This window comes from Clarias gariepinus, chromosome 11, assembly GCF_024256425.1.
Source record: "Clarias gariepinus isolate MV-2021 ecotype Netherlands chromosome 11, CGAR_prim_01v2, whole genome shotgun sequence".
NCBI classification, from domain to species: domain Eukaryota; kingdom Metazoa; phylum Chordata; class Actinopteri; order Siluriformes; family Clariidae; genus Clarias; species Clarias gariepinus.
Window position 1 is genome coordinate 18226343 of NC_071110.1, and position 216302 is coordinate 18442644.

General features: G+C 38.4%; 1 protein-coding gene across 1 annotated transcript; it reads right to left on the reverse strand.

The window, feature by feature from the left end:
* Positions 1 to 9431: 9431 nt before the first annotated feature.
* rtn4rl1b (reticulon 4 receptor-like 1b) lies at positions 9432 to 200146 on the reverse strand. The gene is made up of 3 exons (XM_053506798.1): positions 199485 to 200146; positions 13964 to 14415; positions 9432 to 13875 (listed from the first exon to the last, which is right to left on the reverse strand). Exons 1-3 carry the CDS (start codon positions 199495 to 199497, stop codon positions 12889 to 12891), a joined length of 1452 nt encoding a protein of 483 aa, XP_053362773.1. The 5' UTR covers positions 199498 to 200146; the 3' UTR covers positions 9432 to 12888.
* Positions 200147 to 216302: the final 16156 nt, after the last annotated feature.

The following is a 216302-nucleotide window of genomic DNA, read 5'->3' on the forward strand; positions in this document are numbered from 1 at the left end:
ATTGAGATAGTGTGTCTTCCTGACAAGCCTGGTACGAAAAGGAACAAAAAAGAAAAAATGTTATTTTTAAAAAAGAAAATTAATTATTAAAAATGATTAATTAGTAAAAAGAAACTAATTCACATGAGTGTATCTTTGTAACCATTCATCCAAATAATTTGGTTACATTTCTAAAGCTGACTTTTTTGTTGTTGTTAATTCCACTGTTCCATAAAGTCAACAGTGATGCATCCCTTATAAAATCATGAGGATTCTGCATTTATTTTCCACAGAGATCATTTACAGTAGATGACTTTTAGTCATTTCATTTAGACACTGATAAGTTGCCCCTAGCATGTTTTCCCATAAGCACAATCTGATACCTGCAACTGATCCTAAATAAAGCTGTATGACTTGTTTTCAATCTTCTGTGTTCCGACATTTAGTCTTTCCCGTGTTGCTCTGCTAGCTCCCTGTAGCAGCAAAAAAAAAACAAAAAAAAACATTAATACCCACCTCCTCCCTTTCCCTAAAAGGGGGTGATGAAACAGCTCTTTCTCCCCATCAACCAAGTAATGGAGCTTAAGTGACTCGCCTGAGCGTGGCTGCACCATGTGCTTGATACGCCTGTCCACTGACATGAAGATGGATTGATAAATGGGGACATTAACTTGGGCCAATGTTCAAAAATCTGGTCTGTATTTCAGCATGTCCTTGTGAATTACATTATAAAAGCTGTATAATGCATTTTAGCTTTAATGCCCTGGAATAAATTCCACAATAATGTTTTTACAAAATTTTTATTTCTGTTAATAAAACTGGCTTTTTTTTATTTCATGATGTTGTGTTTTTGTATTTTGAACATTTTGATTGGATCCACTGTTGGCATTGTGATTGCTGGTGTTAACATTATGATTGTTTGTATTTGAAAACTGATCCAAGTAGACGAAAAAGTGGTTTAAATGACACGCTGTGACATTTGTATTTTGTTGGTTTTTCAGATGGATTTTTATCCTGAGGACATAATAGACAGCAGGAACACAAAAGCCAAAAAAATAGAAAAGAGAGAGAGAAAGAAAGAAAAGAGGAGAAAAAAAGCCTCCATCATGATGTTTTGTAAACTCCTGCTTGTTCTGCTGCTGGTTCGACATGCTGTAATTTTGTACGCTGAGGACATTTATTTCATGTGAATGCTTGATCTGCTGTGAAAATAAAAGACAATGCCATCAACAGTGTAGGCTTCAGCTTTATTTCCCCCAGATGAATTCAGCTATTAGGAGTGATTTATTCACCACCTATTATTTGAAGAGCCCTAATTTTTCTGATTGGCATTTGCTTTTGTGTCAGAGCAAAAGTGTCAGCTAGTGTGTAAGTGGCTGTATGGACAAGGGCCAGACGTGCTCTGTTTAAATTATTCACCCCAGTTTGCTTTTAGTAAACAATGTCAGATAGCTTTCAGGCATAAATACATACATACTGTACATTTATACATACATAAATATACAGTATATATATATATAAGAGAGTGTGACTTTTTTGACCATATGGTGAGGGAGACAGACTGCTGCGTAAAGTTTTCTCCAGCCCATCCCAAAGATTCTCAATAGGGTTAAGGTCTGGACACTGTGGTGGCCAATCGAGATGTGAAAATGATGTCTCATTCTCCTTAAACCACTCTTTCACAATTTAAGACTGGCACATGGCATGATGATGCATCACTTCATCTGCCTCTCTTCTTATCTTGATGCACCCATCACTCTGGAACAGGATAAATCTTGACTCATCAGTCTACTTGGCCAATTTCCACAGCACCACAGTCTGTACTTTATGCTCTCCAGCAAATGTAATCTTTTTTTTTCTGATCAGCCTCACTGATAAGTGGTTTTCTCACACAGCTGTTTAGTCCAAGTCTCTTGATTTCTTATCTTATTTCGCATGCTCTTCCTTTTTTTTTGCACCAAATGTTTAAGTGATCTCCCATCACGCATCATGCTAATTCAGGATGTTTATCCAGCCACATTTCTTTCTCAAAGGTAATGGTTCACCACTATACTTCCATATTTTAATAATGAGTTTTATACTTAGACCTAAACCTACACTTAACCTAGGATGTGTGTAAAAGAACTTAACTTGGATCAGTTATCAGCAAGGATCTTGTAAATTGTATAACAGGATGTGCTCTTAAAATAATCAACAATATTTCTTTTCCTATATATAAAATATATAAAAAGCACTGAAAGCGAATTTACCCATAGGAAATAATGGAAACTCAGATAATTTATTCCACAACCCAAAAACATTCATATAAAAATAATTAATACAAAATGTAAAGTAAAAATAAAAGTAATTAAACTGCACTTTACATTTGAAAAATTTCCAGACAAAGCAGGGTTTCTGTTAGTGTGTGTGCGTGTGTGTGTGTGTGAGTTTGTGTTTATGGACGCACGGGTGTGTACAGTATGTGTGAAGATAAGAAGTGAGGAAGAGGGAGGGGGCTACTGTGTAGGAATACAGAGGAGTAGAAATGTTTGTGTACGGTATATTTAAGAATCTGAATCAGGGATCACAAACTAATGCTGCCAGTTTGACAAATCTACTAATGAATCAGTGATCTGTTCTATAAATGTTACATAAATAAGAATCGCATTGAAGTAACAAATCACAAGTTGTGTCTCAACCACTAAATGTACTGAATTTATAACAGACAGCAGAAGGTGAAAAACTGTGCATTTAGCATTAGACAGCTTCAAAACAAACACTGAGCTTGAAATGAAAAGATAACTAAAATCAATATAGAGCCATAATTTTTTAAATGACAATCAACGTTAAAGTTTATATTCTTAAATCCACAATAAAACATTATCAAAGGAAGTTTTCTTTTTGAGGCAGAAACATATTCTGCATCATAATTTATTATATGGCCTTCTTTTGTAACTAATTAAAAAATGCCTTGCGGACAGATTTTGTGAAGCACAGAGAGAGAAGTCTCTGCAGCGTGTTCTGTCTGTGGGTTTAGAAACTGTACATGTAAAGGCTGCTGCTGCAGGCAGGTAAGCAGGGAACGAGGGAGGAGGAACAGAGACCAAAAATGGAGAGACAGAGTGAAGAAGAGTGAGTGAAATGGAAGGGTGAAATTGAACTTGGCCTCAGAAACGCTTTGGATTCCTAAAGTGTGTGAGAGAGAGAGGGGAGGTGGAGAGAGAAGCACTTCATGTGTGTCTGCCTCTTTTGTTGTAGAAGACGAAACTTTATGGAGCGCTGCAATCGAGGAAGAGCTGTTGGGGTGGGGGGGGGGGGGGGGTTGGAGGGGGGGTTGTGGGCTGTGTAGCGTTTTGCTCTACAGGGAGAGGAACGGAGCAAAGATGTGGCGAGATGATAACATCAGTAAGAGAGTTTGTGTGGCTGGATCAGGTCAAATGCTAATAAAAACACTGCCGCATTCCCGCTGAGCTTTCGATTGTGTTTACAAAATAGGGGCAACTGATAAAATAAGCACAGGCTTCAGACATTTGCTGTTTCTGAACTCTTCCAGTCCTAAGTGTGCATTCAAGATTAACCTATGTACAAATTTGTGTGGAGACCAGATGTACATTTGTTAAAACACCAAAGATGATAATCTTGTTGCACTGTACTCATGGATGGATTACTGTAGTAAATCACAGGCCCATGGGAAGGAATCTATGCATGTCATTTTCCCCACTTCCCACGCACAAACCAGTGCAAGGAAAATAAATTGCATGTGTTAATTCACCACAAGTCCCTCATGAGTATTTTAGTAATCTGAGTGATAAGCAGATGGTATTCTCGCTGTTTAAAACCTCTGACTCATTGGCCAGCAATGACCTCATGTTGAGTCTTCTTTGGCACATATTAGTTTGGAGCATTATAAATCAAACCCATTATATATATATATATATATACAAATTATTAGCAGGTGTATTGTTGTTGCCAAAGTCTGAAAACCCTCGGCTACTGGCTCCAACTGTCATCCTCAGCTAAGAGGAAACTGGTTTGCATGGTCAGGAACAACCCAGAAACCACCAAAGCACAGGCCGACCATGAACTGTAAGCAGCTGGAACACCAGTGTCACTGTCTAAACCCCCAGAACACTGTACAACTGGTAAGCATGGTTGTGGTAGCATCTTGCTTTGGGCTGTTTTGCTGCCACTGGCATTGCACAAAGTGAATGGTTCTGTCATTCCAGTTCTGGTAAACTGACAGGTGTTTTTGTTTTAGCAATTCCAAAAAGGTGCTGATGAGGAAAAGACTTTATATACATTATAACTGTAATAACATAAATGAATGTAGGAAGTTATTTGTTAATTATATGGAAGTTTCAACAGATACAATTTACATTGTGTCAATGATTAATAAAAAGTTGGCAAATTGCTTTAACGTAAGTGGAAAATACTATATGATGTTAGTGAAAAATTGGGCCCATCATACCACTTTTCATGTATCTGCAGATTCTGCCATGTTTTCTTACTTTGATAAATATGAGACACCCGTTTGGTTTGCTGCACATCATTTAATCATTGACCATTTGTCCATTTTTATGTTTATGCCTTTGGATCTTGGTATTAGCCTAGAGAAAGTGGCATCATAGTTTGAAGTGTGTGGTGTCAGTGGCATGGTGTGTGTGTGATTAGTCAGAGGAGAGATGTGTCATTAGGCGTGTTGTCTCAGCTTGGGATTTGTGCAGGACTGATGGGACTGTAGGCCATGTTGCTAGAGGCTTGCAATCTCTGGGCTCCCTTCACACAAATCGATCTGCTCTGTTAATTGCAGTCATTGATCAGCTGCAAGCCTGACAGAGGCACCTTTAGGGGGGACTGGCCTTTGTGACGCAGAGCAGTGGGAGGTGCCAGTGTGCCTACTAAAACTCTAATAAACTTCACTGGAACAGCCAATACAAACATCTTACGGCATGTTCTAACAGCAGGGGGTTAAATTAGGGTGTTTTCACATTAAGGCCCCGGATCATTTCCGAGAACACTTGACCCCAAAGTCTTGCTTAATTTGATCAGTGAGAACACCAGGCTCAGGAACCATGCCAGGGTTCTCTGAAGAAGGTGGTCTTGGAGCACAGTACAGTGTACTTGGGCACAAATTAAGTCAGATATTAAAGCAATTGTAACTAGGAGCAGAAGTTCTTTTGAGCAATCTTTTGATTGTGTAAAGCTGCTATTTGACAATGACAATTGTTTAAAACTCTTTGCGAAAATGTAATTGAATTGAAGTAGATTGCTGTTGTAAACATGACATCACCAGTGCCGTTACGTCTCCTCCAAAATCTCCGTGTGTATTGCATGTGCTAAGTTTCATCCCCAGACCTACACAGCCATAGCAGACAGAGTAGAAAGACATGCAAGGGTGTTGCTCTTACAATTTTCCCAAAATATTAACAACATTAGGCATGGCGTGAAAGTTGGGGGGCTCACAAAACAAGTGTATGTTTCGAAGAGAGTAAATATGCAAGTGTACCCGAGTACGGAGAACACAAACAATGTGAACGCCGTCCAGCAGGGGAGTGGGGGGTGTGAGAGCAATGATTCCCAAGCATGTTACAAATCAATCGTTCCTAATGTGAAAATGGCCCTACACAGCCATTCTCAGTCAAATCTCTGGGGGAAAAAATGCAAGCATTTCACTAATAAACTACAAATCACTGTCAAGGGATTTTTCATAATTTCATTATGCAGTAATTCAGTCTTTTACCTCAGGAATGAAAGATTTTAGGCTTCTATGGTCAGCTGTGGCAGAGGGCAGAGAAGAGCACTCTAACCTCCTCCTACTGTTTTATATGCAGACACCTCAACTGGAGGGAGTGAGGTGTTGTGAGAGGACTGATAGGATTTTCAGGCTAAATAAATAAACTGAATAAAAAGCACTGCAGAGAGACTGAGGGGGCTTCTATAGAGGGATGTGATATTAGTTTGTGATTGATTGGGGAGTGAGGGACTTGGGGAAGAAGCAAGAGAATGAGGAAGGGGGTAAAGCTTGCCTAAGAGCCAGGTGCTTTGGTGTTTGTGATTTATTCTTTTTGCTGTTAATTATCATGTTCTCCTCATTTGGTCTCTCTCTCTCTCTCTCTCTCTCTCTCGCACTCACTCAGACACACACAAAAACATAAGCACACTTTTTTCACTCCACATCTCTCTTTCATTTTTCCTTGCTTGCCTTTTTAATTTTCTAAGCGCATGCTTTTTAATTAAGCTTCAAACTCACGCAGCAGTGAAAAGCAGTACCACCTACACTATATTACCAAAAGTATTCGCTCGCCTGCTTTAACATGCATACAAACTTGAGTAACATCCAATTCTTAATCCATTGGGTTTAAGATGATGTTGGCCCACTCTTTGCAGCTATAACTGCTTCAACTCTTTTGGGAAGGCTTTCCACAAGGTTTAGGAGTGTGTTTATGGGAATATTTAACCATTTTTCCACAAGCGCATTTGTGAGGTCGGACACTAATGTAGGACGAAAGGCCCCGCTTGCAGTCTCCATTCGAAATTCTTCCAAAAGGTCTTCAGGACACTGTGCAGGCCAGTCAAACTCTTCACACAGTAGAAGTGATCGGTATCCTCCAGTTTTTCATCATGATTGGTTTCATTTTCCAGTGGTTCATAGACCCCTGTTTGCCCCATGATACTTCCTCCACCTATTCCCACCTCCCACCATCTGTTCTCTGTCTGCTCTTTTTCTCTCCTTTTCTCTTTTCTTCACCCTAAAGCCCACCTTTATCCCTTTCACTTTGCCACCCTCTCCATTCTTGTCAGTGTCATAGAGTTCCTTTTTTTGTTTTATTTGAGGCTATATTTAGCAGCTGTGCAAGGACAACAGCTTCCTCGCAAATAAATTCCACTAACACACGGACATGGGGGCAGAATTCTTGCTAGGGCTGCTTTTTTTCCCCAGAATCTGACAGCATTGACAGGATTGCAGTTTAGCCTAGAGCTCTTAGCAGCATTAACTGTGTGTGGCTCTCACATCTCACCACAAACAGCTTCGAATGTTTTCAAACAAGTTGACAAATTACATTGTTCTTTTTTTCTCCCTGTCTAATTGGCATGGAAGTAAACCGTGTGTATTGGTGGAGGGTGCACATGGTATTATTCAAAAAGTGCACAGGTTACAACCAAAAACTTCACACATAAAGGACACCCTAGAACAGTGTTAATATCACTTTAATCCTTAGCTTTGTCATGGCAATGGGTTTCAGGTCAGGCAAGTTGGCTGGCCAATCAAGCATAATAATATCATGCTCAGCAAACCAGTTGGTGTTAGTTTTGGCACTGTGGGCAGGTGTGTAGTCCTGCTGGAAAAGGAAACTCTATAAAGCTTGTTAAATCTTTCTAAAATCTCCTGGTAGATGGCTGTGTTGACATTGATTAAACACAGCGGACAAGCCACAGTATATTACTGTACATCGTACCCCAAATCATCACTAACTGTGGAAACATCAACCTGGATTTCGAGCAATTGTAAAATGATGCTGAAGGCATCCAAAATATGCAATAATTTCCTTTAAACAGTTGATATTAAGATTTGTCTGCTACTTATTTTCTGTAAAGCCTTCAAAACAGCTCTAATCTGAGGTACTGGTAATTGTTGAACTCTGTGCCTGGTAACTCTAAATAAACTTCTCCTCTGAGTTTCTCCTCTACGTTTTGTTCTTTTTTTTTAACTGGGATGGTCTTCATGAGGGCCAGTTTCATCATGGTGCTTGATGGGTTTTGCAAATGCACTTGACAATCCTGTTTTTGCAAAAACTGTTCCAGAACTGTTGTGTGTTATTTCAGTGTAAACATACAAAGTTGGATTTTTGACCAAGATGGAAATCCTGAGTGAAAAGAAGAAAAGAAGTTTTTATGATCATGACAGACACCTCACAAGCCACCTTATTTGACCTTCGTGTCTTAAAATAACAACTGACTGTTGTTACATAATTACATAAGTGTAATATTTACAGGTTTGAAATCCTCAGTACTAGAATGTAAATGTGAAAAGGTGTGTGAACTTTTTACTGGTACTGCACACACACATACACACACACACACACACACACACACACACACACACACACACACACACGGCACAGCCAAAAAAAAAAAAAAAGATCACCGTCTGGATTTCACTAAGCAAATAGGTAAGATTACTTAATAATTACGGCAGTGATTACATGGTACAGCTGCCAGCAAGTTATTTAACCCTAACTGATGAAGTGAGTAACTTCTCCTTTCTTAAAGAACGGTCGTGGCAAAGATGTAACTTTTAGAGGGGTCAAGAAAAGAAAACAACTAAGAGATTTGGTGAAACTACTAAAATTGTGTGAAGAACTGTACAACACATTATTAAACCTGCAAGAATAATACAGTACAGTAGTAAACCATCACCTTCGAGTAAGAAATGTGGACAAAAAACATCCTGAATGAGTGCGATTTGAGATCACTTCATTTGTGATATTTGTGTTAACAAGCAGTCAAACAGGTATACCTAATAAACTGGCCGGTAAGTGTATAACTGGATTTTACAAAACAGGACAGGACCTGTGTATAGCACATCACATATGTGAGCAAAAAGAAACGCCGCATGCTTCACCCAAACTGTTGACATTAGGTTGCACAAACATAAACAGCCTCACATAGTCAAATATGTAACTGCAACATCCAACATTGATTCATGAGTAATGCTGTATCCGGTCCCTGCCATGCGGAAAACTAGCTTTCTGCATTATTGTAGGAAAAAATTTACAGTATTGCTCAGGATCAATTCCCATCATAGTGGCAAGGAGATGAGAAATGAGACCAGAAAAAAATTTAAAGCCTTATTAATAATTGTAATGATTGACTTAAATGTGGTGCTTTTAAGATGATTTATACTGTAGGCACCCTTTATATATGAGTTTTCCTGTTTTAGAGATTGCAAGCACACATACTCATAGAATTTTGTGGGTGGCAGCGATATTGAGCTCTGTGTGTGTGTGTGTGTGTGTGTGTGTGTGTGTGTGTGTGTGTGTGTGTGTGTGTGTGTGTGTTAAAGCGAGAAGGACTCACTTGGCTACACAGATACCTGGATTATTCCTCTGATATAATAAACCATGACTGTTCGGGAAACACTGCAAAGGAGACTGGATGAAAAAAATCTTGCTGACAGGATATAGGTGGAAACATTTCTTTACTTTATCAGTGCCCTGCTTTCTGAATACAAAAGAAAAAAAAAGAAATGTCGACACATTTCTTAAAATAAGAAGATATAGATTTTAATATCTTTTATAAACATTTTTTTCGTAGTATCTTCTGAGAACAACTGGTTAAACCATCAAATAACTAGGATGGTGTAATGCAGGAGACAAAAAGACGAGAGAGAAAGAGAGAGAGAGAGAGAGAGAGAGAGAGAGAAAAGAGAGAGAGAGAGAGAGAGAGAAAAGAGAGAGAGAGAGGGAGAGAGAGAGAGAGAGGCATGGTGGATTGTGCAGTCTTTAAAAATGGAATCTAAAGGATGTAAGAACCAAATAAAAAATGACAAAGCAAAAACTGTGGAGAAATGTACTTCTCTGCTTGAGAAGTAAAAAAACCCTGTTGTCATCATAAATGTCATTCATTCATGGATAATTTTTTCATGATACCAACATTATCTTTGTCACAAGTCCATCTACCAGCTGATGAAACTGTTTAAACAGTTAAAGTTTGTTATATTTTACAAAGAATTTCTTAGTAGAGGAGGCACAATACTCCAGCCTTCCCCTGGGCCTGTAACTGGAGATTGAACATCCATCCAGACTTTCCCCTTCTGTCCAAAACAGACAAACTGTCTTTCCCCTGGACATCTATTTATTTGTCCTGTGGCTCCAAAAGTGCTTTTTTTTTGGCCATGGTATGTTGAAAATCACTATTATACATCACACCAAGTTATTTAAAGGAATATGTTCCTGTATCTTCTTAGTATTGTTGAATTGTAGGTTTCACAGCCTTTTAAGGGTGAAAAGTGTCCATTTTAATAGGCAGTTCAGACAGAGGGATGTTAGCAAAAAAAAAAAAAAAAGTCATCCCTATTTGACCTTTGTCCTCTCAGGGCACTTCCTGTTTTCATGCCCCATTAGAAGGTCATCTCTAGTTCCCAGCTCAGCCAAATCAAACAAACACAGAAGACAATAAACAAATACAACTCTTTAGATTTCCAGAGCTTTATATCCTAGACACACACACACACACACACACACACACACACACACACACTTGAAGCAAATGTACCCTGTTTGCTTCGTTAAACATTAATAGCAGCTTTGTTATAATAGGATCCATAATGTGTTGTTGCAAAACAATCCGAACTGTGCTAATGCAATAAATATAAACATTGGAAATATCCAATCAGATCCATAAATGTGTGGACAGTGGCACAATTTTCAGCTTTAATTCAAGGGGCTTAACAAAAATATAGCATTAGCCATTTAGGTATTACAGCCTCAGAAATAATTGGATTAACCAACAATCATAAATTTTAGGACTATTCTCAGTCCGTGGATGCAAGAAACTTTGTAGTCAAAGACTGTGTGAGGTCTGGAACCCACCCAAATCCTTAATGCTATGTTTTCTTACAGGTGCTTTGCTAGGCATTTCCTGCATTTTGTTGATTTGACCACTCCTAAAGTTTCTTTCTTTTGTATGTGTATTTTGTTTTGAGCTTAATGATGGCCTACTTGACTAGCATCAGCAAGATAAGTCATTAAACTGCTCATCAGTTAACTGTCTAATTACTTTTGAGCCTGTGAAAATATAGGACCTTTAAAAAGATTAAGTCTGATCATTCTTGAAGTATTAATGCAATATTTTTTGTTAAAACCCTCAAATGAAAGCTGAATATCTACACGTCAAATACATCTTGATTGCTCTATTATAAGTCTCTTGTGGTGATGTACTGAGGCAAATATTGTCTCACTATCCAAGTACTTTTGGACCTGACTGTATATAGGAACGCTTGTACATCTGCTCATTTATGCAGTTAATCAGTCCGCCAGATAGATGGCAGCAACAAGAGGCAAAAATACAAACAAACGAAAAATGAACTAACAAAAAACAAGCAGAAACAAACCAAGAGCTTCAGTTAATGTTTACATCAAGCATCAGAATTAAGTGTGATCTCTCTAAACTGACACGGCATGGTTAATGGTACAGTAAATACCCAAGGCAAATGGGTTGATTTTTTGATGATTTTTTGAATCTTTTTTTTTTTTTTTAAGAAAGTGTTGATCTCCTGGGAATTACACATGCAGCATTCTCTGGAGTTCTTTGTGTGGAGCATCTGCAGGCTAAAACATCACATTGCTGAGAGTGACTAGAGAAGAATAACTGATCTGAGTTGATGGGATATCTATAGGGATTTAAGTAAACCTTGATATTCTCTTTTGCATATTTAGCCAATCCACCACAGCGTTCAATCTTCTGTGCATACTGAGATGCTTTTCTGCTCACCATGGTTGTAGAGTAATTATATGAGTTATTAGATCCCTCCTCGCAGCTTAAACCATTCTGTGTAAACTGTAGAGACTGTTGTGTGTGTGTGTGTGCGAAAATTTTAAATCAGCAGTTTCCGAAAAGCTCAAATCAGCCCATATGCTGCCAACATCCATGCCACAGCTAAATCCTAGGTTTCCTCATTCTGATGTTAGATATGAACTGTGTTTGACGTTAACTAAAGCTCTTGACCTGTGTCTGGATGACATTAGTGTACCACCTGCTGCCAGATGACTGGCCGATTAGGCAACTGCATGAATAAGCAGGTGTACAGGTGTTCCTATTTAAGTGGATGGTGAGTGAATATATAAAATGCATAATGTTTTGGCAACTATTTGGCTTTTTATGAGGCTTTTGATTTGGTCTACTTAGTTTATAAGCACTGAATAACTGAAATTGACAAATTGTTTTGTAAAGTATGGAAGTAGTTTATAGCCTGACTGTTCAGTGTAAATGATATTGAGTTCAGTTTTTTCCTACAGTGTCAACAAAGCTTGAATGGAATTGTTGCAGCACATTACGGCAATAAGATAAAATTGAAAAGTAAATGTTTTTTTGTCTGCTAATCCTAATTAATCTGCTGAGTTCACAAATTTCACTAAGAATAGCAAAATTGTGGTATCTTGTTATACATGGTTCTTAACTTATTTATTTCCATAACAAGCACATCATTGTTGGGGATTAGGTAAATAAACAGGACATATATTTCAGAATGATGAGGCAATTATTTATAATATTACATTCAGTTGTTGTTTAAGGGAAAAAAGAAATCTGTTTGCCAATGACTGTGACTCGGGACATGTTGAAGGTAAAACTTGACTGGATTTACAAATATCACTTTTTTTTTTCTTAATGACATTGCGGTTTATTTATATAAGAACTTAAAGGTAATGAGAAAAATGTGCATGTGTACTACAATACCATCTTATGATTGGTATTGTATAAGTTTCGGTTTAGCAACCCTGCTTGTCAGTTGCATGTTATATTCCAATTGCATGTACTGCTGCTTAGCTATCGCTTGTGATTAGGTTTGCAGTGACCCAAGTGGAAATTTAAATATTTTGGCAACAATGGCAGTGAAAGCATAACTGCTTAACAAAGGCTGCTCGTACTACGTCTCTCATCACTCATATGTATCTATTTCACAGATATGTGCATATGATGCATAAGCATGTGTGTCTACTTTAGTGTCTAACTGGCAAAGATCCTTAAAGTGTTTTTTTTTTTTACATATATTATTAAACATACACACAATGATCCCCCACCCCAACCCTTAAACATACACACGCACTTGCACACACAGAGACTTGTGTAAAGAGGCCTTGGAAGGCTGGAGCTAGATTGAATCTGAGAACTGCATTGTTTTCATTTAGCTACAATGCACCAAAATCAATTTCACTGTACGATGAATCTAGCACTTAGCAGCACAAGAAGTCCCACAATACTAGAGAAAGGAAGGTGGAGCCACTGGGAATTGCCCATGTTGGTGGCCTGCTGGACCCCACTGGGGGGACGCACAGTGGTCCGGGGAGTACATTTATTCTTTCTCCGTGTGGTCAAACTATCAGGGGATGTATGGTCATATTTCCCAGTGAAGTCAGATGATGAAAACTCCTTGTCTGCCATTTCCTTCGAAGTATGAACCTCGTTGGGCCCTTTTCCTTTCCCGCTCCTGCTCCGCGGGCGTGTGCAGTTCCGAGAACGACCAGGCCTCTGAGGAGTCACTGCATTTGGGGAATCTCCTGTTCCTGCCTGTACTCCATTAATTGCAGGGGGAGGTTGGGGGAAAGGGGTGGGCAGAGAGGAAAACTGTTCACCAAGGTGGGGGTGGTGAGGGCGTGGTTGTGGAGGCTGGGCAGGTTGAGGCTCTTGCTTCAGTGAGACCTTGTCTGTTCCAGCCCACAATTTGGTCTTGCTCTGGTGCAGGGACTCTGATCCTGAGCAATTAGGGAAGTCCTCTTTCTTTAATTGCTTTAGGTCTTTTCCCACCAGATTGGCTGGGGCTACACAGCCCACTGAGGATGTGGAGCCACGGAACCTCTTAAGCCAGTCCCACAGAGACAAGGCCTTGCAGTCACATTCCCAGGGGTTGTCATTGAGACGAAGGTATTCCAAAGCACCAAGCATGGCCAGACACTCACCAGATAGCTCTGTCAGGGAGTTGTTAAACAGATACAATGTGGTGAGGCGCTTCAGGTCATGGAAAGCCAGACGGTCCACCCACTGCAGCTGGTTGTGATGTAGCAGCAGCCGGTCCAGAGCATGCAGTCCTCTGAAGGTGTTCTGATGCAGGCCCCACAGGCGGTTGCCATGAAGAAACAAATGACTTAGGTTGTGTAGATCCACAAAGATGTCATCCTGGAGGTACTCCAAGTGGTTATCCTTTAGAGACAAAAAAGAAGATAAATAAATATGACAAGACAAAAATGTATAATACAGAACTAAAAGCATGGGCAGTTATGAGACTTACTTGCAGATATAAGTACTGCAGATTGCGAAGGCCTTGAAAGATATTATTAGGCAGTGAACTCAAGCCACAGCGGTACAGGTGGAGGGCATGAAGACGGCCAAGCCCATGAAAGGTTTCTGGAGATAGAGAACGTAGGTAGCGGTTATCTCCCAGGTCTAGTTCCTCCAAGAGGGTGAACCCTTGAAAGGTGGTTGGCTCAATATAGGTGATGTTGTTGGAGTAGATCCAGAGTGTTACTGTAGAAGGACTGAGGTGGCCTTTAAGCAACTGGTGGATTTTGTTATTCTGAAGGAAGATACGCTCACTGTGGGGTGGAATGCCTTCAGGAACAGACAGAAAGTTGTGGGCCTGGCAACTGATCGTGCTGGGGGCAGAGTAACAGATGCAGTGGCGTGGGCAGGACCAGGATAGCTCCAACCCACAGAGCACCAGCAGGAACTCAAGCCCACAGCCTAGAGAAACACAAAGATTGAAGAAATAAGGGGAAAGAATCTGAAAATGGTCCTGAAATCACAGCTTAGCATGTGGCAAACCATTTTGAGTTTTTGAGATTTAGAGCCCTTAGACAGGAGATTTGGTTTATTCACCAGAAGTAACTGGGGAGGATTGATTTAGGCATGAATTGCTGTAGAATTAAATAGCAAAGACGACTACAACTGTCTGTCAGGAAGACACATAAGGTCAAGACAAAGCAATAGTGGGATGGTAAGACAAGGACACAATGCAACATAATACAGAGAACAGGCTGTTCAGGAAAAGTAGATAAAAGCAGATAATGAATGACAAACAAACCACACGTTAGTAGCTGCACATTATCATGTGGTCACTAAGATTTGTGTCTTTGGGTGGTGGTTGACAGCTTGTCTACACAGCAGTTATCCACTGCTGGTTGCCCAGGGTAACAAATGTGGATACCTTATTCACATCAGTCAAAAAGCTTTTGGGTGGAAGGAGGCAAAATAACTAGAATTTCATCCATTACAATTTCACAAACCTATAAATCAAGGTAGATTTATGCTGCATCTGAGTCAATTATTCTGCAACTAGCTACTGTATGTACCTATCAGCTTCAGTCTCCTATTGAAATCAATCTCTGTGCCTGGAACTGTTTACATTGATGTTTGGTTATACCTATGTTAAACCAAATAAAGATAGTATTTCTCTCATTCTTTTTCCACATTTATTAAAAGCTGTGCAGCAGGATTTATCCAGCAGTTAATCTAAAGGGAAGAGAGTCCCTACAAGTCCCATTTGTACACAAGCGACAGCTGTTTTTTCTCAAAAATGTATTATTCAAAACACGATTTCTGTCATTCACTCAAAATCGATTTGCTCCCTCTGCCTCTTAACATCACTATAATCCTTAGTTCCTCCATTTGAAATGTAGGGCTAGGGAATTACTCTCTTGCAAAAGACAGGCAGATATTTATTGGAATATTTTTTGAGGTAAGGCATTTTTCAAAAATCATGTGACCCTCTATAAATAGGTAATGTAATAGCTCCTAGCTGAATATCAATAAAGGGAATGAATGAGCACATCAGAAAGAGGTGGACAGTCTTTTGCATGCCTGGTGAGCAGGCAGATTGAACACAGCTCTTTTGCTGGGGAACTCCACTAATGTATAGTCATCAAGAAAACAATACAATACTGTCTCGGTGTATGAATAACAGGGACTTCAAAAAAAAAAAATCCATAAGTCCAGGCAGTGCATGGACACATAGACACACAATAGAAAAAAAAGTCATACACTTATTGACATTGTGGCTAAGCAGTGCATCATTGAAAATGTAATGCATAATATGTAATTATTAAATTAGTAAGAGATGGAAGTTCTTTTTTCTTTATTTATATAATTTTTGTATTTGTGTTAAATCTACTCCAAGAGAAAAAATTAAGGATGTCTAATTCAATTCACTTTACACTTGTAGCAGAAAGAAATGCTAAAGCTGAGAAATATGGAGATTATTGTGCTCAGAAAATTACATAAGCTGAACATCATGAAAAAACAACAACAAAAGAACCCCCACATTACTTAGACATAGAATCACATTCAGAGAAGGCCAGTTTAAAGTGGAGATATAAGCTGGGATGTAAACTACTTTATCCAGAATCATTAGGAGAATGAGAATTTTTTTTTTTTTTGCAAAGCTGCTCTCCTAGCAATGGAACTGAGTGCACTGACCTTCGCTAGATATTTGCCTTGTAACACTTAAGGCTAACCCCTAATTACTACACACTTTTAGAAAAATGCTGGGAGGATCTAGAGATGCTAGAGATGCTAGAGATGTTCTTAGCCCATACTGATTTTTAAATTTATGTAAAGTCTAACCTGCCCATACAAATTCTTCTCGATACTCCTGTTAACATACAGTATTCTCCAAATTTGCACAAGGCTACAGAACTGTCCCCAGGTTACTGTTTAGTGACCTGATTTAGATAAAATCTAACAGAAAATGAAAATTCAGTGGGATGGGTGAAGGCTATCATGTGCTTCCTCTGAGATATGCGCTTTGTGAACTGCTGCACATGCATCGTTAGACACACATGATGAATAAGTTTGTGTTGTGCCACTTGGCACACTGGCGTAATCACACAGAATCGGATAAATCCAAGGGTGATTTGTCAGTCACCAGTCATGGCCATTTTTTCTGAAAACCATCCAATTACGGTCACAGGCTGTTTAATCAGTGCATTTCCAATTTAAACCATTAAGGGTTTAACCATTATCCTACAAAAGTATGGTTCACTATCGGATAGTTTCATGAGAAAAATGGTTTTAGGAGGCTAAGAACACAGCGCTTTGTCATGTTAATAAAACAGGAAATCTTTATTTGTTTTATTATATAGTAACACATTTTTAAATCCATTTGTTATCAGATTCAGATGATGGTGATTCTCCAGCAAAAATATCAACTCAACAAGTCCTTGTGAATGAGTTGCTACTGTATATAATCATGAACATGTTAGAACAAGCACATTCATGTAAACCTGTGAATTATAGCTACTGCCAGAGCTGTAGATAATTACTAAGCACTTTTTTGACAAATCAGAGCTCATATTTTTGGAACCAATTTTTAAAAATTTTATTTTAAGGGATTATTTTGTCCACTATAATAGAAGTGAGCTAATGCAACAGCTTGTCTTTTCCTGGAAGAAAAGGTGCCCAGTGATGCCTCGGAAGGCATGGCATATGCATCTGAGCGACAGGGTTTCTATCTCTTTGCTCCACCCTGCAGCGGGAAAACCACCTCCTGAGACCTACTGCTTCACACCTGTCACCTCCCTGATTGCAGCATGTGTGTGTGTGTCTCCTGGAACCCTCTCACCACAATTTACACCTCTCTGCATCTCCAGTAGAGTGTAGACACAGGAAGAATGAGAGTGAGAAAGGAGATATTTTTAGCAATGCAGAGAGATGCAAATGGGACTCGAGAGCATGAAGGTGCATTATCATATTGCTTGACCACATAATGAGCCTCAAAGTGAATTGTTGAGGTGGTTTGGACCACGTCATTGATCCTCTATTAACAGGTCTATAGCCCCTCTGTGCCAATGATACCGTTTTTGAATTCTCAACAAAAGAGATAGATTTTTTTTTTTTTGCTAAAGAACAATGAAGGTGTTATTCTAGTCAGTCTCACTCGCCTCCTTCATCTTTCGCTCTGTTTCTTTCTTGTACTCTCTCCCAGCACCTTTCCCCTTATCTGTCTGTGTATAATGGATGCAGCTGAGAGCTCGTTACAGGGAGAATCATTAAACAGGCTGTGACTGGGCTTGACGTTTACCCTGACGACCCTACGGCCATGGACGCTTTTCATGGCTTGCAGTCACCAAGAGGAAAATAACTAAATAAAGGCATGAAACAGAATGGCTTTGGTCCCTAGACAGACAGTGTAAAGTTAGCCTGTTGAATATCAATGAAGCATAGTTCACACTAAATTTGCCCTCATGAATAACACATTGCTGCTAATAGGAGAGAAGCAGTGTGTCTGTGACTCTGCACACCATTACACTGGACAAACTCAATTTCCTGTGTTTCTCTAAGGACCCTGATAAGCGTATGGCTGTTGCAACCTTGCTTGCATGGCCCAATAAATAACATGCTTTCCCTTTAGAGTTGGTCATATTGATGTTCATATACACGCACCAAAATGTCTACTGCCATCATAGATATGAAAAAGTATATAAAAACTGATTTTACTACAATTAGTACAGAACTTTTTTTCTATCATGTCATCATACTTTAAATTCATTAAGGTTTATAATCTCACACAGTGTTGGGGTTAGTAAAGTTAAGTAGAAAGAATATCAAATGAAATCCAGCCACATTGTTCTTGCGTCTTTGAATTCATGTAGATTTCTCTTCTTTAAAAAAAAAAAAACAATAAGTCAAATGTTGGTGGACTAGTTAGCACTGTCGCCCTCCACCTCCAAGGTCCGGGCTCGATTTCTGGCTTCGTTTGCATGTTCTCCCTGTGATTTGTGGGTTTCCTCCAGGTACTCAGTTTTCCTTCCAAAGACATGCATTTCCCAAATTGTCTGTAGTGTGTGTATGTGTGTGCACTGCAATGGATTGGCACCCTGTCCAGGGTGTACCCTGCCTCGTGCCCTGAGTCTCCTGGGATAGGCTCCAGCCCCCCCACAACCCTGAATACAAGATAAACCATTATAGGCCATGAGTAACTTAAATGTCTGAAGATTAATAGGAGGCATTTAGTGACAACAACATAACTTTGTTATGGGTTGGATTATATTGTTTTTTTTAATGAATAAAGCTTATAAAGACAGATAAAAATACAATTAACTCACTTGGTATTTGAAGAAGGCAAAGGGGAAAACCATATTCGAATCATTAATTGTAACAAGGCAATGAAGTCTGATCATCTGTTATCATCTGCACCTTTTTCTCACTGGTTCATGCCTTAATTTAAAATGTATTAATTTAAAAAATCCTCTAAAACTGTCCAGATATAAGAACTGGACTGAAATTGTCATTCAGCCTGGAGAAATATTTGTACAATACAAATAAAAATGGAATAATAAAAATAATAATTATTATTGGTAGCGTAAAAATACAGTACTGTACCTCATCTTTGTGTTTTACAGTTTAATAGTTGTATTAAACAATCAGGGCATTTGCTTAAAAGTGGTCCTTCCTGACTGGGATAGGAAGTGAATGAGGAAACAGGAAATGAAGAATTTAAACAGAGCAATATTTCCTATATTTTGTGTAACATGCTGCCAACATGCCATAATTACCGGTAAAGTTAGTTAGGGCATCATATCATGTCTAGTATCTTCTAGGTGTTTTATAAAATTCATGTGTAGTCTAAACGTCCAACTAATTATGCTATAAGCTGCTTGTCATTTGTGTTGACATAAAGTGATTTGAGACATAAATGACAATCTAGCCTACAAGAGGCTTACTAAACACATGATTAAAACTATTTGTCTGGAAAAACACAGATTACTACTAAAGGATATGGATAAAAAAATAATTCTTATAAAAACATGCTAGGATTAATTATAGTTTTTGCATATATTGGTTTTTATTATGACTGCTTTTTTCATCAAATAGTCATAGTTTGGAGTTTGACAAATGGCAATAACTGCTTTCCCAAAGCATCTTGAGAATTCTGTTAGTCTTTTTTAATAGACCTAGAATTCAATTCAAGTTCAGCAAGTCACTAATTAGACTAAGCATCATTGTTGTGATTGTATTGCTGTTCTTGGTTAAATGCAGCCATCACTGGACATGTTTATACACTTAAATGGCAATATTAGAGCAAATGCTTGGCTTCTAATGAAAGCGAATGAAAGTAACACTGCGTGCATTATGGTTGTTAGGTAATTGGAAGTATAATGGAGGGTAAAGATAATCTAATGAACTAAAGGGCATCATCTCACCTCAGTGTGTCTTTCGGTTGAAAACTTAAGTTTGCTCTTAAAACACTGCTATTACTGAAAACCAATATTATATTCCGTGGTTATATTTAGGATCCAGTAGACAATTCTCTTTCATGGTTGCAAACAAAGTGGACTTTAGCAATAACCTCATTATCTTCATTAAAGTCAAGGTGGATGTGGCGTATTGAGGGCATGAGACACACCAAAAATGTTAAACTGTATCCTTCCTTGTCTTTGCTGCAATACCCTCAAATCTACACATTTTACCTAGCATTGTTCATATAGTGTATCTTTAACCCTTAACCAGTAACAATACATCAAGAGAAAAAGCACATATTTTTATGTTTAACAGCTGTATCTGTTTTTTTTTTTTGTTTAGTTTAATTGTTTTATTTAAAAAAATAAAATGATGGGAAAATTATTATCATAGACCCACGAGGATTCATATATAATGATTTCATTGACCTTAATCTGCATAAAAACTTCAATTAAAAATTTTGGACAAAAAAAAATCACAAAAATAAAAAATCATTCTGAAGCCCCGTGTATTTCAATCTGTGAGTGTTAAAGTGTTAAAGCTTTATTTAAAAGGGTTAATTTTATTGCACCCTGAATCTTAAGCACCTTACATCTTTTCTAGCAAAAACAAATAGCACAGTAAACACCTTGGATGAGCTTTGAATGAACAGATTTGGCTTTACTTCATGATTTATCAAATATATATATACATATATGTGTGTGTGTGTGTGTGTGTGTGTGTGTGTGTGTGTGTGTGTGTGTGTGTACACACAAGTAAACAATTTCCTTAGTCTAGGAAATTTGCACACTTTTTGAAATGTTCTCATTTCTCTACAAAGCAATACAAAATGTCATCCTTATTATTATCCCTAATATGCCATAGTATGATTTACATTTCCAGAGCTCAGCTGCACTTGCTCAGCATACATGAGCTCCTCCAAATTCAAATTTACCTCCTGGGTATGGTACTAACTCTGCAGCACTGACTATAAGGACCTCTCTCATTTCTCTACCTGTCAGTGCTTTATTAACCGCTTGAGTAAAGCAGTCAAAATCTGTGACTGGTTTGGAAGCTGAGGCAGAATTACATTTTTTTTTTCTTAAAAAACACAGAGTGGAAGAGACTTTAAAGAACAAGGATGTCTTTAAGGATGGAATAAAAATACAGATTATGTAGTTAAACTACTGGTTCTAAGAAGATCTGTGGACATGAGCATGACAGGGTTAGGATCAAGCAGTGAATGAGGGTGATATCATGAGAAACACCCTTAAGAGCTCTTGTTCTTAAGAATAGCCTTGTCTCAGCAGAACTGATATTACCAGTGTAATATTAGAAGCAGTGACCAGGGTGATGAGGGAGACATTTGTCCCGTCCAATAGTGCCTCACACAATGTTTGCAATGCTAGTGTTCTGCCTTCCTGATGCATTGCTTTGACAGTGATAATGGGTAGCTTTGGCACCTTATAACCAATGTATGAGACGTGCCAATAGATTAAATCAACACAACTTGTGCGGACCCTAGACGGGTGGTTGGTACATGCAAACCAAGCTGAAACTGTAAGAGATCACTTGTGTCTACACTACACTGTAAAACTTTGTTAATAAGGATTTCACTGCAAATGAATATGTGCCCTTAAATCAACACTCTCACACACCATGAGAAAGCAAGAAGCAAGTATAGGAGAAGTGACAATAATGCTTTTCCAGTTGACAAATCAGAAGAGCTAAAAATAGTTGTGCTAAACAAGCTGCTGCCATATGGAGCATGTAAAAAATACAGAGGGGAATTTGGGGGTGGAGGGGGATTGAATTTGTTACTAGGAAAGCATTTAAAGGTGCAGGAGAGAGAGGCAGCAGCTGACAGCCACAGAAAGCACAGATGTTTAATACTGCCATTTTAATTAAAAGGATTTCAATAAATGTCAGAGAACAGTCACTGTAAGCAGTAATTCAGTGAGCAGATATACAAAGACAAAGATATAAGGACAGAGCAATCAAACCCAGACAACACTCCACATGCTGGGCCTGATTACAGTGTAGTCCAAGCTGCTGATCTCTGGATCAAGAGGACAGTTTTAAATGTATTCTCTATGAATCTTAGGGTAAATCTGCACACTGCTTTTTATTGCCCATATTCCATCAAAGAATTTGTCTGATTTTGCATTCCGTGATGTTTCCTATTTGCTATCCTGGAGTTGGTAACACACTCATCTGCAGGTTGTGAATTCAAATCCCAGAACCGCCAAGCTGTCACCTCTGCGCAACCACTTCCGCGAGCGCGGCCCTTAACCCTCAAATCTTCAGTTGTATAAATGAGATAAATGTACGTTGCTGTGCATAAGTTGTCTACCAAATGCAATACATGTTAATGTGTTGTTTAATGAAATGCCAAGTGTGTGTATAAAAGCAAAACCAGACAGTGTTGTCTAACATGTGCCACTTCCCACCAGGTTTTATTCCTGACCATGCAGTAAACATCAGAAGCTGTTTTAAACTACCAGAGGAATCTTTAACCAATCTGTCTTTTTAAGCAACTGAATCAATATTTTTTCATTTTGTTACAAAACGAAGCCTAAATCAAACAAAGCAAGATGTCCAGGCGACTGCGAACATGAATCTTGGATAAAAAACTAAACAGGAACCAATAAAGTTGCAATAATTCGTCAAATTACCTAATTGCTTACATTATTAAGAACCTTAGTGCACAAAGTTAATGTGCTCGTCTCTGTTTTGGTAATGACGTGACCCAGAATTACAAACTAAACTAATTAAGCATATACACATTTGGCTATACAGTAGCAATTAGCCATCCAGAAACTTGATCAAAGCGTGACATTTGCTTTGCACACTAGGCTAGCAAGGTTTAAGACATTCTTACAGTATGTAGACCGACAGTTTTTTCCCCTCACTGATGTACTTTTTACAGGAAGACAGCCAAGTCAAGGTTAGAAAGTATCCTACATAAAATCATTTCAGAACTTACTTCTAGACACAATGTACACCCTTTTAAGCCACTCTTGGATAAAAGCATACACAATAATCTGCTCTCTCTCTCTCTCTCTCTCTCTCTCGCTCTCTCTTACACACACACTCCCTCTTGTTCTCTGTCTTATCTGCATGGTTGCAAAAGTATCACTAAAGGTCTGCAGGTCAAAAACCAGCCCAGGACTCACACATAAATCACTGTATAATTTTAACTCAATATTATAGATTCATACGATCAAAGATCAGCTGCTGGACATTTACTTACAACATGCTCATTGTGAACATCATGTCAATACATTTAGGAATGAGTAATGATGTATTATATCATAATCAAAATCTATTTGGATTTTTGTAAAAACGATCTACTATTAAAAGTGATATAATTTTATGTTCTATTCATTATGTATCAGTTTGGTTGTTACTGGTTATGTTATACAAGAAAGAGAATGAGAGCCTGGCTGACAAGTATATCACCCAACCCTGTGTTCCCCCTAGGTTCTCATAACGGGTAACAGTTTACAGTTTCTCAGTTATTCCCTAGTCAGCTTGGCCTACAGTACCAGGTAGTGTAGTAAAACAGGTCGTACTCTAATGACGCGTGCAGATTTATGTGCAGAAACTTAATAAAATAGACAGAAGTATTCAAGGAAAATCGGTCAATATCATTTGACTATTCCTTAAAACCTGCTGAACATTTCGTTTCAGTGACATTCTAGGTTCAATTGTGTTGAAATTCATTAACATTCATGTGACACAGAGAAGCCAGTCACTCTCAAAAACTACAGCATGTGAATATGAAATAGGCAACCTTAGGCTTTTCAAGGCTCCTATGCATGATGGATCGTGACAGTACTCACATTACATGACGTCCCATTACATTTTCTGACATGTCAGAAATTTGTCATGACCCCCGACAGCAGCTTGGATTAAACCTGGCTTTATTGTGAACTGCGCCCGCATAAAGACAAAACGCAGCCTTATTTCTTACTCACTCCTGTCTCTAAGTGAATAGCTGTAATCTTGACATGATGGTCATCTATTACTGATTTATTACAGAGAGGATCAGATTGTATTTCTATGCACTGAATTGTAGTGGATATGCTGCACGTTTGCTGCGCGAACAATGAGGAAAAGTATTTTGTGATGAGGGATTTCGAGTCAGTGCACTTTGCCCAGGGCAGGCCTGCATACCCAGGTGGCCTGTAGCAGCAGCATGGCCTGCTTTTGTAGCTACTCTCAAATCATTATTATTGTTATCCTAAAGAAATCTCCGTCCCCTCCAACCCACCCAAAAAAAAAAAAAAAAAAAAAAACTTTAAATGTATCTGTACAAGCTAGCTTGCATTCTAACCATTCTCTTGGCCCAGATTTGCAGAAAATGAATTATTCAATGCAGGTATTTATTTACCTTAAGAAACACACACACACACACACACACACATACACACACATTTAGTGCTACAGGGCACCACATTTGGGTGAAGCCAAGCAGAAAATGGCAGACAAATGCAGCTCACAATAGCAGCTGATTAGGGTTGAGTATGGAGGAGCTGACTAACTGCACAATCATTACTACAGTTACCGAGCTGGTCAGTGCGACCTTTAGGGAGAAAATGTCTTTACTGTCACTTGGACCTACAGTACTCACTGCCCTGTTAACACTCATTTCTCTTGCACACAGACGGCCACCCCCACATAGGTATGTGACCTTAAAACTAAAAGCAATTCAGAGCCACTGACACCGATGTGAATGTATAGGCAGATAATGACTCACGATGGAAGGTTGAACACCTGCTCTGAGAGCAATATTAGGAGGAACAGCATGAAGTGCTTTTCCACTTGAGGTAGAGAGACAGAAGACGAGAGGGACAATCTTAGGGAAGTAATCCATTTTCATTAAGTGTGCCTTCTTAGGCGTTGTGAGTCTTTCCATTGATCCTGCTTTAATGTCAAGTCATTAACTGTACTAGGTTTAGTCACTTCATATAGTAATGAATTTCTTGCACATTCTATAGGCCTTCACTACAGCAGAGGCAAGACACACAGCCATTTCTCTTTTTCTAAACTCAGGGTCACGTGTCAATGTGTCCTTCTGTGCACCACAATCCTTTAGCCCGTTTGCTGTCTTTGCTTCAACTGTTGCCTTTTGTATTCATCATCATTCCAGCCAAGCCTTGTTTCATATCTCTATTACAAAGACATACATATCAATCTTCTTTAGCAGTTTACTTCACTTTACTGCTTTATAGGAGTCCTTGAATTTCTCTCTTCCCTTCTATCTTTTTCTTCATTTATTTTTTTTCTCACTAACACACTCCTCTCTTGCTACTTGCTTTCCTCCTCAACACATGCGTTCTGAAGCAGCCCTATGTTCAGCCAGATTTTCCACTTCAATTACAAGGTGACATGCACTATATTTCCTTTCTTGCACACATTTTCAATTATGCCTGCATTAAAAGTGATTATCCTCCCTCTCCCCTCTCTCTTTTATGATGTGATCTCTCTTAGTCCTTCTATCCGTCTTTCCCATTCTCTCTTCCTCTTTTCTGTGAGATCCTCCCTATCCTCCCCCTACACTGTTTTCTTGTTTGGTCGTAAGCAGCGGCATAGCAGCTTTAGCTGGATAAAACACAGTCAGCACGTGGGCCTGATTAAAGCATAGCCAGCCTGGACGTTGGAGATAGTACAGCAGCTTATAGGATCACCGAGTCATACGCAAACAGCACCATGCTCGAAGGCTACTTCAAAGTCTTTTCTAAACCATCTTTCAGAAAATGTCAATTCAATCATGCTAATTTCCATTATAGTTTCTATAACATGGACCCCACTTTTCAATCCATGAAAAAAGGATCTAAGGATGATGAATGCTACATTTTTACCATTATACTAAACTATAAGTTCATTGAAGGAAAGTAAAAATGTGCGTGGGAGAGGATAAAGCAAGACAGAATGTATTCTAGTTCATTATGAGGCAGCTTCCATAAACAGACACTCCTTCTGTTGCAGTGTTTGTTGTACGGATTGTTTCTGGATGAATTCAAAAGTACAAAAAAGTTTGGACACACTGTCTAATTCCATGTTTTTTATATTTCGTTATACATTGTAAAACAATGCTAAAGACATCCAAGATATGCAATGGTCTCTTTTGAACAGATGATATTGAGATGTGTCTGCTACGTACAGTATGCTCTGTAAAGCCTTCATAACAGCTCTAATCTGATGTGTTGTAAATTGGGGATTTTTTTTAGGCATGTAACTCTAAATGAAGTTCTCTCCATCAGAGGTCTTCATGAGAACCAGTTTATCCTGGTGGGCTTGATGCGTTTTACAAATGCACTTGATATTGTTCCTGCCAGAACAGCTGACCTTGGTGTCTTCTGTTACTTAATTATCTAATTCCATATGTGTTATTTCATAGTTTTGAGTCTCTGGTATTGTTCTAGAATGTAAAAGAATAAATTCAAACTTGTGTCCAAGTATTTGACTGGTACTGTATATAGAGATGACCATGACTTCACGAACAAAGATTTTAAATTGTACTAGTTTGTAACTGTCGAAGGCATGTTGTGGGTCAAGTGTAAATTAGAGGGAGGAAACAACAATTAAATGGCGTTTCATGTGTGTTAAGTGTTTTCAATATCCATGGTATCCCTAATTACACGTTAAGTGCAATTCTAATTAAAGGCAGTGAAATCCTATTCAAAAACAGCAAACAAATGCAAAATAGAAAAAGGTAGACATGAGTGTGTTTTATTCATTTCTTCACAGGCTTTCAAAAGAAATGCTTGTGGCACTGGAGATGCAAAGTGTGATGAATAACTAACATTAAGCAAACATTTCTGTAGTAACAAGTAAGGATACACTGATACCAAGTACATGTTTTTTTTGGTTCTTGCCAATGCCGAGTCTGAAATCAGAGGCATGTCTCTGCTGTTTTCTCTGTGAGCTACTGGCAGGAGAATGATCAACAGAGCACTTTGATAAAAATCTGTTTTGGCATCTTCAGCATTCATTTATCAGTTATGTCAAGATAGATTTTAGTTTCAGAGATATTAACTGATTAATGTTTAATAATTAACTGAATGAGTCTAGTTAAAGAGCTCCATAATCCCCCTGAGAAAACCATGCCCCCCCATCAAGCAGATTTACAGCTCCTGTTTACTGATTTTGGAAGTGTTTTTGCCAAACTGTCCTGAGGAGGGTGCTAACAAAACAGACTGCAGCCAGCAACCGAAAGTAGATCAAGTGGTCACTTTGCTCCCATTTGCTCTAATGCTCTCTTTATTACCAAGCCTGATCTGTCCATAGCATGTCCATGCCAGGTGTAATTACAAAACCCTTCACCAAAAAACATGAGACAGTGGGACAGTGAATACATGGTATATTTGTGCTTGAATAAATAAATAAGCGCAAGAGCACACAGTGACTTTACTTGAACAATTATGACTTGTTTGTGGTTTTGTGATTCGGGCTTTAATATTATTCAGGGACATCACTGCACATTTTATTTAAAATAGAGCACTCGTATATGTGTGTAGGAATTAGAATCAACAGATTTTATAACTCGTGATATATCTCGATATAAAATTAACGATATTAATAATTTTTGTTTTCTGATTTTCTTACAATTCCAAAGAAACTTGGCAAATTATTTGTTCCTGTTGTTATATACTGTTCATATTTTATACATACAGAATATATATATATACAGTATATATGTATACATACATACAGGGGTTGGACAATGAAACTGAAACAATTTAGTATTGGTGGTTTCATGGCTTAACCATCCTGGTGGCCAATATTTATTTTGCTTAAAATATTGCAATGCACACAACATTATGGGTGACTTATCAGAGTTCAAAACAGGACAAATTGTTGGTGCGCGTCCGCTGGCGCATCTGTGACCAAGACAGCAAGTCTTTGTGGTGTATCAAGAGCCACGGTACGTAAGGTAATGTCAGCATACCACTAAAAAGGACGACACACATCCAACAGGAGTAACTGTGGACACAAGAGGAAGCTGACTAAAAGGGATGTCCGAGTGCTAACCTGGATTAAATCCAAAAAACATAAAACCACATCTGCCCAATTCACTGCAGAATTAAATGTGCACCTCAACTCTCCTGTTTCCACCAAAACTGTTCGTCGGGAGCTCCACAGGGTCAATGTACAGGGCTGGGCTGCTATAGCCAAACTATTGGTCATTCGTGCCAATGCCAAATGTCGGTTTCAATGGTGCCAGCAGCGAAAAGCTTGGGCTGTGGACAATGTGAAAAAGGTATTGTTCTCTGATAAGTCCACCTTCTCTGTCTTTTCCATACCCAGGAGAGTTACGGTGTGGAGAAGGCCCAAAGTCCAAACCATCACTGATAGACCCCCATGTTTGTACCACCCAGACTGTTGCATCCCCAGAGTGAAGCATGGGGGTGGATCAGTGATGGTTTAGGCTGCAATATCATGGCATTCTCTAGGCCCAATACTTGTGATAGATGGGCGCGTTACTGTCAAGACCTACCGAATCATTCTGGAAGACCATGTGCACCCAATGGGTCAAACATTGTATCCAAAAGGCGGTGCAGTGTATCAGGATAATAATGCACTAATACACACAGCAAGACTGGTGACAGAGTGGTTTGATGTACATTAAAGTGATCTCCCACAGCCTGCACAGTCATCAGATCTAAATATTATTAAGCTACTTTGGAAGGAGTGAGTCAGGAAATGTTTTCCTCCACCAGCATCACGTGGTGACCTGGCAACTATTCTGCAAGAAGAATGATTTTTTTTCCCATTATCTCTAATACATATGACAACTTGCCCTATTCTTTATAATGAACTGTGTTAACTAACTATATTAGCTAGTAATTTTAAATTAATTAATAGGTTTTATTTCAATATGAAAAACAATACTAATCTCTATTTCGGTTATCCTTGCTCCAGAATGCCTTGTTGTTAGTGTCCGATAGCGGCTGGATAAAAGCTGTTTTATCTCCCACGTTTGTCTGTATATATTTTCTCCCACCTAGCCTGCATGGTTGCTGCTGTGTGCTGTGAGCTCCTCCTGATGTAGTATTTTTAAGAGGTTTTATCAAGTTACTTTTAGTGCTGGAAGATGCTGTAGCACAGCACAGTTTGCAGTCTGCTTTGCTTTGATCAATTGTGAAATAAATCCAGATCGCTGTCATCTTGTGTCACCTGCTTATTCGCACGGGAGCATACACCAGCCTTACATCACAAAATATCACTCGGTATCCGATGCTGACATCTGAGAACCTTTTTTGAAAAAGAGTAAACAAGCTTAGTATAAGAGTACCCAGTCGGTATCAATGCACTCCTAGTATTAAGTCATAGCAAGTCAAGAAAGTATAATTTTTTAAAGAAATAACAAAATGTATTTTAATTTTTTTTTAAATCCTACTTTTTAAGTGGTGAAAAATAGACTAATGTTATGTAGTAACTGCTTTTGAATGGCATGAGCATACATTGAGCTATTTTAACATTTATTTTTAAGTGATGATCAGCTTGCACATATTTTCAGTGGCTGGAGGTTTGCCTGTTTTATCTTCACAGTCTTTTAGGATATTGTAATTTTTAACCCCTTGAATCTACGAAAGATTAACTATAACAGCTTGTACAAATTAAAAGGCTGTCTGTTGCAAGGTTCTGTCTTTTCCCACCACAAATAAAACCTTTATGGCTATTTACTGTTATATTTACAGTAATGTGCAGTAAAGTTTCAAGTTCCGGCCCCACCAAGATTTTATATTAGCCCTTAGAGGTAAAGACAGAACTCAAGATAAAATAATTTTCAAAAGTTAGTGCCCCCTCTTTTAATAAAAAATTATAAAATAATTTCCCTGATTTTCTCCCTTATTTAGTCGTGTCCAATTCCCCTCACTAGGGAGCTCCCACATTAAGCTACTATTACCACTCAGTGTTTCCTCCGAACCACATGACACCAGCCAACTGCATCTTTTCGAACTGCTCACTCACACGCCATTGGAGGCAGTGCAACACTCACGCTTCTTCCATGTGAGTGAGCTCACAGACACCCCTGATTGGCTGTAAAGCCATGATTAATGTGGGAGCACTAAGTACGTCTCATTCCTCCCCTCTGAGAGAGCTCGGTCAATCATCTCCCCCTATACCTCCGGCTGCGAGAGGATACAGCATCACCTGGGAATCAAGTTAGCTACCTCGGGATGATAGGGCAAGCACTTTACCACTGTGCCACTCTGAGGCCTACCCTCTTTTAATTCTATGTGTTTTTTTTTGCAATAACATAATAAAATCATCTGATCCCAGTGGGTCTTAGGGTTAAGCAAATACACCAATATATACCTTCTTCTCACTGTGACATTATTTATTTAACGAACATAAAGCCAAAAGGAAACAAATGTGGGCAATACTAAGTACCCTCATGACTCAAAAGCTTGTAGATCCACTTTTAGCAGCAATAAATTTAAGTAATTGTTTTCTGCAAGACTTTTTCAGTCTCTTACATCGTTGTGAATGAATGTTGACCTACAGTATTCTTCTTTAAAACATTGCTTCAGTTTATTGATGTTTTTGAGAATTTGCATATGCACATCTCTCTTAAGGTCCTGCCACATCATGAGGTCTGAACTATCTCTGGCCATTCCTTTATTATTATTTTTTTTAAGCAATTATGATGTAGATTTACTGGTGTGCCTGAGATCATTTTCCTATTGCATGACCCAATTTCGACCAAGCTGTCAGCCCCACACTTGCCCCTAGAATACTCTGGTATACAGAGGAGTGCATGGTCGACTTATGGACTACAAGGAGACTAGGTCCAGTGGCTGCAAAACAAGCCCAAATTATCACCCCTACACCACCATGCTTGACAGTGGATATAAAACATTTCTTCTGAAACATGTTTGGTTTTCCCAAACATGGCACTGGGAACACTAGGACATTGTTTTAGAAGTCTTCGGGTTTGTTTAGATACAGATTTGCAAACCTCAGTCCTGCTTCCATTTTCTTTTAAGACAGGAGAGGCTTTCTCCTAATTTCTCCTTAACTTCTAATTGTGCCATCATGGACTTTAACATTTAACATGCTTAGTAAAGCCTGTATGGTGTGAGATCTAACTCTTGCATTCTTTTTCTTTTATATTTGTCTGAGCATCGAAGGGCCTGATCACATGGGGTGAATGTGCTAGGACGTCCACTCCTGTGAAGAATGGCAACTGTCTTTCCTCTTGGGAACAACCTTTCTCTCTTTAAAATGTTGAATTCCAAGTTGTTGGAATAACCTTGTATAACCCTTTCCAAATTGATGTGCAGCAACAATTGCTTCTCCAAGATCTTTGCTTACAATGCCTTCCCCTTGGCACAACTGCTGATGATCAGGAAATTAAGGGCCGAAGCTGCAACTTACCCTCTTAAATCATGTCGAAGCAGTAAGGGGGTATTTAGTATTGTTGCATTTTTTTTCTTTTTAGACATTAGGTTTTTAATGTCTGCCTTTTCTGTGTTGCTCAAAAACTTTATCACAGTAGACTGATTTAGAATAAAAGTATATACAGAGTATATATACTATGTACTATATACTATATTCCCATTAGGGGTATTATCTTCACACATCCTTGTTGAGCGTTTTACCTCTGACCTTGCCTTTCAACCCTAAAATGACATTGTGTTAGGTTGCCGGAGAATAAGAGATGAAGAAACACCTATGGGACTGAAGATAGCCCCTAGTTAAACACGGCACATTCCTCGACATCATGATCTGTGATGGGACACCGAGCACTTCTGCTACTGCTTGCTGCAGGCTCAACCAGCTCTCTGAGGCCCAGCAGCAGATGTACACACAGAGAGAAAGGGGGAAGTGTAAGGGAGGTGGTGTAAATATGATAATAAGGTACGGCAAAAGATTCACAGTAAGAGGAAAGGAAGAAGGTGGGAAAATAAAGTCAAGCAGACCAACAACTCTCTCACGTAGAAAGTCTGGAAAGATGACTCAAGGTCTGGGGAGCATGATGAAGTACTCATGCTAATATTCTGAACAAGCAAATGCACTTCCCTGTTAAATTACCATATTACAACCACTTCACCATAATGTTGTGTTTGAACTACTCCTAGCAAGATGTCTGTGTACTGCCTTTAATAGGAGTCACATGGTCCTGCTAAGCATCTGCTGTTTTTATCATATGTTCCTCCAGTGTTGCTCATGAAGTAGCTGATCTATCAGTTCTCCCTAGTCCTGGGAACACTTTAAAGACCTTTGATTTTCAGTCAATATATTCATTGGCTCATTAAGTTTAGCAACAATTAACTTGCCTCCGTATTGATAATTTCAGCACTTAGCTAGAGGACAAAACAAATGAACTATGCCAACAGTGCATGTGGTGCAGTCGATGATTCCCCTCGCCCCCCAGGGTAGGGTCATTAAAGCCTGTTTACTATATGATAAGACATGTAGGCTATGCTTATAAATTTCATATTTTGACATATGATAGACATACAATATTTACAATACTTAAATGTTTGTTTTTTAATTAAATTTTAGCTGCAGCATGTTATCAGAAAAGAACAATTGATGCACTAGACTACGGTCCCTATCAACTGCTACATGTCACATGAATGTAACCAAATCCCGGGTTTGTTTTTTATTATTTACTATGTGCTGTCTTGTATTTGTTGTGTTTATTAAACTGCTTGAGGGTTTCTCCTTGTGTCCGTAATAAGGCACCACACATAAAGGTCAACATAGCAAGCTCCACAACCCAGCTCATTGTGTATGTCAACAAGGTGATTTGCATAGCTATGCAACTGGCAGAGGTTAACATAGTAACCTTCACAACCCAGTTCCCTGTGGAGGTCAACATGGCGACATCCACAACCCAGCTCTCTGTGAATGTCAACGTGGTGATTTCCACAACCCACCTCCCTGTTGAGGTCAGCATGGCGACATGACTATAGAGGAGAATGGGTTTGTTTTTGCTTCTGAATTTTCTGTCTATTTAGTCCGGGTTTTCACTCTTTATTGTCTTTCATCTGTTGCTCTGTTGTCATATGTCATCATAAGTTTCATCATGTTTCACATGCTAGCGATTAACTTCCAATCTAGGTCGCAGTTTGCCGTTTAAAGTTTTTGGTATTGTTTGTTTGTTTATAATAATAATAATAATAATTATTATTATTATTATTATTATTGTTATTATATTTTTCTAATTCTGACAAATTAATTGAACAAAGATAAGGGTGGTGGATATTATACTGTAAACGTTTTTTCATGTCAAATTAAATTTAATTGTTATTTTATTTTGCTTTTAACACGGTCACTAGCTCAAAGCAGCTTTACAGAATAAAAGAAATTGGAAATAAATTAAAACATGCATAGAAAAAGTATAGACTATAACTATTAGTTTGTTCCAGAAAAAACAAAACTAGATGTAGCAGACGTTTTGACAAACTGGGCAATATAATGTAACTGCTACTTGTTATATGCATATATAATAAGTTCAAATCACCACAACTTTTCTTCTGCAACCAATGTTCTTACCATGTTTTTTTATTTTTTTTTACTTCATGTTTAAAATCAATGAAAGATTATAAATAAATTGCCTGTGCTTATGTTTGCATGTGTGGAGAGAAAAAGCACAAGACACTCTGAGCTAGGAGAAAAAATATTTTTTACAGGGACTAGTGACAGAAGAGAAAATGAAGAATGATGAATCTGACATTTAGGGAAGTAGGCCCATAGCTTCACTATTTTCTTCCTTTGACACTGTCTTTCTTAGAGCTCTAATGTGGATTCACTCATTTTATTGTGAAAATTGTAAAAAGATAATTCTGCATGTAACTAATTTTAAAATAATTACTTGTAAGAATGCAATGTCTCTGTATATCTTTTGGTTCTTAGTATTGACATCAATACATTTCCATTACATTTACATTTAGGGATTTTGCAGATGCTCGTATACAAAGTGTTTCCTGGCATTGGCAGGTGGAGGTGTGCCAATTCCTTGCTCCAAATCTGTCGTATATCCATGTTGTCAAACATTTACTGATCAACTGACACAAGAGATGATGTGATTGGTCATAGCAGATGCTGATTAGGCAGCACAGTGTAGAATACACCTTTTTTTATTTCAAGATTTCAAGATTCAAAGAACTTTATTAATCCCAGAGGGAAATTGCTTTGTCTTAGTTATAGTTCCTTTCCGTTGTCAAAAGGGTAATAAAAGAGTAATAAATTAAACAAGGTGAATTAAAATAACTAAATAAGGGAGGGGAGGCTGTGTTAATAGTAGTTGCAGACTAGTAGATTAGTTTTTTAGGTAAACGCTAGGTGGAGGTGGATGATACTATTTTAAATTTAGGTGGTGCATAAATGCTGTTTACATTCATTTAGCCTCCATTAGAGTTAAGTTAAGCCTTTATTTGTCACATATACATTACAGCACAGTGAAACTCCTTCATCGCATATCCCGGCGTAACTGGGTCAACCATGATACAGCGTCCCTGGAGAGGATAGGGTTAGGGGCCTTGCTTAAGGGCCTAAGAGTTGCAATCTGGTGGAGCTGGGGATTGAATCGCCGATCTTCCGATCTGTAACTCAGTGCCTTAGCCCTCTGAGCCACCAAGATCCAAGATCTGATTATAGTTAGTCAACAACATGAGACCTAGCAGCCTACATCATTTTTCACATTCATAAGTTATCCTGTAGGTCGTGCTGCTTTGTCAGACTGACTACTGAAACACAAATACATTGTGTATTTTGGTTTGGTAAATATTGTACAGTTACGAACAGTGTTTACTCTCTGGGCCATGAACTGCATGAGATCGCAGTATTTAGGTCTGTGCCTTCGCCCACATTCTCTCTGGAGTATTCATTATGTGTCTGTGTTTTTGTGTTTTTCTTTTTCGTCTGGGAGCTACAGTATTGTGTAGCTGATACAGCAATACACCATTAAAAGAAACAAATATAAAAGATAAAAGTCTAGGTCTAAAATATGGGAAGTGAGAGAATTCAGTTCAGTGTATGGGCTAATCTCATGAGCTAAAGTAAAAAAAAAAAAAGGTACTGCTAATAAAATTATATTGTTTTACAATGTGGAAGACCTTGATTAGGCTTGAGTTGTTCATCATAAAAACTATAAACAGGTTCAATTACCTTGTTTTCACAAAATGTATACAAAATATTCTACATTGTGCAAATTAATTAAATTTTAATTGTTTGGAAAATTATAAACAGAGACTTAACATTAATTTTATGTGTGAGGGTTGCCCACTAGAGGGTACTGTGTTTGTGTTGTAGTTTTTGTTGGTAGACTCAGTTTCCCTAAAGGCACTTCGGTCAGGTGATGCAGGTGCTCACGCACTGGGACCATAACGTTGGGGCAAGCTGACAGGGAATAATCAGCTTGCCCCATGTCAAAGCGGGACTGAACTGGAGGCGAGAGACCCTCAGTGAAGGCTCCAGTTCACCAGCGGGCCTGAAAGGAAGCTCCAGTTCGCCAGCAGGCCTCGAGGGAGGCTCCAGTTCACCAGCGGGCCTCGAGGAAGGCTCCATGTCCCCAGAACCCAGCCAGGAACACACCAGTGAAAACCCTCACCACGCTCTTCAGCTTTGTTTGTAGCTGCCCGGCTGCGATGACAATGAACCTCCACCGCCTGACCTAGAGGGCTGACGTGCTTCCGTCGCCACCTGGTGTCGAAGGAGGAGCAGTACTGCATCGGCCGCCCGGCGGGAGGACATCACAGTGCTGCTTCGGCCGCCCGACTTGGAGGGCGACTCAGTGCCGAAGATGTCGCCCCACCTGCAAGAGCGACACAGCGCTGCCTCCAACGCCCGGCCTAGACCATCAATCCGGCACTGCCTCCGCCGCTCAGCCTACGGCATCGACCCGGTGCTGCCTCCGCCACCCAGCGATGACGTAGTGAGTCTACCGCTGCTCAGCCCCAAGGACAAGGACAGTCATTATTTAGTATGTCTCTTTGTCTCTGTGTCCCCTAGCAGGATTAGCCTTTAGGAGAATTAGCCTTTTGTGTTAACCCTCATGTGTAAGTAACCCCCTTTGCATGTTTAGTTCTTAGTCTGTATAAATACTAATCAGTGCACTTATAACCTGCTTAGATCTTAGTCTGTCTAGTCTCCTCGTCTGGTTAGATCTTAGTCTGTTTAGGTACTAACCTGTTTAGCCACTAACCTTTTGGAGTTTTTTGTCTGTTTCATACCTAGTCTGCTGTGTACGTAGTCTTTTCATCCCTTGGGTCTTTGGCTACTAGCCTGTTTAGCAGCTAATGTGCATAACAAGTCTGTCTTGTGTGTGTGTTTAGCCCCTTGCATGTATTGTCCCTTGTGTTTAGTCCACTAGGCTGTTTAGTACATTTACATTTAGGCATTTGGCAGACGCTCTTATCCAGAGCGACTTACATTTTTTAGGGTTAAGGGCCTTGCTCAAGGGCCCAACAGTGGCAACTTGGTGGTTGTGGGGTTTGAACCTGGGATCTTCCGAACCGTAGTCCAATGCCTTAACCACTGAGCTACCCCTGGCACTGTTTAGTGTCTTGTCCGGTTTGTATTCCCTGTCTAGTGTCCGGTTTGTATTCCCTGTCTGTACTGTATTAGTTTGTGTAATCCCTTGTCTGTGTACTGGTTGATTATTAGTTCTGTTTATAGTATGCTCCAAATTCAAGCCAACTTCCTTTGTTCATGCTTGTTTGGTTTTGTTATAATTAAGACTTCCTTTGTTACACCTCATCACCCTCTGCGTCTATGCCTTGCCACACCACCATGCCCACAGTCCAACACCTAACAGTACGTGACACTATAGACATTGTCTTCCTGAACTTCATTACATTACATCCATTTGCATGCTACGTAGTTTATGCTTTCTGGCTTTTTTGTGGATAAATTTTGCTTTCTTCTCCTTTTAGACGTTTTTGTTTTGAACCTGACAGCAGAGGGCTTTCAGAAGGGTTGCTTTACGAAGCAAACAAGTGTTATCTATCTGAAGAACCCTTGAGGAACTTTTTTTTCCTCCAATTTCAAATATAGCACCAAGACAGAAACATGACCTCAACACTACAATTCAATGTTCCGTTGTTTTTTTTCTGCAACAAAGCAATTTTTCCCAAAAAAATGGTCTTGCTGAGGTTGCTGCTGGCCGCTCCACTGGTCAGGTGTAATTAAAAAAAATTCCAGATCAAGCATTTTCCTGTTTAATGTTCCATTTTGTTTTATGGATATAAGGTGATATAAGGTGTGTACAACTGTTTATGCTTGAACCTGATCATGGTACTGACATAGGACTGCAAGAACGTTTTTTTTCTTTTGACAATGCTTTCTAATTTTATACACAAAGACATGTACAATTATTTACTTGGAAAGATACATTTAATTTCCTCATGGATCTATAATGTACGAGCCCAAGGTGAAAGTAAAAATCCCTGAGATGACACCGGAAATACTCCTTGAGAGGAACCAGCCTCAAAAGGAAAACTATCCTGTATTACCAAGTAGGTATACATTCCAAATATCACAATGTTTATGGAGCTAAAAGCAATAGGTCTTGCCCCTGGTTATGGTCACAGTGCCTGATTCAAGGAACACTGCTTGTGAGGCGAGAAAATACACTGGATGGGACGACAAGTTATTGCAGGAGACCATGGACACACCCATGTACAAATTAAGGTACAGTGGAATTTTAAGGTAAATTGGCCGGCCAGCGTTTTGCAAAACAAGCAAAATTTTTAGTACGCATGCACTTTGTCTGCCAAGCACCATGTAATCACAACTGAGCCAACGGCTTTTGCGTGCTGCAGGATTGTGGGTAATCGCCTCCCATGCTTAGTGTCAGTACGTGTGCGTCACTCGTATAGTCAACATCCGTGTGTACCGTTTACTATAACATTGGGTTAAACTGTAGTTAATCCACCCACTGTGTTTTTGGAGGTTTAAGGAAACCAAATAACTACACATGGACATGGGGAGTACATGGACAAGTTTGTGATATGGGCTTACCATGGAGCTATGGCAATGCAACATTATCATATGCATTGTACAGTCACTTACATTATGTAAAAAAGTCACATTGTCAAAAAGAACCCAAATGAATAGTTGATCTGATACTGAATATAGACAGACTAACATGCAGGCAAGATAGCTCACAATGTATCATGCATAAAAATTTTGATGCTCTTGGATCTTCATACATTTTATGAAAGCTGAGGGATTATAAGATATAGATTATAAGATATCCACTAGGCTTCATTTCTCACAGACTGCAGTATTGGGATTTGAAGTGAGGCATTGGTAAGTAAAAGTTCCACTAGTTATTGTATAGACAAGCATCAAGGATATGAATAAGATGAGAGCAGTTACAGGGAGACATTGGCACAAGGAATGAAGACATGAAGTGCACCACTTTAGTATAATTTGAAGTGGTTTAAAGGAATAAAATAATAGGAGGGCATGGAAGGCATGTTCTCCCCATGTTCTAAGTTGGTACAACAAATACACTGCAAATTGACATTTTTTGTAATGAGAAAGAACGCTCTATTAAGGCTCTTGCAGGGGTTGCCAATTAGCGATTGGGGTAGATACAGTAGGTTTAGTAAAAGTAGGAATATGATCACGCAGGTAATGATGCAGTCAAATATGTTGCAGGAAAGTGTTGTCCTTCACCAAGCGTGAAGAGACAATCTCAACCATTCTAATGATGTTGTTTAAAGCTACAGATATTTAGTTTAAACTTCCATTTAGGAGGCTGTTTGGTGTTTAGATTGAGCTTTAAAGCAGTGCTGGTGTTGGCAGTGTACTCTGTGTTAGTGCTGGTTACACAGTTAGTGAGCCTTTTGATTGTTTCTCTGGCACTTGGCTTTAGGTGCACCCGGAAATTGAGAGCTATTTTCTCTGTTTTTATAGATCCTGGGAAATTGTTGAACTCTGGCTTTAGCTGAACGCTTGTCTCATCTTGTGTAGCTATAATAACCAGGTGGGCAGAAGTCATTTTCATAAAGCACAACTGCTTTTGAAATACTTTCCTGTGAGTATGCCAGATGCTTCCTCTTTGGCCCAATTGACATAAAGTGTGCATTTTTGAGACTCAAGTTTGGGTTTCCCATATCTTTAAATTATATGATTTATGGGCATCTTTATATTTAATTTAAATATATAAATCTCCCATTTAGATACTTTTGTCATCTCTAATGCAAGACAGATTACGCTCATTACATCAGACAGGAATGTTTGAAATGTTTTTAAATATTATGGGCAATTCTCAGAATTATTTAGTTCTTTGTGAGGTTTTTACTTCAGTGCATTTACTGCCATGCCAAAACTCCTTCACATAGTGATGATGAAGCTGGGGAAACGGTCTGTGCCGCTTGTGGTGAACTGAAATCTATGTTTGTCACATTGGGGTTTATGTTAAGAGAGGTCAATGACTTCTACAGATTGTCCCCATATTCTTAATGAAAAGTAATTGCCTGATAATAAACTTCAGGTATGTATACAAGGTCTGTATGGACCGGACACTATAACACTATAATATTTGCATGTTAAGCATTCTCAGGTGATCTGCTTGTTTCAGGCCTTCCAGGACATGGATGACTTTCAACACACTTTTGATCATACTTGATGCGTTTGTACCAGACTTTTATTTGCGCTGCACTTATTGCATCATCCCTGAAAGCTTTCTGAATCACCTGTAGACGAATGTTCAAGCTTAACGCAAAATGTGATGTAGATTTATTGCTGTACTCGCTCAGTCATTTTGAATGCAATGTCCACACAGTACACATGCTCACTTAACGGCATTTAGCGTCCCACTGACTAGTACAGTGAGATCAACCGTGTTTGTGCATGTGCATTCCTGTCCACTCTCCTTGACTGACATGTTACACTGATGTCATGCAAACCGTTCTTGTTATATTAACAATGGGTAGACTTTTTCTGGACAGAATTGTATATATGTACATGTATGTCTGCTGTGCTTCACTTTAAACTGCTGTTTAAAATCATTTCCTCACCTCTGGAAGTCTGATGACAGCTGCAATAATTATGGTGATTTGCCCTGCTACTTAAATGCGGATAAATATAACACAGGTTTTATACAAGTATGTAGGACAAAATGTATTTTAAAATGACAGCTATATTGAAGGGGTTTTTAATGCCTGTGCTTACAATATAGAAAAGAGAAGGTGTCTTAATTTGAATAACTGCTGACACTTAGTCTATGAACACAGAGATGAGTTGTTCCTGCATTCAGCTGTAAGACTTTATTGGTAACCAATTAATACCCGGGTTTTGCTCTCAGCTACAGTCTACATGTTTGTGTGTGTTCAAGCATTTCATTAAGGCTTTCGACATTCCTGCAATCCACAACCCAGCATCTTTATTTTGCTTACACCCATGGAGAGTTTGTTGAAGCATGAGTTGTAGTTCAATAGACCTCATTTTCACATAACCTGAATTGCAAATGCTGGTTTAAATTCAAGTTGAAGTGAAACGCCTGGGTTTTCGGGGCGACACGCATCATGTTTTAATTGGAGCCTTATGGGATATCATAACTGTGAGCAATAAAAAAAGCAAACTAAAATGCTTCTTAGACATAAAACAATAATTTTCAACCTTTACCTTTAAATCATTTAAAAGAAAAAAAAAATAAGGCCAAAAAAGTTGCTGTATTTTCTATCACTGTTTTGACTTCTTTTAAGCTACTGAAACTTTAATTCCCCCTTAACGCCCACCTCCCCCACCACAACCAAAGAAATAGATAAAAAAAAGTTAAACAAATATATAAATAAGTAAAAAAAAAAAAAACTGTCAAAAATGGAGCCCATCAGCCCAGTGCAGTCCATCTCCTCGGTTTCGCCTGTCAGTGCTGATGGGCCGCGTAAGAGCAGGCAGTGCCACTGACACAATCTAGCCAAAACTCAAAACGCACTGGCTGTCTGATCTGGTCTGGGCATCGAGGCTTTTAACCACCTCCAATTATGGGGGTGTAATGAGATCATGGAGCGCTGTGTTCACCGGCCCAGCATCATTACTGCAGGCTGTGAATGGCAGCAGGAGCAGTTAAATTCCTCTAGATTGGCTGCGCCTCCTCAACTCGGACACTGACAGCCAGCCTTTACATTTCCCCACCCTTCCCTCAATACAAAAAAAAAACACTACTGTCTGCATTAGTGAATGAAGTTTATATGCAGGACTGTAGCTCGACATGGTCGACATCCACACGAATGAAAAAAAAAGTTCCAATTTGAGCTTATTTTGAAGGAAGAACTCATGAAAACACTTAGAATAGCAAAGACAAGATTGTGGATTTTTGCTGAATATAAATTTGCCGTACACCCACCACAGGATATGAGAAGTTTAAATAAGTGTATTGTCAAACATTAAGCATTTCACTGGAAATCCTCAGAGCAAACTTCTGAGTTAACATCATGTTCTGTGCTGATGATTAATGTAACTTGCATGATTTTACAATAGTTTCTCTTTCCTGTGGCTATAATAACACAAATGGATGCCTGAAAATACAGCATTAGATAATAATCCAGAACTGCATGTCGAGGAAGCTTTGACTAACTGAGTGGCATCTGGTGCTGGCTGAAAGAGTATGAGTGGAATTTTTGTATGTCTTGTCCTAATTCCATCTCTCTGAGTCTTTTTCATTCTTTTCCATCTCTGTTTTTTTTTTTGCTGCATCATGTTTTTGCATCTGCAGCTTTTTTCTCTTATTGGGCAGGATTTTACGCTTGAAGGAACATGACAGTAAATGTATAAGTATGCAAGAATGCAATTGAAATGCCTGGCATTACTCTTAGGATCTGTCCTGGAAAATGATTAAAACAAACATACACGAATGCAGAAATACACACACACTTTAGTTAGTGGCAGAATGTGTAGGACCCTCAGGTGGTCTGGCCTAGACTAAGAGCATATGTCTATCACAAAGCAGTGGAGACCACTCACACACACACAGTCTCTCTTCCTCGGTGCCAGGTGTGTGTGTGTGTGTGTGTGTGTATGTGTGTGTGATAATAACAGCGTGATTCACTTTTCAACAGTGCTTTAATTAATCGTTCTGTGTAGGTTGAGTATATTTTTGTAAAACACAGCATAAAACTGACAGTTTCGCTTTGTTTGTGGTGAAAATACCCTCTCTTACATTTCTTATATCACGTGGGAGGAAATAAATCACCTAATAAATAAGAAATTTTATTTGTTAGGTATCACATACGTTCTTTCATAATGAATGGTGAAGTAGTGTATATAAGATATTAACAGAACAAAAAAGTTGCAATCCAGAGGTGATATAAATATTTACTACTAACAAGCATGCCCAACTTTTATAGTATTTCAACAGCTACAGTAGCATTGTGGCCTCGCATCCCCAGGGTTGAGGGTTCGATTCCTGCCTTGGGCCTGTGAGCATGAAGTTTGCATGTTCTCCTTGTGCTTGGTGGGTTTTCTCCTGGTACTGGAGTTTCCTCCACAGTCCAAAGACATGCTGATTAGGTTAATTAGTGTTCCCAAATTGCCTGTAATGTGTGTGTGTGTGTGTGTGTGCGCTCTGCGATGGATTGTGCCCTAAGTCTCCTGGAATGGCTCCAGGTCTCCTGCGACCCTGTACAGGATAACTGGTATAGAAGATAAACTTTGTTTGTTTGTAAAGTAGACATAGCATTTTTTTATTCTGATTACAAAAAGTTAGCTTTTAAGGCCTAGTGAAGGGATAGTGCTATGACTGCAAGACTATCACCTTGGTCAGAGCACAATCACTCCTGAGTAGAGGGCAACAATCAAACACATTCACCTCTGCAGTCAGCTCATCAGCAACCAAAAAAAGGAAACACCTGTCTGAGAACATGGACATGCACAGGGCAAAGCTAATGTTGTCCCAGTACATGGCCATTTTCCCTCTTTGGTTGAGGTGTCTATGGAAGGGGGAAAATTTTTATATTTTAGTAGTTCATAAATGCTGGTTCATGGTTAAACCAAATGGAATTGTGATTTTATACAACTGATCTGATCTACCCCCTAATTAATAAACACTGTAGCATCTAAATTTGACATTGATGTTTTCAGAGGGGGTGAGTCTTTTAAAATTATGCAAATAATAAAGGTAAATACTGTAACCAGTAGGATTCCCTATGAATAAACATCTCAACGTATGCTTCTGAACAAAGCACATCTTGTCACAATTGCGTGACATTGTGCAATAATGCCTTATTAATTCATGAAGATAGGAGCACAATCAAATACTTGATACAGTGAAGCTTATTCAAGTTTCAAGGACACACATTTTCAATATGTACTTTCAGTTTTTACTGTACATTAGGTATACAATATCAACTCATAAACCTAATCTCTTATAACCATCTGAGGTCAAAGAGTTTATGTTTGAGGTTTGGATGTTGTGGTTTTTACTTTTTTCTTTATTTTATGTTTCCTTAATGGTAGCCTCTGCTATCTGTAACAAGTACAGAAGATCAGTCTTTTACAGTCAACGTTGGACAAACACTCTGTGACATCACCCTTAGGTTTTCTGATGGTTAACCCATAAATGGGCAAATGGGTAGAGCAAACTGAGCTTTGCTGCTGGTTGGAACATGCCTACTTACAGTACCTTACTTAAGAAAGCTAGTTAGCGTAGCTTTAGCTTAGCTAAAATGCTAATGGGGCAAACGTTAATTTATATGCTTAAAATAAATAAAGTAATGCAAAGCAGACAGCTAACTGGTTGAAGCCAGCAATACAGCTGTCACTCAAATTGGCCACACGCCTAATTATGAGTAATTTCATGGCTTAATATAATTTTAACTGATGAGTGAAATCTAATTACATACAGATGTCATGAATGGGAAATCTAGCTTTGGAGACTAAAACTGTTTTTTGAGCCAGCCTGCAAACACATAAATTTCGATTATAAATTTTAACATAGTGTCTATGGGGATTGTCTTATTTCTGGATGCTGCTCCTTATGGTCATTCAAGGAACTGCATGTTTTGGCACTTAGCCGTTAAACTTATTTTTCAGGTTGCCCCTTGCTTAAGACACAAAATCATCTTGCTGCTTAAATTAATTAATCAGAACATAATTAGTCAGAACATAAACAAAAAACATATTTTTTATTAATCTTTCAAATTAAAAAGAGTTTACAAAATTTATAATTGATTGGTTAAATTGCCATATTTTATACAGTTTAGGTCGAATGCCGAAGCTTGCCTTTTTTTTCGGGTAAGAGCAACAGCCCCTAAAAATGTTGGTGCATATCCTCGCATGCATGCCCATGAAAAGGAATGCAAAATATCACAGACACCATTAAAATGTGCAAAATCCTCTCACTGATCAGACAGATGAAACTTGCCCTCGATCCAGACACAGCGTCCTGACCCACAGCACTTCTTGTAACTAAAACAACACTGTACTAGAACACCACACACTTCACTATTTTTCTTCTCTTTAACTATAAACCAAACAAGATCAATCTGATGATAAAACTGCAGTTTTTTTTCTCCAGGTGTCTCTGTTCACACAAGGCTCCCACGTCACACTTTCTATATAACCAAATAGGCTGCATTGAATTCTTATTGTTATTATCAAATCAAACACAAAATCCAATTTACACATCATTCTCAAACAGGAGCGAAGGCCAATAAGAAGCAGATTGTTCTCTCTGCTTGCTCTGCTTCTGTTCTTTGTTTGATGTCTCATTTGTTCCACAGCCTTGCTTGTAGAAGAAAGTATTTGAATATATCAATAAAAAAGAAACAATATTAGAAATAGAAACATACTGTAGGTCAATGCTATTATACACACACACATTCTTTAGTTCATTCCAGTGATACCGTCTAAGTACATTATGATGTATATACACAGAAAGAGATGGGAAAAAGTTATTGTTTACAAAATTGTTCACAAATCACTATTGTTGCCATGGAGTCCACTACATTAATGCAAGTGCATCCAGCTACCATCGAAATAAAATCACCAAACTATTTTATTTGACACTACAGTAGGTAGCAGCACAGTGGCGTAGTGGGGAGCACTGTGGCCTCGCACCTCCAGGGTCGAGTATTTGATTCCTGCCTTGGGTCTGTGTGCCTGGTGTGGGCATGTTGTTGGTGGGTTTCCTCCAGGTACTCCGGTTTCCTCCCATAGTTCAAAGACATGCCGATTAGTATAACTGGCATTCCCAAATTAACAGTGGCAATTGTTACCAAATTCTATGATCTTTCAATTAGTAGTACAACACTTTAGTCTGAGCTACCCCTGAACCCCCTAAACAAACTGCATCACACAGATGACTTAACAATTGAAACACTTCTGAATGAATATTCCAAACTTTAACCATCCTGCAGAACAACATTAAATACACGATTTCTTAACAGAACAAATAAGTCAGAAGTGTGACTCTGGCCAGCAGAGGTCAGCCACTAAAAGTCAGTACCTGGATAAAGTTGATGCGTAACGTTCTACAGAAGAGAGGTTCAAATTCAGTTCTCGAGAGCCAGAGTCCAGCACAGATTGTAATTCACCAGCAGTTAAACACACCCACTGAACCTGGCTATTATCAGATTAATTTAGTCAGCTGTGTTTGAGCAGAAGAATCATTAAACTTGGCTGAACCCTGGCCCTCCAGGCCTGAATTTGAACAGCCCTGCTCTACAGGATGCTACTCATAGTACTCATAGTGAATACTTGAGCAATCCCACTTTTTTGTACTTTATTCACTCTTATGATACATGTCCATTTTAGATCCAAATTGTAACAAACATATCTCAGAGATGGTGAATATTTAACGATAATAAGAGTGTGTTGTTTTAAGAGATGTCTAACGCTACGTTATTGTTACAAGCCACATTGCTTAATTCGTTTTTTGTTTTTGTTGGTCAGATCGGATTAGCATGTCACGAAGGTTCACATTCATAACTATAAGTGACTTTCTTCTAGCTCGAAGTCTCTCAGATGCGATCTGGAAAACGTCAGATTTTAAGTCAAGTCAAGTCAAGTGGGCCTTTATTGTTATTTCAACCATATAGAGTTCAGTACACGTGGAATGAAAAAACTTTCCTCCAAGACCAGGGTGCTACATACAACATACGTTTACAACATAAATTAACAAAAACTAGCTAACTAACTAAGAGGCTAATAAAAAAAAAAAAAATTAACATTATAAATTAAAAGAAACTATCTAAGTCCTATACAGAAAAAGACAACATAATGTGCACATGCAAATGTGCAAAGAAGAGCGACAACACGGCAACACGTTTCAATACTCGACACGTTTCAATACGTTTCAATACTAATTGAGGCAGTGGGATGAGAAACAGTAAACGTGTTCTGCTTGCACATTAGGGTAAAGAAAATCAGAATTGAGTTACTTCAGGCTGGTAATGTGAATGTAATGTAAAGTTAATAAAAGAGTAAAACCTCGGCTGATGTTGAGACCATCATAAGAAAGAACAGTTGCCACTAATTTAATTATTCTGAATATGCTGAATGTAAGTAATGATGAGTGTTATACACACAGACCATTAGCATTTGGCCCTTGTTGATTAGTATTTCTGCTATGAAATCATTTTCAGTAACAGAACGAAACTTTACCAAAGTGTATTTATAAACAGGTAACATTTAAATGTGGGGTTTCAATGTGGGTTAAAAGGTCATCAAATATGCCCCAGCCATGCAGATAATGTTTTTCTTCTCCTACACCCACCCTCTTTCCCCCCCAACCCCTCACATTCTGTCATTTACTTGCCTCCTATTTGTTTGTAGCCCACAGACCCTCTGCATTGAGCACTGATTGCTTTTTGATGGCTGCAGCCAGCATTTTTCGCCCCTTTCTTGCTCTCCCATTCCCATCTCCTGCCACAATGCTCAAACACAAACACTTAAACAAGTCAGAAAATGAAAATTTTGAGAACAAAGGGAGAAAAATAGGGCAAGGGAAGCGATTTTGTTCCCTTTCTCCAGTAAGAGTGGAACTGTGTGTCATTTTAATTTTTTATTTTATCTTTTTTTGTATCTGTAGTACAGACTCATCCCCAGTTGTAGACCACGCTCCCCTGTTCACGCAACAGTTCCACAAGTGCCTTCATGGAAATGGCTTTAAATGTCCCTATTTAAGGTCTGAAGAGTTACAAAAGATCTGAACAATTATTCAGAAAAGAGAGCAGTATAGAGTTTAATGCCAAATGGTATTATTGGTTTCACAGAAGGAGTGGTTTATATCTAAACCAAAAGTATTAGAAGTACACTTATTTATTTTATTATTTATTGCTTTGTTGTCTTTTGGCATCATTCAATAAATATTTTAAATATTTGAGCATTTTCAGTGATACTACTGTAGCCACAGCCACTGTGGTCCAGAAGGCACATCAGCAAAATTGTAGAGCTTTTTTATTTAATGATGAAAAAGGACTCATCAAAAACATACAGTATGGTGCGTTTACATGGACCCTAATTTTCTTTTAATAATATTACTAACAGCCTAATCGGAACACCTTAAGCAGAACAGTCACATTTACAGTCTGTAAATATCAGCCATGTAAACACTTGATTCGATCACTTCCTTATTGTTAGAATAAATGTATTATATATCAACACATTTGCCCCATGTGGTAACATTACTGTGGGTGATTGACGTGTTTCCGGGAAGGAAATAAAAAAGATTTTTTTTAGCTGTGCAGAAAAAAAACCTCATTTGCTTTCTTGCCATGTTACTGTAAATTACTTTTAAGATTAGTTAGTAAGTATGAAGATAATATAAGTGAGTGGCCTTTTTTGAAGACAGGAGACATTCAGTGACAAAAACCACACAGTTTCATACTACTGTAATATACAGTCTGTTGTGTATGCATGCATTTTGTCTATGCCCTCTATGCTCTTTTACAAGTGGTACGTTACCTTTACATTTAGGCATTTGCCAGACACTCTTCTGCAGAGCAACTTACATAAGTGCTTTGAAGTTTTCATTATTAAATAAGTCCGGGCACTGATTAACTAAGTTACCAACTAGGAATACCATCAGTCAAACACTACTACACAGGCTTTTTTTTTGGGGGGGGGGGGGGTGAGTGTAGTTAGTTTATCCAAATAACTAAGAAACAGAGGTTTTTAGTCTTCGTTTGAAGATTGCTGGTGACTCAGCTGTACTGATCGGACAAGTGGGATGGTGTGGGAGACAGTTTAAACACAGTATAACAAAACATAGGTGATAATGATTGAGGACATACTAGGGCTATACACCAATCAGCCATAACATTAAAACCCCACAAAATGAGGCCAATACTGGGTAGGTTCCCCTTGTGCAGCCAGGGCAGCTTTGGCTCCTTTGAGGCATGACTTCACAAGACCTCTGTGGGTGTGCTGTGGTATCTGGCTTAAGGATCTTGGTGGTGGATCCTTTGAGTGCTGTGGGTTATGCGGTGGGGCCTCCATGGATCTGATTTTTTTGTCCGTTGCATTCAATGGATGCTTGATCAGATTGAAATGTGGGGAATTTGCAGTCTGTGGTTAATCGGTCTGGATAATGTAGTCTGCACTTCTTCTGTGCTACTGTACCATGATATGAACACAGTCTGAGATGTCACCGATGCTAAAATGTCCAGAAAGATTTTAGGATCACCCGTGTTGCAAACACAAAAAGCACAGGTGGCTGTTGCAGCTAATTGACAATCAGGAGCACTTTAAACAGACTGTGTATGGTGCATTTTAAAAAGGTGTATGTGTAAACACCTGTTAACACTGTAGATTCTGATGCTGATGTTGTAGGAGTTTTGATGTGCACTTACAGTCATGAATCTGACAGGGTATACCAGATGGGTGATGCTTACTCATATGGTCATCTTTGGCTTAGTAAAAGTAGAGAGGCAGTTTCTGTGCTGTAGTCAGGTTGCATGCTGCATTAGGCTTTGGTTCTCAGAGTAAAGAATTATGACAGGCAGGCTGTGCCTGGGGCTGCAGACTTCAGCCCACTATTTTATAGCTGAGGCCTCTTCAAAGAAACCAACACTGTCCATCAGCAGTAGCCAGGGATTTACTGTGTTCCAGAAAGACTGAGAAATAAGGTAGTTCAAGGTATTTATGTGGGGGTTGGCATACTCAACCATGCCCAGTGGGACAACGCAGTGTGTGTGCTTGTGTGTGCGTGTGTGTGTGTGTGTGTGTGTGTGTGTAGTTAGGACAGGGCAGGGCACGCAGGGAATTGAGGGCTTGTCTAAACTAGGAAGTGACAGCTTAAAGATTAGATAATAAAAATGAATGATGAAGTATATGTAGCTGTTAATACTTTTTTCTGACAATGCTAAAAAAAAACAATTCAGTATTCAATTCTCCAATACTTTTCTTACTGTCTTTATTTAAAAAGCGTAACACTAGGTTGACATCATGCTTGGATAGTCAGAAGTCAAATGTGCATGCTATGCATGTAAGGAAACCTAGTGGAATCATTTAAAGACCTCAGATCCCTAAGCATACCTAATTAGCATATTAACTTTGGAGTTTTTCTTTCTTATTTAGTTATGGATATAGTAACCAATGTAATGGATGACTATTATTACATATTTTGGTATTAGGCCAGTTGTTTTTAAAAAGAATTATGATCAGGCCATCATTGAGTAATATCTACCTACTGCAATGCATAAACAAATAACCAGTACGACTGAGTTATGAAATAAGAGAACCAAATGTTTACGTGAAAATCTGGATTGGAAATGTGCAGTGTCTGGTGTGTGGGGAAGTTATATAAGGGTGCGTACATCATTTAGTGCATTAATAATCTGGAAGCAGCTTCCTCTTATTAGGAAAAAAACATATATATATATATATAAGTAAATAATATACTGTATATGCATAAGAATGAGTATTTATGAATTTCTAGGTGGTATGGATTAATATTCATTGGAGGCAGTTTCCTATTTAAGTGCAGTCCTGGAATTGAGTTCATTTTAAAAATGAATAAACTGACAAAGTCCACCAAAGTATAACAATACGTGCATGTTTAAAATCCAGTCAGCATGCAGCACAAGCCTCAGAGTGTGAAATATATTTCTGCTTAGCATGTTAATGTATAGCTTCTGCCTCATCGGTTGCCATACTTTTTCCCATTTCCAGTGAAGCTGAACACAAAAGCGTCTTCTCCCTCCTCATCCGTCCTTATTTATTCCAAACGCATTTTGCACAAATGCTAATATTTGTAAATGGAATGAGAAAACGCAGAGCGGGGCTGTTAGGTGGGATGGGAACCTGCTCACCATAGTGTATGCACAGGATCATGGGGTTGAGTGGATCTCTCTGAGAGAGACAATGAGAGAGAAGGTGGGGGTGGAGGTGAAGAGGAAAGGAGTGAGTTTGATGCTGACTGGTGTATTCTAGATGCTCTAATTACCATACAGCTTTAATTCAGAGCTTAGGTGGTAGGACTGTGAAATTCCTGCAATGAATGATTGCAGCACTGCAGTGAAAATAGTTACAAAAAACGATCAGATTTATGGCCCTGAATTTGATATTTTACTAAAGGATACATATACTGACACTTTTTTGACACGCCTGTCATAGGTATTTGAACACACACACACACACGCACACACACACACACACACATATATATATATATATATATATATATATATATATATATATGCTTAAATCTCTTACTTGCTTTGACTTGAACTGATAAATAAACTAAAAAGCTGAGAAGTCTTTTCTCACCTAGAAGAGGTGGCACCGAACAGGCTGGAGGCTGAAACAATGGTTGAAGAGCAGCTGCTGCAACAATCATAGGAAACCAATTGTCTGCTCTGCCACTGTCCAAGATCTCCAAATTTCTGGAAACCTCTAGACATGCTGCTCTTTCTTGTCTCTGCTCTGCCTGGCTGGTCTTGTTTGCCGCAGACAATTTTTGTACCATTCCAAGTCTATGGTTATGTCATTGCAATTGGTTTTTTTATGCTGTTCACAATGGAAGAAGGACAGCAGAGAAGTAGATGTTGTTCTTTGCCATGGCTTTCAAATAGACATACCAGGAAAAAAGTGGTTAACCAGCTCTGAGGGACACAATGCCCACTCGATTGCACTTTCCAGCCAGACTGCTAAGAAGGGAAAGGATAAGGAGAGTGAATGGAAATTACAGGAAAGGAACAGACTGTATGCTGACACTTGCAGGTTTTCTGCTGGTTTGATTAGCACTATTTTATACTGGAGTTGAAAAGAGACAAGGCTGCAGACTTAAACACTTTATCGCTATGTTCTTCTGCCATGTATGTTCATTTATTGGTCTATTATAAACTAATAAACATAAGGAGGCACAATTTGTCGATATAGTATTATATAACTGTAGAACATTCTATTTATGGTCATCCTAGAGTGTAAAAGTACAAGTACTTGCCTCAAAAATGTATTCTAATACAAGTTGAAAGTATGTGCTATAAAATGTCCCTTAAGTACAAATGTATAAGTACTCCACAAAGAATCTGTTTTTTTCTTTGCAGTTGATGCTATTGATAAAATTTATGTGCAAATCTAGTAGAGACTAGGTAGCATTGTTATTGTTACACAAACACACCAACTGTATAAGATTTATATAACTCTTTTGCTCAATATGTTAGGTAGATAGCTAGATTGCTTCAAATAGATTGCTTGTTCATCAAATGTGCACGTTTGAGATGCTTGAAAATGAGCCAGGAGTTTCTGCATCCCAGAGACTAAGTGGGCAGGATCATTGCCCAGGTAACCATCAATCATTTTAGTTTTATCTGCGCTTGCATAGTGACCTGACCTGATGTATCATCTATGTAAACTTGGACTGGTAGAATTGTTTTGTTTCTGTTCTTTTCACATACAGTAGGATGTCTGTATTAATGTAAAAAAAAATCAAAGCATTTTGTGATCACCAGTTAAAGTAGAAGAGTAGAAGTAAAAATGATCACAAACGGAAAATAGTTAAGTAAGGTACAGAGACACGAAAAAAAATGTAAGTACTGTAACCAATTTTTGCCACCTCTGGGTCATGCTCACATCATTTAACTCGTTTGTTTGTATTCCGTGAATGCGAGCCGATTAGAATAGCAAGACACTACTTATTCTTATAACCACGGGTCAAATACACATCAGGACTATCACAGTGGTTAGAGTGTGATTTTATCTTTATACTCTAGATTAAAAAACAAATAACATTGGCATCTTAAGCACAGCGTTTGACACTGCTTTACTTATAAATTGGAATTTGAGAGGGCCTATTTTGCTATTTTGCACAATAGAAAGAGGACAATTTTTCATATTGGCAGCTTGGTTGTCACACCCATTATATAAAGGCATTTTTAATGCATGTTATGGAATGCTTGTTTCCGGTATTAGAATTATATATATATATATGGATATAGATATTCACAGTGGGGTAAAGAAGTATTTAGTCAGCCACCAATTGTGCAAGTTCTCCCACTTAAAAAGATGAGAGAGGCATGTAATTTTCCTCAACTATGAGAGACAAAATAAGAAAAGAAAATCCAGAAAATTACATTGTAGGATTTTTAAATAATTTACTTGCAAATTATGGTTGAAAAAAAAAGTATTTGGTCAATAACAAAATTTCATCTCAATACTTTGTTATATACCCTTTGTTGCCAGTGACAGCAGTCAAACGTTTTTTGTAAGTCTTCAATTCAATTCAATTCAATTCAATTTTATTTGTATAGCGCTTTTAGCAATTTTCATTGCCGCAAAGCAGCTTTACACAGTCAAAAGAATTATTTAAGTTTACGAGGTTTTCACACACTGTTGCTGGTATTTTGGCCCATTCCTCCATGCAGATCTCCTCTAGAGCAGTGATGTTTTGGGGCTGTCGCTGGGCAACACGAATTTTTAACTCCCTCCAAAGATTTTTTATGGGGTTGAAATCTAGAGACTGGCTAGGCCACTCCACTTCATTGCCCGGGCGGTGTGTTTGGGATCATTGTCATGCTGAAAGACCCAGCCACGTTTCATCTTTTATGCCCTTGCTGATGGAAGAAGGTTTTTTACTCAAAATCTCATGATACATGGCCCCATTCATTCTTTTCTTTACACAGATCAGTCGTCCTGGTCCCTTGGCAGAAAAACAGCCTCCAAGCATGATGTTTCCACCCCCATGCTTCACAGTATGGTGTTCTTTGGATGCAACTCAGCATTCTATTTCCTCCAAACACGAAGTTCTATTTAGATTCTTCCAATCGTCTACTGGATCATCCAAATGCTCTCTAGAAAACTTTAGACGGGCCTGGAGAAATTTCCTTAAAGATCTAAAAGCAACCCAGTTGCATTTGGCTGTTAATAACAATGGCAATGGAACTGGAATTTTCTGATTCTGACCACAGGAGCCATGTCCATAAGTCCATACAAGCATTCTGTCTCAGCACAATAACTATTTAATTACTGTTTAATCAATTCAGCCAGGCTTAAACGCATGCGTGGTGAACTCATATTGTATATTCACACACTAAACCAACATTGTCCTTTTTAACAAACTCTTGGTAGCTTAGAGAAGCTAATAATGTATGTAGTATAGCTGTGCCGGAGGCTTTAAGAGGATATCTTTTTGCCCTTGAGATAACACTTTATCTACTCATTAATAATCATTTTGTAAACTTTTTTTTTCTAGTCTTGCATGTGCGCTTCTTTAATTTTTAACATAACTCATGTTTAAGTCGCCAGTCTCCCAAATGTGAAATTAAGCAGGCTAATAATCGAAACTACTGTATGGCATAGTGCACCAGGCTATTTATCATGCTGTTTCTAAATAAAAAATAGAAAACGTCCCGACATCATGCAAAATAGCTACATTTGTCTTTGTATCCCGAGACTACCACACATCTTTTTTTGTTAAGCTACTATCTTTATTACAAGGGGTGTCCAAGTCAAACTGGGACTTTTGATTGTGCAGAGTAACAAAACACAGTTATAAGAGTAAAAACTACCTTTATTTCTCCATATAATCTCCTGTTACAGTAATGCAAGGTACAAAGTTTTCTCAGTATGCCGGAGCTATGATCAGACTGCCTGCTTCACCATAATGTCCTTTAATGTCCCAGACATGTGGAAATGGCTTGGAGCGAGGTCAGGACTGTATGGGGCATGCAGCAATAACTCCCAGCTAAATTTCTGTAATGTGCAAGTGGTGTTAGTGAATGATTGTGTGTACAGTTCACAACAACAGATGTGTCTTTTCTGCAAGTTGGTGACAAGATATCTGGCAAATTTTTTTTCGTCCAGCATTCCATGGTTGATTATTCGAGCCTCCTCTGCTGAGATTGTGATTCTCTTATGAATGGCCTGTTTAAATGTTTTACTCTCATCACTGTACTACGCTTGAATTGTTCTGTAAATCGGTTTTACACCTTAATTCACAAGATACTTCATCACACGTCCTGGTTTGATTTGAACCTCTCATACTACTGTATCATCATTTAGCAAATAATAAACAACTGTTCTATTTATTGAGAGCATGGTGGCGCAGTGAGTAGCTTTCCAATCAAACACCCACCGAATCTCTTGTTCAATTCTGATCTCAGGTTACTCTCTGATTGGTGTTGTGCATATTCGTTTGGTGTTTATGTGGGTTTCTTCTGGATTCTCTTCTTTCCTTCTACCTCCAATAAACATGATGTACTGTAGGTGGAATACATAAAAGTGCCCTCATACGCATGCATGATGCACTGTGATGGACTGCTGTCCTACCTAATGTACCCAGAATAGGTTCCAGATCTACAGCCATCCTGACCAGAATAAAGTGGTTACTGAAGATTCATGAAATGAATGAATGTTCTATTTACTGCTAATGAACCACATAGCTGCCAGCACAGGCTTAACATATGCCAGGGACATTTGTGCTCCACACTTTGATATGCCCAGTTTTGTCCCTGGCATGCTTTGAAAATGCAGTTTGTTTAAAAAGTTTGTAGAATAGCTTGCAGCAAAAACTGATGCAAACTTTATTATTTTTCTAAATATCATTTTAGCCCTATTATGTAGCATCCTAGCAGCTATAATTTAACAAACACAAGCAGGTTTCTATTGGGTATAATTTTCGGCAACCCTGAATGTCATAAACATATATGATATGATTATTGTATTAAGATTTTATTTATGATGTTTTGGTATACTGTATGAGTAAACTACTGTACAAGGCTTTATACCTTTGCTGCAGCTATCACCATAATGGATAACTTTATTGAGTCTTCAGGCTTGCTCTCTGGTTTATTTTCTTTTTCCCTCTAGTGGGTTCCTGATGAAGACACAACGTAGATGATGTAAACCAGAGCAACTAATTATAGAATCCAGGAAATTACTTAAAAAAAGCATGTATGCATTCAAGCACTAGCATCTGCTCTGTGAGTTGTAGATGATGCAGGGAAGAAAAATTGCACACCTTGGTCTAATCACACAGGTTGGGTTTTTTTTTTTTACACCCTTTGCTGCCTTACCTTTGCTTCTTTAGAGATGTTTATGCTGCAAGCTAGTATATAACAGTTTTACCACAAATTATATTTTCACTACTGACTATATCTGCACGATGTGTCATACAATAGAAACTAAATATGATGTTAACATTGCACTGACTGCTAAATAAGCTTTATATGAATATCAACCATTCCAGTTTCTTCCCACGGTCCAAAGACATGCAGGCCAGTTTAATTGGGATTCCCAAATTGCCTGCGGTGAAAGTGTGTGTGTGGTGTGTGTGTGTGTGTGTGTGTGTGCGCGCGTGCATGTTTGTGCCCTGGGATGGATTTCTACCCTGTTCAGGGTGTACCCCACCTTGTGTTCAGGGTGTACCCCACCTTATGGCCGGAGTCTCCTGGCATGGACTCCAGACTTCCTGTGACCCTGTACAGGATAAGCTTTATAGAAACGAAATGAATGAATAAATGACCGAATATCAATCTCATTAGGCTACGTTATGTTAATTCTTACTTTTCTGTCTAATTGCTCTCATCTTCTCCTTTCAACATTTTTGTTAGCATACTGTTGCAGCTCAATGCAGCTCTTGTTGTTGCTGCCCAGGAGATTTATTCATCCCCACAGAGGAACATAATGCAAATACACACATTTATGAATATATGTAACATAATACAGTAGCTGTAAACTGACAATGCCGACAGAGGAATTAAAGATAAAAGATTTTCTATCTCCCCCCCACACATACACAAAAAAAAACCTTGCGGGAAATTTCATTCACATGCTGTGATGTAAATTGGTTATATTTATAGTAATCTCATGTCAGGTGTAGAAATCACAGATGGTTGTTTTTTTTTTTGGATAGTGTAAAACAGGATGTCAATTCCTCTGCCAACCCTGAGAGCTCAAATACAGAATCCCACATACACTTTATTTAATCTAGCATTTTAGACTTTATATAGCTTGACAAAAAATACCCATGCACCCACAACGCTGGTTTCAATTATGGTCCATGGCAGCAGCTAACGGAGTCTAAAAACGGATCACAAGCGAGATTGGTTACAGTTTTCTCATCCGGATCAATGGGAGCTGCTTCTTTTCTAGGTTTCTTCTACCTCATTGTCAGAGTGTAGAATTCTCTGGGTTGATAGGTGTGGGACTTCGTCTGCTGTCACCGTGATTAATGGCACAATAACGTTTACAGCCAGCGTCCACTGTACCCCCACTCGTGCACGTCTATTTTCCACTCATTCCTCTAACAATAATCCTGCTGTCTCACTCCATTGCTGTGGTGAAAAGGGAAAAATAAAGAGCTGCATATTGTCCGTGTCCTCTCGTTCATTTTATATTGGTTAGCTGTAACTGTGTGGTGTGGGTTTTTTTTTTTTTTTTTTTTTCACATGTGGTTGTGATGGGAGTCTGTAACAGGAAACGAGCTGTGCAGGTTGGAGTGATAGGCTGGAATCTAGGCTAGTTGAGCTACATGCCATGTTTGGCCATGTGCCGTGTTAAGCTTTGTTTCTGTGCAAAAGCTTTGATGGCTTGCTCTCTCTGTGTCTGACAGTGATGGTTCCTGACCGTGTGACTGACAGTTTTAACAGCAGATGTAAGACTCTCAGACAGCTCTCCTAATTGAAACAGGGATGGATAGGAGGTAGTATCCGAACCGTGTCTGTGTGGGTGTGTATGTATTTCTTGGTGAGGACCGAATTTCATCACCAAGGACAGAAATATTTGATATTTTTAAATTGTGGGGACATGTTTGAAACATTTTGCATTCTTTGTTTAGTCCTTCACTTGGCTCTAATTGCAATTTATTTTTCGACAATACTTTCTTAACATTGTACCTCAAAAGATAGAACCATCAAACCATTTGATTTTAATCTGACACATTTCATGTTTGATGGCTTTATATCCACACATATTTGTTTAGAAGTTTCTGTTGCTGTGTTGCATACCTCATCACAGTTCACTACCACCTCTCTCTCTCTCTCTCTCTCTCTCTCTCGCGCGCGCTCTGCATGGATCTCTCTTATGACAGGATTCCATGGTTGCTGAATCTTTTATATGTTTATCCGTTTTATCCGTAAGCCTGGTATATTATTTAAAACATTGTGTGCTGCTTATATTAACCCACAGCGACAGGACTGAGACAGCCAGGGTTGGGAGAATGTTTTGACACTTCTGCACTCACTTGCTTTGCTCTTCTGTATCTCTCTCTTCTGGAATATTTACCACCTCCTTTTTTTCTCCAAGCACCTCCACTTAACACAGTAACATCATCAGTCTTTTTTCACCTTTATTTAACAGCTATTTCATCTCCTGTGATTGCAAACATGACCACGTCTTTTAGCTTTCTGCAGCCTTGTCTCTGTGTGCAGTGGTTTTGTGATTGAGAGGTGTGTGGTTGTGTTCCTGAGAGGCTCAGTGCATATTTGTAAGGCAAACCTCCAGTGCATAAGAATTTTGCTGAAAAACAAACACAAAAGAACTTTTCAGCAGAGACCTATTCAAAACACAAAAAAAGGCACTCTTATACTCTACAGTATGATATTCCTGAGCTGCCATGAATCAGCACAGGAATCCTGTAATAGTAAATCTGACTAATTAACGGTCACAGATTTCGGCTGAAAATTGACAGGAAATTTTAATTGTGCTCCTCATACACCGGCTTACAAATACACATACTGCACCAACATGATGCCTGAAAGACATCAAGTCTGCACCAGATAAGCTCCACATAGCCATCCTCAGTGACACATGAAGCCTCATGGACATGGCTTGTAGTTTCACCTTGCAGACCTGCACAAGCACTACACTGACGGATTGGAAAAGAGAAACCTTTCTTCCTCAGCTGACTAGCTTGCTATGAACACTGACTGCATTGGGTGACCAGGGGGCGACTTACACAGGTCATAATAAAGTACAAAACAGCCAATGTTAGCGAGCAGAGAAATTCTGCTCTCCTGGGACCACCATGCATGCACACGCACCTAGAGGGCAATTTACACTAGCTAGTTCATGTACCGACATGTTTGGTGAAGGGGTGGAAATCGTAGAACCCTGAGGAAAACCATAAAGGCAAGGAGAACACGCGAAACACTTCACAGACCCGAGCTCACGATTAAACCCAGAATCAGGCTGGCGGACCCTGAAGCTGTAAGGCACCCACATAGTCTACAGTAGTTCAAACATGATGTGTTCAATCAAATCTCAGACCACTTTTCTAACACTTGCGAGCAGAATGCAGCCATGTCCAAAACCATGCTCTTCCATATTAAGTAGTTTACCGATGCTGCCTCCAGGGGGTCTCTAAAGTGTCATACATTCACACTATAGTAAAAGAACCCTTTTTTGCAAAGCAGCCTCAAAAAAAAAAAGTATTATTTAGTCTGTATTATATCTTTTACATTCCCAGATCTAAGCTCAATTTTAACTTGATTTTTACCTTAGGCGCCAATGAAGTCCACAGTATAAAAGATAGAGCATAAAACATCATTTACAGAAACCGGTCCAAAGTGATGCATTTAAAAGATGATTTAGTAGCAGTAGTAGCACCAACAGTAGTAGCAATAGTTGTAGTAGTGTTAGTATTAGCGGCAGCAGCATTAGCGTTAGTAGTAGTAGTAGCAATAGTTGTAGCAATGATAATATCAATGACAGTAGCAGCAGTAGCATTAGAAGTATTAGTAGCATTAGTAGTAGGAGCATAAGTAGCATTAGTAGCATTAGTAGTAGGAGCAACAGTTTGTATTAATAGCAGCAGCAGTAACAGCATTGGTAGTAGCAGCAGTATTACAATTAGTACAAGAATTAGCAGTATTATTATTATTATTATTATTATTATTATTATTGTTATTAGCAGTAGTAGTAGTTGTTGTATTTTTGTATTATTTAGACATTGCATTTAGTCTACAAAATGTGGTATGGAATGAATTCCCAGATTATTATTCAAGCATGTCTTACAGTCCATGCAGCATACCCTACATTCCAAAAAAATAAAATAACTGCCATGCAATAGTGTTTCTGTGTATAAATATCACTCCGATTAGGCCAAAAGTCAGAAAGGTCAATTCTGGAACATTTATTATTTTAAAAAATAAATAAAAAAAACTCAATAATTGTAATAGAGCAATTATGCTTAAAATAAGCATGCTTTTAGACTGGAGAGGGTTATTAGGGATTGTAGTGGTACTCTCGAAACTCTTTAACACTGTTAAAATCATAAATAGATATGTTAGAAGGGCCACCTGCACTGTGAGGATGCTTTTTCAGAGCCAATGCATCGTTTCATGATATTCTTTATACTGTATGACTAAGAGTCTGAAAGGCCTATATGTCTTCAGGACTATGTATCTGAGCACTGAGTAGAGGACTAAGAGTGGATGTCGAGCTTGATGAGAACAGTGATTGACGTTTATAGTTAAAGGCTAAACGAAGGAAGATGTGACTCACCGGCCTGGCTTAAAATCAACGCTACTCAGCTCCAGTTACACTGCCTGATCTAATCCATGGCTCTTCAGGAACACTGTATCCCCCCTACAGAGACACTATATTGATCGCTGTGTCCTGGGCCATATTATACGTTTCCCTTATTGAGCTGGCATTGGCAGGCATTTCTTCAGGCTTTGCTTTTCTTTCTATTCGGTCCAGCGGACATGATTTATACAATGGCTGCTGCTGTGGCTAGTAGGCACCCGGTGACAATCCTGTTAATGCCTACTTTACAAGTGGCATTTACGCAGCTGGTCTGCTAGTACCAATAAAGCACAGCTTGATCACATAAGGTGTAAAAGAGCTGTTGTAATCGTCTTTGTCTGTGAATTGTCTGCCAGAGGATGTTTGTCCTCTGATAACCATCCTTTTGTTAACAGCAAAAGGCTCTCGTGTTCAGCCCTAGAGCTAAGCACAGTACATTATTGTAGAGATGCTAAAACTGTATTGGATGGAGGCGTAATCAGAAGCAGCTGCACTGTCCGAATCATGTTTTTTTTTTGCCGTTACCCGGCAGCAAGGAACAAAATTTAGCATGAATTTACTAATATAAATATAAAACAATTACTTTGTTTCGCAGTACTTTATTAAGTTCTGGATTGCATTATAATTTCAAAATGAAGTACCTTAAATGAAGAAACGAATATTTCATGTTTTAAATCCATCACTTTAAATCATTATAATTTAAACAATTCAGTTTGCTCCAACACTTGTTGACAGTTACAGTAATGGATTTTTTTTCTCATAAAAGCACCAGCACTTTGAACAATGTGCAGTGACAAATGCTTTAAAGTGGGCCATTTTGATAGCTCATTTCAAGAGAGAGTTTAACACAAAGAGGTGCAGTTGTGAACTAGATAAAGGGCTATACACCTTACATACATTTTAAGGAAGCATACAGTAGATTGATAAAGCTCTGCCCTAGGACTAGATATGTAAATTAGTCATGATCAAATTCTCCTGCAACTGAAATCTCACTTGTACCCTGAACAATCCGATAGATGCTGGTGCTCTGTAACAAGTGTTTTACTTGTTTGACTAAAGGCTTCAAAACGGGTCATTTTGCAGGTCATTATATTTTAGCACACTTCAGCTATGATTCAACAACTTGCTGCCAGCTGATGTTTAAACTAATAATAAAAACTGTCCAATATTAAATAGGAGACACTGCATGACAGACTCATACTGTACTACATGTTGCCAGTCACATGCAGGAATGTAACTGAGCTTTTTTAAAATGAAACGTATTAAACACATAATTTTATTCTAATCACATTCTTTCTAAATAATTATTCATAAATTGCACACCTTGGACAGACAGTAGTGTCTTTTAACATAAATCATAGCTTTTTATTAATGTGCTAATACTTCATAATGACTTAACATACTGTATCTGGGTGGCACGGTGGTGTAGTGGTTAGCACTGTTAGCACTTATTCCCGCCTCGGGTCTGTGTGCATGGAGTTTGCATGATCTCCCTGATGGCTTTCCTCTGTGTACTCCAGTTTCCTCCAACAGTCTAATTGGTATTGCCAAATTGCCTGTAGTGTGTAAATGCATGTGTGTAAATGTTAACCGAATCCGACCATGGCTGTACAATGATATTCTCTCATGATTTGTGGTAATTAGTGTTCTGGACTTTAGATAGGCTAGCTATCAAGAAATAACCATTTTGCAAGTTAAAGAGCAGCTTTTAGTAACAGCTCACACACACAGACATCAAATCGAAATCTGATAATCAATGTATTGTTTCTACTGAAGATGCAAGCTAATAGAGAGAGAGAGAGAGAGGAAGAGAGAGAGAGGAAGAGAGAGAGAGAGAGAGAGGAAGAGAGAGAGAGTGAGAGAGAGAGAGAGAGAGAGAGAGAGCGAAAGAGTAATTCTGTTAATCTTCTTTTAGTTAGATCAGTGAGTATCCAACTTTTTACATAAAATTTGCAGCCAATGAAAAACTACAACCAGGACAACAACAATAATAATAATATTAATAAAACAAAAAATAAATAATGTATTATTAAAGAGCACTTGCATAAGAAAATTTAGAAATACACACATAAAGTAATTAATGCAAGGTGCTAAAGGCCAGTTAAAACCATACTTAAAACTTATTTACTGAGCAGGTTTCCTCCAAGAATAAAGCAAGGATTAAAGCAAAGATGAGAGAGAGAGAGAGAGATTTTATGTAATTTAAGTCATACCAGTAACCATTTTTCCTGTAAATATTTCACAAAAATAAACCTTGATTACTTGTTCAGTATCAAGGAATTATTATTCATTAATAAATTCAACATAGTAATCATGGCCAATCACTGTGGTGTAAAGGAAATGCTCCTTATGGTTATACAAAAATGATCCAGTATAAACGTCATGCCACATCACACCACCTGAAGTGGATTATTTCCATATAACTGCACAGACTCATTTGCCAACCTGTAAACAATAAGTTAGGCTTGACAAATGTATGACATTCTCCAGTCTTGTAACTTAATACATTTCCTCTTAGCTTCACTGTATTTACTGAATAATAAATTGGAATTTTATGTGATTGTTGTCAATTTGTTCTTTTCCTGCCTGTGTAGGATTAAACATGTGAGGAACAGTGAGTTATCTTTTTTCTTTTCTTATCCTGCTTTTTTTTCTTTCTTTTCTCCCCTCAGATTTTAGGAAATAATATTTTATTGCATTATATATAGTACCCTTAGAAAATAAAAATAAACCGTGTAAACTATGCCTTGAAAATCATTGTCACCTGAGAAAAGAAACCTGAGTACTGTATATGATATCCCACTATTTGATGAAAGTCTTCATTACATTGCTTCATTGTATTTCAGTTATACAGAACAGTTGACTGATCCCTACTGTGAAGATTACACACTGAAACATGCAATTGTACTGTAGACTAAAAAGACTGTCTTTCATCCTGAAATGTCTATGACTTTAAGAATAAATTAGCTATATGTTTCATAGAGTAATGTCTTAGTGCATAGAGAAACATTTATTAAAAACAACACCTGGATGGTCTAAAAGTTTAAAGCACACACACTTTCCACAGTAGTGACAATTATCCATGGAGCATTTGGATGTAAGGAATGGAACAAAAATTTCAGATTCCAGATGGCTGCTTCACCCCCCTCTTGAGATAAATTAGACACAATATGGCATTTTTATCAATGTGTACCATGCCTCAGTGGGACATATTGATGTTAGTTAATAGATCATTTATTTACAGTCAACAGCCATTGTATGTGGTATGGAGTGTTCATTTGTAACTAATAAAACTAATTCCCCAGCCTCTCATGTGTTCTCCTGAAGCTCTGGCATTTGAACTTTGCTAATTAGACCTAGAGTCTCAGCGTGATGCAGCTCAAGCGAATGGGGCATAATGTCAAGACTAATGAAGTCATAAATAGGCAGGCTAGTGCCGGCTGAAGGGCCTAAAACCTGAAGCTCGGAGGTCAGACTTACTAGAACAGATATGGTTTAATTAAAATTAGAGTTTGACATTATCATAGTTATGGCATTATAGCAACTACAACATGGTAGGGCATGTTTGTTTTATTAGGCACGCTCAGCCCAGTGAGTGTGAAACAAGACAGGCTGCAAAGGGGGCAAAGGTAAGGTTATGGGAAGTTTATGGTTTTAGAGAAGTTTATTTCATAAAGAAATATGCGCGACCTGATGTACGTGCAACTGGAAGTATGCGCAACCGGCTTGGACGCTCGTATGGCAAAAAAAGCATAGGTACATTTCTTGCACAATTTTAGTTCTTAAGGCGAATCGCATGCCAAAGTACCACTGTATGTAACTCTGGTGCTAATTTGTTGGTCTGTTCTGTACTTTTCCTCTTATAGAGCCCATAAGCAAGTACCATGCTGTTATCACAGTGGGACATTGTTAGATGTTGCAATGTTGATTAACAGGAGGAAAACCCAGCGGGTTCAAACACACTGTAGAGTATTTGAACTGTCAGGTTTAACTGTTGGGTCCAAACTGAACAAAGTTTTCTTTTCTCACTCACAATTTTGCAGCGATGTTTAAAATGCTATGTAGAAGTATTGGCGACAGCAAACATTGGACTCAAAGTTACAAAAAAAAAAAAAAACAGTTGCTTCGAGACAGCTGAGACACAACTTGCCAAGGTAGTCATATAGTATGAGATGACAAGCACAATAGCATAGAGAGCCACACACTACTTCCAAAAGAATGTCGACACTAGATTAAAATTTATGTTGGAATGTTTCTCAATGTATTTTTGCGTTCTCTATTACAACATATCTCAGACAATTCTTTCCATACATATGCCCAATCCTTGTTAATAACTTAATAAACATAAAAAAAAACTGTTAACGGTCGTCAACCCTACATATGTTAATCCTTGGGCAAGAAGTCCCAGTGGTGCAGTAAGCATTTCAATTCACCCCAGAAGTAAACTGGTTTGGGATTAAATCCAGTGACGAAGGCAGTTATTTTAGTTCTAGTGAAGAAAAAATGTAATTTTACAATGCACAAAGCCGTTTTTAAACAATTGTGATTGTAAGATTATATACAGTAGGTACGGAAATTATTCAGACCCCCTTAAATTTTTCACTCTTTGTTATATTGCAGCCATTTGCTAAATCATTTAAGTTAATTTTTTTCCTCTTTAATTTACACACAGTGTCCATATTGACAGAAAAACCCAGAATTGTTGACATTTTTGCAGATTTATAAAAAAAAAAAAAACTGAAATATCACATGGGCCTAAGTATTTAGACCCTTTGCAGTTATACTCATATAATTAACTTACAGTACAGTATGTACTGTCTATTTCTTCTGATCATCCTTGAGATAGTTCTACATGTTCATTTAAGTCTAGCAGTGTTTGATTATACTGATTGAACTTGATTAGGAAAGCCACACACCTGTCTATATAAGACCTTACAGCTCACAAAGCATGTCAGAGCAAATGAGAATCATGAGGTTGAAGGAACTGCCTGAAGAGCTCAGGAACAGAATTGTGGCAAGGCACAGATCTGGCCAAGATTCCCAAAAAAAATTCTGCTGCACTTAAGGTCCCTAAGAGCACAGTGGCCTCCAAAATCCTTAAATGGAAGACGTTTGGGACGACCAGAACCCTTCCTAGAGCTGGCCGTTCGGCCAAACTGAGCTATCGGGGGGAAAAGAGCCTTGGCAGAGTGTCCTGACGAAAGCCTCTCCTCAGTGCAAGACACATATAAAAACACCTGGTAGGAAACCAAGAACTCCAAGATTTCCAAGATCTCCAAAACCGAGATCTCAACCAAGATGATGAGAAATAAGATTCTCTGGATTGATGAGACCAAGATAGAACTTTTTGGCCTCAATTCTAAGCAGTATTTGTGGAGAAAACCAGGCACTGCTCATCACCTGTCCAATACAGTCCCGACAGAGTCATACTGTGGGGGTGTTTTTTAGCTGCAGGGACAGAACGACTGGTTACAATCAAGGGAAAGATGAATGCAGCCAAGTGCAGGGATATCCTTGACGAAAACCTTTTCCAGAGTGCTCAGGACCTCAGACTGGGCCAAAGGTTTACCTTCCAACAAGACAATGACCCTAAGCACACAGCTAAAATAACGAAGGAGTGGCTTCACAACAACTCTGTAACTGTTTTTGAATGGCCCAGCCAGAGCCCTGACTTAAACCCAATTAAGCATCTCTGGAGAGACCTGAAAATGGCTGTCCACCAACGTTTACCATCCAACCTGACAGAACTGGAGAGGATTTGCATGAAGGAATGGCGGAGCATCCCCAAATCTAGGTGTGAAAAACTTGATGCATCTTTCCCAAAAAGACTCAAGGATGTATTAGATAAAAAAATTTAAAAAAAACTATTGCTTCGAGACAGCAGAGACACAAGGTGCCAAGGTAGTCATATAGTATGAGATGACAAGCACAATAGCATAGACAGCATCACACTACTTCCAAAAGATTGTGGACACCTGACTATCTCGCTCATACTGTATGTGTTTTAAAAATTATGTTGCAATGTTTCTCAATTTTTTTTTTGCCTTTCCATTACAATATATCTCAGACAATTATTTCCATACATATGCCCAATTCTTGCTAATAACTTAATAAACATAAAAAAAAAACTGTTGAGGTCATCTACTGTACCCTACATGTGTTAATTCTTAAGTCCTAGTGGTGCAGGAAGTAAATCAAATGGGTGCGTTTACTAAATACTGAGCAGAGGGTCTAAATACTTAGGCCCATGTGATATTTCAGTTTTTCTTTTTTTTTTAAATCTACAAAAATGTCAATAAGCCTGTGTTTGTCTGTCAATATGGGGTGCTGTGTGTACATTAATAACTTAAATATAAAAAAAATGAACATTTTAGCAAATGGCTGCAATATAACAACGAATGAAAAATTTAAGGGGTTCTGAATACTTTCCGTACCCAGTTTAAGACTAAAGGAATTGAGCATTACTGCAACACTTATCACTTGCTTTATAGGTAAAGATTAAGTAAGCGTCGTATCCCAGAACATCACCATCATTGCATAGTCAGTTTTTTCCATTTTTCCTTTCTCTTCCTTTAGAAACTGATTCAATTACCCAAGCAAAATATTTGCCTAATGACATGTCTACATATTTCAACAACAAAGACGGTGAATGAAAACTATCTATTTACAAAATGATCAAGCACGCAATGCAGCATGACAAACTGTTCTGATGATGTAAAGAATGAAACAGCCAACATTAGCCACTGGGCATTAAATGAATAAAGTAAGACAAAATGGGTATTAGGCATAGTTCTAATTTCATGGAGGAAAACTTCATCTCTGTTAAAGAATAAAGGAGAAGATATTATCTGCTGAATATTGTTCCAGGATCAGTGAACTGGTGCAGATTAGCACTGCAGTACAGAGGCAAAACGGAAAGAAACTGATTTTTAAGTATATAAAGGTGAATACAGTGTATAATTGCTTTGTTAAAATTGTTCCTTTAGTGGTAATGCGTCTTGTTTGATAAAAACATGACATCAAATAACAGCTTAGATATAGCTTGTTGGTATTTCTTTACAGATGATTACAGACTACTTTGACTTCTTCTCCTGCCAGTAAAATTGATAATTATTTGTGCTGGATTTCTCCTAAACACACATTTACAGTTATCTACATTCTAGAATACTCCGGAATATTCTAACAGAATGTATATCTTGACAAGTTCTTTGTCCGTGTAAACTGTCCAAGCAGCAAGGAGTTTCAAAATTGCCTGAGTTGGGCAAGTGCAAATGTGACATAATACAATATCTAAACTATGAGAATTAATCAGACTGTGATGTGTTAAATGTCACTGTAAAGCCCTCATTCAGACAGGGAGCTCTGACAATATTTTCATCCATTTGGTACTTAATCTCATATGCTGAAAAGAGGAGAAGAAAGCAGGGCCAACAAGGTATGCAATTATTCTGAAAAGAAACAAGAGTTATCTTGTTCCTCTGCACCTCAATTTAAATGACGCATGCACCACTGCACCGTTCGTCTGAACTGACTTGTTTGTAAAGAGAAACAAATGTAAATGTAGATTTCATATCCGTGCTCCTGGTTCAGTCAATGTAAAAAAGTAAGGTCACCATTTAGATTTACTCGACTATGAAGATATGAAACTGAAATAAGATTAAGCAAATAAAATCTGATTAAAATGAAAGGGTCATATTACGAAATAACATGTGCACATGTGGAATAATAAGAAGGAAGATCACATCGGATAGTGTTATCTTTCCTAGCCAAGTGTAATGATATTGTCTGGACAGTTAAAGTGCGAATTAAAGATTCAGGGTATACCTGTGTTTTCTTTCTGTCACTGCTGTGATATAATTTTATTTATTCTCCGTGCAACTCAAATGAGCCTTGTGATCTTTTTTTTTTTTTCATTTACTAAGGACCAGATTTAAATATGATGACTTAGGTCAAAAGGTGTGTCAATATTTATATAGCAAAGGTTTGCTATATTTAAAGCTACACTGTACAAATGCTTTTCTATTTAGAGTTACATCTTGCTTATGTATGTTGCTTATTTATGAATATTTTTAGACCACGGTCTTTAAAAAGTCGACTATAAACTGTAATTATAGTAAGTCCCCTCCTGTACATACGAACATTCAAGTTTCAACTTTCAAAGATATGGACATGTTTTGTGTTAGTATCCTAGTTAGCTAGACAGGTTTATTGGACTTACGAACAAATTTGACTTAAGTACGAGCTCTCGGTACTCATGTTGGAGACTTACTGTATTAAGTACAAAACAGCAACAGACATAAAAAAGATTAAAACGATGTATAAGAAGATGGCAGGTCAATTATCACAATTATCGCAATTATCACAATAATCATATTTGGTTTAAGTGAACATTTTTGCACTGGACCTAATACTTACTTCCCAGTGCGGCCGAGATCATGCAGAAAACAGAAATTGCTATAATTTCAAGGTCAGAATTACATGTAACAGACGCTTCTGTTTTTTGGCACACCCCACACACACATAACTCTTGCTGATGTTCTGGACAGTGGTTAGTGAAGACCTGTATTCTAAAAAGCAACATTTTGGCAGAACGTCTGACCATGCATGTTTAATGGCACTAGATGTCAATATTAGACACACAGCTGAGACAGCTGGGGAAAAATGCAGTACAAAATCATTGTAGTAATTGCTAGTGCTGTAGGAATAAGCATCAGGATGTAAAACATTCATTTGGTCTTTTGACTTAATGCCCCTTGAGATGGCAGACTGTTGGCATTAGAGCCAGTTTAGCCCTGAACATGTTTGTGCAACAAACCGTGACTCTTTGCTGTGTAGGCCATGGAGGTCTGTTAAGAAATGCAAACATTTGTCGTCTTCTAAAGAGGCTTGTTGCTAATCTCTTAAAATGCCAGATTAAGTTCTGCAAAAGCTGAGTTAATGTTGTGTTTCACAATCTTCAATTCCCATTCCATCTACTGGCATCTTGGAAAACACATCAGTCAGGACTAATTCAGATGCCGGACTCAGGAGGTGGGGGAGAGAGACGGAGAAAAAGTGGGAAATATGGGCGATTTAGGATTAAGAATGAGGAACAGGCTGTAGAAGGGATCAAGTGGTAGTGTGGAAAGTAAGTTGCCATCATTACCCTTAGTGTTGACCATGATTAACACTGAAATTTAGGGGCAGCCATCTGGAAAGTAATCTCTAGCCTGACATCTGCTAGAGACAGAGAAAGGGGGAGAGATGGACAGAAAGATAGAACCTGCTGCTCGGAATACTGAGGTGAACTGAAGCAATGGAATATAAATTATGAATTCAGCAATATTCCTCTGCATTCTGCAGCCCTCTTGCAGTATGTTAGACACGCACCATACCCACCAGAGGCATCAGTCCAGTCTTACTTCTAATTCTACCCTTACAGGTTGGTTCCTCCTTTTTTTCTCAGGGTTTGCAGGAATAATGTAAAATGACGTTGTAAAAGATGGTGGAAGGGCAATCTAAATGAAACAGGTGTCTGTTTAACACCTATCGCCAGGGCACAGCTTTGATATATTGGATTTTTATGAGTTCACTAAAAAAAAAATGGTGGAAATCATTTTCTTCCCTCCTCTGGCATGTTTAGTGGCGAATTGAATAATTTCCCACAGTACATGCTAGAACAAAAACGGCTCGGAAGAAATGCTGTGACTTTAAAATTGGTGATAGAAACGTTTAAACTGTCAGATTAAATTCAACATAATGTACCTGATAACATTTACTGGCAATCACAGTAGCTAATGTACTGTGTATTAATTTCCCCCTGGAGTAAACGTTCTTAGTTAGATTAAGGAAAGGTCCTGCTTTAATGGCTTTAATGTACAGACTAAATCAGCATGACTAGAATGCTGCTTCTTGTATATCCTTTGCATTTTAATATAGCACGTACTGTAACTGCTAGTAAGTAGATAATGACATCTATAATCCGAGGCTCAGTACTCATTTAGGTAAAATTTGACACTGTCACTTAATCAAGCTGTTGCCTATTTAATGTGTCATTTTGTAGGCTAGAAACTGAATGTTATCTCTGCTACAAAGTGTGGCAAACCTAAGATCCATATAAAAAGTGCATTTTCTACTGATTAAACATTCAACGTATGCATAACGTTGAACTATAATAGTTAATGTCCCTATATTCAGTACCTCAGAGACAAGAAGCATATGTTCCCACTTTGTTTTGTCATGTTCAGGCTGTCCATCAGTGCTGCTGCTCCAGCACTCCCTTCCACAGCTGCTGATGCCCAGCTTGGACTCCAAACAGGTCTGATCAGCTGCTAATGGACCAGTCCAAACCACTGTACCATCCAGCTCTCTAATGAGGCATGACTGCACACCATGATGCTTTAAGAGCACTCAGCAGTGGCTAAGCAGAGATTTAGCTTATTTGTGCACAACTTACTGAGCACACGCATGCATTCACACACATCCATGGGCTAGGCTGCATGACTCTATATGAATAATACAGAATTTCTGGCCAGATGTCACCCCACTGTGTGCTGTAATCCATTATGTTATTCCCAAGACCATATGCTGTAATACTGTTTAAGGCACTGGTGTCTGATTTTATCTGCACAGAGCTTGGTGGCTGCAGGTTTTCATCCTAGCTGAGCAGGAGTACACATGATATAGCTCATCAGTCATTTGAAACAGGTGTGCTGTTGCTGCCGGGTTGGAATCAAAACCCACAGCTGCACATCCACCTCTAGCTTAAAGGGGTACTCCCATGTTTTTTCAGCCGTATCTGTATCTACTGCATCTGTGTTATATATACAATTACCACAGGAACGGCCTGCATAACATAATAATGACAAAAACCGACGTCAACCAGGGGCATTTACAGTGTATATATCTGCTTACTTTACTGAGCGGAAATCTTGGGACTAATTTATATTACATTTTAATGGCTGTTCAAGGATAAATTAAATAGCCTAAAGTGTTGGATGATAAATGCTGAGTGGTCTCATTTTTATTCATCGTTCTTTCTTCCTTTCCATCCAAGTGTTGTGCAAAAGTCCTGGAACACTTTACATTTTGAAATATTGAATGAAATTAATGTAGATTAAATGTTTATGTAACACCCTCAGCATCAGCCTCATTTCCCCTCTCGTCTGTTCCAACCACTCAGCATCCAGCATTGTCTTTACTTGTTTCTCACTGGTTCATGCTTGAATGATTTATAGATCACTGTGTGGCTTAACAAACAACGGCTCAACATCAAAAGCATTTTTCTCAAACTGGTTGGGTAAGGAGACTGGACTGAAAATGACAGTAATTCATTTGTTTCCATGTATTCTATATAAATAAATGAAATAGTGAGGAAATGTACTTCATCCTGCTGGATTACTCCTTTAAGATAGATGTGTCCACATAGGGCTGGAGTGGCTGCAGTTTTTCATCCCAGCCAATTTAAACCACAGACAATCATGCAAGAAATAAATTAGCATCTACAGTTTAGTTATAAGAAAACATTCCAAAGAAAAATATAATTTTCATAGAGGCCAGTTGCTGTTTGTTAGTTTGGACTTTTCCTGAGACAAATATCTATGAGTCATCATGAAATACTCTTTTCTACAGTTTAGAGAAAATGGCAAAACATCAACAGAGTCACAACCTGGGCTTTCTGAAAGACATCTTCATGCTGTTTGAAGATCTGTTGAGAAAAACTGTTTCATTCTGTACCTAGACAATCTGATGCTGCTAAAGGAAAGTCAAACAAGTATTAATAATATATTAATAGAAAAAAAATGTTACTTCAGGTTAAGTCTTTATTTGTCACATCTATATTGATGCACATTGAAATTCTTGTCTTTGCAAAACTCAGCTTATTAGGAACCTTGGACAAGAGCGCTGGTTCAGCACCCCTGGAGCGGACAGGGTTAAGGGCCCTGCTCAAGGGCCCAAAAGTGGCAGCTTGATGGAGCTGGCACTCGAACCACCCACCTTCTGAACAGTGACCCAGAGCCAACACCCACTAAGCTACCACTGTCCCTAAAAAAGTTAATAAAGTTATAACATTTTATCATAAACCTGTGGGTGTCTATTTACCTCTTACATGTCTACCTGATACAGCTCATAATTTAAAGGCATATACTGTAGTAACTGCATGATTGAAATGAAAACCTGCAGCAGCCCTCTGTGGTTTTACATTAACTAAGCTGTGTAATTTGCCTAAAATACATCTGGATTTCCGTGTTCTGGCTGCACACCAATAATTCCACAGTTTCAAGCTATGAGGTGAGATTCGGCCAGACTGGGATGGCAACTGGGAAGCTTATAAACCTTAATGACTATTAATTATGAGTATGAGGTCTAAATCCAGAAGTGCTCTGACAGGCAGCAGGTTGGATGTTAATGTGTGTAAGATGAAACAGGTGTACTGAAACATACCTAGATTTTCCTCACACGAGGATCAGCATTTCCCATGGTTCACACTGTCTGTTCAGTATTAAGTCTCTTCCTTAGAGCGAAATCAGAGATCTGCCAAGATATCACAGGGTACATGGTTCGGCAGAATGATTTCAGCTAAGGGGGCTGGAAATGAGGCTTTTTGGTTCCCTAAAGGAAATACCTTGAACTATTCCAGTGGCTGACGTGAAGATGCGCTGATATGCCTCCCATCGCTCAAGCAGATCCCACAAGTAAATCATGTGGCATGTGGAAAAAGATGCAGCATCTAAATGCAGCATCTAGATGAACCTGTCCTTTTTTAGGTATACAGTATAATACACTGTTAATGGCACAACGGAAGGACGGAATTTGGTTTACCAAAAGTTGCTCAAATGCCTTGTAGAGGTGATGAATGTCCTCATAATATCCCCGCTCGGATTCTGGATAAAAGCTAAGGTAAAGTGCATTAGTGCACCACCAATATTTTTCGCACACCATGGCATGACTAAATCAAATCAATAAGCAGCCACTTGAAAAACCTTGTTAGCTAAATGAGAAACGAGCAAATAGCTTGAGAGCATTGGCAAGGCACTCCTTAAAAGCCCACCGAGCTAGGTGATCAGCAACCTCATTTGTAACTTCATTTTTCCTATCTTGGAGGCTAATGGACAGGAAAAAGTTACAAAGGAGAGCTGGTACCCTGTATTCATGCGGCTGACAATGTCGGTGAAAGAGGGAGAGCTCAGACGGATGAGGAGGGAGGAACAATTAATATTTAGTGTTATGACATGAGGCATCAATAACTTTTCAAGGTGCAGATTATCCCTCCCCTCGCTGCTTCAGATGGAGCCTTTATGTAATTAAGTTGCCTTAAAGAACCTCAAGAACAGCTCCATTTTCTCTTTCTACTTGCTAATTAAGATTTATGGGAGGCAGCATTGAATTATGGATAATTTACATATTGAAATGGGCAGGCTGCTACTCTTATAGGGAGAGAGAAAGAGAGGAGGAGACACAAAGCATGTGTGTGTGAGAAAGGAAGAGGGACAGAAAGAGAGAGACTGGGTGTGCATGTCGTCTCCAAGCATATGGCCATACATTTGAAATTATTAGGAACTACTGCTACTTAAACAACATTTGCTTATATTTGTTTACCAAATGTGATAATTGCCATATCAACAAATTACAGTGTTTTCAGTCATCACTTAATCAAAGACGGTTTTACACTTCCTCAGACTACGTGCTTAGAGAGGGACTACATACTGCTGCATTCACCTGTTGTACTGAAAAACATAGTGGCAGTTTGAAGCTGTGGAAATCAATCAAGAGTGCAAGGAGCAAGCATGACATACAGCTAGGTAGTGTGTGATCATATTGGCCTATACAGGTTACCTTTAATCATCTTCAAGCTCTTTCATTCATTCATCTATTCAACAGCTCCTAGACTCTTAAACGTGTTTGATTACTGTAGAAATATCCTCAGCTTTTCTCTCGCCTCCAATTCAGTTAGCAGGCCTTTGTTTGGGAATTGATTGCTAGGTGTAGCCCTTTAAATTAGTGTCTGAAGAACGGGCTGTACATACTAGTATGAGAAAGCGCACACTGAATCCAAATCTAAAGGAGGAGAGTTCGAATGGAAGTGGAGGAGGCTGACCTCCTCTGGCGTTAAAGGGCATGGTGAAGTCCTCCCCTCAACATTTCTCATTCACCATGAAGTCATCTCGACACATATTGGACGGGTGGATAAAAGCACACCATTTCCGCCAGGACAGAAAATGAGTGCAGAAGTTGTGCTGCTTTAATATGAACTGGTAAATGTAGAAAGTCAGGAGAAGAGGTGCATGTGTGCGTGTCACCAGAGAATTGCATGAGAGAGCGAGTGAAAGTGGAGTTGAGCATGGTTCTGAATATGCATAACGAATTTGGCTTCTGTCAGTGAATGAATGCGAAAGTGTGAGAACAGCACAAGGTTCCCCTCCCACCCCAACACCACCAGCTTTCTCTCTCTCTTACGCTGTCTCCATGTTAGACATTCACTACCATTGCTAATCGATGATTCACAGCTCTCTCAGACCTGACCACCTCTATTCCCAGGAGGACACAGTGCTGCGTGTACCAACTAACTCTCATTTCAGACAGATGTCATTTCAGGACTCTGATCCGGCATGCTTCGAAGTGAATGCAAGACACGGAATGCTTCTATTACTAGCGTACGTCTTTGTAAATCAATAGGAAAGCTTCTTGGTGAGTGCCGTGCTATGGTGTATGCCTGCGTGATAGCTCTTTGAGGAAAGGTCATTTGAAGAGCATCACTGTCTAAAGAAGAGAAATTGTTGATGAATTAGTGATGGAGGTGTTCTCATGAACACGTACACATACAGTACACACACACACGCACAAACGCACACACACACACACACACACACACACACTTTAACCAATTAAGCACCAGGTCATAGTTTCCTTTTTGAAATTGTTCATCCATAAAGAACACCCCTTTTCTATTCCTGTCCTCTTAACAGTCCCAACTTATAACAAGCCATGCCAGCAGAAATGTAGGTTTAATATTTAATTAGTCATAAAGATTTTAAGCAAGGAAAGATGTCTGTTTTGGTATGCTGTGAGTTTTAAAATATATATATTTCAGAGTTTATTTCTGTCTCTGACTTGTGCATATGAAACTAGAAGTTAATGGTAGGAGAGAAAGAGAACAAAAGGTGAGAGCTGTCACTAAAAATGACCTGTATGAAATCTACTTTTTAGTTGGCTTTAGTCTCTTCTTACAGTATAACCTGTGTACCATCAACGTAAGGAAGCAATGATGTATACAAGCTAGCTATAATGCTGCTGTCAGCTGTGCAGTGAGGCATCTCCAGCTAGTGAGAATAGATGCACAGTAGCTAATTTTAAGAAAACATCTATGGCTCTTCAAGGAAAAGAAAAAGGTTGCATGATAATGGAGTTGACTCCAGCCTGCATCTTATTAGTTTCACAGCCTTGATTTCCTAGCAACACCTTCTACCTGATAAGGGACTGTATTTCAAACTTTGAAACGCTTGAGTTGAATTAGTGTCTACATTTCTTCATTCACGGAGTAACCGCTTTATTCTAGCCAGGGTTGGAGATGATTGAGAACTAAACTGGGCAGCACTAGAAACAAGACTGGGGAATTCACTCTGGATGGGATGGCAATCCATTGCAGGGATCTGTCCATAATTTCCCACCTACGGACCATTGACTACAGCTATTCTATCATATGCATGTTTTTGGACAGTTGGAGGCAAGTGGATAATCAAGAGGAAACCTTCATGATTAATTACAAGGAGAACATTTAGCTTGAGGAGCTATTCCTAAGGATCAGTTCCCAGACCACAGATCTATGAGGGAGCAATGTGAGGTGGCACTGCTACACGCTGGGAATGAGCAAGGTGATAGTAAAATAGTTATAAAGGTCTTGCCTAAAACAATATGCATGTGGAAGCACAAAGAAGTGATCTTTTTCTGCAATGGAAAAGTACCCTAGTTACTTTTATCAGATAGTAACTGTAATGTAACTGATTACTTTTTAATGTCAGTAATTTTGTAATGTAATTAGTTACTTTAAAAAATAACGTCCCCCAACACTGGTAGATATGTAAGTTGGTAACGACACAAGTCAATTACGAAATTGTTTTGTAATAGATAAATGTTGTATTTCAAAATCTTGCTTCTTTTATTTTAAAAAAATCCAACCACCAGTTATATTATTATACAGTACACCCAGGTGTCATTAGTTGATCAACATGGCTACACCATTTACAAATGTGTACACCTTAATGAATTTATTGATATTAAAGTGGCAAATGGCAAACTCACTCTACATTCTGTAAAAATGTCATTACCAAAAAAGAACTAAAATACAATATACACGAAAAAACATTATCGAGAAGTGAAGCAATGAGATAATATTTGTGTTCCGTGATTTCTGTATACACTTATCATTTAAGGCCAAACCTACCACAATTTATCCCACACATTCTCCAAGGAGGCAAATGTTTAAGTGGCCAGTGTGTTACAGAAATTCAGATCTCGGTGTCAAGTCAGCAAAAACCACGTTATCCATCATTCATCCAGACCTTTAGGTGGCAGTAGCGCACCACATACTTTTCCTGCCGCAGATAAAAATGAAGAAGAAGACCAAGAAGCCAAAGTATATGGTGAAGGTGGGTTTTACTTTATTGTTATTATTATTATTATTGATAATTATTATTAAAAAGGAGTCAAAATGTAAGTTAAAACCACAGAGTCTGCGGTTTAAAAAAAAACAAAAATAATGTGGTATACTTCTGTTCTTAAATTGCAGAAGAAATTCAAATGCTACCTGTGGGTGGTTTGATTTAGCATGTGGATTAGCATATGTACTGTAGGTAACTAACACCTGTGAGTTTTTTTTTTTTTTTTTTTTTAAGGTAAAAATCTGTCAGCTGTTTATAGTATTATTAGGCATGATCTAAGTTAAGGTAAATGTTTTAATATATATTTTTTTGTTCCTTTAGATACAAGCAACTCCAGGAGTTGCAGACTTTGGAAAAACTTGTTGGACATCCACCTTAAAAGAAAACTGATGTAGCCAGTGAGAAAGAACTTTTCTTGCCATTGGCCCGTTCTTGTAGCCCTTACATATAAATGTCTGTTATATTGTGTCAATTGTAAATTTATTACACCGTATGCTAGTAATTGATGATTTTTTATATGTTTAATAAAACTATATAATATTTTTCATTTGTGTTGCATGCATCTCATTTATAGTTGATTTCAATCTCATTATGGTCTTATATATGGCTCATTTGCTTTTTCTTCAAAAGCAGTTCTGTTTCTCAGGTTCATCTCAGATTTGTCAAATGTTTCTCAAAACACAACAAAAAACTCGGTTTGTGTCTGAGTTATGTCTCGTCGTTTCTCCTAAGTGGGGTTTAGGAGAAATAGAAAAGACAAAGTCTAGCTTGTAATGAGACAAGAAAAAGCTCATTCTGAGCAACAAAATTTTGCTCTGGGAATTAAGAATTCTTAAAATTATTTTAGAATAGTGTTAAATATTGTCCTTTCTAGAAAATAATGATGATAATATAAGGATTTATATAAAGACCTTTTCAGTGGAGGATCTGAACAAACAGTTCAAGTTTTTTTTTCCTGTTTTCTCTTTCATGTTAAGAAAAGCAAAAATGAGGAGGGGGAAAAAAAAGAATCGACAGTTTTATACATAGAACATTTTTTTCTGCAACCAGAAGCTGCCCTTCCCCACCTTTCCTCACTGCTTTACATGAATGTATTTTTCTGTGGCTTTGACCTTGATTTCATTGAAGCAGTCTGTCCTGTTTCTCCAGGCAGGGTTCACTACTGCAAAGAACCAAATGGTATATGTATAGCTGCTGTAAGTTACTGTTGAGGCCAAAAACACAATAAGAGAGAAAGCAAGAGAGAGAGAGAATGTAGTTAATATTACATTACAGAATAAGCATGGCAGCAGCATGGACTGGAATGTAAGAACTGCTCTAGGATCTATTAGCCTCAGGCACTGGGACACACAGTACTGAATAGCCTGCAGCTATTTTACTTCGTCCAGCCCTTCCGCATAAGAGTCAACTCTCTACACATCAAGCTTCAACTTTCACATACCAACACAGGACAAATAAAAAAATTAAATAAAAATCTGTGGTTGTGTAGAGCATTTTGTTATCATGGTTTGGGTCATTTTTCCATTCAGAGTGGAGTAACTACAAAACAATACAGGTATTCTGACTGCTCCCTTGTAATTTAGATTATTTCATGATCCATTTTCTTAATGGATGTTTCTCCTGTTTTGAGCTTAGTACAAAACATAAAATGCATGCAACCACAATTTTTTACAGATTCACTGAACCTCCCGCTAAATACCACTGATAATGAACGCGACAGGTGGGCTTCATGTGAAACATAATTTTTTTCCCCCAGGTCTGAAGAGAAAAGTTCCTCTGGTACCTCCATGCAGCTAATGCAAATCAGAGGCAATTGTGTAAGCAAAGCTTTAGAGTTCCTGCTTTTTAGTCGGGTGTCTTCAGAGACCCTTTGCAGTTCTACAAGCCTTTCAGTTTTAATTTGGTTTGGATGAGTACGGTTATTAGTGGTGAAGAGCGGCTGTGTCAGGCAGATCTGTAATGGGGCTCCTGCAATGCAGCCTCTGATAACATCTAATTAGCTGGTGTCCATCTTCAATGCTAATAACACACACAGTGTTCAGATGAAGTCTGGATCCAAAACAGAATAGAATGCCACACTATCTGGTGTCATAACTAAAGAAGAGATAAGACAGATACAGTAATAAAAATGCACAGACTCCTATTTGCTGGTTTATAAAGGATGTGGATGTGGGTGGTGTTGCTGTCCACTTGGAACAAGATTTATAGACCAGGGAATGCTCCTGTTATCTTACATATGTACACAGGTATTAAAATACAAAACAACAAAAAAAACGTATTCCTGTGTGGTTTGGCCTTCTTCCACACAAAAACTCCATTTAAGATTACTGAAAATTGACCTCTTCAGGGTGAAGATATTTAGAAAAAAGAATTTTCAGTGTTGACATGTGGACAGGAACTACGGCGCTTTCGGTTTGTAAGAACATGCTCCACATATGCCGTATTTTCTGTGTTTGATATCGGAGGTTGACATACAGTACTCTGTGAGACTGTTTTCAGGCTTCCCATTGGCAAACATGGTCTTTTGGTTAGGGTGATACTGTTTCACTGCCTGATGGTTTGGCTGCTCTTGACAACATGTTTGTGTTTACGTGTGGATGATTTTTTTTTATTTTATTGAACATAGGAGGAAAAATAACCATGCACATGTAATCTAGGCTTGACTCTATTTTAGAGAGAGATACACAGCCTAGAGTAGAGAATGGAAAATATGTGTACACACACAAGATTGCTGGCTAAAAAGAAGAAAGTGGTGGTAGCATCATTATCTTTAAGGCAAAAAGAAATAACATATTGACTCCACCTGATCATATCAGTTTGGAGGAATTAGCATAGAGATGGTCAGGACGAAAAGGAGAGTTTTTCTTTCTTTTTTTTTATAGGCAAAAAACAACAGCGTTAGCTGGACATGTCCCAGAAGAGAGCTGATAAAATAAATCTACAGAAAGTGTCAATACATAGTCTTGACAGAAAACAATGAAGATTTTTTTCAAGGTTGAGATGTGATTCACAAAGCAAACAGTTGATGACAAAAACCTGTCTCATACATGTGGATCTTTGGGATTGCTGATATTTTCGGCTGAAGCAGTGATCGATTTCTACCCTGAGACTGATCACATAAATATCTGATTAGCTACTATTTGTATTTGTACATACTGTATTTGAGGGACAGGGACGTGTAGCCAGTTCATTGTGGGTGTGGGTGCTTTATCACCCCCCCAAAAAAAAAAAACCCTCTTTTCCACTTGCTCTGTGTGTAAAAAGTTATTAAAGAACCATCTTAGCATCAAAGTCACAGGTAAGACCCTTTTCAGTGGCACAGCTCTCATTTCAACTTCAATAGAATTTCATTTCCCTGTCTAGCTCCCCCAACCCATGCCTTTCACCCCTACTCTGCGAGGTGGGCAGAGAATTGAAAAGGAAAAGGAGTTGGTTGGGTGTGTGTGTGTGTGTGTGTGTGTGTGTGTGTGTGTGTGTTTAAAAGAAAGTGAGATGATTTTGGTTTACTTAGATAAAGTATATGGTTTACATTCCTTACTTCTGTACACTGCCCAGCCAAAGTCACCATCTGGGTTTAACTGAGCAAAATTGTCGGAACTCTTTGATTGGATAATTACTGCAGTGATTCATATGGATCAGCTGGCACAAGCTATGTAACCCTAACTGACGCTGTAAGTAGCTTTTTATTTCTTAAAAAAACCAAAACCTACTCTGTGGTAGTGACAGATGTTACTTTCGGTAGAGAACTGTAAAACGCATATATACTGATTTACCATGATGGCATGGGCATATTTATAAGTTTACAATACGAGGACTCAAGTGGCGCAAATTGTGAAAGAGTGGTTCAGGTAGCATGAGACATCATTTTCCCACATTAATTGGCCACAACCTAAACCCTATTGAGACTCTTTGGGATGTGCTGCAGAAGACTTTACACAGTGGGCCGACACTCACATTATCAATATAAGATCTTGGAGAAAAATGTATTTGACTTTGGAAGGAAATAAATGTTGTGACATTTCATACTGTAAGTTTATCGAAACAATGCCATGGCGGTAATCAAAGCAAAAGCGGTCCAATGAAATATTAGCTTTTGCCATGCAGTGTATATATCAATGCATCTCAGGCAAAAATAGATAGAACAGAAATAGAAGATGAATAAAAACCTTCTTGATAAACATAGCACAGACAAGCAAAAGGTGCTGCAATGTAAAATAAACTCATCTAAAAACAGAACCCTGCAATTCTACCACATGTATCATCACATATCACATATGAGGTAGCATCCATAGACTAGTGGTGTGATGCAATGACACTATCTGTGTCTGTTTCCTGCTCAAAATATGTGTATCTGTATTGAGATATAAACCTGAAGTAGGTGTTGCCAAAATCAGAAAGCATTTTTTTTACCACGGTGGCCCAGACAACACTGTAAAACACTGGGAAACCCAGTGGTAGCTATGCCAGCACTGACTAGGAATTTTGGCTCTCAAAGTTCCTCATCACTCCAGGTTCATAATTGGTCTCAACTAGAGATATATTTAGAGCTTAATTTAAAGAAAAGTTATTCTAACCAGACAGTTACTATGTAACTGCATACATCCACTATGTGCTGTATATTACATTGTCAAAAATATGTGGACACATTAGTAATCACACACATAGGCCTATGATGCGATTTTTTTTCCCACTTTAGATTTAATCCTGTATACAGGGTTAAATCTAAAGTGGGAAAAAAAATGTGACCTAGGGTACAAGGCAGGGTACATCCTGGACAGACAGGGTGCCAATCCATTGCAGAGAGATTTAGTTTCTCTCCTCTGGGTAATTATAATCTTTAGTCTGCTGGGAAGGATCTCCACTACATTGTGGAATATAGCTGTGGGGATTTGCTCATTCAGCCACAGGAGCATTAGTGAGGTCAGGTACTGATGTCAGGTGAGGACGCCTGGGGCACAGTCTGCATTCCAGTTCAGTGCTGACTGTGAAAGTTCTTCACCAGCAAACCTCAGCAAACCGTGTCTACATGGAATTCCCTGTGTGCACTGTTGCAGTGTCATACTGGGCGATCTTTTGGCTCCTTGGTTACAGTATAGGAAAAAACCTTATTAACAATATTTAAATACATTTATTTTTAGAGGGTTTTAAAGTTTTGAAAAAGACCACACATATGTCATGGAAGTAAGACTTCTATACATAGTTTTATGTGCGTAAAGTCAAAAAAGGCAAAAACATTAATTGATTATGTGGTGGCCAGATGCATTTATTGCTCATTCTGGTTTTGTTCAGCTTCAGACAGACTCTGTGAAGTGGTACAGTAAGCTTAGATTCACATGACATGGATGAAAGAATTAGTCTCTATTGTCAGGACTTTAAGCAAAGCTAAATTAATTGAAATGAAAGGAATGTAGGAGAAGAAGCAGGCTTTCATTTGTTTACAATAAGATGCTATCATTCACATTGTTTAGTCTTTGAACTGATACAAATGCAAGACACTGAGAACTGTCCTCAGCCAGACAACAACCGAGCAAGCATAGCTGACTTCATTAGGGAGCTAAAAAGCTGGCTTGTGTTCCGAACTGTTAGAGTGGAAGTATAGTGGGGATTTGATGAAACATGGACATTCGCATGCAAATCTTCCAAACAAATATTGACATTCTCAAGTGGCTCCAGTGTCATGCTGATGGAGGGATTTGCATGTGCTGCCTCCGAGTCCCCCCTGTTGTACTGTGTATGAGGCAGATGATATGCATCACACTTGGCAATATAGGTCTTCTTTTGCATTTAAATGAGGACCTGACCTCGACCATACATCTCTGTTGAATTTCTTAGCTATCTTCTAGTTCCACATTCCTTCCACATGGGGAAACAACACTGTGCCAAATCTGTCAGCCTAGGTGCCGGCTTTAGCAGCTGACAAGTTCCTGGTGTGGGCACAAGGGACTAATGCATGTTTAAAGATTGCACAGTGATGGAAGACTTGAGATTAAACTGGGTTGTGAGGGTTTGGGTAGAATCCAACCAGACAAGTGAGAGGGAGAGCTGGTTTCTCCTTGGGAGAAGTGGTGAGCATGAGTAAGCAGCCTCCAGTGAATTCACATTAAAAACCAAACCTGCACATCTCACGGGCTCTTCAAAGCAAAGGCAAGTGAGTACTATTAATCCCGGGCTTTTCTTGTGAGGAACTGAGGCGACTGCTTTTTGTGTGTGCCTGCGGGAGAAATAAGGTAATGAGATCACACAAGTTATAGCTTTTATTGAGCTAGTTTGAGCCTCCTCTGAGGCTTTCTGTTGGCATGAAAAGAGGCAGAATTTAATCCATTTTAGAGAAGACAGACCTCTTTAATCATGCCACAATAATCTAAGTTACGTTTGGGCCATATGGATGAGAAGGTAGAGATGGTTAGTCATAGTATTTTGGTTCCTGTGACTCCCTACAAGGCTCTTGTTCTTCTTAAATGCTGCATTGATATCTAAATTATGGATTATGGATGGAGCAGGTTTGTTGTGGGCAGCTTGCACAAACACACACACACAAAAGGAAAAAAAACCTTCTGTTTTCATATTTCTATGATTATTCAGTTTGCCTAAAGGAAACGACTGGTGGGTGGCACAGTGGTGCAGCAGGTAGCATTGGCACCACACAGTTTCAGGGTATGTGGATCAAACCTGTACTCTGGTTACTGTAATAATATGTAGCCAAGTGTCCTTATATCTTTTTGTGACTGCATGGGTTTAAATTGCTCCTAGGTACAACTGAGTATATGTCCAGAGTATCATGTGATGGACTGGCATCCCATTCCCTGTGTGCACTCAGCGAAGTTTAATACTATTTAATACTAACACCACAATCTCACCTACGCGGTTTCACGCGGTGGCCATAAGTACGGTTTATCATGATTAATTTTTGGCGCTGTGATTAGGTTTCCATCTTTCAGTGCGACGGTCCTCGCTTAGTCAAACCGCATAGGTGAGATAGGGGTATAACAGCAGGAATACCAGAGGGGGGCGGGTTATCGGGGGGCGGGGCTTGTGGGACGTCTTTCACACACACGCTAATGTGTGTGAAATCCTTGTGCCAGACAGCAGTGATTCCCAATCCCAACACCCTTTAGTGTAGATGGCACTGTTTGACAGAGAACCCTAGTCCTTAAAGCCCAAAGTATTTTTAGCCATTCTTTGCATTACGTTTTAATAATTATACTGTATATGAGTCAGGATTGTGCAATATGGAGTGACATTTTTTTCAGCAGAATATATTCTTCAATATAAAGAACTCAATTTTGACTAATCACATTTTTTTTCAGAAAAAACTAATCAGAAAACCCAAATGCACAGTTAACAAGTACTATATACTTTATGTGTGGGAAACACTGCTTTGGGGAAACAAAACATATGTGAGTCGCACACAAGACAAATATGAACTATCTCTGAGATTTAGAGCTAATGAGCCATATTTGAGACACATTTGAGAAGATTAAGAAACCGCTTAAAATCTCATTCAAGTCTCAAAGATGGTTCATTTCTCCATATGTAAGTCGCACACAAGACGAATGTAAACTATCTCTGAGATTTAAAGGTAATGAGCCACATTTAAGACACCTTTAAGAACATGCAGAAAACGCCTAAATCTCATTTGAGTCTCAAAGACGATTCATTTCTCTCTAGAAGACATGAGATCTCATCTCGGAGTTTCTTTGCTATGGGTAACGTTGACATCTTCTGTCTTATTACGTCTTTTATCAAGCGAACACCTGATCTACCTCTATATATTTTAAGAGAGTTCTGTTTGGTAAACAGATTATCATGATTATGGTTTTATCAGGTCATTTCAACAGTTTAAAACACTTTCCATTTTCATACGCTGAGCGTGTCAGCGCTATTCTGTGTTATGATAATGAAACATCATGGGTATTATTGAGACAGGTATTTGTTCACAAACCAAAGTAATTCAACTTGTATCCCTTTTGCTTTGATGCATAGTTACCCAAAAGGTGATCAAATGACATTGGTGTTCACTGCATGCGAAAAGTGTACTTATTGAGTAAGATTGTTGACCTTTTTTTTTTAGATAGATTGGCTGTTACATTGCTGATACCACTTCGTTATATCTGTAGAGTAAAAAACATGTAATTTCGGCCATTATATATTTCATTTTTCTTAAATCACAGATATAAAAATACATTTTGACTGAAAACACAACTAACAAGTTTTCCTAGAACACCATAAAAATATACAGTATGTATACTGTACATGTTCCTACAGTAATATTATTTCCCCTGCCAGTTAATCAGATACTGTCCTCACCTGTTTAGCAGCTGGTAAGCACAAGAGAAACAGACAGTGATAATGGAAAAGGAAAAAAAAAACAACAGTGAAAAAGAGAAGAAGAAGATACAAGAACCTGATGATACAAAAAATCTGATCAAGTAAACCAAAGAAGTCTGCAGAGGTAATGAAGAGCCTGGAGCATCAGTCGGCATGTTCTTCCCCCAGATGTGTACATGAGATGTTTTCTGTTCTAATCAGAGGATGAAGGGAGTTACTACTACTCTCTGTAATTGGCTCTGATAAGGGCTTAAAGCAAACACACTTAGAGCTGGCCTAATACTGTATATGACAGTAAAGGAAAAAAAAATGTTTTCAACCACACTTTCTTCCTAATGCACTGCAACCAGATTGAAAACATTAGAAGCTCATCATCTCTGAAACGGGTGTTAAGCTTGCCAAATCACAGGATCTTCACAGAGCTCAGTTACGTTGAATTTACCCTGATCAGGACGCACTTATTATTGCATAGTAAGTAGCTAAAAAAACTTCAGTTAACATTTATTCAAAAACAAATCTCTGACACAGAAAATAGTCTAAATCAGCATTGCATTCTGTAAAGTTTATTTGTTTCTTTCTGCTTTTCATGTTTAGGAACAAAGACAATTGGGACGCTGTCTGACTACACTGACCAAATTACACGAGTGGAGTTATAAAAGGAGTTGGTCAAGTGTCAGTGCCACAAACGCTGCCACCACAATGCAGAAAATAACTTACCATGCCCTAGTGGGACAATTCGGGCCCAACCAATATACGGTACATTTCCCGACAATACCCTCAGCACTGGCCTATGAATGAAACTCCTCAAGGGCACCCTAAATTTGAAGGCCGTGTAATTCTGAAATGCTCAAGTTCTCCAGCCTTCATTAAACCCATATTGTTTTTCACCCAGTTACAAAAAAAGCTCTGGTTATAACCTTATATGGCCAGCCTTCTCATGTGGCTATTCCACCATTTCGCCTAAGGCCTGAGGGTACTCTTCGATTTCGGCCTATTTTTTTTCGTGGTATTAGTTGCATTTGAGTGGTGTAGAGATTAGTGTAATCCATAAGGGAAGTGGTCTAGAGCCCTAAAATGGGCAGTGCATCTAAAAAAAACATGTATTTTTTTTAACTGGGAATGACCACACTAGTCTAAATAATTTGACTATGTCTTGTACACTAACATACTTTATTGTGATTGGCATGCATTTTTCTAGTCCTTTACATGAATGTATGGATGGAGGCATACTTTGCATGCACTTTTCTTTTTGTTAGGTGTCTCTTTTATAAAGATTCCTTATATATTTACAGTATTTGTAGAATTCTCTTCCTTTTCTTTACTTTTTTACTTTTCTTTAGCTTTTATCCAGCTAGAATGCAGGGGAACAATCCATTCATTGACAAACGAATAGTCTTGGCTTAAATCAAAATGTTTCTGAGTTGTTCAGTTCGGTGTTGTGTTTGCTCGTACCTATTGCTATGTGATTAGGTTTAGAGAAACCACAACTCACTTGGTTTAAGCATGTACAGAACTACATTTTGTCTAGCCTTATCTAAGAGGAGGACAGCACCAGTAGAGCCCTTATCCAGATTTGTATTAATCCCTTCTCTACTTGGAAAGCCAGTAAAGGTGATGTACCTGAATGAACAGTCCAGTTTGAAGGAATCTTGCAACAAGCTCAAATCTTCCTCCTCTTCTACAGCTATCACAGCTCTCTCTTTCCCCCTTTTTCTTTCTCTTTGACAGATGGCACTCAGAGAATCTGCACTAATCAGCATAATCAGCACAGCAACTGCACGCATGCCACTTTTCAGCACTTTTTTCAACCTTCCACAAGCTGTACAGTCACATCTATCAAAAGTACCCATCTGTCTTGTTGATACAAATTCATGTTGTCATTATAAACAGGCACTGCAGTACATGTATGTGTGCAGGGGTTAAGAATCGTACGACAGTATGGGCTGATGTAAAGAAGGAGTCTAAACAGTAGATACAGTATCTCAAGCTAACATTGAAATAAGTGGGGTTCGCCGTATTACTCTTCCAATGTTTTTTATTCAGAGCAACCTTTTTACTAAAGAAAACGATCCCCGCCTGGAATGGTGTCTTGGGGCTATGGTTTACATGAATGAACATGAATGAAAAAAGATTACATCTTGAATTAAAAACCACTCAGTCCTGGCCAATGCATCAGGCTGGTGTTAACTGAGGCTTTTAATAACCTTTCTTCCTTTATCTTTATTTATGCACATCTTCCATATTACTCCTAATTCATTAAGCCTAAATACACATTACCCTCCAAGTGATCCTAGCAACAAATTAAAGTGCTTAAAAAAGGATTGCAAACAGGGTAGGGTGTGTTTCTGTCAGCTCTGTATAAGCAACTACATGTCTTCACAAATGCCTAAATCTCAAGAAATTTAAATTTGCTTCAGCTTATACTCAAATTTCATGTTGTCATTAAAACAACACAAAGTCGTCCAATTTCCCCAGTGATAAAAGTTTCATTGGAAAAAAAATTTCATGGAAAACACTTATTTTGCAAACAGTATCTCCAAACTTATCTCCACAATACAGTGGAACCTTGGATTACGAGCATAATTCGTTCCAGAAGTGGGCTCGTATTCCAAAACACTCGTAAACCAAACTATAGGAAATAATGGAAATTCAAATTATTCGTTCCACAGCCCAAAAAAATAAATATATAAAAATAATTAACACATGCACTTTACCTTAAAAAAAAAGTAAAAATAAATCCAGACAGATGTGTGTGTGTGTGTGTGTGTTTCTCTCTTTTGCGCTCCCTCTTTTTCTCTCTCTCTCTCTCTCTCTCTCTCTCGCCATTAGTGTCTTTGTGTGTGTGTGTGTGTGTGTGTGTGTGTGTGTGTGTGAGAAGCACCCCCTCTCTGCTTCACACACACACACAAAACACACAATAAAGGCGAGAGAGAGTGTGCATGAACCGGGATGGTGTCAAATTACGCGCGCACACACAACGCACACACTCTGCAGCGCAAGAGACTAATTGTGGAAAAAAAAGATTTTTAGCTAAGTTACTGACTCTTGCTCTTTGTAACATTTTGTTTATGTAGAAACTTTGCATTTCATTATTTCTCATTAATGAAATATTGCAAGGTACATTGTTGCTTAGACATAATTTGTCAAATGAAAAGACAAGTGTCTTATAAGCTGTGTAAATTTTTTTGTAGTATTTTAAAAGCACAATTTGTAAATTAAAAAAAAAAAAAATCAAAATTCCTAATACAAAAATATATATTAAATGGTAGTACAGTGGATTGTGAGTAACTTGGTCTGCGAGGGTTTTGATAAGCAAACATTTTAAATACATTTTAACTTGCGTACATTTTAACTTAAGTTACACAAACTAGGTATTGATATACAAATACTGTAGTATGTACTGTATATGCCTTGTCTGCTCAGTCTGTGTGCGTGGGTCAACATCCTTGCTTGCTTGCACTGTTTATTATAAGATTGTGACCATGTGTGCGCTAGCATAAAGCATTTTTTTTTTAATTTTGTGTCCAAGTGTAGTGCCTGTTCCTTAGTAACTGTAAACCGTTGAAAAGGCTGTAACAGTGCAGGAATCTGTTAGGAGGAGTGATTCCGTGTGTGTACTGTATGTATGTGTGTGTGTGCGCGTGTACAGTATGTTTGAAAGTCATCCTACACCGTAGCTCACCTTCCCTCGTCTGACAATAGTCTTTTACAAGTGCAGGTTAATTTGTTTTATTTTTACTCTATATTATGTATTAATTATTTTTATATGCATATTTATGGGCGGGGGAATGAATCATCTGAGTTTCTATTATTTCTTATGGGGAAATTCACTTTGATATATGAGTGTTTAAATATACAAGCACGCTTCCCGAATGAATTATGCTCGCAATCCAAGGTTTACCTGTATTCTTAAGGTAGTATCCTAAGTTAATATCTTACTATTCAGACTTAGAGAGATTTCTAGGTCATCTACTGTAGGGGGAGGACAACATTTTTTTTTACATATTTGCATGAAACAAACTAAATCCAATCACATCATCTGCACTTGCCAATTTTTACACATCTTACACAATTACAGGGTTCTCATGATTTAACTACTTTCAAACCAGATCCTCCCATAAGTACTGTAATATTGCACACCTCCAGAATAGACTTTCCAGTCAATTCTCACTCTATAGATACAATATTGTTACTCTTTATTTACTGGATGCTTTGACCATGTCTAAAATAGCAGGTAAGTCTAATGAGATTGTAATTATTGTTAATGGTAGAAGCTATGCGGTTTATAACACATGGTCAGTTAACAAGTTTAATGGTTAATAGCTTCTCAGTGAGGATATCAGTTTGTTAAATGTAGCGCCTCACTTACTGCTCACCTGCTTACCTTGCTGCTGTAAAATAAAGTATTTAAGAAAAGAAGGTCAGGTGTAAAATAGAGAGCTGCCATGCCGCATGACGAGATTTTGATGAGGAAATCCATCACAACCATGGCTGTATCTGGCGTGACTTTTTTTTACTTGTTCTTTTGGTCTTGTTCTCGCCTTCTATTTTCCACTCTCTCATCTACTGCCCCCTTTCCTTTTGTCATTTCAGATGCCTTCTGAGTGGGCCTTTAGAAGTCATTATAGCCTGCACTGCGTGGACAGCGCAGCTTACACAATTGAATGGATGGCCTGTTTGCTACTCAGTCAATGTTTCTGTAAATCAACAGTACATCATCCATTTTTCACTGAAGATCAGTGCAAAGGGTGGATAGTACTTTTTTCTTAATGCCATTAAGGCTGTGTTCACCAGTCCGTTCTGATAGGGTCACCACGCAAGAATGCTTATTGAAATTACGCACCAGCACACTCACAGTGAAACCTCTGCGATTGCTTTGAAATGGATTCTGCAAATAAGGCCATCAGCCTGGCCTCTCTTCATTTGTAACTGTGTGCATATCACATATTTCTAATCTCAGATATTGTTTTTGCTCCTGCAGATGTTTCAAGTTATGAACCAATTATCTGCATGGTTGGGTTTTCGGTGCTTCATTACAATGTAATAGAAAGCCGAGATGTACACGGAACCATTAGCAAAACCCAAACGTGTACATGTGTGAGTAATGCTATAGCTATATCCATTACAGTTCTGTTCCATTACTGCGAGCAGGACCATTACCATCATCACATGCCTCAGGCTTATAAGGGTTTCCACTCCAGTTCTTAAATGCCTGGATATGATCACTTAGGGCAAAGAGAACATTGTGAAATTTGTGAAAATGCAATGAAGAAAGAAATACATGTACTGATCATTACCTCATTTTAATCCTAATTGTAGTATCTATTAGTTTGTCTTGAAATGATAGTACCTCCTTGTCCTAGACCATCTGACCAAATATTATGTTTCCCACGATGTACTGTAGGTACTGTGGTAACATTTTTTAAATGCTTTCAAATAACGGACAATAAGGTATAGGCGACAGTAAAGCTCAGGTCTGTAATAAGGCTCAGAAAATATCCATCATTCACTGATCACATTTAGAGTTGGTTATGTAAGACAACAACTTCAGTTCAGGTTTTTCCTGAGTGAGTTTTTTAACAGTGTCTGAACAGGCTGTAAATTAAGCACTTGTATTCATGCTAAACAAATGCATACTGAAATTTATGCTTGGTAATATTATGCACCTACATCGAATGTAACAGTGCATAAACATAATTAAAATGATAGAAATCCAGAAAGTCATATGGTACAAGTACATAAGCAAGCAATTTAAAACAAATATCACTACATTACTACCGCAAATATAATGATCATTCATAAGATTAAAATGCAGAATATTAAGCCCAGTATAGTGTAGATTCCCCTTGTGCCACCAGGGCAGATCTGGCCCTTGGGGAATGGCTCCACAAAACATCTGGCGGTGTCTCCATGGAACGGACTTGTTTGTCAGGTACAACCCATAGACGCTCAAAAAGTCAAACATTTTGTCTGCTAAATCCCATATGCAGCAGTCTGTGATGCACTAGGTGTTCTCATACTGACCTATCCTTGCTGATCTATTTTTAAGCAATTAGGTCCCCACAGGCATAAATGAGCTTTAGATGGCCATGATCCTGTCACCAGTTTACTGTTTAGGTAACACTGATAATGTTATTCTGTTCACCTGCCAGTGGTTTCATTGTGGTGGCTGATCTGTGTATAAGGTATATATATTAAGATTTAATTAATAATTCTAGCCTTAATATCTACATTGCAGTGTACATCTTTCCCAAATGTAAACCACTCTAAATTATTTACCTATGTAGTTATTCAATTAATTAATTAATCAGTATACATCTGATCTACACTCACCATTAACTTCAAAATCAAATCATGCAGATACAGGTCGAGAGCTTCAGTTCACATCCACTGTCACTATGGGGGAACGCGTGATCTCTGTCACTTTAACACTGCGTAGTTGTGTGCCAGATGGGCTGGTTTGAGTTTTTCAGAAAAATGTATCTCCTGTGAATCTCTCACACAGCAGTTTTTAGAGTTTACACAGAATGGTAAATATAAAATTATAAAAAAAAAAAAAATTAAAAAAAAAAATGCATTTTGTTAGTTTGGGTCAGCAGGCTGAAACACCAAGTTGATGAGCGAGACCAGTGTAGAATGACCAGACTGGCCAGAGCTGACAGGAAGTCTATAGTAACACAAATAAGCCATTTAAAACCATGGTGTACATTTAACCTTGAGATGGCTAAGAAAAATGCAGAAGACTACATCAGATTCCACTTCTGTGAGCATAGAACAAGAATCAGACGCTATCATGGGCACAGACGGCCCCAAATAGACAGTTAAAGTTACAGTTAAAGTATTACAATTTTATAAAAATCCAGATTCAATATTCCTTTTTTTGTTGATTCCAAACAAGCTTACTAAATAATTTTCTGAAACTTTTTTTTTAATGTGAACATTAAATGAATGCATCGACCTGAATTATTTTATGCATCGTTATTTTACACACACACACACACACACACACACACACACACACACACACACACACACACAGTAAATGAGGCCCTTGACACTTTGGCAGTGAAAGCATTATGTACCTTTTTATATGTCTTAAACTGTAGCTTTTAAGTTGATGGACAAAAGTTGGTTTCAGAATTATTACAGAAAAGTTTTAGGGCATATCATTTTCCTCATCCTGTCTAACCACATACTACAACTATACTTTCAGTCAGTTATCAAAAAATAAATATTTTCTTTTGTAGGATCCTTTAATCAAGCTTGGTTGGCATGCAGTATTCAGGTTTCGATTAATCAACACCCAAACGTCCCTCTAAGGCCTCATTTAAAATGAGATTGTGTGGCCAAGCAAGTTCCCCGAGGAGATGCTTCCGTTTTAGTGTAAAAACAAAATTGCCAATCAAAGTTTCTTGATGCACAATTATTCCAGTCAATACAAGATGAAGCAGGAACAACTGATTCAGTTCTGCATAGTCTTATAGGGTCATAGTCATAGGGTATACCATTATAAGCTGCATTCCTGATTTTCATTCTCAGGATATAGAATCTTGTTTAAATATTTCAGATGGCTGTCTATGAGAAAAGCTGGGAATACGAACCCAGGGTCACTGGATCCCCTCCACCCCTTCAAATTCAATCTGCACCTTTCCTCCGAAGATCGTGTCCTGAAGCCAGCAGGTCCAGACCGGCACAGCAGCATGTGCGGGATCTCTTCACACTAGCAACTGCAACATCAGTGAGCCGAGCTCTCTCTGAACACATGGTGCATGCTGGGTAGTGCTGCCTCTCCCCGCCAATGAAACCTTGGAGTACTTTGATCTCGCCCTGCACTCCTGCACTTTATCAGTTTGCAATCAACATCTGCTTGTCAGAGAGCCACCCCAGCATCTCGCTGACTCCCGAGAACCTCATCCTGATCAGTTAATGTCTTGTACACAGCAGGAGTCAGTTGGAACTTGGGCAGGTGCTTAGTTAGAAAAGCTGATTGAGCATGTGAAACACACAGACAGAAAGAAAAGAAAGACAATCAGGATGCGTAACGCACAGAAAGAAAGATTATGGGGAGGTTCTGGGAGGGAAAACAGACAGACACGGATGGCTTGTTCCCATGCCTCAATTCTAAGTGATTTGTACTCCTCCAGTGCTGTAACATTCAAAAGAAGCTGATCGCACAGAACTTAACAAATCATTTTGAGGAGGTTTTTCTAGACATTTTTCTCTTCAAAGTCTTATAGTGGGTAACGCGCACATTAAGAATATTTTAGGGTATTTCATTTGGTAAAGTAATGCTTCATATGTGCAGTCTAATACGTGCAAGCGTTCCTTGTCCAAAAGAGAGCAGAGCAGCTATCTGGCAAAACCTCATCTTTAAAACCAGTCACAGAAGCACTTTCAGCACAAAAGTGCTGAACATTATGTCTCCTTAGTCAGTCCAAATTGCCCTTGGCCCCGTTTTATTTACTGTCAAACCATGCTGTTGGGTGTGGTCAAAAAATACACATTATCATATGAGAAACTGTAAAATATATGCCCAAATTAATGTATGTCTCCAAAAATAATGAACATCCATTGTTTGGAGAAGTTCATCACCTTACTGTAGGTGGAGGATATGTAGAGAAGGACTAAGCTCAAGACCAACGTTTGTTTTCAATAGAGTATTTTTTTTATTAGCACTTATAACAATTTTTATGACAACAGCACTCCCTCACATCTGATATTGCTTCATTAATGTTTACTGTAATCATTACTGTATTGTAATCCTGTTCGGGTTTCAGGCTCATCTAGTAATCTACTAATAACAATCAAGTACAAGTACTTAGCTTGGTCCAGTGTCCCTAGTAAAACAGTTTGCCCTTTTTAAAGTATGTACCAAAACATATTTAGAAAGAATATTTAGAGATTATCAGTTCAGATTAAATGCTTCATGGACAGAAGTATCTCAGGTTTGAACAGTGTGTAGGAACAGTCCTGTAAATTACATACAACAGCTGATGATTATTATAATCATCGTTATGATGCCATTTTACAGCATAATTAATGAAAAAAAAACAAAGCTTTTCAAATTTAATTTTTATTGTGTTATGACAGTAACACAAGTCAAGAAGCCTGTTGTTGGGATCCAGCTTTAAAAGTTTTTGTCATAGCCACTCAGTATTTTATGCTGTGCTGTATGTACTGTACTGTATGTGGGGGGTTAATTACAATAATTTTATTTACTGTACAGCATAGGTATATGTATATACCTCTGCTAAACAGAAAAGAAATTAGAATGTAAATGCAAATACAATTGGAAACTTTAAATGTAAATATCAATAATGTAATTAAAAAATGCAAGAGTTAATTTGTATTAATACCATAAAGTTCTGACAGAAGTATAAATGCACAGACCATGTTTTAAAGCTCCTGTATTATAATCCTTTTTAAACAAGTTGGCATACAAATTAGAGGTCTTTAAAAATGTGTCTTTAATGTTCCAGCTGTAATACAACTCAGATCATGCATTCTGACTCGCTTAAATTTCATTCTCTTTCACTCCTTTTTTCATGCGCACTATTTAAGTATTTAAATGAACACCAGACACTCATTTGAGGAAGTGCATTTTCCTAGCCAATCAGAACTCACTGCAAACATCCATGTTCGGCACCAGCTAAGCATTGAGCTGTGGGATGCTTGTTTAAACCCGGCCAGACTGGAGACCCTTCTGAATGTCTAAGAATAAGTATGGAGTGATTTTTGCATAATATGTGACCTTTAAAGTTTCCAAGGCAAATTCTTAAACATTCTAAAACACTCTGGGTAACACTTTATGTGAACCATGCTTTAAACATGCCTTAAACCAAGTCACTGCTAATATGTCTTCTCATGGAATATCATACATAATAAATGCTGTCATATATTATGTAATTAATACCATATACTGTCATGAAATTGATCTTTAATGATGCTTTAATGAGATCTGTCATAAGGTTTATACTGTGTAATGATCGGGAAATGTGATGTAAAGTAATACTGGCCCTTGTTTCAACAGCTAACATGTCTAATGATATGATATCCCGCTTCATATGCTAGTTTTGGCTAGAGGTGTCTTAGTTATTAGCAGATTTGGCTTGGTGTGCATTCTTATATTAGTGGTGTGCACATTTATATTAGCTCATTTAGGATAGATGCTGAATGCTTTAAATATGTTTTAGATGCTTAAGACATACCACATAATATACAGTTCTGTGCAAAAGTCTAGAGCCACTTATTTCATTTCATATTAAACTAAATTAATGCAAATTAAATTAAGGAGAAATGAAAACTAATGTTTTACTACAACAGGTCAGCACCACCCTCATTTCCCCTTTCATCTGTTCCAGCCACTCATCATTCAGCATCATCAGTATACCAATCATTCCCTGATCATATGTCATCATCTGTACCTGTTTCACACTGGCTCATGCAGATAATTTTATGCTTGAATAATTCATCAGTCACGGTGTGGCTTAACAAACAAAAAAAGATTCCTCTGAAACTGGTCAGGTAGTCTGGCCCTTTGGAAGCAAAATATAAATAAATAATGCTGTGGTCTGGCCTTCCTGCGGTTGAATACGTAGCTCTTAAATTTATTCCACACACATTCAGGTGTTTCATTAATTTCATCGTGGTGTCAGTCTGGACAGTGATGCCCTTTTTGTATATATTGCATCATGCATGGATAAAAATCACCAAAGATGGTAAAATGGAGCCACACACACACACGTCCATCCGTCTCTTGGCAGTGTAATAAGTATTTTGCATGCTTACTGGATGCTGATTAAATGTACTCCTTAGGTATTGAAACTTGTTACAGAATGACACTCAATGTCATTAAAGAAATTTGGTCGTTGCCATGAAAGTATTGAGATGGTGCAGCTCATTAGAGCATATGACACCTTCGATGGCATATTTATGAAATAATTACCATATGCCAGTCGTGACAGTGTTTCCACATTATCACAGGACAATGCAGATTATCAGCACATACAGCAACAAATGATAGGCAGCAAAAGGAAGATGGTGAGGTAGGATTTCTACCTCTATTATCTCTCTGTTGGGACTTGACTAAGAATATGTAGGGTAGGGAAATGATACTCCACACCTAAATATGATAGACAATTAAACTGTAAAAAGTATTTTCAGATTTTCAAAGCACTACGCTACATCATGAGATTGTTCTCATCTTTTCCAGCAAGACTTCCCCAGGTAATTCTTCAGTCCCTGAGACCCATCTGCTGTTTGAAATCTATTTATCACTAACCATTTTCTGTCACGGCTCCCCGATTTATCCCTGATCATCTGGAAATTCCTTTTGGTTTGAAATTCAAATGTGGCCAGTGCACTTGCTGTGCGTGTGTCAGTGTCAAATTATGGAATGCAAAGCCCTTGGCAGCTCAGTAGTCAGTGTGGACTCTCCGACATGATAAGAGCTGTTGTCATGGTGTGCATTTTGAATGCTGTCATAGTTGGCGTCTCATGTAAGAAAAACATGATTAGGATTAAAGTATTAAGGTTACAAGTTAAATAAAGCAAATAATTAGCACTTATGTTAGTCTGCTGATGCAGCAAAACACTGCCGTGATAACAGCGCTTTTTTTCTGCCAAAGTTATGGGCCGGAGCAAGAGGTTAGAGTGTAGTGGTGAGAAGAGGGAGGCATAAAATATGGACTGGGAATGAGAATAGCATCGAGTTTGCTACGGGTCAGAACGGAGACAGAAATTAACGATGCTGAAACATGCCGAGAAAATGAGTTTCAAACTCCTTTCCAGCACAAACGGCTCTAATGAAGTGCGACAACATCAATTAATGAGAAAGGGAGCAGGGCAGGAGTGTGGAGGAGGGCTGCAAGGTGGGAAACATGGTGAGACAGGAAGGAGATGTTGGTCCATTTCAGCAAATTTGATGGAGTGAAAAATGCAGTATACTTTAATGTTTACACACTAACGATTGCTTCAGGAGGTTTGATGTGGCAGCAGCCTTTTGTACAGAAACATTTATTTATATCACATGATATAGGCAGCCAACTTACAAATAAAACAGGATCATCTCCATCCTGCTCATGCTACACTAGGACAGAAATATCTCCTAGTGCACTGAATGTCCCTCTATCTCAAATGTATGCTCTGGTAGAGTAGGCTTCTTTTTTATTCTGTAGTATCTGCTTTGGTTTTGGACCCTTTTTTTGTGGGAAAAGATTTCCCCAAGACCTCCAGGTCCCTGCTTTAACAGGTAATAAGGTGTAATCAGATAAACTTTACCAATACCTGGTGTGATTTTGCTTAAAATTCCACATGGATGCACTCAAACAAGAACACTCTCTCTAGCTGAAACTTAACTCTCTCACTCTCTACTCTCACACACACATAAGTTTTAAACATTTAATTACTAGTTTTTCCTATGAATTTATGCAACTCCACCCAAATGCAAAACCAGCTGCTCAAGGCGCAGTGCAGATTGAATAATGAATAAAAAACATTGATTAACAAAGTCAATCAGAAGATATTTTATTTACATTCATATCTTAAAGTTTAGGTACGCTACAGGATTTTTAATTACACACATTATGAACAAACACTGATGTATGTGCTTAACATAGACAAATACTTTCCTCTTAATCATTTAAAACTAGATCAAATGTTCATTATGCATGTGAAGCTTATTTTCTCAGTGAAAACAACACCAATAAAATAATTATTATAGTAAACTGAGGCATGTAGCTAAAACTAGGCTAGCAAAGCACAATTAATGTATAATTAGTAATATTGCTTATTGTGACTAGACTGAATTTACGAGTGAATCTATGTCACTTGATTTACCGTATCTATCAGCTACCTGTGACAGGTTTACGAGGTTGATAAATCATGTAGCAAAACAAGGATTGTTCAGTTCGCATGAGGACATGGTTAGAAAATACGCCAGCTGAAGTTAATTGCTACTAGATAAACACTCTGTGCAGACATAATGTTTCTCATTGAGAGTTCGAATCCATTCTTTTGTCCTCCTTTTATGCTGCTCTAGTTGTGATTTATAATAAAAAAAAACAGATAAAATAAAAAGGTTTTAAATTAATTTTTCAAATCTTAACCTTCAATAGGTGCACTTTCTATTGCTGCTAACAGCGACATCAAAACAAAATGGCTAACCATGGCAATAATAGTATGCTCTTTTCATTCGATTGGTGTAAAGAAAAAAGAAAGTCTGGCTTCCCGTGGCATATTCCTGACAGATCACAGTTTGACACTGCCCTCATCTGATTAGTTAAAACTTCATTTTTTTTTCACCAAGGGAAGCCAAATCGGCCTGACTTCCCCTTGAACATGACAAGTCTACAGACGGAGTGCAATACAGTGTTTGGTCACACAGTCGCTACATAGTATTTAGGAGGCGCTGTTTCACTCACTCTAAAACAGTGAAAAATAGGGAAAAGTACAAGTCAGCAAGGTGTAGACGGGAAAAGAGGAGAAAAGAGACAAAAAACGGTGACAGGGGCTTTCACTGACATTTGGGAGAAAGAGTGACTGGTGCTTACTCTCACTCTAACTCTGAGAGCTGTGTAACAAAATTATTAATCTTATGGTATTCTTGCCCACTATTTTTTTTCCTGGAGACTGGGAGAAAGTCACTCATGATAAAAAGACAATATTCTGAATGAGGAATACTGGTTTATATATATATATATATATATATATATATATATATATATATATATATAAAACTAAAGCCATGTTTAGGGCCAGTTTAGTAGCTTGATGTATTAGAGTGCTGTCTGCAGTCAGAGGAGGAGAAAAAAAAGACGTAAACTGGCCCATCTGGGAGTCCGGGCAGGAGTGTTTTAGGTTCAGCTGAAACCAACACACACACACACACACACACACACACACACACAAACACAGTCTGAAAGCATCTCATAGGGAAATGCTTCCTAAAACCGCATGTCTGTGTTATTCCTTCTTCTTTTTTATTTGCTTACTTATTTTCATTTCTAATTTACAACTAGACTGATAAAAACAAGGTTAAAATCCTGCCCTGACTGTCAATAGCACACTGTACAGTTTGGATGGATGGATGGATGGATGGAAGGTTTAGGAAACTGAAATGACTTTGTGTTGCATTGGTCTGAGTTTAGAAAGTAATGTAAGATTATGTATTCATAATACATTCTCTCATGTTTGTCTTTTCTTAAGACTTTTATTGATTTATATTTCATTGAGTAACCTTTTAAACACTGCTGATAGACATGAGATATAAGAAATATATAAGCAATAATCTCTTTAAAGTAGAACAATGGCTTGTTCGACTCTGGTGTGAGTGAGTATAAGTATAATTTAATACGTAATATCCAATATCAGTGTCTGATGCAGCTATTCAAGTCTACATATAATGCTGGGCATGTCACTGCCTACTGTATGTATGCACACCACCATGCTGCTTGCATGCGCCTGGCCCTCCATGTGAATCCTCAGTAGATGTGTGTGGTAGATCAAAGAGGTTTTGAGAGCTTCTGTCCACAAATTCACTCTGCTGCTGCCTCTCTGTGGATGCTGTATACTCAAACAGACAAGCCTATGAAATATAGCCCAGGATTTGATGAAACTTGGTTCAATTATTGATTAAGCTCTGCACTAGGAGAGTGCAAATAGAGTGCTATTGTAGCTACTGTTCCCCAAGGTCACGTCTGTTTTATACCAGCCAATAGGACGTGCTCTTATAGTGCAATCAGTTGTGTGTGGCTGGTAAGCAGGAATCAATGAACCTACTAAACAGCTGGACCTGTAACCATTGATACATTGTAAATACATTGATACCAGCGCCTGTAGCATTATACTGTACGGGTATTCATATAACCTTAAATTCTTTTTCTATTATATACAGTAAAAGCCTATGATTTTATCAGTAACTGTGATTTTTATAAACAAAAGTGGCATGATTTATATATAAAAATGAAGGTGACAATAGACAATGTCTAGCTTTGTCAATGGATTCTTTAGAGCTTATGACTGGTTTTCATTTTATGTATAGGCAATATGTCCAAAAAGGTTACCAGCATAATGGTCTAGACGTAGTGAGCAAATACTAAAGACCTAGCCCCTATCGTATTTCATACGATCTTTCAATCTTCTCATTTTGAGAAGGGCAATAAAAAGACATTGCCACAAATTGTACAAGACCATAAAACACATTAATAAAAGTGTAACCTAACACAAATGATTTAGGGTGAAAAGATGATGATACAACCACATGCAACAGATGTTTTTTTTGTTTGTTTTTTGTTTTTTTTTACACTTCGGTTGATCAAAGGTGAGTGGTGTAAATTGTGTGAAACAAATAATGGCCACATTCTTTAACATACATACACTGCACTGTATGGTGCAAACTTTGCAATGCTGGTCATGGCTAAGGTGGTTCATAGTTTTGGAAAGAAGACAAACTGCATTCGAATTTTTCAAATTATCGCTTAAGATGGAACGCTAAATTATATTTTAAATAAACATGCTCATCTGACTTTTTAAATCTGTATAAATTCCGCATCTCTAGTGTGCTATTTAAGTCTCAGGAACCTGCTGCCATTTCCATTAATTTCTTCAGAATTAATGGAGAAAATCCCCCAATATTAGTTACTCACTAAACCGAACATGGTACAAATTGGTATACATGTACACTTACTTGCCTAATATATATTTTATACACACACAGACTGTAAGATTTTGTAATATTATGTGAACTTTCCCATGCTCCATGTTCCCATGCACATACAATATAAGCATCCTGATTCCTTCTATAGTAACACTTCCTATAGCCCATGTCCAGATGATATACATACATTGTTTGTCAGCCTCTGGGTCTCTTCCATGTTGACTCACATCATAATGACTGGTTCTTTTGATGTATGCAACACAGGGCGCCTGGCCAAGAGCTTAAATATGCTCTCTTTGCTGATAATAAACAAAGAATTTCACAAACATTATGTACTGTAGGCGTGTGTGTTTGTCCCTCTCTCTGCTGGTTCCAGTCTGGCTGGTAAGTGTATCGAGGTGTGGCAGACATATCAAGGATTAATTGTTCTTATGATCATTCATCTTAAAACTTGACAGTATGGGTGTCATTTTAAAATGGGACTCAAATGCTCGACCCAGTATACCCAGGTTATATCTGTATACTGTATAGATTATTTACAGTATATAGATTAATTACAGTACTGTATATAGACAGATATAGCCTAAATTAGATTTAAAAAGAATATTTTATATATATACACTGTGTTCAGTTCAAATCCAATAGAATACAGAGATATCGCTATTTGAAACTAGAAAGAAATTCATTCACTCTTATTATTACACATGAAATTTTTGGTGGTTAAACAAATCAATTAGCAGTGCTTGTGTGATACTTTTGTTAAAAAAATAGGTGGGGGGAGAAAAGACAAAGTGAGGTGACAAAGAGGCGATAGCGATAAGGCATTCTAAAAGAGGCCATTCTGTTTCTCATGCCTCCATCTCATTTTAAATAGACAGACGAGCATGTGAGCAGAATCCCAATTAGCCACAAGGAGGGACAGATGCTTGGTATGTGTGATGGGGAATGCACATGTGTTGGCATGTGAGGCAGTTGGAGGAAAACAGTGGCTGATAAACGTAGAAAAACCACTACATCAGAGAGGAGGAAAGGAAACAGGGAGCATGCTGTTCGGTCACATCACAGTGGTCAGCAGGATGTAGCAAGATAGAAGAGGGGAGAAAAATGACAACACGGAATATTTCCAAGAAAGCAGAAAGAAGGATTAGGAATAAGAAGGGAGAAGAGAGTGGCATGTTGTAAGCTGGTGATAAAATGTCTCCAGCTAAGTCTGTGTAGAGACTGTCTGCAAGGGTCAGACATGAAGAAGAGACAAGGCCAGGGAAGTAACAGTCTGCCAGCTTGCTAAGCTTAAGCAGGGGCTCTTTATTTAGTAGATTCAAAGACTTTTAATAAGAACCAACACATCACTCTAAACCAGCAGTTTAACACTTGAAAATCCACATCAAAATGAGGTTGCCATGACAGTTTATAATGTGAAATTATAAAAGACGCCAAATACATTACTATTATTCTATTGTACGGTTAGATATTTGTTTTAATAAACTTTGCTTTTTAGGGTAAGTAAAAAGAACATCCTTTCAACAACTTTCCAACAAAAAATGTTCATGTTTCAAAAAATATAATAGTACATTATGTTGGTAAATGAAGTAGCATGTAATAGACCCAGGCTCTCAGGGATTACCTGCGGAGACAAAAACAAGTGTGGCATTCAAAATCTCCAGAAGAACTGTGCTAGATTCTCAGAGATGCTTAAAAAACAACCAATTTCCAGAACCATGTCGTTAGCACATAATGGAAGATATGATATGCTGAGAGTTGGCATGCCAGTTTACAGCCAATGTCATGCATTTGCCATGCCTGTATGAATGTCACACTACAAAATTTAATTGCAGTTCTAAATCAACACCTCATATTGTGTAACAGTGTGGAAAGATATTCATGGAAATGTGTCTAAATAACTGTTTATAAATCGTTAAACAGGGTTCTAAATTGAAAATTAATTGACAAGCCTGTTTTAAACAGTAGGTAATTTAATCTATTTGACAACAGCGACCAGGACGAACAGAATGAATTAATGTTATCATTCGTAATGCATGGAAAAGTTTGAATTTATTTATTTAAAACAACAACAAAAGAATAAAACATCAGATCTATAACTGAATCAACATTTATGTAATGCTAGCTTTAGGATTTTCAGCAATGTCATGAAACTAAATCCAGCTCTGTACCATATCCTTCTGTATAGTAGTATACAGTACCCTGCAAAAGTCTTGAGTCACCCCTTATTTCTTCATCTTTCATACAGCTTATCCTGTTCACAGCAGTGCGGGGGTCTGGAGCCTATCTCAGAAGAGACAAGGCACGAGGTTGGGTACACCCTGACTGGGGTTCTAAGCCATCACAGAGTACACACACACAACATGCAATTTTGGGATGCCAATTAACCTAATCTTCATGTCTTTGGACTGTGGAAACATTAAACGCAGAGAGAAGATGCAAACTCCAACTCTGAACACAGAACCAACTCTCAACCAATTGAACTCTCAACCCTGGAGGTGCGAGTCCACAGTGCAAACAACAACACCACCATGCCACCCTTTATTTCTTCATATTAAATTCCAATATGTGGATTAAATAAAAAATGGGAACAAAATGCTATACTATGACATGCTGCGAAGTGCCAAAAAATACAATTTAAAAATTGGTTGTTTATTTACAGTAACAACCTCATCATCCGACATCATCTTCACCTGTATCTCACTGGTTCATGCCTTAAGTTAGATGGACTGGAATAAAAATGAGATCCAAAAAAGTCAGAAAAGACTTTTAAGAAGTCTGGAGAAAGATTGACTACATCAAAATACACAAAGTCTCGCTCTTTGCTCTTCAGAGGTGGATCAGGACTCTTGTACAATACTGTGTTTTACATTCTACTACGCAACACACATACTAATTGATAGGCTGTAGTAAGCTAAGTGTGGAAACAGTTCAATGCAATTCATTTTGCTAGAATTGTTTATGTAGCAAAAATATACAAGCGGCATGATACATAAAGTGAAAAGTGCCAGCACTGTTATACTAAATATCAGCACTCTTGGAACACCGCATGTCCAATCAAATTAGTGGAACATACGATAACTGTATAATAGGTATAATGAACCGTAAAATTTCACTAATAATAAATGATATAAAATTGTGGCATGTATAAAATCTTAATCGAAACAGACTAAACCGATCTCGTCTGATCCGAACAGTTGGTTTACAGGGTGGTGAAATCCTTTGATAAGCTTATGAATAGGTCAATATTAGCCACGCAAACATGTTATTCAAACATTTCTCTCTTGTCGGAATAAATATATTCTTTCTGTTCATGTTTTCTCCACATTGTGGTAACATTAGTTTAGTTTCCGGGAAGGAATTGTTGCTTCAATTGATGATTAAACCCAATGAGAACAACTCTTTACTGTTTACTTTTCTCCACTGGGTCTTCGAATGAGTGGAGGATTTCATTTGTCAATATTTTCAAATGTACAGTAGTAAAGCATCTGCCCAATCACAGCCAAGACTGAATTCTTAAAACCAATCATAACGGATATTATTGTGAGGTAAGAAGCCTCACCTAACTTTAAGGTTGAAAAAAATTAAATTATTCTTCTTCCTCTGTTATATTTCAGGCCGATTAAATGCTTTACAGCAGGCAAAACTAGTTTGCGCAAAACAAGTTAACTTATGATTAAATGTTTTGAGCACGTAAACACTCATTTTATCGGATCAGCATCACAAACTGTTTCAGTCACATCCCCTGTGCTAATCAAAAAACCTTCAGCATTTACTTTGAAAATGTAAAGGAGGTCTATCTTAATGCCTGTCACATTTCACATTACACGCTAGAGCTTTAAATACAGTATACCATAACAACAGTCACAAAGTTTATTGATTACTCTAGTGTGTAACCATTATTTTTACATTTTGTTCCATCTTTAGTTTACCATTTGTGATCTACCTTTCCCGGCACTACAGTGCACTTTATTTCTCACACACTCATTCTAACTCTTTGTACCTCCCCTGCAGTACTCTTGTGCCTCCCAGGGATGGACTGGCTGACACTTCAGAAACCACAAGCATAGTACAATATATTCTACAATATGCTTAGAAAAAGTCTGCATGTGACACATCATGTTGTGTGAACAAACAATACAGCAGTTACAGTACTGTAATACAACTATACGAATTTAACACAACCCTTAAATCAATGTTATGATTACCCATTCATTTTACCTTGATTACCTTGATTGATGAACGATTAATTTATACATTTTTTGCCCTTATATGATCATTGACACGGTTTGTACTGAAAATATGCTCAAATATTAAAGCTGGGATATTGTTTCTAATGAAAGAGCTTTCTTTCATATTGCTTCCAGTGGAGTCATGGGACTACACACGTGGTGGTATCTTATTAAGAGGACAGTACATGACTAACAGACTACTGGTCAGACATTTTTAGAACAATCTCACAGGCCCTTAATCTCACCATTGCCCCTGATGTGCTGACTGTCCTGTTTGGGCTTTCCCCAACCTCAATTACATCATCCACGATGCGCGGAGTCATTGCCTTTACCACTCTGTTAGCTAGACGTGCAATTCTTTCTTAAATGGAAACACGTTTCTCCCCCTTCATATGAAGACTGGGAACGAGAAGTATTACATTGTATTCAACTTGAAAAGATCAGATTTTCTTATAAGGGATCATTGAGTTCTTTCTACAAAACATGGAATCCCATTCTGAGTATTATTAGACAAGTTAATACATTACCTGGACCTTCCCCTTAGAGACCTAATAGAGGATCAATTGACCGGACCTTACTTTTATTGTAAATTAATTCATTTTTCTTTTTTTTCTTTTTCTTTTTTTTTTATGTTATATGTGGCCTGGGAAGGGTTATGGGCGGGAGGGTATGTTGGCTATTTTTTGTTTTTTGTTTTATTTTGTTTTGTTGTTGTTTTATATAGTAGACACTATGTTCAGTTTATGGCTGAGGTAATACACTCTGTACGTCTGCAAAAAATTTATAAAAAATAATGGAGAAGAGGACAGTTCATGAACACACAGTGGAGAGATCATTTAAAAACATAAACCATGAAAGATTTTACATGGGCAAGATTACGTTGATTAAAGGATTTTAATGTCAGGTTCGATAAATTTTCAACTACTTCCCCGGCCATAACTTAACATAACTGTTACTGACTACATATGAAATTTATGATGTGGTTATGTCAAGTTTAATAGAGCAGGTTTCCAGGGTAAATTGGTGGCAAATAAACAAATTTTAAATTAATGCCCCTTTTCACACTTACATCATAACACCCACAGAGCAACTGGCCAGTTAGGTGTAAGCTATAAAGTGTAAAGCGTTAATAACTGGAAGGTAATTCACACGTTACTATGATTCAAGACTGAGCTTTGCTTTGCATTTTGCATTTTTTTTTGTTGTTGTGGTTTTATTCCAGCAAATACCAGATAAAACAAATCCTTGTTTTTCTCCAGTGATTTTGCGAGCAGTGCAAGTATTACATTCTCTGATGCAAGTTCCTTCTTACTGCTTCAAGAAAGAAGCTATTTCTTACGTCAGATTTTTTGACTGCCAACTAGAATTTCCTCATTGTTCACTTTCTGAATTTAAATTAAGAGATTAAACTCAATTTTGGGGGGAAAAATACTTTGGTATAAACCTGCTGTTGTTACTATTAATAACTTTGCTTATTATTCGAAAATATAATATAAACCAGAGGTAGAGTAAATATAGTGTTGGATAACAAGCACACACACTAAAATTGTAAATGAGATCTTACATCTTATGTACTGTAGTCATTTTTTAATGACCTCTTTCATCAACAAATAGTTTGCTCACAGAGTCCTGGACCTTATAATATCCTGTGCAAACTTCATTGATGTAGTGAGTAAAAATCAATTTGTGTTTTTAAAATACTCAAAACAGAGAGAAAGCATTGCACTGTTACCGTATTATTGCCTGGATGGAGCGTTACATGAATGAGCATGAAGTACACATGTTCGTAATAAAGTGGCCGGTAAGTGTAATGTTATAATTACTGCTTTTTCCCCACTTTATTTGTTATGCAGCTAAATGAAAGTGAAACAGCTAGAAGAGCTTGCTTGTAATATATTTCTGCACTTTCTGCCACTCAACTGAGGATTTGGCTTTGCCTCCAAGAATGGTCCTTATCTGCTAAATACTCATTGTGCCCTAACATGAGCTGGCCTGCTTTACAGCTTTGTTTATTGCCTCGCTGGAGACATTTTTTGGTGCAAAGCTACTTTAGGAAGAAAAGATGTATCTCCATATTGCTCTCACTAAAAGCTTTGGCAGTTAAATCATGTATGTTTGTTCCAAATTAAATATTTTTTAAACACAACAATCAAACTCAAACTATCAGAGTGACAATGAAATCATAAAAAAATGAACACTAAATGATGTCTGGCTGTATCTGCTATCTACCCGTTATTTCCTCTTTTAGACTCTAAACTAGTATAGGGCTGCAACTAACGATTATTTTAATAATTGATTAATCTGTCGATTATTTTTCGATTAATCGATTAATCGGATGAACGACAGAAAACTGAGGAAATAATTCCTTTCCAACCCTTTATTCAAAACAGAACTAAAATCTTTAGAAAGTGCACAAACATGTTGCTCCTAAAGCAGTTATAGTAATAATGAAATAAAATAAAAATGGACTAACACAAAAAACATAGACATGTATGCTTTACATCTGCCAAATATATACAGTGGAACCTTAAATTACGAGCATAATTTGTTCCGGTGTTATGCGCTAACATGCCCCTCTGCCATGGATTGCCCCCCCCCCCCCCACATAATCGCTATCAAATATTATATTAGAATATAAATTCATAGGTTTTTTATCATCAGATATCATATTACTATTATAATAAACTCTAGGCATGTGACACCTGTCAAGACCATTAATACAAATTCTTGTATAATGTTTATTTTGTGGCACATTTTTTTTAGGGCATTGTCATGAATATGCAAATAAACATTTATATATAATAAAAATAATATTGTTTATGATGAAAAATTATACGAAACTAATTTTATTATAAAATAAACAATATAAATGTATACATGTATATAAAAAATATTAATATTTATATTTTTTTATATACAACATATTTATTTTTATATTTCTTAGTTTATTTTATTGTCTCATGCAATTAGTAATTTGTAAACCATTAACCTATGAATTTATGTTCTAATACAATATTTGATAGCGATTATGTTGAGGGGGGCAATCCATAGCGGGGGGCGAGCATTTTAGGGCATAACAGTGGCTGTGTGTGTGGCACACACACAGCAGGAAAAGAGCAGGCTAAGTCTTGAGCAGAGAGAGAAAATGGATTTTTAACGTCTCTAATAAGACTTGTCTATATGCGTCTTTTCCTGTACACACATGCATACAGACACAAAATAAAATGTTTTACACACACGCGTGGTCACAGTGTTATAGTAAACAGTACATGCGTGCACTGATGTTCATTATACCAGTAAGAGACGCGCAGCAGCCTCCGCCATGTATCTCTTCTCTACCTCCGCTTGTATTTTTTACATTTTTGCTCCACCCTGTCTATGAGGCGCCGAACTCTGCTAGCATTAGTGCACAAGGCCACATGTGTTCACTCCGCTCCGCGCTCAAATGAAGTTTTTTTTTTAATAATTAAATGTCTCCGCGTCGCGCGACACAATTATGAAATTCGTTGGCAACTATTTTAGTAATCGATTTGATCAATTCGTTGTTGCACCCCTAAACTAGTGTTAATTTCATTAACGAAAATAATGACAAAAAATATTTGTTGCCGACTCTTTTTCCTGGGACTAAGACAAGACAGTGACGAGATGATGACGAACGGATGAACAGTGACGAAATCTGCATGCAGTATTGTTGACGGAAAAAGACAAGAGTAAAATATGGTTTAAAAAAAATAAAAAGTAATAAAACATCTGTCTTTATTTCCGTCAACATATAATTTTCGTCAAAATCCACTGTGATACGGTGTCCATTCATTATGGCATATCAGGAGCAGTTTGCGCGCGCAGTGACGAGATGTTACATGCTCAGGCTTATTAACTTTTCATCATCACAGCAGTATTACTCATGTTACCACATGTTAACATAATTATATTGTGATGGGTTTAATTTTATTTTATAGTTAAACCTTTGCCAAACACATTAGGCTAATAGGCTAGTAAATGATTGTGACCCATAGGAGCTACTGTATCCCTACAACAGTCCAAGTGTGTAAACTCATATTTAAAAAAAAAAAATAAAAACTATTAAAACACTGAATTGTCCATACTGCTTCTACTGTTTTGTAGTTAACAAAAAAGTAATGGACATGCAGCAGTTGTTGTGATAGTTAAAAAAAAAAAAAAGGTACTTTTTAAAAGGTTATGATAAATATTTTGTAAAAGACAAAAAAGGGGGTTTTGGCTAGATTTGATTGACTGTAGGGTTAATTAATAATAATAATCTTATTGTTAAAATGTTACATTTTCATCAACTAAAAGTAAACTAAAATACCTAAGGGTTCCTCTGACTAAAACTAGATTAAAATGTCCAGAGTTTTAGTCGACTAAAACTTAGGATAAGATTGTCTAAATATAATAAAAAACTAACTAAGGGACATTTATCCTGGGACTAAGACTAAGACTAAAATTGAAAATAGCTGACAAAATTAACACTACTCTAAACCTACAGCATTTCTTTTATTGCCAATTTAAACTAATGAAACATTTGTATAAACAGAATTTCATTTGCATTTTTATACACTATAAATCACCATCCTTTAAATTTGACTATAATATGCTCCATCATGCAGGCTCTGTTTTCTTGCCAGGACTCCAATATAATGCACAGTGAAATATTACTGAATACAAGATTGATATTGAAAAAGCAATAGCAATTGCAATAGATTGCAATAACCCTCTTGTCAGAAACTCTATTTGTCCATGCTGTAATAAATGAGCTGCATGTACTTTAAAACCTAACATCAGATCTTTCATGACAATGAGAGTAATAGATTCTATCTTTTAATATTATTATTTTGTCCACTGCTTTATAATAGAGCATCTGTGTTCTGGAAATAGCCCCCTGCTGCTAGTAGAAATAGCAGGTTACCTTTGGTTTGCTATTAAACTTTATGAAGTGTACAGATAAAGCGGGGGAATTTCACACACTGGACAAATCATAGGGGACATTTAACTGTCCTCTGAATCTGTGTTCAGCAAAAATGGGCTGCTATCACTCTTTATATTAACTCTCTATACCCCTTATCCTGTACAGGGTAAGCCTATTCCACAGGACTCAGGGCACTGCGCAGGGTACACCCATACACTCACACATCCACTCATAGAGTATGGGCCATTCAAAAGCACCATATAGCCTAACCTGATTATCTTAGAACTATGGCATTAATAGGCATTAGTATTATATTATCATCTGCATCCAACAGTGTTACCTCATGTTACCAAACTGTGAAATCCTTAATTTTTTTATGGTTAGCATACATGGTTATGCCATATATGGTTCTACCATAGCAGATCTAAGTGTAGGTCCTTTACAAGTTTGATTGGATTTTATGATGATCTGGGGGCACTACTGAGAATCTCCGAAGGAGTTTTGAGATCAAGGAAGTATGGCACTGGCAAAAAACAAACAAAAGAAACATAAAGCTCAATCAATTTAGAATCATTTCTCATAGATTCTCATAGATTCTTTAAGTATATGAATATACAGTATACTGGAGGAAAAAACACCATCCATCCCTACATTCATTCATTATCCCAGGGAACTTACTGTATGGCACTTAGGAAATTAGGCAGGATACACAATGGATAAAGGAATGTCAATTAATTGAACACTTTTTTCCCAACTTCCTTAATTGGTATTTTGGTGATGGTGGTGGAGAGCAATGTCTAATATTTTATTCCAGCTAATATTTCAGCCAGCATATTTATGATTTACATCACTTTCACACTCAACAAAACATTCAGTCAGCTTTCCTGAGCTGGGAAAAGACACATTTTTATCCTTGAAAAGATTACGCAGGCACAAAGACACAGACACACACAAACACACACAAGCCATCATACACCTACGAGCTGTTCACTAATTGCACATTATAGCATAGAACCCATCACAGTGGTCACCCACGTTGCTTTTGAGTAATGTCCTGAAGCTTTTACACAGGACAATAATTTTGGATCAGAAATATAATACATATACACAAATAATGTGCACAAATAGTACATCTAAAAGGGAAATATATATATATATATATATATATATATATATATATATATATATATATATATATATAGTGGGAAATTTGTTGTTTCATAATGTGAGACTCATATATTCAAGTTTCATTACACATAAAGTAAAATCTTTAAAGCCTTTCTTTTAATTTCAATAATTATATGACAACAATGATTATGTCTCACAAAAAAATCCAGTATCTCAAAATATCTAAATATTTCATTTATAACTTAAAAGTTAATAAGTAAATTACTATTCATACAATATATACAATATAAATACTGTGTATTTTTCAGTCTAGTTTTGTACACGTATGGGGAAGATTGCTGAATTGACAGTTGTCCAGAAGACTGAGTGCATCAAGAGCCACCGTACACAGATGACTTTAGGAAATGATGTACAACTGTTGCTTCCTAGCATCAAGCAAGTCATGAGCCAGAGAAGCATCTTACCAGCACTACAGAGAAAAACAACTAAACCATCGCTCAGTGGTCTAAAGTCCTCTTTTCAGAGGAAATTTGAAAATTAAGGTAAGGAAGAAGAATGGAAGAATCCAAGTTGCTTGACATCCAGTATAAAGTTTCCACAGTTGGCGATGATTTGGGGTGTCATGCGATCTGCTGGTGTTGGTCCATTATGATTTATTAAGTTCAAAGCCAACGCAGCCATCTACCAGGATATTTTCCATTTCCTCAAGCTACCGTCTGCGTAAAACTTTATGAAGATTCCAACAGGACTGAGCACCTACCCACAGTGCCAAGGTTACCACTAGTTGGTTAGCTGATCATGATATTTCTGTGCTTGACTGCCCAGACAACTTGCCTGAGCTGAACCCCTTAGAGAATCTTTGGGGTATTGTCAAGAGGAAGGTGAGAAACAACTGGCTCAACACTACAGACAAGCTGAAGCCTGCTATCAAAGCAACCTTGTCTTCAATACCGCCTCTGCAGTGCTACAGACTGATCGCATCCATGCCATGAAACATTGGTGTAGCCATTTGTGCTAAAGGAGCACCAACCAAGTGAGTATAAAAATGAACAATTTTTTGAAACCCTTTGTGGATTGATTTTAGGAAATATTCGAATATTCTAAGATTAGCTGTAAGCTGTACCTATCAAAGTTAAAATAAAAATATATATACTGTATTGAAATATTTTCCCTTACATGAAAACTTGAAATTATGGGGGATGCACTTAGACTGTTTTTGATTAAGTGGACTACACAAGCTACTTAGACACAAGCTGGGGGCCAATTGCCCCTGCCTGGGTCGCGTGGACGAGGGTGTCTGATGTTAAAAGACTCGAAACACCTGATGACCTCGTGTAACATAACTGACTATATGTTTTTAAAGCTGTATTGAGAGATGCATGTTGAGATGCACCAACGACAACGAGTGCATAAATTAACATATTTTTTTTTTAGAATTTCTGGAAATCCTTTTTAGATTGATTTTAGGAGACATTCTAATAATCTGAGATACTGGATTGTTTATTGTCATAAGCTGTAAGCTTTAATCATTTTAAAAAAAAAATTGCATTTAATGTAACACTTCTCCACTCATTTATTCAAGTTTTCAATTTAATTTGACACCATCTACGTGTCTAATATATAAATTATACACAAAATAAAATGAATATCTGGTGTCATGCTGTGTCCTTAAAGCTTCATGAATTCTCTTTGGTAGACTGCCTGAGGAAATTGTCTAGAAGGTTATTCCCCTTCTTACAATTATTTCACAAACTTTATCTGTCTCAAAAGCTTTTGTCTGTTCCGATAAATTCCCACAATAAAATAATATACAGTATCTAAAGCTATTGTCTAATAATATATTTCTTTCTTTACCAGCATAGGAATTATCTACAATGTTCAGTATTTGGTTGAATAACTGTTTGAAAACATCAAATTATTTTTTTTTTCATATTAACACACTCATTAAGAAGACAAAATCTGGAGTAAATGACTGGGGCCTAGAGCCTATACCAGGGAACTTGGGGCACAAGGCAGGTAGACCCTAAATGGTGTGCAAAGCCATCACAGGGTACAAGCCCACACATTCACATATCCAGCCATACATTACAAACAATCTGGAATATATCTTTGTGGGCTGTGGGCTTAAAGACAGGAAGACGCAGACAGACAGCCTGGAGGTGCAAGGTGACAGTACTAATAACTAAGCCAACATGCTGCCACTAACAGCTCATTTAATTACAGGAAGACATTATAGGTGGTTGTCATTATTTAATTTAAGACAAAGTTATGAGAAAAGATATCATTAGCCCCATGCTTAACTTTAATCTTTACAACTTTTTTCCCCCTGATTTGGTCTCTTTCCCCAGCTACCACCCAATGAGGTCAAAGACTAAGACATTTTTTCTGAGGTATGGGCAACCAGCTGCATACTGTAAACCGGCTAATTACCTATTTCCACATACTCCTCATTCTGACTGACAGGGAATGTGAATGTAAAGAATATCCCATTCCTTCCACCCAGAGAGCAGGGCCAGGTGCTAATGGTTACAAATAGCTGTGTGCTCTGAAGTATTCAAACTTGCAGTCTCTGGACAAAAGGCATCATGCTTTTTTGTTGCACTACTTAAGTAATGTGAACACATTCGTCACATTTGTTACACATTTGCAAAAGTGAAACTATTCTGATTTCCATAAATCATTAGGCTGTTAATACATTTTGGATCTATGTTGCTGAAAACGTTTTGTAATAATTAGTACCAAAAAAAATAAATAAATCAGTGCCGCCATTGAATCTAGTTAAACCCAAAGTAACTGTATCAGTTGGCAGTTGGTTAATATGAGAAGCTTTTCAGTGGAAAAACAAGCCGCTGTTCTCAATAACAAACCCTGCTGTGATCTCCTGAAACAAAGTGCCATTTATTGTTTGCCTCTCACAATTGGGTAGTGCAAGCAGAGTCTGTGAAAAGAAAGTCAAATTAATATAATGAGCTTTTTTGCTTGATGAGTGAGAGTGCTCAATCTCCAGCAGAATGACAATAATAAAGCCCAGGGCTTTGAAGCACATGCATGATAATGGTATGTAAATAAATGAATACCTGATCAGTAAATAAAATAAAGACAATCAAACCTATAACAGCGTAGGAGAGAAGGGTCCCGCATGGTGTGATTAGTCTCAGCAGGAAATAAACAACATGGCACTGTGTTGAGTGAATAAACAGATATAGCCTTATGTGGTCCATCTTTCCCTGTATTCTACGTGCTCAGATTCCTCTCCTCTTGATAGCTTCTGCATTCAAACCCTTGGGGGGCTAATAGTTTGCCTCACCTTTTTTACCCCATGCAACTGCCATTAACAATCGTTTGTTCCTGTCCAAGTGTTAAGTACAGTAAGAGCAAGAGCAGGCTAAGCCTGAGGATCAGGATGCCTGGAGGTTTTGAAAGGGGATGGGGGAGAGAAATGAATGAGGCAAACAAACAGAGGGTGTAGATGCTGCCTGTATTGGAGCATCAAACATAACAAATAAAACTGCGCTAAAACATGGAGGCAGACCCTCAGCTGTGCTTTACAGCTTGTGTGTGTAAGTAGGTCTGTGTGATGTGTGCCTAGGGGCCAGCGGAGTTGGGCATGCATTGACACTGGCCTATCAGCACTATAAAACCACGCAGACCTTGGCACTTGCCAACTATAGGACCCAAATCTCCTGGAGTGGCACAAGGCTGATAGGAGGGTAATAAAGACTCAGTATCCTTATGCCAGCTGTCTCTGAGTCACAGAGCAGGCAGAGGAGGCAGGGAGAAAAAAGGAAAATAAATGAGAGTAGAGAAAGGAGCAATGTAGTGAAATGAGTGGAGCCAAGTGCTTTAGATTTCAAAACATAAAGGTCTTCACTCACAGCTCTGCTAGAGATGTTTACGGTCAGATACAGTAGGAGTCTCCATAACTCTAAGAGTGCCAAAGCTTTTGGAGCTTATAAAGGTGTTAAATGCTTTGGAATGGTCTGCTCATTTTTAAGCACCACGACTAAATAAAATAGCTCTGTCATCATGTGGCACTGCATCAGAGGTTGTGTGGTGATTAGTAAGGACTTAGAGTGGCTAAAATTAAACAACTGACCTTCGAAACAAACCTACGTACTTTAGTCTGTTAATTAGTAATGCCAAGTTGAAAAACATAACTGCAGAGATAGAAGAAGAATGTGAACTTATCAAACTTTTCTAAGCTCTTTGCAGGCTTGAAATATGTTAAATTAATTCATCCTTCAATTGAAAACGTGAATTAATAAAGTAAAATAACATAAGTTATCAGAACCAATTGGTAGGACATTTGTTCCAAGTCAAAATGATAAAAAAAGTCATTACTACCCTCACCTTTACACCAAATCAGTTTCTTGTGCTGGCATTCAGGGACGGTTATGTATATGTAGTTTGGTTGAGAATTCCCAGCTACACAGAGTCGACAGGCCTGCTGGTCACTGTGAAGATAAAACCTGTAATAGCATTTTTCTTCTGCTACTTTGTTACTGAACAGCTGTATTTTAGGATCAAGCTGCTTAGCCCTTTTGTAAGCGATTGTAAGGAGCCAAATGCTAGACTGCCCACAGACTAGCTGGTCCAAAATTAATCTAGGAATCTGGCTGGCCATCTTGCATGCAGCTGCCACCACACAATAAACTCAATATTAGGGGGTCTAGGTTGCCCAGAGGTCCTGCACACATATTGGCAGAAACTAGTGCTTGCTCTAGAGCCTCAAGCTGATAACCATCCTGACTGCTCTTTTGAAATAGAGGATAAAAAACATCCAAACTGAGATGAGTCACGATGCATGCTGCCTTAGATAACTGTGGCTTCATTAACACAAGGTAATAGTTCCACATTGATGACAGAGCCACTGAGATTCAGGCATCTCTAGCAGATAAACATAGAGCACTTAAAGTCCTTCTTTCTAGCTGCAGTCCTCAGCCCTCCTCCTAAAGTGGATAGCAATCTGCAATGAAACACAGACAAACTCAGATTTATAGAAAATCAAGTGGTGTCTCAGACAAGCACAAAACATTCAAAGGTACACAAACCAAAAACTTTTTTGCCCTCAAAAATGCATCATCACTCCAGGTCGGTCTGCTGATGGCTCAGCACTCCTCAAAAAGTAAACTTTGGTTCACACTGCACAGTCCTGAGCATTTGAACACCAACCTCAACACGTATTATTCCACCAAAATATCAGCCTTGTCCTCTTGCCCAGATGTCCCAAAGGCCCTCTGTCTGTGAACCACCGCAGTTCACAGAAGTTCTGTCAACTATAAAAAGACAAAAACAACAGGAGTGCTGCCCCTGATGGAATTCATACACAGCTTTTTAAAGTAGTGGTTACATCCCCAGCCCGTCAGGTTCACAACAGCAGATGGGGCAACAGGAAACCTGCCCTAATAAAGAATACTATCACCATGTATCTATGGCAGTCCTAGGAAAACATGTTTACATTTACATTTAGGCATTTGGCAGACACTCTTATCCAGAGCGACTTACAAAAGTGCTTTGTAGTTTCCATCATTGGAAAGATCCTTATACTGGGTTTTAGCCCAAGGACTGAAGAAACAGATATGTCTGTCGTTGTCGTTTAAAGATTGCCAGAGACTTAGCTGTACAGACATATAGAGGAAGTGCATTCCACCACTTAGGTTTCAGAACATGTTGGATATTACTGTGGTTGTATTCTGCCAAATATAAAAAAAAAAAGGTGGAAAGAAAGAGAAAAAAAAGAAAGCTGGGTCTTTTTTGCACTTCTTTTATTACATGTTTTGATAGCCCGGCTTATATTACTGTGGCTTTCTGTCTGTTATGATTATTTTGGATGAAGAGCCAAAACAGTCATGCAGACACATGCTTCCCTACTTGGCTTTACAGGACTGCCTAAATTTGTCTGAATCTTACTAATACTTACTGTAGTGTGAGTACCTCTTTGGGATTGCATCATTAAATACAGTTTTTCTTTTTTCATTATCAAGAAAACCAGACTTAAGCCATGCTATTTTACTTTATTAAACAATTATTCCCGTCCAGTTTCAGAAGAATGTTTTTGTTTGTTAAGCCACACAGCGTATAAAACCATCTAACTTAAGGCATGAACCAGTGTGAAACAGGTGCAGATGATGACAGGTGATCAGGCTGGTGATTAGTATACTGGTGATGCTGAATAGTGGGGGGTTGGAACAGACAAGAGGGGAAATAAGGGTACTGACTTTTACATAAACAACCAATTTTTTGATGTTATCTTTAGGCACTTATTTGCAGTAAAATGTTTGTTCCCATTTCCCAATGAAGAAATGAGGGGTGGTATTTAAACTTAATAACATTAATTATCTCCTTACAATGGCACCCCGAAGCAGCTGAGGAATTTTAGACAGCAAGTGAACATTTTGTGTTGGATGCAACAAAAACGTGAAAGTGAAAGGTTTTAAGTGACTTTGACAAGGGCCAAATTGTGATGGCTAGATGACTGGGTCAGAGCAACTCCAAAAACTGCAGCTCTTGTGGGATGTTCCCAGTCTGCAGAGGTCAGGACCTACTGAAATTGGTCCAAGGAAGGAGAACTGGTGAACCGGAGACAGGGTCAACTGCAGCCAAGACTCATGCACATGGGGAGCAAATGCTGGCCTGTGTAGTCCTAACCAATAGAACAGCTACAGCTGTTGCTAAAAAAAAGTTCATGCTGGTACTGATACTGTAGAAAGATGTGTAATGCTTTGGGCAATGTTCTGCTGGAAAACCTTGGATTCTGCCAGTCATGCGGATGTTACTTTGACACCTACCACCTACACCTAATCTGTACACCTGTTCATGGAAACTGTATTCGCTGATGGCAGTGGCCTCTATTAGTAGCATAATGCCCCCTGCCACACTGCAAACAGTTTCAAGAATGGTTTGAGGAACATAGTTCAAGATGTTGTCAAAAAAAATTGGCCTCCAAAATTTTCCAGATCCCAATTCAATTGAGCATCTGTGAGATGTGAAAAGCCTTAACTCACAACTTACAAGATTTTCTACTGAAGGCTTGGTGCCGAATACCACACACCTTCAGAGGTCAAGTAGAGTCCATGCCTAAATGGGTCAGGGTTGTTCTGGCAGCTAAATGGGATCTACCTACTATTAGGCATGTGGTCAAAATGTTGCGGCTAATCAGTGTATATACAGTATAATATATCTATAGCTCTAGATGTCTTTAAATCCTTTTTTCATTACAGAATATAAACTTTCCAATCCCTGATGTGATTCATTTAACCAGGACTGAATCTCTGTATGTTGTGTGTGTCTTATCTAAAACAACATTTTGCAAGTGACTCGCAATGGGCTAGCATGGACAGTATCCTGGTGCCCTACATGTCATTGTACATTCTTCTAGAGCCTCAGACTGACGAAGGTATCTGTCATTTGTGATTTGCAGACAGCACAGGAAAGACCTGACAGACTTCTGATCCCATCATGTGAATAATCCTTTGGCGAATACTGAACAAGAAAGGAATGCCACACAAATTTATAAATATTTGCTAAATTCAAGGGAATTTATTAACATACTCTGGATTGTCAGTTCCAATAGGTGAAATGACTGGCAGCACACAATTTGGCACAATGATTGAACTGACAAGAATAACAGAAAACATTAACATAAAATCTCATTACGATTAACGATCAGTTTGAGAACAAGCTTTTAACACTTAACGGTATGTTTAACTATAAAAAAATGAATTAATCCATTATTTTTTATAGATTAGTGATTCGTTTATAAATTTAGAAGTTTACCAAATAATTATTGCATAATTATTATTATTATTATTATTGCATATTTAAGCCACAAGAGGTTTGCTCGTCATAGCTGTTGTGTTTGAAACTGCTGTAGAGAAACAGCTGTCTGTGGGTGTTGTAAAAAATAAATAAATAAAATAATCCAGCACATTAGTGCTCAGAAATAGATGGAGCAGATAGAGCATAACTTTAAAAATGACATTAGACCTACTGAAATTTAACGCCTCTTTTTCTTTTTATGCTCAGAAAAGTAGAGGGCATTTAAGCTATTGCAATTTCAATATATTGTGCAATTTCATCTGCATTATGTAGACACATTTTTATAATTTTCTATATTTATTAATTTGTTTGTTTGCTTGTCATCTGAATGTCAGACTGAAATAAGCTAATATATGTGGAACCAAAAAAAAATCGATGAAGTATTTTATGTTACATTTTTAACACATTTTTTTGCGGTAAATCACAAGAGACGAAATAGTGGCAAGTGTCTCAATGTGTTCAATCTATTTGTCTGTTATGTTTCTGCTCTTTTCCCAGAAGTGCCTGCAGCAGGGAACGTACACAGAAAAAGTATTTAAGTAAGACATTCCATTGATACAATATACTGCCTTTTGAAGCCTTTTTTTTGTTACACTGTATGAAGCTGAGTCTTCAGTGACCTGAAATAAATTGATAAAGACATTAAAAAGTTTAATATGTAGCAGCTTTTTAATTTAAACACCTGACTTGCAATGCTTGTTCATTACTTTTAATGCAAATACTGTATACTATGCCTAAACACTAAGATTATGGTGCATGGTGAATTGTACAGGACCTACAGTATGGGTTCTTAAGCAAAAGGGGGAAAGGATGAAGAAAAGATGATAAAGTACTGGATTATCTTTTAAATTTTGGTATGTCTTTCTACAAAATCTTTAGTTAGAGTTAGAGGCCCATAAAAACCCCCCGTTTTGGTATCCTTTCTGCACTTCACCTTTTCTCTCAGCTCTTCCTGGCCTGAAGCTGTGAACAGGGAATAGAATTTCAAATGAGAAATTCTACCTTGCACTGCTCCTCAAGGATTCCCTCCCTGATGGACATCTTTTTTTTCCACTCCGTCCCCTCTGTCTCTCTCCTCTGGCCACTGCTGCCAGTCAACAGCTAGATATTCGATGACCTCTCCCACCCTTGCTTTTCATGAGCATGCGGCCATCTCATCAGTGTCATCCAGCAGAAGCCCAATTAGCAGTGCTGACATGACCTTTTCTCAGGATCCTGCTTACCTTCTGACGAGCATTTCTTTCCACTCCACTCTTCTTTCATCCCCATTATCTGTTCTCTGTTTACCCTTCCCTACCACTCAACTGCATTAACCTTTTCACACAAAGTCAACATTTGGCTTGGGCCATCTTTCAAGTCATCAAACATGAAGAGATTTTAGATTGAGCGAGAGAGAGAGAGAGAGAGAGAGAGAGAGAGATCTTGTAATGTTACTTGAGGTATTACCTCCAAGCCTTTCCTTTCCTCTTAACAATCAGAGCAGATCAAGCAGTGCAAAGGAGTCTAGACCTTTTCTGTACAATTAGTGTGTTCAAGTTAATTATTCAGTCTGTTGTATGAGATAATTCCAATCACACAGGATTAATGTGCTGTTTGTCTCAGTTAGCTGGATGGCTGAACTGTTGGTCATTGGTATACAATTCTGTGCCACAACATACTGACTCCTGCTCAGTGTCTGCCCTGTTAAAATCTAAAACCTGAATAATAAACTTCATGGGCTTCAGCTATGTTCGTCCGTTCATGCTGTTGTTTAACAATGAATTTTACTTAAATTGAGTTTTTTCCAATAATTATTCCTAATATTTTTTCCTCTTGTTTTTTCGTAGTCCACCTTACCTTGATTAAATAATTCATACAGTTATGTTTAAAAGTCAGTACCTCTCTTTTAATTTTAGGTGTTTTTTTTTTAATACAGTAACAGGTTTTAGTTTTAGCTATATACAACTTCAGATGAACAACAACATATAAATTGTTTTCATAGTGTAATTAGTTCACTCACTCACTCATTTCTTTTCCATACTGCATTATCATGTATTCAGGGTCACGGGGATCTGAAGCCTATCCCAGGAGGCTTGGGGCACGAGGCAGGGTATACCCGGGACAGGGTGCCAATCTATTCCAGGGGTGCAATTAGTTTTTTAACAAAAATGAAGCCAAAAAGCAAAAACACTTGGGCAATATTAAGTACCCCCTTACTGGTTCCAAAGCTTTTAAGAGGGTAAGTTGCAGCCAGGTGCTGCTAATCATCAGCAAACCTTGATTAATTGATCACCAGCAGGTGTGCAGACCTCTATAAAAGCAGACGTTTTGGCAGTTTGCTGGTCTGTAATATTCAGGTGTGTTGACAAAATGCCAAGAGCGAAAGACATAAGCAATGGTCTTGCAAAAGCAATTTGAAGTTTAACATTCTACAGCGATAAAGATTATTCACCCTGGAAAGCATTCTAGACAGTTGCCATTCTTCCCCTGGGAGTGGACTTCCCACCACATTCACCCCAAGATCCCAATGCTCTGAGAAAAACCAAGCGCTACATCTCACACCCTACAGGCCTACACTACATGTTAAATGTTAAAATTCAGGCAAACCTGCATATGCACAAACCACAAGACTTCTGTGGCCCATAGGGAGATGAGACCCTTGCCATTTTTTGTGAAAACCAAACAGCATTTTTTGAGAAACATCTCATACCCACTGTCAAGCACAGAGGTTAAGCGGTAATAATTTGGGCCTATTTTGCAGACACCTGGGCACCGTGCAGTCACTGAGTTGACCATAAACTCTTCTGTATACCAGAGTGTTCTAGATGCAAATGTAAGGCCATCTAACCCGACAGCTAAAGTTTGGTCAAAATTAAGTCGTCCAACAGGACAATGATCCGAAGCACACCAGTAAATCCAAATCAGAATGGCTGAAAAGTTCAAGTTCAAGTTCAAGTAGGCTTTATTGTCATTACAACCATATACAGTTAGTACACAGTGAAACGAAACAACGTTCCTCCAGGACCAAGGTGCTACATGCAACATAAATTTACAACATAAATTAACAGAGACACTAAACTAGCTAACCAAGAGAAAAACAAAAGAATCAAGGAATGAAAGAATTTGGAATCGTCTAGTCCATAAGCGAATGTTGAACTGAAGCAATTTGTAAAGAAGAATGGGCCTTAATTCCTCCAAAATGATGTGAGAGACTTATAAAGTCATACAGGAAATGATTACTTAAAGTTTTTGCCTCTAAATATGGATCTACAAGCTATTGAATCATGGAGACTGTAATAATGCCTACAAATTTTTTGGTTTTATTTTTGTTAAATAAATAATGCCACTGTGAAAAAAGTTATATAGTTTTGTTTGTCTGATTTTATTCTGTTTTTACACCAAAAACATAGAATTAAAAGGGGAGATTAACTAACTTTTGAACACGACTGTAGTTTACTCACCTCTTTCTTATTACTACAGCCCTGATTAGTTCTATTTCCAGTCTATAATTACATCAGTCCCTTAAAATCACACCAACAGAGAATATCCAACTGCCATATTCATATCCAGTACACATGTTTATCAGTGTAGGTTTCGTACCTGTCCACCCATTCTTGTCCACATGATAAAAAGTAAAAACTGCCTGACATTTCTGCTGGGTCTCTTAAGAACTCAGTCTGGAAGCATACCTCCGGATGCACTTTCTGTTTTATCCAGGCTCTAAATTTAGAAATTGAAGTAGAGCATAGTCTGCAGCTAGACAGGGTACTAGTTGGGCTGGGTCCAATAATGGAAGATGGAAAACTCACTCCTAGCCTTAATAATGTCAGTTTCCCTTAAGGAAACATCAGCAATAACGAATCAGCTTTCTCAAAACAGCCTACGCCATCAAGGAAGCATACAGGGACACCATGCTCAAACCACTTAACACAAATGTGTCTCTTTACTCATTAATACTAAACCAGTGAAACCCCAAATCTGCTCCCCTGAATAAATGAACTGCAGTACCACCCTCGTTGGCTGAGCAGTACCCTGGTGGCATGTTATGCTGTATCGGGTATCAACTCAGTCCAGTCTCTCTCTGTATATAGTTTAGCAAATACATTTTCTTTCACTCTCTGCCTCTCTCGTTCTCTCCACTACACCAGCTCACCTCTGTCAGTAGGCATTTCCTATTATTTCTCAGGGCTTATCTCCCATTCTCAGGCTTCCAGAGCCAACAGGGTGTCATGACGCATATGGCACATGCCCTGTTCTTTCTACCGAGCAGGAAGCTACAGTATATAAATGCTGGCTAATGTATATATAAATCGCTGATTGAGCATATAAGAGCTTAAATTGCGAATGATCTACAGGGATTTATGCATAAGGAGCCATCCTTCAGTCCACACAGCTTTATTTACAGCCTTTACCGGCGTGACTGCAAGCCAAACCAGCACATCACTCTGTTTTTTTTTTTTAAGCTAGAATAATAAACCTCACAACAAGAAAGGTTCAAGGGCTTTAATTTTTACTCGGAAAGCCATCTGTCGGTGCCAGGGTCACCGAATGAGAGGGTAGAACTATGTTGATGTTGTTTTATGGCTAGTGCCAGAAAACCAATGAGCCTCACATTCAGCTGCTGACACACACACACAGAAAACATCTCATGGATATAGAGACACACACACACACACATACACACACACCACCCGGAAGAATCGGCTGTATTTATGCACCTTGATGCTTCACGTATTAATACAAGAAGTTTAATGCATAACATGCAGTAGTCTCTAACTATCTCTAGATGATGATTTATTGCTGATAGTTTGACATGATGACGTTTCTGCTCTTTTGTGGTGTTGCCTTAGCTTACACATTAGACACCAGACTTGCACTGAGTGCATTTGGTGTTACACCTATCATATACCTGAACACATACACTACAGGCTGGGTAAAGTGTGTTTACAAACCCAATTGGACAAGTGTGGGATACATTTGGAGACAGAGTCATACAGTCACCAAGCAGCTGTTGGATTGTGCTAGCCCACACCTGCTATTTATTGCAGCACTCACTGAGAGCTATGCGGGAAACCTGCAAACTGGGTCAACTTCTATTCATCTCTCTCCGTCTCTCTCTCTCTCTCTCTGTATGTCTCGTCATCTTTTTTCGCACACAAACACGCACACTTTCATCTTACCTGTCATTGGTGTTCTATCAGACCATCTATTCTGTCTCTCCCGCTCACTATACACCCCCCTCCCCTCCACTCCAGATACTAAAAAGTAAAATTGGGAAGCGGTTTGGAGCAGCTCCACTAATAAACAGCTGGCCAGACACCCCATGAGCTTCATTAGCAACGATCACTGTGATTCAGGAATCACATTAAACATAATAAATGTGTCAGGCTTCTCAAGGGTCCATGTATGCAAACACGCACATGTGCACATTCCCAACCTCTGGTGAGAGGCCTCTTTTAAAAGAGACTCTTATGAACCGTTAGCACTAGGCTTTCTGGATGAATCTTTAGAGCAAAAAGTAATGAAGGGGTTGTGTGTGTGTGTGTGTGTGTGTGTGTGTGTGTGCGTGTGTGTGTGTGTTTGCAGTTACAGTGCAATTCAATAATTTAATGACTCTCACATCGAGGAGAAGCCAAATCCAGGCTTCGCTGTATTTTCTTCCTGCCACTGCACCAGGATGCCTCCATTACAGCCAGAGAAGTTACAGGCGTTCAGGTTAAGTTTACAGCTCGCTCTTTTATGTGTTCTATCTTTCTATCCACAGTATCACCTTCATTAGTCTTTATTGTCACAAACCACAAAGGTACTATTTGAGAAGGTCAACATAATAAAGAAGCCCCTATCTTTTAAAAAAAAGCTTCACCACAATATAAGCTTTCATTAATGCCTGTCTCCACTCATACGGATATGTCCACTGAATTACTACCGTACCCTTGAAGTGCCAACGCACACCCTGAACTACATAGTTGGATATAGTCTATCTCTTAATGAGACAACACTTTACCTCCTATTATAGTGAAGATGGCATGCTGGGCATACTCATGGGCTGTCTGACCCATGACCTTCATGTCATTAAAATAGCTAATATAGAAAACAGCACAGGGGTTTGGCCTGTTACTGTAAAGTTGAGTAGATTACATAATAATCATATATTAGCTGTTTAAAAAGACTGTTTGCCTTATTCACACAAAAAAGTGAAAACTGCAAAAATTATTTCAAAAATAAAAATGTTTTCAAATTTCTTAAATGAAACAGAATTAATCAATAATAAAAATTAGTACATAAAAAAACAAGAACAGAAAATATAAGTTTGCATTAATCTTTTTTTTTATCTGAAATAATTTTCTGACTTTTTATCCACCTTCCGTCACTGATATAGGCTCCGAATCCTCTCCGACACTGACCCAGATAAAACAGTTAGAGGATGAATGAATGAATATATTAATACTTATGGGCTAAACCATGTACTGCATTATACAGGATCGTAAACAAGAATTTCTATTAAATCCAAGATTTTAAACAGAAACCAATGTAATGTTTTAATTAAATGGTTAGTCTTTCTTAGATATAATAACTGTTCATTCTTCTGGCCATAGTGTATTGCAACAGTCCCAACTGAAATTAATTAAGGCATTTTATCAGCATCTTGGGTAGGCATCAGATTCTTAAGCTTGGCAGTCATTTCTAATTAAATAAGAGCAGTTTTACAGATTATCACTGTGTAAAAAGTCTTGATCCTCCACAATCATTTCTTTATATTTTGCTTCCAAAGAGCCAGACTTTCTTGTATTCTTTAAAGGTAGTCTTGAGGAATAGTTCTCCAGGCTTCCAGAGAGACTTTTTTGGCAGTGTTTGGAGCTCATTTTTAGGTCAGTCCGCGTATCCGACCGGATTCAGAGGAAAGTTTTGATATTTGTTAATGAGTCAGTGACCTACTGTATGACTCGTTAAAGTATTAAACCGTCTATCTTAAGGCATGAACCAGTGAGAAACAGGTGTGGATAATGACAGATGATCAGGTCGGTGATACTGTAAGTAAACAGGGACTATCTAATCATTTTGATTCATACACATTTACAATTTGATTTATACAGATTTTTATAATTTTCTTTTGATTGTATAAAGCTGCTTTGTGACAGTGACAATGAATTAAACTGAATGCTGAAACAAGAATAAACAGACAAAAGGGAAAATGAGGTTGCTGCTGACGATCTTACATAAAAAAAACATTTTTAATTTGTATCTTTAGACACTTGGCAGCCTATAGCAGTAAAACATTTGTTTCCAGTTCTTCAATTTAATCTACATAATTTAATTAAATTTAATTAAATATGAAGAAATGATGTGTGGTTCAAGACTCATATCATAGTATTGTATGTATAGCTGACTTACTGTATTTAATAAACAAGTGTGTTTTAATAATGATTCTGAGATTCCTAACAAAAGTACTCCAAGCAATAGGTTTTTCTAATATTTCGGTTTAAATTGTTATGTAGAAAAAACTCATCACTATATTTAGAAGCAAAATTGATTAGATAATTAGTTAGTTAATAATAATTAAATAAATAGTTATAATAGTTAAAATAATAATCCTGGATCTTCATCATTGAAAATGTTCATGTAGTTTAGGTTTGAAAGTAAGTAATACAACACTATGATAAAAAACTGTAGAGGCCCTTGTCCAGAACCATGAAAAACACCATGACCTGTAGACTATAGGCATAACCACTATTTAGACTAAAATGTTGGTCAGCCAAACAGGACCTAAATCAAAGCAAGACCCCGATCACTGACCAGGCTAGTGTAGTGTGGACTTCAAGTCTATATACAGGATATTGTAACCCCTGTAGCAAATGTAGCACTAAGATCCAGGAGAAGAATACAAAGAAAGAAATATCGCAAGGAAAAAGTCATTAATCACTCTGACTAATGCAGTCTCAGTGATAATGTTACAAACCCTACTGTACCATTCACACTGAAACATGTAGTGAGTTCACTTATGAACTGTTGTTGATTTGCCAATTGTGCTTTATGCATTATTGAAGTGGTTTGGGTTTCCTTCTTTTATGAGCTCATGCCAGTGCTGCTGATTCTCCTGGCAGAGTCACCAATTTTAATCAGCCTCAGTCTAGACTTCCAGGAACAGGATTCTCCAATGTTTAGAGAAAATCTCCTATGTATAATCCAGTTTTTTTTTTAGTTTGCTTCAATCAATGTAAGAAAACAATGTGTGCAGTGACTACGACCCAAACTGGCCCATCTCTCTCTTTATTTTTCTTTATTTTTTTTTTTGGAACTAGACAACAAGAATGGATCAAGGGCTTTAATTTAACTTGTAAAGGCCATCTGAAGGTAAAACTATGTTGATGTTTCATAGCTCGTACCATAAAATGTAAAACTATCTTAGTTTTCTAGCTAGTTTGTTTTAATCGATCCAAGAAAACTATTTTACATCTAGTGAAAAAGTCAGAACTACAGTATATGGATGGTTAGGTCATCTTTTCATACTCATCTTATTCTGTTGAAGACCCCTTCAGCCTATCTGAGGGGACTTACGGCACAAGTCAGTGTACTCCCTGGATGGAGTACAAGCACACACTTACATAGGAAATCATGCACTACTGGCAATTTAAAAATGTCAATCAGCCTACATCGAAGTATGTCTTTGGATATGTATTCAGAGGAAACCCACTTTACAGACCGGAGGTGATATTTTAACCCCCAACCCTAGAGGTGCAAGGTGCAAAACTTATTAACAAGCTCACTGTGCTTTACATTGTGGTTTATGTATTTTACTAAAGTTAAATCATTATTAGTTCTTCAGACATAATTAAATTATGTTTGTAATTTGTATTTAACCTTTGGATATAAGGAGTAACAAACTGGCCGCTCTTGGACTGGAGTTCTTGCTTTGTTAAAGAAAAGTGCAGTAATAGGATAAAGCTCTTAAGCCTATAAATAAAACACTCATAGAGAGTGCTAGTGTCATTAGGACAAGTAGAATTTGTGGGCACAAGTGGCTAATTAGAGCGATCAGTATCAAGGCCATCTCCAATTATATCTAGATTATTTTAAATAAAATTACCTTACAAACAGAGTTTCTTAATTTACTGTGGTTATGCCTATTTATCACGTAGGACATCAGATTTGCCCATTTTTTGAGGATTAACAATAAATTCATCGTTTAAAGATTGATTGTTTCATCAAACCTTCCATACACTGCAGACACACCACTGTGGCATGGACACACCCTTGCGGTATGGACACGCTGCAGTACAGACACACCCACTGCAGTACAGACACACCCACTGCAGTACAGACATCCCTGCATGAAATACCCCCCTCCACTACAGACACACCCCACCATCACATACACACCCTTGCAGTTCAGACACAGTACAGACCCACGTTGCAGTGCAGACACACCCCTGTATCACATACTTACCCCTGCACTCACCCTGTAGTACAGATGCGTCACATAAACACCCCTGCAAAATACACGGGTCCTGGAGCATACACAACTCTGCAGTGCATACACGTATCTGCAGTACATACATGCCTCTGAAGTATACACACCTCTGCAGTGCATTATAGATCCCTGCAGAACAGACACACACTTAGTGAAGATGTCTTTTAACCAAAGGGAAATGCATGTTCGTGAAGCACTGTGGATTTGCTTATTAAAGAGGCGTTTCACAATGGTAATAACAACCAGAATGTGTGTGTAAGTGAAAGAGAGAGAGAGAGAAATTGAGTTGTATGTTCAGTAAGAGGAAGGGTCATATACATGTGCATTTTCACACATAGGATTGTCTCAATAATGCATTTCAACAGTACCAGACCTTCGCTCCAGACACGCCCTCATACTCCTGCAGAGCTGCCAACCTCGCCTTCTGTTATATAGCCGCATAGGGACTTGTCTAGCAGCTCTGTTGCACATCTGTTCTGGAAGAGTTGGATACCAATTAAAGAGAGGCCACCGTGCTTTGAGGAGCAGCTACACATATAAACACAGAGACAAAGTGCTGGACCCTTTTCCACTGTCTGGACCTCTCTCATCAATATTTCGTCAGCTTCAGGGCACGGATCCAGTAGACAGCCAAGGCTTCCTCAGCGGCATGTGCTCTGGCAGCATACAACCCCATTTTCCTGATTTTTCCCCAAATGCCATAAGTCAGTCTGTCTCACTGCAGCACTCAAAACATGCCTTCCCTAATCATACTCACAGATTTCCACGTTTGAAATTGCACCATGAATACTGAGAATTTTAATTTCTATTTACATTTTACCCTAAATCAAAATGACTTGAAAATAACTGATTGGCTTATTACATGTAAATGTCTTAGTGTCTTTACAGCAGTTAGTAAAAGAAGGAGAGAGAGAGAGAGAGAGAGAGAGAGAGAGAGAGAGAGAAAGAGAGGGAGGGAGAGAGACTCACTGTTACAAAATAGACATAACTTATCTTTACAATCTCTCGTTTCTTTGTGCTTTTCTTTCTACCCAACTGAGGCTTAATCTAATAACTAAATCCTCTTTTTCACCCCCTCCCAGTTTTTTTTCTCCTCTGATGAAATTCACTGTCATGTCCATCCTGTTACCTCATTCTCTACCCAAGCATTAAAGATGCACATTGTTACAGGCTTTACACCACCGCAGTGTTAAATTCTCGAATCATAAAGTGTGCATTCCTTCTTTTAAACGGCATGGATATAACAGTAGTTCCAGCTGTAACATACATGATAGGTCACTGCTGCAGATAATCTAATAGTCTACTAAAAAAAAAAAAAAAAAAAATGATCCTGATATTTTGATTGACCACCTTCAGCTATGTTTACGGCACACAATGTGGTGGTCAGTTCATGCGAAAATGATTCCGTATGCTCCCAGAACCATTCTCAACTCTTTCACTATTTGAGTCCTGAAATATATCTGGTGCCATCAGGGAGGAAAGATTCCATCCATGTGATACTCCTGTTTATTCAGTACATTAAGGTCATCAGCTTTATTTCAGACTTCATTTTACTGCCACATAATGATGCTGAGCCTAGCAACCCCGGATCATAACATTGCCCCCAGATGCTTGTAAAGTGGGCACTATGCATGATGGGTGCATCGCTTTTTACCCTGACATACACGTCGCCCTGGAACAGGGTCAATTTAAATAGAAAAAAAAAAACACATGACCTTTTTGCATTGCTGCAAAGTTCAATCTTCATGCTCGCTAGCAAACTGAAGCCTTTTTTCTGATTAGTCTGACTAATAGTTCTCTTATAGTCACACAGCTGTTAAATCCCAATCCTGTGAGTTCTCATAAAATTATGCATGTGCAAATGCTCTTAATATCATTATTATACATAGCTTATATCATATCAATGCAACTTTACCAGGCATTTAAGTGATCTCAATTAATGTTTTAATTTATCCGACCACATTTCTTCCATAAGGCTGACGTTTCAGTACTATCCTTACAGGTAATACTAATATGTTAGACAGTTCTTAATCCAATTATAAATTAATTTTTTTTTGCTTGATGCTGGTAAAGCCTGGTGTGACCAGGAAGTGGAGCATTTTATATAATAATAATAATAATACATTATTATTTTTTTATTATTATTTTATTATTATTTTTATTTTTATTATTAATGATAAAAACATTCATAAAGCATTTCCGAAAGTCTATGGTGTCAGTCAGTCAGTTTCCAACATCAGGAAATCTTATGAAAACAGGTGTTTGCATTGCACTTTTTATTTTCATTTCATTTTCATTTTATTTCAACTGTTAATTGCAGATTATTATCTGCTTTAAATGAACTAGTAGCAAACAACTTTTTAATGGATGTTCAATATTAAATGTAAATATAAATGGTTTAAATGTTACATATTCATTCATACATTTATTTAAACTGTACTCATGGGCAAATCATTGATTTAATTCCCTTTTAATGTTTTAATATATATATATATATATATATATAATATTGTATACACACACACACACACATTATCTGCACTCTGGCTGCTGTAGAATTTATTTTAATCAAGTTTTAGAGAAGGCAAATACATATATATATATATATATATATATATATAACGAGGTGAAAGATGGAGCAAGATCAGGACAAAAGGGGGGGTGGTTTAACACATCAAAAATAAGTTTTCAAATGTGCATCGTCATGAGAGGTCACAACGCCCCTGGATAGCAAACCTCTGTGTTTAATCCGAAGCTCATCAATAAGCATTTCACTGTAACAAGCACTGTTAATTGTTAAACATTTTTTTCTAATAATGTTCCAATACTGGACCTTAAAAATCCCAGAAAACTGTAAGCATCTGCTGGTTGACCTTTGAACTTTTTCTTGGTTGGCAATTGTGGATGTTTCAAAAAAACAAATCACTACCTGCTGCTCTTCTTTTATGCAAATCACAAGTGGAGGATCCATTTTTGCTCACACTGCAGTTACAAATGAACTGATGTAATATGTTTGCACTGGCACAGCAATGACTGGGAGTCAGTAGTCTTGAACAGAAAGTGCTGATACACATACAGTATAAGATAGAAGTATCTGTCTGTCTAAATCGCATTAGGCTATAATACACAGAATATGATAATGGACATAAGAGCTGTGTTTTTTTTCTCCCTCTTTAAAAAATATATTCAAATTTCTTAATATATACTATATGAACTCTCTAAATCGTCTTACAATTATCCTTTCCAGACTGACCTCCTCTTTACTATTAACAACAATGAGGATATGAAAGAATCCGGCTCATTTTGTCCCTTCCATTTTACCCCACAAAGTAAAACTGACGGCTTTGCTTCTTTCATTAGAGAACCCTGCCTATGTATTAACCACCATATGTTCTCATGAGCAGTAATTTATATTGCTATATGTTTGAAGGCAGGCTGATGAAACCAGCATGGAGTTGACATTGTGCTCTACAAAAAAAAAGGACTTTGTTGATCATGTGATCTGTTTACATTATGTCTGTAGGTGTCAGCCTCATTACTGACTTTACACATTACAGGTGCTGCAAGAAAACTTGTCAGAGAAAGACCATGTGATCAGCTCGGCTACCGTCAGTGCCATCCAGACTTCTCTGTAAGCGTTAAACTCCAGCATGGCCCTGCTTTTTCATGCATGACAAAAACTCTACAGACTTTCACAAATGCACTTTGGCTTTGACTCTAGAGACAGCACTGTGACCCAGCTGAATGAAACCATGACTGTTAGCAAGCTACATTTCCAAGAGCAGGCGTTTACAAAATAACACTCCACATGCCGGAATCAGCAGTGTAAAAAGCACAGATTTGATCAATTTTATCCTTCTTACGGCCCTAGAGTTAGAACAAATGATGCGTGCAAAAAACTCATTTTGACAGCATTGATTGTTTTAATGCTGCTTGCTCGGTTTTGCCCTGCCGTAGCCTAAGCAAACATTTCAAAGCCCTTCTAAATGTCAGCAGGAGTTTGAGAGTGCGACACGGAAATAATGATCCTGATAATGCTGCACGCTTAGCCACCGTTTATCTATAATGGCACACCTCGACTTATTTCATATTATATTTAGAGAATATTCCCGACAGGAATGTTTCCTGTCACAAACACAACTGCATGCTTTGTGCTACTTGTTGATACTGATGCTAATAATTAGTCTTTATGAAAAATGCTTAATAGTTCTTTATAATGTTTGCAAGTTTAAATAAAATGCAAAAAAAAAAGGATTTGTTTTTTCACACTTTGGCTTTTGTTCCTCTATCTGTAAAATGCTGCGCTGCTAATTAATTACTCGTGTTTAAGGTCAGATTGTGGCTGATCTTCAAGAACAGTGTTTTTGATTACAGCTAGGCTGGGAGATGATGAAAAGGAGGAGGAGAGGAGAAGATAATATCTGTATACGTTACGATGAATTATGTCACAACATCAACACTTTTATTGTGTAGTGTTGCAGGGAATCCCAGGGAACTGTACTAGACGGAGCACAAGTGCACACAGACACTACTTGCATTAACGCCAATCAGGCTTGCTTTGGACTGTGGGAGGAAAGCCAACTGCGTATGTGCACACACACACACACACACACACACGCACCGCATACAATTTGGAGATTAGATTCAAACCCCTGTCCCTGGAGGTGTGAGGCGACAGTTCTACACATTAAGCCACCATGCTGCCTACTGTATCTCACTATACTTTTTGTGACAACACAATCTTTTTTGTTGTTAATAACTGAAAATGGGGCTTCACAGTTGTGTAGTGGTTAGCCCTCAGGGTCCAGGTTCTTGGTGAGATTCCTCCAGGTACTTCGGTTTCCTTCCACAGTCCAAAGATATGCAGATTAGGCTAATTGGCATTCCCAAATTGCCTGTAACGTGTGTGAGTACAGTATGTGTATATGTGTGTGCCCTGCAGTTGCCAGGGTGTACCCCGCCTCATGCCCTAAGTGTCCTGAGATAGACTCCAGGCCCCCCGCAAACCCGAATACAGGATAAAGTGATATAGACGATGGAACGACGATAACTGAAAATTTTATAATGTTACAGTAGTGATGTTACAGTGGTCTATAATAAATCTTATGTTAAAATGTTTAAGACTTTTACAGTATGTAATTATATGCATTAAATGCTTAAATGCATTTGCTTTGTTTGATGTTGTTTGTTGCCAGCTTTCTCTAATAGAGAATTCCTCCTACTAACCTTAGTGTTAAGTTGCTTTATTAGTTTTATTTTATCGTGAGAAGGAGTTGTAGCTCTTCATCTTGATATTTTCACTGAGCACAGTTTACAGTCTGCTTTTGATTGCCATCATTAACTGTGAAAGATTTTGTATTGCGTGTTCACTGGAGTGACGATGTACAATAGGCTTAAATCACACAGTATCACATGCCATCAGATCTTGACATTGGTGCATTGTTAAATGTACAGTAAGTGTGAGAATAAGTCGATGACGCAGGATATAGTTCCTGATTTTTGTAGTGCAGACAAGGCAGGAAAGAAAAAAAACCCAAATCTCTGCTCCAGTCATTTTTTCTTTTTATTGTGTGTAGTGGCATTTGGACTCAGTGTGCCAACCATTTAGCAAATATTTAAAGCCAAACCCTCTGTGACGCTGCACCTGCTGACCGCAAACAACAACAATTTTTTTTCAGATTTCAGTTTTGGTAATAGTGACATCAATAATCACATCTCACCAAATATTTTAGTATGAGCATAATACACACACTAACATACACGTGTATTATTTGCTACACAGCTTCAGTTATTTCAACACCACTAATAGCACTTTGACAGGTCATGCACTGAAGTCTACAGTATGCTGCTGTGCCCTTTCCACCCACACACACATACATAAACATAAAAGAAAATGTGTATAATGGACCTAACCTGATTAGTATCCCTAATGCCCATTTTGTGTCACATACTGTAGAAAGTTTTTCCAACAGGTTAAGAGTGTGAATACTTTGATTTGCCGTCCCCGATGGGCCCAAAAACTGCAATAAATATAAACAAGAATGAGTGTGTCTGTCCCTGCCAACAGCAAATGAGGCTCATCTTGCACACAGAAGGGGTAGGTGACTGTGTGACTCTTGACATTTAAGCAGGAGGTAAAATTACTCATAAGTGTTTTATATAAACAGCAGCCATGTAATTATCAGGCCAGTGCTGCTTGCTTCCAGCGTCAGCTCAGAGCGAACCGCAGCCATGCATTAGCACGGGACCGAGTGAGAGAAAGAGAGACAGAACGGTGCAGGTGTTAAAGGCTGAAAAGGCTAGTTTGGTTTGGCATTTATAGATTACAGGAAATGTTAATGCTATGTCAAATGCACAAGCACCGCATAAAAGAAGTTGATGAACGGCAAGAAAGGTTGAATCACCACTGACAGAAGTGGATGATGCAAAAAGAGAAAATCTAAGGTGTGAGCCATTAAAGAGCTTGTGTTGGGGTGAGGTGAGAGCTGCAGATGAGACGAGTTATATGAGCAACATGTTACATTTTTCAGCACAAGCCAAAAGGGCTGTTTAATGTTAGGATTTAAACAGAGAGAGGAAAATGTGATTAGACATGCAGCGAAAGCTTTTCACCCATGCATGTCATTAAATACAACAGACCCAAGGACCAATAAGCTGCCAATAAGTGTTTACAGACATTATAGAAAATCTAATCAGCAGACCATCAGCTTAGTGTTAGATGCTAATATGTAATACATCGAGGTGGCAGAGTTAAAGTGTTAATGACAGATTAACATGTTTAGGACACATGTTTTAAGTTGGAGCCTTTGAAGCACGCTTGGTCTTTTTTAGATTGTCTTACTCACAAATCACTTGGCATGAGAAAAGATTTTGAAAAACCGTATTCAATATGGGCTTAGATAGATTATAAACTGTAATCAACAGTTAAATGATCTGACTGTAGATAAATATACTGTAGTAAAGTAGCAAAAGTAATTAATGAAACCTAAAGAAATAAGCACATCTAGCACCGACAGTGAAAAAGCAGAGGTTAAGACTTAAGGAACCTTATAACCTTCCAAAACCAACCACATAAAGGACTAATTAAATATTAACCAAATGCACAAAACAATATAATTATTTTACTGGAATTATTCGACAGCACTAATATAGATGGATGTAGTTTATGGAGCTTTCTGTGTTTGTGACTCACATCCTCCTTTGTTCATGGTCCCACATGAAAACCCTAAAAACATACACTACATAAAAATAGTTCCCGTGACTCACCCTTGCCTGGATAATCCCACCAGATTTGTACTTAAGAACTCCTGATGTAATTATACATTAAAAACTGTCTTGTGCTCATCGCAGGTCTCTTTATTTTATTTATTTCCACGTTAAACCTCCTTTTAATGCTCTTATACACCTGTAGACTGTGATGATTTAGCAATGACACACAAGCAAGAGGTTTGTTATACTGAATATTGACACTTGGGCATGATGCACATTTAAGACATTTTTTTTTCTTAAAAGATCATTTTAAGTTTTATTTAAACAGTTCTAGCAGCACTATTTCCAAAAATACACTACCGTTCAAAAGTTTGGGGTCACTTGCAGATTTCTTTTGTTTTTGTTTAGTGATTTATTTTCTACATTCTACAACAATACTGGGGATTTCAAAACTATAAAATAACACATATGGGATTAGGTAATTATGTAACAACAAGGAAAACAACAGTTATTAGTTATTTTAAGACACAGAGGTCAGCCTTTCTGTAATAGTTCTTGCAAGAACAGTATTGTCAAGTGCATTTGTAAAATCCGTCAAGCACCATAATGAACCTGGCTCTCATAAAGACCATCCCAGGAGGGCGGGACCAAAACCTACCTCTGCCGCAGACGAGAAGTTCATTTAGAGTTATCAGCCTGAAAAATGACCAATTAACAGCACCTCAGATTAGAGGCGTTATGAAGTCTTTACAGAGCATAAGTAGCAGAAACATCTCAATATCAACTGTTCAAAGGAGATTAATGCATTTCTTGGACGCCCTCAGCATTCCAATGTAGAAAGAAATAAAAATCAGGAACGATCATGGAGTTAGAAAGTGACCCCAAACTTTTGAACGGTAGTGTATATGTGAGATGAATTAGGCACAAATAGTTTAAACAAACACAATATTATAATAAAAACAAACCAATACAGCTCTACTACTAATCTCCGTCCTCACAAAAAATTGTGGCTTTTAAAAATACAACGGCCAATGCGGTGTACCCTTAACAGATATGTGAACTATGGAGGAACATTATGCAAAACAGAAATTGATTGATTAGTGATTAATCCTTAATGCACAAATTGGCACAGCCATAGACATGAGTCCACAGGTTTTATTTAAAAGTTATATAAACAAGTAAGTTTTTTTTATGTGTACAATTCCTAATTTTAATCTGTTGTTGTGCAGTTTTTTAGTTCCCTTTTATTTATTTCACTTAAAAACAGAAGCCAACAAAAGATCACTGTTGACAAGATAGGTGTTTGACATTGGATCTTTCTCAGCATGCAAAGTTTCTTACATAGTTTTGCGACAAAGGCCTGTTAAATGTGATGTTAAAAGTCCATGACAGCACAATTAGAAGAACACTGAACCAGAATAGCTTGCTTGGAAGTGCTGCCAGGAGAAAGCCTCTTTCGTCTAAAAAGGACACGGAATCACAACTAGGTTTACAAAACTGCATCCTACGACAAATGAGGCAAAAACCAAACTGAATTTCGGCAAAAACACCTCATATCCTCAGTCAAGCATGGTGGTGGACGGGTGATGATTTTGGCTCAGGACTTGGACCTGGGCGCATTGCAGTCATTGAGCTGACCATGAACTCCTCTGTATACCAGATTATTCTAGAGGTGAAGACATCTGTCTGACAGATAAATCTTGGTCTTCAACCCAATAGAAATGCTATGAAGGGATCTTCAGAGAGCTGTGCATAAGGGAATGCCCAAAGACCTCAATGAACTGAAATAATGTTGTAAAGAAGAATGGGCCCAAAATCTCTCAGAACGATGTGAGAAACTAATAAAGGCATACAGAAAATGATTACTTCAAGTTATTGCTGCTAAAGGTGGATCACAAAGATATTGAATCACAGGGAGTAGTTAATATTGCCCACATTTTTCCCGCATTCTTGGCTGTATTTTTGTTAAATAAATAATGCCACAGTGTAATATAAGTAATATGTTGTTATTCATCTGAGGTAGTATTTGCCTAATAATGAGGTGCACAAAAAAAACAGAATAAAAAGAGGAGACACTAACTTTTGAACATGACTATATAACAAAGGGCCTGATATGGTAATTGTATGCTTATTGTCATAAATCTTTCCATCATGTTATAGGCCACCCCAAGCACATGTTGTTTTGGTTTCTGCTTTGGTTCTCAGATCATAATTAAATGTTTAGTATTTGCCCTTCATAATCTTAGTTTATTCATACCATGTTTTGTCCATGAATCTCTTAGTGTTATTGTGTCTTCCAGTCCCTTTCAATCTACCTGGTGATTCCTTGCTCATTTTTCTAGCTTCATATTTCCTTCTTATTCATTGAATCATTTTTCTTATTCTGGTTCTGGATTATTGACCTCTACAAAAGACTCCCAGCAATACAATAGTTGCACAGCACGTTGCACCAACAAAGTGCACTTAGATGGTAAACGTAGGTATCTTGTAGGTGTCTAATAATCCGGCAGCTGAGGGTGTATAAGAATACAGAGTAGGATCTGAGGCAGATGTTGCAGCTGGAGTAAGAAAAGGTTGCATGGGTAGTGAAATAGTGACAGTTTCTGTCTGTGTAGTGAAGCCTGCCAGCATCTTCCTGTAGCCTGCAGAGCTTGACAAGGAAGGAACACACTCACATACATACACATGCACATAGTTTCAAGGGAAAAAAAAGAACAGAGAAAGCTGCAATAGAAAAATGAAAGGAGCATTCACTTGAAATAGACACACACATACACAGACACTCCCACACACTGCCTTTGTTATGCCGTGTTGTATATGGATGATGTGATTGTGCTGACCTCTGGTGTGATCAGCGCTGTCAGTCTTATTTCCTTTCAGCAGGACTTACACAAGTTTGCTGCAGAAGCAGTTTTATGGAGGGAAAAGGTCAGAACATTTTTGCCTGCTGCACTCGGACGTGATTGCTGCAGACGGCAGGCTCTTTGATGTGAGGAATGCAGGGTTTAATCCGAAATACCCCCCGCACACACACACACACACCGCATCTCACTTTCAGAGCGTGAGTGCTACATGTTTGTTCTGTGATCAGTCACATTAGAAATATAATGTACTTCAGCAAAAGATCTAGGAAGGCAAAATGGCTGTAATACTCTAATCTATAGTTCTTAGTATTTTCCTGGCAAAGTAACAGAGAGAGAGAGAGAGAGATGATGATGATGATGATGATGAGTGAGGAGGCACACAGATGTGAGCTTCAGCAGAGCCACAGGTGCAGTGCTGTTTTAACGAGCTGGATAGAGCAGTGCACTAAACTTCCTCATTTGTTGTCATTACACTGATTGGACATTTAGTGATCTCTCTCTCTCTCTCTCTCTCATCACCTGTCTAAATATCCCTATCTGCTGTTCCTTTAGCTGTTTTCCTTCCATCGCTTTCTATTACACATTTTTTCCCTTATTGACTCTTTGTATTTCTCCTTTCTCCCTTCCTCGAGCTGCCTTTTTCTATCACACTCTCCTGTTATCTTTGTTAATTTCTTACTTACAATTACTCACTGACACACTCTCTCTCCCTCTTTCTCATTCACTCTCTTTCATTCACTTATTTACACCTTTACTTAATCATTTATACCCCTGCTCTCTCATTCACTCGCTTTATAATGATTCATGCACTCATTTACAGTCAAACTAACACTCTCACACATTCACATTCACACATTCACATACTCCTTACACATTCACATGCTACTTATTTGTGAATTAGTAGCATGTGAAAGAGGATGTGAAAAAGCAAGGCAGTGAGACTGTAAGTGAGTGCATGAATAATTCACACACTCATTCATTAACTCACTCATTTGCATGCTTGCTCTCACCCTCACTCATTCACATACTGACTCACACATGTTCTCACTCACTCACTCACTCACTCATTCACCCAGTCTTTCTCTCTCTCTCTCTCTCACACACATTCACACATTCAATCTTTCTCTCTTTCTCTTCGTCTCATACGACCTCTCTACATGTTTTCTTCTCACGTTTTTCATGGCTGCAGTGAGTTTTCCTTCCCCTCTTAGGCCCTTGGATCTTAGGCCGTTTGCTGACTGATGTCTTTGGCCTTGACCTGGATATGGTGACATCGTGTTGCAACACTGCAGTTATATGAGCAGACAGAGGGGGCAGAGAGACACGCAGCTGTGTGTGTGCGTGTGTGTGTGTCAATGAGGAAGACAGAGAAGAGACAGCGATGTAGGCTTTAACTGATTCTGTACAAGCTGTCTGTCACACACTTTAAACATATCCGCCTTCTGCACCTTAAACCGGTCCGGTCGGGTGCTCTGACCCTCTACGCTTCGCTCTCTGAAGACCAAGAAAGTAATTACAGCTCCTAAGTGTTAAGGGAAAATGTGTGTCACACACTCTCACCCAGTGCCTCGCTCTTCTGCAGTCTGGAAACTGTAATCAATCCACATTTGCTATTAGACACAGTTTATGTGCGGCACCTTTAGGTTTAAATGGCAGAGAAAGCTGCAGTGGGTTTTTTATTTTTATTATTTAAAAAAATAACCTATTTATTCTGTCTCTTAGCTTTATTTGACGTAGTTTATTCTCTTACTGAAGCGATAATACCGCTAGGCACTCCAGTCTCCCCTTTTTTACCGCTTCACGAGTCCTAGTGACGAGCACAGTCACAGCAAACGGCTTGAAAGAGCTCGGCTAAAAATGCATTAAGCTCTCAGGCACTTTGAAGTGTCTCAGCTTTGACGTGGACTACACGCTTGAGTTGTGAAGCAATTGGTCTGCACCACTCACTTGTCTGTTTTTTTAAGAATCTGGACCAGTGTGTGAATCTGTAGGCTTACCTGTTAACGAAGGATGGGTGACGTAGGTTCTCCGACCTATAGCACCGTGCATCACATACTGTAGTATACCCTAATTATCAATTCAATTCAGTGTAATTTGTATAGTGCCATTCATCAACAGGCACTGTCAGAAAGCAGCTGTACAGAAATTATAAAGATACCTAATGAGCAAGCCATAGGAGACAGCAGGAAGGAAAACTTCCCGAGATGAAGCGAGGAAGAGAAGATCAAGACTCAAAGGGATTCAGACACCATCCGGCTATCCGGACAGTATATAGGTGTAGTAAAGGCAAGCAATATTAACTGTGTTTAGGTGCCAGCGTGAGTCCTGGGATAAGCACAAGACAACTGATTAGAGGAGCAGTTCTTAGAAATGACAAGTTTCCACTATCCAGGTGTGATTATACACTGAGGCAAGGGGGAGCCTTGGAAATAAAGGATCTCCCAGAATGCTGACGGTTGATGGTTCTCAGAGTGTGGGCTTATGATGACACTGAAACTCACAATAAACTATCATCAACTACTGTCACAGAATAAACTCCCAATTTGTTCTTCTTTTATGTAAAACCCTTTATGGGGGAATTTTAAGTCTACACAGGGCCTACGCCGATAGAGTATGCGAGTGAGTAATGGCATTGCGAGCATTTACAGTATACTCATGCATCGGAGTGTTTGTGCCACTCTGAAATTAAACTGCCTAATCTGTAGTTGGCGGTAGGGTTTTTATGCCACTGTGTCACTGTGCGAGTCTCTTCGCCACTCTCTACCAAGTTTATGTTAAAATGCAGCTGAATTTCATGATATTCCGGATCTGGGTCTGCAAGACTCCCTGCAACATCTGGTGTTTTCAGGTAAGTTAAGATTCCACATAAGGTAAAATGGCTGAACATAGACAAATTTTTATTAATTCTGTGACAGTTGCTAGTAAGATACGACTGGGTGTGCCACAGCACAGGAGCACGAATACTGGCTCATTATCAACTTTTATTAGCTAGCTAGTTTAGATACGATATGGCATTTAAAATGATTTTAATCACTTATTGTCTATGACTTTAGCTGCAGTAGCTACCACTGAAATGTGTTTCCAGCACATGAACATTTGGTTTAACCTTACTGTATAGCTGACTTTACCAAACAAGCTGTTTTTCCAGTAGGATTTGCTTCTTGAAGTAATCTACTCGTTGCTTTTTCTCCCTCTTGCAGGCTGTCAGGATGAGAATGCGGACAGTGTACTGTCTCAGCCAGACTGTTTACTGTTCCTCTGTTTACTCTTACTGTTTCTGTGCTTTTTCTTATGCTGGAGTTCTTTCTGATGGGATTCGGTCCAACATTAAAGTCTCTTAACTTGACTCGTGTCTCTTCATCATATACACCCAACATTAGGGAGCTAGTTTTGGATGTCAGTATTGGGTCCAACCCAAATAAATAAAGGTAGTTAACAAAGCCTATCGCAGAGCGGCCATGCACTAGAGATGAGATTTCTTGTCCAAACATAGTCTGGAGGAATTTTAATCAAATGCAGATGTCTGAGCAAAACAAATGTTTAATAATACAAATTGTTCAGCTAGTAATGAATATTAAACAATATATCCTGTATTTTATACATTTTATGCCTCTGCCACTAGGTGGTATTGTGTTTTTACTAGTTGTCTGTGTGTCCATGTGTCTAAACAGGGTCAAGGCCACGGCAAGGTCAATTTGTCTGAAATAGTTTTTCTTCCCTTCGCTTTCTTCTTATGTGAATTTTACTTAAAGTCATTATAAATTATTAACAAGTAAGTTCTTGTTGTCAGAGGTATCGTCATTGAGGTCAAGTTCTACTTGTTACTCAGATTTTATTTAGAGGGGGAAAAAACATTGTACTATTTAAAGATACAATAAGGAAACTTAGTTTTATAATAATATTATACTAATAAGAATAATACATTATTATCCAAATATACATCAAGAAAAATCTGCAATATATAGCTTCTGCAGCTGTCACATTTACACATGATTTTGTTTTGCCTACAGCCATCTTGCCGGTCGAACTCACACATCTACGAGACGTGAGCCTGCATAAGCCTTGTGCTGAGTTCTGAAACCTCCATTCTATCTAAGTTATAAATCGTCTAGACAGCCGTTTTAAACAACATAATGCGTCAAAGATTTCATTTTTAATTAAGTGCACGCGTGAATGTGCCAGAGTTACTCTGCCATCCTCTATGTAAATGTAGGACTACAATATAAGTGAATGTAATTTCAGGCCGTGCTCTCTCTGTGGCTAGTGAAAGACAGCCATATGTTAAAAGCATGTGAAATTCAGTTTTTAAAAAAATCTAACTCCAAAGAATAGCCTTCTGGTTTTCAAGCTGTTACGATGCTCTAAATAGCTGATATAATTTTATTATGTTTAGCCTTATTAACAAGAAAGGTTGGGCTTTTTTGCTTTTCTCCTGTTTATTTTCTGAAAAGCACCGTTTAAAAACTCGCTGTTTATTCTAGTTTTACATCTATTTTTGCTCGGTAAGATAGACGTTCTGATAGACCAGAACGTCTCATGCGTCTGATTAAGTGCTCACCGCTGGACTTTTCCTAAGCGGCTGTAAAAGGTTACTGCTCTTCTCAGACTGGTTCCAGGCTTCTCATGACCCTGTATAGGATAAGCGATATAGAAAATGAGTGACAGTGAGCCAGAGTGGTTCTACTTTCATCTAATAACTTTAAAATAATGCCAACCTAACACTGCAATGATTATAAATCTTGGAACATTTTCGACAGTACATTTTAACCCTAGTTCCAGTTGTGTGGTTCTGGTGGAAAGTTCACCAGTAAAAGCTCTTCAGGTACATTTGAATAATATGGCTAACATTTCTGTTTTTGAACATAAATGTCTATAAAATGGAACTGTGCTGCATGAGGAGAGGTCTATAAATTTATTTTCGACAAAAGAAGGACCCTAGCTGAAAAAAAAAAAGAGAACCCTTTCCCTGAGAACTCTTACACAGATGGGCCACTATAGCTTGCTGTTTATTGTTTTCTTCAAATCTAATTAGCTGCAAAATGTCATGTACTTGCCTAACCTACAAGGCTCAGATATCTGGCAAAGTATCATTAGTGATTACAAGTGCATCAATGCTCTAATTATGTATCTGAAGTCGTCGATGCTGATTAAAGTTATATTATTACATGTGAGCAAAGAGCGTCAACTGAGACATTATCACTATTATCTGTGAGCTCTGTCTCTCTGAGAGTCTAAAAAAAACACAGTTATATAACTCAGACTTGTGCTATTAAAAATATATCAAGCATTTCTCTCTGCAGTGCCTGGCATGGTCCATAAGATCCGAGCCCGGAATGACAGTAGTGCCGTTTCCATAAAAGGGCCTTGAGCTAAAATGATAGTCTGTGAACTTAGAGGATCTGTCACGCCTGTCCCTTCTGCTTTAGTAAGGAAAAGGAGAGACAGCCGACTGTCACCTGTGTCAGCCAGGGCTTCTCGAAGTCCATGGCGAATAAAGCTGGTATGAAATCACGTACGGCAGTGGAATTTCAACATCATTGCAAGTGGAAAAAGCTAATCCAGGGAAGGTTACGTAAATCAAAGTATCAGCTTTTACACTAATCACGGTGCAAGCAATTCAAGTGATGATCAGGTGAAGTCCTGAACTGAGAAAGAGAAATCAAGACAGACACAGATCTTTGATCAACGCCAGTGTAAGAGTGTGAGAAGCTTCCCGGATGACCCAAATTACAGATAAATGCTGTAGAACTTTTGCACCTGGAAGAACTGTTGTGTGAATGAGGATTACTGTAGGTGTGGGTTTCTTCTTGTCCTGACCTTTCACAGCTGGTGCATACGTTCCTCAATGGCACTGGGTCATGGCAGATGGTATATATGTGCCTTGTTACTAATAGTTCACATGAACACCTTTAGAGATCATCCTGGAATACTAATTTTATAGGGTATGTGTATCACTGCAGCTAAATCATGACAGATCCTAACCTAACCTTTTCCTTTCATTTCTTTCAAGAAATAAATCTTTATTATGAAGCACACCAAAATGTTCCCGCAGGGTTTGAACATGTTCCCAGCACCACCTACCTAATAACATAACAGCACTTCCCCTGTCTGTTGCCCGAGTGTCTAATCATCACCTGTCTAAATCACTCAGTTACGTAAAGTGTAGTCATGAAGCCTTGCACGCCCGGGTTACACCATCTCACTCGCCCTAGTTAACTGCACTTTACATATGACTCATAATATTAATCAACTCACCGTTTACTGCTTCGTTTATGATCACACTCGAAAGCAACAAGTCTGTTGTGTTGCTAGGTGTTGTTTTTGTTCGTTGTGACATAGAAAGAAAGTAATGATGGCCTACAGTACATTGTGACTTATACACAGCACTATTGCTTAGAATGTAATAAAGGTTAATGGCTATACAGTAGTGCGATAGTAGTGAGCTTTCTCAGCAGATTAACAATGCACTTCTCATCCACTCACCAGGGACCCCAACAATCTGCAACTTCTTGGTCCACTTCTTCAGAATGTCTCTACACACAATTAATGAGAGGTCTAACATGGCAGGACATGATGAAACTGACTGACGGCGTTAGCTGTGAAAGGAGGATTGAATGAATGTCACATGCTATAGAATGAATGTCACATGCTATATGTCCGAGGCATTGTCTGAGCCAATTATCTGGATTTGAACCGAGCACCTCTCAATGAACGTCACTCATCACATCGTCACACATTTCCACTTGCTACTGTCACTATGATTGTGGCATGGAAAATGACTCGTTACCTGACACTTTAATGCATTCTCATATGAATGTATGGTAACATCACACAGTAGGTCTGATCACTGGGTATTTTGGCCTGTTTAAATCACTCACTTATTGTTTAAGTCCAACTTTTCAGTCTATCTATCACTGTTCACTTCTACGCTGCAGGTTTTCAGGATTCAGCTTGCACTTTCCTCACTAATTCATGAATGACAAGCGATGACAGGCATATGAAATCACTGATGAAACAATGAGCAAAATACAGTTTGCCATTAAAAAGGTGTCACAAATCTCTCCAACTGACACAAAATTCAGTCACTTTAGTGTTAGACTCACTCAGACAAAATAAAGACACTATAAAGATTTTATGTGCACTGTGAAGACAGAACACTATGTCTCAGTTGAAATCTTGGTTAATGTCTTTGTTAGTTGTGTGTACTTCAAAATGTTGGGGTGTGCTAATAAAATAAATAAATAAATAAAATAATAATGCTATACAGTATGTCTGCACGCAGTTTGCATGTTCTCCTGTGCTTTGTGGATTTCCAGGTACTCTGGTTTCCCCCCCAACAGTCTGAAGACGATCATTGTAGGCTGAGTGTTGTTTCCAAATTTCCCACAGTGCATGATTAGGTGTGTGAGTGTGTGCTCATCTCCTGCGATGGGTTGGCACCCCAGGTCCACGGTGGCCTCTGCCTTGTGCCCTGAGTTCTCTAGGATAGGCTCCAGGCCCCCACGACCAAGCAAGGCGTAAGATACTCAACCTTACAAAAATTTTTTCTTTGTATTAATAAGTTAGGCAGGGTGTTCTGCCGTACAGAAAGTCAGGCAGGCATGTACGTGGGCTTCATTCTAAAAATGATAAAAAAAATCCCACTGATCCGCTTATTTTCAGTTTTAGGTTTTTAACTATTTCTACAAACTGTTTTCCCATCAGTGATGCCACTTCAGCTAGTTATGAATACATAAATGAATGAAAAATCAATTAATTATAATATTTATCAAGTTAACGCAGGCGGATGTTGAACCATAAAAGGTTTTAATCCTCTTTTTTTGCCCATATGCTGCAGCCTTATATATTTGGGACAACTTGTCCAAAAAAAGTGCACAAAAAAATTCTATGAGGCACGAGTAACACTAATATACATCCAGACTGCCAATGTCAACCTTACAGCTATTTCACAGAGAGAGAGAGAGAGAGAGAGAGAGAGAGAGAGATCTTATACTGTGTTGTCTGTGTGAGGTGAAACAATTCTTTACTGTGTGTCTCAAGGGCAAACAGAGAGCTTCTGAATACTCTATCTAAGAGAAAGAAAATGCTTCTAATTTTTAAATCCAAGAAAGGATGTGTCTAAGCAGACTGTGCCTAAATCACGACTGTCACTTTTAAATTTATTCTTTATTTTTAAAGGCCTGCAATATCATTAAAAGACCTAGCTTGACTGTTTAGCGTGACTCAGTTAAGACTGCACTACAGTATATGTTCCTTTTTCATCCATTCATATTCTTACAAAAAAAGTACAATGTAATGGTTTGCTGCTCTTCTGCTAACCTCTGTAGAGATACAGCTCTTTGGGGTTTCAGATGAATTATACAGCATAAACCTAAGTATTTTTCGATTTGCACATATTTTAACAGGAAGTACTGTATACAGTAGTTCAAGTGAAAAAAAAAGGGAAAATTTGTTTAACTTCACCTAATTCGATGTTTAAACCTAAAAGACATTTGGAAAAAAAAACAGATTAACGTAAAAAAAAAAAAAAAGTTTATACAATAGGAAATGAGTTAATGAGATAAAAGTCACTCACTAAATTTAAACACAAGCCTCATAAATGGTGCCTGTTTTCTTAACTGATTTTAATATATGCCAATATTGATAAGGAAATAATCACTTAATAATTCAGACAGTCTATTTGGTTGACAATATTTCTGTATTTTATCATATTCTTTAACATTTAAATGACAAACAGACACAATTCAGTAAATGACCGATCTTATTATAAAACGACTTGATTATCGTCCCTATCCAAAAATCCAATCCTCAGAAAAGAACACTTAACTAGCGAAGTTTTAGACGTGTTTAAGCACACTTAGTTTGTTTAACTGGCTCCTTTCCCAAGGTGATGTTTGGAAGCAAAAAGCTAAGGCAAGGTTATGAGGTAACTAAATAAAAACACTTCCACATCATTTCGGTAAAAATATATTTTGTATATGTTTTCTTAAAGTAGAGAGGTCAAAGTATATTATTTCCTGGGGGAAAAAAAACTTATTTTCACAACGTATTTTGCTTGAAACCCACACTCACTCACTGATTGTCTATACCGCTTTATCCTGTGGGGTTCTAGAGTCTATCCCAGGAGAGGCAGGGTACACCCTGGACAGGATGCCACTTCATCGCAGGGAACACACACACATATATACAGTACACACACTCTTTCACACATATGGGAAATTTGCACTCCAATTAGCACAATCTGCATGTCTTTGGACAGCTTAAGGAAACCAGGGTACCTGGAGGAAAACCACCGAGCACTGGGAGAACATGCAATCTCCATGCACACAGACATGAGGAGGGAATTGAACCGGTACCCTGGAGGTGCAGGGTGACAGTGCTACCAACTAAGTCACTGTGCCGCCATTCGAAAAGCTTTTTTTTCTTCATTATTTTCATTTGTTTTGTAGAATACAGCTCTTCAATATTTGACAGATTGCCTTACTTACAGTTCACCATGAAGGCAGCTGAAGGTGAATTAAAGTTTCTCTGTATGAACAACTACAGTACCACAAACCTTACCAAAGTTTCCAAAATAGTACTGTTATTATCCTGGAGACATTGGCAAGCTTCTTCACTCCTTTCGAAAAGAAGGATGTCAAAGTGTTTTTCATCATAAGAGAAATCTGTTTAGAACCCCTCTGAAACTCTTGTTTGAAAAATGCATTCTTGAGGGTGTCCTGATAGTTTTACAACATTTCATTCCCTTATTGTCATTCTATATCACATACAGAGCAAATTCGCACACTGCAGTCACGCACGCTGAGCTACAAATTGGATTTTGGCATCTAGATGCTGTACTTCTAAGTCTCGGCTGCTTATAGATGATCAAAATGGGGCTGTTGCGTGATTCATCATTTGCATAAAGAGTAATTACTGTTGCATCACTTTCATAATACCCCTGTCAGCACGGTAAGAAGAGGCATACTGCGACAAATCCCGCCCGGGCTCTTTGTATGATGTATTTTAAATTGCGTGTCATCCCGAGACATACGCACAAACATATAGGTAAAGACACTCAGACCTTCGGAGTAAGAGCCAAAACCCTCTCATAATTCTAAACTAGATTGCAGCACATAAATAATAAGACACACTCACCCTGATGCAATTCCCTCTCTCCCTTCCTCTCTCTCTCTCTTTCTCTCTCTCTCTCACGCACACAGTCTATAGTGTTGCCCAGAGAATTTAGAATCCATCTTAGCAGCAAATACAGAAACACTTGCTTGAGGATATCCAGCTTGTGCTCGCAATAAAAATAAGCATTGTTTACTGAATCCTGAACTGAAAGACAAAGATAAATAGCATGCTCCGAATCCACAGAAGCCATATATGAAATAAGTTATAAATAAATCTCTTTCATCTACATAGAGTGCAGGACAAAAGGAAAGAAATCTGAAGCATGCTCGTGTAATTATTAGAACAAGCACCTGAGTGCACTGCATCTGATTACAGGCTGGCTTCGTCCTATTAGAAACCTAGTATGTCGGTGGAACTAAGCAGATTCACTGTTTATTATGGTTTAAACAGCATTCTGACTCTGTTTGGGAAGTCGTTGATGAGACTCTTAGCCACAGCCATTTGCTATCTTAGCCATTTGAATGGTACAAACGTGTTAGCAAACGGCACGGTGGCATAGTGGTTAGCACTGTCACCTTGTCCCTCCAGGGTCCGGGTTTCATTCTCACCATGAAGTTTGCATGTTTTCCCCGTGCTTAGTGGTTTTCCTCCTCATACTCCGGTTTCCTCCCAAAGGCCAAAGGCCATGGGCATGCAGATCAGGCTGATTGGCGTTCCCAAATTGCTCGTAGTGTGTGAATGAGCATGCGAGTGTGCCCTGTGAAGGATTGGCACCCTATCCAGGGTGTAACACGCTCCATGCCCTAAGTCTCCTTGGATAGGCTCCAGGTCCCCGGCGACCCTGTACACAGGATACGGTATAGTGATGAGTGAGTGAGTGAGTAAGTGAGTGAGCAAATGTGTTAAAGAAGGCTGTAGGTCCACGAAGGAGATCCAAGCCGAGGTCACTCGGAGCCCAATGCAGTCGTCCCTGTGAACATTCAGCATATGGCGCACCAGATTTTTAAAAATTGACTGATAACTTGCGGCCAACTTGTAAAAGAGACGCGTCCATTCACAAGCACACTACAGGAACTCATTTGGAAGTTTTTAACATGTCCCCCGTACAGACCTGACCTCACTCTATGCCACTTGCACATGTTTGGGCCATTAAAGGAGCTCCTGGGAGGCCAGCGTTTCAATGGTGAAGCAGGCAGTCCGATCATAGCTCTGGCATACTAAGACAACTTGATAGTATCCAAACACTAGTGAAACACTAGGATCAGTCTTTCAGGGGATTATATAGAGAAATAAAGGGAGTATGCTAAGTAGAATAGTCAGAAAAACATAAAACCCTCCTCTCATTTGCTGATGTTTAAACTTGATGTATATCTTACTGTTATGACACATCTTATAGCTGTGACAAATCTGACGGTCTGTAAATGTTTTTTTCTTCTGATAAGTGAATTAATCAGTCAATAAAAAGACAGTTATGAGTTATGTTTGCAGGCAAGCAAAATGTGAGATCTGAAGCTTATACAGAACTTGTCCAGTGGGCTAGCTCATGAATTTCTCATTAATCCACCCCTGTGGTTCCATTTTAATCACTTCAAACTGGCCACCCAAGTGGTCCCCTGTTAAAGCATTTATTTAGGATTGTGTGTGTTTAAATCCTAACAATGCCACGATCATCCATAGCTGGAAGTCCAAGAAAGATTTCTTGGCCCTGCTGTCTAGGTGGGATGAATATCATTACTCCTGACAGTCAGAATCACTCTAGCCAACTGTGGACATCTGGTAGCTGATTTATACAGAAAAGAGCAGTTAGCATTCCCCTATATCATGTGACACTGCATAAGAAACTATTTAAAAAAAAAAAATGTGGCTGGATGGATTCACACATTCGAACATGTCAGAGAAAGAACAAGTTGACATCATGAGCTGGTAAGTGTTCAGGGATTGCGAAGAACAAACTAGTGGCAGTTTGCCGTAGTGAAATTGACGAATTAGTTTTAAGATTGAAAAGAACCAGGTAAATTATGACTGAAAAAAAAAAAAAATCAGGCTTCATGGTTAGGAAAAGAATGAATAAGTAATTTGACTCCAAGGAACATAAAATTACAGATTTGATAAGACTACCCATGAAATGGAAATGCTAGGAAGAAAAACACGCTAACATTTTCGTCCAACTCACCTTCTAGATTGTTCATCCTGTACAGAGTCATGGGAGGCCTGGAGCCCATCCCGGGTGTCTCAAGAAGGCACAAGGAGGGTTATACCCTGGACAGGGTGCCAATCCATCACAAGGCACTACGGCCAATTTGGACCTGCCAATTAGTCTACTCTTAATGTCTTTGACATAAAAGGAACCCAGAGTACCGGGAGGAAACCCACCAAGCACAGGAAAAAATGCAAACTCTTCTCACATATACACCTGAGGGCCGGACTCAAACCCTCGACCCTGGAGGTACGAGGCCACAGTGCTAACCACTACACCACCACATTTGAACGGTCTACATTTTCAAGAGTGACTGAAGTGATTCTAAACCATAACACATACAAGATTATTTGATTCAATCTCTGTTCTAGCCTGCATTATATTAATATACAGCCATACCTTGTTGGGCATTTCTGCATCCACAAGGCCTAATGGCACAAAGTAGCATTACTTTTTTAACACTGAAGCCACAACAATGACCAAAAAAAGACCATTAGCAAATGTGTTCTGCCTGTCTGTCAGCTTGCAGTCACAAATCGCTTTCAGAGCCCCTTCAGACGTCTGTCCCTGCTCTTTCGAGTATGACAGGCTTTGATGTGTCAACGTGCAGGCAGGCCAGTGATGGAGACAAGAGTAGTTCAAACACTGGTGAGGATGGCGGACATAAACCTCAGCCAGACCCTGATGATATTAATAGTCCCTGTAGTGACATTAAGGAGGAAAGGGCACATGTTGAATAAGCTTGCGTTAGAGTGGATATGAAGAGATGCCGGTGTCACCTCCCTGCGCCTCTATTCCGCGTGTCTTTGAAGATCTTCTTTCTAGTGGAATAGCTTTCTCTGTCTGACTGATGATATCCCCCACAGCTTGTCTGACAAAAAGACAGACATCCGGGCTGAACACGCCTAACCTCTTCACGCTGAATTGGTCACAATTATTATGTGCACACTTTCCCTTTTTGAATTCATGCCCAGTGCATAGCAAAGTAAACACAGGCAAAGAAGGAAATGAGAATAAATTTGTTGTCACCAATTAGCCTAAACATTTGCCTTTGGCGTGGCCGTTCGTGCGTGCTGTGTCAGTTCTCTTCCTCCTTCAGAATCGAACCCTCTGGGGACATATCCTAATAGAGAGAAAAGACTCGTTTTGGCATGCTGAGCCACACTAATGCCAGGCCAGACATTTGGATGCAGCAGCAGCGCCTTAGCAGAATGGTGCAACTGAGAGCAATAGGCAGAATCAGATGTAAGCCTCTCAAAAACACACCCAAACACACGGTTAGTCCATATGGCATTGTAGGACTACAACTGGCCAGAAAGGATGTTTCCGTTTCTGTTAGCAGAGTGTCTCTGGTCTGCTGCAGTGCTTTTAATTCCATGCTGCCAGCAGTGCAGGTCAATAGACTGGTATCTATTCCAGTCTCTATGATCGGACTGAGAACAATATCAGGTAGCAGAATTGGCTTCAATTACCCGATAAAGCAGGATGGTAGCGGTGGTTAGAAGGGAAACAACAGCAATTCATTTTGCCTCTCTTTATGTTCTGTAGTCACTGTTAAAAAACGCATGATTTTTTAAAAATTTACTTCGTTTTTTGATCCAAAAACAACAGAATTGTATCTCCTTCCTGGTCGTGCGCTACAGAGGAGTTAATGAACAAAATTAACAGTCTAAAAATATCGAGCTGTTTCTTAAGGTAGAATTCCTGCATTTTTCTTGCGGTTGGTTATTCGTAGCATTGCTCTTCCTCTTGCCTCTATCTGTAGGGTAAATAATTTATGCCACAACCTACAGTATGCTGCTACACACTGAATATAAAACACGCTCATGTCATACTGCAGCCCTCTTGATCCAAATTCAAGGTAGAAATGCAACTCCAAGGTCAATGAAGATTGCTAAGCATTCAGAGTGGAATTAGTCTTAATATTACTGCATGATAACGTGCAAATTCTGCATCATAAAAAAAGACAAAATGCTTGGAAAAAAACAGAATCAGTCTGGAAAAGTAAGTGCTGTTGTAGTGATAATCCAGCCAAGACAGTCAGATCTTAAAGAGGCTGCTTTAGGAAGAAAAAGGTGGAGACTGTCCTCTCCCCAGAGTCGTGCTAGTGTGAGTAAGAAGTACAGTGTTAATTAAGGTAGCACGCACACACAGCTGTTGCTCTGCGCTGGCGTGGTGGAGAGAACGGCCCATCTGAGGGCTAATGAGGTGTCTACAGTTCAGATCACATCGTCATTTAGAACGTCTTCAAATGGAGTTAGGATCATTTGCTAATAGTAGCCATGATTAAAAGTTTGATAAGGAAGATTCAGCTGTCCATTTATTAATACACAATAAAAACATCTGAAACACCATCGAGACATAAGCACAGAAAAGACACATGATTGTGGCATTAAACTCTATGTTGGCTGTGTACTTCCTGAGAAAAACGCTATAAGCATCAATGCATTATCAAGGGGTGTGCTTAGACAATCTATTACACTGTCCAATCAAATCAGCTCCTCCTGTTCCTTTTGAAACCCCTACGCAGTGCAGTGACATTTTAATAATTATATATGATTTGATTTCACATCCATACTTCACATTCAGTGATTGAAATGAACTGGCAAACAGCATTTAGAACAAATGCATACATCAATATTTTATTGGCAGTTTAGAAAACCATGAGACTTGTATTTTTCATTTAAAAGGCAACAAGTCAAAATGCACAACTGCGCTTAAGACATGACGGTTGATTCAATTACAGCTTGGTTTGCTTTTATTTGTTAGAAACAAAACATGTTCCAGTCTGTTTAGTAGCAAATTAGTAAAATGCCAGTTATGCGACTGTGTTTGCTCTAAGCGGTGGTAACACAGTTGTACTTTTTGACTACAGAATATTACTGTGCCAGCAGATTTCAAATATCACACTGTGTGTTGCACCAGTGCACCAACTTCAGCCCAGACACATTCATTTCTGACCACAAAAATAGAAACATAACCAAAGCATTGGCTCATCCCGCTCCAAAGCAGCAGTACCCTGGTTCTGTACTAACAAATGACACTTTTACCTGAACAAAAATGAGCCTTTACCAAAAGCATTAGGGTTATTTGGGCTATTTCTTTCTTTGTGCTTTAAAGAAATTTACATTGCTGTTGACTAGACTTCTCAAATGAGAATATATAAATATATATATATATATATATATAAACAAATAGTGACACCCTTTTTAAAAATGAATATTCCTGGTTACACTCTTATTAAATCAGTTATGCATTAAGATCAACTACTATTAAGCTAACGTTTACGCTTTGTGTTTTGTCTGTGGCACAGTATATGCAGCTTTGCCAATTAGTCTTATAATAAAGCAGAGGCATCTGGATGTGAAATCAGATAACTGCAGCAGGATTAAATAGGCTCGCTTTGATTAGGGCTGTGCTCAAGGCTCTCTGGATTATGAATAACTGTAAGGGTCAGATCCAACATTCACTGAGTTTAAGCAGGTCTCTTACCCCATATGGCGCGCATAGCATGTGACATTATCAGACATTTAATTGGAAGCATGGACTGATCGGCACTGAGGATTAATCCGCAGACGTATTACAGCTTGTCAAACAACAGGGGCAGTTTTCAATTAACACCATTGTAATTACCAGTGCTCGAGCTCGATGGTTAGCATGGTTTATGAATAACGCAGGGATGTGGGGCAAGTGTTTTATCTGCAGCATGTGCTACAATCCACAATGCAACACTGCACAGTGTTCTCACATACTGATTAATGCTATGTTACGCAATGATGAGACAGCTGTAACATTTAGCATAACAGGTGGTGTTATGATGGGGCAATATCAGTGTTGTATAAAAGCACTTCAGCACCTTAAGTTAGTTCAGGGTAAAAGGGGACAGACACTGTTGGGTTGCAATTAAGAAAAGCTGCAGAATAAAAGCCAGGGTAATTCTTCCAAGAAAAAGAGCTATATAGGCATCCTGGCAGAACAAATGCTGAGACGTCGTTATTCTACAGACATGAAATAATGATAATAACAACGATGAGAGACACATGATTTTGCTGTATAAGAGGCTAAGGGATAAGGAGACTGACCTTGGCTTTGGATACAAAGTTGACATTGGCAACTGGCCAGACTCAGCTAGTCTCCTGGGTGGTAGCACATAGGTGAAAGGACTTGGGTGAGCATGGACTGTAATAAGCCTTCCTCCGTGTCCCTTTTCTCTCTCTCTCTTTCTAACTCTGTCTCCTCCTCAGTGTAGCTCCTCTGGAGGCTGACTATTAATAGCAAGGCGATGCAGGAAAGCTTGGCCTGGTTCACAATGTCTCTGAGGCAGCAGACACTGAGAGAAGCTTGTTTGCAGTTCTACAGTTCACACACCCTGCCATTAGAGACAGCTCACCCATGTCACACTCCCACTGGCACACAGGATTGTCCAGCAATGGCTGCTTTAATCAGTGCACGAGGGTGACAGTCAGTAGTGACATAAAAAACAGGGTACTGAACACAAAAACAACATAAGTAGTTCAAAAGTCTATTTAATGCTGCATACTTGAATGTAGCACATGTAGCACATCGTATTCTCTGCTCAAGGCAGAGAATACGACCGATTCAGCTTGAGAGATAAAACATAAAATGAAACTTATGTCAACTAGAGATACTTACAAGTGAACATGTCTTTTCATTTTAAAATGGTTCTCAACTTCCAGCACTTCAGTGGTTATCACACAAAGCCAGGCATGAGGGAACTTAATGCTCTAATACTACGGCTAATGATGGAGGTCTGTCCACCGAGAGCAGAACCTAGCTGAAAAAACATGGTCAGTGGAAAAAGCCGGGTACACCTCCTAGTATTCGCTTCCTGTGTGTAAAGCAGCAGTTGGCTTAAGCTTCAGATTTCTTCATCCCCTCTATATTTATGTGTCCAAGTAGATGTAAGGGAAGAAATAGAGACTGAAAGAAAGAGAGAAAGCTTGTGAATGAGAGTGTGAGTGAGGTTGGAGGGGTGTGATTTTTCTTCCAATTAGTGTCACAGGTGAAGAGAAAGAAGCCTAGGATGAATAATGATTCTAAATGCATGTGGAGGATCATTTTTCCCAGTGTTTTATTTTACCTATTCAACCAAAATGATGGAGCACTGGCAAATATATTAATGAGAAAATACGGAACAGAAAAAGAAAAAAAATGGAAGTGAAGGGTGGAATTCATATAGCTAAAAGTCTATCTATCTTTCTATCTATAAACATAAAACAACCTTGGTTTTGAGTTCCCCTTGTGACTTCAGTCCGGCTTTGGCCCCTCAGGGCATGGCTTCGCGTGGACTTTGGCCCCTGCGGGCATGGGAGAGCCTCGGGTCCCCATGATCCTGTCACTGGTCATCGTGGTTAATGTTATGGTTGATTAGTGCATGTTTACATATATATTAATTATATGAATGTATTGCGTTTTTTTTTTTGTGCACACTGGTGTCTTTTATTAATCTTGTTCAAGGCCAACCTGACAGGTTACATAAAAAAAAAAAGAGAAACCTGTGTGAATATATCAAACTAAAGCATCTCTTTCTCTCCCTTCAGCTTTCTTTGAACTCGCGTAAATGTCTATATTGACCTTTAGACTAGCTAGAAATCTTGTCGTTGTAATATAGTCAAGACACACTAGACAATAAAAATCTATCAGCCGAAAGTCAGCGGATCGTCACTGGTCTCAACTTCATGGATTCTTTGTTGCCATGGTTACTCAACATCTTTACCTGTTGCTCATTTAATCTTTTCCCTTTGCTCTTTAACTCATTAGTCTTGACATCCCTCTAGAAAGTATGCTTGTGTATTAAACCAAGCGGTTTGTATGTTGTACACAAACTGAAACATTTTTAAAATGGTGTCTTGGGAAAGCAGTTTAAATACTGGCTGCTCTGCACTTTTAAATATTGATTCCAAATGCTTCTGTGTCTACATCATTACACACAGGATTGTTCACCGAAATACCTCACTAAAGTTCATGAAGCCAGCAGAATTGTAATTTAAACTAACTACAGCAAAAGGTTTTTGGAGACCTGACCATATGGGGGTTATATTCAAGGAATCACCATGTTTTCTAAGCACGTTGCAGTATGGGAATTTTTTTTTACCCAACATCATTGCCTGAATTCACTAATGCTCTTTAGCAGGATTGATAAATTCCCATAGCTACACTCCAAAATATATTGTAAATGCCGTCATAGAAGTATCGCGGGTATTCTAACAGCAAATGGGGGACTAAATTAGGAATAGGATGCTCAGTAAGCACAGACCTTTGACCATGCAGTGTATAAAGTGTACAACTGGCATTTTTAGCACAAGGAACACTTGAGGATGCTCCCATTAAACATATATATATATATATATATATATATATATATATATATATATATATGTCTGTGTGTGTGTGTGTGTGTGTGTGTGTGTGTGTGTGTGATTAGCCTAAAGGGTGAAGTAGCTGGCAAAAACATGATATCATGGTCTACAGAATAGATTTTGTTGTCGGTGGACCTTGGACCGCATACTGTGGGGGGAGGGGGGCTTCTGAGGGCATGCTTTTCTGGAATAAAGTTTTGTATATTTTTGATGTTAAATACACCATTGTATAGTCTATGAAGTAGTCTATAAAGAACGTTGTAAATAATTTTGTGCTCTAGTAGGTATTTAACCAGAAACATATTGCTTGTACTATATATAAATATGGATGAGCTTCAGGCCTTGTTCACACGGGCGTTAAAATCAAGCGTTTTTCTTGCGTTCGTAGCATCCGGTAAGCGTGGATCAAGTGGCGAGTGTTTTCTACACATAGGAGTCAATAAGAGTGTTTACACGAGCTTTATATATTATTTAAATATACGAATTAGCCATAACATTATCATGAAAAACATCTTAACCACTATTAGTCAAAATGTGATTTGTTTGTTTGGGACACATCACACTATACATCATACCCCTTGTGGACAGGTGATGTCTGGAAATCCTTGTTCATAGAAATGTTCACCAGTAAGGGCTTCCTGGTGCGCTGTGCTAACATTTAGCCAAATACCATCACTGACAAGGATAATGTTTTATTAGTTCTTTATGTCCTTGAAAAGGAACAATGGCTATGTTCACTCAGCAATCTACTTTCAGACAGTCATTTCAACTATTTGAGCAGTGTTTGACCATTTCAACTCAGAGAAAGATGCAAGCAAACAACTTCTATTAATGGAACAAACGGTGAGCTCTGCCAAGACCGCATCACAACCTTTTGCACCTGGCCACATAAGGTGAGTGGAATTATTTCATACTGAATTGCTTAATGTCTAATTATAGCAAAACATTGCAAGTAGAGGTTTCATGATAATGACCTCTGAGCTAGGTGTCCTCTATCTATGTTCACTTGTAGACGGCCCTGTCCTCGGCTGATGCACTGATGAACTGTTCTCTGAGGACTTGTGACTTCAGTCGCTCGATAGTTTAGGAGTAGAGTTTCCTACAGTCTTTCCGAGCCTCCAATAACGAACTGGACTTAATTTTAACTTAAACACATCTTTTGTTATACTGAACTTCCAGTGTCACACAGTATAATGCAGATCAGTCCCTGCTATCATCCATTCACCCAAATGAGGATGGGTTCCCTGTTGAGTCTGGTTCCTCTCAAGGTTTCTTCCTATTAACATCTCAGGGAGTTTTTCCTTGTCACTGTCGCCGTCGTCCTCATACAAACTTCTTTTGATTGTGTAAAGCTGCTTTGCGACAATGTCAATTGGTAAAAGCGCTATACAAATAAAATTAAATAACTTGCTTGTCCTGAATTTCCTTAATATTGAATAGATGAGGAAAAACAATGGCAACAGGTGGACATGCCTTTTATATGTGTTGGTTTTTCATTACTGATTCACATGCTCTCATATTGGCATTGAGGCCCTAGATGGTAAGTTTGAGACAACATTCCCATTATCTTATTTTGCATTATAAATCAATAATCTTCTTGATGGCCTTATAGCACTAAGATTAACTTGATTAGCCCTATATAACTCATAACCCTACCTATTTCACAAGCCTAAATCACAGCCAGTTTAGGGTGGGAATATTGCTCCATCATTGTAACAGATACAAGATGAGATATCGCTGAAATGCGAGAACTCCCCATCATGCAACGGGGCCTGATGTTTTGAGCTGTGTGATGAGTGTCGGGAGGTTTAAACAACAGTAAACAGTTAGCAGCTAACTCACTTGTACAGAGTAGATCAGTCGTACCCACTGCACTTATTAGTGCAAAAGCTGTAGTGGATCAAGGACAATGAACTGAAGGATAAGTTGAGATTAAGACTGATCAGCAGGGCAAGGCTTTTATTTTTGGATCAGAATAAAAATATCTAAGCATAAATATTTTTAAAATATATTAATAAAAATGTTTCTATGTGTAGCAACACTGGGCTCATTCTAGCATTAAGAGATGCAGTAGGATTAAAAAAATACCTTTTTCTAAATGATTCTTCCTTTTGTGTTATGATTGGTTCTACAAGGAGCTTATGGTTGTCATTGAGGCAGTGAGCTTTGAGCAGAGAGCTGTATTTGCTGAGTGATGTAAATGTGTCCGGCTAGCAACATATAGTAACACTCAGTTCACCTGCTATAGCTGTTTAAAAAACAATGGTATGTTGTAACGGTAACGCTATACACATCACACTCTGATAGCCAAAGGCCGCTGTCAAGCCACTGGCAGCAAGGAATAAAAACAAACAGCCCACGAGTATAAGGAAACGAACTACAGCTCCCAGCATGCATGCCCCATCTGAGTACTAATCTAACACACCTGTTCGCTATCAGCGGCGAATATAAATAGAACTTCAATATATGAAGAACAGAAGCATTGCGAGGTAGAGTATACTCCCCAGTAAGTTTCCCCTGATGTAACTGTGTTTTTTTGTATTGATTGTGATTTCTGTGTATGACTGTGCTTTGATTTCTGAGCAAATTTGATTTTGCATGTTCATGTATTTAGTAGGTCAACTGGCCGCTGTCTGTTTAGTGACTTCCTTTTATGATTACCTGTGTTTGTTTTGATTGCCAGTTTTTACCATCTAAATAAACCATTTCTATTACCTGCAACTATGTCCGCCGTCATATTCCTAACAGTTGTCAGCTAATTGAAAGCAAACACTAAGGAGGCTTAACTCTGAGCTTTTGGGCCCCTGAGTGGGGCAGTGGTAAAGTGCTCGCCCTATTATCCGAAGACCTCTCCCAGCCGGAGGTTTTGAGAAAGGTGATTGGCCGAGCTCTCTCAGCGGGGGTGAGGGATAAGAGGTACCTAGTGCTCCTACATTAATCATGGCTCTCTACATCCAATCATGGGCATCTGTAAGCTCACGCAAGTGGAAGGAGAGGATAGCGCTGTCCTCCGAGTTTGTTACGCCGCCCCCAACGGTGCGTGAGCGAGCAGTTTGAAAAGATGCGGTCGGCTGGTGACACGGCTGCGGTTGGCTCGGAGGAAACACATAGTCTTCGGCCCTCCCGACTGACTGGTAGTAGTGGCCTTAATGTGGGAGCCGCCTAGTGACAGGGAGGAATTGGACACGACTAAATTAGGGAGAAAATCGGGGTTCTGAGTTCTGTGCGGATTACCAAACGGGAGGAAAAGTGAAATATTGTGGTCTTTTTTTATCGCCTGTGTGAAGGAGGCTATAGTGGTAAAATTGATGGTGCTACTTTCCCTAGCTGTTTCTTTTCATGTAACCCATATTTAAGGCTCTAAACCTGATGAAGAGATATAAATCCCACCAAATGTATTCATTAAAAACGAACAAAGCTGCCAAATGACCTCCCAGTTGACCATGGGAACTATGTGATAAATCTGTTACTAGGAGCCTCACCACTGTTTCTATCACCTTAGCTTATCCCCTGTCACTGACTGACACCCAAGCAATAGAGGAATAAAACAAGGAAGCACCGAAACTAGGTTACGCGCGCTCTTTTCTGTCTCTAGCCGCAGCTGGCTTTTTCATTTTTAAGAAAATGGATGCCAGGCTTGGCACAGAACATATCTATCCATTATCTTTAGTAACGGCTGTGTTAGAACAAGTAAGGCTAGCCAAAATGTTTATAAAATAAGACTTATAGTTTGATCCACAGCTACGAGAGTGCCAAACTGCTGCCATCCCCGAGACATTAACTCCCACATAGCTGTACTCAATCCTGTGTATCACTCTGTGTTCTGGGGCTGAATCTTCTCTTTAGTTGAGATGAAGGCCAGCCTGGTCTACCTCCTTTATCTGGTGGACTCCCAGTGTGGTCCTGAGGAATGCTTATGGGCTACGTGAAAAGGGTTTCCAAAATCCTTCAATCACTGGCTATTGCTAAGGAAATCCAGATTCCTAGGCCAAGTATGGACAGCTGACAGTGGGATGATTTAGCTTTAGGAGAGACCAATTCAGGAGAGAATTATATAGTTGCACCAGCCAAATGCTATGAATCATAGGTAGATAGATTTTAATTCTCAATTTGACTCATTAGCACAAAAAGTTACCTGTCTCATTGGTGTGACCCAGCTATATTTTATACACGTTTTGAAGCCTTAAAACTACTAAAACGATCTAATAAACATTGAAATGTGTGCTGCTTGTGCTGTTGATTGTTTAAATTTCACGTCTCATTTAAAGAGACAATACTTATTCCAGCTAATCTTCTGCTCCACAATCCAGTCCATTAGGTTGCAACAAACACATAAACTCAAAAGAAGGAGAAGTGATACTCTCGCAAAATGAAAGTATCAGTACAAAAAGTTTATCCGAATAATTAAAAAAATGTGAATTCATTTTAATCATTTAAATCACATATCTCTAACAATCACACCATGAAATCCCCATTATCTTCTAAAATCATGTTCACTTGGTCAGTGTGTAATTTTAATTAGTGAAAGAATAAACGCTTATAACAATTGTTCTTGTACTGGGCCAGGATCCGCATTGGCCCCGAGCAGGAGAAAAATGATTGATAAAAATGAATATATGAATGTTTAAATGATACTAGCACTAATTATAGCCTCTGGATTATTTAACTAAACCTTATTATTATATAGCTGCTGGCTTACCAGTAGTATTGTGGTCTCAGTGTGTAGGGTATTTAGTTCAGTCCTGATCTCTGTTTTTGTCTGTATGACATTTTGCACTTTTTTCCCACATTTTTTTCCCACATTGTTTCCTCTGGTTTCCTCACATTGTCTAAAAGCACGTAGATGTGTGAATTGGTTATGCCTAACTGCCTGTATGAGTGAACTGTCTGAGTGACTGCATGAATCTGGATTTGCTTGCTGACCTGAGATGAACCTGGCACCATATTTGGGTAAATACGCTCTGAATCCACCCCAAGCTTGACCAGGATTAAGTGTTTCATTAAAATAATAAATTAATGACCTAGACTGTTTTACACTTCTTTTCACAGGACAGGTTTAGATTCTAATGCAAAAGATACATGTACCTGGGTTCAACCCTGCCTGTGTTGCCTTCTGTTGATGGCTGCTGATTGCTGGATGAATGGCTATTTCCCATCAAAGGCTTCCTCCATGTCATCAGACACTCAAGCTGGCTAGGCTCCTGCTCTACTTGGCTCAGTATCTTTATGAGAAAGAGAAGCTTCATTGTCAATGAAGATGAGGGGATATTCTGTAGAAACTGGCCTCAGTGAATGAAGCAAATCCTTTTAACACCCTGCTAATTTCAAAAAACAGGTGTGTTCTGCAAATACTAACAAATCTATTTTCTGCACTGGGATATCCTGAATTTGTGCATACATGTTTGTATGCACAGATCTTTTCTCTTTTCTACGCGGGATCCCTTTCCTCAAAACATGCATTTTTAAAGGCCAGATCTGTATATTCTTAGCAACCTCCGTACTGGTACCATGTTTCCGTCCCGCCCTGGTTTAGGCACTACTACGATCCTCCTTTTCTCTCGGTGCAAGAAAATCCATTTTGCTGCATCGGAGGCAATATGATTTTTTCCAGTCTCATCCAGGAGTATGTAAGCAGCTTCCACAGCATGTGTTATACCCTATAGCAACTTCCATATACATATGTGAGTGTGGTTGTGGACTAGAATTGCTACGGTCTGTTCTTGTCAGAGTGTTGGTTTATTTTCCCTAGGACATGTGTAATACTACTGAAACGCATGTCTAAACAACAGGGAGTCTGTCACCCCTAGTTTATCTTAAAGCTGCTTCATTACAGTAGGGTGGAATATATGAATGAGTATAATACAAAGACATACATTAAAAAGAGACAGAGTGTGCGGGTAAGAAAACTGAGCTAACGACATTGCAAGCCAGAGAAAACCATCCACTTGCCACATCTATTCTCGATTTAGTTCTAAATATAACTTTTCAGTTTGCTTACTCAGCTCAGGTTAAGAGAGACATTCTTAGATTTACTCTGCAAACATTTATATACTGTACAGTGTGAGTTGAAACACACAAACAAACACGCACTTATACAGTCTACTTTGTTGATTCTGTTTAAAATTAAGATCATGAGATTTGCCCTCTCTCCAATTCTCTGCAAAGACACCTTCATGCACTACTAACAACTTCATCTAACACACACACACACACACACACACACGCACGCACACACACATAATTGGCGGCTGTCCTCGCTCTGTCCCTCACACTGGGCCAGGGAGGACACAAAGTTGGCCATTAGCTTGAGCCATCTGCTCTCTTGCTTCCCCCCCTTTCCCTCTCACACGTTCGTTCTCTTTCTTGTTCTCTTACTCTCTTTTACTTCTTCACTCTCTTTCTTGCTCTTTTCAGGGTCAGCCAGCCACCTACACAAAGACAAGCCCTGTCTAAATGTTGGGAAAAGAAAAAGAAGAAGAAAAAAAAAAACACCTCTCAGTGATTTGTCAACCAAACATCCCAAGCTGTCAAAAAAAAAAAGGCAGAAAGAGATGGCCTGGCTTCCTTTCTCCTTTAAGATCAGTTTAATCCTTATACAGTTGTCCTCCTACTATCTGACACCACCCATTATGGTCAGGAAATAAGGTAATACGGACCGCCGTTTACTTTAAAACCAACCGGCACCCTGTGTCTCATACTTTCAGTTAACAGACTACTTCAGTTCTCTTCAATACATGACCCCAAAAAGACAAGACAATATGTCTCTTTGGTGATTTTTTTTTTTTTTTTTTTACATCTGTGAATTAAATTTCCATTTGTCAAGCTCAGGCCTTAAAGTCCCTTTAGACATATTTACACTCCTTTTCTTTAGAAACCAGTTTAAAAATAGACACCACTATGAATTAAGAATAAGGAGAAAAGCATGAGTTTTAAGCAAGCACAGTAGAATCTGTGGAATCCTCAGGAGATTAAAGTAGTACCTGTTCATTTTTTAAAACAGGAGCACCAGAGAACAACAATATAATATGTTAAAGTTTACAAATGCATTATTGTGGGTACATAGAACTGCGGATGGGAAGTGTTGTGTCTCAGCACAAAGCACCATTAATCTAATGACACACTGCTCAACACAATACATCGTTTCAGTATGTGTGATCATTATGGAATAAGAATTGGCATGTCGGGCAAGTTCCAATTCAATCTGTTTTTTTCAAAGGATTATATAAATAATATTCAGCTGCTTGTATCTGCTGCAGAGAGAGAGAGAGAGAGAGAGTGCGTGTGTGTGCGTGTGTGTGTGTGCATGAATAAAGCACACTGAGTAACACTTTAAGCTCACTATACACCTGCATTGCAACACCACACTCCACATTTGAACTTAATTCAATTTCAGAACATCCTTGTGAGACACCGAATTAACTTAAGGCATGTTTAACTACCTAACTAAACTGTCACTTACCGTACCACTGCACATTTAGTCAGCTGCATGCAAATGATGTGTTACGAAACAGTTTTGCACCCACTGTTCCATCATGTTCCTATGCATACTGTAGCTCGAGCGCTGCTGCTTCAGATTTTAGACTGTGCAGCTGTAATTAAAGTTTAATCAAGCCCAACTCTGACCTCGTTTTCCACTTACCTTTTAAAGCTCAGCCAGCATTGAACAAAACATTCAGAACATACTGATTGACATATACTGTGCCTGCTCACCAATGGCACACTTTTCCACAACTATAACAGGTACGCAAACCTCATGCCTGCTACTGATGAATACTCTGAATAAAAGCTATGAGTCATTCAAACATTAAGACTCCATTTATTATTGAAAAATACAGACTCACAAAAGTTTTATTCTATTATGAATATCTATCAAGGTAACTATGGAACAATCGTGGGAATGGAATTAATGTTAACATGATAGAATTGTATTTGAAAAAATCCAGGACCTACCATAGTGCTCATGTGAAAATCACTATGCTTAACCGACAGTAGCCGTGATGAAAAACATGGGTTGAAAGCTGTTATAACTGTTTCACACTGCTAAAGAATTATTATAGCCATGACTTCACATATTTGCTGTAACCAACCATAATATATCAGTGATCCGAACGGATCCATCCCCCTGGTTCGACCCATGTGACCCAGGAATTAATTGCAAAGTTTAAGCACTATAGTGTGAAACACAATTTTACTCTATGCCATTGTATTTAGGCCTCGTTCTTCTTTGCACGCCAGACTTGCTCATAAAATCCAGCCTTGACAGTGCTGAGAACCTGTCCACTCTGATTAATCAAAAACACCCTATAAAATAGCAGCAGTAGAAGAACTCGTATTATAAAAATATATATTCAGTGCCAACCGAAAGTTTTCAGCCTCTTTTAAGTTTTCCACATATTTCACGCTCATCTTAAAATATATCCAAATCTTTTTTTTTCCTCATCACTCCACACACAATACTCCACAATGCGAAAGTAGAAACAGAGTCAGAGCGAAAATGTCAGAGTGAAAATAAATCAATGAGGTCGAGAGAATTATCTGTAGACTCACAGGACAGGATTGTGTCAAGTCACAGAGATGGGGAAGGATATAAGAAACTTTCTGGAGCATTGAAAGCACCGTAGAGACTGGTAGCCTCCATCATTGTCAAGTGGAAGATTTTTGGAACAACCAACAGTCTTTACAGATCTGGCCACCCAACCAAACTGAGTAATGGAGGATGAAGGTCCTTGGTCAGAGAAATAACCAAGAAACCAACTGTGACTATAAACGGGTTCCTAAATTCCTCTGTGGAGATTAGAGAAACTTATAGAACCACCACTGCAGCAGTCCACCAGTCAGGTCTATACAGTGGCCAGACAGAAACCATTTCTCACTAAACAGCATATGACAGCTGGCTGGGAGTTTGCCACAAAGCCAGTGAAGGACTCTTAGACCATGAGATACAAAATCCTTTGATATGATCAAACCTCCCTACAGTTAAACATGGTGGTGGCAGCATCATGGTGTAGCAATGGTTTTTGCGACTGGGAGTGGGAGACTAACCATCTTTGTGTCATCATACTAGAGGATTTTGTTTCTCATGGATTCAATATAGAGAGAAAATTGATGCAGATAAAATAAATAGTGAAGACCTTTTTCAGAGTGCTCATGATTTCAGACTGGGCAGAGGTTTTTAGTTCAATAAAAACATGACCCACAGCATAACACCAAGAAAATACAGGAGTGACTTCAGAAAAACTCTGTGAAAGTTGTTCGGCCCAGCCAGAGTCTGGACCTGAACCCAATAGAGCATCTCTGCAGAGATCTTAAAATGGATGTGCACTGACCCCGCCCATTCAACCTGGTTGAGCTTAAACGATTCTGCCAAGAAGAATGAAAGAAACCTCCAAAAAAAAGAGGTGTGCTGAAGCTGGTAGCATCATTCACAAGCAGACTTGAGGCTGTCACTGCTGCCAAAGTTGCTGTGACTAAGTACTATGGGTCTAAATACGTGTAAATAGGATATTTCAGTTTAAAAAAAGAATTAACAAAAAAACAATAAACACCTGTTTTAACTTTGTCATTGTGTGTAGAAAAAAAAGATTGAAATACATTTAAAGATGGGTGTGAAACAAACTGTTGAAAAAGTCTAGTCCAGTCGGCACTGTAGCACTATATAAATCATAGAGCATTAGCACATCATTTTTTTCACTAAAATTAGCCTAATATTTAATTACCTGTCCAAGACACGTTTCCAGTTTAACATGTAAAATGTAGCCTAATTTCTTTATCTTTTTTTTCCACTCACCTTTATTCAAAGGTAGCCGGTCAGATCTGGTCAAATCATTCCTTCCTGCGGAATGGCAATACCCCATATCATCATGCCTCACATTGCACTTTAATTTAAAAATGTTTTTTAAGATTTTACTTTAAGATTTTATCAAGCAATACAGAAAAGCTAAATTAATTAAATTCTATTCTAAGAAAAGATTCATAGACATAGACATAGGGTCAACAATCGAGATTTTTTATCTATTGGTTCGGATAAATTTGTTGAACCTCTACCTCACATTATCGTGAGCATTTATTCTAAGCGTGAATAATGAATATTGGACCAATATCATATCCTTTTTACGAATATCCTCCATGACAATCATGGGGCCTTCAGTGTACCAAATGTAAGGCAACACAATTACTTACAATAAATTGTAATTATGATTATTCTGTCTTCCTCAATGTCTTCTCCAATGGACTGGCATCCCATACATAACATATTGCTGTCTTTCTCTCATTTCTCTGTCATTTATTTTAAATGATAAAATGTTCAAATGCAATAAAGCTTCGGTAAATAGCTGTTCACTAAATGATTGTGAGAAACAATCATGATTTAAGTATTTATTTAGCCATTATTATGCCACTACAACGAAATGCAGTACGCATTACAAAAATTAAACAGTACTTCAAAATATTTCCTAGTTAAAGCAAACACTGCGGAGTGTATTATTCTGATTCTGCTTCCAGCCAAAAACACATATAAAAGAAGAAGTCTTCTTTTCTACTTCTTGCCAAAATGCCTTCAAAATGTTTCCATACTTAGTTTATATATATTTTAGATCTCCAGAACTAAGCACACTTGATTTTTTTTCCCTCTTGAGGTATGTGAAGGCCATGGTGCACCAGGAAAGAATATAGCACAAACATAACATGCATTTGAAGGTTCATCATACGTGGGAGAAACGACTTTGTGTGTGTTGGCAAAGAAATGTGTTCTAAAACACACAAACACATACACGCACATATATATATATATATATATATACAGATGTATGTATGTGTGTGTATGTGTGTGTGTGTGTGTGTGTGTGTACATAATATATTAACATTTACATACATACCTGTACATGCTTAGACAGACATAGAAAAGATCTTGGGAGGCTGACGGCAGCAGCGGCTTTGAGATACCTTGTCTGTTCTCTGTTCTTAGATGTTGTCAGATGTCAAAACATGTCTGGGTGAGTGTGAAAGACAGACTGACAGCGTGGCGTATCACAGCAGGACAGCTCGTTGGTCACTCTTTTCCTTCTCTTTCTCTGACACGAAGACACTGGCGTATTCTCCAGCTGCCTTGTTCCTTTACCAACACTGACCCCATGCCACTCTTTTCAGATGCTACTCACAACACTACTATACCTCAGCAGTTAAGATCATTTGCTAGTGATGAGAGAGTTGTGGGCCAGACTGCCATGGTTGTACCCATTGTAAAAGATACAAACCCTTCAAAAAACATGGATATCAGAGGGACACAACTGCTCGCTTTAAGTGTGTTATTTGATGGCATACGTTAATCTAACCAGCATCTCTTGCTCCAAATGGATTGGGGCTTGCTGCCCTGTGGGCTACTTTTGTTGCTGACTTGCTGAATCACAATCTTGGATGAATAAGTATTTGGATCGAACCAGTGCTGTGTACGTGGGTTATTTTTTTTCTATTATTATTTAGCTCGAAGCAGAATGGGAGACTTAATGGAAAGTATTATTGCGTGAAAATAATGTGTGAACAAGGAAGTTCGATCAGGAAAATAATCTGCCTTCACTGGACTGAATGGAAACACAAAAACAGCCTAGAGACAGAGTGAATATTTTATATAGACTTAAAATAGGGCAGTAAATCATCACCTATATCACCTTGAACAGACCTCTGAGATACACTTGCAATCTGAAAATAACTACGCCTCTCTGCTTATCAAGGAAATTATCTGACGATGTAACCTATCATAGAGTATAGAAGCAACACCTCCTTACACTTGTGTCTAAGCTCATCCCTCATCGACATGGCCGATGTCACTGTGGCATTGATCAGATTGGAAAATCTTCCTGCTCCAGTTCCCCACAGGCCTCCGGTATTGTGTATCACTGCCTACAGAGCATGCAATAAAAACACACCTTGGGCTGTTGGGAGGATTAGGACTTTTAAATCTCAGTGGAAAATGCTAGAGCGGTTTATAAAACATATTCAAGTATTGATCTGTTACCCAACATGTTATATTGAATCTAGGAAGATTAGCATGCACTAATAAATTAAGTATCATGGTTTACACATTTGACCTACAATAAATCAATATCTAGCTGGAAAGAAAACTCACTCACTAAGCTGAGTTCATTCAACTCTGTTTATAGTGTATTACTAAGCCAAGCTCATGGCCTGAGAGGTGAGAAGAGAGTACGTGTCTGTGACATATCTTTCCATAACAACTCAAAAATCCTGAACTGGGTTTTACCCAAACATAGGAAAATAACCTACTGCTATGAAATCCTTTTATTAGTGACTGTAATATTTCTTGATACCACATGCCAATTACTCTAACTACAGGAGCTCAGCAATGCCCATAATTGGCCAGTGTTTCTCTGATTGACAGGGGAGAGTGCGTATGCCAATCTCCCACCCAGAGAGCACAGCCAATTTTGCTCCATTGATTCTGAACTATGGAACCATGATTCTAAACCGTGGTATTGTCGGAATTCGAACTTATGCTCTATTGATCATAGAGTAAACACTTTTCTGTTGCACCACTCATTACAGATTTTCAAGCTGCCTCTGGAAGCAACATCAGCACAAGAACTGTGCATCTGTGCATCATGAAATGAGTTCAGCTACAGACAAACAAAAAATGTTCACTGGACTCATGTAAAGTATTCCGGCACAGGACATTGGAGCTCTAGAAACGTGTCCTTTTGATTCATAATTAATGATTAACTATCTGGCTGTCTGATGGATGAATCTAGAATTGGCGAATGCCAGGAGAACACTACATAACAGAACGCATAATGCAAATAATAAAGTGTGATGAAGAAGGGATAATGGTCTGGAATATTTTTCAGTATTTGGACAAGTCAATTTAGGATCCAAAGTTGTGGCAGTAGTTGGTGCAGTATATTGTCCGATCCAGTATGATTGTGCCCCCATGCAAAAAGTGAGGCATACAGACCTACATTGGCTTGATTGATGTTGAGGTGATTTAGTGGACTGCACAGGGTTCTGACTTCAACCCCACCAAACATCTTTAGGATGGAATCTAGATTGCAAACCAGGCCGTTTTGCCTCTTCGTGCCTGACCTCACTAATGCTCTTTGGGCTGAATGGCCACAAATTCACATTGAAACATTTGGAAATGTAAAAATAATTTTTTCAGAACAGGTTAGTTTGTTATTGCTGTGGATGCAACTCCACATAAAAGAAGCTAATGTTCAACAAGCTTATAGGACACGTATTCACATCCTTTTGGCTATAGTGTGCATAATGAATGTGAGAACTGATTGAGCAATAACTGCCTTACAAACCCGACTGAATTTGTCTTCTACAGACAAAGTCAAGCAGAAGACAGCTTTTTATCCCAAGAGAGACGGCTAGCTTCCGTATGCAAATTTGGGACCATCCCCAAGTGCAGTCTGGGAAGGAGTAAAAGTCACACACTGACCTGAATGCAGGCAGAGAGTGAAAAACACTGCAGTCATTGAGAAGAGAAACTGTTTTTTGGGGGAAAAAAAGCAGCACGTTAGATAAGCCGCATTTTATCACACACAGTATTGCATCCCACCTAGACAGGGGCAAAACGCACAGGATGGAGAAGACGGCGATTACGACTGCATGGCTGAGAGCTACAGCCCTGGATTCATAATCATTGGGGGAATCAAAACACTTTTCAATAATTCAGTATGAATAGACGAGGGAGGGTGAAAGAGAATGAGAGCGTTTTATCTTGCATTAAATGAGAAGGCGAAGGAAATGAGAAGAAAGAAACCTTGGAGATAGAGAACGACACAGACTCTAGTTTTCGAAAGCAACATATTGGCTCATGTTTTCTAGAGACACGTTAAACACACAGCTTTCACAGAGCACCAGGGAGCTCTGAAACACATACGGCAGTTCACCTTTACATAATCACCTTTACATAATCCTACATAATCCCTTCATACAACTGAATTAAAATGCGGCTTACCTCGGCGCTGGTGAAACACTACACACTCCGCAGAACTGATTCTTTTTTGAAAGACATAAGGAAAGCACAAGTGGTTAAAACATAACAGGACATCATTGAGAGGCTAACTTGACCTCTAATAAAGCAATTATACCAAACTGCAATTTACTAGAATTTATCAATTTTTAGGGCGAAAGCTTAAAGAGCACCTCTTCAGAACTATACTTCTGTCCAAGCACGCCTTCTTTTAAACGCCTTTTGTATTATCCGCTACTAGGCATCAGAAGATTAGATAAGGATGGACGTTTAGATGTCCTGTGTACTTGACTGAGGAAATGGATGAGGACCTGAGCATCCTTCTACAGACACTTACTGTCAACAGCATGTTTTTTCTCCATATGTCACTCACTGCGTTTACTAAGACAGAAAAAAAAACTGAAATTGAATAGATTCGAGGAATGTTTAGTACTTGGTTTCCATTGGTTTCCTTTATAGTTCCATTAAAGTATTTAAATTGTCTCTTTTTTTTAAGAAGCATTAGATGCACTTACATAAACCCTAGTAATTCTCTTATAATACAGTATAAATAATAGCTGAATCAGAATAAGAATGCAGAATGTAGTCTGACCCAATCCGGCTGATTGAAATGAGAGGGTAATATAAACCTTCCATATAATCCATTCGGTAGGTAAATATTAGCCATGTAAACACTTGTCTCTTGTCTTTAATGTGACGAGTTTCCAGGAGAGAAATATTGCTTCCATTTCTGATCAGTAAACACTGTGAGGACAACTATCTCCCATCTGTGTTTACTTTCATCCACTGTGTCTCTGACTGAGAAAGTCACCACTGATTGGGTCCCTATTGCACATGGTAAAGCATCTAACCAATGATTGACGAGACTAAATTCTTATAACTAATCATAACGCAGAAGGAGGCTCTGCAATTTATTTCAATTGAATGCTTTGAGCATTTAAAGACACACCTTACAGGATCAGCACCTATATAAACGGCTGGAATCTTTAATAAGAATTATTTCAATCGGGTTAAAGAAATATTGCTATTGAATCCCGTTTTACAGCAAGAGAATACAGTTCTACTTCTCTTTTCAGTCCACATTCTCTGTCCCTGCTTTTTATTTTCCAGCATCAAGCGAAATGCTTGTGTTTAAAGTGTTATTGAAAAGCCCTAGTCTCCAACACTACGACTCAAGAAGAATCTGGCAACCTCAGAGGCAAGATCTATATGCAGGTAATTTGCATAATCTGAATGATGCACCCAGAAAATCAGCTTAAGCAAGTGCTTAGCCATCTGAATATGCTTAAATGATCCCACGTAAAATTTGAAATCACCATCTGAATAGTCATCTGGTAGTAGAAACCATTTAATACATTGCTTTCTGTTTCCTTCCTTCAACATTCTTTTCACACACAAATACACAGATCAACCATAACATTAACACACAATAACACTGATTATCAATTATAGACCAGTAAACCAGTGAACACAAGGCTCACTCATGTCCACAGGGACCAAAGGCCAGCTTGTCCAGTCCGATCCGACAAAAAAAAAAAAGTCAATGCTGGCCATGACAGAAAGTCATCGGAACACAGAGTGCACCACAGCATGCTGCATACAGGGCCCAGTAGGCACAGGAACCCAGCCTCCAAAATTCCCAAATCCCAATCTGATTGAGCGTCTATCCAATGCGCCAGACAAACAAGTTTAATCTTCAAAGGGCCCATCCTCAACCCACAGCACCCAAAGTATTGGGTGCCTTCATAGCGGCTCTAATCTGATTGGTGATTTTTGAGGCTGGTAATTCTAAATAAACCTCTCCTCTGCAGCAGATGTGAGTTTTGGTTTTGCTTTCCTGGGATTTCATAACAGCAAGTTTTATCACAATGCCTGATGGATTTTTCAAATGCACTTGACAAGAACAATTCCAGAACAACTGACTGGCTGCTGGCTGTTGTTATTATTGCTGTTACTCGGTTACCTAATGCCAAATGTGCTATTTCATAGTTCCAGCTAAAAAAAAAAACAATATTGCTATAGAATGTAAAAAATAAATAGAAAATTGTGTCCAAACTTTTGACTAGTCCTGTACATGCCACGTCCACCTGTTACTACATCAATATAAATATTCATGGATGGTCTTGTGGAGTCATGCCCCAAAGGGCCCACAGCTCACGAGGAAAATATAAAACCTAAGGCGGTATAATGTTAATGTATAAAGTCTGATTTTTATTTGCTGGTTCACTGGACACTGTTGGACTAATGACGTTTTTGATACACAAATACAATATGTGCATTGATAGCCCGGTTGAACGGTTATGTCACGGCACTTAAGCCATCTGTTAGCTTAAAGCTGTTTTTAAAGAAAATAAAAATGCTGATAAGGAAACACTACTTTTATCTACACTCAGATGTGATGAAAAGTAAAGTTTGCAATCATGTTTTGTTATTCTTTTAACACTAGCTAGATTTGACTGCAGGTAGAAAGCATGCCCTGTGCTCAGAGGCCTTTTGGTCTCCTTCAGTTACTGTTTTGAATGATGAAGAAACAATTTCTCAATTAATCAAAGCCCTTCTAATTACGCTGCTGTTGCTAACAAGTACTGATTATATCAATTATATATTCTAAGGCCACACTCATACATGCCCTCATGTGTATACCTCATTTCAGTCAGAGGCCTTGAAAAAGAGGATGTGGCTAGACTTCCATCCTTCTCCATCACTCCTTCCCTGACTTGTTTTTCCCTTTCTCTCCACTTACCCTCACCTTTACGCTGGCCATGCCTCAGTGAAGGACATCTGAAAATGGTCAAGACAACAACAAAACACTTTGTCTTCTCACTCATTTTTTCCTTCTGCTTTTCTCAGCTTCAGAAAGGTGCCCTTTATCTAAAGCAACATGTGTACCGCTGTGCCCCGTGTTTATCCTGCATGCCATTGTACTCAGAAGTGGAAACAATGTGCAATAGAAGTGTTCCCACAGAAAAAGGGCTTTTTCCTCCATAATCTCTATTCCTCCATCCCCCTAGACATTAGTCATTTTCATCATTATCTTTGGGGTCATCCAAATACGACTTCCTGGTAAAAGGGACATTAATTGAACAATCTTAGGTCAGGAAGTCAGCATTTTAGAGCTTTAAACATAATAAGAAACACATAATACTCTATACAAAACCAAACAGGCAGATGGCAAAGAGTAAGTAAATCTTCTGCAGTATTTCCTGCTTATACAGTACTTTTACATCATTTTTAACTTTCTACAACGTTTTATTCTTATCTGTCATGTAAAGTAAATGTGATGAAACAATGTTATTTATAAATACCACATTGTGCTGGTTATTTTCACTGAACAATACTAGACAGACGTATATTGTGAATAATAAACCCTTGTGTTGTTCTCAGGTCAGGTTTCACTTTTTTTTTATTTTTGTACTTGGCTCATTTTCTCTTTTGAACCTGAAAAAGTGCTAATTCACTTTTTTGCTGCTTCTTCCGTACGCCTGCTTCATTATATTACATGGGTTATGTTTGGGTCACCTCGACTTGAGAATATCCCTGCTTTTTACAAAAATAAAACAAACAGATAATTACCTCCATCTCATTTGCACTCACACTGATTGCACACACCTGCTGGTAGGAGCACCTCAGGCATGAGAACTGGCTTTTCTTTGCTTTATTGTTCTCTAAAACCACAGATGTATTTAGTCTTTATTATTATTATTATGATTATTTTTAAAATTGAGATAAAAATCACTCGATGTGTCTGCCCAGCTTTACCAGTCACCTCCAACACACTTGCGGGCCCAAAGAGAAACACACATGCACACATGATGGGGTGTCAAATGGCCTCTAGTTTATTCGTTTTTTTTTTTTTGTACATACAGTACACTACCAAACAACGGTTTAGACACAACGTCTCATTTCATGGTGATTTTAATTTCTTTTTACATTGTAAAACAATGCTGAAGGCATCCAAAATATACAATGACTCATTTAAACAGCTGATATTGAGATGTATCTGCTACTTATACTATGTAAAGCTTTCATAACGGCATAAAGGTTAATTGGTGATTTTTGAGGCTGGTGACTCTAAATGACCTTCTCCTCTCCAACAGAGGTAAGTTTTGGTCTTGTTTTTCTAGGATGGGTCAGAAAAGCAAGGTGGTATTGCCACCTTTTTTATTTTTTTATTCTACTCTTTAGTTAAGTTCATTTATTATTTATTTTAAATAAATTATTTATGCATGATTTTATTTGATTATTGTTTTATTAACTGTCACTAACTGATTTTTATAGTTTTTTATTTGCTTTCATTTTAATTTATTTACTGTTTAATTCTGGTCGATTTATTTCATTCATCATTGTACAGCACTTTGGTCAACTTCGGTTGTTTTTAAATGTGCTATAAATAAATTTGACTTGACTTGACTTATAGTGCTACCTCAGCATACAAATTGAATCCATTTCAGTGGGGAGTTCTTAAGGTGATAATTTGTATTGCGAATTGATGTAAATGCAGCCGTCTAAAAATATACTAATTTACCAATACCAGTTACCAACACAATAATATTTTTTTGGGATATAAAAAAATCTAAACATTTAGAAAAGACACACAAATAAAGTAAAACAGGAAACAATTATACACTCAATGTCACTTAACCTTAATTTATGATTCCTCTTGGCACCGACAAAACCGCGTGGCTCGCCTTAGGACCCATGGCGCTATGTCTTCACTAAATCTTGAGCAAAATGCCAACAAAAAAACATGTAATTGTGACCGCAGAAGAACAGCTTGGAAGTGTTGCAGGCCATAGAAAGCATTAATCAGGTTGAGAAGGCTGTGTTTTTTCCTTCATATTGGTTTAAACTTTTACAGAATTATATGAACATGTATGAATTATCCTTCCAGCACGTCAGATTTTTTTGTGGTAGATGTCCACCCCAGTGACACTAAAGCGCCAGAAGAGCTGGATGAAGGCATGGTGCAAACGTTCCTTAACGAAGAGCTTTGAGACCTGAAGTCTAAGTTGACCTTTCCTTGGTGTGTGGGAGAGCTGTGTGAGGATGTGAGTAAGATGGTATTTTAGGCCAAATCTCTACTTCATCAAAAAGTCACAAACGCAACACTCTTTTAAAAATGCTTAGAGCATGTTTTTGATTTCTATTTGAAACAACACTAAGGTCTTTTAGCTGACCAAACCTGGACAGAAGCACACTAGCTTGGGACCTGATCCCGCTCTAAGGGGACAGATTAGATGATATTGGTTTGCTGTGGGAATCCATGTTTTTTTTCCCTCCGAGTAGTCGCTTTGTAACACAAAGGTAGTCATTTGAGAATAACTGAGTAAATACAACGGAGGAGGACATTGTCTGTTTCTTATGTATGTGTAGGAGGTTATCTTGTAACACACTGCATTGCCCAGCTTTCTGCATACTTGTGTATGGTACAGTACACAAATCTGTGAATATACTGTACGTGACGGTAGACAAGGTCACTGTGTGCCAAAGTCATAGCCTGTGAGCTGCATGTGCCTCTCCGGAGATATGCCTCATTTAGCCTCTCTCAGGCTCTCTCGACCCAGTGCTACATAGCAACCAGCCAGAGACGGCAGACTGGGGGGAGCCAGCAGGAGCCTGCTAGCTGTGTATAATAAATGATGCTGGTCTTGGATGGAAAGGGCTTTTTGTCTTGTTACTCCTAAAAGCATGAGGGACAGGTAATATTGACAGTACCATAAAGACTCTCAGCCTGTTGGGTACTCTGTCGGGCCTTCTATTATCCCATTCTTGAACTCTTGACTCAGAGGTAGAAATTAGTAGCTGGCTGCTCTGCTTATGGGATCGATACGCTATTGTGCTGATACGGTGCACCTTCAAAGCTCAAATGCTTTTTTTTAAGTGCTTAGAAATTAATTAGCCGTCAATCCTGACAGCCTTTTTTGTGGTTTCTGTGAGAGTGACATCCACCACACTGGCAACAGATCGCTAGGAGGGACGCGCAGTGCAAACTTTCCCAGGCGAACAAAGTAGACTTGAAGTCTAAGTTGACCTTTTCTTTGTGAGTAGGAGGGCTGTTTGCGGATGTGAGTAAGACGCTAAAACTCTTTTTCAATCCAGAAGTCACAACAAAACACTCAGTCAGAATTTTTCCATATCAGCCTGATGCTTACAGCATGTCATAGTCCAGATTATAACTTATAATTCAGTGCAAAAATCATATCCGTGTAGGCAGCTGGGCCTTGCTCTGTAAATAGCCCCGGAAATGGCAAGTAATGGACATTAAATGGGTGGCGCTGCATGGGCTGAGAGTGAGATGATGACTTTGTTGTTTGTTGTAAATCATGGCACCTGGTAAAGTGGGTGTTTTACTCAAGCAGCAGCAGTGGAGCAGCAGTATCATGTGCCTGTGGAGCACATTTAAAATGGACGACCCGCTCTTTGGATGAGTAAAAAGACACACATGGCTGCCAGTGCATCCTCTGCACCTGCCTTGGTGCAGCTGCCCTCATGCTTAGCCAAGACCCTGCGTACCAAACGGATGGATAATCAGATGGATAATTGCCACGGTGTCCTCTGGACTCCTACAAAGCTCACAGTCAGTCTTTTGTGTAAGGGTGTTTTTCTCAGTTCGTGTGTTTTATCGGGTTATTAACCCCCTGCCTACGAGCATACTGCTTAATGTGATGCATGAGGAGTTGGGGCGCTGGAAGCTTGGGCATCTGACGGAGTGAGATCTTCTGTGAGGTGTGAAGACTGCTTCTAATGGAGATATAGTGAGTGCAATGTGTCGTCAAGGGGACCATTAATATTCAGGACAAATGTTGCAATAGCAGTGTTTATCATCATCTACATATAAACAGTGTGGTACCTTCTCTATCAAAGGAACATCTTTTGGAAAAATGGTGCTTAATTTTTTTTTTATGCCAAAGATGCTCCTTATGTTTTGATGATGGTGTTGGAGACCTCCATCAGTCCAAAATCACCAAAATGAGTTAAGATGTAGAGACTGTGAAGATCAAAGCATATGATTTAAAATATTTTTTATACTTGTCAAACCATTCTTTAATTAGCATTAAAGGGATACTTGAGATTAGTTAAATTAGACACCTGTTTTGTAGACTGTATCTTGAGCAGTAACAAACCTATCTATCTTTGCTTCTTGAGAGCTGCGTGAACCAGCATATCTTTGACTTTTATCACAAAGCCAATGTCATATTTCCTTTGTAAACACTGTGAAAGCTTCTTCAGGTGACCTTTTTAAACACTGCATGTGTTTTTTCCCCCCCCACAAGAACTGAAACATTCATCTCTTGTTCTCTTGGCTAAATCCTGGTGTATTTCTCCTAAAACCCCAGAGGCAGACAGCAAGAAAGAAGACGTTTAAATAATGAAGTCTTTGGTTTTTTTTTTTTTTGTGGTAAAACCGTGGCCTAGATAGTATTTGATAGAAAGAAAATACACCATACGATTGTATTTTTTTTGTTGCAAAGTTCTGCTGAGCTTTACTTTGTTCAAATACTGTTGTTTTATTATTTACCATTTTGTGGTTTACTGATGAAGGGAGGGAGAGGAGAAAGAGAGAGAGAGAGAGAGAGAGATGGCAAAAGTTAGCAGGGAAAATCAGCGAGCCGGTATTTGCAAGGGGGGGCTGTGGGTGATTGCGGTCATTTTGTCCAGTGGCAAGTAATCTCAAGGGTCACTACACTTTCTGCAAGTCAGCTGGTTTTGGCTGTTCCTTAGGTAAACAGGCCACTAATTATCTTTCTCATCTTTGGCTCTGTGCCCCTTAATAATTAGCCTATACGCCAGTGTAATCATACTAAACGCTCAACTGTTACCCTCTCACACTTTGCTTTTCCCAGCATGCCTCTAAATCAGGTAAAATGCCACCGAATCCCAAGAAAAATACTATCTGTGGTTTATCTCATGTAAGAATAGACAAAGTCACTGAACTCCAGACAGTTCCCATGACAACGTGATGTTGTTCGGATGGTCGGGACAAAACATGGGTCTGATTATCGACACTCAGAAGGTTGTGAGAGCAGAACCCTGATTAGCTCGACAGGCCAAAGGTTTCCGGACTCCTTGGTGCTTGTTAATCTCCCAGTCAGTCAATAGTGTGAGCACAAAAAATTATTTGATACATTAAAGCAGTGAAATAAACTCATGCCTATCCTTAAATGCTCTCGTGCTTTTGCTTTCTTTCTCACGTATTTACCTCCTAAACCACCATTTTAACACGTTTAAACAATGTGACACGTTCTTCTTCTTCAAAAAGAAAAAAATGCTAATTCAGAGCTGAGCATGTATATGTATGCAGTGATCCTTTTTTCACTTTCACTATCACTCTTCCATTCCTCTTGTCTTTTTTGAGTGAACTTCCTGTTCATCTCTTTGCTCTCCCTAGTGAGTAAGATATAGAGACAAATGAACAGGAGGAGCTAAAGCAGCTTTTTGTGGCCCAAATGCATAGAATACTCAGGAGGGAATAGAGGGTGTAAATGAGAAACGTTGGCATAAACTGCTAGCGTGCTCCACTCCGATGTTCTTTTGCTCTTTTAAATAATTGACATGACTGCCCTACTGGAGACAGGGACAAATTGACTAAAATAATATCTCAGCCAGAAGTTTTTCGGGTTCCCACAGTGAAAAGACTTGAGTCATAAATCCAGGAATATTCAAAAGCAGACTATGAAATAACAACTGCAGTACACCTCATATACAACCCGAATTTTAGAAAAGTTGGGAGATTTTTTTAAATTTCATAATAAAATAAATAAAATCTTTCAAATCACATGAGCCGATATTTTATTTACAATAGAACATAGAGAACATAAATGTTAAAACTGAGAAATATTTATACTTTTATTCTCTAAATGAGCTCAAAGTGGGGATGGGGCAAAAAAGGGCTAAAAAGGTTAGAAATTTTGAAAAGATTCAGCTATTAGAACATCTAGCATCAGGTGTGTAACATGATTATCTATAAAATGGATAGAGAGGCAGAGTCTTTTAGAAGTAAAGATGGGCAGAGGCTCTCCAATGTTACTTAACGTCAAATTGCAAAGACTTTGCGAATCCTATTACCTACAGTGTGTTACTTTATCAAAAGATCTCTGTGCATAAGGAACAAGGGCGAAGACCTTTGTTGGATGCCTGTGGTCTTGCCAACTAAAGCTCTATCATGCAAAAGGAAGCCATATGTAAACATGGTCCAAAAGCGCCATTGTATCCTGTGGGCCAAGGCTCATTTAAAATAGCCTGTTTCAAAGTGGAAATGTGTTCTATAGTCAGACGAGTCCAAATTTGACATTCTTGTTGGAAATCACGGACGCCATGTCTTCCAGCCTTCAGTTCAAACCCTGGCATCTCTAATGGTATAGGGTGCATACTGTAAGTGCATACGGTATGGGCAGCTTGCATGTTTTGGAAGGCTCTATGAATGCTAAAAGGTACATAAAGGTTTTAGATGACATATATTTTAGGGAAGGCCTTGCATATATCAGCAGGACAGTGCAAAACCACATAATGCAGCTATTACAATAGCAGGGCTTCATAGTAGAAGAGTCCGGGTGCTAAATTGGTCTGCCTTTAGTCCAGATCTTTCACCTATAGAGAACATTTGGTGCATCATTAAATGAAAAATATGTCAAAGACGACCACAAACTTTTTAGCAGTTGGAAACCTGGAAGAATAGGACCAAATTCCAACACAAAACCTCAGAAACTTATAACATCAAAGCCCAAACATCTTCAAACTGTTTTGAAAAATGAGGGGAGATGCTACACCATGATGAACATTTCTGTCATTATAACCAATACGGAAACTTCAGTTTATATAATCATAGCAATTTAAGTTTCACTTTAGTACATGAAGACAGCTTGCTGTCATGGGACAAGTTTGTTTAACCAAGAGCTTCACACACATACAGTGCATGCATCTCATGTTTCTTACAGTATATAGTCACTTGTGCACATTTTAAGTTTTGTAACATTAATTCTCTGCTTCACCACTGTGCTTACAATACAGAATTCCACAGAGTTTTGTTAAGTGTATAACATGCTCTTCAAACAACATCCAAATCGCATAATGTCCTGCTTCACAAATGGATTATGGAAATTAAGTAACACGTACCACGCTGGCGTAACTGCAAGGACACTAACAGAGTGTAAAAGTCCAGTTCTTAAATTTAGTATTTTCCAGTAACTCTTTGAACAATAACAGCCACCGTGTTGCACAGGAAGTACCTAAACTTCGCTGATCACAACTTTTTGCTTACCGGCTTCAGCTGCGTTTTGCTCAAATTGTGGAAATTTCGGGCTTCTAAAATGTGGTTAGGTAGCAGTTAAAAAAAAAAAATCATATATACTGTAGAACAAAAAACTGTGTTCCAGAGAATAACAATTGCCATAAATGTGTACAAATCTTTAATTTTTTAACTGTACAGTATTTTTGGTGTCATTTTTTATATTTGGGTTCTAGATGCATCCACATCAAACACTGACATTATTTTTCCGAAATAATTTACCCTTTTGCGTTTTAGATTCAAATCCTATTAGACAAAATCATTTTCTTCTATTGTAGATTATTTGAGTCATTGCACTAGCGCACTCTCTTTCTGGATGAGTGAGAGAACGAGTGAGAGAACGAGTGAGAGAGAGATCATGATCTTGCATTGAACCTGTTGGACTGAAGGCACAGTAGGAGATGTCCCAGGCACACTTGTTGGTTCCCTTGTGAGTGTGATAGTGTGTGATGGAGGCTGTGTGGGAGCTGTATGGGAGCAGATTCGAGACTGTCACTGTATGCTAGTACGTCTGTTCTCTCTGCTGTTTCTCTTATCTGATTGAAGAACAGAGTTTCCTTCAATGCTGACAAAATTTATTCAATGGTACCAAGACCCAGTGGGATTGCAGAGCCGCTTAAAGGGGAGATCATGCGCTTTTTGGACGTAACATCATTTTGGTGTTTTATCCTAAGCCCTTGATTCACTGATGTAAGAAATCCTCTTATACAATAAACTCCTGGCATATTATTCAGTTATCCATCTCATCTTAGAAACTATGTTTAAATTATTCTATACCTTCAGTAAAACTAATAGCATCTGTGTGTAGTTACAGGAGTGAGGAATGAAAGATAGTTTTATATCTAAGCCCAGCTTGGCCAATAATTTAGAGCATTTATTAAAGTTTGAAATCCGATTTTTGATCTCAGTCCAGCAAACCCATCATAAGTCCATCTGAAATGACAAAAACAGTATAATGCTTTACTCACCCAGATTGTCTATACTGCTTTATCCTGTATACAGGGGCGCGGGGAGCCTGGTGCCTATCCCAGGAGACAAAGGGCTCAAGACTGTACAGAGAACTGTACAGAAAACTGGAATACTCGGAGGAAACACAGCAAGCAAACATGCAAACTACTGGTGGTGAAAAAGTCAAACAAAAGCTGCAGGATTACATATTGTAGTAACTTTAAGAAAAAGACTTTATCAATATCAGGCAGAACTAACCCAAGTCTGCAATGCCGCTCAATTATTTACCATTAAGTTCCAAAACATTCAATAATTTATAAATGATTTGCCATAAAGTCATAACTATAAATTGTGTCTTCTAACAGAGACCTGGCTGCAAAGTAGGGCTGCACGATTCTTGCCAAAATGCGAATCACGATTTTTCTCCATGGGAATTGACATCACAATTCTCTCACACAAATTTTTTTTTCAAACAGAATTGAATGTACTGTTTTCAAAGGTTTTATTGAGCCTTTTTAACACCCCTAATTCTTTGTTGCTTTTGATCTGTTCTCAGAGTCTCTGTATAACAGCTAGAATTAACGCAAAGGCTTTATTAACTAATACAGTAAGTTATATTCCAATTAGATATGTACATGCCAGTCTCTAATCGGACAGTAGCATGTATTTTATGCTGATAAAAATAATAATTATATACACTAACGCATGCGATGATGAACACAACAGAAGACAAGGTTATGGTTTGATTTGTGACAGAATGTACCACCCTCCAGCTTCAGATTGGCCTGTATTGTCCCTCGCCTATCCACTGATTTGCTGGAATTCAGTCCACCCAGTGTTGTGATATTGAACACGCACAAGGAAAAAAAGGCGAAATACAGTGTGAGCATTACACAAGTGAGAGTTTGACAGTGCAAGTAATAAAACCAGTGCACAAAACACAGTTTTGTCAGTTTAAGTTTTTGGCACGAAAATAAAGGCACACTACTTCAACTCCCCCAGGTAAACTGTGTAGTCTGTTTAGGTCCGCCACCTTGTTACACATCACATGAGTGACTATAAATGAGGAAATAAGTAACTGATTGAGTTATTTGACTAAATCATTTGCTAATCTCTGGCCTGATTGGTGAATTAATATTTTTTACACTGTGTGAGTGTGACCAATAAGTGTGACTGATATTGCATCTGGGATTGTTGGTAAGTAAATAAACGAACATGTGAATGTGGCGTGATCTGAATGCAGCGAAGTACATGCTAGAGAATCACCGTCATTCAGAAATGAGAATGCATGAATCTGGTTTGAGATTTTTTTTATTAATCATGCAGCCCTACTGCAAAGCTTCGTGTTTTAAAAGGTAAAGGTAGATTTGTTTGTCTGTCTAGATTGTTGACAATCATTTTTCACATGTTTCATATTTTGATTTATTGTCTGTTAAACAGGTAAGGCCAGTGTTTGATATATTATAAAGAAGCACATAGTACTAACTGTGTTGGAAAAACACCACATATCTTATAAAAAAAAAAAGAAAAGAAATATAGGCAAATAACTAAGAAAGAAAAAAAATGCAAATCAGTACTTTGAGGTACGCAATGATGCAATCAATCAGGTGTCACATGAACCTGTATTAATGCCACATTGAGGACTGGAATGTTTAAGCATGAACTGCTTGTCCAGGGATTAAAAACCATACAACCATATAATCATATTAGCAATCACATCGCAATCAAAACGCAAAACTCAAAAAAAAAAAAAAAAGAACCACCAGTAGCGCTGAGCTGGAACTAAATGCTCACGGTTGGATGCCACTCTCCATCCTAATCAATCCTGGTAGGTGGCTCATCAGAGGATAGAAATGCCACTCACTGGGAAAAAAGAAAGAGAAAACGCTCTCTCAAGGGTGCTGTCAATCACCTGCTCGACCCACCAGAGCTGTGCTGCACTCTGGGACAACTGCACACTCCTCTGTTTTTAACCTTTCAATTAAAAAAACGTCTCCCTGCGGTTTAACTGGCCCTTCTGTGTTTACGACAGCCAACAGGTGGTACTACTTTATACAGTATGTCATTACCATGGAGTAAAAAACACTGATGGTAACAGTGCTAACTTTATATTGCGCCTCCTCCTTCTCCTCCACTGAGTTTGTATTTACTGAAATAACATGACTGATAAGGTATAAAGACACCTAAAAAAAACCTTGTTGTGGGTTATAACCAAGCTTTGAAGATTCCAAACAGGAAGGGATTGTCAGTATTTCTGTCTATGAACATGCCATCAAAACAAAATTTACACAGCATCCCACTCCTCCCTGTAACCTCCCACGTATAAGCATTACTCTGATGTAAAACTCTTATCTGTCCGGTACAAAGCAGCAGATTTATGTTGCTCCACAGTCATTTAATCTTGAAATGTCCTGTGTATGATCTCAAGATATTAATCAGCATCTCTTGCAATTGATATTTGTGTGTGTGTGTGTGTGTGTGTGTGTGTGTGTGTGTGTGCTGGGTGTCACGTTACTACACGACCATGAGCAAAATTCATGAATATCCTTTTTATTCAAAAAACAATATAAGACAAAAAAATTCCACACAGACAGTCAGATGCAAACACACACACACTGCATACGAGAGCTGTGAATGCAGTTAAAACAAATATGCAAGACTAATCAGCCCTGGTTATAGTGGACAACTTTCCTGACCTTTTAATGGAACTAACTCCATTTTGTGTCCATTTACCGATGCTTTCTGTATGATATTTATTAAGAGAACTGGGAACAAACCTTGAACAAATATTCTTCACAGATAACTACTTTATTCACCTGTGTGCATTGATTCGAAACCAGCATAATGTCAGCTCCACTGTTTGCAAGTCATAGGAAAATAGTGGTGTGTTAGTTGTGCTGGAATAAACAGTTCACAGCATGGCCCTGAGGTCATTAAAAAGAGGCATGTCCGTACACACGTTTGCACAGTGTGGTTGCTAGGATTGGCTGGGAGATATTAACCTGGGGAGGGAGGAGGGGTAAAACAATCGGGGTTTATTAATTGAGATGCCTAGACTCAGGTGGGGATTGCATCAGGAGCATAGACAAACCAGAAGACCTCTCGACGCGTACGTTTCTGAGCTGTTATAATCTCGCTGCAGGAACCGAGGAGGACAGGTGAACTCTCGCCAGGTTTCAGACATCAAGTAAAGAAAGAACACTGATAACATTCAGCCTCACAAAGGAACACCGGCTGTTAGGGAGAGCCCATCCCGATCTCACTGTCACAATATCCTGTCTGATTAATGGGGCCAGAGAGAGAGAGAGAGAGAGTGTGAGTACCTATGTTCTGAGTAGCAGGGTGGTAGTAAACAAGGGGAGGTCTCACAGAGATAAAGACAGTTGCAAGACCATTCATGGCACTACTCTACGGAGAATGTCCTACGGTTCGAACATCTACCGTCAGCTCCCTGCTGAGAGTTTAATAAAACTGAGTGCACAAGACAAAGGAAGTTCTTTCTGGAGGAAAAAAAAAGAAAACAAGCCGTAGACTGGACCTTGCTAAGCTTACACGGGTCTGAATAATTCAGAACTGGGGTTGGTGTGAGTAGAATATAAGAGTGATATTAAGAATCGTAATGAGGAGTATCCACATTGAAGGTCACTTCCACAAGGCAGTGAGTGTCACTGGAAAGGACTGAGTGAATATAAATGTATCAGTGTATCCTGTGTGTGTGTGTGGGGTGGGTATGGGTGTTTCTGAGTGCATAATGTACACACTGAGATTTGTATCACTGCCCTTTCCTGTGGCTTATGTCCACATCCATATTAGCAAACCAGTCCAGAAACTCCCCTGAACCTGAGAATTGTAGTAGTGAGGAAGGCCTAGGGGGCAGATGACAACCTGCCTGGGGGGTAAAACAGAAAGCTGAAGTCAGCACTGTTGCTCATTGTGGTGGAAGGTGGGAGGTAGGCACGTCAGTGTGGCATAAAACACTCGGGATTCCTATCAACCCATGCCGGGCATGTCATCCTTAGTCTCTCTCTTCACGCTGTGACACGACATCAGCGGCCTTCACGTTGACATTGACCTTTCCACCGCAATTAGCCATTTAATTGCCGATTAATTATTAATATTAGCAAAACCAACAGGGCTTAGGGTTGTTTGTCTCGCTTACCTCATTACCATCTGCTAATGACCAAGCCAGCATCTCATTTCCACTCCAAAGAGAAAACCAGGAAATTTGTGCTGAAATTTCAGGTGATGGTTAAAGGGCACAGGAAGATGCTGCTTGAACCACTGGGGCAGTCTTGGACACCCGTGGCTTAAAATATATTCAAGTAAATCAGCAGGTCTTTTACATTTTGATGGTAAATGGCTTGGCTGCTCCAGTTTTCTAGGAAACTGAAAATTACACAATAGTATATCGATATTACATGCTGTTATTTACTTACCAATGAGATGAATGATCCCATATACACACCCATTCTGTATGTGGGACGTCCCTAATAGCTGCCACAAGGTTGGAAGCAAACAGGTTTTTGTTTGTTTGTTTTTCTGTTATTTCTATTGGAATAAACTAGAACACAGACTGTAGCCCAGACCTCATTACCTGCCATCAGTACCTGACCTAACTAATGCTTTTATGGCTAAATGACCACAAATCCCCATAGTCACCCCCTATTAACTATGAGAAAGATTTCCCAAGGAATTATAGGTTATTATAACAGCAAAAAAAAAGGTCTAAATCTGGAAAGCTGTGATCAGTAAGCACACATAGGTATCATGGACGTGTTTCAAAACTTTTGACCATACAACGTAACCAGAGGTAGGTAGTAAGTAATGTTCACTCTGTTATATTTACTTAAGTAACTTTTTGAAAAGAAATTACTTCTATGAGTAGTTTTACTACACAATACTTTTTACTTTTACTTGAGTAGATTTGTGAAGAAGAAATGCTACTTCTTGTGTAGTCTTTTAACCGAATACCTTTTTACTTTTACTTGAGTAATATTTCAGATGATTACTTTTTACTTCTACTTAAGTAATATTATTTTGAGGTACAGCTACAGTACTCTTACTTGAGTAAATTTTTGGGCTACTCTACCCACCTCTGAAGGTAACCTCAAAGCAATGTATGTAGAGTAATATAGAAACAGGAGAGAACAGGGGTGGCCTTGTAATAATACCACTGAGATTTCCTAAAAGAGGTACAGTAGCTTGGCATGAAGTGCGCCCTGACGCATAGTCCAGCTCCAAATGAAACTAGTCAATGTGAGAACAATGAGGCAACATGGAATTAATTACAACAAATACTCGTGTACAGACTGAATCACAATCGCGAATGATAAAATTGTTCTTAAGAACTGTGTACTGTATATGTTAAAAGTTAAGAAAAAAAATTATGCTCAGGTTCAGCACACAAATAAACTTGTATCAGAAGTACTATGAACTATGTAAAAAGTGGTACATGATATTGCCTTACAAATGCATTAATCGTGCTATGAGGTAGCAGAGCATTAAATAAGCCCTCCATATGCCACTATATAATATACCACTTATTTTTTTAAAGAAATATAACTTGAAGCCTGTACAAGAGCCAGAAGCTCTGATGTAGCTGCAGCTTATAGTAGTTTTCTTTTATATACAGTAATGTGTGTGTAATGTACAGTATGCGCATAAATAGGTAGATAGTTAAATATTCCCTCAATTATCTTCTATACTGCTTATACTATACAGGGTCACAGGAGCACAAGGTGGGGGACACCCTGGACATGCTGACAATCTATTAGAGGCTAAACATTCATGCACACGCACACACACACACACACACACACACACACACTTATTCACACACTAAGGGGCCATTTGGAATCAATGATTAGCCTGATCTGCAGGCCTTTGCCATCGTGCCATACATGTGGAGACACATACAGTAGAGAGAGAGAGAACGAATGAAAAGAGTGCCCAAGCCCAGAACACAGAAATGTCATCCAGAGATCTCGAGTCTGATTCCTGGATGCAGGGTAAGAAAGCAGATTAGCCATGCTCTCATGGGAGGGAGGGGTGGCATACCTGCGCTCTCACATCAATCATCACCAATCACTAGCCAGTCATGGGCATCTGTGAGCACGTGGAAGGGGTGCTTTCCTCCGAGTTTATTACGACACTCCCTAATGATGCATGTGCAGCAGTTGGAAAAGATGCAGTCAGCGGCTTCATGTTCGTTAGAAGAAGCACGTGTTAGCCTACAGTTTCCTGTTAGTAGTTGTTACTCATGGGGGATTGCCCTAACATGATTGGTGGAAATTTGGTGGAAAAAAAGACTATTCACATATCTGACAAGTGCACTTTCTGCTAAATTTAACTGATAAAATGTCAACTTAAACAAAACTGCTTTCCTGGCTTTTGAGTGTGAGTCTATGTGCATTCATTTTAGTTCTAAGTCAAATAATGGCCAAGAAACCTACTATTAATAATCAACAGAATCCTACAAAATAGTGAAAGCTTTCAGAGCAAATAAATGTATCCTATAAGCAAATGTCTTTACAGGGACTATAACACAGTCATAACATTAATTAATCAAGAAGTATAAAAGACTAACAGTTTTCCTTTAGATGTCTAATTTCTAGGCTTTTCTGGTTCATTGTTTAGTGTTAATTTTTCTATTTTACTGCCATCCATATCTTTACTCTGTCTTATATACTGCACAATAGTTTAATTAGTATCAAGGACTATTTCTGCTCACACACAGAATGACTTGGCTTTTATAGAAAACTACACGACTGCACTCAAATCAGCGCCGCCTGCTTATGTACAAATGTCCCATTTGAAATTAATGCTCCTCTTGCACAAATTAGAAAATTAGCTATTCATCAAATGTTTCAACGCAGCTATGCAGTGACAGTTTAATGGTAGGCAAATGTATTAGTTGATTATCTAATCTGCTCAACATTTCCATTAGATTGATCCTGACGTAGTGGAACTGGCGCGTTAAATTCTTCATTTAAATCGTGCAGCAACAATCATTGGTCTGACTGTTATGATAATGTTATGATAATTACACCAATAATGGTAACTTGCAAGTGGATTGTGATAAACATCACTTATGTGTTGATATGCTATCTAGACAACTGGACAGTAAATTCTGGAAATCTTTTCAATTAATTATCGAATTGCAAATAAAATATTGTGTAAATATTAAAAATTTCTAAATAAACCGATTGCAACTTGGTCTATGCTAAGTGTCAAAAATGTGACATTGAAATGAGGTTCATTACAAGCAAAAAATAATCATGCAGAGCCCCGAAATGGAATCGTGGAAGTCCAGAAAAGGTGGGATGATTTTTTTTTTTACCTTGTGCTTAAGTGACATTACCTTGTTCCAGCAGGAAATACTGGTTGTCAAAACGTTGTGTTGAAATTAATCCTGACCCTTAAAACACAAGCTTCATGCCAGAAACACAGCACGGGTCTATGATCGATTATAGACAAAAACAACTGCTTAGACAGAAATCCTGTTGTCGTGTGAAAATAGGGAAGGCTTTAGACATCAAACTGTGCATTTTGGATATGTAAGGAAAAACCAGAATTACAGTATCAATTCTTTTAAAACGTACATTTTACTTTATGTATTTGTGCATTTCAGATTTTTTTTTCTGCAGTCATGTTTGTATGGTTGGTTCTATAAGGTTTATTCCATCATATAGCCTAGGTTGTACTAAAAAAGGATAGGGACATTTATTTATTTATTTATTTATTTATTTATGTATTTAAATGGCTCTCTGTTTTTTAACAGCTATTGTGGTAAACGTTACTGACATTTGGACAATGTTGATATTAGTTTGTGAAAGTCAGAATTACTTTCATGAAATGACTTTGAAATAATGTTGACTAAATGATGAGATGATGTTGAAAAAATGCCCATGACTACAGTACAAGTCAAAAGTTTGGACACACTAATAATTCAGTGGTCTTTCATGATTTTTATTTCTTTCTACATTGTAAAACAATGCTAAAGACATCAAAGTATGCAATTATCGCCTTTAAACTGTTAAATATTAAGATATCTGTGCTACTTAGTCTCTGTAAGGCCTTCATAATGATGTGATGTGTTTTCAGCTGGTGATTTTTGAGGCTGGTAACTCTAAATGAACTTCTCTGCAGCGGAGGTAACTTTTGGTCTTTCTTTTCTGGGATGGTTTGGTACAAACACTTGATAATATTTTAATTTTTTTTTCTGGATGTTATCTTATGTTCACAAATTATTTATCTTGTGGAAACAAGATCTTGTTCTTGGGTGATGCCATCTCAAGTCAACCAGTGGAAGAGAAATTTTCCACCATCACTTCTCAGATTTTGCTGATTTTTTCACCAATTGTTGGTATTGGCATAAAAACAAAACCCCCCCAATTTTTTTGTCCCAACTCCTGCTTGTTAAAAAATGGCAGCCATCTTAATTTTTGGCCTCGACGCGCTTCGAGACGTGCCACGCCCCTTTTTGAAATCCTCTTTTCCTAGATAACTCACTTGCTATATGTCATATGGAGATGAAACTGGGTATATTTATGTAATTTTTCATGTAGATTTAGATTCCGTAATCAGAATTTGTCTAATCTCCTGTAGTTATGGAGATATTCCTGAAAAAACATTTTTTGGGGGTACCCCTTTTTGAACCCCCCCCCAAACCCAAGATCTGCATGTAAATATGTTATTTAAAAAAAATAGGGGTTATTTCACATCACCTCATCTTAAAAATAAATAAAAACCAGGAGTGTGTTATGCCCTGTTTTATAGAAATCATCAAAAATAAATTGTCCATGTTTTGCAAATGTTTTACGATTTGATACACATTTTATATACAGAGAATGTACATGGATCTACACAATAGGCCTTATCTACCAGTAAATGTGTTATTTTATGGTGGTACATGTAAAATACATGTATCACTGTCAAACAGTATCCTGTAACTGAACCATTCAGGTTCATACTGATCAGAAAGTTGAATCATCTCCAACTCTCTCGCTTAATTGAGTATTGTGAATTAATTTGCAAATATTATATATTTTTATTAAATAAATCACTATTTCTTCAATAGCTTCAAGGTCATGTCACCTGGTGACCCCAAACTAGTACCAAAATAATCTCATTAGTGCCCCATACAAGGTACACCTGATTTTATCCCAAGATATGTCTTCATTCATTTTTATTTTATTTTTTATTTTAAAAAAGCTATTTCTTAAATAGCCTTTAGGTCATATGACCTGGTGACCCCAAACTGGTACCAAAATAATCAGATCTGAGACCCCCAAAAGGTACACCTATTTGTAGTCCAAGAAATGTCCTCAATAATTTTTTATTAAATTTTTTATTTAAAAAAATTTAAAAAAATAAACGCTATTTCTTCAAGCTACAGATGCCTTGAAATGAATTCCCTCTTTTTCAACCCAGACATTCTGTAAATGCCACGACAACCCGCTTGCTTGTTATGTTCTACAAAAAATTGTGCTTTGTTGAGTATCTGACGGGCGAAAACCAAACCAGTTCCACACTACTGAAGTTGCACCATTTTTACAAACCAATTCTGGTTCATCTGTTTCATTCAACGATCCACTTTCGCCCTTCGCATTCTCCGCTGCCGTCATGCTTTTTCCGCCATAAACGTATGAAAACAAAGGCACTGCGCATGCGCGTTTTACCCATATTCAATCGCGATATTTCATTTTCTTATCATTGCCTAACATTGTACTGGTATTACCATGAAAGGTATAATATGGCCCAGCCCTAATCTTGATGGTATATTTGAAAATGCTGATTTGGACCCAGATGACACTGTTCAGTTCAAGCAGTGGAATCATGAAAGCCATGGCAAAATTTCTGATGTCTTTGTCTGTGTCTAAATTCATTATGAGATTTTGTGAAAAATGTGACTCCTGCACAGCTCATCACTATAGAGCCAAGGCCCAAGCTGTTTATTTAAAAGAACTGAAACAGAAACAGTCTTTGATTAAATATGCATTACAGAAGAATTTAAGGTAACTTTCACTTTGAAAGGAGCAGATTTTATGAGTATGTATTAAGTATTCTACAGATATTGCAGTACATTTCTATGTGTCAAATCATAAAATGTTGCAAAACCTGGACAATTCATTTTTGATGATTTCTATAAAACAAGGCATAACACAACTCTGGTTTTTATTTATTTTCAAGATGAGGTGATGTGAAGTAACCCCTATTTTTTTGAGTGACATGTATACATGCTGACCATGCAGGGTTCTGGGGGGTTGAAAAGGAGTACCCCCAAAAAATGTTTTTTCAGAAATATCTCCATAACCACAAGAGATAGCCAAATACATAAAAAAATACATAAATATAAACCCAGTTTCATCTCCATATGACATATAGCAAGTGAGTTATCTAGGAAAAGAGGATTTCAAAAAGGGGCGTGGCACATCTCGAAGCGCGTCGAGGCCAAAAATCAAGATGGCTGCCATTTTTTAACGAGCAGGAGTTGGGACAAAAAAATTGGGGGTTTTTATTTTCATGCCAATACCAACAATTGGTGAAAAAAATCTGCAAAATCTGTGATCATGTGATCATGCAAAATAACTGACCTAATACAGCAAATAAGCCTTTCATGGTTCAAATATATCTTGGGAATTAACAATGCTTTACTCTGCAACTTACTTATGTGTTTTTTTTTTTTTTTTATCACAACTTTAAACTTAGGCAGACAAATAATATAAAAACTTGTTCACATAATCTTTATAACTTGTATTCTAAAGATACACCTTTGTTTTTTGTACCTACCTTGTATGCAATAAATCACACCTTTTGGGACTTTAGGTGCTCCATAGAAACCAAAAGCAGAAAAAGTGAATTAGTATTGTAAGTAATTCAATTTTGATGTGCACATACAGTTTTTTTTATGTGCAAGACCTATCTATACATAAACACAGTGTGTATAAGCAAAGAATAAAACCTCTGAGATCAGTAGAACTCTATTCACAAATAAAAAAGAAATGTGCGGTTGGTTATTATAGTGATGGAACATTTTATTCAATTTACCAAGCTGATTTCTCTGAACTGGCCAATTTTGCCCTGGGGAATATAAAACCTCTAAATTGCCCCACATAATGTGTCATAAGCTTGTTCAACATGCTTACTTATTACTGGCGTTCACAATTGTAATGATTTTCCAAGACATCTATGAACAATCTAGTTAACACCCAATAATAAAAAAATAGCCTTAAAATATTTTTCAACTGTTTACCTTTATTAAGCAAAACATGCTTTTCACCTTTGATCTGTATTTTTGAATATAAAAGCCAGCTCTTGTAATATGAAACGTAAAGTAACATTACATTTTATAAATCAGTATATTTTATATTGTCAAAGACTACTATAGCCTACTAGCCTAAAACATTATAAACAAATGCTCATACCCATTGGTGTTAAGTGACAAATATTTGGATCAGCAAGTTTAAAGTGAATTTTTTGAGTGGGTTTGGCTCATTATGTCACTGGACTCTTGGAAATTGTATCAGTGTACATTTTAAATGCTGCTGTAATCATAAACTTTCCTGTGCTCATCCCAGGACTCTTATTTATAATATGCTAATAGCACACATATTTCAACTTGTTCAGTACACTTTGCCCACTATCAGGTGTCACCCAGATTTTTTATTGTAACATCTCAATAAGTTTTTTCCTCACCTCATGAGTGCTCAATAATGCTTTTAACTCTTCCTCCCAATTTCTTTAAAGCAATTAAGTCAATTTGGAGGTTTTTAGAATTTTAGTTTGTTTAAACAAACAATCTAGTCAATAATGTCATTTATGGATTCAGTTTGGCTCAGTTCCATTCTGTTGGTCAAGGCTTAGGACAGAGAGCTGAACATTTTACAAGGTTAAATGGTTATATACTTAGAGAATATGACCTCTAACAATATTTTTATAATATATTGTTATACTGGGCAGCATGATGCCGTAGTGGTTAGCACTGTGGCCTCATACCTCCAGGGTCAAGCGTTCGATTCTTGCCTTATGTCAGTGTGGGTGGAATTTGCATGTTCTTCCCGTGTTTGATTGTTTTCTTCCGGATATTTGGGTTTCCGGTTACGATGAATTGCCAACCTGTCTATTGTGTACCCTGCCTTGTGCCCAAAGTCTCATGGGATAGGCTACAGGCCTGCAGCAACCATGTACACAGGACAAGGGGTTTAGAACATAAATGATTGTAGATGTTGTATTGCAATTTTACCAATCAATCCAACACAGTTCCATTTTGGACATTCAACCACTCTCACTTACTCTCACTTATCTTCTACACCGCTTCGTGTTGTATTCAGGGTCACAGGGACCTGGAGCCTATGCCAGGAGACCTAGGGCACGAGGCAGGGTACACTCTGGACAGGGTGCCCATCCATCACAGGTCACTGGAGGTGCAAGACGACATTCAACCAATTCAGAAAGAAATGTCCTATATTGGGTCAAATATCACTACTATACTGAAAATGTATAAGTTATGAAGGTACCTATGGCCAGCACAGTTAAATAAACCCTTGCACCTCTAATAACTATAGTGTTGAGAGCCAGTACACTGTTCTACAATGTTAAACAGAGTCATTATTGTCTAAATGTCTCTGGCTGATTTGGGTGCCTACTTACAAGGATGAAAGTAAGAAGAATAGCTTGTACAGAAGAGACATAGATAAATACCGTGCCAAGGACAGAGCAGCTGAGCTACAAGTCTTTTCTCTTCAGCCTTTTTCTTATTACATACTGTACCACCAGTCACCTGACTGATCCCTCATGGCTAGACAATCAAGACTGATTCACAGAGGTGTTGATATTTCTGTTTAATTTCATACCTGTGCCAGTTAAAGTAAAGTTAAATAAAATAGAATTAATTATATTAGGCACAAGAAGTCATACAGTAAGGCTGTTTTGTGTTTGGAAAAATGGATGAATGATCAATGTGTCAGCTACATGCTAGTGTTTTTACATATGCTGTTGGTATTTTACACACTACCATACTGTAGGTTTGAGATGCTAAACAAGTTAATGTAATAACTGTTATTATGTAATAACTCCCAATTTACATTGAAATTATTATTGTAGAACATTCTAATAGTTTTTATCATTATAAGAGTTGTATAATTGATTTGCTAATTGTCATTATGCTTCTGATTGCTTCTTAATTGCCTGAAGATAATAACATGCTTAAAGATCATCATATGTTGAGGGTATTATCAATTTGTATTCAATAAGCATAATAATAATAATATTAAAATAAAAATGTAAAATCAATTAGCACATAACCTTGGTGATACTAAATTAAATGAAAGCAATAAGCTGTACAGTCTGTGAGACGGAGAAGCTTCGTCTTGTTCTTTCCTGTCTATTCAGTCTTAATGTGAATGTTTTTGTGGTTAAATTTTATGGTTAGGGTAAGGAATGTACCAATGTTTTACATTAATCATTTAGACGGATCATTTTTTTCCCCAATTAAATGTATATATAATTTAACACAGTAAAGGCATCTCTCTTTTTAAGTGACTCTCTTTTTAAGTGACTCTCTTTTTAAGTGTGTGTGTGTGTGTGTCTGTGTGTGTGTGTGTGTGTGTGTGTGTTCATGTTTATGTTGAGATGTTAATGAGAGCAAAGGATTGCACAAATAGCTTCTAATGGATTCTTGACGTCTTTGATAGTATATCGCGAATGTGAGGACACTGAACAACTAGCCTATTAAAAGCATGTGTGTAAAGAACATCACTAGGCACTGGAAGGTATCATACAGTTCCAGTGTTAGGTCAATTTATCTACTTTATTTCCACAAAAGGTCATTTTAAAATGATACCTGGGAGCCAAATTCATTTTAGCTACTATTTACTAGTAATTAATACTATTGTTTAATATGCTAACTTATTACCTGTATTCACATTTAGAATTCACATTTTACTGATACACATGATAATTGTTTAATTCTTCCAAAGCATCTATAAACACCCAACAGTAAAAGTAAATCCTTTATCTATTTTTAGTAGACAGATTCTAACAAGAATTATAGCAATTTCTGAAACCTTCCAGAAATAGTAATCTTGGTGTATGACAACATTTGACTCACAGGAAATATGACTTAAAGGAGATTTAAAAGATGTTAAAAAAAAAAAAAAGATGATTCCCTCATTAACTTGACAAAATAAATGTTTGTACATGCTGGTGCTGTAAAAAGCTGAGATTTCCTGACAAATTTTGTCTGAATGCAAATTTTGCCTTCAATCACACATTTTATATTATTTTGGGGGGTTTTCAGTTATCCTTAAAAACAAATTCCTTAAAGATGTAAAGGAAATATGGGGAGATTAAGAGCACTGAGCTGCCTTTAAAGTAATGACTTCACTTGACCTTAATCTAATCAGGCAGCTCTTGAATTGAAAGGATCGTGACAGAGAGCGGGATCCAACCAGCACCTTAAACCTCTAGTAAATCCTGTAAGAGACATAATAGAAAGTACTGCATATATTTGTTTTAGTTATAGTTATAGTCAATAAGTAAGCTGAGTTCAGTAAGTTTAACCTGATCCTTCTGCGTGGCATTTAGTCAGGCTCTCACCATATTACATAGTAAAATGTTTCCCATTGGTGTGTTCCCTTGCCTCTTAAGATTGTGCTTTAATTTTTATTTATTTATTACTGTTTTTAACCTATTTTTTTTAACGTTATTTGCATTTAACATGCATGCTATAATAATTTTGTTATTATTGTTATTATTATTTTACCAATCAAGGCCCCATCACTCACAGCTTTCTCATGTACATCAGACTAATATTAGAGTAATCAAACTCAAGCAGCAGACACAGGGGTGCTTTGCATCGATGACCACATGATTGCTGGTTCATTTTCTGCATCATGCACCAAGGAAATGAGCTAATGTTAGATTAAATAGATTAGATAAGAAGGCTGCAGGATTTAATATCCCAGGGATTCCACTCCATAAATGTACCCTCCAGTAAAACACTAAGTGCTTTGTAATTAAAAGACATGATTTCGAAGCCACCACTGTTTCCATCAGGAGGAAACGTTGTTTTATGGATCCATGTTGGATGCCATTTGGGTCTTTGTTCACTTCCTTGCGATTCATACAGAAAATAGGGTATGAGGCAGAGGGACATGCACCAGCCCCTACTGCCATGATGAACACCAATGTCACACTGCCTCACACTGACACATCTATCCATGGCTGAGTAGGCAGGATGGGGACATTTTCACTGTGTGCTGATCAGGAGCTACCAGCTGCGACAGAGTCACTCATCCCAGACCTGACACACAGGCCAGGGCCACATGGCTTAAAATAAACCTCACCTCAATGACAGTGTCAGGGGTACTCGTACTGATCAAACACGCACACGTGCATGCACACACGCACACACACGTGCGCACACACACACACACACACACACACACACACACACTGTGGCATTTACATAGAAGAATGAAAACACTCACGGCGGAGCCTACATTTATATAACAACTCTATTCACAAAAGCTTTTAATAGATTATTATTTGATGTCACTTTTGAAATATCATCTGTCTCATGCCTTTTCGTGTCAAAGTAAAAGAGAGAGAGGGAGAGAAAGAAATTATTAACAGAAAATGCAGCTGCAGACAATTATCAACGTTTAACATTTAGCTTGTTTAAAAGATCATCCTAATCTCTCAAACTCCAACTAATAAACTGTCATTAGCAATGTAGCAGAGAAACAAACAAACATTAAAAAAACATGCATTCTGTTTACTTTCTCTTATGCATTGCTTATCTGAATATTAATGTTCAATGCAAGACATAATACAATATATCCATAACAATAAAAAGATAATTTCAGAGTATTAAAAATAGCTAAAATATTTTTTCGCAGACTTAGAATGAAACCTATTAGGTTATTATGCAGAATTATAATTTTATACTCAGTTTGCTTCTTTATAATGTAAAACTTTATTCTATATGTTTTACATATTTTCTTAATAATACTTTCAAGTTTCCTTTTTATATGAGCTACCATCAAACCCATAGTCTGGGATTCCTATCCTTATGTTCATGATCAGGGTCATGATCATCTCTGATGTAGCCTGTGTACAGGGTCTATCCCAGAAGACTAAGAGCATGAGGCAGGGTACACCCTAGACAGGGTGCCAATCCATCACAGGGCACACACACACACACACACACACACACACACAATGGGCAATTTGAAAAAAAAATTGAGAAAATCCTTGCTTAATATGGGTCAGGAGTAGTGCTGTTGATGCAGGAAGTTTAAGACCATGTGTCTGGGTGGGGCTGCAAAACATCAACAGCAAATTTTTCATCCTGATAAAGGTTTAATTATTAGTAATACATTTTATCTTCATAAAATGACATATTGTACAACATATTAGCAAAGGCTTGAGTTTTTTTTTCTTTCCTGGTGTGCTGAATTTATTATTAAATTATACATATAAAATCTTTCGTTCTCACGACTCGCTCGGTGCAAAGGAAAACAACGACTCTGGTCAGAGTGAAACTCCTACTTTCATACTACACAGAATGTCGAAGCAGAGCTCAATCGAGTTCGAGTACTATACTAGTTAGTATAAAAGTATGCGGTTTCTGATGTAGCCAATCAGTTCGTGAGAAAAGCAACCAATCAGATGGATCCATTTCGGACTGAGTGAAGTGAAGTGAAGTGAGCGGCGCCATAACCTGAGAGACAGACAACTCTACTGACGCGCAGCGCGCGCGCACGCAGATGGCCAGTCTAAAGTTCTGTCTTGTGTAAAACCAGAGCGTTGAAATGACAAAAAAAAAAACAAGTCTTTTGTTTTCCTAAACCGGGCAATAATTCAACTGAAAACCTCAAAAATATACACATATAAGCAGGCTGAGGCGCGAGTGCAGTTTGTTGCCATGTGAGGAAGCGCAGTGATGGCAGACTGACTTTGCCAGCACAGACACAGCATCACTGACAAGCACGCGCCCAGTATTTTATTTATGAAAAGTCTGCATATGTGGATGTGATTAGCCCATTTAAAAACGATCCGCATTTTAATAACATTAAGCCTATTTTCATATATATTTACACTACACACACATACACACTAACCATTTTTATGACTGTTCTGGGGCACAAGTGAAAACACCAAATGAACGACGTCCAACACAAACATAGCTTTTAACTGATGGACTAAAAACTGCAGTGCGGCACCCAGAGTTAATATAAAAACCGCATAATATTTCCGTATTAAAGTTTTATCCCATGGTATCTTTACATCTCCAGGATGTAGTCTGCCATGCAATTCAGATCCAAAGCACTGCTGCTAGTTAAACCCATTACACTTTCAGACCAGAACACGCGCCGATAAACTTATCTATTCATTTTTGTAATTTATATTAATATTAATCTCTATTTTAGCATTATTTTATGTACATCCTACGCAATCAGCATATATACTAACAAAACACTGCCATGTGTAACTTCTGATCACAAATCAGCCAATAATAATAAAAAAAATCAGGACAGAGCTTACCCCGTTTAAACATGTTGGAAAAGTGGTGGTGCGCGTTAAACCCCTCTAGGGATCATTTAGTCGTTGCGTTGCGCTCCGGATGAGATGATTGTTTCACTCTCGATAAGATATGAAGCGATGAAATTTTCGCTGGATGCCGTCTGAATGCATTGGCGGTGTGACCACGTCCGTCCGTGATTAGAAAGTCGCGCAGCAGGAAAAACAAGAGAGAGTTCAGGCTTGAATTTTAATTCGGGGAATCTACTCTACGCTACTCTACTCTACTCTACACTGATGCTGGAGCTCGTGTCCTCCAGTCAGAGCGGCGCGGCGCGCGCAGAGACGCATCCTGCAGTCCGACACGCTTGCTGATGGGGCTTGGAGCGCGCGCGCGTCCGTCCTATACACAGCCAGAATCCAGAAAGGTCCAGAAATGAGCCATGAACTAAACGATCAGGTTAAACTCCAAGACAAACCAGGGGGTCTGAACCAACCGGTGAGGCAAGAAGCGTCTCCGGTTAAACTTTGTCCCAACAATCCAGTAGGATCCGTTTGGTAAACGCTCTTTGAACCAACACTACAATCCAGCCGGGTTTGAACACCGAGAAGAAGATGTCTGTGCGACGAGATGTCCGCTACACTAGCTCTCCGACACACACAGAGAGAAAGAGAGAGAGAGCATCGCGCTCACATTTCCGGTTTGGAGACAGGAGACAGCAAGGCGCTGTTAGGGCGCGACACCGGTGTTTACGCACTAGATAAAGACTAGAAACAGAGTGATGCTGCTCCACACCAGTCGACTGATCACCGTCTAAGATAACACACAGAGCACCGTGAACAAACCACAGGCACTAGAAAGACTATAATAATAATATATATTTTTTTAATCTTCTAATGGATCCTTCACGCCTATAAGTGCAATATTCAGGCTTATGAAACTCTTTCGCTAGCTCGTCCTCTGCGCGCGCGCACACGCGGACGCGTATATACACACACGCGCGCGCGCGCGCGCGTCTGTCCTCCTATCCTTGTGAGGACAAAATGATGCAGCTAATTAATAATATAATGTCTGCACTGTACGCAAACACATCTTAATCCCAATAACCAAAATTAAACCTTTAGCTCTTTTGATTTGCCGGTTTTTATTTGATTTGTTTTGTAATAAAATTTGCCAATTTGTTATACAGTGCCGTGAAAAAGTATTTGCCCCTTCCTGATTTTTGTTTTCATATTTGTCACACTTAAACAATTGTTAATTTTACTCAAAGAGAACCTGAGTAAAAACAAAATGCATTTTTAAAATAATACTTTAATGTATTAAGGTAATAAATGAATGCACTGTAATTTTTGAAAAGCTGAGTTAAATTTCACCACCAAACCCATTACTGATTGGTCTGATTACTGCCAGACCTTTTGAATCAAGAAATCACATAAATAGGACCTGACAAGTGAAGCAGGGCAGGGTTAGCTCAGTGATTAAGGCATTGGGCTAGTGATCAGAACTTATCCAGCAGCTCATACAGGAACCCAAAACAGCATAAAGGACTGCCTCACTGTTAAGGTCAGTGTTCATGATTCAACAGTTCATGATTCACATTTAGCAAAAAAATATAATTTTGGAAGGTGTGTGTCCTGTTTCATCTGGTGTAAATTAACACTGCTTTATATATATATATATATATATATATATATATATATATATATATATATATATATATACACACAACAAAAATATAAACGCAACACCTTGTTTTCTGCTTCGATTTTTCATGAGATGGACTTAAAGATCTCAAATTTATTCCAGATACACATAATTACCATTTCTCTCAAACATTGTACACAAATCAGTCTAAATGTGTGATAGTGAGCACTTCTGCTTTGCTGAGATAATCCATCCCACCTCACAGGTGTGCCACATCAAGATGCTGATCTGACATCATGAGTAGTGCACAGGTGTACCTTATACTGCCCACAATAAAAGGCCACCCTGGAATGTGCAGTTTTGTCTCACAGCAAAATGCCACAGATGCCACAAGCATTGAGAGAGCGTGCAATTGGCATGCTGACAGCAGGAATGTCAACCAGATCTGCTCCTCATGCATTGGATGTTAATTTCTCCACCATAAGCCGTCTCCAAAAGCGTTTCAGAGAATATGGCAGTACATCCAACCGGCCTCACAACTGCAGACCACGTGTAACCACACCAGCCCAGGACCTCCACATCCAGCAGGTTCACCTCCAAGATCGTCTGAGACCAGCCACTCAGACAGCTGCTGAAACAATTGGTTTGCATAACCAAACAATTTCTGCACAAACTGTCAGTCTGATAATCAGATCTGATAAACTCTATGCGAAGAGGATGTGTTGCACTGCATGAGGCAAATGGTGGTCACACCAGATACTGACCGGTTCTGAGTCCCCAGACCCCCAATAAAGCAAAAAACTGCACATTCCAGGGTGGCCTTTTATTGTGGGCAGTACACCTGTCCAGTACACACTACTCATGATGTCAGATCAGCATCTTGATGTGGCACACCTGTGAGGTGGGATGGATTATCTCAGCAAAGCAGAAGTGCTCACTATCACACATTTAGACTGATTTGTGTACAATGTTTGAGAGAAATGGTAATATTGTGTATCTGGAATGAATTTTAGATCTTTAAGTCCATCTCATGAATAATCGGAGCAGAAACAAAGGTGTTGCGTTTATATTTTTGTTGAGTGAATATAAAGCAACATAACACCAGTCAAAAATGGTGGTGGTAGTGTGATGGTCTGGGTCTGCTTAGAAGCTTCAGGACCTGAATTCTACACTCTACCACAAAATTGTACAGGAGAACGTCTGACCATCAATTTGTGACCCTAAGCTGAAGTGCACTTGGGTTATGCAGCAAGACAATGATCCGAAACACATTAGCATAGCCATTAAAAAATAAATCTAATTGAAATTCTTAAACGGGGCCATTTATGCTTAAAAAAGCTCTAATGTGAGTGAATTAAAACAATTCTGAATAGAAGAGTGGGACAAAATCCCTCCACAGCGATGTGAAAGAATCATTGTCAGTTATCGTAAACAATTGATTGCCCAACAAGGGTGGCACAACCAGTTATTAGGTTTAGGGGCAATAAATTTTTTTCCAAAGGAGCAGGCAGCTCCATCAATTTAAAGCTGTAAAATTTTGTTTAAAATCTTGGTTTAATAATAAACTTATCACTTGATAAGCTGTATCATTTGTGTGACAAATATATAAAATTTATAAATATGCGGGATACCTTTTCACAGCACTCTATATTCATATTTCTGCAGCATCTCAGATTTTTCCACCCCTAAATCATATCCCTAACCTTATGCTCCAAAATTTTTGTTCCCCAGCAGGAGATCCAAAAAGTTTCCCATTTCACAAGGGCCTGCATCAAGCAAAGAAAACATGAAATTGGTTTAAGAACTGAACAGCGCTGAACTGTCAACTTCACTAAAGAAAAATCTGCCTCAAAAAAAAAAAAAAAAGCAGAGATTACTTAAACATTTGATGAAGTTGCATTGTTGAAGTCGCACAAAAACTCAATACTGTAGCAGAAAAGACAGATATGTTTAATTGTGAAACTAAGAGAATTTCTACACGCAAATTTGGTAGGGATCATGAAGATCGTACTTTAGAAAATTTGAAAATGGTCATTTGGCCTGATGAGTCCAGACTGACCCTATTACAGAGAGATACTGTAGACGCATCAGGATAAGAAGGGAAGTGAGTGAAATCATACACCCATCATGCATGGTGCCCACTGTACACGCCTCTGGAGGCAGTGTGGGGCATCTGGGGTTGCTTCATTTGGTCAGTTCTAGACTCAGCAATGGTATGCGGGAATAAAATATAGACACAGAGAATGACAAATTATTATCCCACATGAATTGACCACGACACACACATACACACACACGTAAATTTATCTTAATATAATTGGGCTTAACACATGATATTTAATACTCACATATTCATAAAACAAAGATTTAGAGTTCAGAGACAAAATAAACATTTACCAGACAGTAAGGCTACATATACCATATACTGAACTGTAATGACAGAAAATAGGCACACTTTTTGTTAGGCTCTTAGCATTGTTCTTAGCATTTCGGCATAAGTCCAGGCTTTGAGCAACTCAGCTAGTATTGATCTCTTCAGCGGTTATATATAATATTTAACAAATGCTGATATATTAAGCAGTTTAAAAAAACCATTTTAAACCAGAACAGGGGAATGCTGGCACACTTTGGTTACCTTTTCCTGTAATTGTTTAATGAGATATGACTTAATTCATATAAAATAGTTTAAAAGGTTAAGCATACTCACTCATCTTCTATCCTGTACCTGGTCACGGGAGGCCTGCAGCCTATCCCAGGGCAATAGGTGGAGTACACCCTGGATGAGGAGGCCAATCCATTGTAGGCCACAAGCACGCACACAATCACAGACTACAAGCAAGTTGAAAACGACAGCCTGCATATCTTTCTACTGAGGGAGGAAACCAGAGCACACAGAGAAAACCCATGAAGCATGTAGAGAACATGGAATTTCCACATACAGATCCGTGACAGGACTTGAACCCCACAGTGCTAACTCTTCCCACACCATGCTACCAGCTAAGGATACACTTTTTTTCTCACAAATTTTAAATTCTCAAAACCTTGAGTCTCCTTAAGTGCAACTGCAAGTCTATTTTAGCCTTGATTTCTTGTGTATTTCTAAACCCAGAGGCTTACTTACTACTGTGCAAATGATCATGCTTATATTACAATGATAAGGAATTAAAGTGTTTCCATGGACTTGTTAAAGGCGTTAAAGGTTGTTAAAGGAGTTCTTATATTTAATAAGATGACAGGAGAAACGGTGGATCATGACTTTGGTGGCGCAGGACAACATTAACAGAGACAAAATTAAGTTGAAAGGTTATCACACTTGACTACTGTGTAGTGACCCGTTTCAGAGTTGACGACTCTGAACTGACAATCAGAATTTAACATTAACCCGGGTTGACAGGCTTCAGCAAACCTTCCAGCATAACTACTAAAGGCTAAAAATCTAAATTTTCTCAGCCTCTGCATGGAGAACAAGCATTTCATACATATTTCTGATTTATAGATTGTATCTGCTCCATAAAAGCTGTTTCCCTATATTAATCTAACCAATATACAGTGCCTGGCTAACAAAAAACAACACCTGGATTTAAATAAGCAAATAGCTAAGCTTCACATTTTTTAAACAGCTATTTCAGAAGACATACAGTATCATGTAGTTGTTCTTTTTTTTCAGAAGGATCAAATTATTCCTGCATCAAGAAAAAACAACAGCTAAGGAGATTACCGAAACCATTAAAATTGGGTTAATAGTGGTGAACCATCATCTTCGATGAAGAAATGTAGATGGAAAAAAAAAATGAGTGTGGTGGGGCAACACGTATACACTTAGTAAAATCAAATTGTAAAAACAAAAAAAAAAAACAGTAGAACTCACAGCTTTGTTTAATGGTCAAAGTAAGAGCATTTAAACATACACAATTGGGATTTGGAGCTAAACAGTTGTATGGCCTTATAAAAAACCCTTATTAGTGAGACTAATCGTTGTTTCAATTTGCTAGGGAGCATAAAGAATTAAATATATAGCATAAGAAAAGGGTCATGTGGTCAAATGAATCCAGAGTGATGGTTGCATCAGGGGAAGTAGAGAGAAGTGAAGTACTGATCACACCTAGTGGCTATTGTACAAGCCTGGGGGCCAGTGTATTGATCTGGGGTTGCTTCTGTTGGTCAGGTCTGGGTTCAGCAACATTACAGTATGTGCCCAAAAAAATAGGTCAACTGACTACCTGAATATACTGAATAACCAGGTTTTTGCAGCAATGGATTTTTTTCTTTTCTGATGGCATGGGCATATTCCTAGATGACGATGCCAGGATTCATTGGGCTCAAATTCTGAAGGAGTGGTTAAAGAAGCATGAGACATTATTTTTATACATGGCTTGACCACCACAGGGTCCAGACTATAAACCCATTAAGAATATTTGTAATGTGTGGAGGATAATTTTCACAGCAAATTACATTGCACAAGCTTATCTGAACGATGCCGCAGTCATAATCAAAGCAAAAAGCGGTCCAGTAAAAAAATAGGAATGTACAACTTTTTTTTGTCCGGGCAGTGTTTTACAATAGAAAGTGTCTATACATTACAGACAGACTGTTCTTAAAGAATTTTTATAGTAGACCAATTTGGCTAACCCATTGGTCTACTATACTCACTCACTCACTCACTCACTCACTCACTCATTATACTCATACCATACACAGCGTTGCGGTGGGCAAGGGGCCTATCCCATTAGACTTAGGGCAAGAGGCAGGGTATACCCTGGACAGGGTGCCAATCCATCGCAGGGCACACACATACACATACTCACATAATTATTCACACACTATGTACAATTTGGGAATGTCATTCAGCCTACTTTGCATGTCTTTGGACTGTGGATTGAAATTGGAGTACCCGAAGTAAACACAACAAACGTGGGGGGAACATGCAATCTTCATGAACACAGACCCGAGGCAGAAATCGAACCTGGTCCCTGGATCCTCTAAGCCACCATGCTGCCTCATTGCCAAATATGGCGCATCATAATTCCTGCCCCAAATGGGTGCATATTAGCACTTGTTACAATTCTCATCGAATGTCTAGAAAAGCAAGCAAATCGATTAAACATCTGTTTATATCTGTCGATCATCAAAAGTAAATTAATCTGTACAAATATTTTTTCTTTGGTTGGGGTAAATCACTGATAAAAAGGTGTGGCTCTGCCCCACTTGCCTTTGTGGATAACCCAAAATTTTACAAACTGAATCTAGAACCTCTTTAACAGATATTGCCATTATAAATATATAGGAAGATAAAATAAATGGTTATGATTAGGATTTTTTCTAAGACTTTCCTTTTAACATCACATTAACACTGCATTGTGTGTTATTTATTTTCCTTCAGAAAACTGAAGGCTTTGTGAATACTGATGCTCATGAAGTTCCCATAAGAGTGTGAGTTTTAAAATTGTATTAAATATCCTATTATTTTGCATCAGACGTTTTGCTGATGTTATCAGGGCTTCTCTAAGGGTTCACAAAAGCACTTAACAATATGCTAATAGATAAAAATATTTTGCATTTTTATGCATTTAATTTTCTCTTTTCAGGCAAATCTAATATTTGGATTATTCGTACAGTCAACTTGCAGTTATATCAGCAAGGTCTTTTTAGATTTGAATTATATTCCAAGTTTCAAATTTCAGACTCACTATGCTACTGCTGCTCCAGTAATTCTAAAATGATTGATATGTCAGGAGGTTTATTTTAGATTTCACCTCCAAACTACACAATTAATTTAGACATTTTAATCAATACAGTATTGGTGCTGGCAGGCCAGGTTTCACCCAAAGTCTCCCACCTTATTATAAACGTCACGTTCAGTCTATCCTGTCCAGTGTGCCTCTGGAAAAGAATGTTTTCACATTTGTTTGTCCTTGGTATTGATGCTGACAGTGGCAAGGAACCACTTGTATGTTACTGTGCAGAAAATGACCTTTTTATTCTGCTTTCAAAATATGTAAAGCAAAAGAAACGTCTCTTGGAAAAAAATTCTGGATGCCATTTGTGAAAGTATCATTTTGAACACTAAGGAAACATTATGCAATTATACATATTAAAAAACAAACAATTAACACTTATACACCATATGTCTGGAATGAGTTTCATTTGATATAGAATACACAAAACAATACATTGATTGATTCACAAAACAATACATTTACAATTTGTGGCTACAACCATAATCTTATACACAGAAAAAAATAATCCTTTGAATTTACTTGATTTTAATTTGATCCAAATTACATAAAAAAGTATTTCATTTATGTTAAACTTGTGTGAAAGAATTATGTTGACTTAACATAATCGTTATCACTTACTGTAATAGCAATTGATTGTGCAATTGTAATGTATTGAAATTATGTCTATGATACTCCATTGAAAAGTCTAACAATTTCTTAGTGCTTACATTATTTAAAGGTTTAATGTAATTTTAATTTTAAAAAATTAATCATTCAAATTAATTTAATTAGGTGTATTTAACTTATTTCCTACAGCTGTGTCCAACATAATTTAATACTGTTAACATAAATGGGTTAAATTAACATAGGGTTGGTACAACTTAAGTAAATTAAAATTTCAAGCTCTGGGGTCCGTTCTTCGTACGTCGCTAACTCAGTTAGCTGGATTTGATTGTTGTAGATTTGTCCTGATCTTGGATTGTTCCGTTCTTTGTGTGTGTGTGTGTGTTTGCACAACTTTTCAGTATCTTGCTCCTACTGATCCTCATGCCTCTTTTCTCCAGTGCATCCCTTCACCTCTTTAAACTCATCTCAACCTGCTCCCTACTCTCGCTGCTGATCAAAATATCATCCACAAACATCATAGTCCATGGGGACTCTTGTCTAACCTCATCCATCAACCGGCAGCCATCAACCGTCACCACTGAAAACAGGAAGGGACTAAGAGCAGGTGGTGCTCTTAACTTGTGCAGTGCCACCACCACCTTAAACCAGTCAGTCGTACCCACTTCATATCTTGCACCATCATCACATATTTCTCTGCCACTCCTGACTTCCTTATGCCGTACCACCATACCCTAGTTCATCTCTGAGCACCCTGTCATATGCTTTCTCCAGATCTACAAACACACAATGCAACTCTTTCTGACCTTTCCTATACTTCTCCAATTAGCATTCTAAAAGCAAACATGGCATATGTGGTGCTCTTTCTTGGCATGAACCCATACTGCTGCTCACAGATTGTCACCTCTCTTCTTCACCTAGCTTCCACTACTCTTTCCCATAACTTTTTGCTCTAGCTTATTATCTTCATGCCTCTGTAGTTAATATTCAAGAATGGTAAGATCTTAAATAATCGAGTAAGCCACTCCACTGCCATCTCTCCTAAACACTTGCATGCCTCCACTGGAATGTCAGCTGGACCAACTGTCTTTCCACTCTTCATCCTACTCACTTCAGCCTTACTAATTCCCTGTACTACCTGATTCACTACCTCCACCTCATCCAACCTTTTCTCCCTCTCATTTTCTTCATTTATTAGTTCCAAAAAAGTCCCTCCATCTTCTTAAAACTCTTTCTTTGTTTTTCAGTACATTTCCATCTGCCTAGCCTGTAGCACATCTTTCCCCATTCAGTCTCTCTGTCTGTCCAGTTGACATAAATGCTTTTCTCATTCCTTTGAGTTTAGCTTTTCATACAACTCACAATATGCCTGTTCCGTAGACTTTGCCACTTTCCTCTTCACCTTGCATTGCATTTCCTTATAGTCCCATCTCTCCTCATCTCTCTTACTACCAAAGCCTCATTCTCTTGTTGCTTTCCTGCACTTCCTCATTCCCCACCACCAGCAACACTAATCTACCCCTACACTATCCATAAAATATGTATTCATTAATGCCATTTCCATCCTTTTTGTGAAATCTACAATGATCTGTTCTTCCACATTCCTCTCCTGGACCCCACCTACCTATCACCTAGTCATCACCTCATCATGTTCCCTTTTCCTACATGCTCATTAAGGTCAGCTCCAATCAATAATCTTTCTTTTTTGGGGTCACTTACTACCATTTTTTTAAGCTCACTCCAAAAATCCTTTTTTTTCCCTTCTATCACCTCCCACCTGTGGATTTTATGCACTCATGACATTGATCATTACCTCTTCAACTTCCAGTTTCACACTTATCATTCTATCAGACACTCTCTTCACTTTTTATACTCATAGCATACTCTTCCCTCAGTATCAGACCTACACCATTTCTCTTATTATCTACTCCAACGTTAAGCAGTTTGAACATCTCCAAAGTTTTTAGTCTTGCTTCTGTTACACTTGGTCGTTTTTACACACCATCATATCAGCTAGCTAAACCTCAGTGTCTGAGTTACAACTAAACAAACTTAGAAAATAATTTGTTACTACCACACAGGATGCTGAGCTGAGTGAATACAGTAGTTTAGGTCACACTACCTGTAGGATTACAGAGGAACTACAACATGTTCCTACAGTACTTCAAACGCAAACATATATAATTTAAAAATGTATTTTATTTTGGAGTCAGCAGGGCGATACATACTGTAAATCAACAGAAAGACGATATGTAACTGAATTGATTTTTTCTCCATCTTTACTACTTATGGTTGTTTACAATATTTGGCTGACACTTTGATCCAAAGAATCTTGCACCCTGCACATGCATTTACACATTATTTCATAGGAGAGATAATTTATAGAAATTCATAGCAAATCCATTTAGCAGTATTTTTTATAGGAGAAACTAGTGAACCAAAGACAAACCAATACTGACATTATGAGTAAATTTGTAAAACAACCACTTGGGAGAAACATAAAGAAAAATGAAAATTAATAGTTACACTGTATGTAGCTTTGATTTGTTTTATTTGGCTTTGCAATCGATTTACCAATGCTCTTATTATGTCTTACAGTTATGCCTTGCTAAGTTGTAATGAACAAGGAAGAGCTTACTTAGTTAAAGCAGTGCCTTTTTGACATACTGTAATAGCAAGTCACAACTATTTATCAACCTTCCTATTATTTTGGGGGTCATTTTGACCCCATTCAATGTTTAAAGTCTCAAAATAAATGATAGACATATTCTTTTTGCTTCTTTTTAAAAATTAACATGATGATAAGTTTTTAATGTCCTGTACACATGTTGTACGCATCTGTGTTTTGTGGGGTCAATTTGACCCCAGGCTGTTTAAGCTGTATAAAACATTATTATCTTTAATATATAGATAAATAAAGAAATATAATTTTTTTTATTTATTCGTTTTGGATGATATTTTAGTCACTATAACATGCAATTTTATAATCTTTAGGGCAGTAACCTTACTGTACATACAGTAACCATAACTTTAGTAGTGTGAAATCTACTGATAATTCACTCAACATAGGGGAGTCAAACATCATCTTTGCAAAAATTTTGACATTTCCTACTTTGTTGGGGTGGGAAAATCTGGTTACTGAGAAGATACTGATAGTTCACCAAACATAGGGGTGGAGCAAAAATATAAAAGCTTATAAAAAATAAAAGCTTATAACAGCAGGCTTCTGAACCATTTCTTATGTTAAGGAGGATGCTGATTATGAGGCAACATCCTTTGATGAGAACAAGACCCTATGTGTTGACCCTCCTGCTGTGTTTCAACAACCAGCACACACACTACCTTTTAAAAATGCAAAATGATTATGGTCTGACTAAAGCGTGACAAGCTCACAGCAATATGGAATGTAATAGACAAGTGGGTTAGCGATTATCCTTTCTTTACAATCCAGTTCATCATGTGACTATGGATGAATGTCTGGTTGCATTTATGGCCGTTGTCCTTTCAGACAATACATGCCAAACAAACTGGCCAAATACTGTACAGAATCAAAATATTTTGCACAGTCCAGCTATCCCTGGAATATGCAAGTGTACACTGGTAAATTCCATGGGGAAGCACCTAAAAACATTATATTATGTTTAATTTTTTTTTTTTTTTTTTTTTTTTTTTTTACAATTGTACGTCCTGGGGTGAAGAACTGCTACAGTAAAAAGAAAGGTTACAATGTTGGGAACAGTAAGAAAAGAACAAGCTAAAAGGCCATCTGAGTTGCTTTTGATAAAGAACAGGAAGGTAGAATCTTTGCCTTCACTAACAGAGCCACTGTTGTCTCCAATTGCCCCAAGAAAGAGAAAATCCTGACGATGCTGTCCTAAGCACAAGATTGCAACCACGGTGGGGCGCAATCCAGTGTCTTCTTGTGCCAGTCCCAAGTCTGGATAAATGCAGAGGGTTGTGTCAGGAAGGGCATCCGACGTAAAACATTTGCCAAATCAATGATGCGAATCAAGAATATAATTCCCATACCGGATCGGTCGTGGCCCGGGTTAACAACGACCGCCACTGGTGCTGTTGACCTACAGGGTGCTGGTGGAAATTGGGCTACTGTTGGTCGAAGAAGAAGAGGAGGAAGGCGTGTTCGTAAGCAGAGAGAGAAGAGGAAAGGCAAGAGTTTAGGAGTGATAGTGGGGACTTTGAATGTTGGGACCATGACAGGGAAGGGAAGAGAGTTGGTTGATATGATGCAGAGAAGAAAGGTGGATATACTGTGTGTACAGGAGACCAGGTGGAAAGGGAGCAAGGCTAGAAGCTTAGGATCAGGGTTCAAATTGTTTTACCATGGTGTGGATAGGAAAAGAAATGGAGTAGGAGTTATTCTAAAAGAGGAGTTTGTAAGGAATGTTCTAGAGGTGAAGAGAGTATCAGATAGGGTGATGAGTCTGAAGCTGGAAATTGAAGGGATAATGTTCAATGTTGTTAGTGGTTATGCCCCACAGGTAGGATGTGAGTTAAAAGAGAAGGAGAAATTCTGGAGTGAGTTAGATGAAGTGATGCAGAGCATCCCCAGAGGGGAGAGAGTGGTGATTGGTGCAGACTTCAATGGACATGTTGGGGAAGGGAACAGAGGTGATGAAAATGTGATGGGCAGGTTTGGTCTTCAGGACAGGAATGTAGAAGGACAGATGGTGGTGGACTTTGCAAAGAGGATGGAAATGGCAGTGGTAAATACTTTCTTCCAGAAGAGGCAGGAACATAGGGTGACATATAAGAGTGGAGGCAGAAGCACTCAGGTCGACTACATCTTGTGTCGACGTTGTAACCTGAAAGAGATCAGTGACTGCAAAGTGTTGGTAGGGGAGAGTGTAGCCAGACAACACAGAATGATGGTGTGCAAAATAACCCTGGTGGTGAGGAAGGCGAAGAGGACAAAGGCAGAGCAGAGGACAAAGTGGTGGAAGCTGAAAAAGGAAGAATGTTGTGAAGTCTTTTGGGAGGAGTTGAGACAGGCTATGGGTGGTCAGGAGGTGCTTTCAGTTGACTGGACAACTACAGCCAATGTGATCAGAGAGACAGGTAGGAGGGTACTTGGTGTATCATCAGGTAAGGGGAAAGTGGACAAGGAGACTTGGTGGTGGAATGAGGAAGTCCAGGAGTGTATACAGGGAAAGAGGCTAGCTAAGAAGAAGTGGGACACTGAGAGGACTGAAGAGAGTAGACAGGTGTACAGGGAGATGCAGAGTAAGGTGAAGGTAGAGGTGGCAAAGGCCAAACAAAGAGCATATGAGGACTTGTATGCTAGGCTAGACAGTAAGGAGGGAGAGGGGGATCTGTACAGGTTGGCAAGGCAGAGAGATAGAGATGGGAAGGATGTGCAGCAGGTTAGAGTGATTAAAGATAGAGATGGAAATGTACTGACAGATGCCAGGAGGGTGATGGGAAGATGGAAGGAGTACTTTAAGGAGTTGATGAATGAGGAAAACGAAAGAGAACAAAGAGTAGAAGAGGTGACTGTTGGGGAACAGGAAGTAGCAAATATTGGTAGAAGTAAGGTGAGAAGGGCGTTGAAGAAGATGAAGAGTGGAAAGGCTGTTGGTCCTGATGACATACCTGTGGAGGTATGGAAGTGCTTAGGAGAGGTGGCAGTAGAGTTTTTGACAAGTTTGTTTAACAAGATCTTGGGGAGTGAGAGGATTCCAGAGGAATGGAGGAGAAGTGTATTGGTGCCAATTTTTAAGAACAAGGGAGATGTGCAAAGCTGTGGCAATTATAGAGGTATAAAGCTAAAGAGCCAGACAATGAAGCTGTGGGAAAGAGTAGTGGAAGCTAGGTTAAGGGCAGAGGTGAGCATTTGTGAGCAGCAATATGGTTTTATGCCTAGAAAGAGTACATCAGATGCAGTATTTGCTTTGAGGATGCTGGCGGAGAAGTACAGAGAAGGTAACAGGGAGTTGCATTGTGTCTTTTTAGATTTAGAGAAAGCGTATGACAGGGTGCCAAGAGAGGAGCTGTGGTATTGTATGAGGAAGTCTGGAGTGGCAGAGAAGTATGTTAGAGTGGTGCAGGACATGTATGAGAGCTGTAAGACAGTGGTAAGATGTGCTGTAGGTGTGACAGAAGAGTTTAAGGTGGAGGTGGGTCTGCATCAAAGATCAGCTCTAAGCCCCTTTTTGTTTGCTCTGGTGATGGACAGGATGACAGATGAGGTAAGACAGGAGTCCCCATGGACTATGATGTTTGCAGATGACATTGTGCTCTGTAGCGAGAGCAGGGAACAGGTGGAGGAAAATTTGGAGAGGTGGAGGTATGCTCTGGAAAGCAGAGGAATGAAGGTTAGCCGCAGCAAGACGGAATACATGTGTGTAAATGAGAGTGACCCAGGAGGATCGGTGAGGCTACAGGGAGCAGAGGTAAAGAAGGTGCAGGATTTTAAGTACTTGGGGTCAACAGTCCAGAGCAACGGGGAGTGTGGAAAGGAGGTGAAGAGGCGGGTACAGGCAGGTTGGAATGGGTGGAGAAAAGTGTCAGGTGTGTTGTGCAATAAAAGAGTATCAGCGGGAATGAAAGGAAAGGTGTACAGGACAGTGGTGAGACCAGCGATGCTCTACGGCTTAGAGACAGTGGCGCTGAAGAAAAGACAGGAGGCAGAGTTGGAGGTAGCAGAGCTAAAGATGTTGAGGTTCCCTTTGGGAGTGACAAGGATGGATAGGATTAAGAATGAGTTTATCAGAGGGACAACCCACGTTAGATGTTTTGGAGATAAAGTCAGAGAGGCCAGATTGAGGTGGTTTGGGCATGTTTAGAGGAGAGATTGTGAATATATTGGTAGAAGGATGCTGAGGTTGGAACTGCCAGGCAGGAGGTCTAGAGGAAGACCAAAGAGGAGATTTATGGATGCAGTGAGAGAGGACATGAAGTTAGTTGGTGTGAGAAAAGAGGATGCAGAGGATAGGGTTAGATGGAGGCAGATGATTTGCTGTGGCGACCCCTGAAAGGGAACAGCCGAAAGACAAAGAAGAAGCTGTCCTAAGCACAAGAGAAGACAGAAAAACAAACTGCTAATGCATGACTGCCTGTTGGCCACTTGTAACTCTCCTCAATGCCATTGATTTGAGGACCTACAAGGCCTTTCTAACAAGGAGTGAAATAAACAAGGACGGAAACAGCAGAAAACTGAGTTAAAGGAGGATTTTGTTGGAGCAACTGGGTTACATGTTGGTTAAACCTCATATCCCAAACAGATAGTGCCGGAAATAACAGAATCCCTGTTGAAAATAATTAATTCTTCACTCAGCATTGGGTATGTTTTAAAATTTTTGAAAACAGTGGAGTGGAGTTCGGTGTTCCACAGGGTTTGGTTTTAGGGCCACTGCTTTTTTCCCTTTACATGCTCCCTTTGGGCAACATAATCCGTAATCATGGTATTAGTTTTCATTGTTATGCTGACCACAAACAGTTATACGTCTCAGCAACACCAGATGAGAAAAAAAAAAGCAATGCGTAAAGGATTTAAGAGCTTGGATGCTAAGTAACTTCCTTATGCTTAATCCTGATAAGACAGAAGTTCTAGTTATACAGTAGGACCACATGCAGCTAGAAGCAAGATTTTAGCTCACACTGTAACTTTAGATGGCCTTTCTGTTCCATCAAGTGCAACAGTAAAAGACCTCGGTGTGATTATAGATTCTAGTCTTTCATTTGAAGCTCATGTAGACAATATTACCAGGATAGCATTCTTTCTTCTCAGAATTATTTCCAAGTTAAGAAATATATTGTGACTAAACAATGCAGAAAAACTAGTTCATGCTTTTATCACCTCCAGGTTGGATTATTGTAACGCCCTATTGTCTGGTTGACTCCTATCTTATCTTCACTTCATAGGCTTCCTGTGAAATTCCGCATTAATTTTAAAATACTACTTTTGACATTTAAAGCATTAAATGGTCTCGCGCTGCAGTATCTCAGTGAACTGCTAGTGTCTTACGATCCACCATGCCTACATACTACTACTAGGATGCAGGCTGCTTTTCAGTACCGCGTATTATGAAAACTACAGCAGGGGGCAGGGCTTTTTCTTACAAAGCCCCAAAGTTATGGAATAGCCGTCCAAATAGTGTTCGGGACTCGGACATACAGTAGTCTCAGTGTTTAAGTCCAGGCTAAAAACCTATTTATTTAGCCAAGCATTTTTGTAAATAGATTTGCCTTGGGTAAAGGAGCAGATCTGGGGGACTCATGGACGTAGAGTATTATGGTGAACTGTTATGTTTAGATGCTGTCTTCCCCACTCTCATTGATCACTCAGGTCTGTTGTCGATGAAGTGATTGCTTGCTTTAGATCTCAGGGAGCCCTCATGTCTGTGTTTCCTTCTGGCTCTCCCTTTTAGTTATGCTGTTATAGTTAGTCAAGGAGTCCCTGCTTGCACTCCACACTAAATATACAGTACATTCACCATATACATTATGTGACTATACCTAACTGTTATCTCTTCTTTTCTGCTCTCCCTTCTCCTGTCCCCCCCCCCCCCCCATCTCTTTACCTCTCTCTGTCGAGCTACACATGTCGTTCCTGAGCTGCCAGTGATCCAGACTCCCTCTGCCCTCTGGACCTGTCTGACTCATCCTGGTGCCCCGCTTCTGGTTGGAGATATTGTCATATGGATGCGCTGTGTTTCTCTTTGGAATGTGTCCGGTGTCTGGGGACAGTTTCACTCTACCATGAAGACTGTTATGGTCTTGACTTATGTTGACAGCTGGTTCTCTGAGGACTTGGCTGCAGTCGCTCGATAGTTCAGGACTGAAATTTCCTACAAGCCTACCTGAGCCTCCAATAACTACCTGAACTCCATATTAACA

Bases quoted from the DNA above. Each gene is read 5' to 3' on its own strand.
- rtn4rl1b (XM_053506798.1), bottom strand. The intron at 13,876-13,963 runs GTAAGTCTCATA...TTGTCTCTAAAG, and splicing joins TGCAGTACTTATATCTGCAA to GATAACCACTTGGAGTACCT.